We start from the raw sequence: 288,358 nt of genomic DNA on the forward strand, positions 1-288,358 counted from the left end.
CAAGAAAGAGTTTCAATCCTCCTCTCTCTAAGGAGGCACTGCTAATAAAATATACACGTAAGTGTCTTATGAGTGTCAAAGTCAATGGAGGAGAGGAAGTAAAATATGAGAGGCGTAAGTATGAAGCCATCCTAAATATGAGGGGCGTAAGTATGAAGCCATCCTAAGACCTTAATAACAAGATGAAGACAAGCTGAAGAAGATGAAGATATGAGCACAGCACCTCTAGTGATCCAGAACAAAATGGACTACCCCCATAGCCAAGACTTCGTCTTCCTTTGCCTCGTTACTGGAGACTTCGACGAGGAGTGGCGCATGACCGTCTTCGACTCCCACCTTCAATTTCTCCTCCTCCACCCCCTTCATCACCGCTGCGATATCTTGCCTCCCTTCCCGTCTTTATTACCTAGTTTCAACCTTTCAGCCAATTCCCTCCAAGCTTTGGCAGCTCACGGGAAAGTCCTACTGCATGGACTGAGTTCTTCTGCCGATGAGTCTAGCCAAAGCTCCGAGGATCCATTGGAAGCAGACGACATAGTTGGCTTTGATGTGGCGGGCAGTTGCTGGTGCCCCGGCCTACCTCGTATGATCGAAGCGGATCGTTTTGAGTTTGCGTGGGCAAATCTGGGCGACTATCTGTATGTCGCTGGTGGTCGGTCTGTGGAGATCTACTCCGATTCTTATAAGAGTGCCGAGAGGTTTAACCTCAGGACACAACAGTGGGAAATGTTGTCGGATATGAATGAGAAGCGAGATGTATGCTCGGGTTTTGTGATGGATGGTTGCTTTTACGTGATAGGCGGTTTGCTTGAAGGCCGTTGTCAAAATTCTGGCGAGGCCTTCGACGCCAGCACTGGTGTTTGGAAGTTGGTGCCGGCAATGTGGCCTGCTGAACTAGCAGCCTCAGAGTGGGTACTCGAGCCTCCGACAGTGGCAACTGTGAACAATGAGCTGTATGCTTTGAAATTTATGTCTACAGAGATTTTCTGGTACGAGAAGTCGCAAAATCGCTGGACGTCAATGGGAGATTTCCCAAACGAATGGAAGCCAGCAGAGGGTCATCGCATCTTAGGCGTGGGCGATGAGTTGTGGCTTGTGCTGAACGATCATGAAAGTCCCATTTCCGTTGTTTCTTGTAGGCCTCAAGGTGCAGGCAGCGTCATAGATTGGATTCACCGCCCATTTAACTTTCCACCACGCCAGGAATTTGAGAAAGTCATTGTCTGGGCGCACATTAAAATTTGAAGAAAACCGCCGCATCTGAGGCGGCCTCAGCGGCTCAGATGCGGCTCGGCAAATCCCTCATATCTATTGAGGAGTGATGCTCAGGAAATGGTGCTCAGGAAATGGTGTGTGCTCTCTCCTTTTCCAAAGAACAAATAACGAAAGAGTAGAAGGTTGCCATTCATTGTTTTTTGGTTGTCCTTCCGTAACTCAACACCGGAGTGCCTTGCATACTGGTCACGAGATCAGACGATCCTTTATATGTTCATAAACTATGCCTTATCATTTTGAGATTTACAAATTGATACAACTCTTCTTCGTGATGCAAAAGACATCTAGCTAGCATCTCCATCGGTCACTTGCGACTCCGTACTCAATAGAGATACTTGTTGCAAACCCTAGTCAGAAAGACTCTTTCAATTTTGTTGACCTAAAGGACACAACACATATTCAAAATCCTATGCATGGGAAAGAAAAAGTATAAGTTTGTACTTCTTTCATTCTTTTAAATACAAAGGTACTAGCATTCATGAATCTAAAAAAAAACACACACATATACACACACTATTAACTAGAAAAGAATTCGAGACATGATGTTAGACGCGAGGCATGGCGATGCTCGAGAGCCATAGATGAAAAGGGAACATGAGGGAAGAAGCATCAACATAGGTGGGGAAAAAGGATTAAGAGGGGTGGGAATGAAAAGAGGGACTATGCCACAGAGGGGGAAGAGGAGCATGTACATGATGGGAGGTGGAATATAGAGATGGAGACATAAGGGAGGAGGGTCATGCTTTATTTGAAAGAAAAGATGGGGGATAATAATCAAAGTACTAGCTAGGTGGCTTTATAAGAATGAGCGTGTTCCATCAAGGAATAGCCCCCTCCTTTTATAGTTAAGAGAGGGGGTCTCTCCCAATAAATGCATCCTCCCACATGCATGGTGTGTGTGGAAGAGTCTCCCATGTGGGCTAGGCAGTTACGCACTCTTAATTGAGTGAGCTTTTCACGATTTCATTGTCGACACAAAAGGATGTGCAGGGTGAAGAGTATAACCAAAATTCTAGGAGCTCCCAGCGAGGATTGAACTCCCGACCTTCCGCTTACAAGGCGAGTGCACTACCACTGTGCTATGGAAGCCGGGTACATCATATATGATTGTAAAGTTAATAATTAAAACAAATCTACGTACTAGAGATTCAAACCAACTGATTTTGCATTACTTGCATTGCTCTTTACTACCTCCATAGCTAAGACATCATTTGCCTGGAGACTTCGATGAGGAGTGGCGCATGACCGTCTTCGACTCCCGCCTTCAATTTCTCCTCCTCCACCCCCTTCATCAACACGGCGATATCTTGCCTCCCTTCTCGTCTTTATTACCTAGTTTCAACCTTTCAGCCAATTCCCTCCAAGCTTTCATCAACACTGCGATATCTTGCCTCCCTTCTCGTCTTTATTACCTAGTTTCAATCTTTCAGCCAATTCCCTCCAAGCTTTGGTAGCTCATGGGAAAGTCCTACTGCATGGATTGAGTTCTTTTGCCGATGAGTCTAGCCAAAGCTCCGAGGATCAATTGGAGGCAGATGACATAGTTGGCTTTGATGTGGCAGGCAGTTGCTGGTGCCTCAGCCTACCTCGTATGATCGAAGCGGATCGTTTTGAGTTTGCGTGGGCAAATCTGGGCGACTATCTGTATCTCGCTGGTGGTCGGTCTGTGGAGATCTACTCCAATTCTTATAAGAGTGCTGAGAGGTTTAACCTCAGGACACAACAGTGGAAAATGTTGTCGGATATGAATGAGAAGCGAGATGTATGCTCGGGTTTTGAGATGGAAAGAGCAATGCAAAATCAGTTGGTTTGAATCTAGTTCTTTGCCTTGCACATCCTTTTGGGTCGACAATGAAATCGTGAAAAGCTCACTCAAAGGATTCGCTGTGCTTTAACCGCTATTCCTGGTCGTCTCAATCTTTCAATAGACCATCACGGCACTCATTTGTTAAGCGACTTGATGTGTTCATAATACATGAAATCTCACTTAAAAAGGAATGTCTTGATGGTTGCTTTGACAACTATGCTCCAGAGAGCCCTTAATTTTGAGCACATTATCAACTTGCATGACTTTCAATGTTCTCCACGGGTCATGTGACCTATCATAGATGTATTGCCTTTTATTATGGTCCCATAGGTCGTATTTGGCCTTCATGGACGTTATCATTATATCATCTCTCTCACACACACAAGCCGAAGCCTAGCCATGCTTTGTTGAATGTTAGAAGAATTCATGTTTGATCTTTGAAAGTCATGCAAGTTGATAATGTGCTCAAAATTAATTCTTCATGTTTGATCTTTGAAAGTCATGCAAGTTGATAATGTGCTCAAAATTAAGGGCTCTCTGGACCATAGTTGTTAAAGCAACCATCAAGAGAGTCCTTTTAAAGTGAGATTTCATGTATTATGAACACATCAAGTCGCTTAACAAAGGAGTGCCGTGATGGTCTATTGAAAGATTGAGACGACCAGGAATATAAAAAGGGAGATTTCATGTATTATGAACACATCAAGTCGCTTAACAAACGAGTGCCGTGATGGTCTATTGAAAGAATAAGACGACCAGGAATAGCGGTTAAAGCACAACGAATCCTTTGAGTGAGCTTTTCACGATTTCATTGTTGACCCAAAAGGATGTGCAGGGCGAAGAGTATAACAAAAAGTAAAGGAGCTCCCAACGAGGATTGATAATGTGCTCAAAATTAAGGGCTCTCTGGAGCATAGTTGTCAAAGCAACCACCAAGAGAGTCCTTTTTAAGTGAGATTTCATGTATTATGAACACATCAAGTCGCTTAACAAACGAGTGCCATGATGGTCTATTGAAAGATTGAGACGACTAGGAATATAAAAAGGGAGATTTCATGTATTATGAACACATCAAGTTGCTTAACAAACGAGTGCCGTGATGGTCTATTGAAAGAATGAGACGACCGAGAATAGCGGTTAAAGCACAACGAATCCTTTGAGTGAGCTTTTCACGATTTCATTGTCGACCCAAAAGGATGTGCAGGGCGAAGAGAATAACCAAAATTCTAGGAGCTCCCAGCGAGGATTGAATTCTTCATCTTCGATCTTTGAAAGTCATGCAAGTTGATAATGTGCTCAAAATTAGGGGCTCTCTGGAGCATAGTTGTCAAAGCAACCATCAAGAGAGTCCTTTTTAAGTGAGATTTCATGTATTATGAACACATCAAGTCGCTTAACAAAGGAGTGCCGTGATGGTCTATTGAAAGATTGAGACGACCAGGAATATAAAAAGGGAGATTTCATGTATTATGAACACATCAAGTCACTTAACAAACGAGTGCCGTGATGGTCTATTGAAAGAATGAGACGACCAGGAATAGCGGTTAAAGCACAATGAATCCTTTGAGTGAGCTTTTCACGATTTCATTGTTGACCCAAAAGGATGTGCAGGGCGAAGAGTATAACCAAAATTCTAGGAGCTCCCAGCGAGGATTGATAATGTGCTCAAAATTAAGGGCTCTCTGGAGCATAGTTGTCAAAGCAACCATCAAGAGAGTCCTTTTTAAGTGAGATTTCATGTATTATGAACACATCAAGTCGCTTAACAAACGAGTGCCATGATGGTCTATTGAAAGATTGAGACGACTAGGAATATAAAAAGGGATATTTCATGTATTATGAACACATCAAGTCGCTTAACAAACGAGTGCCGTGTTGGTCTATTGAAAGATTGAGACGACCGGGAACAGCGGTTAAAGCACAACGAATCCTTTGAGTGAGCTTTTCACGATTTCATTATCGACCCAAAAGGATGTGTAGGGCGAAGAGTATAACCAAAATTCTAGGAGCTCCCGGCGAGTATTGAATTTTTCATCTTCGATCTTTGAAAGTCATGCAAGTTGATAATGTGCTCAAAATTAGGGGCTCTCTGGAGCATAGTTGTCAAAGAAACCATCAAGAGAGTCCTTTTTAAGTGAGATTTCAGGTATTATGAACACATCAAGTCGCTTAACAAACGAGTGCCGTGATGGTCTATTGAAAGATTGAGACGACCAGGAATATAAAAAGGGAGATTTCATGTATTATGAACACATTAAGTCGCTTAACAAATGAGTGCCGTGATGGTCTATTGAAAGATTGAGATGACCAGGAATAGCGGTTAAAGCACAGCGAATCCTTTGAGTGAGCTTTTCACGATTTCATTGTCGACCCAAAAGGATGTGCTGGGTGAAGAGTATAACCAAAATTCTATGAGCTCCCAGCGAGGATTGAACTCGCGACCTTCCGCTTACAAGGCGAGTGCACTACCACTGTGCTATGGAAGCCGGGTATGTCATATATGTGCTCAAAATTAAGGGCTCTCTGGAACATAGTTGTCAAAGCAACCATCAAGAGAGTCCTTTTTAAATGAGATTTCATGTATTATGAACACATCAAGTCGCTTAACAAACGCGTGCCATGATGGTCTATTGAAAGATTGAGACGACCAGGAATATAAAAAGGGAGATTTCATGTATTATGAACACATGAAGTCGCTTAACAAACGAGTGCCGTGATGGTCTATTAAAAGATTCAGACGACCAGAAATAGCGGTTGAAGCACAACGAATCCTTTGAGTGAACTTCTCACGATTTCATTGTCGACACAAAAGGATGTGCAAAGCGAAGAGTATAACCGAAATTCTAGGAGCTCCCAGTGAGGATTGAATTCTTCATCTTTGATCTTTGAAAGTCATGCAAGATGATAATGTGCTCAAAGTGAAGGGCTCTCTCGAGCATAGTTGTCAAAGCAACCATCAAGAGAGTCCTTTTTAAGTGAAATTTCTTGTATTATGAACACATCAAGTCGCTTAACAAACGAGTGCCGTGATGGTCTATTGAAAGATTGAGACGACCAGGAATATAAAAAGGGAGATTTCATGTATTATGAACACATCAAGTCGCTTAACAAATGAGTGCCGTGATGGTCTATTGAAAGATTGAGACGACCAGGAATAGCGGTTAAAGCACAACGAATCCTTTGAGTGAGCTTCTCACGATTTCATTGTCGACCCAAAAGGATGAGTAGGGCGAAGAGTATAACCAAAATTCTAGGAGCTCCCAGCGAGGATTGACAATGTGCTCAAAATTAAGGGCTCTCTGGAGCATAGTTGTCAAAGCAACCATCAAGAGAGTCCTTTTTAAGTGAGATTTCATGTATTATGAACACATCAAGTCGCTTAATAAACGAGTGCCGTGATGGTCTATTGAAAGATTGAGACGACCAGGATTATAAAAAGGGAGATTTCATGTATTATGAACACATATGGGCACTTAACAAACGAGTGCCGAGATGGTCTATTGAAAGATTGAGATGACCAGGAATAGCGGTTAAAGCACAACGAATCCTTTGAGTGAGCTTTTCTTGATTTCATTGTCGACCCAAAAGGATGTGCAGGGCAAAGAGTATAACCAAAATTCTAGGAGCTCACAACGAGGATTGAATTCTTCATGTTTGATCTTTGAAAGTCATGCAAGTTGATAATGTGCTCAAAATTAAGGGTTCTCTGGAGCATAGTTGTCAAAGCAACCATCAAGAGAGTCCTTTTTAAGTGAGATTTCATGCATTATGAACACATCAAGTCGCTTAAGAAACGAGTGCCGTGATGGTCTATTGAAAGATTGAGACGACCAAGAATATAAAAAGGGAGATTTCATGTATTATGAACACATCAAGTCGCTTAACAAATGAGTGCGGTGATGGTCTATTGAAAGATTGAGACGACCAAGAATAACGGTTAAAGCATAGCGATTCCTTTGAGTGAGCTTTTCACGATTTCATTGTCGACCCAAAAGGATGTGCAGGGCGAAGAGTATAACCAAAATTCTAGGAGCTCCCAGTGAGGATTGATAATGTACTCAAAATTAAGGTTTTTCTGGAGCATAGTTGTCAAAGCAACCATCAAGAGAGTCCTTGTTAAGTGAGATTTCATGTATTATGAACACATCAAGTCGCTTAATGAATGTGTGTCATGATGCTCTATTGAAAGATTGAGACGACCAGAAGTATAAAAAGGGAGATTTCATGTATTATGAACACATCAAGTCGCTTAACAAACGAGTGCCGTGATGGTCTATTGAAAGATTGAGACGACCAGGAATAGCGGTTAAAGCACAACGAATCCTTTGAGTGAGCTTTTCACGATTTCATTGTCGACCCAAAAGGATGTGCAGGGCGAAGAGTATAACCAAAATTCTAGGAGCTCCCAGCGAGGATTGAATTCTTCATGTTTGATCTTTGAAAGTCATGCAAGTTGATAATGTGCTCAAAATTAAGGGCTCTCTGGAGCATAGTTGTCAAAGCAACCATCAAGAGAGTCCTTTTTAAGTGTGATGTCATGTATTATGAACACATCGACTCGCTTAACAAACGAGTGCCATGATGATCTATTGAAAGATTGAGACGACCAAGAATATAAAAAGGGAGATTTCATGTATTATGAACACATCAAGTTGCTTAACAAACGAGTGCCGTGATGGTCTATTGGAAGATTGAGACGACCAGGAATAGCGGTTTAAGCACAACGAATCGTTTGTGTGAGGTTTTCATGATTTCATTGTCGACCCAAAAGGGTGTGCAGGGCGAAGAGTATAACCAGAATTCTAGGAGCTCCAAGGGAGGATTGAACTCGCGACCTTTCGCTTACAAGGCGAGTGCACTACCAGTGTGCTATGGAAGCCGGGTATGTTATATATGTGCTCAAAATTAAGGGCTCTCTGGAGCATAGTTGTCAAAGCAACCATCAAGAGAGTCCTTTTTAAGTGAGATTTCATGTATTATGAACACATCATGTCGCTTAACAAACGAGTGCCGTGATGGTCTGAAAGATTGAGACGACCAAGAATATAAAAAGGGAGATTTCATCTATTGTGAACACATCAAGTCGCTTAACAAACGAGTGCCGTGATGGTCTATTGAAAGATTAAGACGACCATGAATAGCGGTTAAAGCACAGCGAACCCTTTGAGTGAGCTTTTCACGATTTCATTGTCAACCCAAAAGGATGCGCAAGGTGAAGAGTATAACAAAAATTCTAGGAGCTCCCAGCGAGGATTGAATTCTTCATGTTTGATCTTTGAAAGTGATGCATGTTGATAATGTTCTCAAAATTAAGGGCTCTCAGGAGCATAGTTGTCAAAGCAACCATCAAGAGAGTCCTTTTTAAGTGAGATTTCCTGTATTATGAACACATCAAGTCGCTTAACAAATGAGTGCCGTGATGGTCCATTGAAAGATTGAGACGACCAGGAATATAAAAAGGGAGATTTCATGTATTTCAAACACATCAAGTCGCTTAACAAACGAGTGCCATGATGGTCTATTGAAAGATTGAGACGACCAGGAATAGCGGTTAAAGCACAATGAATCCTTTGAGTGAGCTTCTCACGATTTCATTGTCGACCCAAAAGGATGTGCAGGGCGAAGAGTATAACCAAAATTCTAGAAGCTCCCGGTGAGGATTGAACTCGCGACCTTCCGCTTACAAGGCGAGTGCACTACCACTGTGCTATGGAAGCCGGGTATGTCATATATGTGCTCAAAATTAAGGGCTCTCTGGAGCATAGTTGTCACAGCAACCATCAAGAGAGTCCTTTTTAAGTAAGATTTCATGTATTATGAACACATCAACTCGCTTAACAAACGAGTGCCATGATGGTCTATTGAAAGATTGAGATGACCATGAATATAAAAAGGGAGATTTCATGTATTATGAACACGTCAAGTCGCTTAACAAACGAGTGCCGTGATGGTTTGTTGAAAGATTGAGAGGACCAAGAATAGCGGTTAAAGCACAACGAATCCTTTGAGTGAGCTTTTTACGATTTCATTGTCGACCCAAAAGGATGTGCAGGGCGAAGAGTATAACCAAAATTCTAGGAGCTCCCAGCGAGGATTCAATTCTTCATCTCTGATCTTTGAAAGTCATGCAAGTTGATAATGTGCTCAAAATTAAGGGCTCTCTGGAGCATAGTTGTCAAAGCAACCATCAAGAGAGTCCTTTCTAAGTGAGATTTCATGTATTATGAACACATCAAGTCGCTTAACAAATGAGTGCCATGATGGTCCATTGAAAGATTGAGACGACCAGGAATATAAAAAGGGAGATTTCATGTATTATGAACACATCAAGTCGCTTAGCAAATTAGTGCCGTGATGGTCTATTGAAAGATTAAGACGACCTGGAATAGCGGTTAAAGCACAACGAATCCTTTGAGTGAGCTTTTCATGATTTCATTGTCGACCCAAAAGGATGTGTAGGGCGAAGAGTATAACCAAAATTCTAGGAGCTCCTAGCGAGGATTGATAATGTGCTCAAAATTAAGGGCTCTCTGGAGCATAGTTGTCAAAGCAACCATCAAGAGAGTCCTTTTAAAGTGAGATTTCATCACAGGGAAGATTGGATTGACGATAGACCACATATTCTTCAAGAATTTCTTTATCAATTTTTGTCAAAGGCATTGTCAGCTTCAATGTGGGAATCATGGGAGGATTGATAAGAAACTACAAGTGAGACGACCGCCACTAAGCCTAGGGCTACATGAGATCAGTGTAACAATCATGGAGGATTGAACCATACAAGAAAATCCATAATGGAGAGACAACAATGTAGGCAACACTCGATCAATCTATTCCAATGCTTGATGAACAATACAATGATATACCTCTTATATAGAGAGTCTCAAGGCATAAGCCTACTGTGTGGCATCCTCTGAGCCACATCCAACTTGTGGTGACCAATGTCCCACATCCATTTATGTAGTCCACATCCTCTTGTGTGGCTACCATCATACCCCTCTAGGGTACCAACACAATATCCCAACAATTGGACATTGCACATTTCAACACCCCTCCTCAATGTACAATCATATGTGACCATCTCACCTCTCACCCCCAATGATTTGGCATTGCCAAACTCACTCTCTCAACACTCCCCCTCAATGACAAATTGGAGTGTTCAACAAATGTGTGTGCATGTGTCTAGCAACCTAGACACCTTATCATCCACTTTACACACCATGCTGTGTGGGCGGGACACCCAAGTGCTTTTTAGACACCCCATGTGTCAGGGAGAAGGAACCAACCCAAGTAGTGCATCATCAATGTACACTACTCCTGCACACCACAATCAAATATCTTTTTGAGCACCCATGGGCTCGGGTAGAGGACCCTCATAAACATGAGTGAGAGAAAATTACATCCATTTTATGCCAATGCAAGGGCAGGGCACCCACAGTAATCTCGGTCATAGTACAACATATCCATGATTTGCCATACACGCCAATGCTGCGCCAATTTTTCAAGGGGTAAGAAAAAAATTTCTTGTACAAAAGGGGTTTTTAAGGTGCATAAAGTAAGGATAACGTGCATGTGGCTGAAATAGGTAGGGTTCCAACCCTATGGACTTTGGCTCCATGTTTGTAATCGTCTACCGTTAATCTTTTTCCTGCTGTAGCTGCTCTCGTGCCATCATGTCGAGTTCTCCTTCAATCTGTGGTTATGCTCTTCTTCAGCGAGCCTTCTTTAGTGCCTTTTTCATAGCTTACACTTCTCTTTACTCCTCCCAATTGCAGGCACAACTGGTTCGTGTTCAAACGACAGCATGCAGCCCTCATAACAACTCTCTGTTTTGATTAACATTCACACTAATCTCCCTTTCAAGCTCATCTTCTGCTTTAGACTCGCCTTGGAGAAATTATATTACACTCCGGTGTTGTTGTTGTTGCAGAAAACCGTTTCCTAGATGATTTCTGCAAGCTTTTCTGTCGCAGCAGTGTGTCCTTGATGGCCGAGTCAAACGTCTCGCTCACCTCCATCATGGCTGAGAGTATCTTTCGTTTGTTGCTTTCGATCATCTTCAATCTTTCCTTCATCTTCCTCCTTCTCCTCTTTCTCCTCTTCTTCCTTATTGTCTACCACTTCAGCAGATTGTTTCCCGAGCCTATCCCATACATTTCCTGTAAGCAGTTTACACATGTTGTTTCTCTCGATGTGACATATAGCATCTTACTGGCTTCAAATCTGTCATCTTTGACACCACTTCAACATAGCTCTCAGCCACTGTTCTCTTTTTTTCTTTGCAGCATTCCTTTCGCTGCAATCATTTTCAAGCTCCTTTTCATGAGTGTCATTGCATCAGCAACCATCTTGTAACCCCTTTGCTGACCTTCTTGAGCAGCAACTTAGCAAGGGCAGCATCAACAACAATCTTTACAGCATCTCTTCTTTGCAACAACTACCCCCTTTCTTCACTGCAGCTTCTTTCTTGCAACTCAATGATGACAACAGCTTCCTCTTTGCAACTTTTTTTTTTTCATAGCTACAATCTTTAGTTGATCCTGCCTCCTCCTTGGGCAGCTTCAATCTTCACTACGACCTTGCAGCAGCTTCCAATCTTCACACACCAGCAACTCAACATCCACAGTATCTTCTTCGAATGCAATAATGCGCACTAATTCTGCCTCCAGTTTTTTCTTCGAGGCACTTTCTTTGCTCCCGTAGCATAAGAAGCTCCTCCTATAGCTCTTCCGTCTTCCTCTCGAAGTCCTTCATTTGCTTCAAGACCTGTTCTTTTTCTTTGACTAGCGTGTCCTTCTCTTCTTCAAACTTTGCAAAATGTTCTTTAAGCAATGCAATCTCCTCCTAGCAACAATCTTCTTCTGCATCTTCCATAAGCAGCAACATCTTTTGCAGCAACAACCTGCATCAGTCTTGGAAACTTCAATTCAAGCCTGGCTCTTTCATGGGCTACTCCAAATCCAGCAAGGGCATAATCTCACACAAAACTCTCCCTAATGATAGAGTGTTGCCATTATTTTTCTCTATACAAAAGACATGAAAGAAAACACACTAATCTACCGAAGCTTGTGGACTACCATGAGATCAGTGTAACAATCATGGAGGATTGAACCATACAAGAAAATCCATAATGGAGAGACAACAATGTAGGCAACACTCAATCAATCTATTCCAATGCTTGATGAACAATACAATGATAGACCTCTTATATAGAGAGTCTCAAGGCATAAGCCTACTGTGTGGCATCCTCTAAGCCACATCCATTTATGTAGTCCACATCCATTTATGTAGTCCACATCCTCTTGTGGTGACCAATGTCCCACATCCATTTATGTAGTCCACATCCTCTTGTGTGGCTACCATCATACCCCTCTAGGGTACCAACACAATATCCCAACAATTGGACATTGCACATTTCAACAAGGATATCCCAGAGAGATTGATGATGCATGTTATAGTAGGGGTAGTGGTCCTGCTACTACTCAAAGAGGAGGATTGCCCATTAAGCATTCATACAGAAGTATGGTATCTAGTCTTAGCCGTATGAGGTTTGTATGTATTGATAGAGAAATACATTCTTCTCATCCTCATCCATTTTTTGCAATAATTCATAGAGGGTCTTAGTGGCATGTCAAGACCAATGATTGCATGAAGCATTTTGAGCTGCAGGTGGTTGCATAAATTCGAGCTCTCATCCTTAGAGACGATCTGCTTGTTTAAGTGTTGCAACAAGATCTTGGTATACTATTGTGGTGCCTTGTAGCAATAGATCTTGTGTTGATTCCTTCGTGTGATCATCGACTTGATTTTCAAGTTGAAGTTCCAACTCCAAAATTCTTGCCTTTTGGTTTTGCAGCACTATGCTCTGTTTATTACACCCAAGGGCCATCAATGCATGTGTGGAGTAGTGGCAAAGCTCCGCTTGTAATATCTTGATCTTGGAATACTACTTGAGAAATCTAGTGGGATGAAGATAGCCAAAATCCTGTCTAGAAGAGACCTGGTCATACTTGTAAAATCAAGATCTAGAGACACAAAGACAAACTAGAGACAGAAAGACTAAAAGCCTTCACTCTTGGAGGTACCTTCCCAAAGTACCTTCAACAATGAAGGGATCCTCATGTATAAATATATGTCTATGGAATGAAGCTTCCACTCTTGAGTGGCATTGTGTTTAGTACTACTTTGGTGTTCTTGCACAAATAGTCTCCAAGTGTCCATGCTTTCTCATGTAATTGTGTTCAAGCATGCTCTCACCCTTGCATTCCTTCCTCCTCTTGCCTCCTCCTCTTCCCTTCTCCCTCCTCCTCCCTCCTCCTCTTTCCTCCTCCCCCCTCCTCCATTCTCCTCCTTCCTTCTCCCTTCTCCTCCCACCTTCTCCTTTCTCCTCCTCCCTCCTCCTCCTCCTTCCTCCCTCCTCCTCCTCCTTCCTTCTTCCTCTCGTCCTTCTCCTGAACCCTGGAACCTCCTTCTAAACCCTTAACCCCATGAATCAATGATGGAGACTAGCTCTCCACTCCTCTACTCTGCAACCCTCTCTCAACCCTGGACTCCTTCTAAACCTTGAAACTCTTTTGTAAACCCTTGAAATCCCGTGGAGGTGAAAACCTCCACCAATCTTGAGATCAACTCTTCTTCCTCACCTAGCGCGTGCTAGAACTACTTTCCATGCTTTAGTTGACACCTCTCATCAAAATACGACCTGAGGACCTATGCTACAATTGTGAATACTTATGCTACACCGAGCAATGACATGACTGTAGGTGACCAACACCCTCGGACCTTGGAAATGAGACAAAAAGAGACAACTTTAGCACCACTACCGGGGAGGTTAGCGCCAGGATCATGTGTTTTCCCATGTGAGGAAGAAGCCCCTTTGATAAAATAGTTCAAGATACATCCGTCAAGGCAAGGGGTGAAAAATGCTTCCAATTGGTGCAAAAAGAAGAGATTTACATTAATATTATGCTTCCAACTGGAAGGAAAACATTGCTTCCAAATGGTGCAAAAGGAAGAGATTTACATATAAGCACATTAATACACTAATCATACAAAATTAACCTTAAACCCCCCACATCCCGTAAAAGCAACAACACCCCCCTTTCACTTCTTTCTTCTCACTTTTCCAAGCCACTTCCATCTCCAAATTTTGTCAAGTCTCCATATTTTCCGCCTGCCTCCATTTTTCATCCTCCACCTTCCGTCCACCACCTCCACCATCACTTCCCTCATCCATCCGCTCCACCTCCCACTCACCATCTCCACCACCACTCAAGATAAACCCCGCCCTTTTTCTCCATCCATCCCCTCTCCACCATCTCCACCACCACTCAAGATAAACCCCCCCTCCATCACCACCCTCTCTAACAACCACCCCCCTTCCTCGATAGCCTCTCCATCACCTCCCCCCCTCTCCAACCCACCACCTTCCCTCCCCCACCACCAACTCCACCACCTTCCCCCCCTTGTTGAGATATTGAGCTCCACTCGTGATATGGTAGGGTGACCGTTGTGCATTTATGTCACCGACTTATTAGCCGCAGATGCAATTGGTACACCACCCATGAATAATAGCTGGATGACAGCCATCTTTATGTACTCTAGTTAGTGGCTCAGTTAGTATGCCACCTAGGTTAGCTGAGTTTGGTTTGAGACCCACATATAGGATTCATCTATTCCTTTTGTACTATGAGAGAGAGTTCTTTTGGCTTTCACAACTAAGAAGAGAAAAACTATTTTCAGCCTCCACCTTTGTGTGTATTCCCCCATTGTGTATGTGAGAAAGCTGCAAGTGAGACTCCTTACTTCTCTCCCACTTTCTTCACCCCCCTCCCCCCCCCCTTCTCCACTCCCTCCCTCCCCTTTTCCACCACCACCCTCTCCAACCCTGCCCCCTCCACCACCACCCTCTTCCCCTCCCCCCCCCCCCTGCTCCTCCTCCTCCACCCCCCCCCCAACCTCTCTCTCTCTCTCTCTCTCTCTCTCTCTCTCTCTCTCTCTGGATTGGAGTCAACACATATCCTTGTTGCTAACAAAATATGTATCCACAACACATAATGGTAAGAGCTACATTGCCTATCTACTGGCCATTATCATTGGATATGAAATACAACAAGAAGAGTTATCTGCACCCCTCTCCATCAAAGAAATGGAGGAATTTGATGCATTTCTTTTATCTCCCGAATGGGAAATAGAGACCCAACCTGGCACTCAATGTGGAGGCCATGAACAGCATACAACTAGAGCAAAATCTTGAGGTTGACAATGTGAAACTATGCCAAAAAATAATGCAACTTAGTTCAAAATTGCTACCACATCAACCAAAGCACAATGACTCAAGGGAAGAAATCCAAGAGGGATTCAAATTGACTTTACTAGCTGATCGGATTGTGTTCCTCTTCAAGCATTGCAAGACAATGATGTTGATATGTCTACAGTTCCATTGCCTCAACCACACATCATCTTGAATGACACTCAACAACTTGTTGCCATACATGATAAGGATCAAGGTACCATACGAATGCATGGAAGCCAACTCTATACTCAATATAAACAAGGAAAATCCACTTCCCATATCATATAGCACCACAGCCAAGAGATGCAACAGTGTTCATAACTATTGACTTGTATGGCCTTAGACAAGCAACAATGTGAACTAGAAAGATAGATGTTGCCAACACTTCCAACCAAGATGCAAAGTGTAGAGATAGAGAATCTAAGGCTCAAAGAAAGCATGGCTGAGCAAATGATACAATAGGTCCTTGCACAAAATGCTATAGCAGAAAGTCGAAAGGATGCACAACAAGCGCAGATTTGTCTACAAGACAAACACCTTTAGCTTTCTGAAGACCTGAGAAAAGAAGAAGATGTAGAGAAGTCCTTCCACATAATGAAAGCCTCTTGTGATGAGATTAAAAGAGAAATCATCCTCTTAAAGAGAACCTACAGGCAAAAGATGATCAACTCATCGAAACAACCGACAAAAGCCATGAGTTCCAACAATGCATAATGGAATCAAATGCCAAGTTCAGAGACTAGAGCAAGAAGGTCTAGCATCGAAGGAACAGGTTGTAAATGCCAATGACAAATTGGATGCCCAAGAACAAGAGTTACTCCAACTTCACGTGCTTCATGATCAATTGTCGGGGTCATCAAAAGTAGCTCAACAATCCAATGTTCTAAAGCTTGCCTACACCACATCACTTGCTAAGTGTAATAAATAGAGCATAAAGCTACAAAACCAAAAGACAAGAATTTCAAAATTGGAACTTCAACTTTCTAATCAAGCCAATGATGACACAAAGGAAGATTTGTTGCTACAAGGCACCACAACAGTATACCAAGATCTTGTTTGCAACACTTAAACAAGCAGATCATCTCCAAGGACCATTTAGTGCAACCACTTGCAGCTCAAAATGCTACATGTAGTCACTGGTCTTGATTGGACTAGGCCACTAAGCCATAAGACTCTCTAGAAAGTATGCCATAAAATGGATCAGGATGAGAAGAATGTATTCTCTCTATCAATACATACAAACCTCATATGGCTAAGACTAGATACCATACTTCTATATGAATGCTTAATCGGTAATCCTCCTCTTTGCGTAGTAGTAGGACTCTTACCCCTACTACTACAACATGACCTTCAATGTCCCTGGGATATCCTCCCATGATTCCCACATTGAAGCTAACAATGCCTTCAACAAAATTTGATAAAGATCTTCTTGAGGAATATGTGGTCTTTCTTCAATCCAATCTTCCCTATCTCATCACCCTTTGCTCTGATCTTCTCACCTCCCTCCCTAACTCTAGTAACATCCTTTGTACATTTCTTGAAATCCATGCTAACCACTATTCCTAACCATGCCTCACAACACTTCTTTCTAATACAAGAATCCCAATCTCACCATCCAGTAACACCAAAAATTTTCCCACTACTTGAAAATCCTTCTCTTGAGGATTATCAAATTGCTAAATCCATTTATCCTCCCCTTCCTCCACTTCCTACCAACATCCCTCCTCCCTCCTTCTCCCATTCACTACTTGCTTCTACCTCCTGTATGTCCCCTATAGCCTCTTCCTCTCCGCCACGACCACATATCCCTCAGATCTCTTACGTATATTCAATGGAAGGCGGCAACAATGATTACAACAATGAGCTTCACAATTTTGATAATCCAATCTGAACAACCACCCGGGAGTTGAACATGGCAATAGCTAGGATTCCACTGCCAAATAATCCCATAGGTGACTTCTAGAGGCAATACCGAGACATGCAATCAAGAGGAGGATGGGATCTCATGGAATTTCCATGAACATTCACCAAGCATAGATTACTCCAAGCATAAGCAACAAATTGTAACCACAACTAGCATGGCCTAGGCCTAAGTTGCTTAAAGAAAAGTACCTCCTTGAGTACTTACTAGCACCATCATCCTTTCGACCACATCCCACATTCAAAGCAGTATCCCATCGCTACAAATGGGATGCCAATTGACATGATCCAGATAAGGAAGATGCACCTCGCAATTGTCCCCTCATAAATAGATACTCCAATGTCCAATGGACAAGCTAAGAAACACTAATCAAAGCTTTGAACAAACATGCATCAGAGATGCGAGGAAGCTATGACAAAACACTCAAGGAAAGTAGCAAATACAATGATGCTCTCGCAGTCATCCAGGCCCTTACAATTGATGACCATTTACCTACACTCCATTTCAATCCAAATGCATTGATAGATGCTCAAACCACCAATTACCTCTTTCCACAAGCCATATCTCTTGAGGGACAGTATGTTTGTCTCTTTGAAGAAATGATTGATATTAGCTTCCTACAAACTAAGCAGAGACACAATGGAGTTCGTGCACTACAAGGGCAAGATTGCCAAGAAGTTCGCAAAATAAATCATCGATGACAACTCTACCACAAACAAATCGCATCACAATGCCGATTGCATAATTAAACATAACCCGAGGATGGATAATCAAATCGGTTTGGGGGAATGTTGCCTCTATGACACCAAGGGCCACCAATGCGTGTGTGGAGTAGCAGCAAAGCTCCGCTTGTAATATCTTGAGCTTTTGGAATACAACTTGATAAATCTAGTGAGATGAAGATAGCCAAAATCCTCTCTAGAAGAGATCTGGTCATACTTGTAAAATCAAGATCTGGAGAGACAAAGACAAACTAGAGAGAGAGAGTAAAAGCCTTCACTCTTTGAGGTACCTTCACAAAGTACCTTTAACAACGAAGGGATCCTCATATATAAATATCTCTCAATGGAATGAAGCTCCCATTTTTGAGTGGAATTGTGTTCAGTACTACTTTGGCGTTCTTGCTCAAATAGTCTCCAAGTGTCCATACTTTCTCACATGATTGTGTTCAAGCATGCTCTCACCCTTGCACTCCATCATATTTTGCAGTGATCTATGCCAAGCGAGCCCGGTTAGAGATGCTTAAATTATTCAAGAAACCTAAGGCTTCAACTAGCCTATTTCAACTGTGATATTAGGAAGAGAAGATTTGGTGCTACAAACTAAGAATGATAATGCAACAAAAAGAGAAATACTAAACAAAATTAGAATCGCATGCCATAATGACAATGAGCTGAATGACAATTTCCTTCATTAACCACCAACCAACACTGGTATTCCTCACCTTTTATACACAAACACGCAAAAAGAAAAGCACAATCAACATGTATTCGACAACCTACCCAGTGCTGCTCACATTCTCCATGTAATTGATAAAAGAGCAAGATACATAGCAAACAAGTTAAATGCCCCACAAACCTCTAGCAACAAGTGGCGTGCATACAACTTTGTTGTTAAAACAAGGAATGATAGTCAAAATCATACATGATGGACTAGTGAATGGTGCTGATGGCACATTCTAGCATGCCAACGTCTGCAGCCAGTAGACTATGGATAGACTTCCACAATGACAATGTTGGCTCAAAGGCATGGTATGAAAATCATTGCCTATAGAATGACAGAATCTTGCCAATGCAACAAATCAAGAAAGAATTCCAAGTTGGCTCTAAATATAATCACAAGAAAGCAATTCCCAATACAGCCTGCCAACGCAAGAACAATACATAGATCCCAAGGGTTGACAATGGCAAGTGTAACATTTAACCCACAAAACAGACAAACCCACGGTCTAGCATACACAACCCTCTCTTGCATTTTGTCTACCGAAAACCTTTTCTTGCTTAGCAGACTAATCAAGGTTGACATTTATGTCCTGCAAAAGATCGCACGCTTGCAAACAAACACAAAATGGAACTACTTACAAAAAGACTTGTCAATGTACAACAATACCAACTTGATCATCAAATCGCTCAACACAGTGTCACTAAACATGCACCTGCAAGACATACTACACAATAGAAGTATCATGGTTTTGATAACACCATGTATCTCCAAGAAATGAAACAGTGGCCGTCAAGCAGTGCCAAATTAGCCGACTTCATCATATATCTTGCTACGATGAGCACGACCTCTCGTTGCTATACAAGAAGACTCAAATTTTGATTGCACAACTACCAGTGCCCAAAATGATGTGGAGTTAATAAGCACAACCTTTTGCAATGAAACGCACAGCAACCTACACACAGTAGCAGCTTACAAGTCATCAAAGGTAAGCATCCATTGCTTTGTAGAAAGCCTAGAAGACATTCTAACAATAATAGATACCGATAGCCCAACCATTATACTTGGAGACATCAACATTGATAGGCTGAAATCAACACACACATTAAGCATTCTAACAAATACCCTTCAAAAAGCATCGTGCACTCAAATAATCAACCAAGCAACAACAATTTACCAATAAACTCTAAACCACATTTGGACCAACATCAAAGATGAAACGATGCTATTAGGCACAAATCATTACTACTGGTCTGACCACTCTAGCATTTACGTTCTACTACCAAAGAAGGGATGCTAAATCAAAGAACATTGACATCACCCACTACGTATGTCCTACATCATAGCAAGTAATATGCCCCGCTTCAACTACACATCACTCACACCCTTTAGTAGCTCTAGCAAAAGATTCACTGACACACAAAATAATGTGGAGCTGTTAGGCGCATCCTCTTGCAATAAAACACACAAACTACCCATAATAGCAACTTGCAAAACACCCAAGCAAGCAATCGACTTCCACTATCATGCAAGAAGACACGAATGCTAATTGTGCACACTACCAGTGTGCATAACAACATGGAGCTAATAAATGCAAGCTCCAAGAACAAAACACACAATAGACTACACATATAATAGCAGCTTTAGATCACCTAGAGCAAGCATCCAACACCTCAAAGAAAGCCCAACACATGTTCTAATTCCAATAGACACTAGCAAACCGGCACGATGTACCTAGAGACACCAACATGACTGGTCAAATATAGCAACGACATCAACCATTCTTAGCAACACTCTTCAACAAGCATCATGTGCCTAGATAATTAGCAAAACAGCAACAATTTACTAATCAATTGTAGCCCACACTTGGAACAACATCAACAACTAGGTGATAGTATCAAGAACGATTTACTACTACTAATTGGGCCACTCCAACACTTCCATTCTTCTCCAGAAGAGAGGATCCTAGGCTCATCAACGTTGCCATCCCCCACACATTCTAGTGAATAATGTGCTAACACCAAGCGAAGCCTTCACTACAACTACACATCTCTCAAACCCTTTGGCACGTCTAGTGAAATTTTCACCTTGTTAATCTCTTTCTTTTCCCACTTCCAATTGAACTTGCTCACATGGTTAATCCTTGGCTTCCCTGCCTTGACGCATCTCGGATCGTCAATTAGTGATGTACCCAGAGACACCAACATGCCACGTGTCCTCTCTTTTTTGGCTTGCCACATTTAAAGTGAGCTTGGCAAAGTGAAATAATTTCTAATCGTTTTTTGGTGCCCTTCTCTAATTTCCATGTTCCCTCTTTCTCTCTTTCTATTTCAAGGCAAGGCCCCCTCCCCCTCCCCCGCTCTCTCTTCTCCTTGCTGCACATCCAAACACGAAGGCTATCTTGTTTTCGTAGTGTGGGTGGTTAATAGGTTAAAGATGAAGCTCCGTGGCCAGGTTGGGTTAGAGAACCAAGGTGGTGAGGTTGGGTTAGAATTTCCCGCGCATTCTGTTTCTGTTTCTCTCTCTCTCTCTCTCACACACACACAAAAACATAAAAGAGCAAAAAGAAAAGTGAAGACAGTGAGGGAAGAGCTTGGCCTAGCAATTCACAGGAGAAGCCATGGATGCACCGGACTTCGAAGAGCTTCAATGGATGGCTCAACGCGAATGGATGCACTCCCAACCTTCTGATGATGAAGCGGCTCCAGCACCAGCACCAGCACATCTCCCCCCACACTCCACAGGTTCCTTGGCCGCATCCCTTCTTTCTTCAGCTTCCTTTTCACTTTTCTGTATTTCGCATCTCAGTTTCTGCAGCAATCATCCGCTCTTTCCCCCATTTCTCTCTTGCAATTTGCGTAGCACTTCGTAGAGCGCCTGACGTCAAGAGATTGCCGTCATCTGCTCTTCTTTGATCTCGCAATGTGTCTTTACCTGTCTTCTTCTACCGCAAAGCATACTTTTTACAGTCCTCTGACTTCGAAATCCTCCCAGGCTTGCTAATGTAGACGTTCGTAAACGGGTATCTATCGAACTTCAATAATCAACATCATCTCCTCGAGTTTAACGTTTCAAACTACCCCTCCTCTCTCTTTATGCTTCTCGTCACCGAGCGGTCGTTAATATATCTTTCTGCGCAGTGCTTGCCCCAGATTCCGTTGAACCTTCCTATGACCTTGGCCGCAAGAGACTTTGGTCAAGCGATGCGGAAGAAGGCTGCAAGATCACAAATGATACTGGTGTGATTTACACAATCCTTTTATAATGCGCATAAAATCTCGTTATACGACATGCATTTTCAAAAGATGTTCTGTCTCACGTTATTCTTAGTAAGAAGTGCGTCGAAGTCTTACGCTTTTTATCCGATTGTGCAGTGCAAAAGCGAGGCAAACGCGAAGGCGTATTGCTGGAACTCTCCTGCCCTGATGAATCGATGAATTCTGAAGTATTTGCAGATCTTTTGGAAGAATGGTTGCCACCACCGCCTGTCTCCAACATGGAAAGGTCCAAGATACAGCAAGGCACTTCGGAAACATCTTCCATTACTGAAACAAAGCTGCCCAAAAGAAGATTGGCAGACATCGAGGGAGACTTCATGCCTATCACGGGACCCCTAGGTGAACGTGTCTACGCAGAAGTTAAGAAAAGTGAAACGCTTATTCACAATCCAAAAGGCACTCATAGTGCTTTCAGAAGTAATGAGAATGGTATGTGTCACCGCATACGACATCTCAGCTATTCTAAATTGCTTTACTCGTTATTCTGGAATCTCAACAACGGTGGCAAAGAAGCTCATACGTCAATCGTTGCACAACCTCATGCTGCGTTGCCTTTGGAAGTAACTCTACTATTTACACTCTTAAGTCTCTAGGCATACGGTACTTATGTCATTGTCTTCTTTGGGAGGGAAAGAGCAGACTTCGACTTCAACTTGTCTAGTTGAAAAGGGGGAAATAAACATAGGGAAAAGAACAAAAAGTGCGAATGAAGCTCTCAATATTCTACAATAATCAAAGTGCATAACAAGGTCTGAAACTGAGGATCCCTATATTGAGGAATATCCTGTCAGAGAAAAACATGACTGCATCTCCGCATGGTATGGATTCCACGTCAGAGAGTAGGGAGCTTGCTTGCTCAACCAACTCTCCCGCAGCGAAAGGCTTCCCCGTATCACACAATATTGCTTGAGACAACCACTCACTCCATGTGCATGCACATAGAGAACATTTCAGATCACAGCCAAAGGGACACTTATATAAACGTAGGTATCCAAGGAAAAAATGTCAAAATCTGTACCTAGACCTGCAGCATACTTCCTCTGAGGTAAGGCCTTGCACCACAATAAGATCTTCCACCTTGCTGCCTCAAGTGTGTGCTGCTGGAAGACCAAAACTCTGGCAGAATGACACATCGCCCTGACCTGGCTGACCAGCCCTACAGGCTAGCCGACCCAAAAAGGGCCGACTGGCCCACAGACTCTACTGGTATGTCAGCCTGCTGATCTCAGGCCAAGATGCCTCAACCACTGTGAGCCTCCTCTCAGCCCTCTCTCAGCCCGTCTTGAGTCCGTCCTCTAGCCTCTCCCCAGCCTTCAGGCAGCATGCCTAAATGTTCAGCCCCTTTTCCCTCTCACGGCTCAGTCCCCTCCTCTCAGCTGAGAGCTCCCCTCAAGGCTCAGTCCCTTCTCTCAGCCCCTCCTCTTGCCCTCTCTTTCACATTTTTCTCCTGAGTCCCCCTCCTAGCCGCCGGATATGGGGCTGTTTATATCTCAGCCAAGTGCCATGGAGAGGGTCAATGGGCTGGGACAGGAAGATACAAATAGAGCCAGGGCTGGGGCCATTTCTAGGCCCAGCACACTGGTTTGCAGCAGCAGCAGACCATGACTGCAAAGGGGCTTCAGTGTGTGTTTGCAGTAGTGTGAAAACTTCTAAAAAGACCTCCCTTTGAAATAGGAGAGCAGGTAAGTCTAGAGCCCTACCAAATCTGGCCGACCCCGTCTGCAAAAGACCCGACTGGTGTTTGCAGACTCAGACCAAGTCTGCCTCCACCTACCCGACTGCAGACCAGGTCTGACTGATATTCCTCCACTGACCTGCTGTTGCTGCAGTTCTCTACTGCCAGGCCTATAAATGTCCTGGCAGTGTAGCCCTTCTGTGGTCCTGCAGCCCTGTTGCACCCATCTCTAATGCAGACAATCCTCTAAACAGGTTCAGATTGCTGTGTAATTCCCTGCTCCAAGTAGCCCTACCTTCCCTAGTCTCCTGATTTCTTGTCCTCCGCATATGGAGGCTCACAGGTGGGTCAGTGAAGTTTCTAACACCCCCTCAATTGTGGGCTAATAACCATGCGTTGAATGACGTGCTCCAGCCGGTCTCTTGGAAGAAACTTTGTGGACACATTTGAGATGTCGTTAGAGGTCTGACAAAACATCAACTCCATGATCTCGTCGATGATGAGCTCTCAGATAAAATGGTAATGGACCTTGATATGCTCCGTTTGTGCATGAACACATGGTTCTTGGCAATGGCTATGCAACTTTGATTGTTGCACAAGATCGCTGTTGCATCCTTCCGAAGAACGTCCATAATCCATCTGAGCTACAGTGTCTTGCAAGTTGCAATACAAGCAGTCTTGATACTTGCCTCTGTGGAAGAAAGGGCAACTGTTAGGCTGTTTCTTGCTAAGCCATGAAATAATAGTTGATGCAAGCATGAAACAATAGCATGAAGTAGAGAGTCTGATTTCCTAATTACTTGCACAATCCAAGTCACAGTATCCTCCTAGCTCCAAACTTGTGTTGTCAGTGATCCTATATGTGTTAGTACCCCTCAGGTACCTCCACACCTATAATCGTACCTTTTTGTGATTTATCCTTTGTTTTGAAGGAAATTGGCAGAGTACACCAATGGCAAAAGAAATGTCTGGACGAGTATTAGTTAGATAAAGCAAATTGCCTACCGACCACCAATACCTGTTGGCATCTACCAATTGGGATGTATCCTCAGTATTCAACCTCAGCCTGACGTCCATCAACGTTATTGCCTCCTTGCATTCCTCAATTTGGAACTGCTTCAGAATCTCCTTCTCTTGGGAGATGTAGATGTTGTGCTCTCCTTGTCAAACTTCAATTCTGAGGAAGTAGTGGAGAAGTTTGAGATTCATCATCTCGACTCCTTCATCATACTCTCCTAGACAAGCAAAGCCTTCTCCTTGTGATAGTTCTCCATTTATTTAATTATGGCCAAATAAGTTATTTTTCCAATTGGTCAAAGTATTGACTTCAGACAAAGATACTTAACCTCGATTAAGTAAGCCTAACCTTGGTTAAGGAGACTTGGCTTAGGTGAAGAGGGTTAACCACGGTTAACTAGAGAACCACTGAGCTAATGACAGTCAGAGAGTGTTGACGTCGGTCAATGAGTCTTGGCTTCTCGGCCAAAGAGGATTGACTTCGGTCAACCAAGTTATTCTGATTCCGAACGGAGAGATTTGATTAAAATTAAAGGAGCCTTGACATCGATCAAAGTCCTTTAATTACTGTTACGGAAATTATATTTTTTGATATATCTTGCTTTGGATATTATTACTTTAGTCAAGTGTGACTATGGCAAAGTACTCCATAGGAGTGCATCGGACGCGGCGGGGGTCCTAGTGGATACTTTGTGTGGCTAGTTGGGGATGCCTGACTAGCTTGTGTTTTGCCATGCTAGATGGTCGGTATTGTGGGTGATTCCATGTTAACACTGATGTCGCTAGTGTTATTGGTGTTGTGCTTTGAGCGCGGTTATGTTGGGATCGGTTGATTTGGTGATTCGTTCAATCGATTGTTAATAACTAATGTAATTGGCAGCTTGAGTACATGTGATGGAACTCATAGCGAGGATTGGAGTTAGTGCGAGGGTACCGATCGAGGTGTCGCACAGCGCATTATATATGGCCATGGGCCAAATTTTGTATTTGTTTTATTATTGCAAGTTTGAGCAATATATTTTGTAGTGGACATAATTCATTTTGGGCCCTCAGATGGCTATGTAAAGCAATTCCCTCATTTTTGGATGAGAGGGATAATTTTGGCTCCTTGGTGCTTTTATGAAATATCATAAATACTCTAGATGAGGGAGCGTGAGCCACTCATCTAGGGGGGGAGATTGTATTCAGTCTGTTGTCGCTCTCATGGTGTGATTGTGCTTTTCTTCTCCAATTGATTATGTGGTGAATTTGTGTGTTGAAAAGATTACCTTTTGGTTTCAGTGGTATCAGAGCTTTGGTGATGCTCTTGTAAAGAAAGAAGGTTACCTCGCGGCTCGTGTGAGAAGAAAAAGACACCTTGGATAGAGAAGTCTTGAAGAGGACTCCAGGACACAAATGCAGAAACAGAGTTCGTGGAGGAGAGGCAGTGTGCATCAAGGGACGCTCAAGGCTCACTTTATTCTTTAGCGAAATTGACTTCGAAGTTTGCACCCGACAGCGCACAGCTGCAGTATATTTAAATTTTCTCTAAGTTGCATATCGCCGTTCGCGTGCTCCAGAGTCCAGACGCCTAAAGTATGCATTTAAGCCGCTTTGGCGGTTGTGCATTCTACTAGGCCTAGCCTTGTAGAGCAGCCGCCACGAACAGAGCAGTGTGCCTCGTGCCACCCGCCAGCAGTCTTGATTGCGACAGCATGTCATCCGCATCTTCGAAATTCTTGCACTCATCTCTGTAGGGCTATAGTACACTGGCAGCCTCTTTTCTCAGACTGTGCAGCGACAGCAGCAAAGGCCAGCTGCCTAGAGATCTCGAGAGTCTCTTCTCTGTTTGTGCGCTCCTCCGCAGCGTACAGACCCACAATCAAGGGCAGACCCACAGTCTTTCGACCGCATGCAGACCTATGCAATCCCCAAAACTTAAAGGCAGCCTCGGCTCGTGCACTCGTGACAGACTGCACTGATATCCTGAAGCTTCGAAGAGCAGATTTTTCGCGCTGCCCTAGGGAAAGAGACCTTTGCAGAGACTTACGAAGAACTTTGCTATCAAAGATACAAGCCATTGCAGCCCTGTAATCTCATCATAGTGGTCACTTCCTTTGCTTTTGCCATCGCATGTCGCGCGAGATTTGAAGGCTTGTAAAAAAAAAGAGACAACGTATTAAGTCAAAGGAAATCCTTTGACTTCAAACAAAGGTACCCTAAGGTTCAAACAGCCCTTCAAAAAGGATTTATTAAAAAAAAAAAAAAGAGAGACGTTTTCCCTTTCGTTGGTGTTCTACAACATAAACTGCAAGCCTACTCCACCGATCAACGAAGGCGCAAAAAAAGAAAAAGAAAAAGAGTAAGGCAAAATTTGAAGAAGCTCGAATCAAGAAGGCGATTGGAACCACGAATCACCGAGCAATTAATTGGAGATGAGTCGAGTGCAAAGACGACTACGAGCGACATCATTGGTCACATATCTCCCACTCTAGTTCTTTTCACCTCTGATCAAAGAGTGAGATAAGTGATTTCTTTTGCTTTATATTTCATACACTTAGTATCTTCCACCATCCATTTCTTACCATACACTCGAATTACACTTTTTCATTCGTTTAATTCTCATATACTTAGTATCCTTATCTTTCTTCGCTCCGCTTTATTTGTACTTATCGCATTATCATGGCACATCAGCCACAATCACCCACGCTCCAAGAGCAGTTAGATGCACTTCAGGCACAGTTGGCCAATGAGTGTGAGCATAGGGAGAGATTGGAAAAGAAAATCAATGGTAAGAAAAGGAAGAGACATTCATCTGATGATGAGTCATCTGACGATGATTTCGACGATGATACTATTATCAGGACAGTCAAAGCCACACTGAGAGCACAAAATTCGAGGAAGAAGAGTAAGATAAGTAGAAAAGCTTTCTCATTTCAAAATTTTGATGGAAAGAAAGCACGCACTGTCTTATCTTGGATTAGTCAGCTAGATGATTATTTTTCAGAGGAGAAATTCTCTGAAAAAGATAAGATTAAATGTGCTGCAAATCATTTAGTAGAGAGTGTTGCACTTTGGTGAAACATCACTAAGCACAGTAAAAGGCGACCAACATCTTGGAAGTCTTTTCAAAAGCTCATCAAGAGCGATTTTCTTCCCTCACATTTTAAAGCAAAAGCTAGACAACATTGGGATACTTTCAGGCAGTTCGATGAGGAAACGATCTCCACATATACTGATAGATTTTGGCAAAGGTTGATCTAATTACAATCCTTAGAGAAAGTTAATGAGCGAGATCAACGCAGAAAGTATGTGGCAGGTCTAAAGTCTAAGTTAAGAGCCGAGATTAACATGTTTCATCCTCGCTCACTGAGCTCTGCAATTTCTCTTGCAATGAATTGTGAAAGAAAGAATGGGATCCCAAAAGAAGGGAAAGATTTGGAGCGGCATGTATCTTTCCATAAGAAAAAGAGATTTGATAAAAAGCCTTTCTTTAAATCTAAAAATGGTTTTGCTCCACATAAGACAGATTCTTCTTCGAAGCCAAATGGTGGGAATTTTCCAAAGAAAGAAATAAGGTGTTTCAAGTGTAACAAGGTGGGACACAGCCAGTGAGTGTCCTGAAAGAAAGAAGTGATCACTGTCTCCACTGTGTAGAGATCATATGGAATCCTAAACTCACATTTGGATTGGCATCGGACACCACTCTCCTATGATCACTGGAATACCCCTTCTAGAATAGTAGGGTAAACATTTGTACAAATGGAGAATGGCAGTGGTGCCAATCTCTTATTAGGCCCTAATAAATGGCATTGAGAAGCCTAAACTCACATGTGCATTCTTCTATGTAGTGATCATTGTCTCTGCTGTGTAGAGATCATATGGATTTGTGTCAATCTCTGTGGAGAATGCCATCAGTGGAGAATGGCAGTGGTGCCAATCTCATACCATGACCTGAAAACATGCACAAGGAATCCTAAACTCACATGTGCATTGATACTACGACTAGTGGAGAATGGCAGTGATGCCCATCTCATGCTGGCAACTACATAATGACAATGAGATCATCAAACTCACATGTGCATTGAAACTTTTGCCATTATCCTTGTTGACTCTGTGCAAGACCTTATTAGAGACTATGGCAAAAGCTATCTTGGGAACTTGCTGACCCTGATGGCGAAAGTGCACATGATCAACGACGAAGCAGTCAAGCAAGAGGGAGGTAAGTATAATTGCCATGCTCTTCTAAAGATGAAAGGTTTCATTAATGGCAAAGAGGTTGTTATTCTGCATGACGATGGTAGTACACATGGTTTCATTTCGGAAAGAACCTTAGCAAAGCTAAACCTAGAGTCTTTCCCATCTAACTATAAGGTCAAAGCTGCTTTTACCAAAACAAAGTGCAATTGTACTAGAGAAGTCAAGAATCTTGAAATCTCAATCAAACCTTATAAGGATACATGAAACTTTCTAGTGGCACCCCTACAGGGAGTGGACATCATCTTAGGAATGCCATGGAGGCATCAATATAATCCTAAGATAGATTACGATTCAGATCAGATGTGGATTGAGAAGGACAGATAAGAAATATGTTTGAAAAGCTCAATGAGACTTGAGATCAGTCCTTTACTCAACCATACACAAGCCAAAAGAGCAATTAGAAAATGTGAGAAGACATATCTAATTTTGGTGAATATGATAACGGCTACTCAGCCAAACATTAAGCCTACACATCAAAAGTTTCTTTCTCAAATTTTTGATTATTTCTTAGAGGATTTACCGCCTGGACTACCATGTTCTTGACTTGAAGATCATAGTATAGAAATCCTACCGGGTAATACTCCACCTTGCAAAGCTCCGTATAGAGTCAACCAGCTAGAACAAAAGGAAATTCAAAAGCAAGTGGAGGAATTGATAGAGAGAGGATTGATAAGACCCAACAGTTCTTCTTATGGAGCACCTGTCTTATTAGTCAAAAAGAAAAATGGAACCTACCGAATGTGTATAGACTATCGTGCACTAAATAAAATCACAGTGAAGAACATGTATCCAATCCCTAGGATTGATGATCTTTTGGACAAATTGAAAGGGGCCAAGGTCTTCAATAAGATAGATCTCAAATCCGGCTATCATCAAGTTCGTATGGTAGAAGAGGATATATACAAGACTGCCTTTAGAACTTAAACGGGACATTTGAGTTCCTAGTTATGCCTTTTGGGCTAACTAATGCTCCAGCTATTTTTAGTGGAATGATGAACTGAATCTTTCTTAAACACCAAGGTTGTGTGGTAGTATTTTTTGATGATATTCTAGTGTTTAGCAGAGACGTTGAGGAGCATAAGGAACATCTGAAGCTAGTCTTTTCACTCTTGAAAGAAAATCAATTGTACATAAACCTTAAAAAGAGCAGTTTCTTTCAAGATCAGATAGAGTATTTGGGTCACATTGTATCCGTCGATGGGATTTGTGTAGATCCAAAGAAGATTGAGTGTATAATCACATGGCCTAAATCCCAAGATATACATGAATTAAGATCATTCTTGGGATTGTGTAGCTTTTACAGAAAGTTTGTCAAGAATTTCGCATACATTACACATCCATTGACAGACCTTCTTAGAAAAGCTAAGCATTTCTTATGGACTGAGCATCAAGATAAATCTTTTACAGCTTTGAAAGAAGCTCTCACACAAGCTCCTGTGTTGCAATTACCTGATTTCTCTAGACCATTCTTTGTAGTTGTAACCGATGCTAGTGGATATGGAATTGGAGCCGTACTTATGCAAGATGGACATCCAATAGCATATGAGAGCCGAAAATTAAAACCAGTGGAATGCAATTACAGTACATATGATAAAGAATTAACCGCTGTTGTGCATGCTTTATGAGTGTGGAAACATTATTTGATGGGATCTGAGTTTCTTATCAAAATTGATCAGCAAAGTATCAAGCATTTGTTGACTCTATAGAGTTTTTAGCCCATGATTCAATATCAACTTGGAAAGGAAAATGTAGTTGTTGATGCTCTTAGCAGAAAGTCAAGTATTAATCACATCACTGCTGTAGAGACCCAGCCTTTCGAAGGTATGAAGAACTCTTATCAAGGGGATCCAGACTTTTCTGATATATGGAACAAATTAGAGAATAATAATTGGAATCCTATGTTGGACTATTCATGCAATGATGGATACCTCTTTTATCAAAAGAAATTATGCATCACTCGATCCTTTAGACAAATTGTAATGGAGGAAATGCACCAACTACCATATATGGAACATAGGGGAGTGACTACTTTACAAGTGATAGTAAGAGAATTTCATTGGCCTACTATAAGAAAAGATGTGGCTAAGTTTGTAGCCGAATGCATCACTTGTCAGAAGATCAAGAGTTACAAAGGAAAGACCCCAGGATTGCTAATGCCTTTGCCTATTCCTACGCAACCTTGGAAACAAATATCTATGGATTTCATAACAAGTTTTCCTACTACAGCGAATCAAAATGATATGATTTGGACGATAGTAGACCGCTTTAGTAAGCAAGCTTATTTCATCCCATGCAAGAAGACTTTAACAGCTCAGCAAGCTGCACATTTATTCATCAAGCTTATCTTTGTTCATCATGGCTTGCCAAAGATTATCGTGTCTGATCGAGATTCGAAGTTTTGCAGTAATTTTTGGACTGCATTATTTCATAATCTAGGCACTAAGTTAGACTTCTCATCAGCTTTTCATCCAGAATCGAATGGACAAACTGAGGTTACAAACAGTACTATTTTGGATATGATAAAAGCTTATGTGGGAAGTCAACCAAAGACTTGGGACAAATACATTCATCTCTTACAGTTTGCTTATAATAATACTGCTCATTCTGCAACTGGGAGAGCACCCTTTGAGATTATCTATGGGAAGGTTTTACCTATTCCTATCACATGATTGATCTATAGAGTGGAAGCAGTAGATGCATTTACCCATGACTATCAAAATAGATGCATTAGATGCATTATGTACTTCTTCGGATTGAGAAAAGAAGATTGAAGAGTGTTGAGAAATGGCCAGTAATCAAGATGTCACCACGTTTTTATGGACCATTCAAGGTGATTCAGAAAATCAATAATCTAGCTTATAGGCTTGAATTATCTGATAATTGAAAAATACATAATGCTTTTCATATCAGCCTCTTAAAGCCCTTCAAAGGACCTTTATCTATTCATCTTGTTTATGAAGAGACTCCATTGATTGTTGATGAAGAAGAAATTCTAGAACCCGAATGTATTATTGATCATCAACAGACCTCGACTCGAAAAGGAAATGTCTATATTAAATACTTGCTCAAATTTAAGAATCAACTGAGGGATGATGCTCAGTGGATGCTTGAGCGGTTCTTTCGAACTTTTCCAAACCTCATGAGTTGCTATAATCAAACACGCAACTGAGGTCAGTTGCAATCCAAGCAAGAGGGATGTTACGAAAATTATATTTTCTGATATATCTTGCTTTGGATATTATTACTTTAGTCAAGTGTGACTATGGCAAAGTACTCCATAGGAGCGCACCGGACGCGGTAGGGGTCCTAGTGGATACTTTGTGTGGTTAGTTGGGGACGCCTGACTAGCTTGTGTTTTGCCATGCTAGATGATCAGTATTGTGGGTGATTTTATGTTAATACTGATGTCGCTAGTGTTATTGGTGTTGTGCTTGATTATTGTGCTTTGAGCGCGGTTACGTTGGGATCGGTTGATTCGGTGATTCGTTCAATCGATTGTTAATAACTAATGTAATTGGCGGCTTGAGTACAGGTGATGGAGCTCATAGCGAGGATTGGAGTTAGTGCGAGGGTACTGATTGAGGTGTCACACATCGCATTATATATGGCCATGGGCCAAATTTTGTATTTGTTTTATTATTGCAAGTTTGAGCAATATATTTTGTAGTGGACATAATTCATTTTGGGCCCTAAGATGGCTATGTAAAGCAAATCTCTCATTTTTGGATGAGAGGGATAATTTTGGCTCCTTGGTGCTTTTATGAAATATCATAAATACTCTAGATGAGGGAGCGTGAGCCACTCATCTAGGGGGGGGAGATTGTACCCAGTCTGATGTCGCTCTCATGGTGTGATTGTGCTTTCCTTCTCCAATTGATTATGTGGTGAATTTGTGTGTTGAAAAGATTACCTTTTGGTTTCAATTACAATCAAAGAGGGTTGACCGATGGGTCTATGAGACTGTGACAATCCTGATACAATGAGCTGTGGTAGTGGAACTACTAAACGAGCGTCCATACCAATGCAAAATGCAAAATGCCAAAAATGCAGAGTGGCAGTACTAAGTCCTAAGTACAACATAGTGATGTTGGTGGTCGACTATATATCAATCTCAGCATCATCATCAATATCATCATCATCATCATCCCCAATAACAGCAAGATATCAGGATGGATGAGGCAGTGGAGGCATGAAGTCGGCAATAGAGTGCTGTCGACCACTCAGAGGTGCGGTCCTGGCACGTCTCTTGGTCGTAGCTCTATGTCTAACCAAGGCTACTGTGACCCCCGTCGGTCGGGCTCCAACTCTAAACAAGGAGGGGATGTCTCCAAGTGTGATCTGTGTGTCGACCCTCTGTCTGAGCTGTCGGGTCACGGGTTTTGGGATCACGGTCATGTCGAGGCCTCGTCTCGTTGGGATCCATGTGATCTAGCTGAAAGAACTCCGTGATAGAGCTCTGAGAGGGATCAACCGAGGAAGAAGTCTGCTCCTGTCTCCGTGCTCGGAGTATCCTCTTGCGGTGTCTTAGTGCCTCATGAATGAAACCTGCCAAACACCGCTAGTCTGGGTAGGAGAGGAAATGGGCTAAAATCCCATAACTATCTCTGAAGAGGCAGTGGAAACGTCCTCGGATCTCATAGTACACAGGACACCTGAAGATGAAATGCTCCTCTGTCTTAACCTCCTGTATGTCACATAGTGTGCATATGCGCCTCTCCCTGGGTAGTCGCTCTGCTCTGCCGCTCTCGATGCGAAGTCTGTGTGAAGAGACCCAGAACTGCGCAAGAGAGATCCTCATCGAGTGGGGTAGGTGAATCTGTGTGTATCCTGGTGGGTCAATGAAACCCTCCGCTGTGATATGTAAGAAGTGATCTCTGTAGAAGCTAAGCTTCACTGGGAATTCACTCGGTTCCAACCAGGTCTGAAAAGTGTGTAGCTGTAGTAGATCCTCACGGATAACCTGGTTGACCTCGTGTGATAAGAGGGGAGAGAACGGAGCATCCATGCTATACTGGAAGGGAGATAGTCTATCCATGTGGAGCCCCAGTCACTCAAACCATCTCTCTGTACGTGCATACCAGCACCTCTGATCTCCTGCTGCAAGTGCCATAGAAGAGGATAAAGCTATCCATGGTAGCCTGCTACGCCCCGAGGTATAATCCCCATATTCCCTAACTCGATACAGATATAAGCACTAGGTTTGCCCAAGAGACTCTGCGGGTCTTTAGAAACCGAGTATACCTTCTTATGCTTGGGCATTGATGACGACATAAGTGTTGCTTTGCTTGCTAAGTATGTTTCCTTTTGTTTTTCATAAAAGTTTTTGTTTACCTCCTTTTTCTTCTCTTTCATTTTCTCTTTTATTTTATGTGTATATTTTTGATCTTTAGAACAACAAAAAATCTAAATTTGTATGATTGGACTTATTCTAGTCTTACAAAGATATATGTTTAATATCCACTAAGTATGGAGCCTAGCAGGCATTCAGGATGTGTCCATGTGGCCGAGGACTACAAAGATGACATGTAATCTTGAAAGTAGCTAGGAAATTGACACATGGCACTTGCCAAGAGTAGAGAACCTTGTGTCTCCTTCGCAATTGAAATTTCTCACGTTTTGTAACTGAGCCCGTGTATTGAACTGTGTATTTAGATTTTCATCAAGTAATAAAAACCTTCAGGGGAGAGGATCTAGGCCGATAATTTGTCCTGGGCCCTAGTGTGCTTGCAGAGTAAGAGAGAGAAAGGAAAGAGAGTGTTGTGATGTACGCTTGTTGTGAAAGAGAATGCTGTGATCTACGCTTATTGGAGAGAGAGAAATTGACGACGCTTCAAATGGTTTCACCCCCTCTGAAAAGACATACAGGTTTGCATCTGACAGACTTTGACACAATCTGATTTTGTTGAAGAATCCATCAATGCGTTGGTACTACGCTCTTGGGCCTGTTCATTGTTTAAGCTTGTACTGAGCTTTCTTCAATTTGCACACGTGTGTACTTGTACGTAGAACATGAAATCCCTCCAGTTGATCCATGTTGATTACTCTAAGTTATCGATTAGAAATGCAGACTTGATGTCCATTTGAAAAATGGGCCATTGAAATGGGCAGCCAAGGCTATGATTGTCCGTATACATGTGGCTACCAATCATCAATGAAAGTCAGAAAATAGTGAGAACCTGTGAATGATTGACTGAATTGACATTGATCCCCATATGTAAGAGTGAATCAACTCTAACGTAGCTTTGGCCCTTGATGTGGCATCCTCCCGGAGTGGTTCCTGGTGTTGCTTGCTCTTCGAGGAAGTCTTGTAGACTCCTTTCCTGCATTCCCTGCATGCTATTGGTGGAAGTCCATCCACCATCCTTCCCTTTCGCATCTTTCATCGCCCGCTTCACCGCGTTTCTATATGAGGGTCTGAGACGAAATGTGAGTTCGTCTAATTGTTGTCTCAAGCCCTCTTGAAAATGTTCCGTTTTTTGACATACCTTTTTCATTTTACTCTACCTCTCAATCTGTTTGACCGATTTTGTTCCTTCTGCATTGCTGTATGATTCCATGTTCAGGTACCTTGAATATTGTTGTGAAACTAGCAAGCTGGAGAATTTGGCTGATGAATTGATTGCAATTTGATCCTAGATGCTATTTGTCTTAGGTATGAATGCTTTCTATGCTATTGGCTGATTGAGGATGTTCTTTAGTGTGCTTCACTCGAGATTTATTGATTTCTACTTCAAAATTGTTGGATATTGGAGCATTGACAATTTAATTGACTTTTGGCGGTGCTCTCGTGGGAGGTTGGCGTTAAAGATTCTCATCTTGTCTTCTCTTTATTGAGGTTTGTTAGCGCTAGCAATTTGGGAGACACTGTGTGGATCGGTGCTCTCATGCCATCATTATATTGATAGGTTTTCTATAGATTTCATTCCAAGACTTAAATTCTATTGTACCACAATCATGTATCACTGGGAATAAAGAAATATACCCACCTTGGTAGGGTGTTATCCTCCGTTATACCCCACGTTGTCCTACTCTTCTGTATGGATGCTAAGTGAAGTTTTTTTGTTCTAAACTTCTTTTTTTAGTTGTGGCTATTTCAAATCAAGTTGATTAAGTCTTTATTGAAGATCATACTTTTGATAGAGAAGCCTTTACCTCACATATACACAAGGGGTAATATTGGATTTATGGTATAATTAGCTATTGCTGTTGTGATGCTGCTAACCCTAGCTGGATATTCACTTTAGAAGCTCCTTGCTAGCTTGGCACTATGGCATGCTTGGAAAGGTCGAGGTCTCATGTTCTGAACCAGAGCCTTCCATCCCATTTTGGATACATTGACGGCAATCTGGTTGGATCTTGTTTATGCTCTTTGTGATGTATGAGATAGCAAGTGTGACTTCTGCTTTGTAGATGTGTCTTGACGCTTCTTGGTGCATTTGGAATCTGTAAGTGTGGCATAGGATTGGCACTAAGGCCTCCAGCTTTGTTGTTTTCTACTTATATTTTAAGCTGTATTTTCCACCTGTGAGCCCCCCATATGAGGAGGACAAGGGGGGATTGATGGTGGGGATTGAGAAAGGCTTCCATGTGGGCTGGGCATCCTTCTTGGAATGCTCTTGCTGGACATGCCAAATGCCTCCCCAAGGGAATTTCTATACGGCCCCCAAAATATCCAACTGTGCCTAGGGTTCTGCCCACTGGAACACGCTGATTGGCCCTCAAACTGACCTGACTAGGTTCTGCTGACCTCAAGGTGACTAGTGTGCATACCTACAAATGGTTATATAGCAGCTGAGATGTATAGTGAGGTGGCAATCTAGGGCACTCTGGTATACATACCAACTGTTTGGAGAGCAACTGGAGGTGCATAGACAGTGACCATATTGAGCAGTGACAGCGCATCCTTGAGTAGCTACTGAAGCGTACAGAGAGGCACACGTATGTGGGGTAGAGTTGTACAGCAGTAGGTGCAGCATACGGTATCCATAGGGGTGCCGTAGCTGGCTGATACTTGCAGCAGGTAGTGGTGCACTATTGGGCATGTTTTGTAGTTGATTCTATACATCTAGACATGGAGTTTCAGCTGTATGACTGTGCGTGTTCTTTCCAGATCTGAAAGTGTTTCTCTGCCTACTTATGTGGACACGTGTGAGGTGAGATAATGTGGTATCTAGTATCCTGGCAGTTGAACTTCCACATTAGATGACTTGTGTTCAAGGTTGGTGATTTTTGCGGTCATTGTTGTTCTTACATGGTGTTTGAGTTGAGAGCTAGAGACACGTGTTAAGATCCCCACGTGGTGTCAGAGCCAATGGTTTATTGTGCTCCCATTGTCTTCTTATTTAGAGCTAGCATTAGATCTTCCTGGATTCTATTGATATGATTGTCTGGTTCCAGAATCACCATCTAGGTTTTTTTTTGCAGGGAAAATGTTCTTTACATGAACTAAAATACATAAAGGACCAAATGCGAGCCTTTGTTGCAAAATCTGGACTATAATAGCCAAGACAACTCAAGCAGGGCTATAAAAGGCAATCCTTGGTTTCTATAAGTTGCTGCACATTTTAAAACGAGTGCCCCATTTAAACTTTTAGTGTGTTAAAAGTCATATGCTGGAACTTCATTTAGTGCAAATGCGATGATCAGAATCACCACCTAAGTTAGTTTTGGAGATCCTCCTAGATGGTCAGCTTGGATGCTCATTTGGGAGAGACTAAAATGTTGTGTTTTTGGAGGACCAGTTTGGGCATGTTCCTGAATTCATCTAGATATATGCTTCTGTCGTATTAGCGGAAATGCAAATTTCACCCTGTGAAGTTTTCGTCCATGTTGCTCCCTGCTGATATTGCGATAAACTCTATCTTAAGTGATGTGTTGCCCTATCAGCTAGATGGTCCAACCATTGTTTTGCTTGGATGCTCATTTGGGAGAGACTAAAATGTTGTGTTTTTAGAGGATGAGTTTGGGCATGTTCCTGGATTCATCTAGATATATGCATACAGAAAAAATACCAGCCTTTGTTCCAAAATCTCAGCTGTAATAGCGAAAACAAATTAAGGAGGGTTTAAAGAGGCAACCCTTATTTTATAGATTGCTATATAGTTTAACATCATGCCCCATTGAACTTTTAGTGTGTCCGTGGGAGAGATTAAAATGAAATCGTATAGTATTCACAAGCATTGTAGCTTGAATGAAGAGAATGTGGACTAGTTTTTGATTGGCCTTCTCTTTTAGTGCTAGCATTTATCATAGCTGAGTCTGCCTTCACCTCTGGAGTGATGACAGAAAATTAATATGAAGGCCTCTGTATAAATGGATGCTCAAGTAGGTGTGGGTGTGCAGATTTGCATGTATGAGGGCACATGTTTATACTATGGTCTATACCCATCGTTGGGCACTGATAACGTCAGTGGGGATATTACAGTAGCTAGTCCTTGCTATCATGGAGTCCATGGTTTTCAGCTTTGTGGTGACTGGCATGAGATTGGAAGGCACTATCTGTTGCATTTTTAGAGGATTAGTTTTGGGCATGTTCCTGGATTCATCTAGATATCCATTCATGGCCTTATGCTGGATTCATCTGGATATCTGTTCGTTTCCAGTGTGATCCCTACGAGTTTCTTTGAAGTGTTTACAATTCTGTGTCAATAAGTCTACCATCTGGCAAACCAAATACTCATTTGTTATTTGGTTGCTTAGAGACATGCAAATAATTGCTCCTGTTACTGGACCATGACTATACTGATTTTTATACTTGTGGATTTGGCTGTGTACTATTCAGGGCTACTATCTGAGCCTTTTGACATGCTTTTGGAACAAGCTGAACAGGAGATGCTGAGACAGGTAGTGTCTCAGTATAATCAGAGTCAACCTATTTTAATTTGACATGAATTCCTGCATTTGGCAGTCTGATTTGCTTGTGGCTTGTAGCAGGCGTGCAAGGCTACAGAGGAACGGTGTCCACTTGAGCAGTTTTCTAATAATGCAGTTGCACACGAGCAACTTTGGGTTGAGAAATATGCTCCAAAATCTTTTACCGAACTTCTTAGTGATGAACAAACAAATAGAGAGGTATGAATCTTTCCTGGAAAAATGACATTCAAAATATTCAAGTCTATTTGCCAATTTGCGGTTCGCCCAACATCATATGTTTTCTTGGAAGGTTTTGAGATGGCTTAAGCAATGGGACACCTGCGTATTTGGTGGGAAGAAAACATCTACTTCTGTGGATGTATTGCAAGCCTTGAAGCGGCAAACACCCTCATATCAAAATAGACGCTTTCTAGATAATAGAATTGTTGCCACCAAAGCTTCAGATGGGTCTGAACTTGACAGTCAACATCACCCAAAAGGTATTGGAAACGCAGAACAAAGCTTGGAACACCTATCAAATTTAAAGATGCCACTCAATAGTAAAGTAAAAAAAGTGGAATCAAGCATGGATCGCCCAGCTGAGAAGGTAAAATAAGCTGCAAAGAACTTACTTTGTTGATTTTACTGGATATTAGAAGCGTGCAAATGCAAATAAACTGGTGTCAAATGCTATTGGATATTCGAAGGATCTTTGCATACCTTGGAACTGTCTATATATCACTGTCAGATCATGATTTGGATGCAGATTCTTCTTTTATGTGGACCTCCTGGGCTTGGCAAAACAACACTTGCACATGTGGCTGCACATCACTGTGGATATCGAGTTGTTGAGGTGCACAGTTCTAAACTTAAAAAAAAAAAAAAGAGGATATGTCAGCCGATCTTGATGCTCGCTTTAGTAATTAACAAACATTTTTTTGTTAGTTAGCTTTTAAAAATATGACCTAGGAAGCTCTAGTCTGTTTTATTAAAATGTCAAAGCATTTACAGATAAATGCAAGTGATGATCGAGTTTCAACAACCTTGCAAGCAAAAATTCTGGATGCAGTTCAAATGAAGTCTATAATGGGTGATAAGAGACCTAATTGTGTGGTGAGAAGCCATCATCTTGTCGCTTTCACACATTTGGAGCACTCATTTATCGTATTCTTGGCCACAATTACAATGCACAAGCAGTTGTAGCTTGAATGAAGAGAATTTGGACTACTTTTTTATTAGCCTTCTCCTTTAGTGCTAGTCTTTGTATGGTTGAGACAGCCCTTCACCTCTACAGTGCTGATAGAAACTCAGTATGAAGACTTGAATGTAAATGGATGCTGAAGTGTGTGTAAGTGTGCGGATATGTATGTGAGTGTGTTTTTTTATACTACGATCTACATCCACTGTTTTCTCTTTTTTGTTCTCTTTTTTCTTCTCTATCTTATTATTTGTGTAGGTTCCTTTTTTTTTTTTTTTGGGGTGTGTGTGTGGGGTGCAAAAAGAGACTTCTATTAAGTATTAAAGAAAGCCGTTAGAGCAAGCTCCATACGGGATACACCATGCAATGCATGAAAAGCTCAAGAGCCAAAAAGAAAGGATTGGGGCTGATAGTGCCATCTCAATCCGGTAGAAACCTCCGAGAAAAAGGGAGAACCCTTCCAAACTCGAAGAAATACGGTCCTCTTAGAAGAGGCTGCCCGTGAAGGGCCCTGCATGCTAGCCCAAATGGCTATCAAAGTATGAACCGTGTCAGTACAAATACCCGTGAACACCTGTGATGGGTGTATCTGGGTGCCATCCAAGGCCTCTGTACATCTAGCTCTCTAAATGTGCCAAGAGGAAATGCTAGCCAAAATCTCCCAAGAGATGTCCATTGAAGCATGAGAAGCTCTGAAGGGAGTAAGTGGTACATCCTGAAGGGAGCAGGGCTCTATCACCTGCTGGCGGACCGAGAGTGCCCAAGAAGAAGGCTCACCCTCATAAAACATCTGGGGCCCAATAAGGAATAACCATGCGACCGAGCCCCAAGTCATGAAGAAAGGGGAAGTATGAAAAATGCTGAGTATCCGAGCAAACAGTCCTCGCCTGACTGCAGTTCCAAAGGCAATGTCGCACTGACTCCTCTGCAGAATGACAGCGAGGGCAAGTGGGATCAGTCCCAAATCGTGATCTCCACTGGTTCACTACAATTCCTCCATGAATAGAAAGTCAAAAGAAAAGAGTGATCTTTCTATTCCTGAGGGATTTCTAGAGCCTCCTCTAGAAATTCCTACGCAAATCTGCGGTGATGAAGAAGCTGTCCCAATGGGGGGCTCTGGAGGGAATCCAATCCCTGCTGCTCAGCTGAAATCTCCTGGCATTACCAACCGTGAAACGAAAGAAGGAAATCCCCCTCTCTCGGTGCCCATGATCTAACCACTCCCACTCTCCTGGGTCCCACTGCAAGCACCTGATAGGTGCACTGTGTAGATTTTTGGACTTCAGAACAACACAAATTCTAAATTTGTATGATTGGATATATTCTAGTCTTACAAAGATATATATATATATATATATATATATATATATATATATATATATATATCTATCTTTATCTTTGTAAGACCATTATCTTTATCTTTATCTTGATCTACGTCCACCGTTGGGCATTGTTGACGATGGTGGGAATGCCATAGTTGCTAGTCCCGGCTATGGATGGTGGAGTTTATGGTTTTCAACATTGTGAGTGACTGTTATAAGTGTGGAACTGCACTATTTGTTGTGTTTTCAGAGGAAGAGTTTCGGCATGTTCTTGGATTCCTCTAGATATTTATATAACAATGCATAGGAAGTCAGGTTGTTCTGGATTCATGTAGGTGATTGATGAAATAGATGGGGCTCTTGGTGCAGCAGATGGAAAAGGTGCAATTGATGCTCTCTTAAAAATAGTAAGTCATATCTTGTATAACATGCTCCTTCGCCTTCTTTCCTTCCTAGTTTGGATAGTAATTTTGGATGGCTTTTATAATCTTTTATACCCCCTAAGACTTTTCGTTTGTTTTTTTCCGGTTATTATTATTATTATTATTTTTTGGGGGGGAATCACCAACGTGTGAACATATGTGAATTTTCAGGCTTATGCCGACAAGCAAGAATCCTTGGGGAAAGAGAATGAGGTAGATGGTGCACAAGCTAGGAAGGGATCTAAAAGGAAAGGGTCTTCTACAATCACCAGATTATCAAGACCTGTAAGACCATGCAATCAGTGATGTATGCTAAACATTTTTTCAGTGCATGCTTTACTGTAAATAAAATATGCTAAATATTTTTTCAGTGCATTCTTTACTGGCTATTCAATGTCTATAGGTAAGTTGTGCATTGCTTACCCTTTGATCGGTTTTAATTTTTCTAGTGTTCACTGTAATGCCCAATTTCACACATATCGACAGCTGTTTGTTGATATAAAAGAGCAAAACAGCTCTATCAATACCTTTTTGAAAAAGGGTTGCCATCTATGCTGTAATAGAACCGACCAGCCTGGCCAAATCTGGCTGACCAGACTGGCCGAACTGGTCTGTAAAAGACCGATTGGGTTGGCTGGTCCAACCAGCCCTGTAAAAGGGCCCTAGCCTGGCCCTGTCTTCTTTTGATGTGAGGTGCTGCCCGTTTGACAGCCCCCTCTCTTTCTTTGATCTCTGCCCCCATGGCAGCCATAGTGCTGCCCATGTGGCCTTCTCTCAGACACTAGGTTCAACACCCCCCCCCCCAATGCTCTCCTCATATGGGGGCTTACAGATGGGCAGGTGACCTTTTCAACACCCCCTCTCACCGACACATCTCGTCCCAATGCCAACTCGTGGATGACGATGCTCTAGTGACTCCCGGGTCGTAGTCCTCTAGAACACTTTGATGTTGAAATCTTTTCTTGGCTTCTCATCCAGTGGCTCATGCTCCCCTAGGTTTGGTTCCACTTCTGCACACCATCGTCGTACACAGGTCCATCTTTGGTAGGACCTCCTGCCACCACCACCTTCAATCACGTTCCCACCTTCGAACTCGAGCAATTGAGCTGTCACGATCTTCCAGTTGTCCCTCTCACAATGAGTGAACAACTTGGAGTCTTCCAGGCACCATGCTCTGAGGGTTTGTTTCACCCCGTCGTCAAGTGGTCATGTACCGTATCTCCCTCATCCATATCAAGGTTGTAGAGTTGATGCTGAAGAAGCAAGATCCGAGATGTTTGTCTGTCTCATACAGATTCTTCAAAATGACCCACGTCTCTATTGATGTCTCGGCCATCTGGATGTGAGAAAGCACAGATTGTGCCGTAGTCCCTATGATCAATGCCATGGCATGAGCATCTTTGTCTTCCTAAGCTTCGAGCTCCTCTCCGTCTATTGGCATGAGTATCTTCCCCTCCTTGTTCACTATATCCTCCGGCTTTGCCTCCATTCCCGTTATCGATTTTCACATCTTCCGAGCCACTAAATGACTTCGGATCTTCACCTTTCAGATCAGGTAATTTGACCCAGCCAGTTTCCCAAACTCTTCAAAGTTAGGGATGGTGAAAGAAAGAAATCTAAGGGAGGAGGAAGGGAGAGCAAGGGCTGAAGAGGATGAAGAGATTGACATCTTTGCTGCTAAACCACGCAGCAAAGTCGAACAAACTCAACCTTCAGTAGACTAGAACTCTGAAGGCAATGAATGGAAGAGAGAGAGATAGCACGTCTCTCACACACACACACACACAGAGAAGGAGAGAAAGGAAAGAGAAAAGGCACAAGAGAACTGCGAGTGATCTCTAGAGAAAGCCTTGCTATAACTAGGGGAAAACCACGGAAACAATGGACTGCTCGAGAGCTCGGAACACACAGCTCAACAGCCAAGTGAATAGGGAGCACGAGGGAGTGGAAGGACTGCTCCACTACCCTGCTCCTCAAGTGATGCTTTGGGCTGGCTTTGCACCTCTGGCAGGCTCCACAAGATGCATTGTTGGAAGGACTGCTCCAGCTCCAAAAGATGGGAAATAAGGGGAGAGGGGAGGCACATATATATCCCAACCCCCCTCTAGTCGGCCAGCATAGGGGGCACCGACCAGCTAGCTCATGAGGGCCGACTCCTGCCCTAGTGGGCAATCCCTACAGCCTGTTATATAGGGCTGTCTAGGCCCTAAATGAGGGCACGCACCTCCCCAAAAAAGGGGCTCGAGATAGCCAAGGTGGCCGACCTGCAGGTCGGCCCACCTACTGCTCTATAGCCCACAAATAGGGGCTCATAGAAGGCGCCTAAGGGCAGCAGGGTGAGACACCTGCTCACAACCCTGCACCCTCCCGGGGTACCTCCATGGCTTGCATGGCATCACATGAGACACTGGAAGGCCAGACTAACCTACTCTCACGGGGGCGGGCACACCCACAAGCAAGGCCCTCTCTCTCTATGGTGGCATCAAGAGATGACCTCAACACTCCCTCTTAGCTCCTGGATGGAACAGAGACGTTAGGGAGTTGGGTGTGCCACTGGAACAGCTAAAGGAATCCATCGTGTGATGCTCCACCGCTGAAGACCGCCACAGGTATTGTCGAAGAAGACCCCTCATGGCACGAACCGTCTCAGCGATCACTGGAACTGTTGCTCCCAGGCCGCAGGTGCTGGTAATGATACACTGGGTCATCTTGGTATAACGATCCAACTGCTGGTACTGGTACATGACTCCAACAGAGGATCCTGGAATAAAAATTCTAACTGATACTGCCTCCTGTGCAAGATCTTCTTCCCTGCATAGGCACCTATATCTCAGAACTAGATAGCCCCCTTTGAACCCCCCTCTCAAGTCCAAATAAGACCTTTCGCCAAATCGATGAACTTCAGTGCTCCAATGGTGGCCACAGGCATATAATATCTCATAAGGATCAATCAAGTGTGTTTGGGTTCCCGCACTAGCAATCTACTGACCCATCCGGATCTCTAGTAGCATCAGACAATAGCTGCAGCAGGACACTAGGAGACCCCTCTGAATCTGCTAGGTCATAACGTCCAAACAAAATAGAAACTGGTAAACAAACTACCACGTGAGTCAGCGGGAACAACTCCTCGTGGCTCGAGGAGTGCCTGAAAGCCTGCCTTGTGAAACAACTCCTTGCTTGGGGCACCTGATCGGTGGGTCCAGCTGCTGCAAACCACCTGAGTCAACAGGAACAACTCTTGTGGCTCGAGGTTTGCCGCCTGAAAGCCTGCCTTGTGAAATGACTCCCTGCTCGGGGCACCTGATCGGTGGGTCCAGCTACCGCAAACAAGCAAGCAATCCTCCATCTGTATCGGGAAAGCTTGCTGGCAGCCCTTGCCAAGTGCTACTAAAAGGCTGGAGTAATCGTGGTCGCAGCAGTCACACTATTGGCTACCTGGTTATTGGACCCCTCTTCGTTCCTTTGGGGACACTGACACCAATAATGACCTTTTTGATCACATCGGTTACTTTTGGCCAATGTCATGTGCTTCACGTGATTAATCACCTGAGGAGTATAGTTAAGAAAGATAAATGATCTTACCCTGGCATTGACACGGTCCCACAGCTTGGGCAAAATCTCGGCCTCCTTTCGAGCCAAGGTGCAAAGGTCCTCTCCCAGGGGATCTAGTCAGGCAACACCTATCAAGACAAAATATTCCATGTCGTATGATTGTAACACTCAATCATCACCCGCCAAACGTTGTAATTGAGCCCATCTAACTGCCGGTCAATCGGGAAATTGGGCAACACAGGAATTCTAGTCTTGTTCTTGGCCATCTCGGTCAAAGTCACCATGTCGGAGTGAAGAGGACGATATACTGAAAGACCAGGTGGATGGGATGGAAGGGATCTTAGGGTTGAAGAAAGGAGAAGGCGGAAGAAGAGGATGAAGGGGCTGTCAGCCCAATGACCACACCTCGCTTTCCGTCCCTTGGAAACACCTCCTCTTTGATCTGAAAACACCCTTCAAAGTCACCCCTTTGCTGGTCACCTGGATAGTCCACTCCTCTAATACGCTCCTCAAACACCTCCCAACATCACCCTAATCCTCCTTTGTGTGTTGGCTCAACACTCCCTCCGCCCCTCGGGTCTCAAGCCAACCATGGCTCTGATACCATGTGAGAAGTGCAACGGAAATGAACGGAAGAGAGAGAGGGATAGCACGCCTCGCACACACGCTGAGAAGGAGAGAAAGGAAAGAGAAAAGACACAAGGGAACTGCAAGTGATCTTTGGAGAAAACCCCGCTACAATTGGGGGAAAATCATGGAAACAACAGATTGCTCGAGAGCTTGGAACACATAGCTCAACAGCCAAGTGAATAGGTAGCACGAGGGAGTGGAAAGATTGCTCCACTACCTTGCTCCTCAGGTGATGCTGTGGCCTGGCTCTGCACCTCTACTAGGCATCCACAAGATTCACTGTTGGAAGGACTGCTCCAGCTCTAGAAGATGGAAAGAGGGGAGAGGGGAGGCACGTTATAGCCCAGCGCCGCCCCCCCCCCCCGAGTCGGCCAGCATAGGGGCATCGACCAGCCAGCTTATGAGGGCCAACCCTCTGCCCTAGGGGCTGACCCCTACAGCCTGCTATATAGGGCTGTCCAGGCCCTAAATGAGGGTACACACCTCCCCAAAAGAGGGGCTAGAGCTAGCCAAGGTGGTTCGGCCCATCTACTGCTCTACAGCCCACAAATAGGGGCTCATAGAAGGTGCCTAAGGGCAACAGGGGGAGACACACCTGCTTACTCAACCCTGCACCCTCCCAAGGTACCTCCGTGGCCTTCACGGCATCACATGAGGCACTGGAAGGCCAGACTAACCTACTCTCACGGGAACGGGCACACTCGAAACAGAGGCCCTCACTCTCTACCCTAGCCTCACTCACTGGGCGGGTACACCCACAAGCAAGGCCCTCTCTCTCTACGGTGACATCAGGAAATGACCTCTAACAATAACAGCCTCCATCCACTCTTCTCAGCTCGACTCTTTCTTCACTTCGACTGGCTGAGATGGCAGAGAGTGGGTGGAAATTTCGGTATTATCCACCTTCCCGTTGGACCGTCAATTAGATGGACTCAATTACGGTGTGTGGTGGGTCATGATGGATTCCGTCTTGCAATCGTATGATTTAGCAGACTTGATATTGGTGGGAGCTGTTGGGTTTGATTCCCTTGCAGAAAATCTAGGGATCTTGCAGCAGCAGGAGCCAGAGGCCACGTCTCAGCTTGGGGACAGAGTCAATGTGAGGGTAAGGTCTTTCATTTTTCTAAACTATACTCCTCAAGTCATTAATCACGTGAAGCACATGACGCCGGTCTATGTGGGAGCATTTGGCGTCCTTGTGCAACAAAACCTCTCCCATGGAAAGGGTCTCTTTGGAAGTTCAGATAAGGTTGTTGGATTCCACGAAGTCTTCATCGATGGGGGAGCACATCTACAAGTATAAGAGCTTCAAGAAGAGATTCTCCAAGTGAGGAAGCCGATATTATATGAGGACATGGCCATAACATTGCTATCCCACTTTCTTCCCAGTATTCTGCTAGTCGAAGGATGAATACGTTGACCTCGAAGGAATTGGTACCCATAGTGAGCATAAAGAAGCAGACTCTGCGGCCGTCACTTTGATTGTCCTAGCCTTCTAGTAGCATGAGGTAAGATACGTTGCCAACAGCCCTTCTAGTTGTAGACGGAGGATTGCTTGCTTGTGGGACCTGCTAGACAAGTGCAATGGTGAGGGAGTATGTGTTCGAGGCAGGCTTTCAAGCAACACCTCAAGCCATGAGTTGTTTCAGTTGACTTAGGTGGTAGTATGTATACTAGATTGTACTTGTTTGGAGGTCATGACCTGGCAGACCTAGAGAAGGTTTCCTTTTGTTCTATTGCAGCTATTGTCTGTTGAGCTACTAGAGATCCGGATGGGTTAGATGATTGCTAGTGCGGGAATCCAAATAGTGCAGATTGATCCTCGTGAGGAGTTGTATGCCCATTGTTTTTTGAGCACAAAGGTTCATCGATTTGGGGTCAATATACCAGTTTGGACTAGAGAAGGGGCTTCAAAGGGGGCTGTATAGCTGTGTGATACAGTGTTCATGCATTGATGACAATATTAGTTCGATTGTTGTACCAGCACAGTACCAGACCAAAGGAGTTTGCCTAGCACTTGTGGCCTGGAAACAGCAGTAGCAAGTTTGTAGTGATCGTACTCATATGGTCTTGTGCCAAGACAGGGCTTCTTCGACATTATTTATGGCGGTCTTCAATGATGGGGCTTCACACAATGGATTCCTTCAGTTGTTCCAACGACACGCCTGGAGATGATGTTATATCCATGAGCTGAGAGGGTGTGTCGAAGGTCAGCATCTCTTGATGTACCATGGCTAGGGTAGAGAGTGAGAAAGAAAGAAAGAAATAAAGTTTATTAAAGCCTTCGGAAGACCGATGGGTCTATGAGAGCCTTTGTCGTGGGTGTGCTTGCCCTTGTGAAGATAGTCTAGGTAGGGTTGGGTGCATACCCAGGTAGATGGATAGCTAGGCCCTTGTGGTGGATCCAGCCATCCATAGAGTACGTCTGGTTGTCTTGAGGCCGTGCGAGGACCTTGCGTATGTGCTTGGGGGGTGCGGGTCGGATCAGGGCACATTTGGGGCTTGTTTGTTGCTGTCTTGGCAGCCCATTGGAGGCGCGTAGTAGGCATGTGTTCCCAGGTGGGGTTGCTGGATAGATCGCGGCAGATCAGGGCTTGCAAAGGGCCTGTATGTTGGTGTGATGGCAGCCCTTTGCTGTGTTGTCAGTAGGCCAGCATAAGGGGTTTGTGTAGCCACTCTTTGGGGTAGCACACCCGACCTACTGGTCGGGTTACCATGCTGGGGGAGGCTGGTAGAGGTAGGGTCGGCCACCTAGGCTACATGGATGGATTTGGCTCGGATTGCTAGGCTCTTGCTTGGCATGCTCCTTAGAAGCTACAAGGGTTTCGTAACGATCATGATTGTTGGGCAACAATGAGTGCTGGCCACTTTTGAAGAGTTTAAAACAGCTTTCAAAACCACATTTGGATTGTATGAATTCCTTGTAATGCCATTTGGGTTGACAATGCACTTGCCACCTTCAATGGAACGATGGACAGAATCTTTAGAGAGCATCGAGCCTTTGTCGGTACCTCTTTGACGACATCATAGTGTTCTCTAAGAGCGATGCTGAGCATAAAGAGCACTCGGCATTTGTCACTTGCTTATCAATGCTGAGAAGAGTGAGTTCTTCATGCACGAGATTCACTTTCTGGGGCACCTACTATCCAAAGATGAAGTCAAGATGGACCCTGCCAAAGTGGAGCCCATAAGGAATTCGCCACCGTTGAATAATATCCATGAAGTACACAACTTTCTTGGTTTATGCCCATACTACAGGTGGTTCATCCGCAATTTTGCAGAGATAGCATCATCTCTCCATGCTCTACGGAAGAAAGGAGTGCCTTTCATATGGGGCACCAAAGAAATTGCAGCCTTTGAGGAGCTTGAGGAAAAGCTATGCTCCGATCCTGTCATCTTGCGAGATCTATGCAAGCCTTTTGCTGTCTAGTGCGATGCATGTGGGAACAGCATAGGAGGAGTGTTAATGCAAGATAGAAGAGTGGTTGCATATCAGAGCAAGGTGCTCAGTGATGCTGAAATGTATTTGCAAATTTATGAGAAAGAGATGTTGGCTGTCATACATGCTCTTTCTACCTGGAAACACTACCTTTTAGGTGCTGATTTTTATGTCCAGGCAGATCACCAATCCTTTAGGTACTTTCTTACTTAGAGAAAGCTGTCAGAAAAACACATGTGGTGGGCAAACTTCCTTTCCATGTTTCATTTTCAGATTGTGCATGTGCCTGGAAACTTGAAAGAAAAATGTTGTTGCTGATTCACTTCAAGGAAGCCAATGCTAGATGCAGTATCCATAAAACCACAAGTTTCAGCTGTCACGCATAGTGAGCTTGATGCCATGAAGGATTAGTATGCAAATGATGATGACTTTGCAAGGATTTTTGATCAGCTGGCTGAGGGCCAAAGACATGAGCTCTATATGCTTAACGATGGTTTTCTGATGATGCATGGTAGACTTAGTGTCACAAAACAGCTCAGGCCAAAAGTTTTGACAGATGCCCCACCATATGCAGGACACAGATGCATTGATGCCATAGTAAAGGCAGTGGAGCATTTCTTTTATTGGCTAGCTTTGAGGAAAGATGTTGAGGCCTTTGTGCAAACATGCATCATTTGTCAGAAGGTAAAGTATGACAGGCAGAAGGTACTTGGATTGGTACATCCACTAGCTATCCCAAATAGGCCTTGGCAAAGCATTTCCATGGATTTGTGTTAGATCTTCCTCGTACTCCAACTAGACATAACGGGATCTGGACAATCATATGCAGATGCAACAAGCAAGCCCACTTTATTCCAGTCAAGAAGAAGATTTCAGCGGATCAGATGGCGAAATTATTCTTGCATAATATTTTCAAGTATCGTGGAATGCCTCAATCCATTGTTAGTGATAGAGATCCGCGTATGACCAGCCTTTTCTGGAGAGGTCTTTTTGAAAACATGGGCACTACGCTGAATTTTTCATCTTCTTTCCACCGACAGTCGGATGGACAGCCAGAAGAGGTGATTTGTACTGTGTACTGTGCTTTTAACTGTTTCCAAAATGTCAGCCTATTTGATTGGCAACTGCTCAGCATCTGGGATTTCAAAGTACAAGTATTTACCACCAAGTTAAATAAATGGCCTCAAAAATTACTTTGGACTGGAAGCATATGTCATGGACCAGAACAATAAGATATCATTTTTTTCAGGTGACTAATTACTATTATTATTTAACTACTTCATTTTTTAAATTGAATCAGATATATGTCTTTATGTGGAGTCAGGGACTCACTGTCCACCCCAGTGGTATCTTAGAGTTGGTTAACAGAGGCCCAACCCAGAATCACCATGGTTAAGTTACCCGTTCTGGTAAGGCGGCCCACACTATTTGGGGTCAGGACCTGGGCGCAATTAGGATGATTGCTGGGCACCAAGAGTACACACCCCCGCCTACACATCTCTCTGAACACCAGAACGCGGGGGTTGCTAGATAGCCTAACCTGGACACCCAAATTGGGTATAGGGTTTGGGTTGTGTGCTAATATCTTGGAATTGACGGATAAATATCAACACATTCCATAAGGTGGCAAGACCTCGTAGGGGCAACCTTGCCAAGATTGTGCACTAATTGCACATTTAATGACACACGCCAGCGCAGTTGCTGTTTTAATGTTAGATCATGCTTTTATAGGAGGATGCAGACTACCTAAATCCCATGATCCCTTCTGACTGCAGCCTAGCTGCTCCCTCTGCTTCTTTTATATGTGCTTCACCAGCTTGCCAGCAGACCCTCTCCATCCCCTGCTGCAGATTTTGAACTCCCTGAAGGACAAGCCCCCTATACACTGCTTACTCCAGGCTGCACACTGCCTGAGTGCAGATCATTTGTGGGCCTGTTTTCTTCTTTGGATCAGTCAGCCCCATGCCAGACCTTCTCTGCCCTGATTGACGATTGAGCCTAGGCCATTGTTTCTGCCCCTGCACAGCCTGCTGCTTCTTTTCCTTCTGTTCGGTCCTGCAGCCCCTTTTTTCTGCTGCCATCAGAGCCGTTTTCCAGCCTCATCTCTGCTGCTGGTAATTCCCTGACAAAGCTATTACATAGAGCCTCTGCTGATAGAGCTTTTGCAATGAACCCATGAAAAAAATCTGTTCTTATAAGGTCTGCTACGAATATCTGCTGAACCAACCCATACAGCAAGTGTGGTCTTTGTCCTACAGCCTCTACTATGAATTCAGCCCTTGTCACCAGCAGCAAACAACGTATCTCACCAGCTGGCTAGCCTCTGCTGCAATAAAGCATCTCAAAGCTGCTCCCTGAACCGGATGGAAACAGCCAGATGCAGTGTCCAATTGAGTTAGTTATCCCCTAGGTCCTAGTTGGGTAAGGGTGATCAGCCAAATGCTCTTTTGCTCTCTCAATCTAGATGCTAGTTGGGTAAGATTGGCATCCCTTAGTTTACTGAAAAGTATAAAGTTTACACAGTACGGACAGGAGTGCATCATAAAGATAATCAACTTGGTCATGGCTCACCCATGTTGAGCCCAATCAAAGTCTTGTACATACACTTGGTCAGTTTCTGTAATTGGCTTGGCCACTAGGTCTTATTCAGGTAAACCTGAAGGTGGATCGTGTTGGAATAAAATTAGCCCATGGCCGGGGCCCCCACCTTGGCCCCTCAACCAGTCTACTGCTCTGAGTGTTCTGTGTGGATTTATTAAATACTATGAAGGACTAGAAATAAAGTGGCACCCACTCTACATAGCCAGTTCAAGGCCGTCTCAGCATACTTATTGGGATTTCCTCCTCGTGTTTTAAAAATAAGGATTTTGTCATGATGGAAACACCAGATCAGTGCGCAAATCCCTTTCGTTTAAAATTAATACCTTTGAAAAAAAGGGAGCTTAGATCTATCTCTAGTACCTCTTTATGTTTAAAAATGTTCCAAGATAGACCAAGCAAAACCTTCTGTATGTACTTAGATCTATGCCTGCTCTTTTGATCCATTAATTTCTGCAAAATTGATGGTATGATATTGCAACAATTTTTAAAAGGCTTGCAATGTGTATAAATGCAGTGACACTTTTTGCAAATAAGCCAAGTTTTACATTTGTCATGGTAGGTTATATGCATTTGCAATGATCTGTATGCTCCGGCATTGCGATCGCTCCGGCAGATGGCCAGGTACCTAGTTATTAAGCTGTAGGGAAATTAGGTGGTTACATCTTTAGTTTCAAATTTCAATACTGGTTTGAACTGATTTTCATACATCTTGCATGTGTTCATGTGAGCTTGTTGTTAGTATGATTTTTCCAGTTGGTGACAGTCTTTTTGTCCTAAATCAAGGGACATTCTTTATCATTTGTTTGCAGAGTGCATGTGTTTGCACGGCCAGGCGCTAGTCGGATTGTCGCAAGGTTAGATTGCGGAAGTGTTCTCCTCTCCCCCTTTTCCCTCCTCCCAAAAAGAAAAAAAAGTAAAGAGCTCTCATCCTGGCTGGGTTTCTTGTGTAATGTATCCCGAGAGTATGAATGTGCTTGCTTCCATTTTAAAGTAGTTTTGCAATATCTTACAGGCTGAAGTATATCTGCAACTTGGAACACTACAAGATTAGTGCTCGAGCTCTTACTGCTTTAGCTGAGCATACAGGTATTATATCCACTGTCTAAAATGCTTTAATCTTTGAGAAAACTGGAGTGATGGTTAGATAGACAGGCAGTGCCTAACTTAAATTGAGTGTTCACGTATTCTAAAGAGAAAGAAATGTGTAAATACATATTAAATTTCTGTGGTTTAGATTGTCTGTAATATTTACAGGAGCTGATTACTGTTGTTGACTCTTGTTCTGTGAATAGAATCTGACATACGCTCGTGTCTCAACACCCTTCAATTTTTAAAGAGGAAGAATGAGCCATTAAACATGGTCGTGTCTTGAACTCTTTTCAAATAGAGAGTTTCTTTGACTTCAGTGAACTTGTCAATGTAACACCTCTTCTCCAGTTATTAAGGGAAATATATCACTTGACTGTTTCTGCAAGCTGACCTCTGTATTCTATTATTCCAGCTTGATATTGCATCTCATGTGGTGGGAAAGAAGGACATGACCAGCAATGTATTTGACATTTGGGGAGAGGTATTTTTGAACTGCTATGATTTTATTCTCATCTAATCAAAATCTACCCATCAAAACAGTCATGACAGAATTCCCTGTGGGTATACTTGATACATCTTTTTTCTATAGGTATTCCAAAAAAGAAAGCTAAAGCAAGGAGCTGCTGTTATGCCATCGCCAGCAACTCCTAAAAACTGTGGTCAAGAACACAAAGAATTTCTTCGTCTTCATGAACTCATTGCAAACCAGTGAGTATTCAGCTCAATCCTTTTTGATCAGACACTTAAATAGGGTATCCAGCTCAATCCTTTTTGGTCTAGGGTTTCTGAGAATAGTTGTGATAAGGAATTATGTGAAAGACTTTAATGACTACACAGCAACTCCAGGGCTGCAAGGCCCCTCTTCATCGTTATCTCATTGCTCCCTCCTTTTGCCCGATCTATCTATAACTTGTGGAGTGGCTAAGAAGAGCCCAGACCTCGCAGCCTGGTCATTTATTTATTTTGGGATCAATGACTAGCAGAAATGTTTATGCAAAATGTTGAAAGTTGAAGCCATATGAATGTGTTGATTCTAACAAAAGGAAAATATATGTGATGCTTGCTCTCATTGTAAATCTGCTAATAGCTCCCTTGGCACAGTGGGGACTTTGAGCTCTTGGTTGATGGAGTATACGACAACTTGTTGCAAATTCGGTACCATGACTCCTCGTCACTGCAAAAAACGGCATGTGCTTATACTGCTTCTCCTAATATCTTGTACTCATCTGTGATTGTTGTGAGTTTTTATCAGTAACTTGAAATGAGCATCTGAATGAAAGCTACTTTGTTTTATGTCACTTGACGGAAACAAGTTCATCGTAGTTCGTTACAGCAGTTTAAAGGCCCCATTGTGTTTCGTATCTCATGGCTCCATAGTTTGACTTGGATTAACTGTTCAGAGTGAATGCTTGGAGCGACTTGGAGACATGGAGATTACAAGCCATCATGCTCTATGTAATCAACAATTCGCTTTGATTGGTACAGTTTTCAGTTGGCTCTCAAGTCTTATACCTGAATATCTCGCTCAATAAGGTTAATAATTTTTCTTTTGGAGCCTGCAGAAGGGTTGGCGATAGATAGGCTGTTTATGTAGCTTTCGGTAATGAACAGGCTGTGTCAAGGCACTTTGGCACCTCAACAGAAGCTTATAGTATGCTTTATGCTTCTTATCTCGTTATGCTTTGATTGTGGGTTTGGGATGACAAGATTTCCTCTGGTTGTGATCCTGATTTTGTGGTGTCACTAGTCTTCATTGAAGTTTGGATTTTGTTCCATGCCATCTAATAAGACACATGTACTTTTCTGTATGCTTGCTTTTTCAGATATCTATTTTGTGCATGATATTTTAGAGCACTGATTTCCATATTTTCTCCATATGTGGCCGTGTGCATGTATGAAGTCATTTGTGTGCTGGTTTGTCTATCTTTGGGATCACTAACATAGCTTCTAAAAATAAATTGACCCTATTTATCATATTACTGCAGCTTATCAACCATCATTTGCATTAGCAATTCGGCGCTTGATAGCTCAGCCAGAAAAACCTCACATTGAATGGCCAAGGGCCTGTCAAAGGTATATATACTATGTAGGTACATGCTTGCTAGTCAAACATAACAGTAGTAGGTATCCTATTATATGAAGATGTGCTTGGGAAATTTCTATTACAGATTTAGAGCCGAATATGGTGCAAAACAGGAGCTCTTGAAGTCGTGGATGAATTGCATGCAGCCAACAATATTTTGCCATTTCACGTCTAGTTGCCTTGCCTGGGAGTTAGTCTCCCCTTTACTGTACATATTATCTCCGCAAACTTTACGCCCTGTATGACTTTTCTCCCAACAAAAGTTCTATTTTTATATGAAAGGCAAATGAATACTGCTGGAATCCCGACTCTTATTCTCTTTGGATGACCTCATTATCAGATATGATTCTTAAGGCACATTTTGTATATATCACAAATTTTCCAAAGTATCCGGCTTCTTAATTGTTATTTTTGATTATATGTGTTTGTTCAGGTTGCACCCCAACTTCTTTCACAAATTGAGAAGGAAGAGGTTAATCAGCTGGTAGATACAATGATTGGATATGGAATCACTTACAAGTTTTCAAAGGTGACCGGGGATAATCATGTGGAGCCCCATGGACTTGTTTTGGAGCCTGCAATCAACAAGTTAGTCCATTTTAAGGTGTAGCTTTTATAAGACTTCCGTTTTCTTGCTTAGTGAATTGAAGGTGGGTGGGGATAATCATGTGGACTGTGGAGTCCCATGAACTTGTTTTGGAGCCTGCAATCAACAAGCTAGTCCATTTTAAGGTGTAGTCTTTTATAAGACTTACTTTGCTTGCTTAGTGAATGAAATCAGGGGATCACATAATCATTGTATTTTCTCTCTTACAAAAACTCCTTGGCAGAAAAGTTTTCACTGGTGATGTGCGTTATGTAAACAGGACTACAGGCCAGGGCATCGCCTTCTTTCCTTAACTCTACGGCAAGTTTTAAGTCACGAGGTACCTGTTGTTCTGTATGGGTAGACTATTTTTTGGGAGACCAACTTTGCATTGTCTTATTGAAATGATGTCGATAGTTGTGAGTTAGGAGGATTTTGATCTTTGCAGCTCTATTCAATGTAAATGTTCATGATTTGGTTTGTATTGCTGGAGGATATCCTATTCTAACAATTGAGGAAAATCTTTCTTTGTTAATTATAGTATCACCCACTTACAGATAGGGAATGTTCTATATATTGGCCCAATGAAGCGTTGCATTAGGAATTTGTCCACATTGTTTTGATTAACTTTCCCTTTTCCCATTCTAGGCCTATTAGGCGAAATAGAAAGAACTAGCCGTTTGAGCATGTGCACAGAAGCAGTCCAATTCTTCTTAAAACAGGAAGGATAAGAAGGAGACTGCAACTTGAGACACTTACAAGAAGGAGACTGCAACTTGAGACACTTATTTTATACTTTCTCAAGTGAGTTGTTGTGAATGTGCTCCAGAATAAGCTTGGAAAACAAGACCCTTTATATGTTGGCTGTCTAGCTTCAACTTAAATGCCAAGCTACACTAGCAAGCTTGATGGGGGTTAAAAGAGGAATGTTGTGAAGTGAGACATTGAGTCTCAGCGTAGTTGTTCTTACCGTTTCTAAGGGCCTATGCTTTGTTTAACGTTTGTGAAGTTACAAATTTTCATATCTCCTATACAAACTTGAAAATTACAAACTTAAGGCAGCTTTTTGGCATTGTGATTTTTGATAGAATAAAACAGGTCAGCATTTGCCCAAGAAAGAGAACATCAAAGAATATATAAATCTTTAGTTTGAGGATCAAGTTGATCTATGCAACATAAACAAGCAAGATGCACAAAGAAGGCTTGCTTGAAGGCCTAATAAGCTCCATGCTATCAACCTGAGTCGAAGTCTCAAGCAGGTCACAAAGGTAGAGTATGGTGCTGAATGTACCATAACCAGTTAGCGAGTAGGACCAATGCTGAGAGTTGTGGGTGCTTGTGAAGTTCCTCACAGATTGAGAACGGCATCTAGCTCGAACAGCACATGCCTAGTTGGAGCTTCATGCCACAAACCTACAAAGGAGAAGAAAGAGAACAGGGGGGCTAGCCATGCTAGGTGCCTCTCTGTAAGGGATAAAGCTGGAGCTGCAGCATCTAGGCAGGCTGCAGCTCACTGTTAATCTCGTCTTCTTCATTTTCTGGTTTATCTTTTGCAAAACCTCTTGGAGTTTTAGACAAGATCCTCATAAAAAGTTACTCATGCTAGTAAACTTGGATGAACCCCAGACTGAAAGCAATGGTTAGCTCTTGTTGTGCAATATCTAGTTGCATGTAAGTGGTCAAGGTAAACCTCTAGATCCTAAAGAAACACTGTTAACGGGGCTCTAGAGATTGCAGATGTCTTATGGTTAACTCTTAAGTAATCCCATTGTGAGTTCCTAACCAAGCTTGCCTTTTTCCCTAAGCCACTGAGGTTCATTTCCAAGGCCCAATATGAAGCTGTCAAAAAGCTAACTAAAGTTTGAAAAAACCCTTGTGGGTATGGAAACATTGTGGATGTGCGAAGCATGTAATTCTCATACGGCTTGATCATTGTTGTAATCAGGTGGAGGGTGATTGGGTAAAATTCAACAAGCCCTGTGAGGTGAAATAATTTCACGGTGTGTAGAATCCACCTCACTAGCTTAGCATAGTCAAAATTCTCAGCTTGGCCACCCTTGCGGAAGGTGCCACCACCCTAGCTAGATGATGTAGGTCTCATGGTGAAAACTATGGAAAGAGATCTAATTGATGAAGCCCAATGCATTGGATTTGCTGTATATGACTGGCCGCTGTGCAAGAACTCAAACAAATCACTCGTGTACACAAATAATCAATAACCAATAATAACACAATAAAAAATTGGAAAATGAGTAACCCAGGAAATGGAGGTATATTATACTAGCTGATGGTGGGCGATCCCATCTCTTGCCCTATCATCCACTCTCATGCTTTGTCAAATTATCATTTTGAGAGAGTGCTCTCCTAGATATCTTGGTGCAATATGGGGGGCTTTAGCTCAAGTACACCACGAGCCCCTACACTGTAGAACAGAGGGGATGCTATCACCATGTGCAATAATAGTTAAGAGAGATCCCAATAAAAAAGAACTATATTTGCCAATGTGTCAATGAATCCTCAATGTTCATCTGCATGGCATAATAGCTTCCCACACCATGCTTGGGGATGGCTGTGGCAATCTTCGCTATCCACCATCCGGCACCTTTCAAGTGATAGATTGGGGAGTAGCTTCTGTTGGCAATTGTAGATTGTTTTGTGTAGTTTGGTTGGGTCATCCCACTCAACTGACTTACTCATGGGTCCCCAGGTGGCACTTGTTGTGAACATTCATTTCCCTTAACTCCAAGAAAATACACTGCAAGCAAGCTTCCATGGTATCCCTATCTACAATTAGTGCCGTGAGATCTGTGGAACTTATCATGGGTTTATGCCTATTGCTATGGAATGGATATCTAGTCAATGAGCAATGATGCATTCACCATTAATGCTGGTGGTGACTCTTCTAGATTAGGTTTGAGCAAAGATCTTTTTGGAAGAGAAAAACCACCATTATCTATTGTGGGAAATAGGAGAAGCAACCTTTGTGCTAGAAATGCAATCCAAGAGTTTCATTCTACTGGACACAAAGAATGGTAAAAGTACATCCTGAGGACTGCAGCAATGTCATGTCCATAGAAAGCTTGGACCATGAACTTGGCTGAATGTACTACTCATGAGGGGGCTTCATCTTATCTCTGAAACCAACATTAATGGCCTCCATCCATCCCGATCTTAGGACCTTGCTTGTCACCATCTTTGATTTTTAGAGATGGCTTCCTAGCTTGGAGAGGGAGTCTATTAGTTGGCATACCCTGGACTACATGAATGTATGCTCTCTGCATCCCAAGTAATTTCAAAGGTAGACTCCCAACTTCCAAAAGGAGAATAGAGTATTGTGTGGTCTCTCTTACTCCCTCAAAGCTAGTCAGAAATCGTTTTTGAATTTTTGCCGCCTCATTCTAGGTGTCTTCTGAAAGGCTGCCTTCCCAAATCTCAACTCCATATAGCAGAGCTGGCGTGATGAGTGCCAAATACATGTTTTTTTGAACCACAACACCTATTTCTATTGACTGGCATGTGTTCTTATGGCATAGTACTGTCATCAACTTGCTTCAATGAGAAACCTCAACCCCCAGGTATTTGAGAGTTCTCATTGCCTCAACTTGGCTGTCTCCCATAGAAGAGCACTGGCTGGTTGTCGTTGCGTCTCTTAATCAACAGGACCCTCATCTTGTCTGTATTCACTGTAAGCTCTCTGTGCTGGCAGAAACAATTCAAGATATGCATTAATTTCTGTGCCTCTCCCTACCAGCACAAGAAAAAGAATTGCATCATCTGCATATACATGGTTGCTTGTCCAATTGTAGGCTTAGAAAAACGTACTCCACTGTGCCTCCTAATTTTCTAGGAAGCAGGAGCTCCCTCCTTGATGATCGGCTCCCAATGCTCCCACTGAAGCTTCTGCCTTTCCTCTGCTGAGCCCCCTCCTTCATCTTACCATTTTCCTCGTCTGCTCAGCTTGTGAGCATTCAGCTCACGGGTGGTGATTCCCTCCCCCTGTCATTTTTCTGTTTGGCAATGCAAAAATTAGAGTTAGAAGACAGAAGCAAGTAGGAAAGCAGATGGGGACACCTATGGATACAGATCCATCCTCTCCTACATGTAGCACAGATTAGGAGACCGGCCTTTGAAGGACTCCACCCAGCTCTTAGGAGGCCTACAAGTATAGGTCCCTACGGCGGCTCGGATGCTGCCCTAGCCTTCTGATGCCATATCAATAGGTGCCACTTCTTCCTCCCTCTCCTTGGTAGTGCAAGCAAGCCCTCCACTGCCAGACTCTCTGGTAGATTGGCCAGCTACAACGATTCCTCCCCAGTTCCTCCTTCACATTCATCTGTGGTGCCCGTACTCCCTTCACTCTCTTCACTTCCGCGCGGGAGCCAGTATCTCCCCCCCTTCCATAGGTCCTCCTAAAAACCTTGCTAAGAGCAAACACCCCCCCCCCCCCCCCCCCCCACACACACACACACACACACACACACACTTTTTTTCTTTTTGTGTGAAACTAAGAAAATTATATTATGAAACATCCATTTTACAACAGGGCAGTGCTCGAGAAAAGAGCCAATGCCCTATCCATTAGAAACAGTAAAAGAAAAGCTGAATGCAAGAAACATCCAAATCTTCCTCATGCAAGGCATCATATAAGGACTGCCGCAATGAGGCTCGGAAGAACGCATAAGGGTGCTGAAGGGGTGAATTCAGATATGCATGATTTCGCTGTAGCCAGAGGGTCCATAAGGCCCAGTATTTGGTCCAATGGAAGAAAAGAGAATACTGTGACAAAGAAGCTGATAATCTGTCAAACATCCAGAAAAGCCTCGAGAACCTGTGTGCAGGAAATCTGAGAGATAAAAAATAGGAGATCTTGTCTAGAAGGTCTCTGGGATATGAACATAACCACAATAAATGCGGAATACTCTTAGGAGTATGATGACATCTTGGAGCATCATCCATTTTCACTATCTCAGAAACATATTGAAGAAATTCAGTCCTCGCATCAGTCATTTGATTTGATGGGGAGCCAGGGGTAGAGAACAATTTTTGGAAGTAATTTTGGCATTCATCTTGGAGATCAGAGACACACACTTTTTTTTTTTTTTGTAAAACCAAGATACTTATATTATAAAACATTCATTTACATCCAGGCGGTGCTCAAAAGAGAGCTACAGCCCTATCCATCAGAAACAGTAAAAGAAAAGTTGAATACAAGAAACATCCAAATCTTCCTCATGTAAGGCATCATATAAAGACTGCCTTAATGAGGCTCTGAAAAACTCATAAGGATGCTGAAGAGGAGAATTCAGATATGCTTGGATGCGCTGCAGCCAGAGGGTCCATAAGGCCCAGTATCTGATCCAGTGGAAGAAGAGAGAATACTGTGACAAAGAAGCTGATAGTGTGCCATACATCCAGAAAAACCTGTAGAACCTGTGTGCTGGAAATCTGAGAGATAAAAAATAGGAGATTCTATCTAGAAGGTCTCTGGAATATGAACAAAACCACAATAAATGCGGAATACTCTCCGATGCAAGGTGACATCTTGGACAGAGAGGTGAAGCTATTCGTCGTTTAGCCAATTTCACTCCCACTGGGAGAATACCAACAATACATCTCCATAGGAATAGTCTTTGCTTCAATGGCATTTTCAACTTCCATATCATTTGCAATCTTCCTTTCCACCAGGCTAATGATTTGTTCAGATGCCATAAAGAATTAGCATGATGGGCAATCCAAGGAGGAGGTAATATTAATCTATAAGCCTGTATAGATGTCAATGACTGCAAAGGCTTAGAAGAAATGCTTGAACTCGAAGACTGAAGGTGCCAATCTTGAAGCCTGTCACTGCCATTCAATGTCGGAATCGGAACCAGAGGAAGTAGGAGATCAGCAATAGCTTTCCAAATAGGTCTATGATGCATAGCCAGGTTGTATTGTCTACATGCTGCTGGAAAACGGAGAATATTTCCTTGCATATCGACAACGTCATCAATGAACCGGATACCCATTTTCATAATATTGTAAGCTCTGATGGGTTGTTGAACAGCAAGGGGAGAGGAAAACACAGCACTCCAATGAATACTCTCCAATCTGAGTGATGATGCTAGAGAAGCAGGATGAGGAGACCATTTGATGTGAGAGAGTACTTGCTTCCAATCCTGAATCAAGGAATTAGAAAATGGAGATCAGAGAGAGACACACACACACACACACACACACATTTTTTTGTGGGAAGAAATCTTTTATTTCTGTAGAATAATTACATTCATAGTTACTTCAAAAAACGAAGTAACTACTACTCAACTAAAGATCTCAGTATAAGCTGTATACACATCGTGATCAATCAAACGAGTCTGAAAACAATCATAGAATGATTGTTGCAGAGATCGTTTGAAAAAAAGGAAGGATGAAAATAGTGGATCACCAAAGACTCTATGATTTCTATCCATCCATAAAGTCCATAGGGTCCAATATCGCACCCATACAAAAAATAAATCAAAACCCTGTCTCTGTGGATGAAAGCCAAACAACCAAAAAAATCTGCCAAAAGTAACAGTAGGAAATCGCAGTCGAAGCCTCTGTCTGATGAGAGCAATTGATGAGAGCAATGAGATTATACACTGATTCAGTAGAGTGCTGGCATCTGTGACAAACAGCTGAAGCAATATGTCTGTGTGCGAGTAACTGTCCAGATGGAAAAATGCCAAGGAGAACTCGCCATAGGAAAAGCTGTTGTCGAAGAGGGACTTTGTAATGCCAAAGGAGACGCAGCCTTTTTCTCCACCACTTCATTGGACGATCCATATGCCAAACAGTATTTGCTCTGTTGGAAATCCAAGGTGGAGGTAATAACACTTTATACAGTGATGACACTGTGATATGTGAGAGCTTCAAAGGACGGGCGTATGAGGAAGGAGAGCGTAAAATCCAATCCTCAAGCCGATGCTGAAGTTCCAAATGAGGTACCGGCAAGTACGGTTGGAGCATTGCTGAAATTTTATGCCATAAAGGACGATAATGAGCTCCCAAGCCATATTTGCGAGTAGCCATAGAAAAAGATAGAATTGTGCCATCATCCTGAAGTACATCCGCCACAGATGAAATGCCTTTGAAGGAGAGAAAATAAGAACGTCGAGGTTCTTGTATGGCCAAAGGTGGGTGGAAAACTTTAGACCAAAAGAGATTCTCTACCCTCAATGAGTTGCCCGAGAGAGAGTCCCTGCCTTGCCATTCCAAGTGGGATAGAATGTGTTTCCAATCAAGAAGCGGAGAAGAGACAAAAGGGCATCCTCTGATCTTGCCTTGGATAGAGCCAAATAAGAAATCCCACTGAGTAGGCTGCCAATTTCCAAAAGCAGATGTATGAAGATGTAATAAGAGAGAGCGGATCATGAAAGCCCAAGGCTGATCTCCTTGTATAAACTGCATCATCATTTTCCCTCTGTGAGCAAGTAAATGCATTTGAATATTGAGAATGTTCAGACCCCCGTGCATCTTTGGAGAACAGAGATGATGCATGGAGGGTAATCTAAGACTTTTCTTGCCATGTTTTGAACGCCAGAAAATTTCCATGATAGCTGACATAAATAAAACCAGATCTGCCTTAGTGAACATAGTGAGAGGCAGATAAAATTGTATGTATGCTATCAAAATGGATTGTGTAATTCGCAGACGAACATGTAATGGCCAAGTTGCAAGCTTCCAATATTCAAGTTTTGCTCTTAACTTTACTGCAGCACCCAATCAGTTTGGTGTGAGCGGGTGAGTCCCCAGCCTAGAGGATAACCAAGATGTCGAATGAATTGAGAGGCGGGGACAATTTCCCCAGGCCATAGAAGGTTGTGCCATTCCTGTGCATGTAAAGGCAGCAATTTTGATTTCTGAAAATTTACCCAAAGGCCAGCAGCCAATCCATATGTAGAAAGAGCATGCATAATCATGGACAGATCAGCCCGAGTATTTTTTGGAGTAAAAAATGAATCATCAGCATATGCCTGGGCAATCATGCTGTGACTGCCAAGAATCTCCAAACCGTGCAGCTGGTCAATGTCCAAGAGGTGATCCAGATATTGAAGTAGTGGATGAGTGGCTATGGCAAAAAGTAAAGCACTCAATGGACATCCTTGTGTGACAGAGCAAGCAAGAGTCCAGGATGGAGAAATATCTCCTGAAAGTATGCAGGCAGCTTCACTATCTTGATATAGCCAATTGATGAGTTGCTGCATTTTTGTGCCCAAACCCAAAGCTTGCATAGTCGATGAAATGAAATCCCACTGAACTGTATCAAAAGCTTTGGCAATATAAACTTGCAATAACAAAACATCCTGCCGTGTGTATTTGGCATATTCAATTCCAATGTAGGCATTAGCAATGTTATCTGTGATATGCCTACGCGGGACAAAGCCATATTGCGCAGGATGCAACCCATCATGTAAAAACCCCTTTAGCCGATCAACAATCATTTTAGTAGTGACTTTGTAAATTACTGGCATAAGAGTGATAGGTCTCCAGTCTGCCAAAGACTCACAAATTTGTTTTTTAGGAAGGAGTTTAACAAGACCTCTCTTCCATGTGTCCGGCATTTTCTGATTTTGCCACGCAGCATTCACCATATATAGCAATGAATGCTTCAAAATAGGCCAGTATGCTAGAAAAAACTCGACTATTAAACCATCCCATCCGGGGGATTTCCATCTGGCACATGATTTGATTGCATCTGACAGTTCCCTCTCAGTAAAAGGTTCCTCCAATTCCAAAGCTTGAGTAGGGGAAATGATTGGAGAAACATGTTGCAACAGTAAAGTTCGTGCAAGCAAAACCTGTTGCGAGGGAGGAGCTGCAGAGCCAAATTGCTGAGAGAAGTGATGCACACAAACAGAGGCAAGCTGTGACCGTGAAGTAGTCCATGATCCATCGGGCAGAAGCACTCTGCAAATTTCTGTTTTGATTCTCCTCTGATGTAAACTCTTGAAAAATTCTTTGGAAGAGCAGCCTTTATCTTGCTCTAGTCTCCCATTTTGCCAGTTTCCTGTGATCATTTAGTTCAAGACAGTGTGTGGCCTGACATAGTGTTGTTTGCTCATGCATGGACAATGAACGATGATGATTGAGTTCAGTGAGGTCTTGACAAGTAGACTTGGCCTGAGCAATGGTTTCCCTCAGGGTCTTCATGTAAGACTTGCCATATGCTCTAATCACCATTTGCATTTTAGAAATAAAAGAAACCCAGGCATCATCAGCATGAAGATGGCTGCTAGAGGAAAGACAATGAGCTGCTTCAGTAACCATTGCCTTGAATTCAGCATGTTGCAAATAACTATTGTTTATGATTAGATGTCGCCGTTGTGGCAATCTATCATCTGGCATTTTATGAAAAGATAAATGCAGCCATAGTGGTGCATGGTCTGAATGCACAAAGGCATAGTCAATCCACATTTTGCATGCGAAATCCCCATTCTGTTGGGGAGCGACACTATACCAACGATCCAGTCGGGCCTGATAAGCGGAAAGAGCATTATGTTGAAAAGTGTAGCCCGGTGACAAAGGCTGCAATTCCTTCCAAAGGTCAACCAGATCCAAATGCAAAAGCAGTTGAGACCATGCATGCCTTTCAGGAGATAACATATGGTAATGTCTGGAAGTGTTGTCTCCCTGTTGTGGAGCATTATTGAAATCCCCACATATGTAGGCATGATATCTCCACGGATATTGTTGCATAGCATCCCAAATTGCAGTTCGTTCTCGAGAGGATTGAGGTGCATAAACTGAAGCAAATTCAAACACCTCTCCTCTAATAATGCATTTGAGAACAAGCCATCTGCCTTTGTTGTCATTTAATGCAATGACTGGTTGAAGCTCATGTTTGATCAGAAGGACAACCCCTGAGAAAGAGTGCTCCCCAGCATAGAAAATGACATATCCACAGTAGTGTCCTGTCTTGCCTGCATAAGTATGTTGGTTGTGCTCTTGTAATGCCACTATGTCAGGCTGAAATCTGTTGATGTACAGCCACACAGATTTCCATTTCCTACTGTCACACATGCCCTGGACATTGAGTGTAAAACATGTGATGTGAGCAGTCATATATACAGGTATGTATAGTAATGTAACAACTATGTACAGCAGCAAAATGTATGAGGTCAGCCTTGCATTTCTATCTCAGGGTCGAGGCCTCGCCCCTGAGAAGAAGTAGTCGCCTGAGAAGTAGACAGCAAAGCAGCAACCTCTTCTTCAGGGAAGAGTGTTCTGCTGGCTGTTACTGCAGCCCATGTAATCCCAATTCCTGTATTTATCTTTGGGGTATTTCCGCTAGAAGATGCACCATTCCAAGTGCGGGGGGTGGAATTCTTCGAGCAGAAATAACTTTTCTTGGGCTCTGCCAGCCATCAGTTGAAAGTTGCTTTCCTTTTGTCAAAGATTGAGTAGCAGGAGATGAATGTGAAGTGAGATTCGCATTGGTAGCTACTGGATCTTTGCCTTTATCTTGACTCCCGGAATGCTGTCTACTGCTTTTATTTTTGTTGGCAACTGGAGTAGGAGCATCTTTAGTAGGCATGTGGACTTGCAAGGTGGCATGAGGCATTTTATGTTGATTCATTGGACACTGTGAAGCCATGTGTCCAAACTTTTTGCATTCAAAACAGGCCCTTGCAAATAATCCCCATTTGAGTTTATAATATGCACTTCCCATGTTCACATTATTCACCGTGACTGAATAAGAGTCCGGTGTGGGATTATCAGTATCCCATAGAATGCAAAATCTGTTTGAGTTGCCATTTGGCCGTGGTGGGCAGACCACTTTACCTAAAGATGCTGCAATTTTAGGCAGAAGTGAGGCCATACATTGGGGGAAATCAACAACTTCAACCCAGACTGGGCATCTGTGTCGGATTAGAGCCTGAAAGTCCCTTGTGGGAGACCATGGCAAGACATGCACCATCTGCTGCCCAAAAAAAAGAGGTGAATGCTCCAAAAGCATTTGTCTGTGGATCTCATCCACCATGATAACCTCAAAAAAGCCCCTGGCTGCATAGTGTACTTTACGAACAAAAGAGCCAGCCAATCTGCGTGTCAGCCAGTTGCCTATCTCTGCAGCAGGTGGCATCCGGCCTGGAAAGAATAATATGACTGCATTCTTGGCATAATCTCTGACTGGATCGACAATTTCATCAACCTCAACCATGAGGCCAACTGAAGGAACCGAGTCTTTCCACTCTTTTCTCGTATCTGCAAATCCTTCATGCATTACATCATATACCAGTTGAGCCTCAAGCGTGTCATGCATCGGGTCATGCTGACCCTCAACCTGCTTTTGCTTCTTGCAGGGAGCAGAGCGCTCCTTTTGAAATGTTTTTTCATATGAATACTCTGCCATGACTTTGTAAGAAAAGGAGCTTGAGAATGAAGTACCTGTTAAAGGGTAGTGAAAGCCAAAAAAACCAGTCCCAAAGAAATATCAGAGGAAGCCCACAGAAGAGAAGAGGAAGTGTATAATTGGTAAGGAGAGAGCAAAAGGGATAGGTGGGATTTGGCGGAAGACACAGTTAGGGCAGACACCGGAGAGAAACCCCGAAATTTGTACGGCAGGAGGTACCAAACTGTATGATAATGAGATACGCTGTAGGATATACGGGCTGCACGGGGAGGGGGAGTCTGGCTGTACGGGAAGGCTGGACTGGTACGGAGATGTACAGACGTACGGACGCTGTACGGTGGCCGTACAGAAGTACGGAGGAAGATTGTGTAGAGTTGTTGACGAGAGCGGAGATACTGACGGAGGGCAAATGAGCTGAAATGTACGGAAGGTGGCAGAAGTGTACGGATGCATAGGGAAAAGCTTCGTAAGGGAAAGGCTGTATCGACGCGCACACACGCAGGGTTGGAGCGAGATCGCACAGGTTACGCAGGGGGAGTAATTTGGTCGTACGGGCTGTCCGTACTGACGTACGGCACCTGTACGGCAGCCGTACAGGTGTACGGGCAAAGGGAGAAGCTGTACGGGGCTCTGTCTCGCGGCCTTCTCTCCCACTCACATGCTGCGCTACACACACACACACACACACACACACACATACCCACACACGCCTACTCAATCCTTGCTTCTCCCCCACTTCTTCCTAGGCGTGCCTTTTTGTTTGTTCCTCTTACCCCCTAGACACGCCAATCCTCTCTATATTCACACCTACACCTTCCATTTCTGAGATGGGCTGCAAAGTGAGGCTGTGGAGAACCTGCTGTTGCCAACAAAGAGAGGCTGAAGATGCCGGCAACAGCAGGTTCTCCATGGCGAGAGAGAGAGAGAGAGAGAGAGAGAGAGAGAGAAAGAAAGTTTATTAAAGTCTTCGGGAGACCGTGAAGGTCTATGAGGCTAAAGAGAACTGATACAATGAGCATAACGGTGGTGGTCTCAAAACGGGCCAACCAACCGTTTCTACAAAAAAGAGGTTATGAAGGATTGTGTGTCTAGTCCTGATACAAAAAATATGTGTCTACCTCCAGATGATACAAAGAAGAAGGGGGGGCACCAAAAATGGGGCAGAGGGGGGAGATAGTGCAGGTGGTGATCGTTGGAGACCAATCATAGAGGGGCCGTCAAATGGGAGGTCGGAAAAAACCCTGCGATAGATGATTGGCCTCTGACGTCACGCGGCCTAGTCGAGCTCGGTCGTCGGGGGCGGCGGGTGGCCCTGTGGATGAGGGCAATGGTAACCCCGGTGGGGCGGGCAGAGAGCAGAGATGAGATGTCATGGACCTGGATGTGTGAGTTTGTCCGCTGACGCAGCTATCGTGGCTCTGGCTCTCGCTCACGTCCGCGTCGTTGGCTAGACTGAGAAGAGATATCCTGTGACTGAAAGAAGTCAGTGATAGGTCGTTGGGTGTCCTCACGCTGTGTGTACTGCTCGTGTCGCCGTGCTTGAAGAGAGGTATCTTGGTGGCGAGTCATCTCATGTAAGAAAGCGGCTAGGCATCGCTGATCCGAGAACTGCAGCATGTGTGGGAGGGAGCCGAATCCGTTGCGGAAGAGGCAGTGGTATCGGCCTCGAATGGCATAATAGATAGGACATCTGAAAGCAAAGTGCTCCTCCGACTCGATCTCCTGCAAGTCGCAAAGTGGGCAAAGGCGGTCCTCTCGTGGGATACCCTCTGCGTGTCCGCTCTCGATCCGTAATCGGTGTGACGAGACCCTAAACTGATCGAGGGAGATCCGGAGCGCATGTGGTAGATGAAGTTGTGTGTAACCCGGAGGTGTGATGAAGCCCTCCTGTGAGATCTGGAGGCAGTGTCGGTGGTAGAAGTCGAGCTTCACAGGAAGCTCGGAGTGAAGAAACCATGTCTGCCAGGTGTGGAGCTGGAGCAGATCCGCTCGAATGAGCCGGTTGACCTCCTGGTCAGTGGGGGAGAGAGGAGATGGTGGAGCGTCGAGGCTGTACTGAAAAGGAGGCAACCGGTCTAAGTCGAGGCCCAGTCGGGTGAACCAACTGGAAAGACGACTATACCAGCATCGCTGGTCCCCATCAACGGATAAGGCCATAGAGGAGGATAGGGCTAACCAAGGTAGGCGGAGGCGACCGTCAGCGGAGGAGCTGAAATCCTTGACTCTGTGGAGATAGGTGATAGCCTGAAAAGCTGCATCAAGCTGTAGGGGTGAGGCGCCGAACACGCTAGAATGATCTGGTGTGGTACCGATGGTTTGCTACGGATCATCTGAGCAAACATCAGTATCTGTAGGCGCTCAACTCGAGCCCACTCTGTCTCTGAAAGGTCGACTCTCCACCAAGGGCTACCGTACATGCCTGCTGGGCGGACCAAAGAATAAAAAAGGAGAGACTTGGTCCGCGGGTCCTGGAAGTGGGAGTGGTAGCACTGTCGCTCCAGCCTGGCAAGAGCGGCGTTTCCCCGGCTGATCCTGGCCTGCATGGCCGGGCGCATCGTGAAGATCGGGCCTGAGAAGACAAGGCCCAAGTATGTGTAAGAGTCAACTATCTCAACAGGGTCGTCGGCGAAGAGGAACTGCTCTCGGTGCATAGCAGGTCTAGAAGTGTTGAAGATCATCACCTTGGTTTTCCCAAGGTTGACCTTCAAGTCATGTGTATCACAAAAGACCTAAAGTCCATCCAGGTGTCGCTGAAGACCAGTAGCAGAAGAGGATAGTAGCACTACATCGTCTGCGTATAGGAGAGAGAGAGAGAGAGAGAGAGAGAGAGAGAGAGAGAGAGAGAGATTATTAAAGTCTTCAGAAGATCGATGGGTCTATGAGACTGAGAATCCTGATACAAACAAATTGTGAGGGTGTAGCTACTAATAAATGAGCATCCACACCAATGCAGAATACAAAAGGCTAGTGCTAAGTACTACATAGTCATGTCAGAGTGATCGACTACACATTCGTATCATCATCATCATCAGCTCATCCAAGTGGATGAGATAGTGGAAGCATGAAGTCGGCGATAGAGTGCTGTCAGTTGCTCATGGACATGGTCCTGTGTCGTCTCTTGGTCATAGCTCTGCCTAACAAGGGCTACAGTGATCCCTGTTGGTCGAGCTTCGACTCTGAATAGAGGGGATATCCCAAGTGTAATCTGTGCGTCAACCCTGATATGACTAAAAATTACAGCTCATTCAAGACCACGAATTGGACGAACACCAATTAACAGGTGATGGCACTATGAATAACCACCCAGCCTTTCTCTGGTTCAGCAAGCTCATTACGATTAAACGTGAGAAGGACTTGCAAGCTGAATACCAAAGCCCTCAATTCCTTAGATGGATCTAGTATGCCACATGTCTACATTTTGGAGTACCTCCTAAATGCATCATTTATCCCTCTCTTGGGATATCATTGAAATCATTTGCCCCTTGGCACATTTAATGCATTTAGACCCCTTAGCCTTAGATCCACCTAGTCTAGTGCCATGTCTCCCTCACCAAGGACCTTGACCTTGATTCCTTTTTGATCATTTACGTGAAGCCCAAACAAGTGTAATACAAACATTGATCCTTTAAAGGAAAATGTCCACTGACCCTTCCGAGGTCATGTTGCCTCAACTTGAGCGTAACATTCCTTCCCTCTTCAGGCATCAGCTTCCTTGATGATAAAGTCTGGAAACACTCTCCGTAACTGGTATACGGATTCCTAGGTAGCTTCTGATAGAGGTAAACCATGCCATGCAACCAACACCATGGGTATCTTTCGATTGCGTACTTGCATTGTTCCTCGGTCCAGGATTCTTGTTGGTTTGCGTCTTGCATTATTCTCTATCTCCTGAAACAAAACAACACCCTCAATTAGTGAGTCACCTGTATGCAAAAATTTCTTTAAACGAGAAACATGAAATACTAGGTGCACCTTACAACCCTGTGGTAATTCTAATTTGTAGGCCACCTTGCCTATTCTTTTTAGAATTAACCACGGCCCACAATATTGAGGTGATAACTTAGCACACTCTCGTGCAGTCAAAGACTTAGAGTGCGAAGGAACTTTGAGAAGAACTTTTTCTTCTTCCTTAAATTCTCTAACGGATCTGTTTTCATCTGCATACGCCTTAGCTCTATCCATAGCTTGGCGGATGTTAGCTCCCGCTTCTGAACCACAAAGTTCATGGCACTAGGCACTTTCTGAGGTACTCCAACTGTAGTTAGATTCGCTGGTCTATAACCATAGTTCAACTTAAACGGACTGAACCCTGTAGAGGAATGTTTTATATTATTGTAGGCAAATTCTAACAATGGCAACCACTTGTCCCATGTATGTTGCCTCAATGACACATATACTCTAAGCATATTCTCTAAAATCTGGTTGATTCTTTCCGTCTGACCATCCGTTTCTGGATGATCCCCACTACTCATTCCCAACTCAGTCCTTAGTGTCTCAAACACCGCAGTCCAAAAATGAATGGTAAATTTGACATCCCTGTCTGACACTATGGGTTTGGGTAATCCATGCAAATAAAATATATGTTTAATAAACAAATCCGTCACTTGCGGGGCACTAACAGACTCTCTAGTTGGAATGAAGTGGGCCATCTTGGTAAGATGATCAACTATCACAAGGATAGAATCATATCCTCCTTGTGTCGTAGGCAGACCTACAATAAAGTCCATGGAAATGCTCTCCCACCTGCCTAGTGGTATTTCCAAAGGTTATAAAAGTCCGGGTGGCTTCACCCGATCTGTCTTACTTACCTGACACGAAAAACGTCACATATTCATGAATATGCTTTTTCATCTTTGGCTAAAAGAAATCTCGCTTCACGAGATCATATGTTTTCTCGACTCCTAGATGTTCTGCACATGGGCTATCATGGCATTGTTGAATGACTCTCTGCTTGAGATCATTTTGACTAGATACTACTACCTTGCCATTTCTTTTCAGCATACCATCTCTTATGGTATATCTTGCATAAGTTTGGCCTTTTCTGGATGCCAGGTCACCCTTTTCCCCAGGTTTGAATACATAAGCCTTAGGCCAAAGGCTCTGGAACTCGTCTACTTTTTGAGTTTCTCTAATCTCGGTCATTAGAGCACTCTCTAATACCGTGAAACTCATATTATGCATAATGCATGACAACGCATCAGCAACTTTATTATCCTTCCCTCTTCGGTATGGAATCGTCAAGTTAAACTCCTGCATGAGTTCTGCCCACCTAGCTTGGCGGCCTCTGAAGTCAGGTTGTTTACAAAAATGTTTCAGAGTATCATGATCAACATCAACATAAAAATCTGACCCATACAAATAATGTCTCCATGTTTTCAGAGCATGGACAACAGCATATAACTCTAATTTATGAGTTGGCCAATTTCGTTGAGAGGGAGAAAGCTTCTTGCTTTCAAAGGCTATTGGCCTTCCCTCTTGGAAGAGAATTGCTCCTACCGCAATGCCACTTGCATCGGTTTCAAGGAAAAACGATTTCTGGGGATCAACTATTTTTAACACCGGTCTTGAGACCACAGCTTGTTTTATGGTGTTAAAACTCTCCTATTGATTCTGTCCCCATATAAAATGTACTTTATCTGAGGTCAGATCAGCCAATGGCGATACTATTTCGGAATACCTTTGATATTCCTTCGATAAAATTGGACAAATCCCAAGAATGATCGCAAAGCGGTAACACTCTGAGGGATTGGCCAAGTCAGTATCGCAGCCACTTTCTTTGGATCCATTTCTATCCCCTCAGGAGTAATAATGAATCCTAAATATCGAAGTCTTACCATACACAGTACAGTTTTCTTTTTATTTACATAAAGACTAGGATCCTCTGCAATGGTCAACCTGGAAGGATGTGTGGCCCATTCCTTACCAAGGCAACCAATGACCCTGACTCTCTGCCAAAGGAGCTCCTGTCAGGGGTTGAGTGGGATACAATCTGTGAGAGGAGTCCGTCTCGAAATAAGTAATTGGTGCCTCCTTGCTTCAAACTCCCTTGTTCTCAGTTTCTTACTTTCAGTTTTCCTTCATGATGCATATCCCAGCCTCACTAAAACAACCTGACCAAGTAGAGATGGGATAAACATAGGCTGGATCTGTAAGCATATCCCTCCACCCCTGAGGAATAGCTCTCATGATTAGTAATCTGGTGGCAGCAATCTGTCCAAGTGGCCCATGTCTATCTCTCTTATCTCCTCTGACATCTCCACACCTCCCCTGAACCAATCTCCGACTGTCACAACCCCCTGAGCATGCCATTTGGCCAAGGGAGTCCTAAGTTCTGTACCGGGGGAAGATCTCTGATACCGAACCAGGGGTTTATGATAAAGTGGTTGTCGAGCAATTTCCTCTCTGGAGGAGGGAACTGCTCTGATGAGGTATTGTCGAAAAAGATCCCATATCTGAATAAGCCTTTTCACAAGTGGTGAGGAAGGTTGAGAATGCTGGTTCGTCAGGAAGATCCAACTGACTCTACCTGCCCACTGGCCTGCTGCTTGGGGGGTGCACTGGTGAATCCCATGCAGTAGGAACTGCTTCCACGGCTGATCTCCTAGAGTGAAACCTTTAACAAGAAGTTTGACTAAAAGGGCCCTGCTCTGCATCTCAGGATCAAGAACTTCAAGTCCTCCCTGCGAGGCAGGTAAAGTGATAGTATCCCATGAAACCTTGGCCCTAGTGTCCTCAGAACCATCACCACCACTCCACAGGAAGTTCCGGAGCAATCTCCTCACCTGACGGATCGAGCCAGCATGAAAGCACCAACATGACGCAATGTACCACATAGTCGATAGTAGAACCTGATTGAGTACCAGCGCTCTTCCGGCAAAAGAAAGTCTAGCCGTGCTCCAGTAGGCTAGCTTTCTCCGGATGCTCTCAAGAACTGGGGCAAACTGTTGCGTCGGGGACACCTCAATGCCAACCTGAAAGCCTAGATATCTCGTGGAGGTGCCTCTGGGAATCCAAACAAAGCCTCTGTCTCCTCCCCATGCTGGGGTATCCTGCTGAGCTCCAGTCCAGATGCCTTTTGATTTGTTCCAATTGACAAGTCCTCCTGAGGCTAGGCAGAACTTGTCAATTGAATCCGCAGCAGTAGCAAGACTGTATGCATCTCCTCTGACGGTCAGTGCCGTATCGTCAGCAAACTCAGTGTCCAGAAGCTCTTGCTCCTACCGGATAGGCAGATGGAGGCCCAAAGTGCCATGACTGGTAGCTTGCATAAAGTATTCCATAGCCTCCGCTACGAAAAGGAAAAGGTAAGGTGCAAGTGGGCATCCCTGACGTACCGATCTGGATAGCTGAAAAGCCGGTCCTCTGCCTCCATAGACCACCATCCTGTTAGAAGAGTGGGAGTAAAGCGAGGAGACCCAAGAAATCCATCTATCACTGAAGCCTAGCCTCCTCATAGTGCCCTCCAAGAAACCCCAGTCCACCCTATCATAAGCCTTCTCAAAATCGAGGAGAAGAATTGCAATCTCTTGCTGACTCTCCTTCGCCCAGTGAGTGGCCTCCCAAAAAGTGAAGATGTTATCCAATATACTCCGATCTTGGACAAATCCTGTCTGAGTAGCTCTGATGATATCTGGCAGCATAGGCTTTAGGCGAAGAGCCAAGGTCTTCGCTAGGATCTTGTAGGCTGTCCCTAGAAGTGTAATGGGTCTCCAATTACGTAGGACTATCTTGTCTCCCGCTTTCGGGATGAGACGAATCATACCTGTGCATAATGTCTCGCCCAAAGATCGTGTATCAAGAGCCTCTGAAAAGGCAGAGAGTAAATGAGGCCCAATCATATCCCAAAGAGCTCTAAAAAGAAGTGGCGACAAATCGTCCTCCCCCGGGCATCTGTCTCTGGGCAGCGCATGTAACGCATCCATGATCTCTAGGAGTGATAGTGGGCTATCCAAAACACGACTCATCCTGTCTGTGACCATTAGGGGGACATGGCTCCAAATCTCCTCTCTGGCTTTGATCATCTCCGCGGAGACTGGAGGGGCAGTGTAAAGAGTGGAATAGAAGTCAGAAGTAATCTCAACAAGACAGTGAGGGTCCGTCTGAAGAGACCCGGCCTCATCCAGAAGTCTACGAAGATTGTCTGAAGATCTTTGACCCACTGCCCTGAAGAACTCTCTAGAGCATCTATCCCCTTTCTGAATCCAGAAAGTCTGGTGAGAGTAAAACCTAAACTGGGCCCTCTTGCCCTGAATCTCCTCTAGTCTCTCCTGAGCCTCCGAAAGTTGCCCTCTGATGAAAAGAGAATGAGGAAAACTCTGAATCAATCTCTGAAGTCTGGATACCTCCGCTCTTGCATTTCGATCTCTAATTCTGAGCTTTTCCTTCTCCTCTGTTGCCCTCAACTGGCAAGCCATGCTGACTCTAGCCAAAGCCCCCTCTACCCACAAAAATCAGCCCTGATCCACAGGAGTGTCTATTGACAACCAAGTCTCTCTCAACCGTTCCACAAACTCTGTATCCTGAAAAACAAAGTCCGGAACTCTGACAGAGCCTGTGCTCTCCAAACGAGAGGTAGGAAGAATCTGTATAAGGACTGGAGCATGGTCAGATAAAACATAACCCGGGCGAATCCCAATCTGTCCTTCTCCGGCCTGACCCCAATGGCCAATATAAAACCTGTCAAGTCTGACCAAAGAAAGAGAGCCATGGAAAACCCCGGACCAAGAGAACTAAAGACTGTCTGCCAATTGACGAAAGTCGTCCAATCGAGTGGCATCATGAAGTCTAGCATGCAAAACAAAACTATCCCACTCCACTCTCTCCCTATCGGAAAGGCCACCCTCTGTCTGACCCGACTTGTCTTCAGCGAATTCAACCATGTTGAAATCACCTCCAACAATCCAGGTGTCTGCTTGAGGAAGGGACTCTCTAAGTTGTCTCCAAAAAGCACGTCTGTGAGCTGGATTCGTGGGAGCATACACATTGAGAACACTAACTGCTGTGTTCTCAATATGAAGAATAACATAGCATGCTCTGCTCTCCACTAGTGTACCCTCTTGGGTGATCTCTGAGGCCCACCTAGCTGAAACTGAAATGCAAACTCCTCCCCTCGTGCCATCCGCTGGGCTCCAATAAGTCTGGCTCTGGCCTCTGAGTAAGGATTTGCATCTGTCAATCCTATCCTGGGAGAGCTTATGCTCCTGGATGAGCACAATTTCTGGAGGGGACTCTGAGGAAATACACCGAAGGGAGTCCCTAAGCAACTGCAATCTAGGAACTCTCAATCTACGATCATCTGCATCTGAGGTAAATCTGCGGCCGTTCAATCCTCTCACATTCCAATAAATGATGGGCAACCTAGACATCGGATGGAAGTGAGGGTGTGCCAGCGGCAACGGCACAAAACTCTCTCTCTGACGGCGCAGTCGAAAGTCGGTCTCTGATCAAACTCCAAATCTGCCCCAACTCATGTAAAATGGCTCCATCCAAGGGAATAGTACTCTGGCGCGAACCAAGGAGCTGAAAGTCAAACCAACCAGCACTCCTGGGCAAATCAAAGTCTCCCTGAATCTCAAAGAACAGAAACAGGAAGGCCTTGCCACCGAAGCTAGGTCGAAGAGTCCTAGGGCAAGAATGAATTTGCGAGCCGACAAAACGGTGAACTGATGAAAACTGAGTCATGCTCATAAGCTGTCTAGCAATCTCGCTGTCAAGTAACTCAGCTGACCAGCTTTCGCTCCCCCGAGATCGAAAACTACCTGCGGAGAAACAAAGAACATGCCCCTCTCTGGAGAGAGTAGCTGATCCCAAGTACTCCTCTACCTCCTCTAACCGTCTGCAAAACACCGGTAAAAGCTCCAATTGAGTGAGGGAGTCTGTGATAACCCCTCGAGCCAAAAAGGGCCAAAACTCAACGGGCAGATCTCTGTCAACCATCTTGGGGTTTGGTCTAGGGGTCAGAAGAGCTGAAAAGGGCTGAGCCGTCCTGACTCTGCTCCTGGAATAGGTGAGAGGGAGAGGAAGAATCTGCGACGAGGTGTCTGTCCGCATGGGTGACTGAAACTCTCGCTCTATCTCATCTGCTAGGATCTCCCAATCCTCACGCCTGTCTGGGTACTGAGCAAAATTTGTGACCGTACTCGCAAAAGATCTAGATACACCAGGAGTGAAAAGCTGCGAGGACGAGGCTGTGCTGGGAGGGGTGTCCAAAAGGACGCTCCGCATAGTAACAAAGGAAGGTACTGTGCGACGGCTGTGAAAGGGGTCTCGAGGGAACCTCGTACAGGCGCATGAGATCTTGGGACGAGCCCTGACTCTGACGTGTGTCGTGAAATACCACTCTCTCAACGGGCTGCTGGGGAGAGGCCTCCATCACCGTAACTGCAGCCTGAGTAGTCTCCTGTTGAATAATTGTCTCCGTAACCAATATCTGAACCTCCGGGGTAGTGGTGTCTAGAGTCATCAAATCCTGAACTACTGTCTCCTGCTCAGTGAGAAGACTTGCCTGTGGATGGTCCTCCGCATCTCCCCTTTCCGGGGTCTCCTGCACGTGTATCTCAACTCCTTGAACTACCGTCTCCTGCACAGTGTCAAGACCTGCCTGCGGGTGGTCCTGTACAACTCCCCTTTCCGGGGTCTTCTGCACATGTGACTCGACTCCCTGAGCGACCGTCTCTTGCACCATGTCAAGACCTGCCTGCGGATGGTCCTCTGCATCTCCCCTTTCCGGGGTCTCCTGCACATAAGTCTCAACTCTCTGCCATCTGTGAGCTCGTACGTGGGGCTGCTCGTACTGCTGGTTCTCCCTCTGTCTCCGTCTCCTCCGAGCTCTCCATGAAAGCTGTTCCACTGGAGGAACCTCCAGGTCCTTTGATTCCACTGGAGGCTCCCCTAGAGGAGTCTCCTCTCGTTCTACTGAATGAGTCAAAGCAGGCTCAGAGACCCCTGGAGGCTGAACTGAAGGCTCTGGGTCTCTCGTAGGATGAGAAGGATCCGGAGTCTCTGAACGAGGCCGGCGACTGGGGCAATCCCTAATAAAGTGATCTCTCTTCCGACAGATTAGACTCTGATCAGGAAGCCCCTCGTACAAAACCTTCTGCTGCATCTGGACCCCATCTCCCATGGAGTACGAAATCAAAGTAGGCAAAGGTGGAGGAGGGGGGAACTCTGAAGTGAGTCTGACCCTTGTAACACCTGTACCAGCAAGTGACTGAGCATAGGAAAGTCCAGCACTTGATGGGATGATTGTACCTGCCACGCTAGCCATATGCTCAACAGCTCTGCAACAAGAGCTAACCTCATCAAGAAGTCCAGGGAAAAGCATCCAAAAAGAGACCTGACGTGGTCACGGGGACGTAGTACTGAAGTGCTTCCGCCAAGGCCACAAATGGATGACTCTGCTCTGAAACTGAATCGGAGAGCTCATAAGTACTCTTTGAGCCTGCTCTGTGGACCGAAGGCCAAAAGAAAAGTACCCTCTGCCAAGCAATCGAAAAACTGTAACTGAGACACCCAATGAGGCCATGCTGGTGTACACCCAATCATGTAACTGTTGGCCTCTATCGGGGAGAAAGCCAATGATGTGCGTCAAATGAAAACCCTCCTCTGCTACCTCAATCATCTGCACAATGTCAGGAGGAAAGGAAACTGTGACTTCGATCTCCTCAGGTTCGGTGACGGGAGTGGCATTAGTGTCCTCCATTGTCTCAGCTTGCGTTGTCCTGAGGGGAGGAGCTATCTCTGCTGAAAATACCCACCAAGAACTCGCAACCAACCACTAGAATCCCCAAAAAACCCCCCGGTTAAAGAATGCTCCCAACTTCAGCCTACGTGGAACGACAACAGACCGCTCAATGCAGAAGCAGAAAGCTCCACCAACGCATGGAAGCAGCCCAGGAACACAGCTCCCCGGAACACACGCAGAACAGTCCTGGAAGAGGGCCCTAAAGCCCAAACTAAAGTGCAAGGGAGGGGCCAGATGACAGCTACTGGCGGCCTGAAGGGCGGCCTAGATGGCAGCTTGAAGGGGCGACCTAAAGGGAGCAAGGGGAGCTCGACCAGTAGGGCGCGACTTGCACAGCCAGTTGGGCTGAAGGGGGGCGCAACGCGAATAGGCTAAGGGGGGGGCTCGACCACCAGTGCGCACCTGCAGCAGCCAAACAGGTTGAGAGGAGGCGCAACGCGAGCGGGCAAGGGGGGCGACCTGAGCAGGGGGCGCTGCCAAGGGAAGCCTGTGCGGCCTAGGCAGCAGGGCGTTGCGAAGGGAAGCAGGTCGCGGCCAAGGGGCAAGGCGTTGCCAGGGGTGGCTGATGGCGACGGACGATGGCGGGAGGCAGCAGCAGACAGAGCTCCTCTAAGACGATCGTTTCCAGCCGCAATGGTATCTCTAATACGGATTTGATTGTAGCCACATTTAAGATCTATCTTATTGAAAATTACGGCCCCATGTAACGCATCTAGCAAATCATCGATCCGAGCCATCAGATACCTGTGCTTAATAGTGATATTATTCAATGCTCTGTAATCTATACAGAGGCGAAAAGTATCATCTTTCTTTTTTTAAAATATCACTGGCGAAGCAAAAGGTGAGAAACTGGGTTGAATCTATCCTAACTTGAGGTATTCTTCCAGTTGTCTTCGTACCTCCGCGTCTTCGGTAAAACTTAATCTATAGGGAGGCCTATTTACAGGTTCTGCCCCTGGGATTAGTTCAATCTTATGCTGAACATTCTGCTCTGGGGGTAACCCATAAGGTAACTCATCCCTAAAACAATCAGAGGACTCCTCTGCTATTTGATCAGCCAGCTTGGCCATCTCTCCATTTTGGGTAACATCAGTGCTAGCCAAAGAACCATCAATCGGCTCTATCGATGCTGTACAAAGAAACAAAAACTCTTCTTGAGCTTTTGGAATTTCCACTACGGAAACCAACGGTCCTTGAGGTATATCTTTTTCACCTCGTAAGACATACAGCACATTATTCATCTTGAATTGATAAATGTGCTTTTTTCAATCCATGGTTGGATTCTTCCTAGAATGCCAAGCCTTATTACCCAGGGCTATGTCTGCATGAGTAAGCTTTGTCATTTCAAAATCAAGCTTCTTAACATAGTTCTGAATTCGAAGTTCCAACTGGGTAGCCCTTTGGTCCCATACTTCAGTTGAACTTTCGTCTGCCATTCTGACTGTATATGCATAGTCAGATGGGCTAGTCTTTAATTTCAACCTCTTTACAAGCTTGGAGTTAATTACATTGTGCGTTGATGGTGAGTCAAACAACACAATGACATCATGATTGGCTACTTGTCCTTTCATCTTAATTAACTCCGTATCGTTAAAGGTTGTATATCCTATTGCTGCGGGCTTTGATAGGACATTATCAGGTGTACTAGTTATTAGCTTAGCAACAGACACACATAAGAAAACATGTACTGACCTTTGAGAAGATCCCGCTAGCTGAATCTGCATTTGTTCTGCTCTGGGACTTTCCTTTATTTCCACGTCGCATTCTGAGATCACCAACTTAGCCATCCGACGATTCTTATTTCGTGGACAATCTTTCCACTGATGAGGCTGAAGGCATCCAAAACACAAGCCTTCTCTCCTTGCTTTTTCTCTTTGCTCTGGGCTCAAAGAAGACTTTGACTAAGCCCGAGCTGCCATTGGTGTTACTTTTCTTTTCATTCCAATGGTGGTGCTTGGTTTAGGAGTCTCAACTGGCTTCGCCTACTTGGCTTGACCACTAGGCTGTGAGGCACTTCCTTTGCTAATCCACTTCTTCTTAAACCCAGTTTTCTTCGGGTACTCATATCGAGTCCCAACTTGCACAAACCCACTTTGTCTATTCCCTTTTGCATCCTCATAGTTCAGAGCTATAGCAATTGCTTCATCTAGCGTGTTCGCATACTTAGCCCAAACTTCCATTTTGATCCGATCATTCAATCCAAAGATAAAATCTTTTACCTGGATTGATTGAGCTAGAGGTTCATAAACTTTCATTACTCTTTCTCGAAACTTATCAGTGTATTCCGCCTTTGATAAATTTCTTTGACGAAGGTTTCGATATTGATCCCAAGCTCGGGATGCTTCGTCAGGAGGTAAGAAGTGTTTTCTAAATTCTTTTTTAAACCCCTCCCAAGTAGTGGATGCCACTCCATCTTTCTGTTGTTTTATCCACCACCTATCCGCTGCCTCATTAAACATATGGGTGGCCTCGCGGATTTTCTTCATATCATTCATGATTTCACAAATGGTGAAAGCCTCGTCCCATTTGTGTAACCAGGTCTCTATGATATCGGAACTACGGTCAGACATCCGACCAGAATACTTTGCTGGCCTATAATTGGCAATATTAGGTACCTTAGCCCTAGAAGCTTCTTCTTCTACTTCCATTTAGGTCGACGCAAACAACCGACGCTTCATCACGCCAATCGTTCTCACACCATCACAGATCACCAGCCTATGTCCACGCCTATGCGATGATCAGCAGCTCGTCCAATAACTCCCGTACCATTATCTGCTCCTTACCCATGAGCTTAAGCATACACCCAGCCAGCCCAAAACCTCTCGAGATCCCCCTTTTCCAATCACCTGCGGCTCTGATACCAAAATGATACGACTAAAAACTCCAGCTCATTCAAGACCATGAATTGGATGAACACCAATTAACAGGTGATGGCACTATGAATAACCAACCAGCCTTTCTTTGGTTCAGCAAGCTCATTACGATTTAAAAAAAAACGTGAGGACCTGCAAGCTGAATACCAAAGCCCACAATTCCCTAGATGGATCTAGTATGCCACATGCCTACATTTTAGAGTACCTCCTAAATGCATCATTTACCCCTCTCTTGGGATATCATTGAAATCATTTGCCCCTTGGCACATTTAATGCATTTAGACCCCTTAGCCTTAGATCCACCTAGTCTAGTGCCATGTCTCCCTCACCAAGGACCTTGACCTTGATTCCTCTTCGATCATTTACATGAAGCCCAAACAAGTATATTACAAACATTGATCCTTTAAAGGAAAATGTCGACTGACCCTTCCGAGGTCTTGTTGCCTCAACTTGAGCGTAACAAACCCTCTGTCTGAGCTGTCGTGTAGCACAGAGAGAGAGAGAGAGAGAGAGAGAGAGAGAGAGAGAGAGAGATGCTTTAACTTTTTAATATGTCCAGGTGGAACTTGAGACTATAAGGCGAGAAAGTGCTGCTAGGACTGCAAGAGCAACAGCTATAGCTTCAGGAATACAGAAAATTTCCCTTTCAGAACAAGGCCCAGAAAAGAAAGATCAAAGCCTTTCTTTAGGGAATGAATCTATTGTGGGGCACTCTTCCACAATTGTTTCAAATATTAAATCTAATCTAGAAGAGTCAAAAGAAGAGACTGCAGTACCCAGAAAGCGTACAATTAACTTTTTTTCTCAGTGAGTCATCTGCCAACTCATGGCTTTAACTGCTTTTCTGGTTTCTTGGCCTTACCTACTGTTAGATCTGTTTATATTACTTGAGCAATCACTCAGATAGCGTGTGCTACGCAGGAGACTTTGATTTTTTGAGCAGGCTTATATTTTATTTTTCAATTTCGAAAATTTGGCAGGTTCAAAAGGACTTCTGAAACAACCGGCTTGTCAGAAAAAGATACCAAAGAAAGCAGGGCATTGGCTCATAGAGACTCTCACCCTCTACTTTTCAAATTTCATGAGGTATTCCCTTGACGTACTGTGAACAAGCCTGTGACTTTTTCTTTCAGCTTCTTGGCAGAGATGGCTATTGCTTCTTATCTCGCATGTCTCAGTGTACTATATGTGACAATGAAATGCACATGGTTGTGTGTCATGATAGGACTTGCACCTTGCATCGTGTATCAGAATGAAAATTTTCATGTGAATATCAGCTTTCTCTCTTCTAATATGAATAAGATATGCCTGTCTATTGTAAAAGAGTGGTCTTTTATTGAGATCTGGAGGGATTTATTGCAGTCTGTGTTCAACTTTTGTACCTAGGGTAGATGGAATATAGATATTGTGTTCGTACTCGTGCTAGGTAGTAAACTGCTTTTGAAGCCATAATTTTTTCTTAGTTGTTTTTAAGAAAAAAAGAAACAAAAGAAGTGGCTGGAGTGTTAAAGGAAATTGTAGATCCCCTAAACAAATTGTAGATTCTTTCAAGGTCTGAATACAGGATTGAACAGTTTGCTTCCTCGGTCTTGGCTATAGTCGACAAAATCTCTAATTCTAGATGATACATTCAAATGAGACAAGGTTAGCATACAAAATTTGGTTGATGACATTCACTACAGCAACAAGATACCCCTTTCTAGTGGGAGAACATGGTATCACCTATGGAAGACTTTTGGCGAGATCTTCGGGAACGCTCTTTTGTTTGTTCTATTATATTTTATCAAACAGAGTCTCAAAAGAAAATTTTGTCCATTAAGGCAAATATTAATGGAAAGAGCAATCCTATGAACCAATAAATTACCTTTAGAAGTGGCCATCGATTTTTGTTTTTTCGTAAAAAGGACTTCTATTGATATGAAAAAACCATGCGAGAGCAAGCTCAATTCGGAAATACATCATGCAAGCATGAAAAAAGCACCCTATAGGGGGCCAAGAAAAAGCTCCTCAGAGCGAACAAGAGATAAACCAAGGCAGAGGCTGAATTCCGTCTCAACCTTGTTGTGGACTCTGAAAGAAAAGGGGAGCCTCTCCATTCCCTAAGGAATATAGCTCTCTTGGAAGAAGCTGCTTGTTAGGTCCCCTACATGCTCGTCCAAATAGCCATTAGGGCCAAGGTGTGAGAAGGGCGGACCTGGGAGGCTTGTGTGCATTTGGCTCTTCGTATATGCCACGCTGAAAAACTTGTCAGTATCTCCCAAGAAGAATCCACAGAAGCATGCACGACCCTGAATTGTGAGAAGGAAACATCATTCAAAGAGCGCGACTCAACTAAACGTCATCGTATCGAAAGTTGAGGCCCCGAAAGTGAGAGCCAAGCCATTGAGCCCTAGGTCATGAAGAAGGAGAAGCACAAACAAATTGAAAATCTTGGCAATTCCCTTCCAAATAATCCTCGCCTGTTTACAATCCCATAGGCAATGTTGGATAGTCTCCACAGCAAAATGACGACGGGGACAAGTGGAGTCGGTCCTGAATGTGGACCTCCATAAGTTCACTGCAATCTCTCCATGAATAGAAAGCAATCCTTCCATGAATAAAAAGGCATAATTTTTCTATTCTTGAGGGATTTCTAGAGTCTCCTCCAAAAAACTTTTTGCAAATCAGCATAATTATAAAACTTCTTCCAATGAAGAGCGCTCTAGAAGGTTTCCAACCTCTACAAGTGAGCTGAAATCTCCTGGGATTGCTGACTGTGTAACGGAAGAAGGGAATGCTCTTCTCCCAATGCCTTGAATCAATCCACTCCCACTGTCCGAGGCTCCTTTGTAAAATCTTTATGGGGACTCCTCCATATAGCTAAATCCTCCACGATCCCACAGAGAGAAGCAACGGGTTTGAGTCTAAGTACCATTGTGAATCCGAGCCTTGCTCCATGTAGCCTAAGGTCCCTACAAGGTGGAAAGGAATTCCCAACAAAATGTCACATGAAGATCTAGATAACATGCCCCCCATTTGAACATCGAAGACCAAGGCATCCTCATGTGCCTACCGTAGTGAAATGACTTGGACTGAAATATTTGTCCCTGAGAAAGCCCCCATCCAAGTAGAACAAGAGATCAGCCTATCATAGGTGTCAACCCAATCCATTCAGTAACGCTAACACAGTTTTGTTTCAGAATCGAGATTTTAGCACTCCTAGGTATGGCGCAGTAATTTGCTGAATTCTCCTTGCACATCCTCTGAGGTGACTTACCAGTTATCGTTTGTGTTCCTCTGAAAGTTTTATGAAAGCTTTACGGAGGAGGCATGGCCTCTCTCCCATCTAGACCATTGCATATAGTGAGAAGCGCCAAGTGGTCTGCCATGCTCATCCAGTATGGTTTCATTCCACACGATGGGCTGCCTGTCGATCTCTTTAGAGGAAGAAAGAATGAGAAGCACCAAGTGGTCTGCCATGGTCATCTAGTATGCTTTCATTCCACACGATGGGCTGCCTGCCGATCTCTTTAGAGAAAGAAAGAAAGAAAGTCATATTATTATTCTCGGGAGGCCTTCTCGGGCCTATGGGACAAAGTCCAAAATGTCAAAATGACTTGCAACTCTTCTAGCAGGATGGTGGTCTATGGAGGCAGAGGATCGGCTTTTCAGCTATCCAGATCGGTACGACAGGGATGCCCGCTTGCACCTTACCTTTTCCTTTTCGTAGCGGAGGCTATGGGATACTTTATGCAGGCTACCAATCATGGCACTTTGGTCCTTCGTCTGCCTATCCAGCAGGAGCAGGAGCTTCTGGACACTGAGTTTGCTGATGATACGGCACTGACAGTCAGAGGAGATGCATATAGTCTTGCTACTGCTGCAGATGCAATTGACAAGTTCTGCCTAGCCTCAGGGGGACTTGTCAATTGGAACAAATCAAAAGGCATCTGGACTGGAGCTCAGCAGGATACCCTAGCATGGGGAGGAGACAGAGGCTTTGTATGGATACCCAGAGGCACCTCCACGAAATATCTAGGCTGCCAGGTTGGCATTGAGGTGTCCCCGACGCAACAATTTGCCCCAGTTCTTGAGAGTATCCGGAGAAAGCTAGCCTGCTGGAGTACGACTAGACTCTCTTTGGCCGGAAGGGCGCTAGTACTCAACCAGGTTCTACTAGCGACTATGTGGTATGTTGCGTCTTGTTGGTGCTTTCATGCTGACTCGATTCGTCAGGTGAGGAGATTGCTTCGGAACTTTCTGTGGAGTGGTGGGGATGGTTCTCAGGACACTAGGGCCAGAGTTTCATGGGATACTATCACTTTACCTTTCTCGCAGGGAGGACTTGGGGTTCTTGATTCGGAGATGCAGAGCAGAGCCCTTTTAGTCAAACTTCTTGTTAGAGGTTTGACTCTAGGAGATCAGCCGTGGAAGCAGCTCCTACTGCATGGGATTCACCTGTGCACCCCTAGAGCAGCAAGTCATTTGGCAGGTAGAGTTAGTTGGATCTTCTTGACGGACCAGCATTCTCAGCCTTCCTCACCACTTGTGAAAAAGGCTTGTTCATATATGGGATCATTTTCGACAGCACCTCATCAGAGCAGTTCCCTTCTCTAGAGAGGAAATTGCCCGACAGCCACTTTACCATAATCCCCTAGTTCGGTACCAGGGATCTTTCCTTGGTACAGAACTTAGGACTCCCTTGGCCAGATGGCATGCTCAGAGGGTTGTGACAGTCGAAGATTGATTCAGGGAAGGTGTGGAGATGTCAGAGGAGGTGATCAGAGATAGACATGGGCCACTTAGACAGATTCCTGCCTCCAGATTACTGATCATGAGAGCTATTCCTCAGGAGTGGAGGGATGTAGTTACAGATCCAGCCTATGTTGATCCCATTTCTTGGTCAGGTTGTTTTAGTGAGGCTGGGCTATGTATTGGAGTTCGCTTAGGACCGGCACCGTTTATTTATTTTGAGACGGACTCCTCTCAGAGATTGTATCCCACTCAGCCCCTGGATCGTCAGGAGCTTCTTTGGCAGAGAGTCAAGGTCATTGGTTGCCTGGGTAAGAAATGGGCCACAGATCCTTCCAGGTTGACCATTGCATAGGATATTAGATGGAGACTTTGGATTTTTCAGGGTCGACCTCTTGCGAAGCTTGACTGGGACCTAGGTGAGTGGGCATGGCCTGCTCCGGTGGCAGGCGTTCGTCCTCTTTCTTTCTTCGAGTACTCGACGAGGGCAAGTTACAGGCTTCAGCAGAGAGACTCTCATCACATTCCATCTGCCTCTCAGCATTGGCACGCATAGGGACTTATTGCAGAGCTCTTGCTGAGCTACTGGACTCACTTTTGGGGCATCAGTAGAGCCAGGAAAGTCTCCTACTTTCTTTGGCTGACTATACATAGGGGCATACCTGTGGGTACTTGGCTCCAGCAGATGGGTAGACCCTCCTTGTGTATGCGTTGTCAGCTTGCAGAGGAATCTAGCAAGCACTGCTTATGGAGTTGCACCAGCTCTAGAGTGGTATGGACAGGTATCTTCAGGTGGTTCTCATATGTTACATCTGAGTCCTTTCTGATGACGTGGGGTGTTGCTCTTTGGGGAAGAGGATCTGGAGCCTTTACTCTCTTTGAGTCAGAGCCACGAGACCTCGGTTTCTTCATGCAGCGTCGCTAGAGACGGGGTCCCACGGAGGCCAGCATCATGGAGCCGCAGATATTCAATCCTCCATGCATTATAGGGGAATAAATTCGATGCACCGAAAGCAGTTTGAGACTTTTTTTGCCATGTTTGGACCGCCAAAAGATTTCCATAATGATAGACATAAAGGAATCAAGATTGCCTTGGTGAACATGATCAAAGGCAAATAAAATTGAACATATGCCACAAGTATGGACTCCACTATTCAGAGGCGAACATGTAAAGGCTAGATTGCCAGTTTCCAATATTCAAGCTTTTTTTGGAGCTTGATTAGAACCCAATCAATTTGCTGTCGACGAGTAAGTCCCCAGCCCAAAGGATAACCAAGGTGTCAAACTAACTGAGTGGGTGGGATGATCTCCCCTAGCCATAAGAGACTGTCCAGGTTTTTAAGATGCAATGGGAGTAGCTTAGACTCTTGAAAGTTAGCATGAAGGCGAGCTGTCGAACCGTAAACTAAAAGGGCTTGCATCAAAGCATAAAGATCACGCGGAGTATTCCTTGGAGTAAAGAAAGAATCGCCAGCATAGGCGTCAGCAACCATGCTACGATTTTCATCCAGTTTCAAACCATGGAGAGAATCTGTAGCCACTAGATGATCAATGTATTGCAGCATAGGATGCGTAGCAATAGCATACAATAAGGCACTAAGGGAACTGCCTTGAGGAATTGAACTACGAATGAGTCCATTCTTCAGAGATGTCTCCAGAAAGAATACAAGCAGCATTGCTATCCCTGTAGAGCCAATAAATAACTTGCTGCATTTTTATTCCAAAGCCCAATGATTGCATTGTTTGCAAGATGAACTCCCATTGAGCTGTGTCAAAAGCTTTGGCAATGTCAATCTGTAAAAGCAAAACATCCTGCTGCGTGTACTTGGCATATTCAATCCCAACATAAGCATTGGCAATATTGTCCATGATATGCCTACGAGGAACAAAGCCATATTGAGAAGGATGCAGTCCATCATGCAGATAGCCTTTGATACGGTCAACAAGCATTTTAGCTATGATCTTGTAAATGACTAGCATGAGCGTGATTGGTCTCCAATTAGTGATAAAATCAGAAATCTGCTTCTTAGGAAGGAGCTTTACCAGTCCCTTTTTCCATGACAGAGGCATTTGCTGATTTTCCCAAGCTGAATTAGCCATTTGCAGTAGAGGGGATTTGAGGCTATCCCAGAAAGCAAGAAAGAATTCGACAGTAAGGCCATCCCATCCTGGATATTTCCATCTACTGCAGGATTTAACTGCATCTGACAATTCCCTTTTAGTGAAGGGAAGTTCCAGTTTCAAATCCTGAGCTTGACTCAAAATGGGAGAAGTACTGCACACAAAAATCAGCAAGCTTAGAGCGAGATGAAGACCAAGAACCATGAGGCATCCGGACCCGACAAATATTTGCAGCTTGTCGTTTGTAATGCAAACTTCTAAGAAATTGCTTTGAAGAGCAGCCTTTATCCAAGAAAGCCCTTTGTTGAGATCGGGTTTTCCATTTAGCAAGCTTTCTTTGATCATTTGGTTGGAGACAGAATTTGGCCCAACATAAGTGCATGCTTTCATCAGAAGACAAAGGCCGAAGGTGACTAAGCTTAGTCAGACTCTGGCAAGTGAGTTTAGCATGCACAACTGTCTCTCGTGTGGCTCGCATAAGTGATTTACCATAATCCCGAATCACAGCTTGCATTCGAGCAACAAGAGAGGTTGAATGGCATCAGAAACCATAGCTTTAAAATCAACATGTTCCAGATAACTGTTATTCACCAACAAAAGCCTTCTGCAAGGCAATCTGTCGTCAAGAAAGTCATGCATGAGAGCCTCAACCAAAGAGGTGCATGATCGGAATACGAGAAGGCATGATCAACCTAAAGTTGACAAGTAAAGGCATCACAGTGTTGCGGGAGTGTGGGCTGTAATTCCTTCCATGGATCCACTAAACGCAGCAGAACCAAAAAATGCCTGTTGTTCAGAAGCCAGAGTGTGTCCCGAAGTATTATCTCCCGCTTGTGGAGCATTGTTGAAATCACCACAGATGAATGCATAGTGTTTCCACGGACAATATTTTGATGTTCAAGACAAAGGTAAAGCCCCGGCTGTCTTGAATGCTATTGCTTCTCTTCCTATGACTTCGGCCTCTCCGTCTCAGGGGAAGGGTAAAAATTTGAATGAAGGATGGCAAACTCCTCGCAAAGTTCTCTCCTAGGAGACCTCTGCCATCCAAGACTTGGAATGATGCATCTTCACGCGCCAAGAAACCAGCTGAAAACTCTAGCATTGGCTTGACTTGGGCTGCAGTCACTGCCAATCGTATCCTCTTCCTAGAAGAGGACGTTGCTGCTCTATTGTCTTTCTCTCAAGCTGATTCCTCTTCTCAAGACACAAGTCCAGATATTGAGGTGGAGATGCAAACATAGTAAGTTTGTTTATTCCTATACATAAGTGTCCCATAGCTATAAATATGCTTGACCACATCAAATGCGTTACACTCAATGTACAGGGTTTGTGTGATCGTAGAAAGTGGAAACGTGTGTGGATGTATATTAGACAATTGCAGCCAGACATAGCGGCTTTGCAAGAACATAATCAGCACATGTATGCTGGTCACACATGACATTTTGCTGGTTATGATATTTTCTATGCTCGAGAGCACTCTTTCTCTGGAGTGGCTTTTTTGGTAAGGCATGATCTTCAGCCCGTTGTGGCTCTCAATGATCGCCATGGTAGATGGATTATTATGCAATACCTGTTTCAAGGAGAAATATTTGCATTTGCATCGGTTTATGTCCCTCAATCTTCCAATGATCGAGCATTGATTTGGGATGCCATGCATAATATCGGGATTCTTACTTTGAGGCAAAAAAGTTTGGGTGTATTTTATGAAAAAGAAAAGTGAACTGTTTGGGCATTTCAAAGCTTTTAAAGCTATGATTGAAAAAGAAATAGGCCTGCAAATAAAATGCCTAAGGTCAGATGGAGGGGGAGAGTACCTCTCAAATGAGTTTGCAAGGTTCTTGCAGGAGCATGGCATAAAGCAGCAATATTCATGCAGTCATACCCCACAGCAAAATGGACTTGTAGAAAGGAAAAAGAGGCATATTAGAGAGGTATCTCGTGTCATGCTCAACGAAAAAGACTTGTCAGATTATTATTGGGCTGAAGCAGTTGTTACAACAGTCTACATAATGAACATGACTCCCATTGCAGCAATACATGGCATGATACTAGAGGAGAGGTATACTGGTAGAAAATCAGATATTTCTCATTTGAAAGTTTTTGGTTGCATTGCCTATGTTTATGTGCCAGATGAGTTGAGATCCAAGTTGGATGCAAATGCTGAGAACTGTATCTTTATTGGTTGTTCTGTGCAGCAAAAAGGGTATAGATGTTATAACTCTTTTATTCCTAAGTTTACAGTGAGCAGAGATGTTTTTGATGAGATGAGCAGTTGGTATAAACCTGTAAATATGATTGATGATGTAGAGGCAGAAAATGGTAATGCTGCATAGAATTCATAGCAGCAATCACAAAGTATTAGTGGACATGTAGGTGATTCACATACTTCGTAAATTGAGATCAAGAGGATCTCCTCAAAGCAATGTATATAGTGGTATGCAAGTATTACCGAAAGAAAAAGAGAAAGTAGATTAGCTAATGTTTGATGTGAATGCAGGTCAGTCTTATGTGGATGGTGAATCCAGTGGCTGAGAACAAAGGCTTGATGATGAGTTGAGTATTCCTTTTGTTGTTACACCTGGAGTAGGAAAGACAATGGATGTTTTGAGAGCACCTGGTAGTGAGTCTATTTTGCGTAGGTCTATCAGAGCTAGGTATTGGGTATCTTATTGATAGACTGAAATATGATGGATTTACAATCATTCACTATGCCTGTATGGTCAAAGTGATACATGAACCAAAACCCACTTCTTTTGAGCAAGCCATGGGAAAAGAAAAATGGGAGAAAGCCATGGATGAAGAAATGGATGTCTTGGAAGCAAATGCTACATGGGAATTGGTGTCTTTGCTTAAAGACAAGAATGCAATTGGCTACAAGTGGGTTTATAAGATGAAGCATAATGCAGATGGTTCTGTGAACAGATACAAGGTAAGATTAGTTGTTAAGGGGTATGCACATACATATGACATTGATTATGAAGAAACATTGAGTTCGGTTGCAAGGATGGCAAACGTAAGAGCAGTCATTGCTATGGCTGCATCAAAAGGATGGTCTCTGTATCAAAGGGATGTAAAGAATGCTTTCTTGCATGGTGATTTGTAAGAAGTCTATATGGAGCAGCCACCAGGTTATGTTTATGCTGTTCATCTTGAATTTGTTTGTAAGTTGAAGAAAGCCTTGTATGGCTTGAAGCAAGCATCCAGAGCATGGTCTGACAAGATAGAACAGTATCTTGTTACTACTGATTTTCAGATTTTTAAGGCAGATTTTTTACTTTATGTGAAAAACAGAAAAAGGTATTATGCTGCTTGTGATTTATGTTGATGATTTGATCATCATAAGTGATAGTGATGAAGATATCCTTTATGTAAAACTGCTATTGAAGTAAAATTTTGAGATGAAGGATTTGGGAGAGCTGCGTTATTTCTTGGGCATTGAGGTGATTAGATCCACAAGTGGGATATGGCTCTTGCAGAGGCAGTATGGATTGGACATGCTGTTCAAATATGGGATGACAGGCTGTAAGCTTATTTCAGTTCCTTTAAAACAGAATGTGAAGCTGAGCGCAGATGCAGATGGGCTTCTGGAAGATCTTACTATATACAGACGCATAATAGAAAGTTTGATTTATATGACTATTATCGGGTCAGATTTGAGCTATGTTGTTGGGTTGATAAGTCAATTTATGCAAGCTTCAAGAAAATTGCATTTCGATGGGTTGACACATATTGAGGTATGTGAAGTCCACATTGCAGTATGGACTATTTTATGAGACTGGGGTTCAGATTTAGTTGCATGGATACACTGATGCTGATTAGGTTAGTAGTATTTCTGATAGACAATTTACCAGTGGATATGTGTTTTATTTGGAGAGTGTTGCAGTCACTTGGAGCAGCAAGAAGCAGTCTACAGTTACCTTATCGAGCACAGAGGCTGAGTACAAGGATGCAGCAATGGCTGCATGTGAGGGAGCTTGGTTGCGTAAGCTATTTTATGATATGCATTATTCTACAGATGGACCAGTTGTCATTTATTGTTACAAAATGAGCAGTATACACTGGGTAAATAACCCAGTCTGTTAGACTAGAACAAAGCACATTGAGGTGCATTATCACTATGTGCGGGAGAAGGTTCTAGTAGATTTTATTGATCTAGTTTATGTCAGCACAGAGGATCAGGTAACTGACATATTCACGAGAGCATTGGATGTAGAGAAGTTGCGTAAGTTCAGAGACTTGCTTGGTGTGCATGAATTGGGATTGAGCTCGAGGGAGAGTGTTGAGATATCGATCTCCACTCGTGATATGTCAGGGTGATCGTTGTGCATTTATGTCATCGACTTGTTAGCTGCAGATGCGGTTGGTACACCGTCCATGAATAATAGCTGGATGACAACTATCTTTATGTACTCTAGTTAGTGGCTCAGTTAGTATGTCACCTAGGTTAGCTGAGTTTGGTTTGAGACCCACATATAGGGTTCACCTATTCTTTTTGTACTTAGAGAGAGTTCTTTTGGCTTACACAACTAAGAAGATTATCTAGATGGAAAAATTCTTAGAAGCACTCGTCATAAAAAAACGTGTTGCCGAAGTGGAACCTTGTAAGCCCAAAGTTGCCGCAGTTTTTTTCTCCACCACTGAACTGGCCGATGCATTCGCCAAATAGAATTACCTCTTTCTGAAACCCAGGGTTAAGGGAAAAGGATTTTGTATAATGCAGGTACTTTAATCTGAGATAGCCTCAAAGAACGAGAGAAGGATCCAAGGGAAAGTCAAAGTTCAATCCTCTAATCGATTCTGGAGTTCCAAAGGGGGAATCGGAACCATAGGCGAAAGCATATAAGTGATTTGTTGCCACAAAGTACGATAATGAGAACCCAAACCATACTATGTGGTTGTCAGAGAAAAGGGAAGCATAGAGCCATCATCATGAATAGCATTAGCAACAATATTGATCCCTTTAAAAGAAATAAACTAGGAACGACAAGGTTCAAGTGGATGCTGGAAAACTTTTGACCAGTGAATGCCTTCAGCCCGCAAAGAGTTATCCATCGGAGATTGTCGACCATGCCATTCAAGGTGAGACAGAACATGCTTCCAGTTAAGAAGCAAGTTGAAGACCATAGGGCAAGAGCCCAAGGATGATCACCTTTCAATAATTACAGCAACATTTTTTCTCTGTGAGCTAGGATGTGCACCTGGATATTAGTGATATTCAATCCTCCATGTATTTTAGGGGAATAAATTAGGTGCATCAAAAGCAGTTTGAGACTTTTTCTACCATGTTTGGAATGCCAAAAGATTTCCATAATGACAGACATAAAGGAATCAAGATTTGCCTTGGTGAACATGATCAAAGGTAGCTAAAATTGAATGTATGCCACAAGAATGGACTGCACTATTTGGAGACAAACATATAAAGGCAAGGTAGCCAATTTTCAATATCCAAGCTTTTTCTTGAGCTTGATTAGAACCTAATCAATTTGTTGTCGACGAGTAAGTCCCCAGCCCAAAGGATATCCATGGTGTTGAACTAACTGAGTGGGTGGGATGATCTCCCCTGGCCATAAGAGACTGTGCCAGTCTTTAATATGCAATGGGAGCAGCTTAGACGTTTGAAAGTTAACATGAAGGCCAGTTGCTAAACCATAAACCGAAAGGGCTTGCATCAAAGCAGAAAGATCACGCGGAGTATTCCTTGGAGTAAAAAAAGAGTCATTAGCATAGGCCCGAGCAACCATGCTGTGATTTTCATCTTGTTCCAAACCATGGAGAGAATCTCTAGCTACTAGATGATCAATGTATTGCAGCATAGGATGAGTAGAAATGGCATACAATAAGGCACTAAGGGAACTGCCTTGAGGAATTGAACTACGAAGAGTCCATTCTTCAGAGATGTCTCCAGAAAGAATACAAGCAGCATTGCTATCCTTGTAGAGCCAATAAATAACTTGCTGCATTTTTATTCCAAAGCCCAAGAATCACATTGTTTGCAAGATGAATTCCCATTGAAATGTGTCAAAAGCTTTGGCAATGTCAATCTGTAAGAGCAAAACATCTTGCTGCATGTACTTGGCATATTCAATTCCAACATAAGCATTGGCAATATTGTCCATGATATGCCTACGAGGAACAAAGGCCTATTGAGAAGGATGCAGCCCATCATGTAGATAGCCTTTGATATGGTCAACAAGCATTTTAGCTATGATCTTGTAAATGATTGGCATGAGCGGGATTGGTCTCCAATTAGTGATAAAATCAGAAATCTGCTTCTTGGGAAGGAGTTTTACCAGTCCCTTTTTCCATGACAGGGGCATTTGCTAATTTTCCCAAGCTGAATTAGCCATTTGCAGTAGAGGGGATTTGAGGCTATCCCAGAAAGCAAGAAAGAATTCAATTGTGAGGCCATCCCATCCTGGAGATTTTAATCTACCACATGATTTAAATGCATCTGACAATTCCCTTTTCAGTGAAGTTTCAATTCCAGTTCCAAATCCTGAGCTTGAGAAAGAATTGGATGGACATGCTGTAAAAGAAGCTGACATGTAGACAAAATCTTAGGAGAAGGAAAGTCCACATGCCCAAAATGGGAGAAGTACTGCACACAAAAATCAGTAAGTTCACAGCGAGATGAAGACCAAGAACCATGAGGCATCCGGACTCGACAAATATTTGCAGCTTGTCGTTTGTAATGTAAACTCTTAAGAAATTGCTTTGAAGAGCAGCCTTTATCTAAGAAAGTCCTTTGTCGAGATCGGGTTTCCCATTTAGCAAGCTTTCTTTGATCATTTGGTTGGAGACAGAATTTGGCCCGACATAAGTGCATGCTTTCATCAGAAGACAAAGGCCGAAGGTGACTAAGCTTAGTCAGACTTTGGCAAGTGAGTTTAGCATGCACAACTGTTTCCCGTGTGGCTCGCATAAATGATTTACCATAATGCCGAATCATAGCTTGCATTTGAGCAACAAAAGCCTGCCATGCATAATCCAGATCAATAATCGAGATCAAAAAGCATCCGAGAAGAGAGGTTGAATGGCATCAGAAACCATAGCTTTAAAATCAGCGTGTTCCAGATAACTGTTATTCACCAATAGAAGCCTTTTGCAAGGCAATCTGTCCTTAAGAAAGTCATGCATGGAGAGCCTCATTCAAAGAGGTGGATGATCGGAATACGAGAAGGCATGATCAACCCAAAGTTGACAAGTAAAGACATCATAGTGTTGCGGGAGTGGGCTGTAATTCCTTCCATAGATCCACTAAAGGCAGCAGAACCAAAAAATCAAACCATGCCTGCTGTTTAGAAGCCAACATATGAGTGTGGCCCGAAGTATTATCTCCCGGTTGAGAAGCATTGTTGAAATCACCACAGATGAATGCATAGTGTCTCCACGGATAATTGTGCATGGCATCCCAAATCAATGCTTGACCATTGGAAGATTGAGGGACATAAACCGATGCAAATTCAAATATTTCTCCTTGAAACAGGCATTGCATTATAATCCATCTACCATGGCGATCATTGAGAGCCACAACGGGCTAAAGATCATGCCTCACCAAAAAAGCCACTCAAGAGAAAGAGTGCTCTCCAGCATAGAAAATAGCATAACCAGCAAAATGTCATGTGTGACCAGTAAACATGTGCTGGTTATGTTCTTGTAAAGCCACTATGTTTGGTTGCAATTGTCTAATATAGATCCACACAAGTTTCCACTTTCTATGATCACACAAACCCTGTACATTGAGTGTAACGTATTTGATGTGGTCAAGCATATTTACAGCTATGGGACAGTTATGTACAGCAATAAACAAACTGACTATGTGTGCATCTCCATCTCAATATCTGGACCTGTGCCTTGAGAAGAGGAATCAGCATGAGGGGAGGACAATATAGTAGTAACATCCTCTTCTTGGAAGAGGGTACGATTGGCAGTGACTGCAGTCCAAGTCAAACCAATATCAGAGTTTTCAGCTGGTGTCTTGGCCTGTGAAAATGCACTATTCCAAGTCCTGGATGGCAGAGGTCTCCTAGGAGAGAGAACTTTGCGAGGAGTTTGCCATCCTTCATCCAAAATTTTACCCTTCACTTGAGACGGAGAGGCTGAAGTCATAGGAAGAGAAGCAGTAGCATTCGAGACAGTCGGGGCTTTACCTTTGTCTTGAACATCAAAATACTGTTTCACCCCTTTGTTTTTGACTACAGAAGAGGCATTGGCATTCTTACTCTGAGGCGGAACCATTTCAGTTGGTATTGGCATCTTGGGAGGTTGGGAAGGGCATTGCGAAGCCATATGTCCAAATTGCTTCTTGCATGACCGAATGTGAGGAATGATAAACCTTTTGACGACATAAAGGGGAATAACTGAAAGAGCTTGTGCATCACGTGAGTCCCACCTTTTCTGTTCTTGTGTGTGAGCCACCAAAGCAGCAGCTGCTGCACCTAACACTTGTCTTGCACCTTGACCTCTACCCCTGCCTCCACCTTGTTGAGGAGTGACAGGTGCAACCACAGTCTCTGGCCTTGTCTCATCTTCGTTAACATAATCCCTTAGATGTTTGCCATCTAAGATATTGCGGCTTAAAACTCCATAAGGAGTAGTTGGTGCCATCTAACTTATCCTCTTGAGTGAGGACACCCAAAACCTCATTGGGGTTGTTTTGAACCATATCTGCGAGACAAAACAAAAAAATGCAGCAAATCTGACAAGTGAAATCCCTTCCTGGGATGAAAGATGCACAACCAAAGTCTGCAAAAAGTATGCCCAAAATGACAGCTTGTTGTCACAGCCTATAAAAATCGTAAAATGCACCAGAGTGCTCTGCAAATGCCTAAAAATTGCTCAAACAATATTGCAAAAATTGCCAATGTCTGCAATGTCACTCAAAATGAGTCTAGAACTGCATGTAACAATCCCAAACTGTTTGAACATTGCCAAATTGCATCCAAATGCCAAAAGCCCCAATTTCTTCAGGGAAATTGCATCCAAAAGAGGGTGCCCCAATTATGCAATAATTTGTAGTGCAAAAGCAAAAGCAAAAGCCCCAAAATTTGGGGTGAAATTGAACTGAAATTGGGGCAAATCCACGAAAAGCCCCAAATTTGCTCACAAAGTGGCCTGCAAAGCACAAAAATTTGTCCCGAATCTGATTTGCCAAACAATGGCTCCCTGCAAAGTGTACCTGCAAGAATCACCTGTAAAAATTTGAAAATTTTCCAAATGTGCCAACAAAAATAACATGTACGCCAAGTGAATGCACAGAATGCAATGTGCATATACAAACACCACCAGCAAGTTGTACGGACAGCAACAGCCTGTTTGGACTGACGGGTATGAACTGTACAACAGAGCAAGTACGGATTGGCGCAGGAGTAGGTACGGAACGTGTTGTAGAGAAGGTACAGAACGTGTTGTAGAGAAGGTACGGAACATACGGCACTGCCAGCGTACGGTAGTACGTCGCTGACATGGTATGGTAGTACGACATTGTAAGTACGGAGCGGTTGCTATACGGACAGATGGCGACGGAGATGCAGGGCGGTACAGTGGCAGTACAACAACGGTACGTGCAGGTACGAAATTTTGTGCAGTCGTACAGATTGTACGGACGAGCATGGAGCTCCGAGTTGTGTGACCACGTAGGAGATGATCCGAGTGTGAGTAGTAAGCAGGAGCATGAGCTTGTGGCTCTGATACCAAATGTAAGAATAGAGCAAGTAGGAGCAAACGTAAGTGACAAAACCACACTAACCCACTAACTGTGGTTAGGAGGAAAAACCTCTAGTGAGGGAAAGGTGCCCCTAACTTACTTATGGATTACAATTGGTCACTGCCTAGAGTTATGGCAATAATTCGAACACAGAATCCTCTTTTGGATAGCATGCTGCTGAAATCTATTTTTAATAACTTGCTCAATTTATTCTCAACTAGTCAATGGCAAAAAGATTCTCGTGCTCAAATGTGTTATTAAAGTAGGTAAACATTGGCCATAGATGATTTTGCCATGGAGAACTACGTAGTCTATAGAAAGTATAGATCATCGATCCATTTTTCTAACTCTCCTATTTTTGTTCTATTCATCCTATAAAAAGCTCTACATGGAGGAGACAATTTCTCATAATCTATCCATTCTCTACAATGAATATAACTACTCTCTATCCATTTCACAAATCCATACACCTACGAAAGATATGGGGTGAATGGATAGCATTCACTCTTGGTTTGATAGTCATTGTGGGATGAGGAGGTAGATGCATCACCCTCTTGCTTGGATGCTTTAGCTTTCCCTTTTACAAAATTGGTCTTGGCAATTTTGGCCAATAGAATAGGATATTTATGCCGTTCATGCCTTGGCTTATGTTTCTTACATCTGAAACATTTACCTTGCTTAATTAACCTTGACGTGATTGGTTGTTTACATTTTGCACAATAGCTTTTTCCTTATTGAAGGGTTTACGAGGATTCAGCTTCTTGTAAGCTATTTCAGCCAATTTAGTGAAGTCTCTAAGATTGGTTGGGTTGAACATTACAACATCACCCTCCAGGATCAGCCTTGCCAAGCAGGTGGACGAGGTGCCCTTCTTTTCCTACACCACTCGGATTGGCAAGAGGCTACAGAGGGACTCTTTGATTTGGACCCCTTTGAGGGAGAGTCATTGGGTGGCCCAGAGAGTGCCCCAGGAGATATGCCACTCCAAGTTTTAGACGTGTCTATGATCCAAATTGCAGCTGAGGAATATCTCCTACTTCTGGTTGGCTGTCCACGGAGGCTTGTCCATTGGACTGTGGTTGGAGTAGATGTGGGTGGAAGGGCAGTGTCAGTGTTGCCTTGTTGGATTTTTGGATACGATCCCTCACTGTTTTTGGAGCTGTCGTAGCGTAGTGAGGATTGGATGGGAGCCCTTAGGATTATGACTCGCATGTAGAGCCTTCAGAGGGACTACACTTGGGAGATGGTGGCTTGGTTAATTAAGGGAGTTCACGCGTTCTAGATTGATGAGGTCTCTCCATTTAGAGTATAGAGCTCCATGAGGCGGTCCCTCATGATAGCCCGAATCCTCATCCCCCTCCGTAGGATAGCGTGTGGGAGGTAGTAGCTAGTATCACGGCATGGAACATTTGGGTTGCTCGCTATAATTTGGTGATGGGCGAGCATTCGGTTCTACCCTTGGCTACCTTGGTTGCCATCTGGCAGGATATCATCTACACCTTGCGCTCCACTTGGGAGCGTGGGACCTCGAGCTCTAGGGCGACTGTCACAAGGTGCGCACGTTTTTGCAAGCTTGGCTTGCACGAGTTTTCTACATTTTTACTCTGCGAGGGATTCGTTGGATGTATAGTCTCCCCACCTGCTAGAGATTCCCTAGGGAGTGAGTTGGGTTTCTTTGGAACATGGTGGTTTTCTTTTTCTAGCTTTGATCTGGTTTTCCCATACTCACCTTCGGGGCTGTTGTTTTGCATGAAGTTTTTCAAGCATTATTAGAAGGTTCCTTTCTTTGCCAAAAAAAAAAAGAAAAACATTTCAACCTCATACCTCACTTTCGGGCTTAGGACTGCTAAATGTTTCTTTTTTCTATCATCCTCACTCTTTCCAGGTAATTCTAAAGAGAGTTTTCAAAATATGGCTGTAAATTCAACATTAATCTCATTCTCAAATTGTTCTAAACCTTTCCTAATGGAAGGTAAATTCCTCTTTGTGCCTCAAAGGCATGAAAGTGGCTTTCAGCTGCTTCACAAGCTTAGACCATTTTGCTAGGTTCTCTTCCCGTTTGTAACAAAGACCACCACATCAAAGCATCTATGTGTAAATGCAATGTGGCAAGAGCAAGCTTCTCTTGATCAATCTTGTCTTGATGGGCAAAATACAGCTCAAAATGGTGAATCCAATTAAGATTTTATCCGCCTCTCTTGCTCCATCATATTTAGGGAATTCAATTCTCTCTCTTGGTTGAAATTTGACTCGTTTCGAAGGAGTATTCAAATCTTCATCTCCAAAATTCAGCTCTCTCTTAGTCCCTAATTTTGTCAATATGGACTGCTCAATCATGTCGCTAAGTTGAGAAACCATCTTATCAATGGCGGTTGATGCCACTTCTCTTCTCTTCGCATTTGGATTGTATGTGTGAGGGATTTTGAGCTAAGGGTGTAAACACATCTCCTTGCTCATGGGTGGACTCATTTCTCCTTTCAATTCCAAAGGATAACTCTCTATTTAGAGGTTCTTGTAGGAAAGAAGAAGGTAATTCTATTCGTGGATTATCATACTCAAGATGTGTATAAGTCTCATCTAATCTATCCTCTTGAGGAGAAGGTGATGGTGTTCTATCCCTATCTCCTTCGGGTAGTGGAGGAAAAGGAACAAGTTCATTCTTAAATCTCCCCTCCCCTTCCCCTTCCCCTTCCCCTTCCCCTTCCATTGTTTCGTTTAACTAATAAAAGACAGGAAATGACTTGCTGTAATTTCGGAATAGAGGTTTATTTTGCAGCAAAAGTAAAGTGTTATAGAATTGGTGGTACTTATCTGACTTGTGCTTCGTTTGTGTCGAAAACTCCCTCAAATGAGCTCTTCTTCCTTCTATTTGGGGCTCTTCTTCCTTGTTTTAATGCTGTAAACTGGTACACTCAATCTGGGTTTTTTATTTCGAGTGAATTAAAGACCTACACACCTTTATAGGGGGTGTACTTGGTGGGTACATCACCCCCTTAAAACCTCATTCCAATCCGACTTTCCGTTAGGGAGAACGACCTTGGGAAAGGGGGGACGGGGGTTCCCTTTTCTTTATAATTTAGGGTGCATTCATACCCGGGGGGGGGGTTTCATCCTATTAGGACACCCTGTTCCCCGTGCAAAGAGCAGAATTTCCTAACAAAGCCATTGCCTAAGAACCTCAAAATTCCAGCCTTCTGGCCTCTTGCCAGAAATTTGTAAGTTTGACTCAGTTGTTTCGAATTTTAGAGATGAGATTCTGATTCCGATTCAGAGATTCGAATTCTAAGGTTACGGGCAGAAATTCGAAATGATGATCTCAGAAATTCAAAATTCAGAAATCAGATGGTTGGAGGACTCCTTGCAGAATTGGAGATCATGTGTATGGGAAACCCTTGGCGTTGTGATGTGTTGCCAAGTTCTCTTCCGCCTATTGAGCCCACGCTTCTTCTTGTCCCTTGTTGTTCGTGTGCATGTCCATGTTGTGCCTATCCGTACGTACAACGCTCCTTGCCTGCTTGCCAATGTCCGTTCTTCTCGTCTTCCACACTAGAAGCCCACACTACAGCTTGCTCTTATCAAGGTCACCATGCAATTTGGATTGTAATCTATCCTCAAAAAGTACACAATAAAATGGTTCAAGAAGCAAGAATGCAAATGTGTGCAATGCATGTAGAATTTGAATGCCAATTGGCCCTCCAATGGGGAAAGAGCGCCCTCGTGAGAGTACTTGTTTCTTGTTTTTGGCCTACATGCAAGGTGGGAGAGAGATGGTGGATGAATGCAAGGTGGGAGAGAGATGGTGGATGAATGTAAGGTGGAGAATGCTACGTGAGATTCCCAATGAAGGGGGATATCCCTTTGTCAATGTCTCTTGAGATCACTCAAGCTTTATCTTCCCATTTAGGCCTACCCTTAGTCTATGACCCATGCATTTGCTAGACGATGCACTGTAATGCAACCTTCCCTTTCCTATTGCCCCTAGGACCTAGACACATTGGTGGACATCTTTGTTAATAAAGCAAGTGTTACATGTTTAAATTTGCTGCCGTCTAAAGTAGTGGCTCCAGCTCAACAAGCCCTATCTTCTCAAATGATTCTCTGCCATACCAATATTGGTCGGTGTTCATCATAAATACAAACACATGTCACAACATTAAATTAGCATATAATGTAATAATGTTTTAATATCTACTAATGACAAAATAGTCGTTTCTCTTGTCATGACACATAGGCTCCCATTTTATGGCACCCACTTATCTAGAGGTCTCCACGATGGCCAATCGCATTGTGGCTATTTGTGCCTCCACTTTTGGTCCATTGCTCAAGGTTATCACTTCGGCCGCAATCTCCTTACTACGGAGCTAAAGTATCTTCATTGAGGCTATGTATAAAACGATCTTGCTTCATCTCTGGTGCAGCTTCCAAGCCTCGGATGGAATCTGATGTGATTGATATGGGTGGGTATAAAGGGAGGTTGAGTGATAGGGGATATGCACTAAGGGTTGGGGATGATAGAGTACTCAGAGTGGTATGGGGACATTTGGGAGATCGCTAATGTGAGCCTAACTAAAAAGAGAAAGGGTGTCTTGTCTAAGGACAAGAAAGAGGAGTACAAATGTAATGCATAGGGGGTATTGTGGAGGTATGACTAGCAAGGCATGCTGAGGCGGTACTTATGCCAATGCCCTCCTTGCAGACTGTGTCCCGTTATTGTAGAAGTGTGCACCTCTTTCCTACCTACAAAGGTGTGAGGTCCTCATCCAAATGGATCTGGGGTGTCGCGTAGAATTGTACTTGTGCATGGTGCTGCAAGGCAAGCCTAAGTGTTCCTAAATTGGATGACAAGAGGTTGCTCCCGAGTGGGGTCCTGTCCTATGTGCCGTGCGCCCTCGACGCCATGCTCCAAGACTCCAAGGGTGGAAGCTACAAGTTGATCGTATCGTTGATTGGCAGTCGTGGAGGTGCGAGGGACTTAGAGAACTCTAATTTGAGAGCCTTACTGGCTATGTGTTGTTGCTTCGGATTGGTGGATGCTATGTATAAAACGATCCTGGTCCATCTCTTGTGCACATGGGCGATGAAACTTCATGAAGAGTTGCTTCCATGCGTCAGGTGGAATCTGATGTGCTTGATGTGATTGATATGGATAGCATGAAGGGAGGTTGAGTGATGGGGCATAGGGGCACAAGGGTGGGGATGATAGAGGATGTAGAGTTGTATGGGGACATTTGGGAGATGGCTAAGGTGAGCCCAACTAAAGAGGGGTAGGGTGGTTGGCTAAGGGGTCCCAAAACCCCTGGTTCGATTACGAGTGCAAAGAGATGAGAGCCTAGCTCACACATGAGTGAGCATTGGGACAATTGACTTCACCAGAGAGACAACGGATCTCAGGCCGAGTGACACGGTGTAAGAAACGAGCTTTCCTCATACATAGGATGGATGAGGTGATAAGATCCTTTCGCAGAGGGGATCCTACTGCAGGTTGGGGGCTCTTATAAGAGGGGAACAGCCATCCCCATCACAGATCCAGTGGTTTGGCACACATGCACGTTCCTTGTATGATGTCCCAGGTCAGAGCCCACCTGCTTTGCCCTCTATGGCCTGGCCCACTACGTGTCACTTGTTTACTGAACAGAATGTATGGGCTGTCCTTCTCCTGTTGCATAATCGGAGATCATTAGATCATGAGGGATTATGCACTGAGCACTTTGCACATGGGCAGGAGGTCTTGACCCCAGTTCTAGTGCAGCTGTTCAATCATGCCGTATGCCATGGTTTCCCATCTACTTGGAGCACTACCACCATAGTACCGATACACAAGGCATGCGATCCCATGGACATTGGGAACTATCGCACTCTCATGATCGGCCACACTCTGGCTAAGATATACGGGTCAATACTAGAGAGGAAGATCAGTAGTCGCACAGAGGATCATGGGCAGCGGGCTCTTGGGCAAGCAGGCTTTCGGAGACAGCACTCCACCTTGGATCACATCTTCACCTTGAGGGCTATCATTGAGGAGACGAAGTCGAGGCACCATAAAGTCTACACTTGCTTTGTAGACTTTCGTAAGGCGTTTGATACTGTTCCATGTTCTCGCTTGATCAGGAGATTAGAGGTGCTGCAGCTCCCAGAGATCATGATTTGGGGGGTGATGAGCCTATATGAGTCTGTTAGAGGGAGAGTACGTGCCCTGGAGGTATATCGGATTGGCTTTAGAGCACTATCAGAGTGAAACAAGGCTGGTCCGTATCATGGACTCTCTTTGGGCTCTATATTGATGAGATACAATCATTTGTAGATTGGCTAGGTGGAGAGGCCTTACTTCTGGCTGACTTGATGGTGTAGATACTGTTGTACGCAGACGACATAGTCCTCATATCATCATTAGCAGAGGGATTGCAGAAACATTTAGAGGTTCTGGAGATGTTCTGCAGAGAGAGGGGCCTAACAGTGAATCTTGGGAAGACCAAGGTTATGATCTTCAACACCTCGCGAGTAGTATCCCGTCGCCAGAGTTTTACGTATCGAGGTGAGCTAGTGGAGATAGTACTGTCTTACACATATTTGGGGGCAGTGTTCACCAAACCAGTTTTTACGATGACCCATGCAGCTATAGCACGACTCACACGAGGGTTGGGTGCTCTCGCCTGATTAGAGAGGTAGTGCTTCTAAGACCCTCCGACGAAGGGTTGGCTTTTTGACACCTTGGTGAGACCGATTGCCATGTATGCAGTACCTTTCTAGGGGAGTGACATTTTAGCGACAGATTGGAAGAGATTCGAGAGACTACAAGTGACTATGGGATCTAGGATGATTCGGAGTAAGCCTTCGGTCCCCCATCAGATTATATAGGTAGAGTTCGCCATGACTCCTCTCCAGATTGATGCCATCTTCCAGACAGTGACTTTAATCCACAGAGTTTGGGCCTTACCTCAGTGGAGATTACCAAGACTAGCATTGGAGTCTTCCAAGAGACTGGCAGAGAGCAGTGTTGATACAACATGGTACGCACGGATATCCACATGGTTTCGTAGCCACGGCATTCATATGGACATACTTCCCCTCTTTTAGTACAGCATGGATGCACCACTTGAGATGATCCCACGAGATGAGATCAACCGTATTATCCTGCTGGACCTCGGGGATCAGGAGTTCTCCACCAAGATCTAGTTCTACCATGACCACTCCCTGAGGATCTTTGAGTATGGTCTCGTCATTAGACCTCAGTATCTCGAGGATAAGAGAGTCTCACATGCATTGAGGATTGTTATCGGACCGTTGCGAGTCTCGTCACATCAGTTGAGGATTGAGGGAGTGAGAGATGTAGGCATACCCAAAAAGCAGAGGATCTGTAGACTAAGTCTAATGGGGGAGGTCGAGACAGAGGAGCATTTTTTGTGTGTTTGCCTAGTCTACTATGAGATCCGAGGGCGATATCACTACCTCTTTGAGTAGAGGCATGGATTGGGTCCACTTACATGACTGATCCACTTTCCTGACCAGGTTTGTGTTGGGCTCTATCTGATTGAGATGCGGCAATACAGAGATGTATTCATGTGAAAGACTAGAGAGCAGCGGGAGGCTATGCCACAGGCCATCGGGATAGACCGAGCATAGACACGTGTCACAGGCTTCTATGCAGCTCTTGGGGAGGCTGAGGGAGAGGAGCTTGATGAGATGAGAGCACAATGAATTAGTAGTGAGAGTCATCGCCACGATGTTGCCAGACAAGAGATGCACACTCCACATGTGGCATGGAGAGTGACTAGAGCACACACGATCGAGTTCCAGTCTATTTCAGCCCTCTTCAGAGGAGACCGCCAGAGACGAGGCATCACCCTTGGCGAAGCCCACCGGATACAAAGATCGAGGAGACCATGCCCTCCGCCACCTTGAGAGACACCTTGACAGACATAGATACGACAGCTCCTCACATCCCATCAAAGAGCCACTATGGCACCTGGATATGTGGAGCCTGCACGCGTACTCAAAGCATTAGCTCTGAGCACCTGATACTGTCTTGTTATTTGCTACTTTGCTATTTTGCTCACTAGTTCGGCACTCTAGCTTTCAGCAAGGGCCTTAGTGAGCCCTTTGCTTCAGCCCATAGCGGCTTGTATGAGTTACTTTTGGTTTTGTACCTTTGTCTCATAGGCCTCCGAGGCCTCCTGTAGATGTGAATACATCTTTCCTTTTTTCTACTTTTGCCATATTGCTTTGCTGTTTTTTAACTGTTTTTTTTGGAGGTTTCTTATGAGTATACAATGGGTGTGAAGGGCACAATGTCCTTCACACCCTTCATCCCTTTAGACTTTGAGAGGGCAGCAGTGTGGTGGCAATTTATGAGGAGGAACCAAAGGGGGATTACGAAGAGGGAGGGGGCTTTTCTTGGCAAGTGAGGGGGACTGGGAATGGTCAAAAGGGCGCTTTGGGGGGGGGAAGGGGGGGGGGGAGGGGGCAGAATGGCCAGGAGGGAGGGGGATTCGGAAGGCCAAGGGTGGGCTGCGAATGTAGGTGGAATGAATGGACTTGGAGGGCTTGGGAAATCAGAAAGGGTTAGGAAAGGGAGGAGTGTAGAGGCAAGAATGGAGCGGGTAGGGAGTGCGAGTGCGGGCGGAAGCAGCAGGCTGGAAGCAGAATGTAGAAACGGGGGAGCAAAATGCAGAAATGGAGGAGAGCAACTGAGAGTTTTTTTTTTTGGGGGGGGGGGGGGTGGAGGCAGAAGAGGGGGAGTAGGCTGCGAGTGGGGGGTAGCAGGGGGGGCTGAGAGCGGGGGCTTGGAGCGAGCAAGTGAGAGAGAGAGAGAGAGAGAGTTTATTGTAAGTCTTTGAAATACCGAAGGTTCTATGAGATAGTGCTTTGTATTAGGGGGTTATAGGTAGACGTTGCACCACACAAGGGATGTCGAAGGAGGTTGGTGTAAAGCAGGGATGCCCCTCTCCCCCACCCTATTCGGACTTTACATGGATGAGTTAGCATCTTTGGTTGATAGATTAGGAGGTTGAGGCTTGGCTTTCACACTCTATCTTACTTGTCGAGTTAAATGCGGATGATGTATTACTTATCTTAGACACACCAGAGAGACTACAGATGCGCTTGCTAGCTTTGCAGGCTTTTTATGAGAGCCAAGGCATGAAGGCCAGCGTTGGAAAAGCCAAGATTATGAACCTCAACGCTAATGAAGCTCAACTTTGGTGAGAAGCTTTCACACTTGAAAAGGAGCCAATTGAGATAGTCAGATCTTACGTATACTTGGGATACATTTTCACATGTGACAAGTTTACCATGAAACCGGCAGCACATGTATGTTGGCTAGCTGAAAATGTTCACATGCTGACAATGGAAACACCATCTCTCTAGTCTCGACAACACACATGCGACCAAGATGGCCTTCTACATCAAACATTTCCTCCACCACAGCGAGGACGGCTTCATCAAGGCACTAGAGTACTTACAGGTCCACCCCTCCATGCAGTATGGATGACTACGGGCCAGCTCAAGACTTCATCTCTTTGATTCCAGATTAATGAGAGATGTTAGATTGCACCCACATGACACTGTAGAGATCGAAGGATTTGCACTCTTTGTGATGCATGAGGTGTAGACTAATGGAGCATGTCTTGATGGGACGCCTCAGATACAGTGAGATCTAGGGAGGTACCTTTGACCCTTCACCCATGGATACATAGATATGAGCAAAGTCATTCATTACCAAGTTAAAAAATGTGCTCATGAGGTCACCCCGACTTACATTTAAACTCATTAGACCCCCCATGGAGATAGCAAGAGATCACATACTTTTTCACAAGAGAAGACGTAGCTAGGAGACATTAGGATTGAGACCGTGACTTTTAGGCATTCCAGGTCAGCAAGAGACGAGACAAAGGTCCCTCGAGCAAGTGTCCCATTCAGGGTACCATCATTGGGGTTTCTCGATGCCAAGCGCTCACATCGCTACAAGTATACCGTATCGGGGGAGTCGAGCATGCCAATTGCGGTAGATCTTGGACATCTTTGAAAGACACTAGGATCCCAAATGGGATCCCAATCAAGCTCACTTGGAGCAGACTCATGACCATAGGTGACAACATAGGCCATGACAGGAGCTACTCGTGACACTTTCAGTTCTTCTCACTCATGTTGTTTCTAGTTTCATTTCATTTCATCCATTGTTTCTTAGAGGTGGGATAGACACGTCCACTTGCCCCCATGGGGGCTGTATCTCATGGCGACTTCAATTTTCTTTGGTCTCATAGGCCTTTTTTGCCCTTCCAAAGATGTTTATAAATATTTCTTTCTTTTCTCGTGTGTGTGTGCGTGCACGTGCGTATGCTGAATGTCTAAGGTGTTTACGCAGCCTTTGGCATTGCAAGAACCTCACAGATCATGTTTTCTTTGGTCTAGAGGCATTTCTCTTGTGAATGGTGTGCTTATTGATGCATGCATGGTTTTATCCTTTCCATTGGCAGCCACGAAATTTGATTTGGGAGAGCATTATAGACCGCTTTGGCATTTATTGTTGCAACACACGCTTTATGATTTGCAGCCTTTACCTCTTTTCTTGAGATCACAGATCGTCTCAAAGATTGGGTACTACACTCAGATGATCATACTTGTCAATCGTTGCCTCACTTATTTTAGCATTGCTTGGATTGCTCACGATGTTTCTTGTTGATGTCTATCCTTGCGGGAATCTATGCCTCACTTATTTTAGCATTGCTTGGATTCTCGTGATTTCCTCTTTATGTTTCAACAATGACCTACAGCTCGTTTCCCTATAGCTACTTTTGGCAAGCTATTCTGGGTCTTTGGTGTTCATCTTGTCAAGCAGGGATTTGATCTTTTCTTTCATTGGGTCCATTTTTGGGCACTAAGGATTCAATAATGGAAGGACCGCAATCAGTCTTTGGTGATCTTGACCTGTCTAAGTATCATTTCTTTTGCGGTCCTCTAAGGCAATCATTCTTTGATTGCCTGCATGCACGGGATGTGGATTATCATGCTATTATTCCCATAATGAGATCTGCTTGTCCCCTCTTTTTGCGGGGACAGTTTCATAGTTTCTTGTAATATAATACATATGAATTTCAGCCCCCCCCCCAGAAAAGAATGTGTGTGTGTGTGTTTTTGTGAAAACTATATTGCTTTATATTACAAAAAACAGTCCCAAAGAAGAGACATTAAGCTACTACATATATGTACACATGTTTCTTTCTTGTGTATGTGCACACACATTTTTGTTTTTGATGAAATCCATGTAGCTTTATATTACAAAAAAATAGTCAATCACTCTCTCTCTCTCTCTCACACACACACACACGTGCGCGCACACTTTTTTGGGGTGAAATCCAATTGTCATTATATTACAAGAAATAGTCCCGAAGAAAGGGACAATCAGCTAGAAGCATCAGAAGAGCCTTACCAACCCCCAACCCCACCCCCCCCCCCCTCGCCCCCCCACACCACACACACACACACACACATACATGTATGTTTCAATAGTGCGCATACGCACACGTGTGTGTGGGTATGGCTCCACATTGGCAAGGTAGAATAAGTTTAACTTTACTAGTTGTACCTAGCTTTGAGCTGTGTGTATAGAGGTTTTTTAATGATCATGTCCTTTGTTGATGATTGTAGGGTTTTACAAATGCGATAAGGAAACCAGTGTTGGTTCGAGATTTTATTTAGACATTCTGAAGGTTACAGATGCACAAAAAGAGATTTTCATTGGCTTGTAGATTACACTATGCTATTGCATTGCAATTGGCTATGGAATCTATACAACAGATTTCTGCAATGGCAACGTATGAAGTAGGTTTTTGTTTAGTCAAGTTGTAGCATTACTCAATCATGGTCAGCTTTGAAGCTTGTGCGAGTCTTGCTCTTCGGTCACTTGGAATGATGCCAGTGTATATCTTTGTAGTGATTTACCAAAGTGTTTTATCAAACCTTGGTATGGCCTTGCTATGTGAAGTTAATGGCTTCTTTGCACATGTCCCTTCTAGTTTGAGTCAGGTTGCATATGTCTCAACAATTCTCCCTTTCAATAGTGGTCGTGAAATTATTGCCACTGGCAAGTTAGGCTTGAAAGCTTTTGCATGCTTACAATGAAGTTGGTATGGAACTCTTTGCAATGCGTAGACTTAGAGAATACTATTATATTTGTAACCATGGTCAAGAGGTTTGCATGTTTAAAAATTTTTTTGTTGGCTAGTAAAAGAAAATTTGGAGAGTCCAAAAATTGGTTGTATTTGGAGTTTCATATCTTGTGGCACCAAGTATAGTATATGAATCTAGGCTTTCAAATCCAACAGGTTTATGGTATGGACAACATGAACCACTCCTTTATTTATGGCTTATGGCAGCAAATGAGGTGCAAAATTTTGCCTTCAAAACAAAATTGAAAACCCATTGGTCTATCATAGACAGAATGAAAGTGCAAGGCGGACCTAGCAACACATGCAAGACTAGCACATGCCTATAGCTAGTGGAAGACATAACATACATCTTTGTAAAGCATCAATTGAAGCAAACATAGCCTCAACACAACCTTTAAAGCGGTAAGTGGAAGCAAAATGGCCAACTACAACACCAGAGCAATGCAAGCAATGTCAATCAAGCCGTTTGACAAGAGACAAAATGAATAGCAATGCCAAAGATTGCGATGTAAGCAAACAAGGTAGCTAAGGACCTAGAATTAGCAAAGTAGACATAGATAGACATGACGACGGAGCTACACAAGCTCATAGTTAGCTACTTCACCCTAATCTGCCGGATTTAGCATTAGGGAAGAGTGCAAACAAAGCAGAACTATAAAAAGAGTTCATTGTGTTTGTGTCTGGAGTCCTCTTGAATGATATCGCCAATCAAAAATAGGCAAGCTCAATTATGCTAAATTGCTTTGAGTTGTCTGGTGGGTGTTCGTGCCTCACAGAAAAAACCGCGAAACAAGTAGTCACAAATGCATGCCTTGAAGAAAGTAGGGCATTGTGACTTGTTGGATTGGTGATATGATAAGGTTGGCATTAATCATGAGATCAACTTGACTTGCCATTTATGAAGAACATCAAGCAATGTTGGCCTTGAAGCACCATAACACTTTATTAGTGCAAAATTGACAATCGAGATGATGGGCAAGTTTATCGAGCTAGAAAAGGTATTGCCAACCTTAATGCACCCAATATTTCTCTCTACATCTCCCTTTACCATTTCCACTAATTTTCTCCTTCCATGCCTAGCTAGCTAGCTTCAACTATGACAACACACCTTCATCTTGGAAGAACCGTGTGGATAGCTTCTTCCCATCATGCCATCACAGTTGTTATTGGCTTAGGAATGAATTCACCGAAGGCCATCTTCCATGCATAGATTAACTAGCAGTTTTGTATTTTGCCTAGCATGCTGCTGTTATGCAAGTGTCCAAAGAATACTTCCGTTATGAAACGACTGAAGATGGTTCATCATAGAATGTCCATGGAACACTCCATGACTCTGATGTTTAGAGCTATGGGGCATAAGCGTCTAGAGTGTAGACTCTAATCTTTGATGTCTAGAGCTATGAGGCATAGAGATCCCTTAGAAGTGGAACTCACCTCACATTTCTCCATAGTGCCATATAGTATGACCATGCTCGGCATGCTTTGGAGGTTGACCAGAGTGGCCACGACCATCTGCACCCTTGTCATTGTAGAGAGAGAGAGAGAGAGAGAGTTCATTGTAGAATGTCCATGGAACGCTCCTTGACTTTGATATCTAGAGCTATGGGGCACAAGCGTTTAGAGTGTAGACTCTAATCTTTGATGTCTAGAGCTATGAGGTATAGAGACCCCTAAGAAGTAGAATTCATCGCACATTTCTTCTTCATAATGATGCCATTTGGCATGCTTTCGAGCTTGACTAAAATGGCCACAACCATTTGCACCCTTGTTGATGGATGGGGAGAGAGAGAGAGAGAGAGAGAGAGAGAGAGAGAGCCCTTACTGTTAGTTCAACAATCAACCAAGCAAGAATCTTTCCCCAATAGTCAAACAACCAAGAACGTGGTATTAAGAGAGTTTGCAAGGAGGTTAGTTTCTTGTTCCAAAGAGTTGAGAGAGAGTTTGCAACGAGTTGAAAGATAGAATTGCTTGCATCATGTCAAGAGACCAAGTTCACTGCTCAGTCATGTCATGTGAGGGATAAAGATGACTAGTGTACACTCGGTTTATTTCATGATTGTTGATTAACCGTTCATTTCACTCACCTAGGATAACAAATTGTAGGGCATTTTTAAATTATTAGTATGCGTACATTCATAATCACTTCCTAAAGGCTTTACTTGTTTGGTCCAAAGTGTACCGCCTAATCATGCATGTAGTCCATAAGGAGTCATGCCCCAAATCAAGAGGCAATATAAAAGAGACCACTTATTCTAGAGTAATTAATAACGTTTCGCACAAGTATAGGGAAATGAGGATCTCACTAAATCCCTACAAGTGTGCTTTTGTGTCTTCTAAGCTACATTACACAGACATACGATTCCACAAAAATTATGTAATGACAATAAAGACAAAGATTGAAGCAATAGAGAAAATAAAAGAACCAAAGAACACAAATCAATTGCGTCAACCTCTCATGAAGGTTCATCAAAATTTTAGCAAAAATTGATGAAGCCCTCCCACCAACTTTAGGATAGCAATTGAAGGAACAAAGAATGAGTAGAAGCATTTAGAGCCCTTGAAAAATGGTGATAAAAGTACCCATTCTCAAACTTCCTAAATAGGATACTTTGTTTCACATACATGTTGATGCTTTAAAATATAGCAATCCAGCCAATTTTGTCTTCTGTCTCAATTAGAAGGAGCTCTAGATATTCTAATGTACTATGCAGGCCAAGTGGTCAAGGCACCCAAAAGTCAATCTTGATATCTTAATCTACTTAGAAATCTGATGGAGGTCTAGGTATTCTAATTTACTATGCAAATCAAATGCTCATGGTGCTCGACAGGAACAACAACATAGCCAAAAAGGAAGATTGACAAAAAGTGTGCAAAACTTTTTCATTCTCTTAAGAAATTTCTCTATTTTCTTTTGATCACCATGCTTTGATTAAGAAAATGGCAATGATGCAAAGATTAATCCATTGTTACAAGAGTTCTCTCTAAAAACCTATACAAAAAACCTAGGTGCATCACACTATGGAGCAAGTTGTCTACCATGGATTGAATTGGTGACACTGAAGGAAGGAATCATGTTTCAGAGGCATATTTATTTATAGTAGATGTCTTTAAAGATAGGATTAAGGATATCATGCTCCAATACTTGTAACATCAACAACATTTCCAAAAGATTGACAATGGATGAAAGAAGGAGAATCACCCTCAACTAATTGAAATACATAATGATAAGAAAGCTACACAAAAGCGAGTAAATTCAAGATTTGTAATTCCATACAAAAGAATGCTAATCCTCAACAAAGATCTAGTGGACCTTCTATGATCTCACATGGAGAGATGGTGCATTTGCATTGCTATGGGGAGGTGATAAATGTACATGCCTTAGTAATGAAAGCATCTAGTAATGTGTGAATACAAATATCTTCCATTCATGCACAATCGGCTTTAGATCTCCATCTAGTTCGCCCTACTTCCTCTTCATTGTGTTTACCAATGACATCAAACACATAATCTTGAAGCTACACGATGATATGATCCAAAGAGTATGAGGGACTATGTACTAAATACATTGCATATGGATTACCACCTTGGCTCCATGGGTTCTTAACACCATCGTCCCGATCCATAAGGCAAGGGGTTCCATTAGGCCCAAAAACTACAAGACCATTATGATCGTGTGCAAGATTTATGCTTCGGTGCTTGACACTTAGCTTAGCCCACTTGTAGAGCATGAGGGATTAAGAGCCACTAATAGGTAGGCTTTAAAACTAATCACATAACTCTATACTACTTCCTTACCTTGAGAGGAGTCATTGGGAGGCTAGGGCATTGAGACAGAGGGGTTTATTATTGCTTTGTGGATCTTCTCAAGTCTTGAACACAACAATGCCATGAGCTCATATGATTACAATTGGGATCAAGCAAGGATGTCCTTTACCACCATTGGCTCTATTTGGAATGTACATTGACGAGTTTCAGTCATTCATTGAGACACTAGGCCACACTGCATCACCATTAGATGGCATCCCTTCTCTTGATTCTCCTATGAACAAATGATGTGGTCGTACTCTCTTTCCCATAGAGGGCCTCCATTGACTGTTAGATGGAGCCCAAGGGTATGATTTTTAATACATCTTGGGTGGCCGCACACTTACATTTGATGGGGAATTAGTGGGGATGGTCACATCCTATGGGTACCTCGGAGTCCACTTAAGCTTGATCTTCTTGACAAGATCAACTATGTAGGTCAAACTCATGAAGTTGAGTGACATGTTTTGAGTCACACCTTCAAGATACTAGTGTTTTCCCAATTTGTATGTATGGTAGACCTTTTTGAGGCCCAGACTTATCAAAGGTAGTCTGGTCTCAGATAGAGAGGCTACAAGTTTTACTACTTGCAAAGATCGACTGCTCAGAATGTAGAGATAAGATTAGGAGGTCTTAACGGGGACCAAACATAGGATGATCATTAGCTCTTCCACTTGGATGACATGGACCAATGGTTAGGGAGAGACAATGCAATGGAGCCCTAGAGAGTACAATGTGATAGATCCTCTAGTGTGTTGAAACACACACAAGGACCATAGATATCCCCTCTCTACTCTTTGACTTGGGGAGATAGACGACAGGAGTGACAATAGATCTTGCTAGGCAGCAAGATATTTATTAGCATCCAAGGAGAGCAAGGAATACGTATCACACATTTCATCCTTCAACGATGCCTATTGGAGGTGCAAATCTCTCATGGACAAAGGGGATAAGAAGAAGGAGAAAGGGTTGAATTATCCCACATACAAAGGTGTGTGGAAGATGAAGGGACATAAATAGTCCAAGTTGCCCCTCCTATGTTCAATTCCCCCAAGCTTGCCTTTTGTGGAGGTTGGAGGGCTGGCTAGGCAAGGGTGCCTTATGGCAGGGGTGGGGACCTACCATACACACATGCCAGAGCCTCCGTAGTGGCCATGAAGGTTGTGCACTTCCGTGAGGTGCTAGCGGTCTTGGCGGGGGGCACGCTAGGCACATGCTCTTGGATTCTAACATGGTATCAGAGCCGGGTCTGATCCCCGGCCACCTCTCTCCATGATCGATTGGAGGGGGGTGTTGGAGGTGCAAATCTCTCATGGACAAAGGGGATAAGAAGAAGGAGAAAGGGTTGAATTATCCCACATACAAAGGTGTGTGGAAGATGAAGGGACATAAATAGTCCAAGTTGCCCCTCCTATCTTCAATTCCCCCAAGCTTGCCTTTTGTGGAGGTTGGAGGGCTGGCTAGGCAAGGGTGCCTTATGGCAGGGGTGGGGACCTGCCATACACACATGCCAGAGCCTCCGTAGTGGCCATGAAGGTTGTGCACTTCCGTGAGGTGCTAGCGGTCTTGGCGGGGGGCACGCTAGGCACATGCTCTTGGATTCTAACAATGCCAACCTTCAATAGGCCCATTGTCCATCAAGATTATTTCGGATATCTTTTGTCACACAGTGGGCTCCATCCCCCTAGAAAGATTATAGAGGAACCGACATATATATTATAAATGAACATTTAATCAATTGGCTCCTCAATAGTGATCTTCCATGGTCTCATGGTTTTCTACATGCATCCTTCCACAGACATCAATGCATTTTCTCTCTCCAGTTTTTCAATAAGTGGTCTCAAATGTTAGCTTGAGGTGTGGAGCCCATCTTAGTAGGTATAGCCCTTAGGTTTCCTCATTGTATCTAGTTGCCTTTAGTCTCATAGGCCCCTTTTTTTAAAAAAAGACTATATAAGAGCTCTCTTATGATCTAAAACTCTTATGCATGAATGCTATATGAAATTCCTCATGAAGATCACCCTACCTCTCACAATAACCCTATCCCACCTCTTACACGCTTTTCACAACTAGTGGCGTCAAACATGTAGCTCTGAAGTTCCATAATGTATTATCAAACGATCATGAGGGAATATATACTGAATGCATTACATATGGACTAAGTACTATGGCCCCAATCTTAGTAAAGCATTTTAACGAAGCAGTTTGCATTGGTTCCATTGCATATATATTGCATAGGGATTGTGTACGATGGAATACCTTGCATATGGACTAAGTAATATGGTCCCGATCTTGGCAAAGCATTTTAATGAAGCGGTTTGCATTGGTTTCACTCACTCTTGGTATCTTAACATTATCACTCCCATTCACAAGGTAGGGGATCCCATGAGCTCGAAAAACTATGGGTTCGTTATGATTGGGCATGTCATGTCCAAGGTCTATGCATGAGTGTTGGGACACATAGGCTCACCAGTTTGGGGAGCTCTAGGTACCTAGAGCCAAGGGGAATAATAGGCTTCCAGGTTGATATGGATGCTAGATCTTATACTCACACTCAGAGGTGTGATTAAGGAGGTGAGACTTTATTGCTTCTTTGTGAATTTTGGCAAGGCTTTTGACACAGTGCTGAAATCTTGCCTCATCAAAATCTTGCAGGGTCAGGGATACATTCAAGAGATAATTTGGGCAGTCATGGCACTCTATGAGAGGGCTTAGGTAGGGTTTGGATGGACAAGGAGATCATTAGCACTATTGGGGTCAAACAGGTTTGTCTGTTACCACCAACTCTGTTTAGCCTATACATCAACGTGCTTGAGACCACTACTCTTGTTGGAACTTGGGGAGAGAGGCGAGCTTCATCATGGAGGTGAGAGAAAACATGAGGTATTCAAATGGGTGTTCTATTCATTGTGAGAGGGAAGTCCCTCTTTTATAGAAATGGAGAGAGGGTGTCCTAAATCAATGCCACCTCTCCTACATCAATGGAGGTAGCTCCTAAATCATAGGAACTCCACAATCATAGGCACCATCCCATGTGGGGGCCTTTGCATTACATCATCACCTGTGTCATGGTCTATGGCACTAAGTGTGCCTCTTCTACACACACACACACACACACACACACACACACACACACACACACACAACCATATGACTGCTAGTGGATGCACACATGCACCTAGCAAGCCCTTGATCACATATATCCCAACATACCCCCCCTGAAGGGTTTGCCTCTTGCTATGTCAAGGATACATCTAGTCACATAGTTTCTCATGCCATCTCATGGTGGTCAAGGATAAATCTCTGGCTAGGATCTCATGCTAGCAAAGGTGCCCAAGGGTCAAGATTTACAAAAATGGGATAGACCCCCCCAAATGGTTCTCTCTCTTACATGTACAAGGATTAATCATAGGCCTTTATGTGGACCTAGTTTCTCATGGCTGCAAGAGGTACCATGGGAGCAAACACACATCACATGGCCTACATCATATGGTGACCACAGGTGATTTACAAAAGAAAAAACACATAACGTTCTTTTTGGAGTACTATTCCAGGCAAAGAACCTCAAAAATTGACCAAGTGATGATAAATAAAATTCAAAAGACAAACTGCTCAAAAGGCATAATCTTTATCTTCTACCACAAAGTTTGATTCTTCATTTGTTGATGGAGTCTTTCTTTCAGCAAGATTTTCTTTGTTGTTGATGCAGCTCTTCTTCACATGAAATGCTTCATTCTCTTGGGAGTCATTCTCTCCTCTTCTTGGGCTTGTCTCTTGGAGAGCAGCTGTAGAGAAAACCTTTTTAGGTGGCAATACTCCATAGTATGATTGGGTACTCCACAGAAGGCACATATCTGTTTCTTGGTGTTCTCCTTGATGAAATATTCACCATTACAGGGCTTTACTCTCATTCTAGGCTTCTTTTGGAATGCTTTCCTTTGAGATACATAATTAATGTTAGAGGAACAATATGATGAAAGCATATTGGGAAGGTCTTACCACTAATGTGGCAGTGTCTAGTCCCTTACAAAGAAGTCTCCTTCTCCACAAGTATAATTGGTTGGAGAGATACTTAGATACCCCAAACTCTTATCATAAAGGAAATACAGTGTCTATTTCTTCAAAAAATAGCATTCAAGCATATTCAAATCATAAATGCATTATGAGCATTTACCAAAATTGTCATCTGTAGAACAGTGCTCCAAAGATAAGACTAAAAAATGCCTTAGATCACTTCCAATGGTCAAACATCCAAAATACCAAAGATAACTGAGATAATAATGAAACTTTCTAGCACTTAACCATATTCAATGGTTCATCTTAGAAGCAGATACCACTATTACCCCCAAATTCAACAGTCTGAAATTGGAGGGTACAATTGAAGCTGAAGAGAAAAGCTTTGAGAGGGCTTTCAAAGGAAAATGGAAGCTCTTACTGAAGAATACTACAGCAGAGAGGATTGCTAAAAAAACACATAGCATTACTCATGATAGTAGCGCCTTCTCCGACTGGTCTTTTGCTTGTTTCTCCTTATTCTAGCAAGCATTTGAGCTCAAATTTCATGAACAGCAACCTCATAGTGTTGCTCACCCATGGCTAAGAGGAATTGGCAAAATAATGTGTTCGTAGGCGAAATTGCTTGAAAGTTTGGCGAGCAGAGATCGTGTTGGCACGGGTTGTAGAGGGCATCTCTCTCTAATTGCTTGGTGTCAAAGGTGCACCCCAAGTAGAGGAAACTTTAGCTTAGAGGGCTCTGGGAATGGTCGCTTAATGGAGAAGAACGGAGCTAAGCAAAATCTGGAGAGAAAGAGGACAGAAATGAAGAAGAAGATAGAGGGCGGAGAAGAAGATGATGAGGTGGCATATTGAAGCTACAATGGGCTAGGGACTCAAGGAGGCTCTGAAACCAAATGTTGGAACTTGGGGAGAGAGGAGAGCTTCATCATGGAGGTGAGTGAGAACACATGAGATATTCAAATGGGTGTTCTATTCATTGTGAGAGAGAAGTCCCTCTTTTATAGAAATGGAGAGAAAATCAATGGCACCTCTCCTACATCAATGGAGGTAACTCCTAAATCATAGGAACTCCACAATCATAGGCACCAACCCATGTGGGGGCCTTTGCATTACATCATCACCTGTGTCATGGTCTATGGCACTAAGTGTGCCTCTTTTACAAATGCACACACACAACCATATGACTACTAGTGGATGCACACATGCACCTAGGAAGCCCTTGATCACATATATCCCAACAACTCTCTCATTGGTTCCTTGATCTAGGTTCTTCTCTATGCAGATGATATGGTTTTACTCTTATCTTTAGCTGAGGGGCTCTAGCGACACTTGGATGCACTCCATACTTTTCGTGAGACACATGATCTTGAAGGCACATGGTGGAGGGGGAGAGAGAGAGAGAGAGGGTAGACTAGGGAGAGAGGAAGTGATACTTAAAGAGAGACATAATGAAATGGAAATGAAATGACTAGAGCAATGAACCAAAATGAAAGTACTCACATGTAGACCAAAGATCTTGTAACGTGATACTAGATTGATTTGACACTAGACAAGTACAACTCTTATATAGAGCACACACACACATATGAACACCTATGCATATGGGATAACTCCCAATGTGACACGTGGCATCCATAGGACATACTAGACTAGAACTCACACTAGAACACACCAAACTGACTCAACTTGGCTTAACATCCCCCCATGAAGGCAAGGTGAGAGACTACTGGAATGGAACCAAGGACAGAACATGACAGTGACAGGACTACTAAACTGTGCAATGTATGAACTAGACATGGCTCCCATGCCAACTTAGAGGCTGAAGTCTGAGCATGGTTCAGAGGTCAGACTGAGCACTCACGTGGCTTTACATACCAAACATGACTCAGAGGCTAATGTCTCAGGGTGGATGCATGAGGTCTAGAAGACCAATGCACCAACATCTTGGAACTCATATGCTAGGCCTGATAACTAGATCCTATCAGTACAAATATATGGCTCCCACAGCACATCCCCCTCTTGACTCCAGGGACTAACTAGGAACATGGAGTCACACACCAAACATATAAGAGAAAATACATCATTTTAGGAGGACTATCCAAGGCAGAGGACCTTTATTAACTCTTCAAACATTCTTTTTAGAGGGACTACTCAAGGCAGAGAACCTTCAACTCTAACATATAAACAAATATAAAGATTTCATTTATTTTATGCATAGCAAGGGTAGAGAACCCATAAGCCCGAAGTAGCTACCGCACAAGAGTGTGCACATCTTGATGCAAAGAGGTATGCCGGTGAAGAACTAGGTGAGGATTCCCTATAATGATGTGTCAATGAAGGCCGTAGGAGCAGCTACCAAGGGAGATCACGTCATGACTCTCAATGTGCTGATCAACGAGTCACCAAATGCTCAAGAGAGCTTCCTAGTTGAAGACGCAAATTGTGGACCGCTCAAATCATATCTGTGAGCACCAACGGGAAGCTCGAATGAAGGCGGTAAGAGAGGCAATCTATGGCGAAATCACGAGCAAGTTTTGGCATGGATTTCAAGGGCAGGAGTAGCATCAGTAGATGGCATCAGATGGCACATAAATTGAGGCAATCACTGAAGTGTACTGAGATCAGAGAAATGATATTTGATTGTTTAGGACAATCAAACATCGCAATGTCAGAGATGAGGAGGTGTGAAAAGAGTATTCCACACTATCGGAAGCCTCAAGTCAATGTACCGGAGTGTTGCTAGAGTTGAAATGACCTGTGGGTAAGCTCGGGAAGCTCAAATCATTGCTGGAGGTCATGAGAGTCCAAATCTGAGCAAAAATGCCAAAAAATAGCCTAAAATAGCTCAGAATCGCCTTTTGACAAGTTGTACGGACTCCTAGCACTGTCGTGCATTCGCCTGTAGAGGTCCTACAGGCGTATGGACGTTCGTACAACTGTAGAGGTCCTACAGGCGTATGGACGTTTTTTTTCTTGAAATGGTGCGAGACAGGGTTGTTTATGTTTGGGCAGTGCCAAAATGTAAAAAACATCAAAATTGGACCTCCAAAGGTCAAAAAGTAGCTGCTGGATTGCTCTAAAACAAGTTTCTGTTGACCAACTGACGAGGAATGTTCGCCAATGCTGAGGGAGAACCATGAACTGATGCAAGAGTGAGCTGACCTCACAAATGAGTACTTGATGGTGAGGAACCATGGCAAGGCTAAGGGAAGGGAGGCTCTACCTTAGAGGATAGGGGATCTTCCATTTGTGGGCTTCTCTCATCCTCTAGATAGAGCAAGAAGAAGATAGGAAGGGAGGCTCTGATACCACATGAAGGCACATGGTGGAGAGGGAGAGAGAGAGAGGGTAGGCTAGGGAGAGAGGAAATGATACTCAAAGAGAGACATAATGAAATGACTAGAGCAATGAACCAAAATGAAAGTATTCACATGTAGACCAAAGAGCTTGTAGCTTGATACTTGATTGATTTGACACTAGACAAGTACAACTCTTATATAGAATACCCACACACATATGAACACCTATGCATATGGGATAACTCCCAATGTGACATGTGACATCCATAGGACATACTAGACTAGAACTCACACTAGAACACACTAGAATACACCAAATTGACTCAACTTGGCTTTATATTCTAACAGATCTCAAGGTCAACCTTGGTGAAACTAAGGATATGATCTTCAAGACATCTTGAGCAGCAAATCTCCTATAAATCAAGACAAACCTAAGAATATGTGTAGCTCTTCTAGGTTTTGTAGGATGTGGCCATTCAATATGTCCCTCACCTTTTTAGGATCCATACAAATCCCTTCTTTGTATATGATATGTGCCAAGTATCGTACTTCATTTGCAAAGAATTTACATTGGGATTTGTTAGCAAAAAGAGAATTATTTCTAAGTCGAGAACATCATCTTTTCTATTGAGATGCATAATTTGGAAACCCAAAGAATCCTCATAGCCTTGAATGTGCACCTCTACACTATGTATCATGGCATCCCAAACTTTCTTATCACTACCGTTTGTAAGAGACAACATATTTGTGAGTACTTGGACTCTTAGGCAACTTCAAATTCTTAACTAACGCGTAGTTAAGAAATTCTTAACTAACACGCAGTTAAGAAATTAAATGATTGGCTTTATCCGTACATTTCTCCCATTAATCTTCTATACAAATCAAATTCATCCAAAATAGATTTGTTTGACACAATGATCGACCATAATTCTCACTTTTTGCCCTTTAGTATTTCCATGCATCTTGATTAAATCATGATGACAAAAAGTGGTATAGCTGATGATAGACAACACATATGGGTGCTATCCTCAAGATAAACCTCTAATTTTGTGCACTTTATGTACCTTTAAACGGTAATACCTACACCACATCTTCTTGTTTTTGTGGAGGTTTATATAAAGCTTTAGCTCCCTTTTGGTTTCTAGAGAAAAATGATATTTTCGTCAACATTTAAAGATTTTTTTGCTTTTCTTTTTCATAGTCCTCTCTTTTCTTGCTTTTCATAGTCCTCTCTTTTCTTGCTTTTCATAGTCCTCTCTTTTTAAAAGAGGATACCTTTTTGCTTGGAGTTTCTAGGGATGTGCCCAAGAAACCCCCTTTAAAAAAAAAAAAGAAACCCCCTTTTTGAATTGCCCCTTCTTTTTAAATTGGGATATTTATTAAATCTAGAACAAAGCTAGTTTATTCCCTAATTCCACTTCTAAAATTTCCCATCATATCATGATATATTTGGTCATACTTGATAGCCTCTTCAAAGGTTTTGTGAGAATTTATTCTCACGTCACCCTTATGATTATCTTCCACACACCCCTCACAAAACCTCTTATTTTTGGAACTCATCAATGCCCTTCAATTTAAGGACCACCTCTCTATAATTGGCTATATATTGGACTAGAGAATTTTTACCCATATTACCTTGAAAAAAGATTTTTTAAGGTATAAAATCTTTTAGAAAAGCTTTTTTGAACTTAGCCCAATACTTTGGAATTTCACCACCATTTATTCAATGGATTAAGGGAAAGACTAGCTTTGACAACTTGGTTTTTAGGAGGTATTCCTAAGTCAATGGAAAGCTTGCCATATTTGCAAGAATGTATTTATAGCTTGTTTCTTTCTTTTCCTTCCCCATTATAAATTGGTGCCTTTAGATATGGTTTCAGGTAGAGTTTCTATAACAAAGCATTTTTAATGACTCATTAATAAACTCTAACTAAGTTTTTATATTAAGGGTTTAGTTTTCTAATTTTGTGAGTTTCGAGTAAAGAATTTCATAATTGCCAGGTCTATTTTGTGAATTCTGAGTAAAATTGCCATAGTCTACTTCCTCCAAATCCATAGACTCCTCGTGTGTATCCTCTTCAACAAATACCGTTCCTTTCGTGGTCCTTTTCTCACTTTTGGTAATTAACCGTTCTTGCTTTGGTTTCGTCATCTTGAAATAAGTTTGTTCTAAAATCAATAAAGCAGAAAGCTTTGTCTAAGAAAGAATAATACAATGTCCAATTCCCTGTTATTGTTGTAAGCCTTCGTGTTCGTCTTTGGAGCTGACCTGCTCTTCTCTTGATGCACAAATTTGATTCTTTGATATCTCCTTTCAAGTCAATCTATCGAACCCAGATATGTGCTCCTTTCGCTTTTGATTACCCATGGAATGATCCTTTTGTATAATATTGAAGAGGCTAGGAGATTGGAAAGGTCGGGGTATACATATAAAGAAGAGAAAGGGAAATCCTTGGAAAGAAAGAGGGGTGTAAAAGATTGATGACGTGAATTTTTTAGAACAAGGGTAGAAATTTTTATGACTTGACCTTTTTTATTCACTTTGTTATGTTGTCTATGTATTTTGAAGGTCTAAAAGCTACGAGATGATGCACTCTTCCATAATCTTCACGCAATTACTCTTCTTCCACCTTATGTCTGTTGGTTTTTCCCAATGCTCTACTCACCCCTCTACTTCCTCTCTACTACAACTAGTTTTCTAGCCACTCGTAGAGTTGCAAGAAGGCCCATGTGCTCTTTTCTATCTCTTGTCGTCCGCTAAAAAGAAGCAAAGCTCGCACCTCTTCATACATTCTATGCAAAACTATCTCCAACTTTTTCTCTCTTAGTTTTTGAATTTCCCCAATGCTTTGGAGGTATAACCCTCTTCCACTTCACTGATGTGGCATCTTTGCAACCTCTTAAGAGCCCATTTGTGTCACCAAGGTTGTTTGGAGAATTTCGCGTGTATGACCTATTCAAAAAGTAATGTACATTAATGAAAACTAAAAACAACAATAAAACACTTCCAGTTGGGCCAGAGGAAGGTCTCCAAGAGAATGCGCATCTCAAAGAGTTCGATGCAAGGAAGAACAAAAGAAATGATAAACCTCAACAAAATAGTGCCCATACAGTCACATGTTATGGGCATGATATAATGACAACAGAGCCCAGTAGTGACAATAGTAGAGGTACTCAACATAGTGTGGTGTGGAGGCATATGTACCAAACAACCACAAACGCCAACCAAAAGAAATCCTGGGAAAATGAGCATGAACATAAGACCCTAGTCTAGGAAGGAGACCATGAGTACTAGGGAAAGTCCAGAGAAGATGCAAGGCCTCCTCAAATGCAAATAGGTAGGGCAAGCTGAGAAGCTATGCACTTGATAGCCAACAAAGAACCTAGAGGTAATGCACCAACCAAACAATGTCACAAGAAAACCTGCTACTGGAGTGGAAGTTTATTGCTCCATATGCACCAAAGATTAACCATACACCAACTAAGAGACTTATCAAGATGCCATAAATGATGCCCATGCTGCTGGATCCATGGAGGTGGAAGTAATATACGGTAAGCTTTTTTGGCAGAAATATCGGCAAATGAAAATGGAACATCTAGCAAAGAAAGAGTAGAAAACAAGTACGGAATAGGATGAAAGGGTGAAGCATATTAGTGGGGATGTGCCAAAATAGGTAGGTGATGCAAACCCAAACAATACTGTCTCCTAGCCTGAGGAAAAGATAGTGTGCAACTTTGGCCATCCATGTCTTCCACTATAGAAATATCCAAACGATGCAAGAAATACACTTTCCTAGGCTGAAGATTGGGCTAAAGGAGGCCCAAACATGTGGCTTCGATGTTTGTTTTGTAGATGTAGTTGTTGCTAAGATCTAGAGGACGTCATGACCAATGCAATTAATTTAGGACCTACTACCAATCATGAATCAAGTGAGAAGAAAAGGGACACCCTGAAATATGGCCATGCAAGTGCCCCAAAATAACATATGAAATAGCAGGAATCCAATGGCTGAAGGCATCTATACAAAGAGAACCAACCATATAAGAAAGCATACCCACCCATGGCTGATGTTGCTCTAAGAAGGTGAGCAAGAGCGTGGCCTTGTGTCGAACCAAGGTGCCTCACAGTTGAGTTTTTTGTTGAATTTTGGGATTAGTTTAGCCCTAATCTGCTACACATGATTAATGACGCTTGGCTCTTTGGGAGGGTTACCAGAATTTGAGCGACTGCGTTCGAGCGAGGAATTTCATAAATTTTGACATTCTAGTGTGATGATTTATGTTCAAAAAGTAGCATGCATTGCTTACTTTTACGGTGGTTGTCCTACCCATGATATATTGAGTAACAAATTGTCTTATAGACAAACAATAATTTTTGAAAATGTTTGGCAATGTTTTTCAAGGGTCAATGAAGGAGGGGTGGAAGAAAGGGATCAAAGTATGTGTTTTCTTTTGCAATTTCCATTTTCAAGGAAAAAAAATAATGGGAGGAGCCTCCCTAGAGGCCGCGATATCACGGCCTCTTGGGAGGCTCCTCTTGCCAATTTTATTTGAACCATAACTTGGTCAATTGGACTCCAAATATGGTCATGTACAATTGTAGTCAAAACGATCGGAATGATATGAATGAATACATTTACTATGTTAAAGTGTCAAAATTCTACTTATCTTTGTTTCATGAAAGCCCGACCTTATCAAACTTTATATTTAATTATGACCATAGATTTTTCTCGTATAGAGTTTGGGTCCTCCTTGGTTTCCTCCCTCCATCGTAGAGGTGTATACATGGTCAAGGACATATGAAGGTGATAGATTCAACATTTTTTAGTAAAAAATTATTGCTCCTACAGGTTTAGACAAAGTTCCTCATAATTATCACTCGAACTTTGGACTCGCTCGAACGTAGTCGCTTGATGTTTTGACTTATCCGCTCTTTGGTACTATGCCTTCATTGTGGAAAAAGGCATTGCTATGTTTGATTCCCAAAAAGCTCCTATGCCAATATTTGTCAGACTGGCAGCTAATTACACTGATGCATGCGGCTTTCAACTCTTGATCAATAAATGGCAAATCCAATGCATGTGCCTCATCTTGGGAAATAATTGGTTGAGCATTTTAAAGATTTGAATGAGAAGGGGCTGCAAACATGTCAAAAAGACTTGAATGAGACTCTTGACCATATCTTTGAAAGCAAGGTGCTTCAGATAGGAGTTATTGAACAATAAAAGCCTTTTGCAAGGCAATTGTAAATGACTAGAAGGCCAAAATGCAAGGTCATACAAACCGAAAAATGATCCAATACCGGCAACGAATCCAAAGCCGTCTCACAAGTAAAATGATCACATTGTCCGGCAAGGAGCATGTGCCAATGATCTAAGTGAGCCCAATACTGAGTGAATGCATTATGATGGAAGGTATACCTAACAGTACTAGGCAGAAGATGCTATCATAACCTCACAAGAATTCTTTGATCCATCAGACATATGTGTCCAGGCATCTCGTTCTCTTTGCATTTCCCAATCCAAGGATAATCAACCAAATGATCCCCCATTTAAGCATGAACCGTGTAAATATTTGAGGCATAAATTGAAGAAAATGCGTAAGTATTCCCATCGATCACAATGAGATAACGACCATGGGTTTTTATATTCTATCTACGGCTGTAAATCATGATGAATCAAATAGCAACCCCTGAAAAGGAAGAATGGCCAGCATAAAATATGTGAAATCCCGCAAAGAAACCATCACAACCCCGCAAAAGAGTGCTGATTATGTTCTTGCAAACAGACAATATGTGGCTTTTGAGTGGTGATGTAATCCCAAACCAACCTCCATTTATTATTGTTTCAGACGCCCTGTTTGATCAGCATCAAAGCTCAACATGCATGGCTGCACCAGGCTATGAGAGACCATTTTATTCCTGATAGGCATTCACTTGCTCATCGTTAGAAATAACGGCGGGGGAAGATGCAAGGCTATCTAATGCCAAGGCTGCCGTTTGTGGTAGACACAGTGGATTGGCACGAACCACCGTGGGCCAAAGCCTGCCAACTCCAAAACCATCAACCACACCAGACTCCCTTGCACTGTTGGAAAAGGGCTACAATGACCTGCTTTTTCATAGCCTCTGCTCAGAAAAGGCCGGAGTTTATTCTGTAATAGACAAGTTGAGAAGATCCAGCTCACAAGACCACAATCCACGAGGTGCGAGTAGAAAGACGAACCAGACCAGTTTGGAAGGGGGGGGTGCGGGGTACCACTAGTCGTACAATGAATGGTGTACTGTCCTGGGTGTCTAGATGGATTCAGTGCTGGAAAATTGCAAGGTTACAAAACCTGCTGCCGCATGACATTGGAACATCAGGACACCTTTGAAGAGATGATTCGTAATAAGAAAAAGGAACTGAGCCAGAAATCCAAATGAGATACTGCTTCCTCCCTTGCATCAATTGCAATATAAGGCAAACTGATTCCTCCTTGCATCGTTGGAACAAGGGTAACGATTACTGGCCCTTTCATGGCCTCTGCTAAAAAAGGGGCCAGAGTTTATCCTGTAATTGACAATCTGAAAAGATCGAGCTCATAAGCCCACAATCTATGAGGTGCAGTAGAAAGTTGAACAAAAATGACCAGCTTATATACACTTTGCTCTAGGCATGGCTTAAAGCTGGCTTTTGTCCTTGGCAAAAGGGATTTCAGTTCCTGTAGCAATCACCTGAAAGGTAAGAATTTTGGATCCTGAGTCCTCAATTTTGGAACTCGCCGTATCTGTTCTAGCAATCTGAAAGCTTTCTTAGAGCAAGTAGATGAGCTACTATTTAGTAGTTGTGAAAGATGTTTCAAGACTGCATCATCATGCAACACTTGAGCTGCACTTCCATGCTGGCAATCTTTACCAAAAAGAGTTAAAAGTGCATCCATCCCAGCTTCAGCTACATCTTCTTGGTCAGATAGAAGAGCCACCAACGGAGGCACTGCTTTTGCTTTGAGGATGCACAAAGTTGTCTGTGGTTCACATTTTCCCAAATGGACTTTGCATGATGACACTTTTTGAAGAACACTGTAAATCTTGATAGGAGACTTCCTACTTAAGTCTGTGGTGCTCGAAGAGAAGTTCCTCAACAGAGTAGCAGCTCTACATTTGATAATAGGTGATCTAGACTTCAAAAGTTGTATCAAAGGTGGGAATATATTTAAGGCTGCAAGACAAAGTTGTATCTGGACATCAGGTGGATCTGTGAATTTCAGCAAAGCATCAAGAGCTTTTTCTACAGCAGAAACATCATGGCTTGCTAGCATGCGTACAAGTGCCTCATGTGCATGTACATGCATTAGTGAGTCTCTCATGGCCATGCTATGAAGTGCCAAGTCTGCCGTTATTGCTGCTGCGGCTCCTTGAACTGTTGTTCCACATAATGTACTCTGCATTAGCTGGACAAGCCATTCAAGGTTCTCCTTTGCACTAAAAAATTGTAGAATCTGATTACCTCCTCCCTCCATGGTAAGGTGGGAAAGAAGCCAGACAATGGATTCTCGAGTTTCAGGATCAGAACTGTTGCGGATTAACAATGGTAGATTAATTCTCTCTCTTATCAGATCCCTGATGCTGGTTTCTGTTGATGCACATGTAAGCCCTGACAAAGCCCTCAGAACATGTATCCTTGTCTTTTTAGTTGGATTCGTGCTTAATGCATCCAGCAACAGCTTCACAACCTCTTCTTCCTGAAGTTGCATTCCCTTAGCACCTCTAAAATAACCCATCCCATGATTGCAGACCAGGTTCTCCATTATTGCAGATGCTGGCTCTACCAATTCAGGATTTGATTTCCTTTCTGTCAAAAATTTCAACAGAATGGGAACAGCTCCAGTGTCTGCAATACAGTGCCTTGATCGATCGTTTAAGGAAAGCTTCTGCAAAGCTCTTACGGCAGCAACTTTAGCAACATGATCTTTCAAAGTAAGCATACCCACCAGAGCAGGCACGACACCTGTTTCCGCAAGTTGTTGCTGGCTTTTACCATTAAGTTCTAATTTTGACAGAGCACGAGCCATTCTTAGTCTAGCCTCATCTGGTCCTGCAAAAGTAGTAGTCCAAATAGAAAATGCCATTGGAAGCTAAAAAATGATTGTTCTATTGCAAATGGCAGGGAAAAAAGCAAGAACAAACATAACCACAGAAAGCAAACAAATGCACTATTTGAAAGCATGGTATATTTAAATCAACATACCATTACAACCCAATACATAATGACGTGCCAAATGCCAAAAGACAGTCTATAACTAGTTCGATACGATGATGAAGCATCACTCCTCTATAGAGAATATAAATGGGATGGTGCCACATGACAAGGTGACTGATCTAGGGCCAACAATGGAAATTAACTTATATCATAGCTAAATATCACCAGATGACATATAACACAGCAAGCATATGACCTAAAGACACTGACACCTGGTGAGAGTGGGAGGACCTAGGGTTATAGCAATACAGCAGCCAATATTAATTTCATTTACTTGTTATTTTGCAACACTTGCATATCTTATATTAGTAAGCTTAACATAACTGGTTCAATTACTATAAAATTAACCTTCACAGCACAATTGTATTCATGGAATCCAAATGTTATGTACCAGTGTCCTTACAAGAACTTTCGGATCTTTGTGCACAAAATGGTTTGTCTTACACTACAAAGTCATTTCTTTGAGCTCAAAATCACAATGGCCGCTTCTTTTTAAGGGCTTTCAAATGAGCATCCATGTCGTATAGTTTTGAATGATTTCTCGACTCCCAAAATTTATTTACAAAAATCTTGCTTAAAGTAGCATTCCCAATACTCACTGTTAAGTTACACCCTTATTTTATATAATTTAACGTGTACCTGTTCACAAAAGTTACAGTTTTGGTTGAATGTTAAATCCAAGGGTCGACATCGTAATGAGGGATATCATGGTGAAGCTCAAATGCAAATCAAAGTTTAGTCGAATGTTGACTTAGTGTGGATACTTGAAGAGACACTCAAGTCACACTGGTCAAGGGGAAATTGCAACTCCTTGGAACCCAAGAGATGGAGTTGTAAACCCTCACTGCTTATGCCCAAGATGTGTAGTACCAAAGCCAACCCCACGTGGCATTCGAAGGTAAGATGACTCACATTTTGTAGCTGTCAGCTGATATCATCCCTGTAACTGAGAGACTCCCTTCATACACTCACAAATGCAATTTTGCACTCTAGAATACCTCTATAGTCTATCCACATAGTTCAGTTGTTGGACATGGTTTAAGCAGAAATTCAAGCACTGCATAGTCACTATTGACACTACATATGGTTCCCAAACTGCATTTTCAGGACAGTATCATCATATGCATATACATAAAGCAAAACCAAGTAGTCACATGAATATCTCACAAACTTTGAGACTAACAATTGTGAACGAAGGTAAATCTCTTTACCTTAGGCTGAAATAAATCTAGGGTCATCCATAGACTAGTGCAAACTATGCCATATGTCGCTCTAGGGCTTAATCTTAGTCTAGTGTTTTGGGTTTTCTATAAAATCCATACTTTCTTTGTATTTTCACATTGCTCCAGCATTTTGTGTTCTGTCCGCTTTCACAAACTTCATAACTGGTATCAAAGTCATTCTCCTAAGGCAGTCCCGAACAAGCAGATGAACCCCTATGAATCTTGGAGGCGATGTGGAGGCACAATACATCAACTACGAGTTACATCAAAAGGAGATACACAGATCCATGCAGTCAATATAGGTTGTAGGCTACATTTTTGGAGCAATAGGCAGCCTTTTTTTGCTGTTAACTTCATTTTTTCTTCAAAAATCAGTTGCATTTCCACTGTACACCTCCAAAATACGTAACACATGGTATGAACACCTTCCATATGCATGCAAGTGAAAAAAGAAAGGGCATTTTCATAAAAGTTTCACAGTACACCTCTTTGCTTAGTGTATAAGCCATACAGTTTCAGCATTGGATTCTGCATTGAAAGTCCTGTGGCAGCTGAAATGGAAAGAAAAACAATAAAATTCTGATGATTTTCTCTTCTAGGTATTAACTGTCACGGGCATCCACACGCCCGTTAGTGCCAGTGCAGGCGGCCAGGTCAATGGCCACGTAGGCGTCCATACAGCCATTCAGGCAGCCCTGCGCAATCGGCAATCAGCACACAGTCAGCGGGCAGTCAATGCCACGTCATCGCAAGTAAAAAAAATGCAGAGTTGACTTTTTGGTCAAAAGGCAACGCGTTGACTTTTTGGACAGCGTTGTCTTTTTTGATCGACCTGGTCAACGCCGACCCCAAACGACCAAGGTCAACGGTCAGTGTTGACCAAGTCAGCCAGGCTAACCTATCAGCCTATTAAAGGGCAGCCTTTGGCCCTCATTCTTCATCCACTCCTCAGGCCTTCAAGCCTTCAAAGCAGTAGAGTCAAGCCTTCAAAGCAGTAGAGTCAGGCCTCCCCGCAGCAGACCAGCAAGGTAGCCTCAGCCTCTTCAGCGATCTAGTGAGGACTCACCTCCTCTAGGTAGTCTAGTCTTCCAGTTTTGCAGTGAGGGTTTCAGCACCTTCATACAGTTGTATTCAGTCCTTTGGGCATTCATTATTCAGTTGTATCTATTTCGTCTTCGGAGGTCCACTACACCCTAAACCCTCTGATTCTCTCACTCACATCCATAGCTCACTTTGTGTATTGAGTGCGTCATCTTGCAGTTGCAGTTAGTATTGAGCAGGAGAGAGAGTGAGGATAGTCTATCTCCCGCTACATTGGTATCAGAGCTTCAGATTCTTTCCTGAGACAAAGGGTTATCCTATATTTTTTTGGGGTATTTTGCCTTCTTTTTTTTTTGGGTATTTTGCTCCGTATCCCAGACTAGTGGTATGCCTTTTTTTTGTGTGGGTATTTTGTGTTCCACTTTGGACTAGTGGTAGTACCATACTCTATTAGCTGCTCCCTCACTCCCTTCATCGTGCATCAGGCCGGCTCCCATCTTCACCCGTAGGTCTTTTCACCTTGCAGCGTGAGGGGAAAGTTTGTTTCGAGAAGTCAGGGGGGTCAGTTCAGTCAGGGACAGCCCCACCGTTTATGGTCCAGACAAGATCCGGTAAGGATACCATGAGCACCAATGAGCAGTCCAACACAAAGGAGGAGTGTTCAGTGCCTCCACCACCACAGAACCTTGCATACACTTTCATGTCTGCCATGACAGCCACAGAACCTTGCAGACACTTCCATGTCTTCCATGTTGCAGGCTCTGATGCAGATGCAGCAACGATAGTCCGAGGCTCTCTTCACCCACATGCCCCAGCTTCAGGAGATGCGGGAAGATTGTGAGCAGGCCGCCAGAGAGCATGAAAGGCTAGCTCGGGAAGCAAAAGAAGAAGGTGATCGGGAAGCAAAAGATGAACGCGATCGGGAAGCTCGAGAAGCCGAAAGGGCAGCTCGGGAAGCAAAAGGCGAATGCGATCGAGAGGCTCGAGAAGCCAAGGAACTTCGAGACCGCGAGGCTCAGGAGGCCAAGGAGCTCCAAGAATGTACTGCTCGAGAAGAGAAGGAAGAACGGGATCGGCAATCTCCATGGATAAGGACCTCATTCCACTACAGGTTGAGGAGAGGCGCTTCCTATTGCAGCAGCGGGATCAGGCCCGCAAGGAGGGGAAGTGGGCAGCAGTACGAGATGGACGACTCCTTATAGGCCCCCGTCGGGCACCCACCTCTCCTCCCACATAGGGAGGCGGGGTCTATGAGACTTAGATATCCAAGACCCTATCTTGCACCATTTGGAACTGTAGTGGTATGTTATGGTCGCAACCATGAAACTTCTCGAAATCCTATACAGGTCACGACATAGTCTTTTATACAGAGACACATCACAGTCCAGAGCGCCCACTACTAGTAGTCAGTGGGTATACATGGGAGTCTGCCTACAGAGATGAGACGAGGGATACAGGAGGGGTTCGAGGGTCAGGAGGAGTCGCAGTCCTTTACAAGGTTTCTTTGGATCCGGATTCAGCACATGGACAGCCGGGATCTGTTTATTGCAGTTTGCTACTTCCCCCTGAGACCTCCCACTTTGCCAGAGATATTCGAGGTGAGGATGAGACATCTCCATTTGTTACTCTTTATAAGTCCATTGTTAACTTCTCTAGCCACGGAAAAGTCCTCCTAGTTGGGGACTTCAACGCGAGGACGGGCGCTCGTCAGGCACCACTTCTCGACTTTAGGGATGATTCCACTCTACTGCCACACATTGACCTTGAGGAGGTAGGTATGCTACGGGTTTCGGCTGATAGACGAGGACCGTTCACATCTTATGGGCATGCCCTATTAGACGTCGGCAAGATGCATGATCTCATTATTTATAATGGTCTTGACAAATGGCCCGCCTCAGGTGGTTTCACATGCTTTCCACATGGGGGAAGCTCCAGTGTTGTTGACTACATCATGGGATCCCCTACCTTCATATCTCGCATCACTGCTTTACCGTAGCACCTCTCGCTCCAGGGGCTAATCATACCTATCTTTTCTTTAGCATTTCCACTCCCCGTTGCGTAGCACTTTCCACCTCGCTGAGTTCTTACTCCACCTACCATGATATACGCGTTGATTGCGATCACTCATCTACTTACTCTGGCCGTCTATACATACTTCTCGCCTACATTGACTTCATACCCCTATTAGAGGATCGTGCGGCCCTAGTCACCTGCTCACTACACGAGGCTGCTCTTCACGCTTTCCCCCACACCACCCGCTCCATCCGCCCACCACCTCCTGGGAGCTAGTACAATGATGAGTGCAAGGCTTTACGCCGTCAGCTCAGATTCGAAACTAAAAACAGTCTTCTGAGCAAATCAGAGACGCTACGCGAGTACCGTCGACTGGTACGCACAAAGAAACTAGACTTTGTCCCCCGGAACGAGGAGGAGCTACTGAACATTCTATTTAGTAACAACTCTAAGGACTTTTGGCAGAGATTTCTAGAGGGGCGGTCCCCCTCACTACTCACTGACACTCAGGTGGGTTCGATTATGCATGCACACTCTATGATATCCCATATCAGCCATTCCCTAACCTCTCACATATGCCACGTCCCACATCTTGCACCCTCTTCACTAGGGAGGGGTAAAGGATGCCGTAATGAAACTTCATAATGGCTGAGCGAAGGATCATGAGGGACTATGCACTGAGTTCATTGCATATGGGATTAATCTCCTAGCCCCGATCTTAGCAAAGCTATCTAATGAAGCTGTTTGTTTGGGGTTTCACGCACCTGGACCATTAACACTATCTCACCCATTCAGAAGGCAGGGGATCCCATGTCACCGGGGCGTGAAATTCTAAGTACCTTAATGTACTGCAAGACCGTGACAACTTTGGTTTTAAAAGTCCAAGCGTGGGCTTAATAATGTGTAATTAAACGCGGCATGGTGCCTAGCACATAAGCGTAATTAATCCCTAGGCCCAAAGGCATTCCAAGGAATTAAAAGAGTGGTTGTTGGGAAATGATGATGTGGCATTTTTGATGGGCCCCCTAGAGGGCCATGTACCTTCAGTGGCCCCCCTAGAGTTCCAGGTGGCTCTAGTGCCTTCTACATGCTCCTTTGACATTCTTGGACCTTCCTGGGCCTTCTAAACTTCACATGTGTGGTTTTCTCTCTCATCTTCTCCCTTTAATGAGATTTTGGACTGGTTTCTCAGCCTCCTTCAGCTGAATTCCGTTTTTCTTCATAACTCCTTACCCGTTTGGATTCCTCGACTTCCGTTTGGCCCGATGGCTTCCCCTTTGCCTCCCCTTCGTAGTGATATGCTTTTCCCTCAGTGCGTTTGGTAGAACGGGCAGAGCTGAGCACTTCTTTTGCTGGTCGAATTTGCAAAAGTGGCTTTTTCTGGACCTTTTTGCTTCTACCGCCTCCTGAGCCTCTCCTCTTGCAAAGCTATAGCTTTCTGTTGAATTTCGAGTGGTCCCACGCCTTGGTTGACTGTTTTTTCTCAGTTTTGGAGGACTTTCCGGCGATGAAACTTCTCCAAAACCTTCTCAATGCATTCCTCTCTGAAGCACGCTTCTTTTGAGCCCAAGAACTCCCATTTCTTCGCGACAGAAGTGCTTCTTTTCGCATTTTTCAGTGGAATTCTTGCTGGTCGGCTCTTGTAAATGCTCTTTCTTCATGCCTTTGCACTCCTCTTTGGCTGAGAATGCAATTGGGCATTGGCTACTATGTCCTCTTGGCGATTGAGAACTTTATTCGAGTTTTTAGGGCTTGGTGAGTTGTGATTTTGCTACTGCAATTTCTTTTTGCCATAAGCTATTGGTTGGCCTCGTGTGCCGCCTCTTTCTTGGCTCACAGGTGCCCAGGCAGTGCTACATGAGTCATTCTTTGGTTGGGTACTTTGCTGATTTTATTTTGGAGCTTTGAAAAGCTTTGTGAATGCCATATGGAAACCACTCAAAGAGAGTGCAGCTGGGGTGCAGTGTGATTGCATCTGGACAGCCAATGGAATTGCACTCGGAAAAGAGAATGCCTTTGGGTTGAGCCTATGGATTAAGTGCACTTATGTGATGGTGTTCTATGCTTGAAAGCCTTGCGAAGGCTTAGTGAATTGGGGCTGCGTGCTCAGTTGCAGGGAAGGTCTCCCAGATGCAACTTGTAATCATTTCACTATGAAATATAAAGAAACACCGAAAGGGGTGCCACGGTGTTTGGGGCCAATCGGGTGCATTTGTCTATGTCTGTTAAGCAGGGGCATTCTAGCCTCCATCCCTTTTTCAGTGGTTTTGTTTGTGATCAAATGGGTAAATGCCAAATGGTGATCATGCAATGGTTAATGGTTGTGATATATGCTTTGTGAGCTGTAAATAAGTGCTGAAGTGATTAAAGATTTAGTTCCACTGCCCTCTGAGTGATTAGAGGCCGGTTTCATTGGTTTCATTGGTCCCATGAGCCCAGAGAACTACAGGACCATTATGATTGGACATGTCATGTCCAAGATTTATGCATCAGTACTTGATTCCGAGGTCAGCAGATTTGCAGAGTGTCGAGGACTTAGAGTAACATGACAGGCTGGATTCTGGCGTGATCATGGGACCATGGACCACATTCTCACGCTCAGGTGTATCATCGAGGAGGCGAGGGCACGGAAGCAGAGGGTTTACTGTTGCTTTGGGGATTTCCGCAAGGCATTTGACATGGTTCCGAGAACCTGCCTCATGCGGTGCCTATAGGATTTGGGTTATGACCAGGAGATCATTTGGGCTGTCATGGCACTTTATGAGAGTTTCAGGCAGAGTCCGAGCAGGGTCTAGGTGGACAGACGAGATCATGAGCACTATCGGGGTCAAACAAGGGTGTCCATTATCACCTACCTTGTTTGGCCTCTACATTGACGAGCTTGAGACAGTGATGCAGACACAGGGGGGGGTAGGTTGCTCTCTTACGGGCACGCTGATCCAGATATTGCTTTACGCAGATGATGTGGCTCTCTTGTCTTCCTCAACAGAGAGGCTCCAAAGACACCTTGATGCACTATAGTCCTTTTGTGAGTCTCATGATTTGACGGTCAACCTGGGTAAAACCAAGATTATGATCTTTAATACATCTCGAGCTGTCATGCGCCAGGAGCAGTTCGCATTTGATGGTGTCACCTGTTGAGGTAGTTTCATCATACACTTATCTTGGGGTTGTCTTTTTCGGACCCATCTTCACTATGAGACCCGCGATGTAAGCACGCTTGAGCAGAGGATATGCTTCATTGGCTAGACTAGAGAGGCAGTGCTTCTGCTCTCACTTTTAGGATCCATGGACCAAGGGTTGCTTTTTGACTCCTTGGCTCATGTTATCACGGATGATTCGTGGTAAGCCATCCGTTCCTCACCAGATCATTCGGGCGGAGTTTGGGTCACCCCCATTACAGCTAGATGCGGCATTTCAGGTCATCACGTATCTGTACCGAGTCAAGGAGTATGGGGATTACACCTCTGGACGTAGTAGGCTACCATGGCTAGCATTGTCCTCTTCTATGGGACTTGCAACAGGAGGAGACCTGAGGTGCTAGTATGCACGCACAGAGAGAAGGTGTGAGGGACTGGGGCTCCACATGGACAGACTGCCTCCGTTCTAGTATAGCATGGATGCTCCATTTTCTCCCTTGCTATCGCACGAGGTTAACTAAGTTACCCGTGAGAATCTATTACAGCTACACACATTCCAGACCTGGCTGGGCCTGAGTGATCTTCCAATGAAGATGGGCTTCTACAGAGATCACTTCTTACATATCACAGCGGAGGGTTTCATTGATCCACCAAGATACACTCAGATTTACTTACTCTACTCATTGAGGATCTCTCTTGGGCAGTTCCAGGTCTCTTCACATAGACTTCGTATCAAGAGCCACAGAAAAGAGCGACTACGCAGGGAGAAGCGCATATGCACTGTGTGACATGCAGGAGGTTGAGACACAGGAGCACTTCATCTTCAGGTGTGCAATCTCCTGGCTGTTTTTCTACCTTCCTTTACTCTCTATCTCTCTCTCTAGCTCTCTCTTTTACTCTCTCACTCTACATAGTACTAGGGCCCAGGACAACAGTCGGACTGGACCTTCCAAAGGATTTTATTAGAAATACATAGTTTAGCGTAGAGCTGTCTGTTACAAATTCAAACGTAAATCCATTTTTACAAGAGCTTCAAGCTCATTCCAAAATGGCAACATGTCACTTGTCTAAAATCTAGACCAAGTCCTATTACATGCCTCTAAGGGTAGTTTCTGGGGTCTTCGTAGCACTTGGTCATGCCGGTGGCCTCTGAAATACTTGCTACGCTCCAAATTGCTTGGGTCTTTAGCCCCTCATAGTACTTGCAACAATTAATTAAAGTGCACCACCATGGCACCCATTAATTGTTAGCGCTTTGCATGCAAATAATAAACAGTGGACTAATCCTAGTCACAGGTGGGCGTCTCCACTGAACAAACATGTGAACAAAACATAGAACACAATTCTTGGTCGACCGAAGTCAACCCTCTTGGTCGTAATTAAGAGGGGGCTTGGACAGAGGATAGGTGCTGGAAAGAGCTTGCCTGTCTTCCATGGACAATGGGTATGGATATTTTGACTTCCTTTTGGATTGCATTTGTCATTTTTGAAGTTGTTATTGCTTTTGTTTTGCTTCAGGGTTCTCTCTAGGCCATACAGGTTGTAAATAGACACCCAGCCACAGCTTCGACCAAAGGTCATGGCACCTTAATTATGGCTAAGTCTCTCCAACCGAAGCTGGCACAACTTGGTTAACGGTAGTTAACCCTCTTGGCGCATGCCAAGTCTCATTGATCGAAGTCAACACTCTCTGACCGTAGTCAGCTCTGGGATTCTCTGGTTAACCGCAGTTAACCCTCTTCGTAATAAACCAAGTCCCCCCAGCCGAAGTCAGGCTTACTTGACTAGAGTCAAGTATCTTTGACCGTAGTCAATTCTTTGACCATTAAAAGAACTCTTTGACCATAATTAACACAAATGAAAACTCTTTAATTATGATAAGATAAATGATCAACTATACTTTGACTTAGGATATTTACATTGTGGTGACATCCCCTCGGCTTCTATTCAGTTGACCTCAATTGAAAAGCTTCTTTGTAAACATCCAAAAGATGTGGATGATCGAAAAACATGTCTTCATCCATTCACTTGGCATCCAATGCCGTATAATTCTTGAATTTTACAAGATACCTGTAAAACTCCTTGCTCTGAGGGCCTTTGCGTACAGTATGGTACACAATCTGCTCTGGCTGAAGGACCTCCTCTAGCTCATCCACTTCTGGTGGATTCTTTGATATTGGCTCTGTAGGCTCTAGACCCTGTAATTTCTTTAGAAGACTCACATGGAATGCATTGTGAATCCTCCAATGCTCTGGCACTGCCAATCTGTATGCATTCTCATTTATTCATTTTGTAACCCTGAAAGGGCCATAGTACCTGGAAGATAGCTTTGCATACACTTTCTGTTTGCCTTTAACTTGCGGAGCCTAGCTTTCTCGAACTTCAAAAGTACCCAATCCCCTTGAGATTCAATTGTCTCCTATGCTTATCTGCAGCTCTTTTATGCTTCTCTAGAGACCTTTCAATTGCTGTACGGACTTGGCTGAAAGCTGTCTGGAGGTCTCTCACAAACTGATCAACTGCAAAAATTTCATCTTTGTTCTTAGGATAGGTGGCAGAATCACCTTTCCATAGATGACCTCAAAGGGGGCTTTCCCTGTAGAGCTGTGTACTGTATTATTGTAAGCGAACTCTACCAATGGTAGGTACTTTTCCCAATCTGAACCTTGGTCACCCACGTAGCATTTCAGCATATCCAATGCTGTAGAATTTGCTACTTCACTTTGACCATCTGTCTGGGGATGGAAAGAAGAAGAAAAATTCAGATTCGTCTCCATATTATCAAATAAAGCTCTCCAGAATAGACTGGTCATTCTGGGATCTCAATCACTGACAATGGATTTAGGCATACCATGGTGCTTAAAGATCTGTGCCATGAAAAGCTTAGCCATATGACCTGCCTTTATGGTTTTGCGAACCGGAATGAAATGAGCTTGCTTGCTGAATCTATCAATGATAGTCCAAATCCCATCATTCCCTGACTTTGATCTTGGCAAATAAAAAATGAAGTCAACTGCAATACTCTCCCACGGTGCCTGAGGCACAGAAAGAGGCATAAGTAGGCCAAGTGCCTTCCATCTATCATACTTCACTTTCTGACACGTAAGGCATTCAGTAACAAATTGATGTATATCTTTCTGCATCCTTGGCCAAAAGAAATACCTCTCTAGTGCTTGAGTTGTTGCTGTAATTCCTCTATGCCCAGCATAGGGAGGTGCATGGCATTCTTCCAAAATCTTTTTCCTCATCTCTTGGGTGATGCATAGGCAGTCATCTTTCATTAGATACCCATCTTTCAGGGAATAGTGACTGGTGGACTGCCCCTCTTGCATTTGCTGTAAAATCTCACCAAAATCTGCATCATTAGCATATTGCTCTCTCATATCTTCCAGGTCTTGATGATAAGCAATAGTCACATTGCCTTTGCCACTCTGTTCCGAACTCTTGGAGTATGGATAACCTGAAAATGGTACATTGACAACATATTTGCCCATTTCATATGCTTCTCGGAAAGTTTTATCTGAGTCAAATGATATCTCAGACTTTGGTGATCTGTTTTAACAGTAAAATCTGCACCCAAAAGATAATGCTTCCATGTAGGGATGGCATGAATTACAGCCAATAACTCTTTCTCATAGATTCCCAGATATCTCTCTGCATCCCGGAGTCTCCTGCTCTCATAAGCCACTACATGACCATTCTAATGCAATGCAGCCCCAACACATTCCCCACAAGCATCGCAATCCACATCAAATGGCTGATACAAATCTAGAACTATTAAGATTGTCTCTGTAGTCGAATGCTATCTTTTGTGGAATTCCCCACCTGAAAGCTGCATTTTTCTTAGTAAGATCGTGGAGTGGAGCGGCTATATCCGCAAAATGCCTGATAAATCTTTTGTAGTAAGAACACAGGCCTAGGAAATTTCGAACTTCATGCACAGTTTTCAACTCTGGCCATTCCTAAATGGCACGGATTTTTGCCGGATCCATCCGTATCCCATCTTTGGATATTATATGCCCCAAGTGATGGATTTCTTCTAGGAAGAATTCACTTTTCTTGCTGTTTGCATAGAGCTGATGATTTCTCAGCTCTTGAAACACTATAGCAAGATGTTCCTTGTGCTTTTCTTCGGACTTAGAAAAGACAATTATGTCATCGAAGAAGGTACCAGTGAACTATCTGTAGGGTCGGAAGATACGATCCATCATCCGATTGAAAGTAGCTGGGGCATTTGTCAATCCAAAAGGCATCACCAGATATTCATACAACCCAAAAGTAGTGCGGAACGCTATCTTATGCACATCCTGAGGCTGTATCCTCACTTTGTGATAGCCACTCTTTAAGTTTATCCTGCTGAAAATTGAAGCTCCATTTAACTGATCCAGCACATCATCAATGCGCGGAATAGGGAATCTATTCTTGATGGCCATTTTGTTTAGAGCGCGATAATCGACGCACATATGGAATGAGCCATCTTTCTTCTGTACTAGTAGTACAGGGGAACAAGAAGGAGAAGAATTGGGGGCTGAATCAGCGCTTTGGACAACAAGTCCTGCACCTGAGTCATAATCTCCTCTCGCTGAGTTGCACTAACTCTGTATGGGGGCCTATTGGGTGGCTCGCTGCTGCCAGGAATGAGTTCTATGCCATGATCCTCAGGTCTCTCAGGGGGTAGCTCACTTGGCAAAGCATCAGAAAAGCAATCTTTAAAATTTTCAAGAAACTGAAATTTATTCTGATCTGCCTTACTTATTTCAGCATGTGTTTCCATATCTCTCTCTTTTACAAAAACCATGTAAGCTGAAACTGCAAACTTTATTTCTTTTCCAACAGAACTTTTTGATACAATGGGAATAGTTTCCCCTCTATTCCTGGCAACCGCACGATGTACTTTGCCCCTATGTACAAACTCCAGCACTGTTTCAGGAAGAGTCAACTTCACTGCCTTACGATGAAACCAAGGCATACCCAAAACTACATCATGATGTTTTAGTGGAGAAGAGAAGAAGTCTTCCTGATCCACATAACTCTGTACATGTATACGGAGCTTCCCTATCAAGGGAGTGACTGGCACAGGGTTCCCACAGAACATCTGGTCGCCATCCAGAGCCTTGCCCAACTCCTCCGTCTTTATTCCCAGCCTCAGGGCTAGATCCATGGATATAAAGTTATCAGTAGCCCCTGGATCAAATAAAATCAGTGCTTGCTGGTCTCAGACTTTGCCCCAAGATAGCAGCAATTCTCGTTCCTCTGGGTTCGAAACATGACCCAATATGTCATGACTGCCTCTTGCCTGTGGCTTCTCTGCCTCTTTTTCCTTCGAAGTTGAAGGCTTTTTTGGGCACTGGGCAGCCACATGCCCCTCTTTGCCGCATCTGAAGCATTTACCCTCTTTCCTGAAAGTTTCAATCTATTCAAGGATAAACTGTGGTCTTCCCTTATAGGGCTTTTGTATCTGGTTTCCCCTCGGCTTCTGAGGCTGAAATCCCCTCTTCTAAGCCTTGGGAAACTCTCTTGTTTCAAACTTGGAGGTCCTTGGCTTTTTATCCCTCGGTAACCCTGCCTGTAGTGAAGGCACACCAGTAGGATCCTGCATGTACATGAGACTAGCCACATTGGCTGAATGCATAAGATCTGATATTTCTTTAATATCTTTGGTGTTCACTTGGGCCTGTATCTTTAAAGTGAGTCTGGCCCTATACTTCCTGAGTTGAGTCTTGTCAGAAATATTCTTGAAAGGCAAAACCTGCAAGTATGCACCCCAAAATTTCTGATTGTAAGACTCCACTGTATCTTGTGCTTCCATATGAATGCTCTCCCAACCAAGAAGGACATGATCCCAAAACTGTTTGGGAATAAACTGTTTATAGAAAGCTTTCTTGTAGTCCTTCCATTTCCTGGGGGCTACATAGTTGGCTGTTTTAGCTATCCACCATGCACTGGCTGTACTAGTCAAGTGCAAACCAACCATACGAAGCTTTGAGGACTCACTGAAATTTTCCAGGCTGAAGGCAGCATCAAACTGCCTTATGAACTACATAGCCTTTTCAGCTTGGCCATATTGGCCATTGTAAGTGGCAAATCTTACTGACTTCCCACCGTCCTTGAATTCTTGAGTATTTGCCTTCCTGCTGGACTTCTTCTTCTTCTTCTCTGAAGATCCCGAAGAAGGAGATGATGTCGAGGATGAAGAGGTAGAGCTAGAAGATGAAGACGAACTGGATGAACTGTGATGATGCTTCGCCTTTTTCTTCTTGGGAAGAGGACCTGCTCTTTTGCTCTTTTTGCCCACCACTTCTTCCTGATTTGCTCCAAAGGGAGGCTTCTCTGGCTTTCCCTCAAAAAGAGGTTGTACCATCTTGCGAAACAAGGGATCACTTGTTGCCTCTCCCAACTGAGTAATCAACTCTCTATAGGCATTCTCTTTATTTATCTGTATAGCCTCAACGTGTTGTACGTGGTTAGACTCTGGCATTCCCTCACGGGATGGTTGGGCATGCCGTACGTGGTGCCATTCCCTCATGGGATGATTGGGCATGCTACTGTGAAGTCATCTCTACAACTTGTCTTAGATTTGCAACTCTCACACACACAGTGTATGCAACTGATCCACTCAGCCTTTGCTTTTCAAAAAGATAATACGTCAACAAGAGGTGTCTTGCATTCACAACTTGTGCCAGTGCCGGGCTGTCAACTCAAGGCATAAACTCAAAGCTGTGTGCCCCTTCTCTGGCTATTGCAAATGACATTGCAAAAGCATATGTTTTTCCCCTTTTTCACTGCTCAAAGGCATGCATTTCTTAACTTGTGCAAATCTCTGATTTCTCTGCTTTTCTGTTGTTTTCCTGACAGGAAAAAGTCTGACAGATAAGTGAAAATTGATGGCTAGAACTGTCTCTGCAACTGTCTTTTTTTTTTTTGGACAGTAACTCGATGGGTAAACAGCTGGTCACACTAACCAGACTAGCTAGTTTCTAGTATGGTTAGATTGACAGACTAGTTAGTCTGTAACTTGGCCACTAACTGAACCAAGCTGGTTAACTGGACCAGTCTAGTCTAGTTAATTAGACAGTCTGGTTAGGCTGTCCTCTGACCAGATCTCTAACCATGGTCAACTAACTGCAGTTAACTTGACCAAGGTCACACTAACCATAGGTCTGCCAACTGGCTGCCACGTGTCAAATCACCCTGCCACGTCAGCTCTGCATGCCTGCCAAGTCATCACACACATGCCTATCTACCATGTCCATCTCACACGTGTGGCTGCCACGTCATCTACCACGTGTTAAATTGCACATGTGGGCCATGTCACCTGACACGTGTCTGCCACGTCAGCTTGACTGCCACGCCAGTGCCTGTGCAAGCCACATGTACTCCTAGCTGGCACCTTGGCCACGTCAGCAAAAGCCACGTATGCCTAAGGTTTCAGACCTTGGCTGGTTGGGGAGCGTCACGCCGGTGCCTTGGTCCCTTCTGAAACCCTTAGTGCCCACGCAAGGAAATCAACGACGAAACCTATGAATCTCGTCGCTACTCGTCGCGCCAACACCATGCTTCACTACGTCCTGCGTGGGGACCATGTGTGCCTATGTGATGGCATCGGTAATCCCTCCTAGCCCTCCGCCCTGAGCATCAAGCAATTGTCTGCTCCTCGTCTGCATATGACGCCTGTTGTATCAGTTATCACCGGCGTATTCTCCTTCCTCTGCTGTCGTCGGACCTATGGCAGTGCAGCTCATTTGCACTATCAATAGCCACATCGTCGTCTGTTCGCTACTTGCATCAACTTCCAGACAGATAGCTTTGTTGGCAGCTCTACACCAGCATGACGGAATTCATACACTATAACTTTAGTATTCTGTGTGACGCCGCCTGCCATAGATTCTCACGTGTTAGTGATCAACACTACACCTTCATATTTGGGCTTACGCTATGCCGTCACTATTCTACACCAAAGCCTGCACTCTTCAATCTTACTTGGATCGTCACTTCCTAGGAAGGAAATGAGACCTTACGCTCTGATACCAATGCAATCTCCTGGCTGTTTTTCTACCTTCCTTTACTCTCTCTCTCTCTCTCTCTCTCTCTCTCTCTCTCTCTCTCTAGCTCTCTCTTTCACTCTCTCACTCTACACAGTATTAGGGCCCAGGGCAACAGTCGAGCTGGACCCCCCTGAAGGATTTTATTACTTAAGAGAACGAATACATAGTTCAGCGTAGAGCTGTCTGTTACAAATTCAAACGTGAATCAATTTTTACAAGAGCTTCGAGCTCATTCCAAAATGGCAACATGCCACTTGTCTAAAATCTAGACTAAGTCCTATTACATGCCTCTAAGGGCAGTTTCTGGGGTCTTCGTAGCACTTGGTCACGTGGGTGGCCTCCGAAATACTTGCTACGCTCCAAATTGCTTGGGTTTTTAGCCCCTCATGGTACCTGCAACAATTAATTAAAGCGCACCACCATGGCACCCATTAATTGTTAGCGCTTTTTGCATGCAAATAATAAACTGTGGACTAATCCTAGTCATAGGTGGGCGTCCCCATGAACAAACATGTGAACAAAAGATAAAACACAATTCTTCCCTCTTGGTCGTAATTAAGGGGCTTCGACCAATGGTCGTGGCGCCTTAATTATGGCCAAGTCTCTCCAACCGAAGCTGGCACAACTTGGTTAACGGTAGTTAACCCTCTTGGCGCATGCCAAGTTTTGTTGACCAAAGTCAACACTCTCTGACCGTAGTCAGCTCTGGGGTTCTCTGGTTAACCGCAGTTAACCCTCTTGGTAATAAACCAAGTCTCCCCGACCGAAGTCAGGCTTACTTGACCAAAGTCAAGTATCTTTGACCGTAGTCAATTCTTTGACCATTAAAAGAACTCTTTGACCATAATTAACAAGATAAATGGTCGACTGTACTTTGACTTAGGATATTTACATTGTGGTGACAAGGTGTCATGTTTACTATGAGATCCGAGGACATTTCTATTGCCTCTTCAGAGACAACTATGGGGTTTTGGCCCGATTCATCTCCTACCCAGACCATCGATGTTTGGCAGGTTTTGTTCATAAGGCACTCAGACACCGTGAGAGGATACTTCGAGCATGGAGACAGGAGCAGACTTTTTCCTTGGCTGATCCCTCTCAAAGCTCTATCACGGAGTTTTTCCAGCTAGATCACATGGACACCCACGAGACGAGGCCTCGACATGACTATGACCCAACAGCTCAGATAGAGGTTTGACACACAGATCACACTTGGAGACATCCCCTCCATGTTTAGAGTCGGGTCTCGCCCGACGGGGGTTATAGTAGCCCTGGTTAGACGTAGAGCTATGACCAGGAGACATGCCAGGGCTGCACCTTTTAGTGGCCGACAGCACTCTATCGCCGATTTCATGCCCCCATTGCCTCATCCACCCTGATGTCTTGATGGTGATGATGATGATGATGATGAGGTAGCCGACTACCGACATGACATGACTATGTTGTACTTAGGATTTAGTACAGACATTCTGCATTTTTTGCATTTGCATTGGTGTGGATGCTCGTTTAGTAGCTCCACCACCACAGCTCGTTTGTACCAGGTTTTTCACAGTCTCATAGCCCATCGGTCTTCCGAAGACTTTAATAAACTTTCTTTCTTTCTTTTCTTTCTTTCTTTTCTTTCTTTCTACTTCGACCAGAGGGGGGGAGAAAAGGAGAGACTTCCACCTCCAACCAAGCCTTCTTTTCTAGGGAAGCTCAACTTCACACGGTACGATGGTAAGTAGGAAGCCTTAGTGTTGACTTCATGGCTCAATTAGTTCGAAAGTTATTTTTCAGTGATGCTTACGAAGGACAATGAGCGGTGCATCATAGCATCCATGCACCTCACAGGCGAGGCAGTCACCTGGTGGCTCAAATGGCAGAAGGACCACTATGATGCAGAATGACCACTCTACAGACGAAATTTGTGAAAGATCTTCGATCACGGTTCTTGCCATTGCAGTACCTGGACAGGGCTCCAGAGTCAGTTCTACGAGCTACGCCAAGGAGACACCAAGACGGTGAATCATTATGCCAATAAGTTCACTCAGGTGTTTATACAATTGCAGTTGGAGGATAGTCAGAAGCTGAGCAAATTTCTCCATGGGCTGCGTATAGACATCTGGTGGTATGCCAGAAGTTTCAGGCCATGGGATTATCGTGTGCATATGAGCTTGCTCAGAATTTTGAGCTCATGCACAAGGGTCAAAGATCCAAGCAGGTCAATAGTAAGAAGTCCCAGGATTCCACACCAGGTGATTGTGGTAACGAGCAGCAGAAGAAGAGCTGGATGGCGAAGAATAGCAATGGCTATGGCAAGTACTTGGATATAGCGACACGAGCACTCTATGCCAAGGAGAACCGATGCTTCAATTGTCATGTGCCGAGCCATAATAAGAAAGATTTCCCGCATTACCAAAAGCTTCTAACAGTAGGAGCCATGTCAAGTGGTTCAGCAACAACTTCAACAACCTCAGTAGTCATTGAGGAGCTTGATGAACAACAAACTATAGCGACAACCTCAGTAGTCATCTAGGAGCTTGAAGCTCAGCAGAAGGGGGAGCCTCGTCAGTTTCCCAATATGTTTCAGTTTTATGGATAGGTCGGTGGTCAGAAGGTCCTTATCCTGGCAGACTCAAGCAGTTCCGAGGCCATCATCTCCACCAAAGCAACTCAAAAGGCTCAAAAGCCATGCTAGCTAGTGCCAGCGCAGGCGACCAGGTCAACGGCCACGTAGGTGTCCGTATAGCCATTCACGCAAGTTCTGTGCAATCAGCAATCAACAGACAGTCAACGGGCAATCAACGCCATGTTAGTGCAGGTCAAAAAACGCAAAGTGGACTTTTTGGTCAAAAGTCAACATGCTGATTTTTTGGACAACATTGCGTTTTTTGATCGACTTGGTCAACGGTCGGCGTTGACCAGCCAACCGAGGTCAACGATCGGTGTTGACCAAGTTGGCCAGGCTGACCTATTAGCCTATAAAAGGGCATCCTTTGGCCCTCATTCCACTCCTTAGGCCTTCAAGCCCTTCAAAGCAACAGAGTCAAGCCTCCCTGCAGTAGACCAGCAGGGTAGCCTCAACCTCTTCAAGGATCTAGTGAGGACTCACCTCCACTAGGTAGTCTAGTCTTCCAATTTTGCAGTGAGGGTTTCAGCCCCTTCATACAGTTGTATTCAACCCTTTGGGCATTCATTATTCAGTTGTATCTATTTCCTCTTCGGAGGTCCACTACACCCTAAACCCTCTGATTCTCTCACTCATATCCACAGCTCACTTTGTGTATTGAGTGCATCATCTTGTAGTTGCAGTTAGTATTGAGCAGGAGAGAGAGTGAGGATAGTCTATCTCCCGCTACATCAACAAAGGACTGTTAGAATTATTATCATATTCTAGGTAGTGGCCAATGTAATGTAATAAGTGGGTTAGGGGCACTTTTTCCTCTTTGAGGTTTTTCCTCCTAACCACATTCTAATCCCTAACTACGGTTAGTGGATAAGATAGGGTTTTGTCACTTGGATAAAACCCCTCACTTCTCTTTTGTACTCACTTCATTTCAGTCCACTATTCAGTAGACTTACGTTCAGCTCACTCTCTTGCTCACTCTTGCTCTCATTTTGTTCACATTTGGTATTAGAGCAGGTTCACCCTGCCCGACCTCAGGCTTCCAGCCTACAAGCTCCCTGCCCGCTTCCAGCCTGCAAGTTCCCTGCTCGAGATCTGCTGCCATTCGTACGTCAGTACAGATTCCGTACCTGCGTGTCAGGCCATACAGTTCCGTAATATGTACTGCCGTACACAGTTGCGCCGCCATTTGCCGTATTACCGTACAACAATATGGTCATCCGTATTGTTTTGCAAGCTCCGTATTCCGTACTGCAGGCTCCGTGTTCCGTACAGTCAGAGCGCACAGTTCTGTACAGCTCCCATGGTTGTTCCATACAGCTCCCATACAAATTCCGTCCGTACAGGCTGTAAATTCCATAGAGTTGCATTCAGCCGTACTGACAGTCCCTAACTGTCAGTCCGTACAGTTTGGAGGTGACTGAAGTTCGAGCATTTTTTCGCTTTGCAGGTGGACTTTGAAAGTTGCATTCTTGTAGGGTCCATTTGCAGGCTTTTGTGCATTGAGCCATTGTTTGGCTGTAGCAGGTATTTCTTTGGAGCAGGTGGAAGTTTAGAAATTTGAGTGACATTTGCTCATTTCACCCCAAAATTTGGGGCTTTTGGTTTTCAACTGCAATTTCAGGCATTTTTGGGGCTTTCAGTTAATTTTCCCTCTTTTGGATGCAATTTCCTTGAAGAAATTGGGGCTTTTGGCATTTAGATGCAATTTGGTAGTTGAAAGACCATTTGGGAGGTTTGCAAGCAGTTTTGGACTCAATCTGAGTCAATTTGCAGAAATTTGCCATTTTTTGCAGATTTTTGGGCAGTTGCAGAGCATTGTGGTGCATTTTGAGCCTTTGATAGGCTGTGTCAGTATTTGTCACTGAGGGCAGATTTTGTTTGGCAGACTTTGGTTGTGAATTTCACATCCCAAGAAGGGATTTTACTTGTTCAGTTTGCTGTGTTTTTTAGTTTATCTGGCAAAAATGGCTCACAACAACCCCAATGAGGTGTTTGGAGTCCTCACACAGGAGGATAAGTTGGATGGCACCAACTACTACTTGTGGAGTTTTATGGTTCGCAACATCTTGGTTGGCAGACGTCTTTGGGATTAGGAGATGAAGCAAGGCCAGATTCTGTGGCTACACCTGTCACTCCTATAGCTGGAGGCAGGGGTAGAGGATGCACAAGCTCTATCTGCGATTTCTCTTTCTGTCAAGAGGTTCATTATTCCTCACATTCGGTCATGCAAGACCTCAAGGGCAACTTGGGAGATATTAGAGAGTATGTTTACAACAAGGAATGATGCCAGAGTTTCCTTCCTGAAGAGAGAGCTATCTCATATGCATATGGATGAGGGAGATTCACCTCACAAAACTTCAGGATTTGAGGGAACATTTGCTGAATATAGATGAAGTTATTCCGGATTCAGAGATGATTACCACCACTCCAAATTCTCTTCCTGAGTCTTATCTTGGTTTCCACACCTCGCTGAATTTGTCACTAAGGAGGGGCAGCAATCCTCTCTCTTTTCACGAGTTGGAAGGACTTCTGTTGCAGGAAGAGCAGACACGAAGAAATATGGCAACACGAGCTGGTGAGCATGCCATGCTTTCTAAGTTTAAGCCCAAAGGAAAAGGGCAGCAAAAGCAACATGCCAATCAGCCCGCATTCTAAGTTTAAGCCCAAAAGAAAAGGGCAGCAAAAGCAACATGCCAATCAGCCCGCACACAGCATAAAGCTGATTCAGGACAGCCCTCTTATAAGGCTAAAGGTGATGCAGATAAGCCTAAAAAGAAGGGCATTTGTCACTACTGCAAGAAGCCAGGTCATTCCTGACTCCGGGGGCTCTTTGTCTGCTGCTGATGACCTCCCTTGTCCCTGAACTGGTCCCCGAGGCAGGCTCTCTAGCAGCTCCAATATGCTCCTTGAATGGATCCCTGGTGACTGAGTTATGCCCCCTTGAGGGGCTCCTTTTATAGGCCTTGAGGGCGCCAAAACAGGCTGACCAAACAGCCCTGATTGGCCAACCCATGCTGGTCTGTCCAGCCGACTAGGGCTCAGTCCCCTCGTCTGTGAAAACCGACTTGGCAGGGTCCTTTTTTTGGGTCCTTGCAGACCCCGCCTGGCCACATGGCATCCAGCCACTGGCCCAGGCAGATCTGCCCCTGACCTAGCCTCTTTTCTGGCCTAGACCTGCTCCAAATCCTGCACCATATGGCCTGCTCCATAGCTGCCTTCCTACGCTAGCAAACCTGCTTCTGTCCAGGCCATCTCTAGGCCCTGGATCCTAAACCCGCATGTCCATGCAAGAAGCGCATAAGTTTTGGCTCGAAGGCCTCATGTGTGCAAACTATGTTTTAAATCGGGCTCCCACAAAGGCTGTGAAGACAATCACTCCCGACGAGGCATGGCATGGGAGAAAGCCTTCAGTGGACCACTTCAAACTTTTTGTTTGTGTTTGAAACCGGCCTCTAATCACTCAGAGGGCAGTGGAACTAAACCTTTAATCACTTCAGCACTTATTTACAGCTCACAAAGCATATATCACAACCATTAACCATTGCATGATCACCATTTGGCATTTACCCATTTGTTCACAAACAAAACCACTGAAAAAGGGATGGAGGCTAGAATGCCTCTGCTCAACAAACATAGACAAGTGCACCCGATTGGCCCCAAACACCATGGCGTCCCTTTCGGTATTTCTTTATATTTCACAGTGAAATAATTATAAGTTGCATCTAGGAGACCTTCCCTGCAACTTTGAGCACGCAGCCCCAATTCACTAAGCCTTCGCAAGGCTTTCAAGCATAAGTGCACTTAACCCATAGACTCAACCCAAAGGCATTCTCTTTTCCGAGTGCAATTCCATTGGCTGTCCAGATGCAATCACACTGCACCCCAGCTGCACTCTCTTTGAGTGGTTTCCAGATGGCATTCACAAAGCTTTTCAAAGCTCCAAAATAAAATCAGCAAAGTACCCAACCAAAGAATGATTCATGTAGCACTGTCTGGGCACCTGTGAGCCAAGAAAGAGGCGGCACACGAGGCCAACCAATAGCTTATGGCAAAAAGAAATTGCAGCAGCAAAATCACAACTCACCAAGCCCTGAAAACTCGAACCAAGTCCTCAATCGCCAAGAGAACATAGTAGCCAATGCCCAATTGCATTCTCAGCCAAAGAGGAGTGCAAAGGCATGAAGAAAGAGCATTTACAAGAGCCGACCAGCAAGAATTCCACTGAAAAATGCGAAAAGAAGCACTTCTATCGCGAAGACTCTCACAGCAGAAATACTGTCAGCTTAGTATCTCGAATGAAACATACAGTGTCATCAAGCGACCTCATGAAATCACGGTGAGTCCGTCTGTACTGAGGGAGTGGAGATGCTACCTCCCTCTCGAACACCAGGTAATGCTCCAGACGCTCGCTCTGCTGAACTACCTGTAGGAGCCCTGCAGTCGGCTCTAATTGGAAAGCATCAAGGTAAAGCTGCAATATCCTAGGTGAATCTGCCAGTTCACCTTCCTCCATCCATTTCGCATCAAGTGATGGGTAATTTTGAAATTTTACCAAGTAGTGACGGATAACTTTACCCTTGAGCTTTCTATCTCTGTGTGCCAGAATCTGCTCTGGGACCAGAAGTTCATCCTGTTCTTCCACTTCAGGCTGCACCTCATTAGGTAAATCCTTGGGAATATCTCCATGATATTGCTTTAATAAGCTCACATGAAAGGCATTATGTATCTGGCTTTCACCTAGGCGACCCGCGTTCAAATCCCGGCAATGGAACCAATGAAACCGGCCTCTAATCACTCAGAGGGCAATGGAACTAAACCTTTAATCACTTCAGCACTTATTTACAGCTCACAAAGCATATATCACAACCATTAACCATTGCATGATCACCATTTGGCATTCACCCATTTGTTCACAAACAAAACCACTGAAAAAGGGATGGAGGCTAGAATGCCTCTGCTCAACAAACATAGACAAGTGCACCCGATTGGCCCAAACACCGTGGCGCCCCTTTTGGTATTTCTTTATATTTCACAGTGAAATGATTACAAGTTGCATCTGGGAGACCTTCCCTGCAACTTTGAGCACGTAGCCCCAATTCACTAAGCCTTCGCAAGGCTTTCAAGCATAGAACACCATCACATAAGTGCACTTAACCCATAGACTCAACCCAAAGGCATTCTCTTTTCCAAGTGCAATTCCATTGGCTGTCCATATGCAATCACACTGCACCCCAGCTGCACTCTCTTTGAGTGGTTTCTAGATGGCATTCACAAATCTTTTCAAAGCTCCAAAATAAAATTAGCAAAGTACCCAACCAAAGAATGACTCATGTAGCACTGCCTGGGCACCTGTGAGCCAAGAAAGAGGCGGCACACGAGGCCAACCAATAGCTTATGGCAAAAAGAAATTGCAGCAACAAAATCACAACTCACCAAGCCCTGAAAACTCGAACCAAGTCCTCAATCGCCAAGAGAACATAGTAGCCAATGCCCAATTGCATTCTCACCCAAAGAGGAGTGCAAAGGCATGAAGAAAGAGCATTTACAAGAGCCGACCAGCAAGAATTCCACTGAAAATTGCGAAAAGAAGCACTTCTATCGCGAACAAATGGGAGTTCTTGAGCTCAAAAGAAGCGTGCTTCAGAGAGGAATGCATTGAGAAGGTTTTGGAGAAGTTTCATCGCCGAAAAGTCCTCCAAAACTGAGAAAAACCAGTCAACCAGCACGTGGGACCACTCGAAATTCGACAGAAAGCTATAGCTTTGCAAGAGGAGAGGCCCACGAGGCGGTAGAAGCAAAAAGGTCCAGAAAAAGCCACTTTTGCAAATTCGACCAGCAAAAGAAGTGCTCAGCTCAGCCCGTTCTACCAAACGCACGGAGGGAAAAGCATATCACTACGAAGGGGAGGCAGAGGGGAAGCCATCGGGCCAAACGGAAGTCGAGGAATCCAAACGGGTGAGAAGTTATGAAGAAAAAAGGAATTCAGCTGAAGGAGGCTGAAAAACCAGTCCAAAATCTCAACAAAGGGATAAGATGAGAGAGAAAACCACACATGTGAAGTTTAGAAGACCCATGAAGGTCCAGGAATGGCAAAGGAGCATGTAGAAGGCACTAGAGCCACTTGGAACTCTAGGGGGGCCACTGAAGGTACATGGCCCTCTAGGGGGGGCCATTAAAAATGCCACATCATCATTTCCCAACAACCACTCTTTTAATTCCTTGGAATGCCTTTGGGCCTAGGGATTAATTACGCTTATGTGCTAGGCACCATGCCGCGTTTAATTACACATTATTAAGCCCATGCTTAGACTTTTAAAACCAAAGTTGTCACGGTCTTGTAGTACATTAAAGTACTTAGAATTTCACGCCCTCGTGACAGTGTTGCATATGCCCACGTGTAGAGTTTCGACATAAGTTGTTAGATAAGGCACTTAAATGCAATTTTGTTGGGTACAGTGCACAAAGCAAAGGCTATCGTCTCTACAATCCTACTTCTCGCAAGAATTTTGTGAGTAGAGATGTTATATTTTCAGAAAATTCAGCACATACACATGCTGAACTTACAATTCCAGCTCCTTCAGATGATTTTTTGAGGGGATGCTTCCTATAGCATTTGGTTCCCCTCCTGAGGCTCATGCTGAAAATTAGAATTTACAGCAACCTCCTCCTCATCCACATGCCCCGATTCAGCCACATGCTGATTTTGTACCTCCGCAGGGTGTGGATGAAGTTGTCAGGCAAGAAATTCAAGAGATAAACGCAGCCAAAACAGTTCTGAATCGGTTGCTACAGACAGGGAGAGTAGGCTTGAGGCCCCATTGCCTGGCAAGACTCGTAGTGCAATAAAGCACGCAGGGGGGGTTCTTTCAGTTGAGACAACTTATGCAGGTACTCTTCTTGATGAAGAAGAATCTGACTCTTTTGAAGAAGCCAAGGATAATGTGCATTGGATGCATGCCATGCACAATGAATTGTAGTCTATTGAGAAAAATCAGACTTGGGATGTTGTGGATTTGCCACCAGTGAAGCATTGGTACCAAATGGGTTTTCAAAGTAAAATGAAAGCAAGATGGGCCCATTGACAAGTACAAGGCAAGGCTGGTTGCGAAAGGCTATGCACAGAAGAAAGGCATAGATTATGAGGAGACTTTTGCTCCTACATCTCGGATCTCGGATGACCAGCATAAGGTCAGAGTTATTGCCATGGCTGCAAATTTTGTTTGGAATGTCCATCAGTTGGACATAAAAACAGCTTTCCTTAATGGGGACTTGCAAAAGAGGTTTATGTCAAACAACCTCCTGGATTTGAACTTCCTGGCAATGCACTTCAGGTTTGCAAGCTTAACAAAGCTTTATATGGACTGAAACAAGCCCCACGTGCATGGTATGCCAAGATTGATGCATTCCTGGCAAGTAAGGGGTTACATAATAGTGCCACGGAAAGCACCCTCTACATCAAGAAGGATGGGGGGGATATTTTGGTCATCATTCTTTATGTAGACGACATGCTGCTCATAGGGTCAAATGAGGAAATAATTGCAGATATCAAAGCTGAGTTGAAAGATGAATTTGACATGATAGATTTGGGCATGTTAAATTTTTATTTGGGGATCCAGTTTATACAAGACAAGCGTGGCATCGTTATGTCTCAATCCAAGTATGTGCAGAATCTCTTGGATAGGTCCAACATGCACGGTTCCACAATTTGCAGACACCAAGGTGTTCAAGGCGCTCTTGAGAAAATAGAACACAAGTTTTTCTAACCTCATTTACGCAGCAACATCCACTAGTATGTTTTGCACTGCCAAGTGTGTCAAAAAGTGAAAGAATCTCATGGGTAGTTACCAAGTCTTCTTCAGCCCCTTGAGATTGGTATTGACTTGGAACGATAAGAAGCAAGCTGTAAGGCAGCTCTCTCTCTTTCTTGTCAGCACTATCTTGGATAGCTATCTTGGGTTTTTCAAAGCATAATATAGTTGTTCTTTTTTCTTCTTTTTTTGCCGGGGGGGGGGTAAGAAAGTGAACTTGCTGCCAAGATTATAGAGGTGAAGTCCTTGTGAACAAAATGAGAGCAAGAGTGAGCAAGAGAGTGAGTTGAACGTAAGTCTGCTGAGTAGTGGACTGAAATGAAGTGAGTACAAAAGAGAAGTGAGGGGTTTTGTCTAAGTGACAAAACGCTATCTTATCCACTAACCGTAGTTAAGGATTAGATTGTGGTCAGGGGAAAAAAACTCAAATAGGGAAAAGTGCCCCTAACCTACTTATTACATCACATTCGCCACTGCCTAGAATATGATAATAATTCTAACACCCCCCTGCAGTGCCAATGTGGTGTACAAGTAGTGATCAATCACCAAAAGGAAATAAGTTTAGGGCACTGCGAAATGCCTCAAACTTCTCACGTGGAAGTGCTTTGGTGAAGATGTCTGCAACATTGTCATGTGTTGACACATGGATCATACTGATCTCCCCTGCATGCAACTTCTCTCTGACATAATGATAATGAACCTCAATGTGCTTCGTGTGAGCATGAAACGCACTCTGACTATTCATGAGAATTGGAGAAGGACCCTCCAATAAGAGACGAAGATCAGCGAACAAACGTCGCAGCCAAACACATTCAACTGTCGCTGCGAAAGCTGCCCTGTACTCAGCTTCAGATGAAGAAGTAGACACTGTAGATTTCTTCTTGCTCAACCAAGAAATGCAAGCTTTGCCCGAAAAGAAACAATTACCACTAGTGGACTGCTTGGTATCATAGTCTCCAACCCAATTTGAATCACTGTAAGCATGCATCTGCAAGTCACCCCCCTTGGAAACATCAAGCCATATGACTTTGTGCCTTGCAAATAACGGAAGATGCGTTTTACAACTTGCTAATGTGTTGTCTTTGGGCTGTGCATATACCTGCTCACCTGAGATACTGCATACTGAATATCGTGCCTTGTATTGCACAAATAGATGAGGCATCCAACATCCTGGCTGTAAAGTGTGACATCCACTCATTCACCTGCATCATACATAGTAAGCTTCAGCCCCGGCTCCATGGGAATGGCTATAGGCTTATAATCATGATGTGCCAGGTATAAAAAAGAATTTGCTTTCAATGTCCTCTCTCAATAGAGAAGGATTTCAGGTCATATTTGATGATGCTAAGTGTGCAGTCCGAGACAAAGAGAATGACTATGCTTTGTTGTTGTCTGCCACTTTGTATTGGGGTCTTTTTCAGCTTGACATTTATGAGAAAAGATCTGATCTTGCACTTTCAGTGAGCACTCCCACTGCTGCGATGCAGAATGCAGAGTTATGGCATGCCAGATATGGGCACATGAGCTATGGCAGCTTGATGACACTTCAGAAGCATGCTATGGTGGATGAATTCCCTCCTTTGGAGTCACCTCCTCCTCATGCATGTGAGGGTTGCATCCTTGGTAAGATGCATAGATTTCCTTTTAAGAAAGATGGTGCAATAGCACTCCCACTGCTACGACGCAGAATGCGGAGTTATGGCATGCCAGACATGGGCACATGAGCTATGGTAGCTTGATGACGCTTTAGAAGCATGCTATGGTTGATGCATTGCCTCCTTTGGAGTCACCTCCTCCTCATGCATGTGAGGGTTGCATCCTTGGCAAGATGCATAGATTTCCTTTTAAGAAGGATGGTGCAGTAAGAGCAACTCGTAAATTACAACCTATACACAGTGTCGTCTGCGGTCCCATGAGGACACCTGCTTTTGGTGGTTATCTCTATTATGATTCATTCATAGATGACTTCACCAATTATAGTTGGGTCTATGGTCTTAAGGCAAAATTAGAAGTGTTTATGCATTTCAAACGCTTTGTGGCTATGGTTGAAAATGAGTCAGGACTCAAGGTGCAGACACTTCGCACAGATAGAGGCAAGGAGTATATGTCTCATGAGTTTGAGGCATTTTTGAAGGAGAAAGGCATCACGCATCAGCTTACAGTGACGTTTACACCTCAGCAAAATGGCAAAGTTGAGCGCGAAAATCGCACTCTTATGGAGATGGATAGATGCATGCTTACTAGTAAGAAGTTGCCACACAGGTATTGGATCGAAGGAGTCATGTGTGCAAATTATGTTTTGAATCGGGCTCCCACAAAGGCTTTAAAGACAATCGCTCCCTATGAGGCATGGCATGGGAGAAAGCTTTCAATGGATCGCTTCAGAGTTTTTGGTTGTGTTGCATATGCCAACGTGCCTGTGGAGTTTCGACATAAGTTGTTAGATAAGGCACTTAAGTGTCTTTTTGTTGAGTATAGTGCACAAAGCAAAGGCTATCGTCTCTACAATCCTGCTTCACATAAAATTTTTGTGAGTAGAGATGTTTTTTCAGAGAATTCAGCACATACATATGCTGAATTTACTATTCCCGCTTCTTCAAATGATGTTTTTGAGGGGATGCTTCCTATAGCATTTGGTTCCCCAACTGAGGCTCATGCTGAAAATCAGAGTTTATAGCAACCTCCTTCTCATCCACATGCCCCAATTCAGCCACATGCTGATTTTGTACCTCCACAAGGTGTGGATGAAGTTGTCAGACAAGAGATTCAAGAGATACACGCAGCCAAAACAGTCCCGAATTGGTTGCTACAGACTCTCAGGGAGAGTAGGCTTGAAGCACCTTTGCCTGCTGAGTTGAAAGCTGCATTTGACATGACAGATTTGGGCATGTTAAATTTTTATTTGGAGATCCAGTTCATACAAGACAAGCATGGCATCGTTATGTCTCAATCCATGTGCAAAAGCTCTTAGATAGGTTCAACATGCATGATTGTAAGCCTATAGCCACTCCCATGGAGCCAAGGCTGAAGCTTACTATAAATGATGTAGGTGAATCAGTGGATGTCACACTTTACAGCTAGGCTGCTGGATGCCTCATCTATTTGTGCAATACGAGGCTCGATATTCAATATGCAATATCTCAAGTGAAGGTGCATGCACAGCCCAAAGACAACACATTGGCAGGCTGTAAAATGCATCTTCCGTTATTTGCAAGGCACAAAGTCATATGGCTTGATGTTTCCCAGGGGAGGTGACTTGCAGATGCATGGTTACAGTGATTCAGATTGGCCTGGAGACTATGATATCAGGCAGCCCACTAGTGGTAATTGTTTCTTTTTGGGCAAAGCTTGTATTTCTTGAGAAGCAATCTACAGTGGCTACTTCCTCATGTGAAGTAGAGTACACGGCAGCTTTCACAGCGACAGTTGAATATGTTTTGCCTGCGACGTTTGTTCGCTGATCTTCGTCTCTTATTGTCCTTCTCCGATTCTCACTGATAGTCAGAGTGCTATAGCAATGGCAAATAATCATGTGTTTCATGCTCACACAAAGCACATTGAGGTTCATTATCATTATGTCAGAGAGAAGTTGCATTCAGGGGAGATTAGTATGATCTATTTGTCAACACATGACAATGTTGCAGACATCTTCACCAAAGCACTTCCACGTGAGAAGTTTGAGGCATTTCGCAGTGTCCTAAACTTATCTCCTTTTGGTGATTGATCACTACCTTGTACACCACATTGGCAATGCAAGGGGGTGTAAGAATTATTATTATATTCTAGGCAGTGGCCAATGTATTGTAATAAGTAGGTTAGGGGCACTTTTCCCTCATTGAGGTTTTTCCCCCTCACCACAGTCCAATCCCTAACTATAGTTAGTGGATAGGATAAGGGTTTTGTCACTTAGAAAAAACCCCTAACTCTCACTTGTACTTTCAGTTCTTCTATTCACTTATTCAGCTCTCATTCTTGCTCACACTCTTGCTCTCTACTCTCCCTTGTTCTCACATGGTTGGCTGTTTTTGACAGTCCAATAACGGCATGACAGAGTTTTCAGCAACAACACATCTCTGCTAATGATAACATTACCAATATGTGGCTGATATAACCGATACCCTTTGCTTCCTAAGCTGTAACCAATAAAGATACATTTAATAGGCTTGTTGTCAAGCTTATGTCGTAACTGAGATGGAACATGTGCATATGCAAGGGATCCAAGCACTCTCATGTGTGAGATGACTTGTCCAAGTCTCATAGGGTGTGATATTCCTCAAGGCCCTCAAACAAGATCTGCCAAAAGATCCCCCCATAAGAGCAATAATTTAGACGATCTACAAGAGCATGGAGGCCGCCACCTAGGTTGACATGCTTAGAAAGGCAAAGAATTCAAGTTAGAAGCACAAATTATGCTCTTATGACTACCATCATGGCTAGAGAAGAGTCTGAGTACTTTGAGGATGCTCTTGATAAGCCAATTGCTATGAATAAAGAAATGGATGCTTTTACAAAAACAACACTTGGGATTTATGTGACTTGCCACCAAGAAAGAGGGCAATTGCAAACATATAATTTACAAAGTCAAGTACAATCCAGATGACAGATGATGCAATAGTAGCAAAGGTTGATTCATTTAGTCAATGTCATAAGAAACGTTTTCGAAAACGCATTTCGAGAAATGTTTCTAGGTTTTGCCAGGTGTTTCGTCTAGAAACGAGTAAAAATATTATATTTTATATAAATTATATATCATACATAAATAATTATCTTCAGATTCTCTCTCTCTGTTTGAAAAAAGCTCTCAGATACACACATACACACTAAGCACTCTCAAAAGAGTAAAAAATAGTAACAGTGTGGCACCAGGGCGTTTCACACAATGCACTGGTGTTTCGCCTATTTCTGGTAAAACGTTCTACACGTTTCGCCTAGGCGAAACATGTTTTCTGGTTACACTGTTGATCCCATAAGATTTTTTATATCTCTTTCCACCCTCAGCACATGGAATGTGTGCAAGGTAGATGTCAACAATACTTTTCTCAATGGCTACGTAGACGAAGCCTACATGCAGAAACAACCATAAGGATATGTTGAAGGAAGGAAAGAAAGAAAGAAAGTTTATTAACATCTATAAAATACCAAAGCGTCTATGAGACTGGAAAAAACTAGATACAATGAAAGCTAAGGGTTGGAGCGACTAAACAGGGACCCATATCCAAGGTTGATGTCTGTGACGAGAAAAAATAAATACATCGCATTGTCGCTACAAGAGAGAGAAAACCATATAAGGGATAACAAGGGGAATTCCTTGGTCATCTATCAATCGATAAGCTATCCATTCGAGTAACTGGACCTATGCATGCTATTTGTGGGACCAACTCCACCGAACGATTGAGGAGAGAGAAGGTGAGCTCATTTGAGAGTGTCTTTGGATCTAGTGAGAGTTGGCATCGTCAAGGAAGAAAATCAGTGTGATGGATCGTTGCTAATGCTCTAGCCAGTCCAAGTCCCTCCCTCCTTTGTAGTCTTCGTGAGGTAGCCCAAGGTCTGACAAGTGCTACCGTCACTATTGTGGTCTGTCTCCCCACGTCAAATAGAGAGGAGATGTCTGTAGTCCTCATATGAGTGTCCACTTGGCTTTGGGTTTGTCAAGTCATTTACTCTAGGTCTCTACTATGTTTGGTCCCCTACTATCCCTATTATATACCTAGATGAATCCAGGAACATTCCCAAACTCATCCTCTAAAAACACAACAAAGTGCAGTTTCAATCTCATGAGAGTCACTCATAAGATTAAAAACCATAAACTCCATCATGCATAGTAGGGACTAGCTACTATGACATCCCCATTGACGTCATCAGCGCCCAACAGTGGGTGTAGACCATAGTATAAATGTATGCTCTCACACATACAAATCCACACACCCACACATACTTGAGCATCCATTTATACAAAGTCTTCGTATTGAGTTTCTGTCGGCAGTCCGGAGGTGAAGGGCAAACTCAGCCATGACGAAGGCTAGCACTAAAGGAGAAGGCATCAAAAAGTAGTCCAAATCTCTACATTCAAGCTACAACTGCTTGTGAAGTCTAAACGATTTCATTTTAGTCTCTCCCAAACGAGCATCTAAATCTAAATCTAGCTGATAGGGCAATGCACCATTTAAGATAGAAAGAATTATCGCAATACCAGCATCTCCCTACTATCCCTAGCTCGGACTACTATCCCTAGAAGTATCTCCCTACTATCCCTAGCTCGGACTACTAGAGAAAAAGTTTGTGATCTTCCTTTGTCTAGGCTTTGACAGTCCCTCTTGTTCTCTCCTTTGTGCTCGCATGAGCTAATCTTTGTCGTTGGGCCTGAAGGAGGAAAAGTAACCACACGTCACTGATCTGGATGTGCTAGGAGCTCTATAAGTAGGCCAAAAGAACTGCTGAATAGACAGTGATGTCGTCCACAGATCTCATAGTACACAGGGCATTTGAATGCAAAGTGCTCCTCTGTCTTTGTCTTCTACATATCACATAAATGCAGATCCGTCTCTCATGTGGGATGCCCTCTACCCATCTTGTCTCATCCCGCAGCCTATGAGAAGAAACACATAGCTGCCTGATTGAGATCCTTAGCACGTGGGAGATGGATCTGAGTGTAGCTCGAGGGTTTGGTAAAACCCTTCTCTAAGATTCGCAAGCAATGATCTCTATAGAAGCTGAGTTTCACCAAAAGCTCAAGAGGCTCTAGCCAAGTCCATCTCGATAGAAGCCGAGTTTTACCGAAAGATCAAGAGGCTCTAGCCAGGTCCACTGGAAGGGTGGTAGTCTATCCATAGGTAGTCCCAAGCCTGCAAACCATCTATGTGTCTGGATAGATGAAGTCAAGGCCAGGCATGGCAATCTGCGCCATTCAGATGTGGTGGTGCCAGAGTCTCTAACTCTATGGAGATAAGTGACCGCCTAAAAGACTGCATCAAGCTATAGAGGAGTATCCCCAAACTCTAGTGGTAGAATATGATATGGGACCAATGGCTTACTCCGGAGTCCGGATCATTCGAGCAAGAAGCAGAATGTGTGGTCTGTCCATATAGGACTAGTCTGTCTCTTATAGATCTATACCCCACTGTACATCCTCGTTGGGATAGACAACGAGTCAAAGAGAAGAGACTTGGGTCTAGGCTCCTAAAAATGTGACTGAAAGCACTGACGCTCAAGTCTGGCTAGTGCGGCATACCCTCTACTCAAACAGGCTTGCATGGTTGGTCGCATTGCGAAGATCGTGCGTGAGAAGAGGACTCTTACATATGTATAGGATGCAATAATCTCCATTGGAGCCTCGTTAAAGGTAAATTGCTCTCGGTGCATGGCTACTTGGGATGTGTTGACGATCATGACCTTGGTTTTGTCCAGCTTCAAATCATGTGTCTCGTAGAAAGGCTGGAGTGTATCCAAATGCCATTGGAGACCCTCTGCTTATGACGGGAGTAAGACATCATCATCTAGTATAGTAGAATTAGGAGTAGGGAGCTAGGTAAGGGGGAACCTATACCTCCCAAAATCATGATGAAGGACTTGAGCTCGTCATGTATAGGCCAAACAAGGGCGGTGATAATGGCCAACCTTGTTTGATCTGAACGGTGCTCATGATATCCTCTGTCTATTGAGTCGATGTCTTGACTCTGCCTGATGCTCACTCGTATAATGTCTAGATTGCTCAGATGATGTCCTGACTATACCCTAGATCAAGTAGTCGTCTGAATAGTTAGGCTCACGGTACAGTGTCGAAGGCTTTGCAGAAATATACAAAGCAACAATAAACGCGTTACTTCTGTGCTTGGGCCTCAAGGACATCGCTCAGTGTGAAGATGCGGTCTAATGTAGCATGATTCACCCGAAAGCTTGTCTGCTGAATCCCTCACACTCCACAAATCGGTTAACATGGTGTCAATTGCTGATGCATCAATCTTAGACATAACATGTCCAATCATGATGGTACTATAGTTTTCCTAACTCATGGGATCCCCTGCCTGTGAATTATGATAATGGTATTAAGAGTCCAAGTGAGGGAGAGACTGGTTTGGTGTATAGCTTTGCCAAGATCAAAGCTAGGGTACATAACTCCTCATGATTTTTGGCTCGGCCATTGTGTACTTGAGAGTCACGTGTTGGATATCACTATTGGTGAAGAGGGAGCAGGGGTCACGAGGACGTGAATTCCAACGTAATTGAATTTACGTGTGAATACCTTGGACCTTGGTGGCACGAGAATTTCAAGAGTCCTCGTACGTGTATCAAGCTCGGGGAATTAATTCCTAGTGATCTAGGCAAATTGTGTAGGTGTTGGGGTATTAATTGTGCCTTGGGGTAGTTTTCGGGTGATCCAGAAGAGTGGTAAAAATCCAATTGCTGATTTTAAGCTAATTGTGTCCAGGGGCAAACTAGGGCCAAGCTAGGCCAGTGTGAGCAGAAAAGCACCCAGGGAAGATTGCACCCCATCTTGTGCAAGCAGGAAGCTACCAGAGAGAATTACAATTGGTTTTTCCCTGCTTCCAAGCTGGTCCGAGGCAGATCTGGTCAGGGCAAGGAGGTTTACAAGCAGTTCTGGAGCAGACGATTTTATCTAGGGCTGGATCCTCGCTCTTCCAGGTGCCAGGAGGCAGGGCGATTGCTTGCAGAGCTGAATCCTTCTGATTCTAGTGCCAAGGGAGGGAGGCGATTTCACCAGGAGGAAATTTTTACTGTTACGGGAGCTAGAAAGCTGGGCTAATTTCTTATGGAGACGTTTTTTAGTTGGTAGCTAGGCGACTTGGCTCTGGGGCTGTGCAGCTCAGGGGCACTTTTGAGCTGTTTCGGAGCTCCTACAGGCTGGACGAGTTGCTTTCCGAGGTTTTTGGCTGTGTTTTTGCTAGCTGGTATGTCTTTTGCTGATTTCTAACAGAGACCAGGCTGTGGATGCTGTGGTTGGTCTTCTGTTGCTAGGCAGTTGAAGGCTGGTTATTGAGATTTTGGGCTGATTCTAGGTGATTGTGTGGTGAGATTACTCACAATTGATCAGCTAGGGTGCCTTGCTGCGCATTGCAATCCACTGGTTGTTAGTCGAGGGGCACCGTAACAGCCAACGGCAAAGTGCTGGCCTTGCTTTCCACGGGGTTGATGCTGTAACAGCAGGGTAGGGCTGAGATTGTTGTGTGATTTCTCCTGCGAGGGCTAAAGGCATGTTGTCAGAAGGGTTTTGCTCTGGGATTGGATGCCTACATGGTTTTGATTGGCTGAGTTTGCTGGAAGCAGAGGCTATGTTGTGTTTTAGATGCCTATAGGGCTTGTTGTAAAGTGTTTTCAGTGCAATAAATAATAAAGAAATACTGGGCCAATCGGTGTACTATGTCTTTGAGCAGGAACATTCTAGCTCCCTTGTGTTTTGTTTCTATTGTGGGTGTTTTGCAACGGGATGATACTTGCTAAATTGTGATTTTACCGCCCTTAATTTATCATAGGCCGGTTGCATGGTTCCATTGCTTTGACATCACCAACTTTCCTAAGAGGTGAGCCTGTGGTTGTGTTGGGGAGGAAGTATTACTGGCTGAGTTAAATTACAGCAGGGTAACCCAACAAGAGGCACACAGTGATACTCAAGTGAGTAATGATTGGGAGGATGATCATACCGCATAGGGTGATGAAGTCTCTGGTGAAGAGCAATCCATTCATGAAGGAACTGCTGCAGGTGATCAACATGCGGACGAGCAGTTGGAAGTGAATCAACCTGGTTCTCGTATGACATTATCAAAGATGTCGAAGCAAATGCAGATGCTTTTCTTCAAGAGCAGATGATTATAGTGATGGGAGCATTGACTCAGCTCACACAGAATCCACGCTTTGCAGAATTCATGCAAGGACCGTCCAACGCTAAGGGGTAGAAGGCCTCGTCAAAGGAAAAGGCCACAAGAGGGACCACAGACTACTGAGTAGATGGCACAGTTTGCTTCCACACGGCATACTATGCCAGGTTTTGGAGTTGGTTTGTAGGGCCCAAATCAGAATTTTCAGTTCGCAAGTATGGGACAACAAGCTTTTCCTTATGCAAGTGCTCGCATAGGACATTTTGGGGAGGACTGTGTTTCAGGCTATGGCTGTTAAAGCCGGAGGAGGCCCAGGTATATACGGTAATTATGCAATGGGTTTCCAGCAGGTATGCAAGGCATGTTAGGGGCATATGCCACTGGCTGAACAGATTGAGAAATATTGTTATGGATTGCCTAAGGAGATCCGTGATTATTGCATGAAGACATGGGTCACAAATATGTCGCAGTTGATTGAAAATGCCACAGGGGAAGTCCAGTGGATGGAAGGGTTCTAAGAAAGATGATGCAGGAAAGTCTGGAAAGACTGGAAAGCCTGTTAAGGCTGATTTTGTTGCAGGTAAAAGGACAAGTAGGTGGTGGTACAAGATCAGGTGGATGAGTGCGGAGGAAAGACGGGCTCTCAGGGATGCAAATAAATACTTTCATTGTAAGGAAGAAGGGCATGTGGCTTGCAATTGCCCCAATAGGAAAATGAAAGAATAAAGAACATCTGTAATTCTGAAATCTGTGCCATCCGTGGATGTGAGTATGATGTTCCCCACTCCACACACTGAATAAGAAGAATTATTTGCGCATGTCACCTTCTTTTTAGTAGGTGGTGGATGCAGAGATGCAAAAAGGCTCTTCTTAGAAGTGATGTGCTTAGAAGCACCACTACCAAAATACCAAGTGTTCAGTGTCTCATTGACACTGAGAGAGCATGCATCCTTTGAAGGGTCATAACTGCAAGTCAAGAAAGCATCTGGGTCATCCTCAAGAGTGGCTATAGTATTCGAACTATCCACTGAAAAATCTAAAATGCAAGACAGAAGGCATAGTGCTCTTCCACAAAGTTGGCTGTAACATCCCCTCCATCATGTGCATTAGGAGCTGATGCATCTGAGACAACCATACCTGAATCCCTTTTTTTTTCTTTAGCTATGCGCTTCTTGCATTCACCAATATAACGACCTGGCTTCTTGCAGTAGTGACAAATGCCCTTCTTTTTAGGCTTATCTGCATCACCTTTAGCCTTATAAGAGGGCTGTCCTGAATCAGCTTTATGCTGTGTGCAGGCTGATTGGCATGTTGCTTTTGCTGCCCTTTGCCTTTGGGCTTAAACTTGGAAAGCATGGCATGCTCGCCAGCTCGTGTTGCCATATTTCTTCATGTCTGCTCTTCCTGCAATAGAAGTCCTACCAACTCGTGAAAAGAGAGAGGATTGCTGCCCCCCCTTAGTGACAAATTCAACAAGGTGTGAAAACCAAGATAAGACTCAGGAAGAGAATTCAGAGTGGTGGTAATCATCTCTGAATCCAGAATAACTTTATCTATATTCAGCAACTGTTCCCTCAACCTGAAGTTTTGTGAGGTGAGCATTCATGGAATCTCCCTCATCCATATGCGTATGAGATAGCTCTCTTTTCTCAGGAAGGAAACTCTGGCATCATTTCTTGCTGCAAACATACTCTCTAAAATCTCCCAAGCTGCCTTTGAGGTCTTGTCTTGCATGACCGAATGTGAGGAATAACGAACCTCTTGACAGAAAGAGAAATCACAGAAAGAGCTTGTGCATCCCTAGAATCCCATCTTTTCTGCTCTACTGTTGGAGCCACTGGAGTAGCAACTGCTTCAATTACTTGTGTTGCATTTTGACCTCTACCCCTACCTCCAGCTGTAGGAGTTACAGGTGTAGCCACACATTCTAGCCTTGCCTCATCTCCATTGACATAATCCCAGAGATGTCTGCCAACCAAGATGTTGCGAACCATAAAACTCCACAAGGAGTAGTTGGTGCCATCCAACTTATCCTCCTGTGTGAGGACTCCAAACACCTCATTGGGGTTGTTCTGAGCCATTTCTGCTAAAAAACTCAAAAAAATGCAGCAAACTAGGCATGTAAAATCCCTTCCTGGGATGTAAAGTGCACAACCAGAGTCTGCCAAAAAATTCTGCCCGCAATGACAATTACTATCACAGCCTATCAAAGGCTTGAAATGCACCACAATGCTCTGCATATGCCCAAAAACCTGCAAAGAATATCTGCAAAAAGTGGCAAAAGTTTGCAATTTGACTCACACTGAGTCCAAAACTGCTTGCAAATCTCCCAAATGATCTTTCAACTGCCAAATTGCATCCAAAATGCAAAAGCCCCAAATTTTTGCAAGAAATTGCACTTGAAAGGGGCAAATCAACTAAAAGCCCCAAATTTTTGCAATTCTCTGCAAAAAATGCAAAAGTCCCAAATTTGCTTCCAGAATGCAGGCCAAACAATGGCTCTCTAAACAAATGCCTGCCAAAAAACACCTTCCAAAGTCCACCTGCAAAGAAAACCTTGCAAACAATCACCCTGCTAGAGTACCCTGTTTTGGAAAACTGCAACAGTCCATACAGTACGGACACTGACGGCAGGCATATACTGCACAATATGGATTCCGTACTGTGTACGGACAGAATCTGTATGGGCCTCTGGCGTACGGAACGTGGGAGTTGGAATGATTGTACGGTGTAGATATACGGCAGTTCGCACGTGCAGTAATGCACTGATAGGTACGGACTGTCAGCTGGTACGGGCTGTACAGCTGACAGACAATCCGTACAGCAATGTACGGACTGTGCACACTTGTACGACGACAGAGCTGTACGGAATGCAGGTACAAAACTGTGCGGTACATGAGCAGGTACGGGCTGTATGGGTGGCATCACTGCAGGCGTAAGGATCTGACGTGCAGGGACGGAGTTCATATGAATGTACGGATGGTCAGGAGCGGGAGTTGAAGATCGAGCTTGCGGGCAATGGGCAGTAGAAGCACAGGCAGGAGCAACCTGCTCTGATACCAAATGTGAGAACAAGAGAGAGTAGAGAGCAAGAGTGTGAGCAAGAATGAGAGTTGAATAACTGAATAGAAGAACTGAAAGTACAAGTGAGAGTTAGGGTTTTGTCTAAGTGACAAAACCCTTATCCTATCCACTAACCGTAGTTAGGGATTGGACTGTGGTTAGGGGGAAATACCTCAATGAGGGAAAAGTGCCCCTAACCTACTTATTACAATACATTGGCCACTGCCTAGAATATAATAATAATTCTAACAAATTATTGTTGCTTCCTATGCCTTCGATAATTTGTTGCCTTTGTTTACGTCTGCATTAGAGCCCATGGAGGCTCCAACTTAGCCACAAGCAAGTGCTTTACAGCCACAAACAGGATCTGATTTTCAGCATGATTTGCCTCACGTTGATCAAGCTACCATAGATCAAGCAGTGACCGAAGAGAAGCTCTGATAAGACATAGAAGATAGTCCTTGGATGGCTGTTAGATACCTTCAAGGGAAGCAAAGAAGCTGAGCCTTTGGCATGAGAGCTGCTTATCGTCACATGAAGGGACACTTAGTGGAGGTTGCATTGATTCCTATTGCATGCAATGAAGACCCAATGTGTCACAAGGATGCTTTTGAGAGCAAAGAGCGGATGGATGCTATGAAATCTGAGTTAGATTCAATTCATCAGAATGGCAATTGGGAGTTGTGTGACTTGCCTAAAGGCAAGTGTGCTTTAGGCACCAACTGGGTATACAAACTCAAGAGGAAGGCTGATGGTAGTACTGACCACTGCAAAGCTCGCCTTCTTGCAAAAGGCTATGCTTAGCAGCAGGGCATTGATTTTGAGGAAACATTTGCACCCACGTCACGCAGTACTACCTTTAGGTGCATCTTTTGGCATAGCAGTCCATTGTCATTACTGCTTTCCTTCATGAAGATTTGCAACAGGAGATTTATGTCTCTCAGCCTCTGGTTTTGAAGTCAGAGAGTCTGAAAATAAGGTATGCCGGTTGCACAAAGCACTATATGGTTTGATGCAGGCACCCTCAGCTTGAAATGCCAAGATTCATACTCATCTTATCAGCCTTCGTTGTTAGAACTACGGCCTGCCATATGGAGAGCACTCCTCTATGTCTGCAAGCATAACGCCAACTGCTGATTCTGATTTGATCTGTTGATGATATGCTCTTGATTGGACCTTCCACTCAGCATATTGCAGCCTTTAAGGCTGATTTGCAGCAGTCATTTGCTTTGATATATTTGGGCCAGCTACACTACTATCTTGGCATTCACTTTGCTCATGTTGAAAGGTGGGTATTAGTCCAAATATATTGGACAGCTCCTACACAGAGTTCAGTTTGAGGACTGCAAACTAGTTTCTACACCTCTTGAGTCTGGTTGCCGTTTCTCCATGGATAATGCTATTGAGCCCCTTTGACACCACTCTCTATCAACAGGCTGTTGGATGCTTGATAATATGTGTCGCACATGGCCTGATCTTCAGTATGCTATTTCCCAGTTGAGCAAATTCATACATGTCCCGATACTTGAAGGTACTCAAAGGTTGGGCCTTCTCTATGCCCACCAAAGCTCACTTACACTGCATGCTTTGACAACAATGGGTGGGATGGATGCGATGACACTAAAGTATCACATAGTGGCAACTGTTTTATGCTTGGAGCTTCATACATCTCTTGGTTCAGCAAAAAAAAGCTTACTGTTACTACTTTTTAGTTGTGAAGCTGAGTACATGGCAGCTTTAACATTTGATTCCATTTGTCAAAGTAACATAAAGTTGCCCCATGACTTGACCAGGCTAGGGTTTTAGGGCCAGCCTTCATCTTATTGTACTATCACTTCAGTTGTACCTTTTTGCACTTGAGTGCTGCTGCAATCTACTTACATAGTTCGACTTGCTTGCTTCTCTTCTTCCTGGCGGTTGTACCTCTGCTCCAACTATCCATCACGGCAAGTACAGTACGGTGCTGCACAACAGTAAGGCTGAGTAGTATGGTCGGCTGCATATCAGTTGTATAGCAGTTCATAGTAGTTGATGTACTGCAGGTTGCTATTGAAGGTACAGCAGCTGTATGGCACAATAAACAGGGGTGGGAGTGCTCTGATGCCAAATGTTGGAAATGGGGAAAGAGGATGAAGGGTGGAGTGAGCAATGGATGAAGCAAACATAGTTTGATATCGCAAGAGGAAAAGTACAACTCACACACTCAGGGTTATGTACCCTCAAAAGCATAATAATAGACCTAACTGGCCCAAGGGGCAACAATTCCTAACTAGGGATAAAAGTGCCTCACACTAACCCACTACTAACATCTTATATGTTCTGATGAAGTAGCCTACAAGTAAATCTTTAAAAATTGAGAGGAGCCACAGTGTGGGATATAAAGTAAATGCATAGAAGGGGTGCAGCCTTGCTATATACAATCAACAAGACTCCAAGAGAAATCATATTGGCAGTACCCTAACAAGTACAGATGAAGGCCAACTAGGAAGTAATTTGCCAAACTGCCAATAGGTAGATTAGGAGCTCAGGCTAGAGATCATATAAGAAAATCAGCAAGCAATCTGTCATTTAAGGGGAAATAGAAGGAGGAGAGTACATCTAAAACTACAAAGTTCACCTTTACAGAAAATAAGCCCTTGTTTTCAAAGAAATCTCAAGTAGAAGATAATTTGCTTCACAACTTGAGGATGAGCCACTCCAAGAAAAAGCTTGATAAATGGGACCTTCTTGCAAATTGTCCCCAAGATGCAGGCTAGAGGGCCCAGTGATGATGACAATAAATTCAAAATTTTCCTGCATACACAGCATTTTCTAATTTTGATCCTCTCCTGACAATGCTGATAAGATGTGTAGAAAAGAGGGAGCAAGCATATAACAGGATTATCTGCTGTGATGGCCATGTGTCCAGCCACAAAATCAACAAAAATGTGACATGCGGACATCATTTCTACAAATGCATTGATGCACATACGCTGACTCCAGAGTGGCATACACTTGCTAAAGATTCTAACTTATAAAAAGTCAATTAATTGCAAATATATCATCTAAATTTGAAAGAAAGCATATGATTTGCTGAAAATGCAGAAAGCAATTCTATGAGTTCCCACCTTCTTGAAGCCTTTTCACAAGAGGACTATACCAATTTGCTTCTGCCATCTTCACAACGGTCTCATCTTTATCAGTAAGTCGGTCCAGTATGGCGCTTGCAACTTTGACTATTTCTTCGTCTTCTCTACTGGTTGTGTGTGTCACAATGAAGATGAAAAAGACTCGCTCATTTTCCATCTCTTTACGTGCCAAATCATTTCTGAGCATTTCTGATAGCAGCATTAACGCTGCCTTGGCCACACTGGGCTGTCTTCCCAAACACGATACAGCAAATCCTACTCCTCTAGCAGCGTGGACTTGCGACTGCAGCATACAAGCCAATATCTAGTTGGAATTAACTTGGGTTGCCAAAAGATAACTTACACTCCTGGACTCAGACGTGAGAGAATTCAGAATAACTACACAACACAAATCGGTAAACACTTGAATGCCAATCCTGATCTCAAGGTTAACAAGAAACAAATATGTTGAAAACTTGAATTTAACATTATAAAACTGAGAGAGAGAGAGAGAGAGAGAGAGAGAGAGATCTAGCTTCAGCTTCAACGAGGAGGACAACCTGTCAAGATTCTTGAGGTCATTGCACAGCATACATTACATAGCTGACACCACCTAGATCAGGGTAGCTTGGGTCGTGTACTTCATAGAAGGTGTATTAGAAACGTTAGGTACTTTCAGGTAGTCATCAGGTACATTAGGCTATTACCAGGGGAAAAAATTATGTCAAATTTTTTTCCCAGATCTAGTGATCTCATCTGATGATGATGGGTCATGAGTCATGACTTTTGAGTCCTGTTGATAGCTGCCAGCAGCCACTCTTTATTTTTAGTTCGATACTTTATTTCTGTGACTCGTGAGTTTAGACTTGTCACTTGTGACATGTTCAGACTATCCATTATGTCTATTTCTATGACGTGTGGCTTGCCACTTGTGGCTTGTAAGCTTTGAACTTTGAAATATTTCTTTAAACTCTCGAGTTTCATTGAAGGTCTAACTTTTAATTTCTAAAACGTTTAATGAATCATGATTATTATGATCGATCATCTTTCAAGTTGCAACTTTATGGCATGTGCTGCATCCTGTGTGCTATGTTGCTAGGATCTGGCTCCAGCTACAACTATCTTAACTATAATACTATATAGTATGTACTATGCATATAAGTTCTCTCTCTATAATCTAATGTATTTACATTGGATACTTATAAGCTATGTTTGGAACCTGAAACTCTCCTAAGGTTTCGTACCTGACGTACCTAACAGCCATGACCTTGATGATGACACGCAAGTATATATACATACAGACATAAATATGCATACAGTTGATTATACCAAAATCGTTTATCAAGGCCAGCATTAAATCTCAAATCTACGTTAGCCAGGCCTGCCAGCTGTTGGGTGTGGTCATGATCTTAGCCAGCGTGCCGTGGGTATCCCAGCTCAACCTGATGAAACCAATTCTATGGTCTCACACGAGCAGAATGTTTTGAAAATAGAAACGTGGCAGCAATGGGATACGTTACCTGATTCCGTTCATTATCTTGAACCAATGCACAAAGAGCACACAGAGTCCTCTCCTTAAGAATTTGAGAGCGTGACTGAAGGAATTTCACCATCAAGGGTATCATGCCCTCCAATGCAATCCAATCTTTGTTGGCACGACTCTCCTCACACAAGCGTGAAATGTCAAGAAGGGCCTCAGTTTGTTTGACTTCACTTCCTGATTGCAATTCGCGTTTGGCACCGAGAATGCGAAAGACGTAATTCTGCTCCTTCCACTCATTGATACTTTCCAGAAGTGACCGATTAAGCCTCAAATCCATTGTAGTAAGCTTCACACGTGTAAGAGGGTCCGTATCATTACCTCGAAGAAACCAATCTTCGATTGCCTTTCTTTCATACGTTTTCCCACTGGCAGCTATAACAGGATCGCTCATGACAGTCTTTGTCAGGGGGCATTCGAAAGGAGTGTAAGGCTTGAAACCGTCAGCGTAGTTGGCTTTTCGTTCCTCATATTTCAACCGGGATGCCTCCCAAGAATACGCCGCATCAGCCCTAGAAAGAAGGGCGATAACCTGCTCCAGATAATGCTCATCCTGTAACTCCTTGTTAGCGGCTGCCTCTTCGTTGTCCCTCCGCAGACTTGCGAGCTCCCCCGAGATCTCAGACGGTTCTGGTGACAATCCAAGGTGCCTAGCAATACTGTTTAGCATATGATTTGCAAACTTCCGATCATTCCCTCGCTGATAAAGCCCAAGCTCTAGTTCCTCCACTATGGCAAGATTCTCTCTGGAGAAATCGTACTCCACACTGCGCATTTGCTCGATCGATTCTCTGATGTCGACCGTGACTTCAGCACACGCAAGCTTCAACGATTGAAAGGAAGATTCTATATCCTTGCCAATCTTGCGAAATTTCGTGACAAGAATCCGGCAGCACACTAAATTACGGAGAGGCGAATTCTTCGTCACTTTTTCAATCAGGTCACCCGCCTTTCCGACGTCCGTACGTAAGTACCCAAGAGCAGTCGAGACAGCAGGAAGGTCATCTATGTTCCGTTTGCTCAAGGCGTCAAGAAACACATGTATGGACGTCAAGTACCTGGAGAGCTCGTTGAATGATTTCTTCTCGAAATACACGTCTCGAGCGGCGGCTGCTGTCTTCACTACCTCTTCTGTTACTATGCCCAGCAAAGATAATCCGACTGTCACCTCCAGATGACCAGCCATCGTCGGGAGGAAGAATAATGGCGACTGCTTCAATATGATCTGCTGGAAGCGGACGAATTGTGTCAATATCGAGCTGTGCATCGAAGGAAGGCGTGCTCCATTCAAAAGAGCAAAGCACCCGGCAATCGCTTGATGATGGCTTCTCTGGTTTCCCAGCCCCGCTCTCCAGGCTTCTAGCGTCCCTAAAAGCCTTCCATTCCCAAGCGGAACTCGCGGAATGATCGGTCAACCGCGTCTTCCTCCTCTCCACCTGCTTTTTTCGTCCGAACACATATGATCAAATGGCTTCTGCGGAGAGAGATTAAGCGTGAGGCCATGGCATTCTAGTCGATGCAAATTCGAATTGGAGGGAGAGCGATGGAGGAGAAGGGAGAAAATGGAGGAGAAAGACAGGGCGAGGCGAGGAAGCCATGAAAGGACGAAGAGCGATGGCGGCGAAGGGAGAAAATGGAGGAGAAAGAGCGGGCGAGGACGCCATGGAAGCTTCAGAAGAGCAACAGATGGAGATCCAAAAGCTTAAAGAGTATTCATGTTATTTTAATTTCATTTTGGTAAGAAGAAAATGAAGAAGAAGATGAAGAGAGAGCTTCTTTCTTCTTGACCAGCTGACATGCTTACGTGGCACATGAACTTTTTTAGCGTAGGCAATCACTTGGACAATCAAAATCCTTGGGCATTGCAATGCTGGGCTAGAATCCTAGGATTTCGGGATGTTGATCAGATTTACGCGGGAACGTTCTCTAAGTGGGGCGGGAATCCTGGACAGTGGGGCTGGATAGCCCCACTAGCATACGCGGGAACGTTCTATTAGAGAGTCAAGCCTCTTCTACAAGGGTGCGCTGCCACGTGAATGTACCACACCCCGGCTCGACAAACATGGGTGGGCAAGATCCCCTTCCCAAGCATATGGGTGAGCACTTTGTCACCAAGCTAATAGGGTGGTTACACACTACCCTCACACGTACCCATTTGATCTGAGGGATGGGTTGATGTACTGATGCACGGAGCAGACGAGCAAGGACAAAAATGTCATGGGTCCCATGTTTGTCAGCACGTAGGCTTTAACTTAGGGTGTTTACACACCATGGGTGCCTAAGCCCACCCAACCTTCATTGAATGCATCTCCACTGTGGGTGCGGGCAATCTTGTCTGTCCATGAACCTTGGGCATGCCCATGGTGGGCCAAGTGTGTAAACACCCTTATTGGTTGAATTCTTGTCTTCATTCGCTTGTGGTTCAAAATTTGGCTGGGGCCCAAGCTTTTGTCCACCTACTTATTGAGGATCCATTCATTTTCTGCCACCTTTGTCCACCCCATCTTGCCCAACCTTGGACACCCTGTGTGTAAATTGTTAATGAGGCTAGTGGGGTTTGAACCCAAGGCTTCATGACACACAAGCAGGAACCTTACTGCTGGGATATTGGCGGATGTGTATTGACTGCTGCTTGCCAAAAGGGAAAAATTTGTGGCTTTAGTGAGTGGGGGCTTGGTGTGTACCAAGCCTCATGAGGCTTCCCCAACATTGGAACATCCTAATTCTAAGCCCCATACAAAGCCAATCTACACAATTTGAAGACAAGAAGCATCAGCAATCTTTTAATGCTTTAAGAAGACAAGGCCATGGTATCACAAATTTCATATGGATACAAAAAAATGTCATTCTTCATTTAGTCAAACACATTGGTTATAATTTGCAATGTAGTAAGAGGGATGACTTTCACATTATGCATGACTTTCCACCCACTTGCCCATTCAAGGATAACTCGGTCAAGACATTAACTTTAAAAAAACTAGCTCTTGACACTAGTGCCATGGTTTAACATAAACTAGCTCTTGACCCTAATGCCATGGTTTGCCATAAACTACTTTGTCTAAGTTTAAGACTTCAATACTTTATACCTATTAAATGGACTTATAACAACAACGTCAATATGGAAAATCATAATTCCAAGCCCCATATATGTCAAGTTTGAACACAAGCCATACAAAGCCAATATACATAGTTTGAATAGGAAATATCTAAATGCTAATTATAGCATGAATGAGCTTTTGATCCTTTAAAGTTGCACAATCATGGTATTGTTGGGGTTTAATATATACTTTTTTCATTAAGTGAACAAATTACATGGATATTATACCATCCATAAGTTTTTGACTAGAAGATTCCATGTCATCATGAGGGTTTTACATTCCTTCTCTTAAGTCAAAGGCGCCCACAAATTGTACTTGTTTGGTCCATTCAATATGAAATGGCCTTGAAATGGCTGGATAAACAACAATATGGAAAGTTGAAATTCCAATCAAACACATTTATACTTTTTGATATTCTATATCTACAAGAGAAAATGTTGATAGTGCTTCTTTATTGCATCCATTTCCAAATTGATAAATAGGTATTCTATGTGTAAAGGAGAGAATGTTGACAATGCTTCTTTATTTTATCCATTTCCTTTCAAATCAATAAACAGACATGCAAAGCTTGGGGTCATCAAATCTTTTCAATGGTTAAGGTTTAATATCCACCAAAGACGCGGCAATGAAAAAATTGCACTAATGTTTTCTGCAACAATCATGTACATAAATATCAACCTAAACTATCTTCACATACTACCATCCCAAAGCAATATTAATTCCCTACTAAGCCTTTACAAGAAATCTTATTTCATATAAATACTAACCTCCTTCCTTCAATTTTTAACCTAGAATACTTTAATGATGGCCAGTGTTTCTGGAAGCTTTTTGTAAAATACGTTTTGTAGGTTTCACTTAGAAACATTTCAATATTTGATTGGGGTTTCGCCTAAAAACACTAAAAAATATTATACGGCATACAATTTAATATTAATATATAAACAATTGTATAGAGTGTTGATAGGCCAACTAGTACGAGATCATCGAGCATCGAGCACGGATAGCGGGGGTGGCAGTCGAGCACCGTATTGCAGCAATGGGTGCAGATGATTCCAGAGTATCAACCTATAGGCGAATAGTAGCAAGCGCACCGAGCACTGCTAAAATAGAAGGCGGTTCTTAGGTAGAAACTAAGTTGTAACAGGCAGGGAAAGGGGATAAGAGAGCAGTGTGCTGGGGGACAAGAGAGCAGTGTGCTGGCTTCCCTTCCTATAGTTGATAGGCTAGGGATTGTTCATTACAAGTTGAGACAGCTTGTTTGTACAAAGTGATTCTGATTTAATGAAATGAGCAATGGTCTCTCTTCTTGTTTTCACTTATTGCATACTTCACTAAGTGTTAAGGTATGGATAATAACTTCGTATTCTCCTGTCATCACACAGTTCTTTCCTATTAGCTAGCCCTAACCTCTGAGTGTTGATTGTTGGCACTTGTTCTACACCGAGCACCCCTATCTTAGGATTGCAAGAGCGAGTGAAGCATGGCACCAAGTTGAGAACTAATCCGATTGTTCTGAGTTAGCAGGGAGTGAACAGAGGCATCAACATTTCGGTGATCCTGTTGGGGAAGGTCAAGTGAATTACGAGTTGACAAACTATTAGGGTGGGAAATTTAGAGAACCGAGTCAGTAAGTGTAGTACTAGTAGGGGAAAGGAGAGAGAGTTCATGATTACCCGTGACGAAGCCTTTTTGAATTAAGCAATAACTAACACACGCTCAGAGATAAGAAGAAGATGCACGGCTAGACGTGAAGAATATCTAAAGTAGAGGCAATGACTACATCCAACTATGCGAGGTAGAGCAATCTTGGAACTAGTGTTCAATGCCCAAAGGAGGCTGGCAGGGGCAACTGTCCAACAGGAGCAACGAGCACGAGAAGAGAGACTCGTCTATGCTACCCCAAGGGTGGTAGTTGACTACTATGCAAAGCCAGAAGGTCAGAACAATGGTGTGTCCAAGAAGATTGATGGGTGAAGGCTCATCGTAGCAAATGGAATTTGAGCACTCATCTACAGAGAGTTTGGATTTCGAACGGATGGCCATCTCCTTGGTCGAACAACAAAATGAATGCAATGACCAACTCAGAGAGCGACGAGAACGTCTTCGGTGTTACTTGACTAGTGTACCTAAAAGAGTACATCCAGAAAGATATGAAGCTAGAAGATCGGCTACCACAGGTAGACAAAGAATCCATCGTCATGAAGAAAGGCATGCTTCTGATGGAGAAAGCCACTACCACAGATCCGAGGTCGATGAAGAGCAACTAGGGCAGTTTGCCTGAGTTCCTCTCACAGCATACAAAGAACCTACTTGATTGACCAGTATACGTTCGGATGTACCCTTAAGGCCTGAGAACAGTACCAACCGAGTCAGGGGTGAACAACGATCTCATAATCAAGAAGGTGGCGGGTGGAGAGCAAGTGAGTCAGCTCTTTCAAGCGGTAGACCCACATTTGGGGCGCGGAAGCTCAAGTCCGCTCCAATATCAAGGTAAAGTTTCAAAATTTTAAAGGCACATATGATGAAGATCCTTATAGTCACTTGCAAAGTTTCCTACATCTCTGCCATATCAAAGCCACAGATGAAGAGTATATGGACTATTTTCCATGTACCTTCATCAAGAAAGCTTAAAGGTGGTTCAATTACTTTCCAATTGGGTATTTCCTCGATTGGTATGCCATGTCAGAAGCCTTTTTGCACAAGTGAGAAATTAATGACGAAGACGTGAGAACAAAGTTGAGTGAACTAAAGTAGAATAAAGGTGAGTAAAGTAGAATAAAGGTGAGTCCGTCCAATACTTTGTGCTTAGGATGAGAGCTCTTATTAATTAGTTGAGTACAGTTCCCTCGGATGACAAGTCTATGCAAACCTGGTTGACCACAAGTTGTACCCAGGTTGAATTGTGTAAGCTAGAGATAGAGTCAATTTGACCAGAACCTCTGCTAAACCTAGCTGTTGCTCCCATACGAAAAAATATACATTAGACCAGATGGTGAGACTTTCTATGTCTCATGTGTTCAAACATACGGGATGCCTCAATCAATTGTCAGTGATCAAGACCCATGAATGACAAGTCTTTTTTGGAGGGGTATCTTTGAGAATATGAATATCACGCTGAATTTCTCATCCTCTTTCTATCTTGAATCTGATGCGTAGTTAGAAGAAGCCAACTCCACTGCCCTTGATCTTCTCAAGTGTTATGTTTCAGATCGTAATCAAAATGGGAGAAATTTTTGCCACTTGTTGAGTTTGCATACAACAACACTATACACTTATCCACAGGGAAAGCACCCTTTGAAATTGTGGTAGGAGAATGAAAGGTACCCCCCATTCTTCATACAAAAGAGAAGTTTCGAAGTGGACAGATTTGTGGAAACTTTGGATGTTGCTTACTAGAAGGTCAAAACAGCCCTCTAGAAAAACCAAGAGAAGCACAAATGGGTAGCATATAAGCACTACCACGAGTTACTCTTGACAGAGGGCAATTGGGTGCTACTGTGTTTCCAGAAAGCATGACTCAGGAAGATGAAAGGCAAGGATAAAGCATCACAAAGCTGAAGATGAGGTACTATGGTCCTTTCTATGTTTTTGAATGCATTGATGATGTAGCTTACAGGCTGAAGCTACCTGCCACTTGGACCATACACAATGCCTTTCATGTGAGTTTATTGAAGCCTTTCTAGGGCAATGTGCCTACTAACCTACTTCATGAGGATCACCCCGAGGTGGAAGAGTTGGATGAAATCTTGGTTCCGGAATAAATTTTGGCACACATGGAAAGAAAAGTAAAAAGATAGAGTTTCCCATCACAACTTGGTGAAGTTTAAGAACTATCCTACAGTGGATGGAGGAGCTTGAGCCCGCTGCGGTGCAAGCTCCTATAGGTTTAGCAAAGCAGAGATCTGGATCATTGCTTGGTGCTCGAGAGGAGGGTAGCACCTCCACTTCCTTGACACCGATTGTCTTACCGGAGATGTTGCTTGCTGATAGTATTTCTGCCGTGCGGTCTCCATGATGGGTGTTCGCAACACTCCACATAGAGGATGCATTGATATATGGATGGGCTCTCGAGCTCTCTCCTGCCGAGGACAATGTTGGTTGTCCTTGGGCCCAACTTTAAGACCCCTCTCTAGTGCCTTTGCCTTGCCCCTAAGGACCTAGTGGTGCACCTAGACTTTTTGCCCCTAGGAACTTCTAGGAAGTGTGCACTTCCTCTAGCCAGCCCCTCATGCCCAAACTATTACTACACTTAACCATGGTTAACCTTGGGTTAAGCATGGGCTGAGTTACAAAGATACTTTACATCACTTTTCACATCCCTGTGACACTTGAATATCTAGCCAGGCTTAGGCACAAACTCCGATTCTGAGCTCTATCTACATGATCGAGAGAGTATAGCCTAGGGTAGGACAAGGCTAGCCAAATCTGGCCACAAGCACCAAGACAACAACACCACCAAGGCGGCTGCATGTGGCAGCATATAGCTCCCATACAGGCCACACAAGCATGCAATATACAAAGTCGACCTGCAATGCAAGCAAGTCCAGCCCATGCCAGTAGCATGGATGATGGGACACTTAGACTGCCACATAAGTAGCCATGGGGATAGGCGGTTGCATGTGGTAGCATATAGTTCCCATATAAGCCACACAAGCATGAAATATATAGAGTAGACGTGCAATACAAGTAGGTCCAGCCCATGCCAATAGCATGGAACACTTAGACTGCCACATAAGCAGCCATAGGGACAGGCAGCAACCCTACATGCTGTGTAGTCAGCTAGTCAGTAGAACATGAAGCAAAAGGATAGCATGGGACTGCCACACATGCATGCCACACGAGCATCAGCAGATGAATATCATATAGGCACAACTTTTGGCCATTTCAGAGTTGAAGAGAGCATGGAAGGCAAGTGAGCCAGCTCATTAGACAAGTTGGCACTTACCATTACCATGGCTGGGTGCTCTTGTGTTCCTAGATTCAACTCTTGTGTAGGTTTTGGAACTAACTATTCGCTTCCAAGACGTGTGATTGTTACTGGTATTTCAGCAATCTCTCTTTGTCCCTCAATGCCCTTTGTAATATTGCTTGGAAAAGATTGCTATGTTTAACAATTTGTTCATCGTGCAATTTCTGCTTGATGTCAGTAGCTACTTGAAAAATATCTATCTAACCCATAGGTAGGATATGCAACTCTATTAACCAAGATTCGACATCTTGCAGAAATGGATCTTTAACTTCTAGATTCTTGGGACAATAACAACTCGAAACCTTCCAAGGATTTGTCGGTATATGCACATGTGGGCCTTTTGTCTTAATAGTCATCTCCTCTATACCCCAATCATGGAGTACTTTTGCACTTTTTAGCCAAGGTCTCCCCAATAAGATTGGGTAGGCATGCTCCTCCATAGCGATCACAATAAAATAAATGTATAATAAATGCTGCCTATCAAGATGACTACATCTTGTAGCATACCCTTAGGATCAACTGGTCATTGATCTACCATATGCACTTGGAATGGTGATGGTTTATATGACTCGAACTTTAGTCTTTGGGCAATTTCTTCAGAAATGATGTTCACTCCTGATCCTCCATCCACTATTACACTTGATATAGTTTGCTTCTTAATCTTGATAGTGATGACTGGAACTTCTTCGTCCACAACTAGTGTATCAATCACATGCATGGTGGCTAATGTTTGCACTTCCTTGGGTTTCTCGGTGGATTCCTTGATTTATTGAGCGAAGAAGTCCTGATAGTATGGAGCAATTTGCAAAAGTTAGATTGACTTGCATATTGTTGAACACTTCCCATGCTCGGGCTAGCTCTTTGCTAGTTTCCTGTGGCATAATGGATTCTGCTTCTTTAGAGCCTGATCTCGAGGATTCTCCTCGCTGGTAACAGAGTGCTGGAATTACTTGGGCATTTCAATTGCTGATGCTTTTCCTTTCCATTCTTTTTTGCCAACTTCTTATGTGCCTTCTAATTGATATCCTTACCTGAAGTGTTAGTGTCTTCGACTGTTGTCACTACCCCTTTTGATCGAGTAATTACTTGAGCATAAACTGTTTCTGGCAAATCAACTAGAACTTCTCGGTATTCTAGATCTACCTCTTTCCTTTCTATCTTACTCTTTTAAGAATTTTAAGTGTTCCACCCAGATTGGAAAATTCGAATGCAAATGATTTTCCCCACAACGGAAACAATTAATTTTTGATGAATCACTCTTCTCTTTACCATTCTTACCTTTGTCCTTCTACTCAGGACACGGAGGTTTGCCGCTCGATGCTCGATTATCAGTTGTGACTTAGTTTGTTGACACTTGTCTATTTTTGCCATTAAACCAACAGTCTGAGTCATCATGGCCAAACTTGGTATAGGTATTGCAATACTTAGTCTTGCATTCCTCTTCCACATATCCACCTCTAGAACACTTGTTACACCACTTCTCATTGTTACCTAGTTTACCTCGGATCCCTAATCCTTTTAAGCCTTCTCCAGCTCGGTTTTTAGCTTATCCTTCTTGACTAGAGTCTCCTCAATGTCACTCTCAACATCTTCTTCACTTTGTTTTTCAAACCCTCATTTTTTTCCAAGACACCTTTAGTCCCACATGCTAAATCTGGCAGCAAAGGGCCTAGGATGAATCCCAATTATGCCAAGCAAGTCAAGGTTGAGTTGGATCAACTTTTACAAGCTAGATTTATATATGCCATAGATCAAAGTGATTGGCTTTTTCTTATTGTGGTTGTGCCTAAGAAAAATGGAAAACTTTGAGTCTGTGTGGATTATTGAAAATTAAATGCTCAGACAGTTCCAGATCCATTTGTTGGAAAACTGAAAGGAAAGAGTAGAGTGGACACAAACTCAGAATACTTGCATTACTTGCTTGTAGAATGAAGAAGAGTGAGGTCCTTAAGTAGGCACCTCATACATGCTCACTGACATCACTGATGACCTCAGAGCTCCACAATCATCTCCTCAATCTGCTCCTAGATTCTTTCAATCATCCTATGTGGCTCTCCACCACCTAACTGTGCTTGTGGGCACCTAACTGTGCCTCTAGCACTCACACATAGAAACATAAGGTGTGCTTGAGGCATACACCTTGAGATATCCCAACAAACCCCCCCTCAAGGAAATGCCTCAGGCTATGTCAAGGATACATCTAGTCTCATAGTTTCTCATGCCATCTCATGGTGGTCAAGGATAAATCTATGGCTAGGTTCTCATGCTAGCAAGGGTTCCCTTGGGTGTAAGGTAAATAGAAAGGGATACAGAAAGACCTTCCAATGGTTATCTCCCCTACATGTACATGCACACAATGTCTGCAGGAGGTACCATGGAACAAAACATACACATGGCCTACATCATAAGGTGACCAGAGGTGTTTACAAAACACGCAAAACACAATAGTTTATTTTCATTCATTTTGGAGGACTATCCAGGCTGAGTACCTTGACATAAAAAGAGAGATCTGGAGCATACATAGAGATGTTTAAAATGCATAATCTTCATGGGATGCCTCATCTTGTGGAGGCTCAACTGAAAGTAGATTTGCATTTTCTTTCTTTGCTTTGGCTCTGCAAAACTTCTCATTATGGTTGTTCTTGCCACAGTGCTTGCATGGATTAATTTTGAAGCAGTCCTTTGAAAGGTGATTTGTCTTTCCACAGTGATTGCAAGGAGTATACTTGCCCTTCTGGACTTTTATAGCATAAGCAGTGTCATTGCCTTTCCTGAGCTCCATATGCCTTTCTTCTTCTTGGAGAGCAGAGATAATACCTTCAAGATTAGGATTAGGAAGATTTTTCAAAGTGGTAACTATGTGATCATAATCTTCAGGCATGCTCTTAAGTAACACTGCCATAGCATCATCTGGAGAAATAGGAGAGTTGATAGAAGCTAATTGAGTCATAAGACTCCGCATATAGTTGACATGAGCTGCTAAAGTAGTACCACTAGTCATCTTCAATTCAAAGAAAGAGATTTTAAGTGATAGTTTAGAGATGTGAGAGCTAGCACCAAAAATCATGTCAAGCTTCTGCCAAGCTTCCGAAGGAGACTCCAAGTCAGAGATATGGTGTATATAATCATCTCCTAAAGCAAGAGCAATGATACCATATGCTTTTTCTTCTCTAGCTGGATCCCTTGCCGGTCGTGTCAGAGTTGAGGATTCTCCAGCATTGGAGGCCGTAGAAGAAGCGGTAGGAGTAGGTTTGATAAGTCCCCATAAGTTCTCCCTCATCAATGCAAATTTCACCTTCATCTGCCATGTATGGAAGACCTTTCCATTGAACTTTTCTAGATTCAATAGGGTAGCCATGAGAGGGTCTAACCCAGATATTGGGCAGTGTCTATCTCTCTTACAAGGCAAAAAATAACTGAAAGACTTCCAAAATATGAGCACTTGATGTAGCAAAGACTAGTGACCAATATTCAAACAATGATGCTTCTTCTTACATGCTTCATAGAAGTGGGTGAAATAAATACTTTCCAATCAAAATCAGGTCTAGTAATTCAAAACAAAACTGAAGCCACACTTGTACTGAAGTTATTGAAAGCTTCAAAAAACCAGAAATGCTAGAGTAGCATTTTATGTAGCATCATCTTCAAAAACTTGTCCAAAACTGTCAAAACTGAAAAAGCTGAACTTGGAGGGCTTGTAGCTCACTCTTCAAAGCAAGGAAAAGAGGGCTTTCTGAAGCAAAAGAAAGCTCATATACCAGAGAGGGTCCAACACAGAGGTTGGACGAAATGGTGCGCACTTTTGCCCGGGAGAGTTGCTATAGGCTGAAACTGAGTTTTGATGATTTCTCCCTCGTTACTAAACCAAATGACCTGAAAAATGGCTCAAAATCTTCTCTTGAGGTCACCCATCTACTCCTAAGAGGGATCAGGCAATGGCGGAGCAGGCAGGGGGTATTGAGCAACAGAAGAAATTCGCTCTTTGGAGAATGGCAGCCACCACAGACGTTTTTTCTTCAATTGCTTGCAGGTGGAAGTTCACCCATACTAGAGGAGTTTCCAGCTCAGAGGGTTTGGGCAATGGTCGTTTGTAGGTGGAGAACCAAGCTCTCAAAGATTTTGGGAAGAAAGAGGAAAATGGAGAAGAAGAAGATGAAGAAGAAGAAGATGATGTGGCAGAAATGGGCTCAAGGGGGATCAAAGGGCTCTGATACCATGTTGGAAAACTGAAAGGAAAGAGTAGAGTGGACACAAACTCAGAATACTTGCATTACTTGCTTGTAGAATGAAGAAGAGTGAGGTCCTTAAGTAGGCACCTCATACATGCTCACTGACATCACTGATGACCTCAGAGCTCCACAATCATCTCCTCAATCTGCTCCTAGATTCTCTCAATCATCCTATGTGGCTCTCCACCACCTAACTGTGCTTGTGGGCACCTAACTATGCCTCTAGCACTCACACATAGAAACATAAGGTGTGCTTGAGGCATACACCTTGAGATATCCCAACAATTTCCCATACCTTTTACTGATGGAACTTTAGATCAGGTTGCAGGCCATGAGATGTACTCATTTATGGATGGCTAGGGTATAATCAGATTGTCATGTCTCCTAAAGATCAATCAAAGACTACTTCTATTACAGAGTGGGGTGGTTATGCTACCAAAGTGATGACGTTTGGATTGAGGAATGCCATGTCCACTTTTCAAAACTTTATGGTGGAAACCTTTAGAGATTACCTCACTGAATTCATTGCAATTTACTTAGATGATTTTTGTGTGTATTCATCGGGTATTGATCACCTAGGATATATTGAGAAGGTTTTTCAAAGATGAAGGAAACTGGATATCTCTTTGAACCTTGCTAAGAGTGTGTTCTATGTCTGAGTTGGTATTCTACTCGGTCATGTTATTACTAAGGATGGAATTAGAACTGAGCCGGGTAAAATCAAAGCCCTCCAGCAAATGCCTAACTTCAAAATTTAACTCAATTACATTCTTTTGTGGGATTTATAAGTTTGTATTATAGGTTCATCAAGGACTTTGCTAAGAGTGCAATGCCCTTGTATGAATTAACAAAAAGGATACTAAGCTTGAGTGGAATGTCGAGTTGACCATAGTTTTCAACGATCTAAAAAATCAAGAAATGGCTACTCCAATTCTCAGACAACCAAGATGGGATGCCATTTTCCATGTGCATGTGGATGCTTCTGGTTATGCATTGGGTACCATTTTAGCACAACTGGATGGTCGGTTGGACTATCTAGTATATTATGCTAGCAGATTACACCTACATAATCAAACTATAGCAGCACTGAGCAAGAAGCTCTAGGAATCATTTTCAGTGTGCAAAACTTAAGGCATTATTTACTTGGGAATTTTTTCATGTTCTATGTGGATCATTAAGCCTTACTTTATCTCATTAACAAAACTGCCATTCAAGGTTGGCTTGTTTGCTGGATGCTACTATTGCAGCAGTTCAACTTCAAGATTTTTTCATAAACTAGGTAAGACCCATGTGGGCACTGATTGTTTGTCCACGTTACGAGTACCCAGCAAACTCAAGGAGTTGACATGGAATTATTAGATGTTGATTTGTTCGTAGTTGATTATTGTGAGAATGAGTATGCCGAGTTGGTCAATTACTTGTGTCAAGGCACATTCCTTGAAACTTTGCTTGGAGATAAGCATAAGCGATTAGCTCTTAAGGCTTGGAAATATACTTTGATTGGTGGATAGGTATACCAACAGTGTGCAGATGGGAATCTTTGCCAATGGGTGCTACCTCATGAACGTGTAGTGGTGTTGTAAGAGGCTCACTTGGGTCCATTAGGAGGAATTTTCAAGGCCAGTTAACTACTCAAAAAGTCTTACAAGTAGGTTTATGGTGGGAGACATTATTCAAAGTTGCTCAAACAGATGCATGCGATGCAATATGTGTCAACACATTGGATGGTTATTGGCTAAACAATTTATGCCTTTGCAACCCACTAGGCCTTGGGAAGCCTTCCAACATTGGGGTTTCAATTTTGTTGGGCCCTTTAAGCTCACAAAATTCACTCAAAACAAGTATATACTCATTGCTTACAAAGATAATACAATATGTGAAAGGTAGATGGGACATCAAGTTATACTCTGCGTTGTGGGCTTACAGAATGGCTTACAAGGTAATTACCAACCTCACACCTTTTTGTATGGCTTTTGTCCTGGAAGCAGCTGTCCCCTTAGAATTTGTGGTTCCGGATCTTTGAGTAGCTATCGAGCATCATTTGGGTGAGCCAGAAGCAATCAAGGGATGATTGCATCAGCTAAGCCACCTGGATGAGATGCTGTCTCTGAGCTACGTGGTCACAAATGGTGATATAGCATAGAAGGAAAGCATGGCACAATCGACATATTGTGCCTAAGCATTTGAAGAAGGTGTATGCTTGTATTACTCTATACTGCTCCCTCTAGTCTGTGGAGCCTCTTGGCTGCTTACTCCCATCATTATTTCTCTACTCCTCCCCTCACTGAACGCTCGTATATTCCTTCATTGAGGCTTTGTTTGAGGCATAGTCGACCTTAATATGTACTTGGAAATGATGGAACCATATAAAAGATGTTTGGAGCAATAACAATAACAATCGCTATGATAGACCTAGATATCCCACAAGAGACAACGTCTGAGTGTTGGATAGCATGTGGAAGATGCACGGGAATGGTTCAATGAGGGATGACTACTGAGCTAGGAATGAATGTCCACCTTCGTCTCTCCCCATTACATCTGTAGATGAGCATAGGGTCATGAGAGGAACTGTAAGCGTTACAATCCATGAGCCCATGAGGTTCATCGATCTTTTCCCCTCATATAACATGACTAATTGTGATTTTATTACATCATGTGATTCTACAATGGGTATATGCAATCACCCCTGATACACAACCTCTAGACTTGTCTCCCTAGATATATAGTCCCCGATATACACAAGGTGGGCTCCTAAGCCCATGCTTGAGAATAGAGATGAGTGCTACGAATAGCACCAGGAAGCTGTTGAAAAAAGATGGCTCAAGGACTGCATCTAGAGGTGTATGGGATGGAGCCTTGTTATCAGAATCAAGTTACGTGCATCATAGTTTTGGATATGGTGAAATACGTATATGACCCTTATTCTCGCTACATAACACTTGGACGTTGTGCTTAGCTGTGGGGGGATTTCACTATTATGTGAAAGAATGTACTACCCTTCATTTGAGGACAGGGCTCGCAACCCTTAGACTTATGGGATAGGCCTCTAGTCTGATCTCTTGTGTACTACAATAATTGGGCTTACTTATCCTACGAGGAACATAACTATTACTACGTCTCCCATCATCGGCCTCCGAGGGATGGACGTCGACCTTAAACAAAGATAATGTGATATTTTTTGATGTCTAATACACTAAATTGGTGTCAAGAGATGCGGCTATAATTTACGTAGCTAGATTTCTTATTGCACTACCTTAGTAGATGGAGATACACATATGGAATAGTCCACGACTCCACACACAACTTAAGTGAAAATAATGCTAGAGGTTGCCGGCTTGGAGGTCTTGAACCATTCTCATGACTGTTTCTTGGTCATCTTTCCTCTTAAAAGACTTCATTTCATGATAGATGACTAGGAGTACCTTATGGCGTACTCGGAAACACCATTTCTGAAGTCTGGGAATAAGATAGACAGAAGATAATTTGGAAATCAAAATGAGAAGTCTGCAGATATGGCCAAGACACTCACGCTGACTTCTTGTATAGAGATATAAATCTCTTCAATGAGATTTTTTTAGTAAAGATACAGGTAGATGCTCTTGGACTGGCACGATATTATCACAATGCCATTCCATTTACTATGGAAAAGCATATGTCAAACTGCAATGAACAATGGTCCCCTTTTAAAAATTGGAGTGCTCTGTAAGAGATTGATAAATATTATTGTTGAGTAGTCCTCTCACTCGACTTCTTATCACTTTTTCGAGCAACGTACTAATGATAAGTCTTCCTATTGCAAACCTATTGAAGGAACGCCTAGGTATATTTATCTTTGGTAGATAAAATTGAAAAGCATTCTTTAATAGACCACTAGCCTGATTACATTAGCTTTGGTAGCACGTGATATCTTACAGTTTTTGGAAAATTTTAGATTCAACTTGGAGTTTGTTGCATTTTTTCTGACTAAGAATAAGACCCATGATGGCATCATTCTCTGGCTACACTCTTCCAATTTAACAAAAGGTTGGGGTTGACAAGGATAATAACTGTGGCTAGGCCGTGAAGCCTACAATCCCACAGTGCATTGGATACATGTTCTAACATGTTGTGCTTGTGGATGGTAGTCCGGCTACTTATCTTGACTTTTTGATTGAAGGGAAGGAGGTTAATGAGACACATACTGGCAACTCAGACTATTGTACAATGATCCTCAATTCAGGAATACTTACCACTACAGAACCCTCTATATCACCCCCGAGAGGATTTTGACACCTTTAGATGTCTTTTGGGAGGTTCCAAAGAAACAGTGGCTAATCGGATGCCAAGCTAGCCATTAACACCTATTCACTGCACAAACAAGGCAAAATTGATGGATAATCTGAGTTAACCCTTGTTTTGGGCAGACTCAAAATTTTGGACCAGGGAGAATATAACGAAGGACAATGTTTGAATTCTGCACTTTATATATAAATGATTTACAATTTGAACATGGAAAACTTGTCCTAGTATTGCTTACCCAATGGGAGTACATTAGATGCAGTAGGCATTACCCTTAAGCATATATTGCAAAATGGAAAGTATTAACAACATGGGAATGAGGATGCATTGGATGTAAAGGGCATTTTTCTTGCATTTTTATACATAGGAACCAAGAGTGTGTAGTAAGGAAGAAGTAGATTATACTATTTCAATAGGTAACACACACTGTAACAAGCTCATTGGGATGACAAAGATCCTAAGTTGATGGGTTTGTCTCACTATGGAGTTGTTTATTTTGAATTATGGTAGTGTCTAATGTTACTACATGGTTCCAGGTTTTGTTAATAAAGTGGGCCATGTGCTTAAGGCAATGACAAGATATGTTCCCTTCATCCCTAAAAAACAGCCATGGCTTCATTAATTTTGCTCCCAAATTGTCCTTGAAGGACTAGTTGATAGGAGCTTCCTTTAAAAATGCACTCGTTGATGGTAAATCGTGGTCAAAATAGAAATCAGAAAGTAGTTTCTTTAGATACAAATAATCAAGAAGGGGGTTGTTAAAGTCCAAAGATAGAAATTCTTTATTATTATTCATGCGGTGAGTAGTTAAGGTGAATTCTCCATGGAGGAGGGAGATAAGGCTCTTTGAGGGGGGTTACATACCTGAGACTCACCCGTGTCTAGGTGGATTGAGCTTTCTGCACTATTCTGCCATTCAATTTGCTTCGGGGTGCGTGATTGGGCTGGCTATAAATTTTTGGATCTCCCATATCTTACTCTACCTCATGACTAAAATCTACCCTGTTTCGAAGAGCTTACTGCTCTATGGCTTCTACTGCTATCATGTCCTCTTACAACTCTCTCCCCGTATGAACACATCTCAGGGGACGATTGTGGGAGCAATGGTAAAGAAGGGTTTCTCTCCAAATTCCATACAGCTATGAGCATCAATTCTCTCATGTACATGAAGATAACGGAGGCTCTTCCAAACAGTACCATATGAGGGGTCTTCATAAATAATAGAAATGAGTTGAAGGCTACTTTTAGAGGTCTCCCCGAAAAGAAGGTGACTAGATTATTTGCAATGAACCATATTGCATGGTCAAACCAAAGTGGTTGGGCCTTGCAGTCCATCCTTTCCTCATTGCATTTGCATTTGATATATGGTCTCTCCACATTAAAAATATCATTGACATATTTTAGGGTTCTCCTTTCCGACTCATTAATCTTGCTCTTACATTTGCCAAAAACCCCTACCGGGGATGGGCATCTGCTTGATGCCGAACATAGCCATGGGGAAGAAGCTGGCTAATGCATGGCTATATACAATTGGGATATCAAATTTCTGAGTTACTTGATTTGCTTTCGATTTTATGCTCTTAATAGACTGCAAGAGATTAGTGAGGAATAACCAAGTGTCAATGTTGAATGGAGCCAAAAGATTCATATCATGTAAATCCCATAACTTATTATCGTGTGCCATAAGTTCTGCCTCTAGAACCCTGGGTGGGAAAAAGGGGTTCGTATAGGTGGGGCATGACCTTTTTCTAGTAGTTGTCACCGGTGTCACCATCAAATCGGAGAAGATCTTCTCCTGGTCATCCTAAGATAATCCCTCCATATTGCAAACCGGTGGGGGAGAGAGCAGGCTTTGTGGTGGAATGAAACATTTTAGCCCCATGTTTTCTGTAGAAGTTGGGCTGACAGAGGGGTTCAAATTGAAGTTCAGAAACAAGTTCCTCATAGTGTTTAGAGATGATTCCACAAAGTCCAAGAGAGCTTTGTTGTCCTCGTGAATGATCTCGTCCAAGGATTCATGGAGCTATTTGACGAGGGTAATTGCCTCATCCACTTTGCCTTTGCTGAGAACTAAGACCTTGCACCAATCATTGAAAGATAGTTGCATTAACTTGGCATGCTTGTCAGGGGGCTATTAGTGGATCCTCATAACCAAACCTGGTGAAGTCTATGAACCAAGTAGGTGCTTGGGGGAGACTTATGAACCTTTCCTCTGACCCCCCTAGTGCTATCCGAATCCTTGATGGAGATGGTGCATAACTGATTCAAAAAGTTTTCTTAAAAAACATAACCAAATCTTGTTTCCTTTGTGGCATGGGAGGCCATTTTATCAAAGATTTCCTTGCTAGAAATAATTGTAAGAAGGAACGACCAAAGCCCACTGAGCAGGAAAGATTAGAGCCCTTCCAATAGGAACCTCAGGAACCTTAGGAACCCCAGGCCCCAACTAAACAACCTATTGACATCCCTCCCAAAGAACATAATGGGGAACAAATGAAAGAGACTTCTAAGCCCAATGAGAATAGAGGAGGTGAAGTAGAAGGTAATGATAAAGAGGTCACTATTGACACTAAAGATAAGATGGATGATAGTTTGGGAGAAGAATAATTTGTTGTTGCTACCCAAAGATTTTGAGGTGCAACTAGAACATGTTGAACACAAAACAATTGAGAAGGAAGGTCCTCCTTTTACAATTGTCAAACGTAGAAAAGAAAATAGGTTGGGAAAAGCCAAGTCACAAATTGAGGAGGGAAATGTCAGAGGGAAGGAACTCAACTCAATAGAAAGAAGAAAAAGAAGAATGTCAAGAGATTTTGCTTTATCTCTGCAGAATAGCCCAGTCAGTTTCAAGAAGAAGCAGAACAAAAATACTTCCCAATGATGCAAGACAATTTCACTTTCCTGAGTATCAATGTCCAACGGTTAACAAATAATCTCAAACCTACTATTCTTAAAATATGGTTAGGATCAAAAGGCCTTAGGCCGGATTTTATAGCTTTACAGGAGGTTAAAGTATCAGGGGCTAAGCTACGTTGGCATCTCAGTCAAATTGACGACAAAAGATAGTGGTATTGCACTAACCATGAAGAAGGGAGAGGCAGCGTAGTTCTAGGAGTAGCAACTCATCTCACCCAGGCAATCACTCGCCCTCTTGCCACTTTTGAAACTTTCAGGATAGGAGTTTATATTTTCCAATGATGGATACCTCCTGTGCACTCGTGGCATAGATGGAGGAATTCAGCAACACTTTTGCCATTCCTTAATCTAATAGTAGCGGCCATGATGCATTTTTGTGCCTACTCATTATTTTGCTATGGGATTCCTAGAGAAGATCCCACAATGGAAAAACATCTTCTGCTGCTCCACTCAAAAATCATCTTTGACCTCAACATTGGCCCTCAATTTCCATAGATTATGTGCATCTACTTACATGTCCTCAATTTTCATGGTCATCACATTCAAACCTTCAAAGATATGTTTGACACACATTTCTGGAGACCTCTTCATCCATTTTGTCACATCTCTAAAGGCTCTTTGACAACCACTGCATCATGAACACTGCCCTAAGTCTGACATCATGCACAAAGTTTAGTCCACAAATGGATCGGGAGCAAGACGAGGGGCCATGGTTAACTGCTATGATTAACAAGCGGTTGGATACTTTCCAAGATAGCTCAGAGAAGAAAGAGAGGATGAGAGGAAGATAGAAATCCACCTTGGAGTTGTATGGGCCCCAGTGCCATGTAAAAGAGAGAGAGAGAGAGAGAAAGAAAGAAAGAAATTTTATTAAAGTCTTCGGGAGACCGTGAAGGTCTATGAGACTAAAGATAACTAGTACAATGAGCATAACGGTGGCGGTCTCAAAACGGTCTGGCCAACCGTTTCTTCAAAAAAGTTATGGACGGTGTGTCTAGTCCTGGTGCAAAAAATGTGTATCTATCTCTAGATGATACAAAAAATGGCACAAAAAAATGGAGCAGAAGGGGGGAGATACAAATATATATATATGCCTGTGGTGATCATCAGAGGCCAATCATAGAGGGCCCATCAAATGGGAGGTCAAAAAAACCCTACAATGGTGGATGATTGGCCTCTGACGTCACGCTGCCTAGTCGAGCTCGATTGTCGGGGGTGGTGGGAGGCCCTATGTTGAAGAACGAGAGCGACGGTGACCCCGGTAGGGTGTGCTGAGAGCATAGAAGGGATGTCATGGACTCGGATGTGTGAGTCTGTCTGCTGGCATAGCTGTCGTGGCTCTGGCTCTTGCTCACGTCCGCGTCATCAGAGCTAGACTGAGGAGAGGTATCCTGTGACTGGAAGAAATCAGTGATGGGTCGTTGAGTGTCCTCACACTGTGTGGGCTGCGCATGCTGTCGTGCTCGGAGAGATGCATCTCGGTGGCAGGTCATCTCATGTAAGAAAGCGGCTAGGCACCGCTGGTCCGGGAACTGCAACATGCATGTAAGGGGACCGAATCCGTCGTGGAATAGGCAGTGGTACCGGCCTCGGATGACATAATAGATAGGGCATTTGAAAGCAAAGTGCTCCTCCGACTCGATCTCCTGCAGGTTGCAAAGTGGGCAGATGCGGCCCTCTCATGGGATACCCTCTGCGCGTCCAGTCTCGATCCATAATCGGTGTGACGAAACCCTAAACTAGCCAAGTGAAATCCGGAGCGCATGCAGTAGATGAATCTGTGTATAGCCCGGGGGCATGATGAAACCCTCCTGTGAGATCTGGAGGCAGTGTCGGTGATAGCAATCGAGCTTCACAGGAAGCTCGAGATGAAGAAACCAAGTCCTCCAGGTGTGAAGCTGGAGTAGGTCCTCTCGGATGATCTAGTTGACCTCCTGGTCAGTGGGGGAGAAAGGGGATGGTGGAGCGTTGAGGCTATACTGAAAAGGAGGCAACCGGTCCATGTCGAAGCCCAGTTGGGTGAACCAACTGGAAAGGCATCTATACCAACATCGTTGGTCCCCATCAGTGGATAAGGCCATAGAGGAGGATAGGGCTAGCCAGGGTAGGCGGAAGCGACCATCGGAAGAGGAGCTGAAGTCCCTGAGCCTGTGTAGATAAGTGATAGCCTGAAAGGCCGCATCAAGTTGTACTGGTGAGGCACCGAATTCTGCTAAGATGATCTGATGAGGTACCGATGGTTTGCTATGGATCATCCGAGCAAACATCAGTATTTGTAGGCGCATTTGTAGGCGCTCGACGCGTGCCCACTCTATGTCTGAAAGGTCAGCCCCCCACCATGGGCTGCCGTACATGCCTATTGGGCAGAGAGAGAGAGAGAGAGAGAGAGAGAGAGAGAGAGAGAGAGAGAGAAATTTGATTAGTAGATGTATCTCACACACAAACACTTATTTCTTTACACACACACACACACACGCACACACACACGTGTATACTTTCCCAACTATGAATTATTTTGATGGTTAAGCATGGATGTTTAGCACACATGGGGTGTTAATTGTTGGTATGCAAAGTAGGTTAAAAAAGTGTCGCTATATAGCGACACTTGCCGAGAGTGTTTTTCCCCATACCGACCTTTAAAGATAGTTTTACCCAATGACAAAAAAATTTATTTTCATACATGTTTGATCCTTTGAAAGAATAAAAGGACAAGAGCATGTACATCAAGTTTGAAGCTCATATATTCATGTCCAAGGTTGAGATGAAAAAAATGTCGCTATATAGTGACTAACTAGTGTCGCTATATAGTGATGTTGGGTGACTAAAACCCAAAACCCTGCACGACGCCGTCTTTCACAACTCTATTGCAAGAAAAGCAAAAATCTCTCCTCCCACGTTATATTTGATGACCTTGCTTTCCTCCTCTATTCCCCACACTCCTTACCCCTACCAAGCCCCTCTCACAACACTTGTGCTCCCTCTCCACCCTTCTCCCTCTCTGCTTATGTGAAAGGAAGTTTTTCAAGAAGGTGTGTCTCTTTAAGTAATGTAGGTTCATTTTTTGTGAGATTTCATTTTATAAGTATTGAAGCATGTTTCTCCTTGCATTGCTAAGCCTATGTGCTAATTTTCATGCTTGATTTTCAGAGATTAAGGACAAAAAATGAGATTTGGTGAAAAAAAGAAGACTCACCTCTTCTCTTTTTGGTATTTCTCTTCCTCCCCTTCTTTTCGTGCTTTCTCCTTGTTTGTAGGCTTATGCTTGTCCCCTCAATCCAATCCCTTTGGAAAGTTGCTTATGCTCATGCTTTCTCTCTTTTTCTATTTTTTCCTCTCTTTTCTTCTTTTCCCCTCTCTTTTTTCCTTCTCTTTTTCCCTCTTTCTTTCTCTTCTTTTCCCCTCTCTTATTTCCTCTCTTTCATCCTCTTTTCTCTTCTTTTCATAAGCATATTCATTTGTCTATGTATCTCTCTCATAAGCTTATGCTTATGCATGAGCATATTCTCATATGCCCATGCATAAGCATAAGCATATGCTTTCTCTCTTTTTCTCTTTTGTCCCCTCTTTTCTTCTTTTCTCCTCTCTTCTTATTTTCCCCTCTTCTTTTCCCCTCTCTTTTTTCATTCTTTTTCCCTCTCTTCCTTCTCTTCTTTTCCCCTCTCTTATTTCCTCTCTTTCATCCTCTTTTATCTTCTTTTCATAAGCATATGCATTTGCCTATGCTTATGCTCATATGCTTATTCTTATGCATGAGCATATGCTCATATGCTCATATGCTTTTCCCCTCTCTTTTTTCCTTCTCTTTTCCTCTCTTCCTTTCTCTTCTTTTCCCCTCTCTTATTTCCTCTCTTTCATCCTATTTTTTGTTCTTTTCATAAGCATATGCATTGCCTATGCTTATGCTCATATGCTTATGCTTATGCATGAGCATATGCTCATATGCTCATATGCTTTTCCCCTCTCTTTTTTCCTTCTCTTTCCCCCTCTTCCTTTCTCTTCTTTCTCTTCTTTTCCCCTCTCTTATTTCCTCTCTTTCATCCTCTTTTCTCTTCTTTTCATAAGCATATGCATTTGCCTATGCTTATGCTTATGCATAAGCATATGCTCATATGCTCATGCATAAGCATAAGCATATGCTTTCTCTCTTTTTCTCTTTTGTCCCCTCTTTTCTTCTTTTCTTCTCTCTTTTCTTATTTTCCTCTCTTCTTTTTCCTTCTCTTATGCTTATTCTCTTTTCCCCTCTCTTTTTTCATTCTTTTTTCCCCTCTTCCTTCCTCTTCCTTCTCTAACCCAGGCTCTCTTATTTCCTCTCTTTCATCATCTTTTCTCTTCTTTTCACAAGCATATGCATTTGCCTATGCTTATCTTATGCATGAGCATATGCTCATATGCTTTGCTTTTCCCCTCTCTTTTTTTCTTCTCTTTTCCCCTCTTCCTTCCTCTTCTTTTCGCCTCTCTTATTTCCTCTCTTTCATAAGCGTATGCATTTGCCTATGCTTATGCTCAACTTGCGAGGGGTTACCTTCCCAGAGACAAAGAGACGAGATACGCATTCCGCATAGGAACAAAGCCATGGTTTTTTGAGATGGAGGCCATGGGAATGACGGTTGATTGGGCTGAGGTGGTTGCTCGCATGGTATAAGTCTACTCCTACTTGGTTATCTCACTTTTAAATTGTTTTATTCTTTAAGTTCCAATCTAATTTCCAATTAATATGGTTCATTCTTAGAGTGCAAGCTCGAATGTCCCATCAGCAGAGGTGAGCCGTGATGAGACGAGGGATTTGGCTTACACGGCTTCGATGAGAGCCGGGGATCAGGTGTAGCTCATGAGGGCTAGGGAACAGGCCAACGTGACCGCAACGAAGATGAGGACGATGATTCGAATGAGTAGTAGAGCAGTAGTAGTATTAGTAGTAGTTTGTATATACTTTTGCATGTATATGCTTTTATATGTCGGCTCGTTTGAGTAATTTTAAATCACTCTTTTCGAAAGGATAATTTTGTAACAAACAATGTTGTATATCTTCAACATGTATATGCTTTTGTCGCTCGGCTCGTTTGAGCGATTTTGCATATGTGGAATGTATAAATAGTCAAAGGTATGACTTTGGTCTTCATTGTTGTGTGTAGAATTTTGGAATACGAGCTCTCTTTCTCTCCAAGAGTGTTTGAGTGTTCTTTTGTTTCCATCATAGTGCCCTTATGATTGTCACTCCATGCCCTACATTCCCCTCTTCTCTCCCCCCTTCCCTTCACTTCTTCCATCTCCCCTTACCCTTTCCCCACTATCACATTGCAATAATTAGGGAGCCACTTGAGTGACACATGCGGATGGATTATGCTTCCATTGGTCCCACAAGGAGTAGTTGGGATGACAGGTTCCTTTGGCATTCCTTCAAGATCCCCACAACACTTGAGTCACTACATAAAAATGAGAGAAAGAATAGGGTTGGCCCTCCCTTCAGAAGGTGGAATGTATAAATAGCCAAAGGTTTGACTTTGGTCTTTATTGTTGTATGCACAAGTTTGGAATACAAGCTCTCTTTCTCTCTAAGAGTGTTTGAGTGTTCTCTTGTTCCCATTGTAGTGTCTTGTAATTGTCACTCCATCCCCCTTCATTCCCCTCTCCCCTCTTCCCCCCTACCTTCTCTTCTTCCATCCCCCCTTCCCTTTTCCCCACTCATGGAATCACATTGCAACAATTCAGGAGTCATTGAGTGACACATGCAGATGGCTTGTGCTTGCATTGCTCCCACAAAGAGTATATAGGAAACACCTATTTCATTAATTTTGGACTAGTGCACTGTCCAAATTCATTTTGTGAGATAATTTTGGATAAAGCATTTCAAAAAAAGAGGCTCTTATAAAACAAAACTTTAAGTCAAAAAGTAAGATTTTAAAAAAGCAAATTAGAAAAAATGATGTGACATGTTATTAAAACTAGAGTACATTAAAAAAAGAGGACTTCATGTTGTTAAAAGAGACAAAAAGTAAGATTTTAAAAAATCAAATTAGAAAAAAAACTAGAGTACATTTAAAAAACTAGAGTACATTTAAAAAAAAGCATGACACATTTGTACAAGAAGTAGATCATATAACTCAAAGCCATATGTTGTTAAAAAACACCTTCCATTAGCTCAGCCTAGAAGATGTCATCTTTGTCTATGGAATTAAATTTCACAGTTACTTTAAATTTCTATGGAATTAAATTTCCATCACTTGACTATTAAGTCATTAGAGAGAGCATATGTCCTCAAAAGTGCCTACTATGGCATTGGCTTCATGAAAACAAGTAGACTTTAAACTTGCAGGCCATGCGTAACCAGGGCTGGCATCACAAATCTCCTCACCTCACAACTTGTTTCGAATCTTCCATCGACTTGTAAGCATTCAACAACTCTTCTTTTCTCTCTTGGCTTTCCTCATCTTCACCATTTTTTTCAATACAGCTTCTAGCCACCGCCATATCCTGTATGAAAATTTAACTCATTTGCATAAGAAGTACATGATTAAAAGACTTAGCAAAAAAGAAAGCTAAGGATATTCACCTCTTTTGCTAAGTTCAAATCAAGCAGCCATGTGCGTAACATATCCTCCTCGAATGATTTTCCCTTCATTGGTCCATACAAAAGAGATCTAAGACAGAATTTGAGTTCAGTAAATGAAGTCGGGTAGTAAGTAGTCATTGTCTTAGAGGGAAAGTGGGAGAAGGAGAGTGAGGGAGCAATAGCGAGGGATGCACAGTGAGCTACCCCTCCTTCAAGAGTGATAGAAAGTGAGGGAAGACGTAAAGTGAAAGATGAATACAAGTTAATCAAAAGGACTAGGATGTAAGAAATAAGAGAGTGTTTGTGGAAGGACTAAGATGGAAGATTACAAGTGCACTAAGGCACGATGTGTTCGCTATGATAAGGATAAGGGTTGGAATAAAGTGAGAGAAGCATTGGAAATGCTCTACTTTAAGTAAGTGGAGACTGTCCAGCTGAATAAGATTTTGCAGAGCATTGGGAATGCTATACTTTAAGTGAGTGGAGCATTGGGAATTGATACTTTGCCATGAAATATATTACAAATATTACATCATCACATATTCATATCAAAATTCTCATCACAGAAGGTTATATTTCCTCATAATCACATCATTACACATTCATATCATAAAGTTGTGTGCATGAAATAAATATATAAATATCATGACTAAATGCCACTTAAGTAATAAGTCAGAAATTGGTGTATAATCAACAAAAACTACATCATGATTCATACATTGCAACAAATAAATGTCAACCATAATATTCATGGAGTAAACAACATCATGAGAATATGCTCCTCATGCATATATACAAACACAACATCATACATGCATCACAACTCTTCTGATGCTTCTAGTGGAGACTGTGGCAACTCTTCTGATGCTTCCAATGGAGGCTGTGGTGCTCTAGATGTACACTCAGTCTCTACTTCTTCTGTAGTATGTAGTGCTTTCGGAATAGACTCAATATCCTCTTCCTTAAATGCAAGCGGAGGCTGTGGCAACTCTTCTGATGCTTCCAGTGGAGGCTATGGTGCTGTAGGTGTACACTGGGTCTCTACTTCTTCTGTAGTGTGCAGTGCTTTCACAATAGACTCAGTCTCCTCTTCCTTAAATGCAAGCTTTGATATTGCTTCAGTTGCACGTTGTATTCTAATGGCAGCAATTAGGTCTCGAATGATTTTAGCCCTAAATAATTGTATATCCTCCTCTGAATATTTGAGCTCCAAAGAGTCTTCTGATGAGATCTGTGGCTTAAGTGAGAAAATTTCTTTGAAAATCAACATGCAGTTGTAGGCAACTCTCCACCCACAACTATGCCCATCTTCCTGCTCTACTACTAAATGCTTTTGGAAGTCTACCGAGTCTTTGTACTATCTTGTTTCTCTGATAGCAGATACCAACTTCTCAATCGACCTGCTCATCATGACATATTAAAAGGTACATAATATAGAAGTAACAACAGATTAATAGAATACTTACGTTTGCACTGAGACATGAAAGCCTGCAATCGAGTTAACAAACCAACAATAGTTGTCTTCAAGGTCCCAAACCACTAGACTCCAATGTTCCCTACATGAATAATTAAGAACCATTATTATTTAACACAATGTTGCCAGTATAAGATGAAAATAAAGGTTGCCATGATACTTACATCTCGTGATATGCCATAAATAGGACTCGCACACCATGTAAATGTAAAGGCTGTAACATTTACAAACATCGGCTATTGTCTTTCTGCTATCGCTAAGTATAGGAGAAAGGAGGGAATCCAACATATACACACGGTTTTGTACAGTTCTACCAAATCGTGAGATAACTATACTGCACCAACAAATAAATGAATATTAGCTTATTAGATTTAATCAAAACATTGAATTATCAAGTAGAGAAAAAGTTTGTATCAAACCTGAGAATGGCCATCATAACGTTGTTATTGACCTCATTTGAAGCTCTAGAGAGGATTGAAGTCTCCTCTCCCCCAAATTCAAGATACTGAGGTCTATGTTGAATCATAACCCTAACATTAAAAGAGCTTCCCAATTCTTCCAATGAAGCCATGTTTGTAGAGTTGAGGTCTTCTATCCCCTTTGACTCTTTGACAGCATTCATTTTGCACTCCTTTGAGCCATTATCTATTTGCCTTGTGGGAGGGTCCATAATGTCTCCCTTAATGATTACTCAAATGATACATGTTATAAATGCATAGAGATGCAAATCCGTATATGTTGACAGTGTGGTGTCATTTTGTATCTCAAAAATTTGACCAAGTACCAAAAAGCAATTGTAGCCCACCCTCCATCCACAATTATAGATGTGGCTATTCTCTTGATGTGATACCTGACATGTTATATACTCTATTTGTTGTGCCAAGTCACATTGCCACATTACTATGTCGATAGCACCTACTAACTTTCGAGCTGATCTACACATCAAAACATATAACAACAGTGAATATGTGCATTGCATATCAATCTACATGTCAAGAAGTGACAACAAGTGTAGTCTATACTTACTCTAACACATTGCCATGGATGGATGTCATTGAGTTGGCAAAGAAGCACTTCTTCGCAAGGATGTCCACGACTACCAGACTCCAATGTGAGCTGCATTATCAATAAAGAATAATTACTGTGTTTGAGACAATTCTAGCAATGCAATAGAAAAAACAAGTAGGGTTTGATGCTTACTTCTCATAATATGCTGTAAAAATAACTCGTGCATCATTCATAGGAACGTGCTTCAACCACTTGCAAACATCCTCTATGGTTTCTTCTTTGTTGCTAAGCACTTCCGAAATATGATGATCGAGCATATATGAAATGCTTTGTATATTTTGTGAAAAATTTGCTATAACATTACTATATTAAAAAAAAAAGTATTAGCTTCTTGGGTTTAATCAAAATAAGCAAAGTATAAAGCCAAGGAAAAGGCTGCATCAAACCTGAGGATGGTTGTAATGACTTTGACATTAACCTCTTTCTTAGGATTCAAGAGGATTGAAATCTCTTCTTCACCAAATTCAAAAAAATAAGGTTGTTGTCAAATTAACAACATAGCGGTGAATGAACTTCCAATCTGCTCCAATAGATTCATATTTTCATGACTCATCTTATTGAGAGAGTAGTCTACATCGTATTCTTCTTCACTTGCTATGTCTTCTACATTCTCCTTTTGCTATAAAAATTTAAAAAAGTTATGCGATGTACACATCCCAAATAAAGGCTTAAACAAGCAGATAAGGTTTCATACATGCTTTCATTAGAGTGAGTCTCTCCTCCACTTGGAGCAAAAATTTAAAAAGTATGGTTTCATACATGCTTTCATTAGAGTGAGTCTCTCCTCCTCTTGGAGGAAAAATTTAAAAAGTTATGAGATTTACACATCCCAAATAAAAATAAAGGTTTAAATAATCATAGAAGTATAAAGATAGCATGCTTTCATTAGACTCAGTCTCTTCTCCTCTTGGAGGAAAATATAAAAAAGTTATGAGATTTACACATCCCAATTAAAGGCTTGAACAATCATACAAGTATAAAGATAAGGTTTTATACATGCTGCAATGTAGTCATATTTTCAGGTTGTTTCCCAATGGTAGTAATTAGACGCTGAATACTCTCAGCCCGAAATGCTAGCAGATCGGCTTCTGTATATGATTCCATTTTAACTGGTAACTCCAAATCAAAAATCTCTCTAAGAAACAACATGCAGTTGTAGGCAACTCCACTCACAGCTGTGTCCATCTTTTTGCTCCACTAGCAGACGTCTTTTGAATTCTACTTGATCTTGTTGCTCTGTGGTTGTTCTGATAGCATATACTAGCCGATATGCAGCACTGTCCATCATGACATATTAAATATATTAATATGTCATGATTATAAGATACAAAATAAGAAAGTATCAAAAATATTAAGAGAATAATTACCTTGGGGAGTTGGTATGATAGCCTTCCATTGAATTCACAAACCATAAACGGTTGAGTTCAAGGTCCCAGAAGATCAGACTCCAATGTGAGCTACACGACCAGAATAAAAATGATTATTGTTTTACACAAACTTGCCAAAGAAATAGTAAAAATAAGGTTAGAGTTGATACTTACGCCTCATGATAAGGCATTAAGATGACTCGCACCCCATCTAAATTCAAAGGGCTTAACCAGGTACAAACATCTTCTATAGTCTTTTGAGGAGAGCTAAGAATAGAAGAAAGGAGAGCATCGAGCATGTAGACACGATGCTGCACTGCACTAGGAAGCTGAGAAATAACTACACTGCACCAAGAAATAAACAAACATTAGCTCATAGAATTGATTTGCATTCTGCACTAGGAAATTGATATATAACTACACCGTGAATAAATAAACAAATGTTAGCTCATTGAAGTAGCAACAAATAAACAAACGTTACCTGAGAATGGCCAAGATAACATTGTCATTAACCTCTTTTAAAGGATTGGAGAGGATTCAAACCTCCTCTCTACCAAAGCTCAAATACTGAGGTTCTCGTTTCAAAACGATCCTAACTTCAAATGAGCTCTCCATTTTATCCAATGCAGCTAAATTTGATTCTTCAATCAAATTTAGAGGTGGTTGCATTGTTGAAGTAGAAGGGAGTGCCTCCGTATTGACTTCATCCATTTCTTCTCCCTCTATTGCCTGTAAACAAATATGAGAGATTAGATTCATTATCTTTAAATTTAAATCTTATTTAAAAAATTGTATTTAGTTGAGAAATAGAGAGTTCATACCGCTAAGTATTGTCGTAGTGGCCTTTTTTCATAACCCTGCGAGCCATAATTATCAAAGAAGGCATCATCGTGTTTGTCTTCATCCACCAATCTCTCTCTGAATGGGTCATGTAAGTCCATCTTTTCATCATCATCAACTGGGACATTATGATCTTCAAGGTAATCATCCATGTCATCGGTGTCCTTGTGGTCTATCTCTTTTTCATAGCCTGTGGTTAGATCTGCTTGAAGCTGAAAATAAGCCATGAAATTCTTATTTTCAATAATATTTATGGAGTTGCCTTTTCTGAGGAGATCCTCAAATAAATATCCCATCCTACACAAGGTGACCTCCCAACCTGCCGGTAGCAAATTCTCCATCATGGTAAGCAAGAGACTCCCACTTTTTGCAAGACTTCCATAGTTGTTTTTTTGATAATGTATGGACCTGGGAATATCTTGCTCTTCTAGCATCAATCTCAAATTATTTGAATTCCCTCTTATGTTCTTTTGTAAGGAGTGATCAGGGTTGGGACTCTGCATACACAAAAAGAATGATTCAAGAGATTGAATCGCTATGCCACATTCTCTCTTGCCTCTCTTTGCTGCATAAACACCACTATAGATCTTCAAATCTGATGAATATGCTCGCTCTAGAGTAACCTGCATGGCTTCTTTGTCTTTTTTATCAACAAAAATGACAATGTTGCAAATTGCCACTTTGCTAATGGTGGTATATACTATTCTATCAATGAAGTTATGGATATCATCGCTAGAAACTTCATTGATAAAGAATAGTTGTGGCTTATCCCATGCTGACTCATTCTTGAAGAAGTCATCTTCTGAGACTCCCCTGAAGTTCACAAGCTTTCCAGACTTTGCCATAACATCTACATTGAATTGAAAGCTTTGGTGCATATCTGTCGGCATCCTTATCTCGCTGATTAATGTTTCCACATATGCAACCACTTGTTGTGGGATTTCTTTTCTTATATAAGAGGTTACTATTTCTGACCCATCTTCATTCTTTTTAATCCACTTGTTTGCCCATAGCTTTACCTTGGGTGTTGACAAAGAAGCTATATGCTTCACCACATTATAGTCAATGTTACAATGAGTAAGTGGAATTTGTTTCTCTGACAGCAAATACTTAATGGCACTATGCACTGCATCATGCCTCACCTGTACATTGATGCATTCTTCCATGCATTGGTCTTTGTCTTTTTTTCCAAAAAACCATTCTTTCTTAAAAATTTTTTGTGCTGCCATGGATGCATACTTGTCAGGTAAGTACTTTATAGGCCTCCACATCCTTGCTGTCAACTCCTTCTTATCCATTACCTTTGACTTTCCGGAGATAAACAAAGGAGCTTCATAGGTCAACTGTCCACGCTCACAAGCAATGCACGTTTCAAGCATCTCATTGAAGTGGAATATCACACCTAGGACCATGTTTTTTATTGGTTGTTGTCCATGACACTAAGGCAAAAACGCTGATTTATGCTTAATCGACAATGTAACGCATATGCGATCATCACACTACTTTGCAAACATCTCAACCTAGGTATTATTGACTTACATGCAAAGTGGCGTGCCCATCCCATAAGTACTTAGTCGAATAACACATCTCGGACCGCGTTTTTTGACGATTGTGCATGACACTAAGGCCAAAACAGTGTTTAATGCTTGTTCGACAATGCAAAGCATATCCGATGGGCACAATACTTTGCACACACCTTCAACTAGGTGCAATTGACTTACATGCAAAGTGGCACGCCCATCCCATAAGTGCTTGATCGGATAACATACCTAGCAGCGTGTTTTTTTACGAATGTGCATGACACTAGAGCAAAAATAGTATTTAATGCTCGATCGACCATGCAAAGGATATCCGATGGGAACAACACTTTTCGTACGCCTCAACCTAGGTGGTATTGAAATTTTCTCAAAGAGGCACACCCATCCGATAAGTACTTGGTCAGATAACACACCTAAGGGCGTGTTTTTTTACGGATGTCCATATCACTAGGGAAAAAATGGTGTACAATGCATGATCAACCATGCAAAGCATATCCGATGGTGACAATACTTTGCGCACACCTCAACATAGTTGAAACAGACTTGTGTGCAAAGTGGAGCCCCCATTCGATAAGTACTTGTTTAATTAACACACTTAGGACCGTGTTTTTTCATGGTTGTGCATGACACTAAGGCAAAAACGGTGTTTTATGCTTGATCGACAATGCAAAGCATATCCGATAGGCACAATACTTTGCACAAACCTTCAACTAGGTGAAATTGACTTACATGCAAAGTGGCACTCCCATCCCATAAGTTCTTGATCGGATAACATACCTAGCAGCGTGTTTTTTTACGGATGTGCATGACACGAGCAAAAATAGTATTTATTGCTCGATCGATCATGCAAAGGATATCCGATGGGCACAAAACTTTTTGTACACCTCAAACTAGGTGGTATTGGAATGTTCTCAAAGAGGCACACCCATCCGATAAGTACTTGGTCAGATAACACACCTAAGGGCGTGTTTTTTTGCGGATGTGCATATCACTCGGGAAAAAATGGTGTATAATGCGTGATCGACCATGCAAAGCATATCCAATGGTGACAATACTTTGCATGCACCTCAATGTAGTTGAAACAAACTTGCGTGCAAAGTGGAGCCCCCATCGGATAAGTACTTGTTTGAATAACACACCTAGGACCGTGTTTTTTCATGGTTATGCATGACACTAAGGCAAAAACGGTGTTTTATGCTTGATCGACAATGCAAAGCATATCCGATGGGCACAATACTTTGCACACACCTTCAACTATGTGGAATCAACTTACATGAAAAGTGGCACGCCCATCCCATAAGTGCTTGATCGGATAACATACCTAGCAGCGTGTTTTTTTACAGATGTGCATGACACTAGAGCAAAAATAGTATTTAATGCTCGATCGACAATGCAAAGGATATCCGATGGGAACAACACTTTTCGTATGCCTCAACCTAGGTGGTATTGAAATGTTCTCAATGAGGCACACCCATCCGATAAGTACTTGGTCAGATAACACACCTAATGGCGTGTTTTTTTGCAGATGTCCATATCACTAGGGAAAAAATGGTGTATAATAAGTGATCGACCATGCAAAGCATATCCGATGGTGACAATACTTTTCACGCACCTCAACGTAGTTGAAACAGAGTTGTGTGCAAAGTCGAGCCCCATCCAATAAGTACTTATTTGAATAACACACCTACGGCCGTGTTTTTTGACGGTTGTACATGACACCAAGGCCAAAAACGGTGTATAATGCGTGATCGACCATGCAAATCATATCCGATGGTAACAATACTTTGCACGCACCTCAACGTAGTCAAAAGGGACTTGCATGCAAAGTGGAGCCCCCATCCGATAAGTACTTGTTTGAATAACACACTTAGGACCGTGTTTTTTCATGGTTGTGCATGACACTAAGGCAAAAACGGTGTTTTAGGCTTGATCGACAATGCAAAGCATATCTGATGGGCACAATACTTTGTACACACTTTCAACTAGGGGGAATTGACTTACATGCAAAGTGGCACTCCCATCCCATAAGTGCTTGATCGGATAACATACCTAGCAGCGTGTTTTTTTACGGATGTGCATGAAACTAGAGCAGAAATAGTAATTAATGCTCGATCGATCATGCAAAGAATATCCGTTGGGCACAACACTTTTCGTACACCTCAACCTAGGTGGTATTGAAATGTTCTCAATGAGGCACACCCATCCGATAAGTACTTGGTCAGATAACACACCTAATGGCGTGTTTTTTTGCGGATGTGCATATCACTAGGGAAAAAATGGTGTATAATGCGTGATCGACCATGCAAAGCATATACGATGGTGACAATACTTTGCACGCATCTCAACCTAGTTGAAAGAGACTTGCGTGCAAACTGGAGCCCCCATCTGATAAGTAATTGTTTGAATAACACACCTAGGACCGTGTTTTTTCATGGTTGTACATGACACTAAGGCAAAAACGGTGTTTTATGCTTGATCGACAATGCAAAGCATATCCGATGGGCACAATACTTTGCACACACCTTCAGATAGGTGGAATCGACTTACATGCAAAGTGGCACGCCCATCCCATAAGTGCTTGATCGGATAACATACCTAGCAGCGTGTTTTTTTACGGATGTGCATGACACTAGAGCGAAAATAGTATTTAATGCTCGATCGACCATGCAAAGGATATCCGATGGGCACAAAACTTTTCGTACACCTCAACCTAGGTGGTATTGAAATGTTCTAAAAGAGGCACACCGATCCGATAATTACTTGGTCAAATAACACACCTAAGGGCGTGTTTTTTTGCGGATGTGCATATCACTAGGGAAAAAATGGGGTATAATGCATGATCGACCATGCAAAGCATATCCGATGGTGACAATACTTTGCACGCACCTCAACTTAGTTGAAACGGACTGGCGTGCAAAGTGGAGCCCCCATCCGATAAGTACTAGTTTGAATAACACACCTAGGACCATGTTTTTACATGGTTGTGCATGACACAAAGGCAAAAACGGTGTTTTATGCTTGATCGACAATGCAAAGCATATTTGATAGGCACAATACTTTGAACACACCTTCAACTAGGTGGAATTGACTTACACGCAAAGTGGAATTCCCATTGCATAAGTACTTGATCGGATAACACACCTAGCAGCGTGTTTTTTTACGGATGTGCATGACACTAAGGCAAAAATGGTATTTAATGCTCGGTCGACCATGCAAAGCATATCCGATGGGCACAATACTTTTCATACACCTTAATCTGGGTGGTATTGAAATGTTATCAAAGATGTGCATATCACTATGGGAAAAACGTTGTATAATGCGTAATCGACCATGCAGAGCATATCCGATGGTGACAAAACTTTGCATGCATCTCAACCTAGTTGAAAATGACTTTCATGCAAACTCGAGCCCCCATCCGATAAGTACTTGTTTAATTAACACACTTAGGACCGTGTTTTTTCATGGTTGTGCATGACACTAAGGCAAAAACGGTGTTTTATGTTTGATCGACAATGCAAAGCATATGCGATGGGCAAAATACTTTGCACACACCTTCAACTAGGTGGAATTGGCTTACATGCAAAGTGGCACACCCATCCCATAAGTGCTTGATCGGATAACATACCTAGCAGCGTGTTTTTTTACGGATGTGCATGACACTAGAGCAAAAATAGTATTTAATGCTCGATCGACCATGCAAAGGATATCCGATGGGCACAACACTTTTCGTACGCCTCAACCTAGGTGGTATTGAAATGTTCTCAAAGAGGCACACCCATCCGATAAGTACTTGGTCAGATAACACACCTAAGGGCGTGTTTTTTTGCGGATGTGCATATCACTAGGGAAAAAATGGTGTATAATGCGTGATCGACCATGCAAAGCATATCCGATGGTGACAATACTTTGCACGCTCCTCAACCTAGTTGAAACAGACTTGCGTGCAAAGTAGATCCCCCATCCAATAAGTACTTTTTTGAATAACACACCTACGGCCGTGTTTTTATATGGTTGTGCATGACACTAAGGGAAAAACGGTGTTTTATGCTTGTTCGATAATGCAAAGGATATCCGATGGGCATAATACTTTGCACACACCTTCAACTAGGTGGAATTGACTTACATGCAAAGTGGCACGCCCATCGCATAAGTGCTTGATCGGATAACACACCTAGCTGCGTGTTTTTTTACAGATGTGCATGACACTAGAGCAAAAATAGTATTTAATGCTCGATCGACCATGCAAAGCATATCCGGTGGGCACAATACTTTTCGTACACCTCAACCTAGGTGGTATTGAAATGTTCTCAAAGAGGCACACCCATCCAATAAGTACTTGGTCAGATAACATACCTAAGGGCATGTTTTTTTTCGAATGTGCATACCACTAGGGAAAAAACGATGTATAATGCGTGATCGACTATGCAAATCATATCTGATGGTGACAATACTTTGCACACACCTCAACATAGTTGAAACGGACATGTGTGCAAAGTGGAGCAATCTAAGTGGTATTGAAATGTTCTCAAAGAGGCACACCCATCCAATAAGTACTTGGTCAGATAACACACCTAAGGGCGTGTTTTTTTGCGGATGTGCATATCACTAGGGAAAAAATGGTGTATAATGCGTGATCGACCATGCAAAGCATATCCGATGGTGACAATACTTTGCACGCTCCTCAACGTAGTTGAAACGGAATTGCGTGTAAAGTGTAGCCACCATCCGATAAGTACTAGTTTGAATAACACACCTGGGACCGTGTTTTTATATGGTTGTGCATGACACTGAGGCAAAAACGGTGTTTTATGCTTGATCGACAATGCAAAGCATATCCGATGGGCACAATACTTTGCACACACCTTCAACTAGGTGGAATTCACTTACATGCAAAGTGGCATTCCCATTGCATAAGTGCTTGATCGGATAACACACCTAGCAGCATGTTTTTTTACGGATGTGCATGACACTAAGGCAAAAATGGTATTTAATGCTCGATCGACCATGCAACGCATATCCAATGGGCACAATACTTTTCCTATACCTCAACCTAGGTGGTATTGAAATGTTCTCAAAGAGGCACACCCATCTGATAAGTACTTGGTCAGATAACATACCTAAGGGCATGTTTTTTTGCGGATGTGCATATCACTATGGGAAAAACGTTGTATAATGCGTAATCGACCATGCAGAGCATATCTGATGGTGAAAATACTTTGCATGCATCTCAAGCTAGTTGAAGCTAGAGCCCCCATCCGATAAGTACTTGTTTGATTAACACACTTAGGACCGTGTTTTTTCATGGTTGTGCATGACACTAAGGCAAAAACGGTGTTTTATGCTTGATTGACAATTCAAAGCATATATGATGGGCACAATACTTTGCACACACCTTCAACTAGGGGGAATTGACTTACATGCAAAGTGGCATGCCCATCCCATAAGTGCTTGATCGGATAACATACCTAGCAACATGTTTTTTTATGGATGTGCATGACACTAGAGCAAAAATAGTATTTAATGCTCGATCGACCATGCACAGGATATCTGGTGGGCACAACACTTTTCATATGCCTCAACCGAGGTGGTATTGAGATGTTCTCAAAGAGGCACACCCATCCGATAAGTACTTGGTTAGATAACACACCTAAGGGCGTGTTTTTTTGCGGATGTGCATATCACTAGGGAAAAAATGGTGTATAATGCGTGATCGACCATGCAAAGCATATCCGATGGTGGCAATACTTTGTACGCACCTCAACATAGTTGAAACGGACTTGCGTGAAAAGTGGAGCCCCCATCCGGTAAGTACTTATTTGAATAACACACCTACGGCCGTGTTTTTATATGGTTGTGCATGACACTAAGGGAAAAACGGTGTTTTATGTTTGATCGACAATGCAAAGCATATGCGATGGGCAAAAGACTTTGCACACACCTTCAACTAGGTGGAATTGGCCTACATGCAAAGTGGCACGCCCATCCCATAAGTGCTTGATCGGATAACATACCTAGCAGCGTGTTTTTTTACGGATGTGCATGACACTAGAGCAAAAATAGTATTTAATACTCGATCGACCATGCAAAGGATATCCGATGGGCACAACACTTTTCGTACGCCTCAACCTAGGTGGTATTGAAATGTTCTCAAAGAGGCACACCCATCCGATAAGTACTTGGTCAGATAACACACCTAAGGGCGTGTTTTTTTGCGGATGTGCATATCACTAGGGAAAAAATTGGTGTATAATGCGTGATCGATCATGCAAAGCATATCCGATGGTGACAATACTTTGCATGCTCCTCAACCTAGTTGAAACGGACTTGCGTGCAAAGTAGATCCCCCATCCAATAAGTACTTTTTTGAATAACACACCTACGGCCGTGTTTTTATATGGTTGTGCATGACACTAAGGCAAAAACGGTGTTTTATGCTTGTTCGACAATGCAAAGGATATCCGATGGGCATAATACTTTGCACACACCTTCAACTAGGTGGAATTGACTTACATGCAAAGTCGCACGCCCATCGCATAAGTGCTTGATCGGATAACACACCTAGCAGCGTGTTTTTTTACGGATGTGCATGACACTAGAGCAAAAATAGTATTTAATGCTCGATTGACCATGCAAAGCATATCCGGTGGGCACAATACTTTTCGTACACCTCAACCTAGGTGGTATTGAAATGTTCTCAAATAGGCACACCCATCCAATAAGTACTTGGTCAGATAACATACCTAAGGGCATGTTTTTTTTCGGATGTGCATACCACTAGGGAAAAAACGATGTATAATGCGTGATCGACCATGCAAATCATATCTGATGGTGACAATACTTTGCACACACCTCAACGTAGTTGAAACGGACATGTGTGCAAAGTGGAGCAATCTAAGTGGTATTGAAATGTTCTCAAAGAGGCACACCCATCCGATAAGTACTTGGTCAGATAACACACCTAAGGGCGTGTTTTTTTGCGGATGTGCATATCACTAGGGAAAAAATGGTGTATAATGCGTGATCGACCATGCAAAGCATATCCGATGGTGACAATACTTTGCACGCTCCTCAACGTAGTTGAAACGGAATTGCGTGCAAAGTGTAGCCCCCATCCGATAAGTACTAGTTTGAATAACACACCTGGGACCGTGTTTTTATATGGTTGTGCATGACACTGAGGCAAAAACAGTGTTTTATGCTTGATCGACAATGCAAAGCATATCCGATGGGCACAATACTTTGCACACACCTTCAACTAGGTGGAATTCACTTACATGCAAAGTGGCATTCCCATTGCATAAGTGCTTGATCGGATAACACACCTAGCAGCGTGTTTTTTTACGGATGTGCATGACACTAAGGCAAAAATGGTATTTAATGCTTGATCGACCAAGCAACGCATATCCAATGGGCACAATACTTTTCCTATACCTCAACCTAGGTGGTATTGAAATGTTCTCAAAGAGGCACACCCATCCGATAAGTACTTGGTCAGATAACATACCTAAGGGCATGTTTTTTTGCGGATGTGCATATCACTATGGGAAAAACGTTGTATAATGCGTAATCGACCATACAGAGCATATCTGATGGTGAAAATACTTTGCATGCATCTCAAGCTAGTTGAAGCTAGAGCCCCCATCCGATAAGTACTTGTTTGATTAACACACTTAGGACCGTGTTTTTTCATGGTTGTGCATGACACTAAGGCAAAAACGGTGTTTTATGCTTGATTAACAATTCAAAGCATATATGATGGGCACAATACTTTGCACACACCTTCAACTAGGGGGAATTGACTTACATGCAAAGTGGCATGCCCATACCATAAGTGCTTGATCGGATAACATACCTAGCAACATGTTTTTTTACGGATGTGCATGACACTAGAGCAAAAATAGTATTTAATGCTCGATCGACCATGCACAGGATATCTGGTGGGCACAACACTTTTCATATGCCTCAACCGAGGTGGTATTGAGATGTTCTCAAAGAGGCACACCCATCCGATAAGTACTTGGTTAGATAACACACCTAAGGGCGTGTTTTTTTGCGGATGTGCATATCACTAGGGAAAAAATGGTGTATAATGCGTGATCGACCATGCAAAGCATATCCCATGGTGGCAATACTTTGTACACACCTCAACATAGTTGAAACGGACTTGCGTGAAAAGTGGAGCCCCCATCCGGTAAGTACTTATTTGAATAACACACCTACGGCCGTGTTTTTATATGGTTGTGCATGACACTAAGGGAAAAACGGTGTTTTATGTTTGACCGACAATGCAAAGCATATGCGATGGGCAAAATACTTTGCACACAGCTTCAACTAGGTGGAATTGGCTTACATGCAAAGTGGCACGCCCATCCCATAAGTGCTTGATCGGATAACATACCTACCACGTGTTTTTTTACGGATGTGCATGACACGAGCAAAAATAGTATTTAATGCTCGATCGACCATGCAAAGGATATCTGATGGGCACAACACTTTTCGTACGCCTCAACCTAGGTGGTATTGAAATGTTCTCAAAGAGGCACACCCATCCGATAAGTACTTGGTCAGATAACACACCTAAGGGCGTGTTTTTTGGCAGATGTGCATATCACTAGGGAAAAAATGGTGTATAATGCGTGATCGATCATGCAAAGCATATCCGATGGTGACAATACTTTGCACGCTCCTCAACCTAGTTGAAACGGACTTGCGTGCAAAGTAGATCCCCCATCCAATAAGTAACTTTTTGAATAACACACTTACGGCCGTGTTTTTATATGGTTGTGCATGACACTAAGGCAAAAACGGTGTTTTATGCTTGTTCGACAATGCAAAGCATATCCTATGGGCACAATACTTTGCACACACCTTCAACTAGGTGGAATTGACTTACATGAAAAGTGGCACGCCCATCGCATAAGTGCTTGATCGGATAACACACCTAGCAGCGTGTTTTTTTACGGATGTGCATGACACTAGAGCAAAAATAGTATTTAATGCTCGATCGACCATGCAAAGCATATCTGGTGGGCATAATACTTTTCATACACCTCAACCTAGGTGGTATTGAAATGTTCTCAAAGAGGCACACCCATCCAATAAGTACTTGGTCAGATAACATACCTAAGGGCATGTTTTTTTTCGGATGTGCATACCACTAGGGAAAAAACGCTGTATAATGCGTGATCGACCATGCAAATCATATCTGATGGTGACAATACTTTGCACACACCTCAACGTAGTTGAAACGGACATGTGTGCAAAGTGGAGCAATCTAAGTGGTATTGAAATGTTCTCAAAGAGGCACACCCATCCGATAAGTACTTGGTCAGATAACACACCTAAGGGCGTGTTTTTTTGCGGATGTGCATATCACTAGGGAAAAAATGGTGTATAATGCGTGATCGACCATGCAAAGCATATCCGATGCTGACAATACTTTGCACGCTCCTCAACGTAGCTGAAACGGAATTGCGTGCAAAGTGTAGCCCCCATCCGATAAGTACTAGTTTGAATAACACACCTGGGACCGTGTTTTTATATGGTTGTGCATGACACTGAGGCAAAAACGGTGTTTTATGCTTGATCGACAATGCAAAGCATATCCGATGTGCACAATACTTTGCACACACCTTCAACTAGGTGGAATTCACTTACATGCAAAGTGGCATTCCCATTGCATAAGTGCTTGATCGGATAACACACCTAGCAGTGTGTTTTTTTACGGATGTGCATGACACTAAGGCAAAAATGGTATTTAATGCTCGATCGACCATGCAACGCATATCCAATGGGCACAATACTTTTCCTATACCTCAACCTAGGTGGTATTGAAATGTTCTCAAAGAGGCACACCCATCCGATAAGTACTTGGTCAGATAACATACCTAAGGGCATGTTTTTTTGCAGATGTGCATATCACTATGGGAAAAACGTTGTATAATGCGTAATCGACCATGCAGAGCATATCTGATGGTGAAAATACTTTGCATGCATCTCAAGCTAGTTGAAGCTAGAGCCCCCATCCGATAAGTACTTGTTTGATTAACACACTTAGGACCGTGTTTTTTCATGGTTGTGCATGACACTAAGGCAAAAACGGTGTTTTATGCTTGATTGATAATTCAAAGCATATATGATGGCACAATACTTTGCACACACCTTCAACTAGGGGGAATTGACTTACATGCAAAGTGGCATGCCCATCCCATAAGTGCTTGATCGGATAACATACCTAGCAACATGTTTTTTTACGGATGTGCATGACACTAGAGCAAAAATAGTATTTAATGCTCGATCGACCATGCACAGGATATCTGGTGGGCACAACACTTTTCATATGCCTCAACCGAGGTGGTATTGAGATGTTCTCAAAGAGGCACACCCATCCGATAAGTACTTGGTTAGATAACACACCCAAGGGCGTGTTCTTTTGCGGATGTGCATATCACTAGGGAAAAAATGGTGTATAATGCGTGATCGACCATGCAAAGCATATCCGATGGTGGCAATACTTTGTACGCACCTCAACATAGTTGAAACAGACTTGCGTGCAAAGTGGAGCCCCCATCCGGTAAGTACTTATTTGAATAACACACCTACGGCCGTGTTTTTATATGGTTGTGCATGACACTAAGGGAAAAACGCTGTTTTATGTTTGATCGACAATGCAAAGCATATGCGATGGGCAAAATACTTTGCACACACCTTCAACTAGGTGGAATTGGCTTACATGCAAAGTGGCACGCCCATCCCATAAGTGCTTGATCGGATAACATACCTAGCAGCGTGTTTTTTTACGGATGTGCATGACACTAGAGCAAAAATAGTATTTAATGCTCGATCGACCATGCAAAGGATATCCGATGGGCACAACACTTTTCGTACGCCTCAACCTAGGTGGTATTGAAATGTTCTCAAAGAGGCACACCCATCCGATAAGTACTTGGTCAGATAACACACCTAAGGGTGTGTTTTTTTACGGATGTGCATATCACTAGGGAAAAAATGGTGTATAATGCGTGATCGACCATGCAAAGCATATCCGATGGTGACAATACTTTGCACGCTCCTCAACCTAGTTGAAACGGACTTGCGTGCAAAGTAGATCCCCCATCCAATAAGTACTTTTTTGAATAACACACCTACGGCCATGTTTTTATATGGTTGTGCATGACACTAAGGCAAAAACGGTGTTTTATGCTTGTTCGACAATGCAAAGGATATCTGATGGGCATAATACTTTGCACACACCTTCAACTAGGTGGAATTGACTTACATGCAAAGTGGCACGCCCATCGCATAAGTGCTTGATCGGATAACACACCTAGCAGCGTGTTTTTTTACGGATGTGCATGACACTATAGCAAAAATAGTATTTAATGCTCGATCGACCATGCAAAGCATATCCGGTGGGCACAATACTTTTCATACACCTCAACCTAGGTGGTATTGAAATGTTCTCAAAGAGGCACACCCATCCAATAAGTACTTGGTCAGATAACATACCTAAGGGCATGTTTTTTTTCGGATGTGCATACCACTAGGGAAAAAACGATGTATAATGCGTGATCAACCATGCAAATCATATCTGATGGTGACAATACTTTGCACACACCTCAACGTAGTTGAAACGGACATGTGTGCAAAGTGGAGCAATCTAAGTGGTATTGAAATGTTCTCAAAGAGGCACACCCATCCGATAAGTACTTGGTCAGATAACACACCTAAGGGCATGTTTTTTTGTGGATGTGCATATCACTAGGGAAAAAATGGTGTATAATGCGTGATCGACCATGCAAAGCATATCCGATGGTGACAATACTTTGCACGCTCCTCAAGGTAGTTGAAACGGACTTGCGTGCAAAGTGTAGCCCCCCCCCATCCGATAAGTACTAGTTTGAATAACACACCTGGGACTATGTTTTCATATGGTTGTGCATGACACTGAGGCAAAAACGGTGTTTTATGCTTGATCGACAATGCAAAGCATATCCCATGGGCACAATACTTTGCACACACCTTCAACTAGGTGGAATTCACTTACATGCAAAGTGGCATTCCCATTGCATAAGTGCTTGATCGGATAACACACCTAGCAGCGTGTTTTTTTACGGATGTGCATGACACTAAGGCAAAAATGGTATTTAATGCTCGATCGACCATGCAACGCATATCCAATGGGCACAATAATTTTCCTATAACTCAACCTAGGTGGTATTGAAATGTTCTCAAACAGGCACACCCATCCGATAAGTACTTGGTCAGATAACATACCTAAGAGCATGTTTTTTTGCGGATGTGCATATCACTATGGGAAAAATGTTGTATAATGCGTAATCGACCATGCAGAGCATATCTGATGGTGAAAATACTTTGCATGCATCTCAAGCTAGTTGAAGCTAGAGCCCCCATCCGATAAGTACTTGTTTGATTAACACACTTAGGACCGTGTTTTTTCATGGTTGTGCATGACACTAAGGCAAAAACGGTGTTTTATGCTTGATTGACAATTCAAAGCATATATGATGGGCACAATACTTTGCACACACCTTCAACTAGGGGGATTTGACTTACATGCAAAGTGGCATGCCCATCCCATAAGTGCTTGATCGGATAACATACCTAGCAACATGTTTTTTTACGGATGTGCATGACACTAGAGCAAAAATAGTATTTAATGCTCGATCGACCATGCACAGGATATCTGGTGGGCACAACACTTTTCATATGCCTCAACCGAGGTGGTATTGAGATGTTCTCAAAGAGGCACACCCATCCGATAAGTACTTGGTTAGATGACACACCTAAGGGCGTGTTTTTTTGCGGATGTGCATATCACTAGGGAAAAAATGGTGTATAATGCGTGATCGACCATGCAAAGCATATCCGATGTTGGCAATACTTTGTACGCACCTCAACATAGTTGAAACGGACTTGCGTGCAAAGTGGAGCCCCCATCCGGTAAGTACTTATTTGAATAACACACCTACGGCCGTGTTTTTTTATGGTTGTGCATGAAACTAAGGGAAAAACGGTGTTTTATGCTTGATCGACAATGCAAAGCATATCTGATGGGCACAATACTTTGCACACACCTTCAACTAGGTGGAATTGACGTACATGCAAAGTGGCACGCCCATCCCATAAGTGCTTGATCGGATAACATACCTAGCAGCGTGTTTTTTTACGGATGTGCACGACACTAGAGCAAAAATAGTATTTAATGCTCGATCGACCATGCAAAGGATATCCGATGGGCACAACACTTTTCGTACACCTCAACCTAGGTGGTATTGAAATGTTCTCAAAGAGGCACACCCACTGATAAGTACTTGGTCAGATAACACACCTAAGGGCGTGTTTTTTTGCAGATGTGCATACCACTAGGGAAAAACTGTGTATAATGCGTGATCGACCATGAAAATCATATCTGATGGTGACAATACTTTGCACACACCTCAAGGTAGTTAAAACGGACTTGTGTGCAAAGTGGAGCCCCCATTCGATAAGTACTTGTTTGAATAACATACCTAGGACCGTGTTTTTTCATGGTTGTGCATGACACTAAGGCAAAAACGGTGTTTTATGCTTGATCGACAATGCAAGGCATATTCGATGGGCACAATACTTTGCACACATCTTCAACTAGGTGGAATGGACTTACATGCAAAGTGGTATGCCCATCCCATAAGTGCTGGATCGGATAACATACCTAGCAACATGTTTTTTTACGGATGTGCATGACACTAGAGCAAAAATAGTATTTAATGCTCGATCGACCATGCAAAGGATATCTGGTGGGCACAACACTTTTCATATGCCTCAACCTAGGTTGTATTGAAATTTTCGCAAAGAGGCACACCCATCCGATAAGTACTTGGTTAGATAACACACCTAAGGGCGTGTTTTTTTGCGGATGTGCATATCACTAGGGAAAAAATGGTGTATAATGCGTGATCGACCATGCAAAGCATATCCGATGGTGGCAATACTTTGCATGCACCTCAACGTAGTTGAAACGGACTTGCGTGCAAAGTATAGCCCCCATCCGATAAGTACTAGTTTGAATAACACACCTAGGACCGTGTTTTTATATGGTTGTGCATGACACTGAGGCAAAAACGGTGTTTTATGCTTGATCGACGATGCAAAGCATATCCTATGGGCACAATACTTTGCACACACCTTCAACTTGGTGGAATTCACTTACATGCAAAGTGGCATTCCCATCGGATAAGTGCTTGATTGGATAACACACCTAGCAGCGTGTTTTTTTACGGATGTGCATGACACTAAGGCAAAAATGGTATTTAATGCTTGATCGACCATGCAATGCATATCCGATGGGCACAATACTTGTCCTATACCTCAACCTAGGTGGTATTGAAATGTTCTCAAAGAGGCACATCCATCCGATAAGTACTTCGTCAGATAACATACGTAAGGGCATGTTTTTTTGCGGATGTGCATATCACTATGGGAAAAACGTTGTATAATGCGTAATCGACCATGCAGAGCATATCCGATGGTGACAATACTTTGCACGCTTCTCAAGCTAGTTGAAACAGACTTGCGTGCAAACTGGAGCCCCCATCCGATAAGTACTTGTTTGATTAACACACTTAGGACCGTGTTTTTTCATGGTTGTGCATGACACTAAGGCAAAAACGGTGTTTTATGCTTGATCGACAATGCAAAGCATATCCGATGGGTACAATACTTTGCACACACCTGCAACTAGGTGGAGTTGAATTATATGCAAAGTGGTACACCCATCCCATAAGTGGTTGATCGGATTACATACCTAGCAGCGTGTTTTTTTTACGGATGTGCATGACACTAGAGCAAAAATAGTATTTAATGCTCGATCGACCATGCAAAGGATATCCGATGGGCACAATACTTTTCCTACACTGCAACCTAGGTGGTATTGAAATGTTCTCAAAGAGGCTCACCCATCCGATAAGTACTTGGTCAGATAACACACCTAAGGGCGTGTTTTTTTGCGGATGTGCATACCACTAGGGAAAAAACGGTGTATAATGTGTGATCGACCATGCAAATCATATCCGATGAGGACAATACTTTGCACACACCTCAATGTAGTTGAAACAGACTTGCGTGCAAAGTGGAGCCCCTATCCGATAAGTACTTGTTTGAATAACACACCTAGGACCGTGTTTTTTCATGGTTGTGCATGACACTAAGGCAAAAACGGTGTTTTATGCTTGATCGACAATGCAAAGCATATCCGATGGGTACAATACTTTGCACACACCTTCAACCAGGTGGAATTGACTTACATGCAGAGTGGCACACCCATCCCATAAGTGCTTGATCGGATAACATACCTAGTAGCGTGTTTTTTTACAGATGTGCATGACACTAGAGCAAAAATAGTATTTAATGCTCGATCGACCATGCAAAGGATATCCGATGGGCACAACACTTTTCGTACACCTCAACCTAGGTGGTATTGAAATGTTCTCAGTGAGGCACACCCATCCAATAAGTACTTGGTCAGATAACACACCTAATGACCTGTTTTTTTGCGGATGTCCATATCACTAGGGAAAAAATGGTGTATAATGCATGATCGACCATGCAAAGCATATCCGATGGTGACAATACTTTCCAGGCACCTCAACGTAGTTGAAACGGACTTGCTTGCAAAGTGGAGCCCCCATCTGATAAGTACTTATTTGAATAACACACCTACGGCCGTGTTTTTATATGGTTGTGCATGACACAAAGGCAAAAACAGTGTTTTATGCTTGATCGACAATGCAAAGCATATCCGATGGGCACAATACTTTGCACACACCTTCAACTAGGTGGAATTGACTTACATGCAAAGTGGCATTCCCATCGCATAAGTACTTGATCGGATAACACACCTAGCAGCGTGTTTTTTTACGAATGTGCATGACACTAAGGTAAAAATGGTATTTAATGCTCGATCGACCATGCAAAGCATATCCAATGGGCACAATACTTTTCCTATACCTTAACTTAGGTGGTATTGAAATGTTCTCAAAGAGGCACACCCATCCGATAAGTACTTGGTTAGATAACATACCTAAGGGCATGTTTTTTTGCGGATGTGCATATCACTATGGGAAAACGTTGTATAATGCGTAATCAACTATGCAAAGCATATCCGATGGTGAAAATACTTTGCACGCATCTCAACCTAGTTGAAAGGGACTTGCGACTGAGCCCCCATCCGATAAGTACTTGTTTGATTAACACACTTAGCACCGTGTTTTTTCATGGTGGTGCATGAAACTAAGGCAAAAACGGTATTTATGCTTGATCGACAATGCAAAGAATATCTGATGGGCACAATATTTTGCACACAGCTTCAACTAGGTGGAATTGACTTACATGTAAAGTGGCACTCCCATCCCATAAGTGCTTGATCGTATAACATACCTAGCAGCGTGTTTTTTTACGGATGTGCATGACACTAGAGGAAAAATAGTATTTATTGCTCGATTGATCATGCAAAGGATATCCGATGGGCACAACACTTTTCGTACGCCTCAACCTAGGTGGTATTGAAATGTTCTCAAAGAGGCACACCCATCCGATAAGTACTTGGTCAGACAACACACCTAAGGGCGTGTTTTTTTGCGGATGTGCATATCACTAGAGAAAAAATGGTGTATAAGGCGTGATCGACCATGCAAAGCATATCCGATGGTGACAATACTTTGCACGCACCTCAACATAGTTGAAATGGACTTGCGTGCAAAGCGGAGCCCCCATCTGATAAGTAGTTGTTTGAATAACACACCTAGGACCGTGTTTTTTCATGGTTGTGCATGACACTAAGGCAAAAACGGTGTTTTATGCTTGATTCACAATGCAAAGCATATCCGATGGGCACAATACTTTACACACACCTTTAGCCAGGTGGAATCGACTTAGATGCATACACACCTAGCAGCGTGGTTTTTTTACGAATGTGCATGACACTAGAGCAAAAATAGTATTTAATGCTCGATCGACCATGCAAAGCATATCCGATGGGAACAATACGTTTCCTACGCCTTAACCTAGGTGGTATTGAAATTTTGTCAAAGAGGCACACCCATCCGATAAGTAGTACTTGGTTAGATAACATACCTAAGGGCGTGTTTTTTTGTAGATGTGCATATCACTACGGGAAGAACATTGTATAATGCGTAATCGACCATGCAGAGCATATCTGATGGTGACAATACTTTGCACACATCTCAACCTAGTTGAAATGGACTTTCGTGAAAAGTGGAGCCCCCATCCAATAAGTACTTGTTTGATTAACACTCTTAGGACCGTGTTTTTTCATGGTTGTGCATGACACTAAGGCAAAAATGGTGTTTTATGCTTGATCGACAATGCAAAGTATATCCGATGGGCACAATACTTTGCACACACCTTCAACTAGGTGGAATTGACTTACATGCAAAGTGGTACACCCATCCAATAAGTGCTTGATTAAAATAACATACCTAGCAGGCTCGTGTTTTTTTACGGATGTGCATGACACTAGAGCAAAAATAGTATTTAATGCTCAATCGACCATGCAAAGGATAACTTGGCATGTCCATTTGATGAGTACTTGATGAGTACTTGGCATGTCCATTTGATGAGTACTTGATCGGATAACTTCTCCCACCAATAAATTAAGTACTAATTAAAAATTATAATAAATGAGTAGATGATTAAAAAGAGACTAATATTTATGTAATTATTGCTACTCTAGCTTGCTTGCGAAGGACTCTCACAAAGGAGATGGCTATAGATTTTGTTCCAGGAAATATTGGGATTTGAACAAGTGGAGCAATGGTCATTTGCACAGATGAGGATTCTAAAAGTCACTGATGATGGTATGGTTGATAACATAGCATCCTTATGTGATCCCTACTATGAGGTAGGCAAGAATATGAGATGGAGCATGCAATTTTTAAACATGAGAAAGAGGCACGTGGTTTTCAATGATAAAGACAAGGTATACTACAATATCAAAGGACCTAAAAAGCATGCCCATGTGCCAGGCTCTATCACTTCAAATGTGGATGATTTCAATATACTCAATTATAGAAGTGACATCTTATCTGGAGTGGATGAGTTCATTGGTTCCGAGAAACAAAATGATTTTAGAAGTGAAGCCTTATCTGAGGTGGATGAATTCTTGCACAGTGAGAAGGGCAAAGGTTTCAATAGTGATGTCTTGTCAAGTGTGGATGAGTTCATGCATATTAACAAACCTGGTGTCGATTGTGGATTTGTGAAAGCCATGCAAGATGTCCCAATGAGTGATGTTCTCTTAGGAGTGGAAGAGTTTCAAGGTTCTCAATACTCTCGTAGAATATTGAATTCATTGAATGGTCCTAAGAGTATGTTAAAAACGAGGATGAGATCAACAGAGGATTATTCAATATTTAACTTTGATTGTGATATGGACAAGGATGCAACGACCAATCATGGATGCTTGGTTACAAACAAATGTGAGGAGAAGAAGTGCATAAATACAGATAACAACGTGCACGAGGAACGAAAATGGTCATACATATGCATGAAGAGAAAGTGAATCTAGGCAGATCCACAAAAGCAACCAAAGAGGAAGAGAGTAATGAAGGAGGAGAACATGTTAAATGCATTGGGATATCTATGTTGCAAGCGAAGATGTATGTGCTTCATTGATCTTGCAGACATCAGGGAATGTAGAGGACACGTGTGGCAAAGAAGAGGAAGCGAAAGAAATGAATACCTTCTCACAAGTCTCTCTTGCTTTCTTCAGAATGGCAATAAAAGGATAAGTTCAAGACAAAAGGTAAAACCTCTCGTAAATGGAAAAAGGATTTGCAATAAGGCATATCACAATATTACTGGATTATCCCATGGTACATATTGGGATTTAGTCAGCAAGGCAAAGGGCGGCAACAAATTTAGCATTCACGGTAATAGAGGAAGGTCCAAATCAAGAATCTCAACTGTCAGGGCAGCAGCAATTTTGCAAGACTTCATACATGAAAATGCTTTACCTCAACCCCATATATCTACCAAACTCCCTAACGGTGACGTGATCACTGAAATGCACCTTCATATGGGCTTGACAAAGCTCGAAGTATTTGACTCTATTGTAGAAAAGCAAAGGCAAAGAGGGGATGCCGTAGCTTCTTCTCATACTTTGTATACTCTTTGGAAGAAGAACTTTGGATATGTTAAAATCCCAAGGATGCAAAAAATGTCAAAGTGCAATGTCTGTGATGATTTAAAGCGAGCGATTGAGAGTGCAACATGTCCAAATCAAAGGGAATTATACAAAAAAAACCGAAAATCTCATCATGACCTTATTCGACATTCCAGACAAAAATATGCATTTTGGAAGGAGCAAGCTATTTCACATCCCGATGACTACATGTGCCTTATTGTAGATGGCATGGATCAGAATACAACAACATTGCCTCATTTTGTTGCCACTTCACCTAAATTACAAGGAAAGCACTTTCTAAAGACACATCTATGTGGAGTGTTAGTGCATGGAATTAAGTTCTTTGCAGATATATGGATTGATTCCTTGCATCTACATGATAGCAATCAAGTTGTAACATCTATTATGAAGGCAATTCGCAATGTACATGCAGAAAAAGGTCGCCTACCACCGACTTTGAGAATACAAGTTGATAATTGCTGGCAAGAAAATAAGAATGTACTCATGTTTGCATTCTGCTCCATGCTAGTTGCTCATCGAATCTTCAATGAGGTCGAATGTGGATTTTTGTATGTTGGGCATACACATGAGGATATCGATCAGGTTTTTAGCACAGTCTCAAGGGAGCTTAAATGCAAGGATGTGGAGACAATAGATGACTTGGTAAGAAGATGTGGCAGGCAAGTTGGTGGTCGTAAGGAAAGTACAGTATGTGAGAGGCTCGAAAGAATGTATGATTGGAAGAGCTTCATTCTACCTTTCATACAAACGGGTGGTGATGCATTGACAGGTCATACCAATCCACACTACTTTCGTTTTTTTTAAAAAGATGAAAACCCGTAATGCAATGGCAACAGTATTCTCATGATACGAAATGGGAACCTGAAGAACCTTACAGTCTCTTAACTTCAATTCCCAGCAAGGAAAGGTATCCAACATGGGCTCCTATACAAGAATTCAATGAGAGGTCTAACTGTGAAATAGAAGGATTAAAAGCATTTATTACATACAAAGAGGAAATGCTCCGGAGATATCCTGATTCGAAGCCTACTTGGAGAGAACACACTACCACTATAATTAACAAGACACGAAATTTAATAAAGGACCTTGAGAGAATGCGAGGCTCAAAGGATGTCAAGGAAGAATGCAATATGTTTTGGCCAAATGTTCATAACGATTTGCGCCCAGCTCCAGTCTTTGAAAATGAATTTGTATCATTACTCCCACGTCCATATTGTGGACCGAAGAAGAGAGAGTTTATGCCACAAGTAGATATAGAGGTCGATTGTTTTGTTGTGGTTTGGCCATCGAATGATGAATATGAGAATGTGAAGTTTTGGGTTGCAAAAGTAGTTGATGTGCAAAGAGATGACCAAGGGAGAGCTACAACATTTACAGCGGTATGGTATGAGCCAAAGGGCAGTAAGGAGAATATGGATAACAACACATTGTATACTAATTGTATAATGAAGAAGTGGGTCCCAAATGATGAAGGTATGAGCCAAAGGGCAGTAAGGAGAATATGGATAACAACACATTGTATACTAATTGTATAATGAAGAAGTGGGTCCCAAATGATGAAGCGGTCTCTCAAGTTTCGACGGAGACAATCATAGTGTCTTGGCATTCAAGGGCAAAGAAATCAAAGAAGCGCATGGGATATGAGGTAGAAGGAAAAATAAAAATACCACAGCAAACTATTTTGCATATACACGAATTTTTAAGGATGCTCGCCATGGAGGAAGTAGAAGGAGACAACGCAAATGAAGAATGTCCATGATTAAAGCTTTGTATTGAAGTCCATTGAAGGATTTTATTTGGGTACTAGGCAAGAAGCCAATCCAAGACAATTATAATCAGAGTCATCACCTCCTATGTCAAATGAGAGTCAAAATATGCACTGGATGTCACCCAAGGGTCAAGGCTTGCTAAGACAATAGGGAGTTAATGCAGATGGCACTGGGCAAGGGACTATCACATTGAGCAATAAGACAATGGGGAGTCAATGCACCCAAGGGGCAAGGCTTGGCAAGATAACTTGTGGTAGTTAATGCAGATGGCACTTGTATTTTGCACTGGATGTCACCCAAGGGTCAAGGCTTGGCAAGACAATAGGGAGTTAATGCAGATGGCACCTGGCAAGGGACTATCGCATTGATCAATAAGACAATGGGAAGTCAATGCACCCAAGGGGCAAGGCTTGGCAAGACAAGTGGGAGTCAAATTATGCAGATGGCACGTGGCAAGGGACTGTCATGACATTGAGCAATAAGACAATGGGGAGTCAAATTATGCAGATGGCACGAATTGAGGCTCTTTAAGAGCAACAATTTAAATTGTAAACATATGTTCAATCTATATCATTTTGGATATAAAGACTCTAGCTGAGAGCAACGTCTCTCAATGTAATCATATAATAATAGCTATAATTGCTATTATACCTCTTTGGTTCAATACAAAACTTGGGTCTTATGGCATCATGTCTTTTTTCTATTTATTAAAAGTTTTAAAAATTTTGTGCATATTGCGAGTGACAATGTTATTTTCATGAAATATTTAAGTCTCCTTTCATGGATTTATAAATTTATCAGGTCAAGGAAAAACGTCAAGGAAAAATATTAAAAATAATTAAATTAACAAATAACTTAGATATAGCTAGAATTTCTAATATAGGATTATTTCAAATTCTTGCATGTTGGTGCAAAAGTATAGATTGAAAAAACAATATTTATATGTGAATATGATAGTGCCACAAAGTGAACTTTTGATTTGGGAAGAATATTTTCAAAAAGTAAAATTTTGATTTGGGAAGGATATTTTCACAAAGTAAAGTTTTCATTTGGGAAGGATTTTTGGGCTTCGTCCAAAAAACTTTATGAAAAAAACATGCAATTTGCTAATTTTTAAATACCAAATGATATTGAAGGAGCTCCAATCATCTGCATCCATCCACAACAAGGACAAGTTAGAACAGTAACCCTTAATTGTGGGAGTACAGGCTTCAAGGTGTATCTCCACTTGTTATCAATGTCACAATATCATAGGTTATTTTAATATAGTAAATTGCATCAACCTTGGATGGTGGTGCATCGTGCAACACCTCAACATTTGAGTCATAGGTATCCAAATGCTCCATGTGTATGGTGAAAGATTTTCACACGTTCTGAAACATAATTTTACATATTACCCTAGGTAGGGGGTGAAAAGTCCATTGTCCAATGGATTTTATAATATCATCACAAAAATAATAGTCAAGTTACAATGACTTATAAAATACTAAGAATATAGAAATAGAAATGAATGTTTCCAAAAGTGTTCTATTAACCCTATGGTAACGAGGGTCAAAAGCACAGTCTAGAGCAACCACTGTGAGATCATTGTGTGTGTGTGAGTAGCAATAAAGTGTTGCTTGTAATATGTTGAGCTTGAAAGTAGGTTTAGTGGGTCTAACAGGTGGGGATAGCAAAGTACTTTCTAGAAGAGACCTAGATATACTTGCAAAATCACGATCTAGAAAGAGAAAGACACATCCACACTTTGTGTTGGAGAGAGAAACTCCATACATTTGTGTTGGAGAGAGCAACTCCATACATTTTTGTAATAGAGAGGAACTCTGTACATTTGTGTTAGAGAGAGAAACATGTACACTTTGTGTCGGAGAGAGAAACATCCACACTTTGTATTTAAGCGAGGAACTCCATACACTTCTACACTTTGTGTTAGAGAGAGACTCAATCTAGGAGCATGTCTAGCTATCTCTTAATGCAAAGAAGATATGACTCTATGGGGCTCATTGTTCAATTCACCTTTTTCTTCACGTGCTTAATCTCAATTACATTCATGCTCGCTCACATTATCAATGTGTTCTAGCATGATCTCTCCCTTACGATCCAAACTCATGCCTCCTTCCTCCTTTCTCCTCCCTTCATGCTCCTTGTTCCTCCCTTCTCCTTCGGCCTTATCCTCCCTCCCTACTTTCTCCTCCCTCCTCCCTCCTTCCTTCTCCTCCCCTCCTCCTCCCTCCCTCCCTCCTCCCTCCTTCCTTCTCCTCCCTCCCTCCCTCCTTCCTCCTCCCTCCTCCCTCCTCCTTCCCTCCTCTCTCCTTCCTCCTTCCTCCTCCCTTCTCCTCAACCTTGTGCACTAATTCAAGACTAATTCTCAACCCTCCATGAAGGAGACTAGATCTCCACTCCTCAACTTTAAACTTCCACTAAAACCTACAACACATTCTCAACCTTGAACCCTGGACTTTGAGTTAGGTCTCGCAACCCTACCCTCCTTCTAAACCCTGCAAACCTTTCCTAAACCCTTGAACTCCCATGTACATGATAATCTCCATAAACCCTTCTGATCAATCCTTATTTTTCACCTATTAAGTGCACACTAGAACTACTTCCATGCTTTAGCCTAAACCTCTCACCTTTATACAACCCAAGGACCTATGCTACATATGTAAGCATCTATGCTACATATGTAAACACCTATGCTATATATGTCAGCACCTATGCTACAACAATAAATGACATGACTATAGGTGACCAACACCCTTGAAACTTGGAAATGATAGAAAAAGTGGCAACATTTGGGTTCCATCTTTGGGGAGGTTAGCACCTAAAGAGAAAGCAAATCATGTGTTTTCTCGGATGAGAAAGAACCCTTTGAAAACCATCAATGATAAAAGCAACACCCCTCCTTGTCATTCCTTTCCCACTCACTTTTGCAAGCTCTCCCTATTTTTGTATTTCTCCTTTCCCACTCACTTTTGCAAGCTCTCCCTATTGTTGTATTTCTCCTTTCCCACTCACTTTTGCAAGCTCTCTGTATTTTTGTATTTCTCCTTGACCTCCAAGTTTTGTCAATCCTCTGTATTTTTCATCCATCTCCACCCCCTCACCACCACCACTTTTTTCGTTCATCCTTTCACGACCACTCTTCTCGTTCATCCTCCATGATTTGCATCCATCTCCAACCCCTCCACCACCACTTTTTCCATCCATTCTCTAGTACTTCTGTTCATCTCCACCCTCTCCACCACCACCACTTTTTCTGTCCAGCATCACATTAAACTGATAAAGGCCGAAGGGTGTTCAGAATAATGTCTTGGGTTTGTCTTCCTCTTGGACGGGGATTTGCCAGTATAACCAGCCTTGAGATTGAGTGTAGTAAAGAACCAGGAACTAGACAAGGAATCCAGTATATCATCAAGCCACAACAGAGGATATTTGTCATGAATTGTGACTTTATCAAGTGGCTGGTAATCAATGCAGAATCAATAAGATCCATCGTCTTTTTTGACAAGATGAGGCTCACAAGCCCATGGTCTTTTTGAGTGTTCAATGACTTTATTCTTCAACATGTTGGTGACATGTTCATGGAGGACCTGAATCTCCTTGCTTGATCATCGATGTTGAGCAGTAGTAATCAGCCTAGAATTTGTTGTGGGAATTTGGTGAGAAATCGATGTTGTTGTCATTGTAGGGACCAAGCCTGCAAAAGCATTCTAAAAATTCGATAGAAGTTGTTTTATCTGAGCTTGCCTAAAGATATCTTCTTGAACCATTGAACATAGTGTGTTATCTTGGAATACAGCTAAGGAATCGACAGAATCATGGAGCTTTAAGGACTTATTTTTGAAATCAATGATAGGAGCATTTTGAAGCAACCAATCACATCCAAGGGTCACACGGAAAATTTGATGAGGTAATAATATAGTAGTTTAGACTATGAATTTAGTATTTGCTAACTGTAATTCTAAAGTAGCGCCTGAGTGTGTATCGACCTTAGTAAGATTATCACCAAAAGTGACTCGACTTAGAGGCAAGGAGTACAAGGGAATTTTTTGATTATGTAAGAAAGGTTTGTAAGCAAAAGTAAACGAACTGCCTGAATCGATCAGTACTAGCAAAGGTTTATTCTGACACAGGCTTCAATTACAAAAGCTATGGGAGGGACATAAGGAATATTTGAAGTTGGAACCTCCCTCACGTCTTGAGCTAGTCGTTTCTCGAGATTAATGAATCAAGCAAGTGTGGGGCAACCACTTGAGCATTCTGCATGGGTTGCATCATCCGACAGTGTTTACGAACATGACCATATCTGTTACATTGAAAACAACATGGTCTGCCTTGAGAATCGCTATCTGGCAAGCGTGGACGATTAGCATAAGTCAATGGCTAACTAGATCGGAATTGATTGCGTTGGAATCGCATTGCATTTTGAATGTGGTCAATGTCCATCGGGGTCCTTGGAATGCAGCCAGTCCTTGGAATGAAGGTTTGATCCCATCGACCTTTTGTTCGTCGGACCATCGGTGATACTCTGCCAAATTGGTGAAATGATCAAGCCAGAGATATACATCTTCCTCAGGAGTACCGAAAATGGGTTTCGATCGCGCGCGAGAATCATGACCCAGATGATTGATTTGTCACGACGTCAAATGAGTAGTTAGATTGGCCACATGCATATTTGGCTGGACGAGATCGGAGAGCAATACTTCATTCATAATCTACTGACGCGAGGAAGAAGTCTGCTCTTGACTCTCAAACTCCATGGAACCCGGCGTCTCCACCACTAACGTAACGACTAACTTAGCTTACGTACATAGGGTTTGACACGAAGGGAGAGAGTGAATCAAAGAAAGGGCACGACACAAGAAGACGATGCAAGAAAGGGGAGAACATCAACTGTCTTCATTCATCTCAAAGGGTCACTCTTATACAATGGCCTTCAACGGCTCTTCCGCAACTGTCTAGACTACATCAAGAAAGCTCATAGCGACTAGGCACGGTTGCCTTGCCAAGCTGGCTTACTCGTCTCAATGACGTGGGTTACGCTTGCAATAGTAGATGGCGATGCTTGTGATTCAATTCCTTCTAGTGGCACTCACACGCTAGGTGCTGTCCTTTCATCTCGGGGCCGAAGATGGAAATGAACATCCAACTCCTGAGCTTCCGGGGCGCGGTAGCCTACTAAAATGCTATGTACCATGTAGCCAAGTTTGAAATAATACGAGGATTTCACAATATTTTTTTTGAGGGAATGATGGTGGGAGGACAAAAACCGTTGTTAGTTACGAAGGTGGCATGCAGACGTAGAGTAGGAGATAATTTTATATCTAACGATAATCATGAACTGTGAGAATGCATGGTGGTAGCACAAGATGAGCAAGAAGCCAGCTGCAGCTTCTTCTCCTTCTTCCAAGCCGGCGCCCAAATCCAAGAATCCTAACGACGTTCGTGTCAGAGACGATTGCGTTGCTTCCATCATCGACCTCTTGCTCGCCGACATCCAGCAGCACATCCAAGACAAGTTCATCTTCCCCCAGACGCTCGCCCATGCAGTTGGGCGCACCATCGCCCAGGTACCCAACCGATTTTCAGGCTCATGATGCTAATTGAATTATCCTTTCGTTTGGGTTTGTGCCATTGCTAGAGTTTTGATACGTTGCTGGGTAGATCGACCTAGAGGTGGCTCGGCGTTGTCTGCCGATACCTGTAGGTCTTTCATGTTAGCTAGCGTGTTGGCGACTTTGCAGGGCTCCTAGAATAAATATTAGCACGCAGACGGTTTTTCTGACCGCCTAATGCATAGAAAACGTATGATTCCATGTTGTTTTCCTGACAGATGGTTCATATGGTTTCTGTCGCTCATGTGCAAAGAATGGAAGATTGGCTTGTCCATCTCGAGGGCAGTGCCCCCGAGGAGTGGGATCGCCCCGAGGAACCAGTTCTGCCCTTGATCGACTCCTGGGCGCGCGGCGTAATACCGTTGAAAAGAATACCCGGAAGGTGTTCTTCTCCAGAACAGGAGCAACTCAAAAGCGCGGAAGACAAGCCCCCCGTTGCAAAGCAACCTCGCAGAGGTTCAGCAATGGCTCTCTCGCAGTACGCCCAGGATGTAACGCCAAGAAGAAGATCTTCCGATGGGAGTTCAAAGCAAGGTCTGCGAGGCTCTCTTAGAAGATTTAGCGAGGGATTTTTCCCCCTAGATCAAACCAGAAAGGTGAAATTTCAAGAAAAAGGAGACGGTGATGAAGCGGAAGTCGCGAAAGAACCGAGTGTGCGGAGGAGGAGTTCCACTCCTCCACCACCGAATGAAGTCTTCCAAGGTATGTCACCTTTTCCGTGTAGAAATGACTTGTCCTAAGCCTAAACTTAAGACTAAATTTTGACGCTTTCATCTCTCATCTAATTCACACAATCCAAATTGCCTTGAGCTCCAGATTCAGAGGAACGATCTAAATCATTTGATCATCAAGTAAGGGTTCTTGGGACCCTTGTAGGCCATAAGTACCTGGCACTGGCTTCTATGGCCACTGTTTCTCCCCTTCGTCTTGTGTTCACCCATGATAACCTTTTCGCCGCCACCTTCTCTTTCACCTACAGCTTCTCTTTCATTGCCCCTCCATGTTCTTACTTTGTTCATTGCAACCAGCAGGATTCTCTCTCAGGAGTTCCCAATCATACCTCGTTTCCTCCTCTCCAAAAGTCTCATAAATGGGACCTTCTGTATGGGTGAAGACATTCTGGTCCAGGTCCCGGACTCACGTTCTCAGCACAGAAAACCTTAATAGCCAAATGTACTGCTTGGCATTCTTTCAAGCGTGCAAGTTGCAGGTCTTCATTAATGATTTGAATGCAAACCGTTCGCTGTACGTAGATCGCGTCCCCTGTACTTAGAACGTACTCTTACCTGATAGCTCTTCATAATTCCTGGTCTTCGTCGCCCTTCATTTCTTCTCTCTTGTACCACACGCGTGTTGAGTCTTGACATCAGAATTAGTGTGTTCAAAGATTCTTGATCCTTCTTGTCCGAATGCCCAGGCAGCATGTTCAATTGCCGTCAGGTCAGTCCTATATCCCCCATTGCTGCCACAAAAATTTAGCTCCTGGCCACGGTTTGGCATGGTGCGTAACATATTCTCCGAAACATCCGCTTGGTAACAAACCCGCAATTAAACTGAAGTACCGGTTTGCCTAAGCCCGAATGTTTTGCTTACGAAATACAAGAGAAGCTGCACGTGATTATCTAACAGTCCTAGTATGTCCCCCATGTTAAAATGCAACTCGTTCAAGCAAGCTCCGTTTATGATGTGTGGACATTGATCTCAAGTAGGTGCAGAGCAAGGGAAACCTGGGGATAGCATCAAACTGAGAGACATCTCAAGTGACGCAGGAGCCCGAAGGCCATCCTTGACGGGCAAAGAAGACAAGCAGACGAAAGTCTTGCGCAGCAAGTCATTGCCATCCACCCAGAAGAAGGCAGGCTGACCGAGTTTTCTGGAGAAATTATGAAGTACTTAGAATAGAAACTGCACAGATTTCTTATTTCCAGCTCTTGAATCCGATTGCCATTTAATCAGTCTCAAGATCAAAGATCATTAAAGGGTACTTGTCTGTCGATTGATATAACACTATCTTTATGTTTATGAGTAAAAGTCTTCTAAGTCGTCATTCAAACTACAAACGAATGCTCTCTCTCTCTCTCTCTCACACAAATTGTGACATTGTCGTTGTTTTATATATATGTATATATCTGAGATTTCCATCGGTATAACATTGGCTATGGGTGTCAATATACAAGCATAGTAACAATTATAAAGACGCTTAAGCACTCTTATTCTTCGGCCAATCTCTAAAAATACCTGTGTTTGTAAAAGTATCGAAAAGTTTTGGAAGCATTTTGGACGCTTATCCCCAATGCCTCATAATACCAAAGGCTCGCTCAACTCCCTTAACTCCTAAATTGCTCTTCCCCCCTCTTCCTTGTCAATGCTGCCTTGTGTATCTCTAATCTCCTCTCCTATGGGCGCAATCTCTCATCTTGTCTCTTGCCTCTTGGAAGTACTTATTTGTCTCATGTTCATGTTTAACAACTCCCAAATGAGTGTTTGAATATGTGGACTTTGATGTAGGGTAAAAGATTTGAGTCTTGAGCATACTTACAAATTCTATGATCATGCCATGGAAGTCAATACAATAACTTGAATGTAAGTGTAGTTGTACTCTTTAGGAGTGCAAACTCAATCAATTTCTTTTCTCTTTTGCTCATCTTTTCATGGATGAAACATGATTTAGCCAAATCTATGGATGAAGTAGATACATAGTGTCATAGACATGGTGTAATGTATGATCTATGCATGAAGCCAACCTACCCTTTGGAGTTGATGTGGGATGCACCACCACTTTGCTGGTCTCATTTATCTTGCCCCTTATTGCAAGACTTTGAGTTTTTCACTCCCCAACTTATGAGAATTAGATTACTTGAAAATGTGAGATGAGAAATCCTATACCACTCACCAAATTGATTAAGGAATCCACTATTTTAAGAAAAATATGTATTGAGGTATCCTCATGTTTGTGTGATTGAACCATGGTGGGTGCATTCCTCAAGAATTCAAGTAAGGGGACAAGAAATTGAAGCTCAAACATGCAAGAGCAAATCAAAAGAGTTGCAAACTATGCAAATATGAATATATGAGAATCGAATTTCCACTTCAAATATGGATAATATATGACAATCAGATTTCCACTTCAAATAAGAGGAAGAACTGCAAATGTGAGATTTGGACCATCCAATAAGAAATAAGTCTTCAAAATCAATTTAATTCTCTCCATAAAATAGAACTGGAGCAACACACTACTCTTTTGCTTGTTAGTGATAAGATGGACCATTCAACGGGGAGAGGGATGGGGAAGTTCTAGGGAAATATACTTGAAGGAATGCAAAATGAAAGTCAAAATTTGGAAGTATAGAAAAGAGAGTGTGTAAAACCATCTCTAAAAGGAGGGTGGGGTTAAAACATAAAACTCAATATTGGGTCAAAGCGTGATCAAGTGTAGTCAATTGAAAGAGCCAATTGCATAACTATTTTAGGAGCAGATTGTGATAGGCATTGGCAAGTGGGATTACAAAATTAATAATGGTCTCACAATGATGTGTAACGGCCCATGCACTCATCAAATTTTCCTAGTGAGGTGACGACGATCACATTGGAGGACCCCAATTTTCAACTAACTACCTGGATATTTAACAGCCACCATGCCTCTGCAGACTCCTTAATTGCATCGTATTGATACTATCATCAATCTTTAATTGCATATTACTATCATCTGAACACTTGGGCCTAATGGATGCTATAATTATTCTATTGCAACCACTATGCTGGTTGTTGCTAATGTAGAATATGTGGCACTCCACTTGCAGCCATAGTTAGGATCCTTGGCAGACACATGGCATAGTGTAGGCTAAAACTAGCCATACCAACAATCACGATGTAAGAATTAACCTTGTTGCCCACTCATTGCCCATATTCAACTTATACTATAGTGGTGATGCCAACCATTACAAATAGTAGCAATAGGGATTTGATTCGTAGCGGTATTAAAACGTTGTATTCAAATGTTATGAACGTTTTAAATTAGCCCATGGGCATTTTAAAACGGGCCAGTAGTGAATTTTAACCGAGATTGGTTACGATAGGTTATTGCATGGTAAATCAATATACCACATGGTATACCCATAAAACACCGTGCAGTAAGGATCTATACTGCATGGTGTTATGCACACTGCGTGGTGTTTCCATACAATGCGCTCGGGGGTCCACTAAGAAATACATAAGAGGGGGGGTCCACTAAGAAATACATAAGATAGCACGTGCAATCGACATAAGGTGTTTTATATTTTTATGGAGTTACAGAAAATATACATACATAAGGGGTTGCTTAATTAAAAAAGTGAAAAATTCCATACACAAGGGATACTTTAATCATCTCAAAATTTATAGAAGGGGTGTATATAATTTATACAAATCTGTAGGTAGGGGCTTTTTTAAATACCCCTTGATTACACGTGCTATATAGAGTTTTTACATTGTGTCCCCCTGGGACACCACACGGTATAATGGATTACATCGCGCGGTGTTTAGTTACACCATGCGGTGTTGTTAATTTATATAAACCTACACTACATTCGTACTATTAATTTACAAGGTACTTTTGAGCAATCTTTATATAGCCAAAAAAAAGGATTTGCTAGATTATTTACTAGAAAGAAATACACATATCTAGTAAAAGTCCAGACTAGAGAAAGTGAGAGTGTCCTATATAGTTTACCTAGAGAATATTTCACTATACTAGGAAAAATTTTCTCTACAGAGGGATTTCTTAAGAGAATGTTGCTAGATGGAGAAATTTTCACTATATGGGAAAAACAATCACTATATAGAGAGTCCTTTTAAGAATTTTACTAAAGGGCTGATCGGGTCAGATTGGTAGGTTCTGGGGAAGCATTGCACCTCCTTCATAGATGCCTCTACAAGTAGATCAAAACACTCTGCAAATTGTCATCAAACACAAAGGACTATAGCTTCTAATAGAGACATGATATGAAAGATTCAATCACATCTATAGATGAGCCTTGAATGCCAATATAAATTTTGTAAAAAATAGAGAAGGGATTGAAAAGTTCTGGACATTTTATTGGAAGGGGTAAAAACTATCTTGAAAATAAATAATCACACACAAAGAGTCATATCTTTTTGGCCTGGGCCTGACATTTGATACACAAACAAAATATATAGCATGGTGTGCCTTAAAGAGAGCTTCTCACTGATATAAGTTTCATCAAAATCAGAGCATTGAGGAAAAATTTATGAGCAAATACTGGCAGGGGGTCAAACCATCATGAAAAACACTTACTCCTTCTACTGATGCTAGCCTAGGAGAATACTCCCTCAATGATCAGACTTCATCAATGATCCAAGTTTAATAGAGGTTGCCTAGGATGGAACGAAGAGATCCCTTCGTGGCTTGGGAAATGGATAAACCATGTATGCACAATGAGCAGACGAATAGACAACACTTTTGAAGACTTGGGAAGAGAGAGCAATCAATTTGTCGAAAAAGGGGAGAGACACTTAAGAGAGAAAACCTGAAGTGGCCTTCATTACTAATAGAGTGAGACTCCACTCAAATGTAAATCAAATGTTAAATTACACAACACAGCGGAACAAAACTGAACAAAGAATAGAGAGTACATAACAAACTGGAGATGAAAAAAATTTTCCTTCAATACTGATGTAGTACAAATGATGGCTCCATCCACTCGTGCACTCCCACAATGGAGCTTAGATGGTGATCTAGACAGATACTAGGTGAAGAGCTACTAGCTGGAATATCTTTACTGGAAGATCTGATCTACTGCAATGGACTAGGGAGGTTGCCTCTTTATAGTTGTGAGGGCGGAAGTCAGATCAACGTAGTCAGTGGAACCGACCAATCAACCTAGTCGGTGAAGCCGACCAATCAACCTAGTCAGTGGAACCGACTAGTCGTCCATGGAATATTAAGGGAATATTTCCTATACCATCACCTCGGGGGCTCCCGTCCCCGAACCCCCACTAGGGGGGCCATTGGCCCCCCTAGGACCCCCCAACTATGGGACAGCTAGCCCTGAGGCCCTAGCAAGAATAAGAGGTTCCACACAATCACTTTTCTACCATCAACGGTCTCATTGATAGACCTCATCTAACATGCAAGTCAGGATCCATCCAATGTCCCGTGCTCACACATGGCTTCTCCTCATATGGGGGCCTTACAACTTGAGCACTTGGACCACTTGTGGTTACCAAGAGGGTGGGGCATTGAGCATATCTAACCCCCCCCCTCAATGTCCACCTTCTCGGTCCAATGCTGAGTCTCTGAAGATGACTCTGAAGTTGATCCTTCTCGAGTGCCTTGGTGAAGATATCTGCTCCATTTTGCTCTGTTGGATAGTAGACCAATTCCACTATCCCATCCTCGATCAAATCATGCACATAGTGATACTGAATCTCTATATGTTTTGTACACGCATGAAACACTGGATTTTTAGCAATGGCCATGCAACTTTGATTGTTGCACCTCAGCACAGTTGCCTCATCCTCTTGCACTCGCATGTGCCATAAGATCCTCCTCAGCCACACTGCTTCACAAGTAGCAAAACATGTTGCCTTGTACTCAACCTCGGTAGAAGACAATGCCACTGTTGGTTGTTTCTTACTGATCCACGAGAAGATACCTAAACCTATAGAGAGACAATATCCAAAAATTGATTTCCTGGAATCAACATCTCTAGCTCAAATGACCAGCCAAGGAAGTGCCCGTACCATAAGTGATGCCATAATCAAGAGTGCCCTGCACATACTTGAGCACCTGCATCCTTGCATTCCAATGATTCTCCTGGGGCTTATTGGAGAACCTGCTCAAACACCAACAGTAAAACTGATGTTCGGTCTAGTGTTGCACAGATAGATGAGACTGCCGACCAACTTTTTGTACTTCTGGATGTTTGCTGGTGGTGAGGCATCCTCACAGGCTCACATTTACCTCCATAGGTGTAGCTATCTCCTTGCACTCGAACATACCAAATGCCTTCAAGATCTCCCTTGCATATTCTTGCTCAGAGATGAAGATCTTGCCTGTCTCTTGCTAGACTTCAATCCCCAAATAGTAGTGCATCAAGCCTAAATCTGTCATCTCAAACTCTATGCTCAATGCCTTTCTAGTTTGTTGGATCATGTCTTTATAGAATCACCTGCAATAAGGAGATCATCCACGTATAGAACAATAATAGTAAATTTTCCACCTTTCTTGTACACATACAAGTTAGCATCTGAGGCATATCTTTTGAAGTTTAATTTATGAAAGAATTTGTCTATCCATTGGTACCATGCTCTTGGGGCCTGTTTTAGCCCGTACAGAGTCTTCTTCAGCCAGGTGGCTGAGCCACATACACCTCCTCCTTGAGGTCACCATTGAAGAATGCTGATTTAACATCCATTTGAGAAACTGGCCACTTTTTATGAGCAGCCACCGATAGTACTATGCAAATAGTGGTCATTCTGGTAGTCAGAGCAAAAGATTCCTGAAAATCAAACCCTTCAACTTATGAAAATCCTTGTGCAACCAATCTGGCTTTGTACTTTTCCAAAGTCCCATTGGCCTTGTACTTTACCTTCCAAACCCACTTGGTGCCAATAACCTTTCTGTTAGGTGGTTGATCTACCAGCTCCCAAGTTTCATTCTTCATGATGTTGTCATATTCTACTTGCATAGCATTTTTCCAATCTCGATCTGCAAGTGCTTCCTCCAAATTCGCAAGCTCCTTTACTTCTGCAATAATCTCAGCCATCAAGGTCATATTGACTATGTGAGCAGAAGCCCTCCTTTGCTCCTCGATTCTATGAGATCACCTTGGTCCATCTCCATGATGCTCAATAGACATAGGCATTTGGTTATCATGGTCGTAGTGCTGCCTTACCCATCGTGGCAATGGCTTTTCCGGTGGTGTAACAATAGGTTGGTGACTTATACCTTCATCATCTAATATTTCCACCTCCTTTATAGCTCCTGGGACATGTCCATAGTGAATTACCTCTTCACTTGATGATAAAGTGGAAGAGCTCTTCTCTGCCTCCACTGCATGTGGCTACTCCCTGAACACCACATCACGGCTCGCTATGATCTTCTTTGCCTCTCGGTCATACAACTTATAGGCTTCTTCTCATCACAATAGCTTAAGAAGATACATTTGGTGCCTTTTGGTTGTAGCTTGTTTCTCTCTTTGTTTGGTACATGCGCATAGAATTCACACCCAAACATTCTAAAGTGGGAGAAAGATGGCTTCTTACCATTGTAAGCCTCATGTGGTGTTTTACCTTTGAGTGCCTTTATATAGTTGCGATTAAGGATGTAAATCGCAGTATTGACAGCCTTAGCCCAAAAGTGGTTTGGCAGTCCAGCATCTTTCAACATACACCTCCCCATCTCCACGGTGGTCCACATTCGGTGTTCAACAGCCGAATTTTGCTGAGGCATATGTGGTGTCGTCATTTGTCGCTTAATCCCTTTGCTCTTGCAAAAATCTCCAAACTCTATAGAAACAAACTCACCACCACCATCTGATCTAATTTTCTTCACTTTTCTCCCTGTTTCATTTTCAACAAGCCATAGCCATTCTTTCAATTTACCAAAAGCTTGAGCCTTTTCATGAAGAAAGTACACCCACATCTTCCTACTATAGTTGTCAACAATCAATAAAAAATAGGAAGATTCCCCCAAGGCCTGTGTAGGCATCTTACCGCACAAGTCAACATGCACCAACTCTAGAGGAGCATTTGCTCTATTCTTACTTTCTTGTGGGAATGCCTTTCTCTGTTGCTTGCCCATCATGCAAGCTTCACATGGTTCTTTGATTTCTACTACTGCAAGTAAGTGAGCAACCATACCTTACTTCTGCATCTCCTTTAGCACTGCAAATCCGATGTGGCTGAATATTTTGTGCCAAAGACTGCTTGTGCCCACTCCAGTGGTGGCTATAAGACCATTTAGCTCATACAGGTTGTTCCTTCTTACTCCTATGCCAACAAGATTGTCAGCACTATCTAGATTTTTTGCTCCTGTTTTGTTGAACCTCACCTCATGGTCAAGGTCAGTTATGGAAGCAACTGATAGAAAATTTCTCTTGATTTGTGGAACATACAGCAGATTAGATAGTTTTAACATCTCCATTTACAGAAACAAATGAAACCATACCTATATCCTCAATAGGGCATTTTGTGTTATTTCCAACTGTCATGGTGATGGGTTCCTGTAGAGGCTGCATGGAACAATATAGACCCTTCTTGCAGGTCTTGTGACGGGAGGCACCACTATCCAACACCCATGAATCAGTGATTGAAGCTTCTTGAATTGAGGAACACTCTTCCTCAATGGCCAGAAATAGATCCAACTCTGCTTCCATTGTGTTAGCTATTATCTATCTTCTTCAAGGTACCATTCTATTAGCTATTATTTGGCCCTTCTTCTTGCAGTAGAAGCATTCTCCCTGAAACTTCTTCTTGCCACCCTTCTTCTTTTTGTCACCATTGGTAGAGGACTCACCTCTGGTGGAGGAACCACCTTTGCCTTTTGTAGTGGCAAAGAATGCAGCATCCCCATTGCCACCTTCATCTTGAGCTTTAAGCCTCAATTCCTCCTCCATAAGTAAAGCACAAAACTCCTCAAATGACAATGGTTGGGGTCTCACCTGAGTGTTAAGCACTATTACCAATCCATTAAACCTTGGTGGACATATCCAGAGACACCGCCGAGCTAGCTCTTTGCTAGTCTTTTGTATCACAGCACCAGCCATCTGGTTATGTAGATTTTTGATTCGGGTTATGAACGCCTCCGCTATCTCTCCTTCATTAAACTTCTCAGCTCTGCGAGCCAATTCTCTAGGTTATGGATCCTTGTCTGATTCTGCATCTCATACTGACTCTTCAATATGTTCCAGGCCACAGTTGCCTTTAATCTATGCTGAATCAAGGTCAAAACACTATCAGTAGTACTTGTAACCCGGGCACACAGAGCATCTACATTCCTATGTTTCGAAGCTCATAGAAGGTTGCCATTAGGAGGTATCATACTCCCGGATTTGCTGGGTTGGGGGTTCCTTGTGGTTCTGGGTCAGTCCGCAATACTATCTCTAGAAGCTCATATGAATCTAGAATAGTAGTAATTTTAAACTTAGAGTGTGGTTTGTACCATCTAGCTTGCCTTTAATGAAGGCTGGTGGGTGAATCCTCAATGCTTGGATTGTTGGTGCAGTAGTAGCTGCTAAACTCAAGCCGCTTCCTGTTGATCTGCTTTCTATTGCCATCACTTCGTATGCTATTGAAACCCTTACCTCTCTTCTATTCTTCGATCTTAGAGCTGCTTGGGCTCTGATACCATGTTAAATTACAAGGCACAGTGGAACAGAGACTGAACAAAGAATAGAGAGTACACAACAAACTAGAGATGAACAAAATTTTCCTTCAATACTGATGTAGTACAGATGATGGTTTCATTAACTCGTGCACTCCCACAATGGAGCTTAGATGGTGATCTAGATAGATACTAGGTGAAGAGCTACTAGTTGGAAGATCTGATCTGGTGCAATGGACTGGGGAGGTCGCCTCTTCATAGCTATGAGGGCAGTAGTCCGATCAACGTAGTTGGTGGAACTGACCAGTCAACCTAGTCGGTGAAGCCAACCAATCAACCTAGTCAGTGAAACCAACTAGTCGTCCATGGAATATTTGGGAAATATTCCCTATACCATAACCACTAGGGATCCTTGCCCCTGAACCCCCAATAGGGGGGCCGCTGGCCCCCGTAGGACCCCTCAACTGGGGGCCAGCTGGCCCTCAGGCCCCAGCAAGAATAAGGGGCTCCCACACAATCACCTTTCTACCATCAACGGTCTCATTGATAGACCTCATCTGACATGCAAGTCAGGATCCATCCAGTGTCCCAGGCTCACACATGGCATCTCCTCGTATGGGGGCCTTACAACTTGAGCACCTTGGACCACTAGTGGTTACCAAGAGGGTGGGGCATTGAGCATATCTAACATCAAAATACTACAAACACAAGGGAGAAGAAGAGGTTTCATACATACAAGAGGAAACGGGAGCTCCAAGACTACTCATATAAAAGAGAATGAACTAGAGAGATATGGAGAAGAAGAGGTTTCATACATACAAGAGGGAGCAAGATCTCCAAGACCACTCATAGAAAGAGAATGAACTAGAGATATATGGACTCAAGAGTCTACATAAGAGGATATCTACAAGAGGGAGAGAGAGGGCTCATGGAAGAGGCTTGAAGAGACTATAGCTACAACAAAATGAGGCTCAATGGTGGAAGAGAGATGTTGAACAAGGGAGAGGAGGGCTCCTTTTCTAGAGATTTTGTCACCCTCCTTCACCCATTTACAATTGTTGCTTGTAGATTCCTTTCTACATCAATCACATAAGCTTGCATGTCACCATCCATGTCCTTTTTGGCTAGTGTCCCATTAAAAGATGCTCAAGACTCTTAAAAGATTGAGAAAGTCAAGAATCTCCCTATATGGAGCCCATAGGGACCTCTCTTTTCCAAATGTCCACATCCTCCTTATTCAACATAGGAATGGTAGAAGGATTCCTATTGACTCCACACTCTTCCACACTCCCCCACATTCCTTCCACATGCTTGGCATGTGATCTCTCTTACATTATTGGAACACATGGACATGAATCCCACTCTTTATATGACTCACTCTTCCTATTTTCTAAAATCCCTATAATATCCCATACACAAATAACTATCACCCCATACCAAGGTATTTATCATTCATACACATGGTATTTACAATGATCCATTCCACTCATCCTCTCAATCCTATATAATATTAATCTTAGAAAATAGAAATAAGTGAGAGACACTAGGTTGTCACTTGATACTCACACTCTTATGAAACATAGAGAAAAGAAATACCAATTCCCAATAAAACATATCAATTAATCTTGGCATCATATCTTTCCCCCCCCCCAACATATCCTCTCTAGTAATAGAGAGGTGGTCGAGCATATAAGAATTTAAGGTGATACTCATTGGTGCATTTGGGAATCACCATACCATCAACATCCTCAAGTTCATAGGTTCCATTGGTGAAGTTTCTCTTGATTCAATATGGTCCCTCCCATTGGGGACAATAAACTTTTTGTCTAGCTGCTTGTCCAAATGGCTATCATATCTCATGACCAAATCTCCTTCTACAATATCCTTCTTCTTGTGTAATTTGGTGTCAAAATGGGCCTTGTGCCACTTTTGAGAAGTTTCCAAGTTTTGCAAGATCTATAATCTGCATTCATTCAAGACTTCTAACTATACGAAGCAGTGAGTACATGCATCTTCATGTCCTATTCTTGCAACAGTAGTTCGAAGACTATGTATCTCCAATTCAATGGGCAAAATGGCTTCTATCCCGTACACTAGTTGGAATGGTGTAAACCCAATATCTAGCTTGTATGTGGTTCTATAAGACCATAAAACTTCTTCCAAGTGCCTATCCGAATGCCTTTTATTGGTGTCTACAAGATTTCCCATTGAATTGCATAACAATCCATTTGTTTTCTTAATCGAGTCATTAAACTTTGACACCATTCATATACATCCTTATGGAGGCATGGCCAAAAGTAACCTCCATTAAGAATTCTCCTAGCTATGCTCACTGAAGCAAAATGACCGGAGCATTCATGACACATTTTTAAAATTCTCCTACTTTTCGTGCTCTTTCTATGAAATGGACCACTCAACAGAGCACCTTATCTTTCCCAATTTACAAAGAATGTCATCAACAATAGTATAGGGGCAAGCTGCTTTTATTGTGGATTTAACCCTTGAGGAAACATGCCTTCTTCCACATATGGCTGAACATCTTGCAATTTTGGCCATCCAGTGTCTACCAAAGAAACCACCCCCCATCTTGTACCACAATGGCTTGAGTCGCTAACTCATCCACCCTTTGATTTTCTTTTCTATTTATATGAACAAACTTGCAAAAATCCAATTGACTACATAGTTCCATAGCCTTCTGATTAAACTCCTTCAAATGAGGACTTCTTGTCTTGTAATTCCCTTGCATTTGTTTTATAATAAGGTGAGAATCATGGTACATACATACTTACAAAACATGAGGGTATGCTAGAATACATACCCTTGAGACATTAGTAACATTGATAATATAGTGGAAATGGGGGAACCCCTATACCTAGAAGTAATTAAAGTATGAAAAGGAACTCATTGTTTTTTAAGATTGGGATAGTATCTCATGAACTACTTTGATTTGGGGTACTAGACCAATGACATCCACAAAGGTATATGAAGGGGAATATTATCCTCTTACTTACAATTCTTTAACCTGACTTTGAAGACAACCCTCCAAACTAAGAATCAAAGCATTATACTTAGCTACATTATTAGTTGTGATACTTGGAAGCTCTTGTCCTCTTGCCCATACCTCTTGACATTTAGAATTCATGAAGACCATCAAACCGGCTCCTTGTTGAGTGAGGGACTAAAATCCCCATCAAAATACAAAATAAAAGCTGTTGGTGGTATCTCTCTTTCATCCTTAATGTCCTCCTTACATTTCTTTTCTTCTCCTAGATCCTCCTGTTCTTTGAGAAAATCTACCATAGTGGACCTAGTGGTATTTTCAATGACAAAAGAGAAAGAGAACTCTTGAAGCTTTGACAACCATTTTGCAAATCTCCCCCCAACATTAGGCTTATAAACTAGATATGCTAATACAAACTGAGAGGAAAGGAAGAAAAATGGCTGAGCAATAAATAGAGAATAAATAGGAGCCAAACTTTCTGACTAAAAACACCAAAGAGAGAGCTTGTCGCTCCATTTCTTCATATCTTGTTTCCACCTTTGTAAGCTATTAGATGGCATAATAGATGGGTTACATTCTACCTACCTCTACTTTTTGTAGCAATATTGCACCAATAAAATGCAAAGGTACACTTAGGATTTACATAAAATTCTTGGGACCACCAATCAGGGGACATCAATATTGGGTCCTTACTCATGGCCTCCTTAAGTTGTTTAAAAGACTCCTATTGCTCCACACCCCATTAGAAAGAAACATGCTTTTCAACAAGTTCATTGGATGCACTATCTCTGTGAAATCATCACAAAAGCGTTTTGATAATATTTGCTCTTTCCTAGAATTCTATGAACATGAGTCACACTATCAAGACTTGGCAATGATGTCTTCTTTTGATATTCTACTCCAATCACATATAGAATACACCTCATGCGCTACTACTTGGTCTAGTATTTCATCTTGGAATGGCAAGGGAAAATGATCCCTCAGTGCATGCATTCAAAGGATGAAAGTCCACATAAACCCACCACTTATTTCCTTTCTTTGGTGTGACAAATACAAGAGATATCCATTCTGAATTGTCCATAGGAAAGATGAATCCAGCCTCAGGTAGTTGTGTTACCTCCTTCTTTAGTGCCTCAACTTGGATCACCTCTAATTGCCTTAAGCATTGCACAACTGGCTTGCTTTTTGGCTTCAACTCAACCTTGTGCTCCACAGGAGAAACTGTTCAAACCTGTAAATAACTTGTTGCAAAGAGATATGGAAAATCATCTAACATATCCAAGTACTAGCGCTTCTCACTACCTGATAGAGTATCACCAAGAAGCTTTTCATTATGTTGGCGCCTTTCAGTTCCACATGAAGTGTATCTAAAAGATCTTCTTGTATCATCACCTTGTTCCCTCCTGACTCCTCTCAATCACCACCAAGACAAAGACCAAAGGCCCCTCCTTCCACCTCACCCTATGAGTTGGACTCCTTGGAGCTATACCCTATCTCTTCTTCTTCATCGCTTAAGTCAGAGCTCAAACTCTTTGATGTTGAAGAGTACTCCTTGACAACTTGCTTTTTGCATCTTATGATGTTTTAGCACACCTTCTTATCATTTCCTCACAAAATAAATTCTCCAGTATCCCACTTTTGAATAGCCTTCACTTGCATAGTGAAGACCTTCCCAAATTCAATGGATAGGAACGTAGCCATGGTAGGATCACCTAAAAAGTAGTGGCACATAAATTTCACATACATCCACTTCTAGATTCTTCACAACTCCCAAGGTCTTTACCCTAGTGTTTTCAGCCAATTTGATGGGATAAGGTGAGGTAGTACTAGAGTATTTTAAATCAGTATCTATCATGGTATTCTCACTCATGACATTAATCGATGCACCTCCATTAATGTAAAAATTAGAAATCACTTGACCATTAATGATGACATTAACCACATGTACATCATCACCAACATCTACAGGAGTGGCACTTTTCTTCTTTTTCTTATTTGACACCCTTGTGCTTGCTAGCTTTCCCCATTCTTCTTATAGTTTTGGAGACAAAGAAAATAACTGGAAATTAAATACAATTTCAAATCAGCAAACTCTGCCATCAATTGGGAGATATTATTGATCTAACTTAGAGGACTTTGGTATGTGACAAGTTCCCATTACCTCCACCTTAGAAGTTGAAATTGGTGAAGACACAAAAGTGGATTTGATATGTAGAGAAGCTTCTTTCTTGGTTGCAATGTAGAATGCCTACATGTATATTGTTGGATCTTTACTCATTACTTTTGAGCGAGGATGAGGCTCCAAATGTGAAGAGAGTGGGAGAGAAGTAAAGAGTCTCACTTGCAACTTTCTCACATACACAATGGGGGAATACACACAAAGGTGGAGGCTGAAAACAGTTTTCCTCTTCTTAGTTGTGAAAGTTAAAAGAACTCTCTCTTAGTACAAAAGGAATAGATGTACCCTATATGTGGGTCTCAAACCAAACTTAGCTAACCTAGGTGGCATACTAAGTGAGCCACTAGCTAGAGTACATAAAGATAGCTGTCATCCAGCTATTATTCATGGGCGGTGTACCAACCGCATCTGCAGCTAACAAGTCGGTGACATAAATGCATAACGGTCACCTTGCCATATCACAAGTGGAGCTCGATATCTCAACACTCCCCCTCGAAGCTCAATCACAATTCCTACACACCAAGTAAGTCTCTGAACTTGCACAACTTCTCTACACCAAATGCCTTCATGAATATGTCAGCTACCTGATCCTCTATGCTGACATAAACTAGATCAATAAAACCTACTAGAACCTTCTCCCACACATAGTAATAATGCACCTCAATGTGCTTTTTTCTAGCTAATAGACTAGGTTATTTGCCATGTACACTGCTCATGTTGTCACAATAAATGACAATTGGACCATTTGTAGACTGATGCATATCATAAAGTAGCTTACGCAACCAAGCTACCTCACATGCAGCCATTGCTACACCCCTGTATTTAGCCTGTGTGCTCGACAAGGCAACTGTAGGCTATTTCTTGTTGCTCCAAGTGACTGTAGCACTCCCAAAAGAAAACACATATGCACTAGTAGATCGTCTATCAGAAATACTACCAGCCCAATCAGCATCAGTGTATCCATGCAACTGTATCTGAACCCCAGTCTCATAAAATAGTCCATACTGCAATGTGGACTTCACATACCTCAGTATGCATCTAGCCGCATCCAAATGCAGTTTCCTTAGAGCCTGCATAAACTGACTTACCAACCCAATAGCATTGCTTAAATCTGGCCTAGTAATAGTCATATAAATCAAACATCTTGCTATGTGTCTATACATAGTAGGGTCTTCCAAAACCTCACCTTCATCTGCGCTCAACTTTACATTCTAGTCCAAAGGAACTGAAATAGGGTTACAGCCTGTCATCCCATATTTGGACATCATATCCAATCCATATTGCCTCTGCAAGAGCCATATCCCACTTGTGGATCTAATCACCTCAATGCCCAAGAAGTAACACAGCTCTCCCAAATCCTTCATCTCAAACTTCTACTTCAATAGCATTTTCAGATGAAGGATATCTTCATCACTGTCGCCTATGATGATCAAATCATCAACATAAATGACAAGCAACATAATGCCTTTCTCTATTTTTCTCACATAAATTGAGAAATTTGCCGTGGAAATCTAAAAGCCAATAGTGATAAGATACTATCCTATCTTGTTAGACCATGCTCTGGGTGCTTGCTTCAAGCCATACAAGGCTTTCTTCAACTTGAAAACAAACTTAGGATGAACAACATGCACATAACCTAGTGGTTGCTCCATATAGACCTCTTCTTGCAAATCACCATGCAAGAAAGCATTCTTTACATCCATCTGATGTAAAGACCATCCCTTTGATGCAGCCATAGAAATGACTGCTCTTACACTTGCCATCCTTGCAACCGGACTAAATGTTTCTTCATAATCAATGCCATATGTCTGTGCATACCCCTTGACAACTAATCTTGCCTTGTATCTACTGACAGAACCATCTGCATTGTGCTTCACCTTATAAACCCACTTACAGCCAATTGCATTCTTGTCTTTAGGCAAAGGCACCAATTCCCATGTAGCATTTGCTTCCAAGGCATCCATTTCTTCATCCATGTCTTTCTCCCATTTTTCTTTTCCCATGGCTTGCTCAAAAGAAGTGGGTTTTGGTTCTTGTATCACTTTGACCATATAGGCATAGTGAATGGCTGTAACTCCATCATATTTTAGCCTATTCACATGATACTTAACTCTGGTAGACCTGCGTAAAATAGGCTCACTACTAGGTGCTCTTAAAACATCCCTTGTCTTCCTTACTCCAGGTGTAACAATACAAGGAATACCTAACTCATCATCAAGGCTCTGTTCTGAGCCACTGGATTCACCATCCACATAAGAATGACCTGCATTCACATCAACCTATTAGAGTTAGCTCAAATGTCCACCTCTCATGTAACCCACCAATATTCTGTGTACCCAATGTTGTAAGGCCCCCATATGAGGAGAAGCCATGATGGGTATCAGATATTGGGAGGGATCCCCAGTTTAGACACTGGAAGGGGTCTTAGAGTAGACCAGATGGTTATGAGACGGCTTAGGAGCCAAGAGTAGATACCCGTCTGCAAAAAGGGGGGGTTCAGGGGGGCGATAGCCCCCCCGATAGCAGGGGGTCCGGGGGGCGCAGGCCCCCGGTGGGGGTCTGGGGGCAAAGCCCCCAGCGGCATGTTTTCTGAAGGGTCGGCTGGTCTTCCAGGCCGACTGTCTATTAGGCCGACTGCCTATTACAAGGCCGACCGTCAACCGACTTACACTATATAATAGTGGCCACCCCCTATCATCAGATTACATGTTCTTCACACTCATAGTCCTCCGTCCAGCATCTGTCTAAATCACCATCGAAGCTCTGTCTGTAGAGCGTACAGGTGGACAACCAACCATCAGTTGTATCAGCAGTTTGGTATATCAGAATTTTTTGTATTCTCTCCAGCTTTCCATCGTGCACTTGCGTTTTGTTGTTATCTTCCGCTGCGTACTATTTTCTTATATGGTATCAGAGCTCAGGCTATCTGAGTAATGACTTTATTGCAAGTTCAACGAGCTTTGTTAGCAAAGGCTACTAGGAGTGATGGCTGCACCAATGCCATTGCGAATTCGTCCACCTGCCTTCAATGAAGGCAAGCTCGATGGGACGAATTATACTTTGTGGAAATTCAAGATCAGCGTGATCTTGGATTCATACGAGCTTCTGGATACTGTTCTGGGATTGGATCCAGAATCGGTTGGAACACTGAATCCAAACAACCGCAACGTCATAACCCCACCGAATGCAGATCTTCTTCGGGCATGGAAACAAAGGAATGCAGATGCACTCTGCGCTCTTGTTACCAGTTCAAGTGATTCTGTTTTGACTCTGATTCAGCATACAGACAAGGCAAGTGAGGCTTGGAACATACTGAAAGGTCAGTATGAAACGCGGAATCAGACCAGAATTCAAAATCTGGAGAATATGCTTGCTACAGAGAGGTGCTCTGATGGAGAATCAGCTGAGACATTCATCACACGGATCAAGAATCTATGTGATCAGATGGCGGCGGTTGGGATTACAAAGACCAGCGAAGAGTTGGCCAGAAGGTGCATTCGGATCCTTTCACAAAAGTACGATGCGTTGGTCACGACACTCAACACGCAGGTAAGAAATCCACCCCTCACTTTTGAAGAGTTTAGCGGATGCTCCTAGAGGAGGAGATGCGAATGAAGACCCGCGATGGCGGAAGTGATGTAGCATTCTCAGCCACATCCAAAGGGAAGGGTGGAGAGAAGAAGAATGGTAAGAAGAAGAAGTTTTCAGGTAAGTGCCACTACTGCAACAAAAGCGGTCACATGATCAAGGATTGCAGAAAGAAGCAGCAGGATGAAAAGAACGGCACTACACAATCTTCTTCGAAAGGCAAGGAATCTGCCAACACAGTTGAAACTGAGTTGGAGCTATGGGTTGCAATTGAAGAAATATGCTCCTCAACAGAAGTTTCAACAACGAATGATTCGTGGCTCCTTGATAGTGGAGCGTCCCATCACATGACCAGAAAGAAGGACTAGTATAGCTCTTTCAAGCCTCTACAAGAGCCCATGAATGTGACGGTCGGTAATAATGCAAAATGCCCTGTGGAAGGTACAGGTACTATCGCTCTTTCCATTCAAGAAGGTGAAACTAAAGAGCTTTCTGATGTATTACTAGTTCCTCAGTTAAAGAAGAACTTGCTTTCGGTTGCTGCGATAACTGATCGCAACTTGGAGGTGCGTTTCAAGAGGACCGGAGCAGAAATCCTTAATGCAGCGGGCAAGGTGGTCGGCAAGGCAGTAAGGAAGAACAATCTCTACGAGCTGATGGCACTAACAGTCTCTTCAGGAGTGGGCATCAGTAAGGTATGGCATGAAAGATTTGGTCATCTTAGTTATCCTATTCTTTTGGAAATGCAGAAAACAGGGATGGTTGCACACTTGCCTGCACTCTCAAAGGTGCAGGAACCTTGTGAAGCTTGTATGATGGGCAAGCAACAAAGGAAGGCCTTTCCACATGAGAGCGGCTATTGGGCAAAGGCTCCTCTACAATTGGTTCATGCTGATCTCAGTGGGAAAGCTCCGACTCAAGCTTTGGGGGGATGTAACTACTATATGCTTATCGTCGACGACTACAGTAGATACATGTGGGTGTATTTTCTACGAGATAAGGCTGAAGCTTGGAAAATTCAAACAGTGGCAAAAGATGGTGGAAAACGAAAGCGGGCTGAAGGTAAAGAAGCTTCGCACGGATCAAGGAGGAGAGTTCCTGTCAAAAGAGTTCGACACATACTTGCACGAGAATGGCATTAAGCGCCAACTCACGACTGCACATACTCCGCAACAAAATGGTGTTGTAGAGCGTCGCAATCGTACTGTCATGGAGATGGCACGATGCATGGCACTAGGTAAAGGACTGCCTAAGTCTTTTTGGGCTAAGGTAATCAATACAGCAGTCTACATCCTCAATCGAAGCTTCACAAAGGCCTTGATGGGCAAAAGACCTTTGGAGGCTTACTCAGGTAAAAAGCCTTCCGCTTCTCATTTCAGAACATTTGGATGTGAGTGCTTTGTTCATGTTCCAGATAGCACCAGAAAGAAATTAGATCCAAAGAGCAGAAAGTGTATCTTCATGGGTTATAGCCAGGAGTCAAAGGCATACCGGCTATATGATCCAGAGGCAAAGAAGATCGTGGTTAGTCGTGATGTGGTGTTTTGGGAACAGCCACATACAGTGGAGGAGGAGGTATGCCCTTCCACTTTATCATCAGCCATAAAAGTAACTCACCTTGTGCCCGTATCTAAAGCAGAGTTGCAGAATGAGGAGGAGTACTTCGAGGAACAGACTCCACCAACACCACAACATGCCTTGGCTCCACAAGGTAAGCCACTTCCAAAGTGGGCAAGGCAGCTCTTTGATGAGAAGAATCTGGTTCCAGACTTGGCGGAGTCATCTGCAGATGGACTTCGACGATCAAAGAGGATAGAGGAGCAGAAAAGGGCTTCTGAACACATAGTCAATATGGCCTTGATGGCTAAGATTATGAAAGTTCAAGAGCCTACAAATTTGGATGAAGCAATGGCCGATCCAAATTGGAAAGCTGCCATGCAAGAGGAGTATGACAGCATCATGAAGAATCAGACTTGGGACTTGGTTGATCGTCCAGTAAAAAGGAAGATCATTGGTACCAAATGGGTATGGAAGGCCAAGTACAAATCTGATGGATCTTTGGAAAAGTACAAGGCTAGGCTTGTTGCACAAGGATACTCTCAAGTTGAAGGCTTTGATTTTGAGGATTCCTTTGCTTCTACAGCAAGGATGACAACTATTCGGGTGGTACTTGCCTTGGCTGCTCATAAGCAGTGGCCGGTGTTTCAAATGGATGTGAAATCTGCGTTCTTGAATGGACATCTCAAGGAGGAGGTATATGTGTTCCAGCCACCAGGATTTGAGGTGCCCAATTCAGAGAACAAGGTTTGCAGACTAAAGAAGGCATCGTACGGGCTGAAATAGGCCCCAAGGGCATGGTAGCAATGGATTGATAGCTTTCTCATATCTATTGGTTTCTCAAAAAGTGCTTCTGATGCTAACCTGTATGTTTGTAAGCAGGATGGCAAGTATGTGGTAATAGTCCTTTACGTGGATGACTTGATCATCATAGGAGATCATGAGAAGATGCTGCAACAGTTGAGGGAGTCGTTGAGTTCCGAGTTTGAGATGACAGATTTGGGGCTCATGCACTTTTGCCTCGACATTGAGGTTTGGCAAAAACCTGGCAGGATTTTCATCTCTCAGCAGAGATATGCTCGCGAGATCTTGAAGGCATTCGATATGACCAAGTGTAAGGACGTGGTCTCTCCCATGGAGGTGAATGGTAAGCTCTCAGTGGAGGATGCATCACCACTTGTCGACATCAAGGAGTATAGGAAACTTGTGGGGAGTCTCATTTTTCTGTGCAACACTAGACCTGATATCAGCTTTGTAGTTGGTGTACTTAGTAGGTTCTCAAATCAACCTCGAGAGAACCATTGGAAAGCAGGGATGCATGTGCTAAAGTACGTGAAAGGTACACTAGAGTATGGCATTACCTACAGAGCAGGGAAGGCCTTGGCGGGTTACTGTGACTCAGATTGGGCGGGAGATTGTGATTCTAGAAAGTTAGTTTTTGGATATTGTTTCTCACTTGGTTCAGGAGTGTTCTCTTGGATTAGCAAGAAGCAACCAACAGTGGCACTATCTTCGACGGAAGTTGAGTACAAGACAGCATGCATTGCTGCTTGTGAAGCAGTTTGGCTAAGGAGGATCTTGCAAGACATAGGAGTTCCAATCGAAGATGCAACGGTTCTAAAATGCGACAATCAGAGTTGCATGGCCATCGCAAAGAATCCTGTGTTCCATGCTCGTACAAAGCACATAGAGATCCAGTATCACTACGTACGAGAGTTCATCGAGGATGGAGTCATAGAGCTGGAGTATTGTCCCACAGAGGACAATTGCACAGACATCTTCACGAAGGCTCTTGGGAGTGATTTATTGTTGCAGCATCTACATCGACTCGGCATTGGGCCGAACACGTAGTTCATGAACATTGAGGGGGGGTGTTAGCTCAAATGTCCACCTCTCATGTAACCCACCAATATTCTGTGTACCCAATGTTGTAAGGCCCCCATATGAGGAGAAGCCATGATGGGTATCGGATATTGGGAGGGATCCCTAGTTTAGACACTGGAAGGGGTCTTAGAGTAGACCAGATGGTTATGAGACGGCTTAGGAGCCAAGAGTAGATACCCGTCTGCAAAAAGGGGGGGTTTGGGGGGGCGATAGCCCCCCCGATAGCAGGGGGTCCGGGGGGCACAGGCCCCCGGAGGGGGTCTGGGGGCAAAGCCCCCAGCGGCATTGCTAGAGGACACTATAGGTCCACTAATATTTTGTGATTGCTGCTGTGAATTTTGTGCATCATTACCATTTTGTGCATCTACATCATCTATCACATTTATTGGTTTATACCAACTGATCATCTCATAAAAAACAACATCTCTATTGACTGTAAACTTATGAGTAGAAGGGTTATAGCATCTATACCCTTTCTGCTGCAGAGAATAACCAATAAAGATGCACTTCTCAACTTTTGGATCCAACTTGGATCTCAAATCATCTGGCACATGAACATAGGCAATGCAACCAAAAACTTTCAAATGAGAAATATTTGGTTTCCTACCTCTCCTCTGGCATCATGCCATGTATTGGTCTTGGTCATTATGTAGACTAATGTAGCAACTGCTTCAGCCCAATAATAATCTGGCAGGTCTTTTTCATTGAGCATGGCACGAGATACCTCTCCAATATGCATGTTTTTCCTCTCTACAAGTCCATTTTGCTGTGGGGTATGATTGCATGAATATTGCTGCTTTATGCCATGCTCCTACAGGAACCTTGCAAACTCATTTGAGAAGTACTCTCCCCCTCCATCTGACCTTAGGCATTTTATTTGCAAGCATGTTTCTTTTTCAACCATAGCTTTAAAAGCTTTGAAATGCCCAAACACTTCACTTTTCTTTTTCATAAAATACACCCAAACTTTTTTGCTGTAGTCATCAATAAAAGTGACAAAATAATGACAGCCTCCAATAGATGCAGCTTTAGTAGTCCACACATCATGGTGGAGTAATTCCAATGGCCTCTTACTCTCTTGAACATGTCTAGGAAATGGATTCCTTGCCTGTTTTCCAAATTGATAGGCTTCACATGCCTTATGAATTTCTGCAACCTTGAACTTAGGCAATCCTGCAACAATATTTTGGGCCAGCATTAATTTAAGTCACTGTACATTAACATGACCAATGCGTTTATGCTAGATATCAATATCTATAACTGCATCGGTCCCATGTGCAAACATTGCTACACTCAATTCAGGCAATTCAGGCATGTCCACATCCAACGTAAACATCCCGCCCTTCTTCTTCCCTTTTGCTATCAAGCGACCTTTATTTTTCATATCCTCAACAAAGCATCCATGAGGATCAAATTTTACCTGCAAGCCTACTCAACCATTTGACCAATAGAAACCAAGTTCTTGGTGATATTCGGGACATGAAATACATCAGATAGGTATTTCTTTTTCCCATCCTGCATAGACAAATGAATTTTACCAATCTGCACAATAGGATGTGCAGTATCATCACCAGTCTCCACAAATCCTAGTCTTTCCATTTTCCTTGCATCCTACATCCATTTTCCATGACCTGTCATGTGGTTTGACGCACCTGAGTGAACATACCACACATCATTGCTTTCTTTTGCACTTGTCATAGAATTAGTCATGTGCTACACCATAAACAAATGCTCATTTCTATCATCACCTTGTCTACTAGAGGATGCATAATTGCCTTGCTGCAATTTTCCATTCATAATGTCATTCTCCTTTTTATAGCAGTCTTTAGCCATATGACCCATTTTACCACAGTAGAAGCATTCAACATTGCTGTTTGCATTTTGGCCTCTCTGCCATCCACCACGACCTCTTTGGCTCCCCCTGCCTCTAAGGTTACCACGTCGTCCTCCATAGGACTAGTTTTCTTGAATTTGCTGCATATTTTGATTCTGCCATGGCCTCCAGATCGGCTTGCTCTACCTCAGCCTCTACCTCTTCTAGCATTTGAGTAGAAGACAATTTCTTTTGAAGTTCCTCCTGAAGAAGATGCACCACCATTTCTCTACTCTTAAGAAATTAGAAGAGCAATCAAGTCCTCAAAATCAAGAAATTTTTCACGGATGGCAATGGATGTCTAGAACTGTGCATAATCCTTTCCGAGACCATTCAAGGTCGCAGAAACTAAATCATCATCTTCCATTGGTGACCCAATGGAAGCAAGTGCATTTGCAATCTTCTTCACCTTCATGTGGTACTCATTGATGCTCATATTTTGTCTCTACACATTATGCAACTCCTGCTTGAGCTGCATTTTCCTAGCTTGCGTATTTGTGTTGTACATTTTTGTCAAAGTATCCCATGCCTCCTTCGGCGTGCTTGCATCCTAAATATGCACAATCATAGAATCTAAAATACTAGTGGACAACCAGTACATAACTTTTCTGGCTCTCTCATGCCATCCTTAAATGCCTGTAACTCCTATTGATTGGGAACATTAGGAATAACTGGTTCTTGTTCAGCTCTAGTAATGAACTCCCAATAGCCTTTTCCCTTAAGGAAATTCGTCATTCTAAACTTCAATGCTTGGAAGTTGTTCTTGTCAAGCTTTTCAGTGACTATCTGTGAAAGAGCATCAGACACCATTACAAAACACTACAGAAATATTCTGTCACTATAGAAAACACAACTTCTACCTCACAAGGGCAAATCTGCAAAACTGATGAAAGTGGTATTTGACGACACAGTCACTTCCTAGTGACGATTTTGCATTAACAAGCAATAAGAATGATTCTGTCACTCCCAATATCTCTGCACATAGGCATACGATGCAATTTCTACGGCAAATTTTCACCAACCTGCAGAACAATGGTCGCACAGCAAAAATAGGGCACTTTTTTGAGTGCCTGCCGAAAACTTCCACCACCAAAATAGGCCCCGAGATGGCCTCGAATCAAAAAAATAATGTGGCCCTCTCACCACATGGTGATGGGCGTCCCAATCTGAGACAGTGCACTCTTGCACTTTTCGGCTAAGCTACCTGCAGAGATTTGCTCCGAAACTCGAAAAAGGAAAGCAACATTGATCCTCTTACCAAGACATCGGGAACTTGGTTCACTTCCTTGAGCTCCTTACCACAAACCAAGCTTTGATACCATGGGAAGAGAGTGGGAGAGAAGTCAGGAGTCTCACTTGCAGCTTTCTCACATACACAATGGGGGAATACACACAAAGATGGAGGCTAATAACGGTTTTCCTCTTCTTAGTTGTGAAAGTCAAAAGAACTCTCTCTCTTAGTACAAAAGGAATAGATGAACCCTATATGTGAGTCTCATACCAAACTCAGCTAACCTAGGTGGCATACTAACTGAGCCACTAACTAGAGTACATAAAGATAATTGTCATCTAGCTATTATTCATGGGCAGTGTACCAACCACATCTGCAGCTAACAAGTCGGTGACATAAATGCACAAGGGTTACCCTGGCATATCACGAGTGGAACTCGATATCTCAACACCAAATCCATCAAAATTTTCTCATGTTTAAGTGCTCCATCCTTGAGAGACTTTGAGAGCCGATGATGTAGATGCCACATCTTGCAAAGCTGCCCTTTCATACTTTGTCCATTAAGCTTACAACAAAGATATCATTATGGACAATGCTATTGCTCCACTTATTAACCCCCTTTCCAACACTATCTAATGTCCCTGCTTTACATGCTATGTTTTAGAGGTCCCTGGCTCTACAAACTTTATATGATCCATAAACTTTATAATTTTCTAGAGGATTTAATTGAATGAGATTTGGTGAGTATGGGCATTGTATACGATAGGGTGAGCCCTAGGAACTTCCCTGGCTTCTCCTACTACAAAAGCTATTTCATAAGCCTCCACAAATGGTGCTGGAAGACACTAAAAGGGCTATAATCACTGTAATGAGATCTTGAAAGAAGATATGGTGTGAGCTCCCTTCTTCATCCTTCTTCACATGGGCTTAGTACAAAAGTAGTCCTTGGAACATCTCTAGTAGCTGAGGGTACTTTGGATGTAAGGATTTTTCCATCATGATGCTTTACAATATGGAATACTTTACTCTATGTAAGATGTTTTTATTAGTACATGAGACTTGCATGTAGGATGTCCATAAACATTTTTACTATAGTCAATAAGATTTATGTAACAATAGCTAGTTGTTGTAGAAGTTAGAATTCACTAATGATAATCCAGTTTTGCTGGGCAACTTTGGAAAGAGAGAGCAACTTTCACAAGAGAGAGAGCCACTTTCATGTGCTTCTCCTCACACAAACACTGCTCATAACAACTATTGTTCAGTGAGAGAAGAATATATATCTCTTGCCACTTGGGAGGTGCTAAAGCATTCAACCAAAAGGGAGTAGAGGTTCCTAGTGCTACCTCCCGAGCTGCCCCCCTTTGTGGCTAAGTCCATACGGTTGCCATGGCTAAGTCCATACACTTGTGGACTACTTCTCTCTTTGTACTCATGGGCTACAATATATTTTTGGCACTTGGAAGACTCAGTACTCAGTATTGGTGATCAAAGAGGCTTCTCATGCTACTACTCCTTGAACATGAATAGTTTTAAGTGGCTACATAAAGGAGGGAGGGAGCAAGATTTGTCAGTCTCGGTCCCATACATACGTGTCTTTCCATTATGAATGTTATTGGTATTGGTAGACAGTAGACCCAACTGTGTATATATCTAGCTTGGGTGAGACACGGGAGCCTAGGTAGTTCTTGTCTAAAAGCATATGGGTATGTACTTAGTATCAATAAAATGATTTTTCATACATTTTCCATGAGATGCAAACTCAAATTGGGCATTATTTTGTTAAATTACACGGCACAGCGGAACAAAACCTGAACAAAGAATAGAGAGTACACAGAAAACCGAACAAAATTTTCCTTCAATACTGATGTAGTATAGATGATGGCTCCATCCACCCGTGTGCTCCCATAGTGGAGCTTAGATGGCGATCTAGACAGATACTAGGTGAAGAGCTACTAGTTGAAAGATCTGATCTAATTTGATGCAATGGACTGGGAGGGTCGCCTCTTTTTAGCTATGAGGGCGGTAGTCGAATCAATCTAGTTGGTGGAGCCAACCAGTCAACCTAGTCAGTAGAGCCAATTAGTCAACTTAGTCGGTGGCTAGTCGTCCATGGAATATTCAAGGAATATTTCCTATACCTTTGCCTCAGGGCTCTCGCCCTTGAACCCCCATCATGGGGGTCATTGGCCCCCTTGGCACCCCCAGGCTGGGGGCTAGCTGGCCTCCAGACCCTAGCGAGAGCAAGGGACTCCCACACAATCAAGACAATGTGCCTCATTGTGCTACCAGCTTACCTACCCTGCCTAGACCATAGGCTAGACTCACATAGATCACCTTTCTACCATCAACGGTCTCATTTATAGATCTCATTTGACATGCAAGTTAGGATTAATCCAGTGTCCCGGGCTCACACATGGCTTCTCCTCATATGGGGGCCTTACAACTTGAGCACCTTAGACCACTAGTGGTGACCAGGAGGGTGGGGCATTGAGCATATCTAACATATTTTACCCTTTGGATGATTTTGAATTATTTACCATTTAAGTTGTTTTACATGGTAGAATTCTTGACACTTCTAACATTTATGGTAATACTTGTTTTACATGGATGGCCCTGACCTATGGCCTTGACCTATTAAGCTTCTGCCCTATGGCTCTTGGGAACTCCCCCTTGGAGTAATAGAGGGCCTTGTAGGGAACTTTTTTTTGAAAGATTAACGTATGGGAACTCCCCCTTAGGGCAATAGAAATCTTGAAGGGCCAAGGCTTTAGAGGCCTTGTTGGAATTTTTTTTCAAAGCCTTTTATAATCCCCTTGTCACTTCTATATTTCCATTAATATAAGTTAAATTTGTCTAACTATATACGCCAACCCTTTAATATTTCTAGATTATTGATGACAAAATATGAAGAGGGAAGACGAGAAAAGTGGAAAGGAGGAGAGAGGGCACAACTAGAGAGAACACCATAAATCACTAATTGTACACTAGATTTAGTTGAAAATGTAGAATATATACAAATCCTTTTAGGGTTAGGGTTAGGGCATCTAACCCTTTCCTTTATAGCACTCTATTGGGTAAGTGCTATGCACATATGATCACATGATATTGAGCATGGTTTCTCAACACCTTTCCTCAAGATCAACATCATGAAGTAGGCCTTCCCTCAAGATGATGATTTTGGGGAATTGAAGAAGGACTGAGCATTCATTCCATCACAACCCTTTAATGGGAATGTCCTTCCTCTACATCAAAACAAGAGCTTGTCAGTGTTTCTCAAAAAGCTCTTGATCGAGTGATTTGGTAAAGATTTTTGCAACATTTTCTTTGCTATGACAATGCTGCAATGTGATGTCACCAAGTTACACTCTTTCTATGATGAAGTGCTCTCCGACATCAATATGCTTGGTCCTAGAGTGATATAATGAATTCTTGGCCAACTGATTGATTATCATAGTATGTTGTTGTTGGCTTTGATTCATCAAAGTAATCTGATTTTGACAATACTCTTTTGAGCAATATAGCCTCACATGCACCTATAGTGAGTGCTCTATATTTTGCTTCAGTTGAAGACAAAGAAATAGTTGGTTGTTTGTTGGAAAACCATGATATAGCACCTTTACTAAGAAAAAATGCATATCCCTGTGTAGATCTCCTGGTCTCATGATCTCCAACATAGTCACTGTCATAGTATCCATGCAACCTTGGATGACTTCCTCTATATTCTATCCCAAACTATCTTGTACCTCTAATGTATCTCAAGACTCTCTTGGCTACATTCCAGTGAGATAACCTCTATCATAGTAATCAGAGTGCCAACCCTTCTTTTGGTTTCTTCTTGTGAATTTTTTGTGACCTTAGTGGTCACCGTGCTTAATCAAGCCTAGTGCTCAACCTCGTGTTGTGCTTCATGCTAAATCTCACACATAAATCTTACTAGCAAGCCTACTAGAAATCTTTCTCAATCCATAGCTCACATTGCTTGCCCGTCTTTCTCTGCAACTTTCTTTGCTAGCTTCTTAGGTGCAACGGGCAACGTGCCTGCCCTTCACACATGCTGTTCTAGATTTTGGGCAGGATTGAGCACGGTTTCCTTGAACTCTCCTTCTCAGCCCTTGAGCATGCAGTTCAGTTGCATGAACCTCTATTCGTTCAGCTAGTTCTAATATTTATATATTCCACTACGTATTCCTTGCCTCTCCCTTTTGTTTTTGAGCAATTTTCGTTGTTGCCAGATTTTTCTCTTACCTTTCTTTCTTGTATTATTTATTTATTTATACATACATACATATACATACATACATACATACATACATATATATATACTCTCTTTACTTCCCTCTATATTTCCTTATTTCCTTATATATTTCCCTATATCATTATATATATACTCTCTCTCTCTCTCTCTATATATATATATCCTTATATCCTTATTCCATTATATATATATATATCCTTTTATTTTTATTTCGTTCTACTTTTTAAGGTACTCTTTTTTGTTACATGTACATTTATAATTGGCTCCATTTTTTGACTTCTCTCCCTTAAATAATTATTTAAAATTTCCTTCTTAAATCCATGGTGTAACTTTAATTAGGGGAAACATTCTTCTTATCCCATTTATTTAATTTCAAAAATTTTTTTGCCTATGAAAATCCTATTAATCTTGTCGGCCCTTAAACTCTTTCCTGTGTCTGTTGTCGTTGGAGCTTTTATTATTTTTTGTAGTCTATCTTTATTAATTTATGTTTATAACTTGTATGACATATAATTTCCTCTATTTTATTCTTTAATTTCCTATTTGATTTCTTGTTACCATTTCTTTCTTACATCTAAATTCACTTACATATTGGAAATTTTATTCGCACCTAAGGATGTGGAATACCCTGCTTGGTGTTTGAGGTTTATGTTTCCTCTTTTGGGTGTGGATGACCCCCATTACTTTTTCAGTTATTTTCAAAAATTTTAATAATTTTCAAAAAATTTAACTAATTTCTTCTCTCATTATTTCTCACTCATGGGGTTTAAATAAACGTGCTCTCTCACGATTTGTAAATCACCCCTAAGCGACTTTGCATAGAACATTCTATAAGAACAATTTATATAGAATCTTGAGGTTTGTTCTTGTACTTTGGTAAAGCAATGACAAGCCAGGGAGCACAAGCATTACCTATCTACCCAAATCATGCTATTTTGTGCTTACTTATGGTTTTTTTGGATGGTGGCAAGTAAAGAGACCCTGACGAATTTGACTTTTTTAAACTAATTGTTTGCTTAAGTTTGAGAACTCAATATAAAGATAAATTCTATTGCGAATCCTCTTGCTCAGCCCCTTACCAAAATTTTGGATTGCAATATTGTCAAAAGTTACTTCAATTTAGGGTTTTTTAAAAAATTTCAATCCATTTCTCATATGCAACTTTTTATAATTATCCAAATGATTGAATTAATTTTATGGTTCATTTATTGATGGGATTATTAAATCTACACACACACACACACACACACACACACACACACACACACACACACACACACACACACACACACACACACACACACACACACACACACACACACACACACACACACACACACACACACACACACACACACACACACACACACACACACACACACACACGTGTGTGTGTGTACCCCCCTTCACACACACTCACATAGTACTCTTAGGAAAACTTAGACACCTCATCTTTAGTTAATTTATATGGTCTATGCACACATGCACATGGCCCCCCTCTCTTCTTGAAAAAGAAAAAGAAGTATTATTTTTGGATTGTAATTGACTTTATAAAGCCTACAATTGAACCTACAAGGGTATTGTCATTAAAGCTAAATCATAGCATTATAAAACTTAAATATGGATTTTAGAAGGTAATTTACAGTATTTAGAATGAATCTTAAAAATATTGAGAAAATAGCTCTAGGAATATGTCTTTTCTGTGAATACTGGTGGAGAATCTTATTTTGTATAAAAACATCATTTTGAAAGTGGATAAATGCTACCTATACATTTTCAAACAACAAGCTAGATTAGGAAGTGATATTAGAAATCTTTTGGATGTAAAGTCATGTTGCAAAAGCATCATTATTAGCTATAGTGAAGAGAGAAAAACAAAAAAAAAGTATGATCAATCAAACCAAAAAGAAATTGTCTCAAGATATGTAGTGTTGTGATTAAGAATTAGAGTGAAAGTCATCAAATAAACAAGAGTAATCACACAAAAAATGTAGTCACATTCAAAGAAAGTTGATGAAGAATAGCTACCATTGCCAGTATATCCCCTAGAAGGGCACCAACTTATATGGTCTACAAGAGAATGAAAATCACTAACAAATTCGGTATATGCTAAAAAATGCAAATCTATTCAAGTTTAAAGCACCAATTATGACCTCATGTCACTACCATTATGGATATAAAAGAGTTGGTGTTGGGATTTATGTGAATTACCACCAAGAAATAAGGCAACTACAAACAACTGGGCTTACAAAGTATAGCATAATCTAGATGTAAGAATTTAGGATTATAAACCAAGAGTTGTTATTGGGGGAAAAAAATCACAATAGTATGGATCAGATTATGATGAGACTATGCACCAATCGACAAGATGGACTCCACTAGATTCCTTATAATCTCTATCCATGCTCAACAAATGGAATGTGTACTATAGCTAAATGCCAAAAATATTTTCCTCAATGTCTACTTAATCAACAAGTACACAGCTCATGGAAAATCACAAAAATATCAATGAAATTTACTCTTTAGGTACATCACTAGTACAAGATACATGGATATTATGATAGCGATTGTGAAGGAGACATGTCTCTAGGAAATCCACTCTAGATTATATGCATTTTTTCTTCGTCATGGGGAAGGTCAAGGGGAAAGATAATGGATATACAACTTTTTCTTTTTCTTTAACAAAATAAGAATATACATATCTCATAATAGGTGCATTTGAAGCTATATGGATCAGAAGATTATTGTTTGGAATAGATTATTTTAATGACACAAAGATAACAACCATATATTATGATAATGAATGAGCTTAAGCCTTAGTAAAGAATCTAATATATTATTCAAGCACAAAGAACATTGATGTTACAGAACACTTCATAAGAAAAGTGTTACTTGGTGACATTGCGTCACAACATTTTGACAATAAAGATAATATTACATACATCTTTACCAAACCACTTAGAAAGACCTATTCAAAAAACATCAACAAGATCTATTTTTAACTTGAAGGAAGAACACTCCAATTAAGGGGCTATGATGAATGTAATGTTTAGTCCTTCTCCATTCGTTAGATTCATCATCTTGAGGGAGGAGTTATTTCATGATGTTGATTGGCAAAACATGATGTGAAACTTCTTCGGGTCTAGCCATGGTAAGGGGGAACATGATGGATGTGGTACTTTTATTAAGCGAGCTCTAGTTAGACACCAATTAACATGCCCTCAAGAAAAGCTCGATGATGCCCATGATGTTGTAACATGGCTTATAGGCAACTTCTCCACTAGGGCACAATCAATATATAGTAAAGAAAGCCTCAAAAATACTGCAGTGCACAGAATGTCCCATGAAGTGAAAGTGAATGAAGTACAACAGAGAAGCAGACATGATTCTTAGGCCATTAATGAAACTTTTAGTTTGCACACCATATGGGGCTTTTCAAACAACCACTACTCAAAACAAGAAATATTTCTTGTTTCTACAGTGCGTGCATCACATGGTATAATGAAAATTTTGAGGACATTGCAACTATGAAGAGATGGGAGCAGGATGGGAGCCAGCTCAAATTATCCCTCTACATGAAGATGGAGTGACAAACAATGGACAGAGAAAAAATGACACCACAATTTGGGTAGTGTTTTGATGACCTCATGGGACTATCTGAAGGAGGGTGATAACTTTGCAATTGTCGCTAACATTGGGGAGAACAAGGAAGATGACTCATGTTTTGTGTTGTAGTGTACCAAACCCAAGCACAAGGTTGAGGAATAATTTAAGTATCATTAGGGAGCAACCTATGAGTAGTGGTCCAATGTAGCAGTTGTAGCTATTCAATTAAAAAAATGTAATCCAAGAGAGGCCACGATTACATTATAAGAACCTACAAACATTTGTGTACTTTGATCTAATAAGAGCTATTAAGTTCCAAGTGCAAGATAAGCCTAGATGAAATAATGGCAAGAGTATCTTCAAAATGGATTTAGACATGCATGAGCATATCATGGGGTGTCTTGGACTAGAGGAATAATAACACATTATAAGAAAATGTATTCTCATTACATGGGTGTAGTAGTTAACCAAGGAAAATGTATTCTACTTATCCTAGAAAAGTGAAAAATGTATCTATAGTTGGCTTGTACAACCATTGTGATTGTTTTTAGTAATTCCCAAACAATTGCCATGCTTATTTTAGTAAATCCCAAATAATCCCATGCTTGTATTAGTAATCTCAAAACAGGGAAAGTATATGCCACTTATCTTGTACAACCACCAGGCTGGTGACCACAAATCTTGAACAAATAAACTGTATGCCATTTATCTTGTAATAATTGAAGGAAACCAATGCGCTAGTGGCAGCTGGGGCCAATCTATACTAGATGAGTTTTTGTGTGCAACCAACCACTATGTTGGTTGCAATCCTAAAACAACTTGTATAAATGCAATTGCTGATATGGCCCTTGAGGGCTCCCCTTTCGGAGAAGGGGACATATCAACATAACACTGGATAAAAATGGCATGTTGATATGTCCCTTGCCTGCAAAAGGGACCCCTCAAGGGCCCCTATATCATGTGTAACCAACCACCACGTTGGTGACCACTTATCTTATACTACTACCATATTAGTTTTGTGATTGTAAAACAACTTGTAAAAAGAAAACTTGTGATTCTACTTATCACATACTACCACTTTGTTGGTTGCAATCCTAAAACCAGTTGTATAAAAAAAACTAGTATTTGAATCACTGCAAACTTTTGACAACTCTAGCAATAATTAAAGACTGCTTTCATCGATAATTGAATAGATGCCTCTCATACATTGAGGTCTTTTAGCTAAGTCTGGTTGCTTTGAGATCTTTTAGCTATTTGAGGGGAGGATTGGACTTTCTCGCTCCTTTTCTTTAGGAGGCTGGTTCCACATTCTACTTTCTACTTTGAGTTCCCTTCATCAGGCTGCTTTGAGCTCTTTGAGCTATGTCTACTCCTTGATGAGAGGATCGGCTCTTCTTCTTGAGGCTTGAGCTTGGGCTTCTTCCCTTTAGGCTCCTTCCTTTTAGGGGCTTGGTTCTTTCCTTCAAGGCCCTTTCTTTTTGCACATCTAGCCCAAATTCCAAATGCACTTGCAACATCTAGTTTCTCACCATAGATGGCTATAATAAGTAGGCATAGTTAAAATATCCACAACTTGGGTAGTGTAAAATTACAATCTATACATCACGAGGTTGCCCATTTATCATGTGTAACCAATCACCACAGTAGTGACCACTTATCCTACAGTACCACTGTGTTGGTTGTGATTGTTAAACAACTTGTGTAAAGAAAACTTGTGAGACTACTGATCCTGTACTACCACCATGTTGGTTGTAATCTTGAAACAACTTGTATAAAGGAAATTGGTATTTGAATGCCTCTACAAAATTTTTACAACTTTGGCAATAATTAAAGAGTGCTTTCATCAATAATTGAACATATATATTTCATACATTGGAAGTCTTTTAGCTATGTCTGACCGCTTTGAGTTATTTTAGCTCCTTGATGGGAGGATTTTATTTCTTTAGGAGGCTAGTTCCACATTCTACTTTCTACTTTAATCTCAATTCATCAGGCCGCTATGTCTGCTCCTTGATGGGAGGATCGGCTCTTCTTTTTTAGGCTTGATCTTATTACCTCTAGGATCCTTCCTTTCAAGGGGTTGGTTCTTTCTGTCAAGGCCCTTTCTTTTTGCACGTCCGGCCCAAATGCCGAATGCACTTCCATCATCTAGTTTCTCACTGTAGATAGCTATAATAAGCACTCAGGGGGTTCACTATGTATAAACCCTCAATATCACGTGCGTTCAAGGCCTATTTGTAAAATCCCTTATTTGTAATTTTTCCATTAATAAAATGTACCCTTTTTCTATAAAAATCTGTAAATTTTTTCCAAATTCATTTTAAAAACTGCCTTATGTATATTAGTTTCTGTAAATTTTAAATATTAAAAATATCCTTCTGTTGAACTCACGTGATAGGGTTACATATGATGAATGACCCCCCCGAGAATAAGCATGCACAATTAATCTACCCACGACTTGGATAGTGTAAAATTACAATCTCTACATCATGAGATTGCATTCATTAACTCCCAAAAATCAAAACACGTGCAAAGGGTAGCCCTACTAGGGCCATCGGATCATGCACTCATCTATGATGTACACATAGTAGACCAAGCACATATGACCTTGTCGCATCTTAAGAGGATAGTCTTTTGATTTAACTATTACAGTTGTTGATACCATAGTCTAACATTGCACATCAACAAGGTGTTTCTTCATTCCCTCTTGCCTCATCTTGAGGGTGCAAAAATTCTCATTCAGTACTTCCACCTACTACTCTCTCTACAATAGCTATATCAAACTTCATTAGCTACTCTTGAAGCTGGTGAAATTATTTAGCAGTGTTTGCATAGGCATATTCAAAGACATCCACTATATGTTGGCCTTGAGTTAGGGCAGAGGACTAATTTTTGAAACTTTTAAGAGCCATGGAAAGCTTGTGCACAACCCTAGTGTAATCTAATTGTAGTGAACTATACTTATCATGCTAATATTGCATTGTCTCATTGTGTTCTCCACTGAGGCTACTCTCTACTTGATCTGCATCCTTCCTAGTCCTGAAGCTCACTCACAGTCCTTGCATCAATGCTTTAGTTTCTTCATTCTCACTTTTTAGTTCCTCTATCATGACAAAATATAAAGAGGGGAGAGGTGAAGAGTGGAGATGAGGAGAGAGCGCATAGCTAGAGAGCACACCAAAAATGACTAATTGTGCACTAGATTTAGTTGAAAGTGTAGAATACATACAAACCCATTTAGGGTTAGGGTTAGGGCATCTAACCCTTTCCTTTATAGCACTCTATTTGGTTAGTTCTATGCACATATGATCACATGATGTTGAGTGTGATTTCTCAACACCTTCCCTCAAGATGATGATTCTAGGGAATCGAAGAAGGACTGAACATTACATTCCATCACACCCCTTTAATGGGAATGTCCTTCCTCTGAGTCAAACCAAGAGCTTGTCGATGTTTCTCAAAAAGCTCTTTACCGAGTGGTTTGGTAAAGATGTCTACAATGTTCTCTTTGCTATCTCAATGCTATAGAGTGATGTCACCAACAAGTAACACTCTTTCTTTTATGAAGTGCTCTCTAACATCAATGTGCTTTGTCTTGGAGTGATATACTGGATTCTTGGCCAATGCTTGAGCCGATTGATTATCATAGTATATTGTTGTTGTCTTTGATTCATCAAAGTAATCTATTTCTGACAATAGTCTTCTGAGCCATATAGCCCCACATGCACCTGTACTAAGTGCTTTATATTCTGCTTCAATCAAAGACAAATAAACAGTTGGCTATTTGTTTGACAACCACGATGTAGCACCTTGACCAAGGAAAAATGCATATCCATGTGTGGATCTCCTGGTCTCATGATCTCCAGCATAGTCTCACTATCACAATATCCACCATGAAACCTTGGATGACTTCCTCTATATTCTATTCCAAACTGTCTTGTACCTTTGATGTATCTCAAGACTTTTTTGGCTGCATTCTAGTGAGACTTTTTTGGATGTTCCATAAACTATGCTAGTGAACTTACTGCATAACAAATATCTAGCCGTGTGATAGTCAGATATATAAGAGATCTGATGAGCTGCCTATAGTACCTGTCATTGACTGTAGGCTTTTCTAAATCTTTTGTAAGTTTCAAACTTTGTTCCATGGGAGTGGCTACAATCTTGCAATTTGCCATATGAAACTTCTTCAGGAAACTATCAACATATTCGAGCTGACTCATGAAGGTGCTATCTGAATCTCTCTAGAACTCACTACCAAGACAATACTACATAAGTCCAAGAACTTTCATGTCAAACTCTATAGATAAGTCTTGTTTTAGCTTTTCGATGAAGCTATCCTTGCTTCTTGTTACAATCAGATCATCTACGTACAAAAGTGCAATAGTAATGTCTTCCCCTTGAACTTTGTAGTAGAGAGTATGATCTACATTGGATTTCATGTATCCCAGATCAGCAAAATACTTGTCAATTCTGCTATACCAACTTTTGGGTGCTTGTTTTAAGCCATAGAGACTTTTCTTAAGATGACAAACCTTATTTTCCTTTCCTGGTTCAATATAACCTATTGGTTGTTGCATGTAGACTTCCTCGTCTAGGTAACCATTGAGAAATGAATTCCTAACATTGAGCTAGTACTTATTCCATGTGTTGAGTGTCACTAGGTGATATCAAGAACCGTATGGAATCTGTCTTTGCTACTAGAGCATAAGTATCATCATAATATTGACCATATTGATATGCAAATCCTTTTGCAACTAGTCTAGCTTTGTATCTTTGAATACTTCCATCTGGATTGTACTTCACTTTGTATACCCATTTGTTGCATAATTCCCAAGTATTATTCTTATACAAAGCATCCATTTCTTCATTCCTAGTAGTTTGCCATTCTGGCTTGTCTACTGCATCTTTGAAGTGCACTGGCTCTTTTGTAGCCATGATGGTAGTCATAAGAGCATAGTTGGTGGTTTCAACTTGAGTTACTTTGCCTTTCTGAGCATATGTCAATCTAGTTGGAGGTCTACTTTCCCTAATAAACCGTTTGAGTTGATGTGGCTTTGCTTGGGGTGTTTCTGGCAATTCTAGCTCTTCTTCATCAACCTTTTCTGTAGATGACTAAGCAATTGGTGATTCTATCTCCTGTGTGTTTGAGGTCTTCCATTCTAATTCCTCATCAAAGATTACATCTTTGGAGATAATGACCTTGTGGTTGATGGGATCATACAACTTGTATGCTTTGCTTTCTTCACTGTAGCCAACCATGATGCATTTGCGTGACTTCACATCCAATTTCCTGCGATGATCATCATGTATGTGGGCATATGCTATGCAACCAAATATGCGGAGATGCCCAATGTGTGGCCTGTGCCCAATGAATGCTTCATAAGGTGTCATACCCTGAATCGGTTTGTTCTTACTAAGCATTGCTCTAGCATTGTTTGCTAAAGTACCATCCTTCCTTTCAGCTCTTGCATTCTGCTGAGGAGTATCTACACAAGTGAATTGTCTCCGAATGCTATGACTTCTGCAAAAGTTCATGAATGCTGAAGACATGTATTCACCTCCTCTATTTGATCTCATGACTTTGATCTTTTTGCCTGTCTGGTTTTCTACCATGGCGTTGAATTCTTGAAATGTGGAAAAGACTTTAGATTTCTCTTTTAGAAAGTAGACCCAACAATATCGGCTTTAGTCATCAATGAAAGTCAAGTAGTAAAGTGAACCATTGATGCTGCAAGTTTGGGCATAACCCCATACATCTGTATATATCAAATCAAGAATATTGAGCCCTAAAGATAACCGCTTCCTTACTCCATTCACAGCCCATCGCTCATGTGGACGAATTGGTTGTCCATCGTTGGTTCATTGCAGTTCCCTTAGAAACATCAAGGCCTTACAGCAGTCATGTTCCAAAAAGCAGTTTCTGATTCATGGATGTCATTCTGCTTTTTATAGTAGTCTTTAGCCATATGACCCATTTTACCACAGTAGTAGCATTCAACATTGCTGTTTGCATTTTGGTCTCTCTGCCATCCACCACGACCTCTTTGGCTCCCCCTGCCTCTAAAATTACCACATCCTCCTGCATAGGACTGGTTTTCTTGAATTTGCTACATATTCTAATTGCTGCCATAGTCTATAGATCGGCCTGCTCTACCTCTACCTCTACCTCTTTTAGCATTTGAGTAGAAGACAGTTTCTTTTAAAGTTCCTCCTGAAGAAGATGCACCACCATTTCTCTGCTCTTTAGAAATTAGAAGAGCAATCAACTCCTCAAAAGCAGGAAACTTTTCACAGATGGCAATGGATGTTCAGAATTGTGCATAATCCTTTCCTAGACCATTCAAGGTCACAGAAACTAAATCATCATCTTCCACTGGTGACCCAATGGAAGCAAGTGCATCTACAATCTTCTTCACCTTCATGTGGTAGTCATTGATGCTCATATTTTCTCTCTGCACATTATGCAACTCCTACTTGAGCTACATTTTCCTAGCTTGCGTATTTGTGATGTACATTTTTGTCAAAGTATCCCATGCCTCCTTTGACATGCATGCATCCTGAATATGCACAATCATAGAATTTGAAATACTGATCGATAGCCAGTCCATAACTTTTTTGGCTCTGTCATGCCATCCTTTAAATGCTTGCAACTCCTGTTGATTGGGAACATTAGGAATAACTAGTCTTTGTTCATCTTCAGTAATGAATTCCCAATAGCCTTTACACCATTCAAATATCTCTACCTAATAACCACTTAGAAAGAAAGGAAGAAACTACTATGTGAAGTTTCTCGTACTACAAGTATGTTGCATTATAGCATCTTGGCCAAATTCTACACTTGTTTCACATTATCTTTGCCACTAGTTACTATAAAGAAATATGGAACAACACTATATTGAAAGTAGTCCATTACATACTTGTGAGGATGAGGTGAGGATAGATTCAAAAGTTTGTTGTTGAATAGCATGGTGTTGTATCATACTCTCCAACCATAGTGCATGATTGGGAAAGAAAGGAGAGAAGTCCCATGAGCATAAATAAATTGTACACTATATTTTCCATTATCAAATCATATTCATACATATGCCTTCAACACCATGCTTTCTTTTATGGGCGTGGGATTTTTGTTATATGCAAAGATGGAATTATATCTTATGTATATATATATAATCAATATCTTGACATTATAATCCTAGGGTTATATTCTTTCATGTTTTTTTCAAAATTTGTGATTTCATGAAAATAATGTTTTGGGGACCCTAGATGCTTTTAAATCTACACATGATTTTTGGATTGAATTATTTGTTTTATTTTTCAATTTGTAAGATTAATATTTTTATGTTTAAATATACCTTATAACATGTGAAATCTCTTAGAACAAGAACATCGTATCTAAGCTTAATATTTTACAATGTTCATATGTTTGAAACATGTATAATAAGGAGTATACTTTATATCTAGGGATAGATATGTACCGAGCTCTTTTGGGAGTAATCATACGAAAAGGTTGACACCCATACCATACTTTCATCAAGTTGATTTTGGTCTAAATCTGAGAGTATCACTAGAAGGCCCAAAAGTTTTAAATAATGAGATGTGATTGTGAAACCATATGTGTTTCACATCAAATTTGGTACAAAATTAGATGTACTAAAAGGAAACATTGTTTGTATTCATACCATAGCAAATGAATTCTATGTTTAGGTCATAAGGTACAATCATGAGCATCTCCACAACTCCATCGTTTTCTGGAGCTATGGTTATCTTTTGTCCCTTCATGAGTGAAAATGAAAAATTAGGTTGTTAGAAAATTTATTTTAACCATAATTAATAATTGTGTGCATACATCTATAAAAATGTGCTTGTAGTATGTGAGAAATACATGTTTTTACAATTATAAGTACACCAGGGAAACTTAAAGTCCCTTCATAATCAAATATGAAAAGCATACAACATTTAATCTTACTATTTTATATGTACATACGTGTGTGCGTGCAAGCATGTGTGCATATGTGCATGCGTGTGTGTGTGTGGAGAGAGAGAGAGAGAGAGAGAGAGAGAGAGAGAGAGAGAGAGAGAGAGAGAGAGAGAGAGAGAAGGGAAGGGGAGGGGGGGGGATTGTTGATTTGTACAGTTATTTTTCCTTAAATATTAATAGAAATTTCTTTTCTTTGGATAGATGCATACATATCTATCCAAAGAAAAGAAATTTATATTATTGTTTAAGAAAAAATTACTATATAAATCAACAATGTATGTGGCAATGATTCTAGAGGAAATAAAAGTCAAGAAAACCAAATTTCCACCTAGGTTGCTTGCCATAAATAAAACACTAATTTGTCAACCAACCTAAGAACTCAACTCAAAGACTACCTAGGGAATTTTTGAACAAGGTCCGGGTGATGTACATCTAGTGCATACCTAGCTCTGTAAATACATAAAATAGGCTTGCAGGACACACCTTGCAAAAACATGCCCTCCTCTTAGCAATCCTTTGAGATCCTACCATCCTATGCTCCCATATGGTGTTCAAAGTGTGGTTAATATATTACCAAATGACCATGAGGGTGATTTATAGGCCATCCAGTGGACTCCCATCACAAAGCTACAAACAAGTGACCTAGATGTTCCAAGCAATACAATATTGTCCTTTAGTTAATAAATGGGGATGCGCATCTTGCACATTGGGGACTCCCATTACCAAGCTGCAAACAAGTAACCTGGAAAGTAACCTAGATTTTCCAAGAAATACAATATTGGGATGTGCATCTTGCACCTTGATCCAAAAGACCCTTTTCCCTTGGATCTTGTAAACTAGTCGAACCATGCCAATCAGGAATACATGACTCCCTTCCATCAACCTTGCTTGCATGGTCTAAGTGAAGTCATGTAGAATGAAAGATCATCTTGAGGTCACTATCCATGCATCGTAGGACCTCCCATGAAGTTGCATCTATCTACTCTAGCCATGTCTCTTCTCTTTCTCATGGTTTTTTCTTGGTATCAACACCAATGGTTTTATGAAACTATCCGTCAAGGTCACTATCCATGCATCATGGGACCTCCTATCAATTCACATCTATCTACTCTAGTCATGTCTCTTCTCTTTCTCATGATTTTTCTTATTGGCCTCAACACTAAGGATTTTATGAAACTATCATCAAAGATTTAAAATCATACAATAACCAACCTTGATAACCCTTTCCAAATGTATTGTACTTATATCTTAAGGTGTATATGATAAAGTATCTATGAGACCGACCTCTTTTTATATGTAATGGAAGCAATCTAAGTATATTGCTATGTACCTCAAAGAATCCCCCCCGCCCTTCCCTCTCTCCCTCTCTCTCTCTCTCTCTCTCTCTCTCTCTCTCTCTATCATATGTAGAATTATGAGGGTTATTTGTAAGGAAATAGTAAAGGACTATACCTGAGACACTTGTACTCCTGCATCACATTCCATCTACAATAAAAATTCATGTGGTACATTAGAATTATAAACATAAATTCTCATTTCTCACTAAAATTATAAATTCTATTTACTATCTCACTTAGCTTTTCCTCCTAGCCACTATTGGTGACTTGATTTGTCATTTTACTTCTCCCTACTCTATGCTTGCTCCTGTGCTCTCACTTTATAGATTTGGTTTATTATCATCCATTCAGGGTTCTTGCTTTTGTTGCACTCTCTAGGCAACGTGGCAGCTTTTGTTTGGTCTCCTCTCCACATCCTTTGATGCTGGATAGTTGGACCTGCAGCTCGTAGCAAGAATAGCAGTCCTTTGTTCATGGCTTACAGTGAGTGTTCTGGTGAGATAGTAGAGTGTATAGTAGAAAGTTAGTTCTTTTACAATAGTAGTGATGGATTAGAAGGATGGATTAGAAGGGAAGGCTTGCATGATGTGCTTAAATTCAAATTTGGTTTATGAAGCAAGTGGATGAACACAACGACAACCTTTATTTTGCTTTTGATGAATGTGGCTTTTCTCCCTTCGTGAAGCTCAAGTTTCAAAGTCCGTACACACTTTGATCTTTCTACTATGTAGATCATTGTGTGAGTGGAGATCTTCATTTGATTGATCATAGCAGGGCTTTGTTCGGGCTACAAGTTGCAGCTATAGATGTGGCTATTTGTTTCTATTCATCTTAATGCTTGTTGCAAAGGGCCCTCAATTTCTAGTAGCACTTGACACCTAGTGGAAGTGGCATTGCGCTCTTACTATAGCTTGGACACTCTTTGAGTTCCTAGGGTGGAGGTACCACCCTCTTGTGAGGCCGCAAGATGGAACTACCCTGGGAATTAGGGATTTTATGGTTTTGTTTTAGGTTACATCAATCTACTCTAGTTGTTCTAGAGCTGACAAGAATACAATGATCAATGTGATATTGTTACGGAGTTTGTTGAGGTGCACATTTCACTTGATGATACTAAAATTATTGAGGATGGAGAGAGATCATGCTAAATGACCATGAGAGATAAATGATGCACATGGTGGAGCACAAGTTTGTTGCCCCCATCCTGATACCTTACTTATTAATGCACGACACACAAAGAATCCTAAGGTGTCTTTTGCATGTCTAGTGGTACAAGCTAATCAAATTTTGCAACTATATGTGGTGGCTAATCATGCGAATTATTCCAAGGTTATGATTGAGGAAGTGTCGAGGCTCACATTGAAACATCGTGGTTTGTGGAACAAGTGGAATCATTCCATAATTTAATTATAAGGCTACAATTTTCTTCTTTATAGGATGCATTCCATTCCTCAAGGATTTCAATTTGGGTCCATGATCTAGTAAGATGGTAATTTTGTGGAGAAAATGTAAAATGATCCCACGGGATTCTATGAGGTTCTCTTCTCCTTCAAATAAAATTTAGACTTGGTTCTATGAAAACTCCCATTGTTTCCAGATAGATAGCTAGTGCATGTGGTACCCTAGTGCCCAATGGTAGAATATCGAGATATGATGTGCCAAGCTAGTCCTATTGGGTTGAAGTACATTTTTCATCAACCATGTAGAAAATACTACCCTTAGCACTACGATATCTTGGGGAGGTATTGGTGGAGCCTAGAAACAAGGTTTGCATATCTTGAGATTGCGTGTGGATGAATTTAATCAATTGTTTTTTAAATTAAAGTAGGGATCATTTGCAAGCCATTTCTTTCATTGTGGGAAAATGGGTCACTCCATTTTTGAGTGTCTAGTAGAGGTAAGTGCTCGAACACAATTGGAGTTAGCCATTGGTCTACCTCATAATTACATTGGATCCTATTTTGCAACTTGGTTTCCATATTGAAAAGGGCAAACAAGCAACCAAACACTTTGAAAGATGGCTTGATAAAGGTCGACATTCTGTGTACAAATATTTTTGAAGATTTAGATGATAGACTGTGGCTTATAGTGACGAAGAGTGGTGCTCAACAGCCTGCAGTGAAAAAGAGTGGTCCTCCTTTCTAGTGGAACTCACACTTTGGGTGTTGATCATAGTCCTTCCTCATCCTTTCATCCTAGTAAGTACTATCTCTAGGTAAAATCAAGAGCTAAATAACCAAGGTAGTGTTGTGAATTCTCGTTATAATTTTCACCCTCAAGTTATGACATTAAACTCAAGAAAAATTTCCTCTTATGTTTGATAGAAAATGCAATATGACCTTGGTTTGGTACAAGAAGTAGACCAATGTTAGGTGGAGATTGGATCCACTGTTGGTATAAGAGGTTCAAATTTACAAGTGGATGTTTAGCTGAGAAGAGTCTGAGAAGAGAAAGAGAGAGATGATGTTTAGGATCTAATGAAATATTTTAAAGAGCAAGAGGCCATGGTGGTACTTCTTATTGATTGAACTTTATTTAGTTGGATTATGAAGATTTTTCTTTGGAATGTTAAAGGTGTGTTTCTCATACAAGAATTATTTGGTGTGGTGTATAATGTTTTAAGATTGATGGGATATGTTTTGTGTTGTGGAGCATAAACAAAGTGTGTAATTATAACGTACTTGCATCCTGAATATGCACAATCATGGAGTCCGAAATACTGACAGACAGCCAGTATATAACTTTTTTCCAAACATGCTTATCCACTTGAGATAAGATTATATGTGTAATAATGCCAAACAAAAGGGCGATAAGGGGACATACATGTCTATCCAATCTCATCAAGTAAGTAGGCTCAATCACCCCACCCCTAATAATAAGTTGAGCCATTGCATGTTTACTAATAGTGTAAGCCAACTAAGGCATGCAAGGCCCAAATCCCATACCTTGCATAAGCTATGAAAGAAAAGACCACATGATCAAAAGACATTGAACCACCTCATTGAAATCAACTAACAATGATTCAAGAGTCTAAAACTTCTCCCTGAAACATGATGCAATGTGAATCCTATACTAGGGAGCAATCTTTTGAATATGGAATAAACAACTCAGCCGAGGCGACACCCTAATAGAGCACATGACCTCAAAGGTATTATAAAACTTACAACATATACTAATGGAAAACAAGATGCTCCAAGAAAGTTTGATTAACCTTAAGAGTCCTTACCTAGTAATGTTCTCAATAAGCATCCACAGGCTGACTATGCATCTCCAAAAACAAAGAGCAACAATCTAAACAAATGTGCTTATACTCCACTTATATGTATGGTACCTCTAGTAGAAAGGATCATGCTAACAATATAGTTACACACTAGATGAGCTCTTGTACCCACATATTTTTGAGAAGCATATGTAAAGCTCTTTCATGTGGTGTAGTGATGATCACATATCTAGCTTCAAAACTTGATTGGCAAGCAAGTTCCATCAAAGCTACTTCGACCCACCCATGATAGAGTGAGCTATGGAGGCATGCTCTAAATCCGTTTTTAGCATAGCACAAGTGAAGTAAATCATCCTAGGAATAATTGAGAACTTTGTGCCACAAAGTTAGGCACATGTAATCCTACTATTCATAATGTTTCATCTATAACCTCCACTTCCATAATAAGGAACCACCCCATACCTCCTTCATATAACCAATGAGGGCTTAAACTGAGACTTTATAGCAATCATGACCCTTGAATGTGTAACTAGATGCCCATTGTAGAACACACAAAATAGAGTTAAGTGTGTGAAATTTTATAAATATCCTCTCAAAAACTCGGACTGAATCACAACACATGAAATATAAAACCCTTCACATTAGATAGTAACTATAGTTCATAACTTGAAAGATGGTGACTATATAGATATTCTAATCAATGCTATAGGAGAAACCCAAACTCTAATGGCCTACCGCATAGCCTAACCAGGCTCCTTACAGCTTCCAAAGATATAGCAATAAATGGACTCATCAACAAAGGCTTCTAATATAATAAAATGCCAAAACTAATACATGAAATGATAAGCACCAACAAGTCTATCACCACACAAGCTTGAACAAACTTGCTGCAACACACATAGCTAAGTAGCACCTAGATTATAAAAAGAAAAAATATGTGAACATCACAAAGTAGCCAAGTGGGTAGCTTAGAAGATACTCATCTCATCCTTAAATCCAATCGCTTCCACCACTTTAATGAATGGGGTCATACCTTCTTTATCTTGTCACATAGCATCTTGTCTTTAGTAAGCTACCAATAGGCAAGAACTTATAGACTCTCATGGAGCTAGCATCAAACCATAAAGAAGAAAACCCAAAAGCAACATCCAAGAGACACCTAAAAAAACCATGCCTAGTTTGCATGCATGTATGCCATGTGGCATGATATACATAGCCTTCTAAATCCTTACGGAAAAATCCCTCCCCATGAGATTTTTCTTTTTTTTTTGCAAAAAGAACTTCTATTAAGTATTAAAGAAAATTGTTAGAGCAAGCTCCATACGGGATACACCATACACTGCATGAAAACCTCAAAAGCCAAAAAGAAAGGATTGGGACTGATAGTGCCATCTGAATCCTGTAGAAACCTCCAAGAAAAAGGGAGAATCCCTCCAAACTCATAGGAATATAGTCCTCCTAGAAGATGTTTCCCATGAAGGGCCCTGCATGCTAGGCCAACTGGCTATCAAAGTATGAATTGTGTTAGTCCAAATACTCGTGAACACCTGTGAAGGGTGTATTTGGGTGCCACCTAGGGCCTCTGTACATTTGGCTCTTTAGATGTGCCAAGAGGAGATGCTAGCTAGAATCACCTAGGAAGTGCCCACTGAAGAATGAGAAGCTATGAAGGGAGTAAATGGTACATCTTGAAGAGAGGAGGTCTCTATCACCTGCCTAGGACCGAGAGTGCCCAAGGAGAAGGCTCACCCTCATAAAACATCTAGGGCCCAATAAGGGATAACCACGCAACTGAGCCCCAAGTCATGAAGAAAGGGGAGGTATGAAAAATGCTGAGTATCCGAGCAACCCCTTTCCAAATAGTCCTCACTTGACTGCAGTCCCAAAGGCAATGTCGCACTAACTCCTCTGCAGAATGACAATGAGGGCAAGTAGGGTCAGTCCCAAATCGTGATCTCCATAGGTTCATTGCAATCCCTCCATGAATAGAAAGCCAAAAGAAAAGAGTGATCTTTCTATTTCTGAGGGATTTCCAGAGCCTTCTCCAGAAGTTCCTACACAAATCTGCAGTGATGAAGAAGCTGTCCCAATGGGAGGCTTTAGAGAGAATCCAACCCCTATTGCTCAATTGAAATCTTCTGGCATTACCAACCATAAAATGAAAGAAGGGAATCCCTCTCTTGGTGCCCATGATCTATCCACTCCCACTCTCCTAGGTCCCACTATAAGCACCTGATAGGTCCACTTCCATATAACCACAACCTCCAGGATCCTAGGGCTAAGAGGAGAGGGTCGGGGTCTAAATACCACTGCAAGCCCACTCCATGATCCACAAAGTTGGCAATCCTGATAGGCTAAAAGGCAACCTCTAGAAGAATATCATCTATGGATCTAGAAAGTATACCCCATCCCCAACGTGAAAGACAAGTGCATCCTCCCCAAGACCTTGAAGAGTGATCACCTGAAGAGGAACTGTTGTCCTCGAGAAAGCTCCCATCTAAGTGGTAGAAGTACTAGGCATATCAACTGTCCAGTCCACCGAGATGGCTGCATCTATCTGCTAGGTCTTGCATGCTACCCCTCTGAGGTAACTCATGGATTGTAGTATTTGATCCTTAGGTAGCCTGATAAATGCTTTCCAAGTGCCTACCGTGAAGGCAGGGCCTCTCTCCCATCTAGACCACTGCATGTAATGCGAAGTGCCTAGTGGTTTTCCATGCTCATCAAGAATATTTTCATTCCAAATGACCGGATACTTATCAATCTCTTTGAGGGTAGAGGGCGGAACCATGAGAAGTGTATTCCTGAAGCTGCCCCAGCTTTCAGGATGGCAGCCATGAGAGGAGATGCAGGAGATTTGAGAGGGGCGGAAGTAAAAATCTAGCGAGGGATGTCCACCCAATCATCTCCCAAGGTAGGTGTGCAAGCCTAAATGCATCCAAAAAAGAAGTCCTTCCAAGGTTCCTACCCAAGCATGAGACCCCTCACCACCACCTTACAAAGCAATGCCCTGCATTGTAGGTCTGGGTCAATGATATTAAGGTCCCCTTCACATGTAGGGAGAATAATGGTCTCCCAGGCCACCTTCGCTCCAACATCTGTCGTAGCATCGAGTCCACTCCATAAAAAATTTCTGATTGGTCTAAGGAGCTGAGTGATGCACTCTCTAGACTAGCACTAGCATGAACACACAAACCAGGTGGTGGCTAAGAGAACCTGGTTCACTACCACAACTCTAGCTCCAGAAGAGAAGCTTTTTCCTTATACTCTCCAGTATTGGGGTAAACTGCTATGCTAGACAGATGCCCAACCCTACCTGGCATCCCAAATATCATATAGAAACACCCCTCTCAATCCAAGAGAAGCCAATGTCAACTCCCTAGCTTGGAGTGTCCTCATCACTGATCCAAAAGCCAAAGGATTTATGCCAGTTAATGTGTGCTCCTGTAGCTCTGCAAAAGATATCCAAGGCTATCCAAAAAGCATCCAGTGACTACGAGGAGGCCTCAATAAAAATGGCAGTGTCATCAGCCAACTCATAGTCCAAAAGCTCCTGCTCCTATCTCAAAGGCAATCTCATCCCATATAAACGAGTTTGAGATCTAAGAAATATACTCATAGCTTCAGCCACAAAAAGAAAAAGAAAGGGGGCTAAAGGTCATCCCTGATGGACTGATCTAGAAATCTAAAACTTGTCACCCCTTACCCCTCCAATCAAAACTAGCACCAGCATGAAAACACAAACCAGGCGGTGGCCAAGAGAACCTGGTTCACTACTACAACTCTAGATGAAGGTCCAGTTGGGATGAGCTCTAGAAGAGAAGCTTTTTCCTTATACTCTCCAGTATTGGGGTAAACTATTGTGCTGGAGAGATGCCCAACCCTACGTGGCATCCAAGGATGATTTTTTCATGCTAGTTTTGTTAAGAAGTGAAACTTTTATATTGGCATTGAAAGTTTTTATGCCCTAATGAAAATAAATATTTGAAACTTTCGCCAGGATTTGAAACTTTTATGTGAAAATTTTTGAAGTTTCGCCAGGATTTACATATTTTACTTCAAAATTCAAAATAAAATCTACAAAATGGTGCTATATGGTATCAATATTGTGAAACTAAAAAATATAGCACGATAAACTTTCGCCAGTATTTTATATTAATATATAAATATACCTTTGATAAAAACATCCATGCTGGCATCCCAAATATCATATAGGAACACCCCTCTAAATACAGGAGAAGCCAATGTCAACTCCCCAGCTTGGAGTGTCCTCATCACTGATCCAAAAGCCAAAGGACTTATGCCAGTTAATGTGAGCTCCTGCAGGTGAGCAAAAGATATCCAAGGCTATCCAAAAAGCATCTAGTGACTGTGAGGAGGCCTCAATAAAAATGGTAGTGTCATTAGCCAACTCACAGTCCAGAAGCTTCTGCTCCTGTCTCAAGGGCAATCTTAGCCCATATAAACTAGCTTGAGATCTAAGAAAGATACTCATAGCTTCAGCCACAAAAAGAAAAAGGAAGGGGGCTAAAGGGCATCTCTGATGGACTAATCTAGAAATCTGAAACCTATCACCCCTTACCCCTCCAATCAAAACTTGGCTACGGGTTGATCTATAAAGGGAAGCCACCCCTCTAATCCATGCATCTAAAAATCCAAATTGTAGAAGCTCAAGAAAACCCCAATCTTCTCTATCATAGGCTTTCTCAAAGTCCAAGAGTAGAATTGCCAACCTCTGCTTGCTCTGCATAGCCCATTCAGAGGCTTCCCAAAAGGAAAATATGTTATCAAATATGCTCCTGCTATGCACAAAGCCTATTTGAGTATCATGGATGAGGTCTGGAAGAAGGGGTTACAATCTGATGCTGATTGCCTTGGCAAGAATTTTGTATAGAGTGCCCAAAAGAGTGATGGGTCTCCAATGGGATACAAAATTCCTGTTGCCACCTTTTGGGATAAGGTGTATAAGTCCCTCGGGGAGTGGGTCAGGCATCTCACCCGAGTCCCAAATGCCCTGCAAGGCTGAAGTAATATGATCACCTATCATATCCCAAAAGGCTATAAAAAAAGATGTAAGACCATATGAACCAGGGCACTTGCCCTTATGAAGGGCGGAGAGAGCAGCCCTAAATTGTATGTTGGTAAATCGTGCATCAAGTGAGCATATCATCTCTAGTTTGACCAACACAGGTAAACACTGCCAAACTGCATCTCTAGGCACATCTTTGGCCTATGTGTTAGGGTCTGCAGAAACAAGGGAGGCATAAAAATCTGTCACTAAGTCATGAAGGTATCCGAATGAGACTGCAAAACTCTGTCAGAGTCAATAAGCTGCCTGACACTCTCTCTACTATGTCTGGGACCAAGTGTAGAGAAAAAGTGTTTATTGACTCTCCCTCCCATCTATATCTAAAAAGACTCCCATGCATGGAAGGCATACTCTACTCTCTGATCTAGCAATGTCTGCAAGTGAGCCCTTGCTACTGTAGCAAGGCACGGGCCTGCATCCAAGCATCTCAGGGTCATTTTTTCTCCTCCCTCTATAGGGCTGTCAACTACCAGGGTGGATACCGATCTCCCACTTGAGTACCTCATCTCGCCTAGTACTAGTGACAGAATGATAAAAATCACTGATATTGGCAAGTGTTGTGGCCACATGTGAAGGTGCGGCCACCCCCCTACATGTGAGAAACCCAGATCTCCAAGACTGCCTCTGTAGAGTATTATTTGCATATAAGGCTTCGGGGATCCTGATATTAGAAGATTGTCCTCTCAGATGGGTCTCTGAGATGCATAAAACTACTAGAAAATGGTCATAGGTGGAAACACTAGCTGCAATGCAAACTATCCCCCCTCTATCAAGAGCCTAGTCATCCACATAGAATCTGTCAATGGATAGGCATTTGAACCCTATGGTTCGACCACAAAAACAAGAGTGATTGAGACTGAATATGAAATGCATCATCTGACCAAACATTGCTGCCAATGAATCTGAACAAGAAGGCATCCCAAGCTGCTCTCTCAAGAGAGTGAATACCACCTTCTCTTCCCCCTTTCTTATTGGATGGTGCCTCAACCATGTTGAAGTCACCTCCAATAATCCAATAATCTCCAATGTCAGCCCCCCATGAGAGCAACTCTCTCAGTCCCCTTTGTTGTTCGGAGCATAGAGGTTGAGGAAACCAACCTTACATTCATCAACCATAAGCAAAATCCACTGGGCCTTGGAGGGAGTGATGGTATCGTGTCCAATGACCAGAGGGAGGATAGAATCTAAAACTGATAGCCTATTGATCTTGTGGTGGAGTGGAAGAAGGCTCCTTGACAATAGGCTCCATGGTGGTAGCCTCCCACGGCTCTTGAGGGGTAGTCTCCAGAGCAGCAGAAGTATGATTTGAAGTAGAGGGCCTAACTGTGATTGGAACCCACTGGGGGCTAGAGGTAGTGTAGTGTGTAGGAGGGACTCGGGTAGCCCAAGAGGAGGGGAATCCCGTGTCTGAGGTAGTGCCTATGGAGCACTAGGTCCTGCTTCTGATCCTTGTCATAACCTAGTATGAGCTAGTTGCCTTTTTGGCCTTTTCTTCTTCTTTGGGCAATCTCTGGTGAAGTGCCCGAAGGATCTGCAAATCTTGCACTGGTCCTGACGACCTTCAACCTCAAATCTCTCACAAAAGAATGACCCATTGGGTTGATATAGCATGATGTAGTCATCTAAAATGTTAGGGTCCTCGACAATGACCCTAACCCTGGGTACCCCATCCATCTTGACCGCCTCAGTAGCCTGATGAAGGCTTGACAGGAAGAGGGGGAACCTCTACTACCACACCAAACCTCTCGCCACTAAAAGAAGCCATGATAAATTGAAGGTAGAGACTAGGTTACTTGATGAAGATGGAAACTCCATGCTTGTCCTCTTCAACTTGCAGGTGAAAGGGAAACAAAAAAATCCTCCTGTAGCCTAGAAAGAGAAACCCAGTCTATAGCAAGTCTCTCGTGATGTCCAGGGATTATAGGCACACCTAAAAGAAACCTCGTCCCAACAAACATATGTCCTTAAGGTGGGGGGCGAGCTCTTGAGAAAGCATCGCAAGCATCCAATCAAGCCTGTGATCTAGAGGGGTGGGAGCCAAAGATGCATGCGAAGAGAGTCGTAAAACACTCATGCTCCAAATCCTTTTGCAATTACTGCAACTTGTCTTTTGAGAAAGGGGTGAGAAAGTGATGGTCCTTACAGCCGGTGTGTGCAGTAACAGATTGACTAAATGGGTACCCATTCATCAATCAAGGTGGGAAAGGTCAACTCAAACACAAAGAAACTCCATCCGAAGCCGAGGAGACCCCCAAAAAATATGGGGTATATCTGATGAAAGGAGAGGGTGAAAGGAGGGAGGGAGAGAGAAGGTTGAACAAGGAGGGAGAATGAATGAGGGAGAGGAGTCAAAAAGGAGAAAGGGAGGGCAGAAAGAGGGAGAGGGGAAGGGAAGGGGGAAGGAGGAGGAGAGGAGGAGGGGAGGGTAGAGAGAGGAGGAGTGGAGGAGAGGGGGGGAGCCAAGAAACAGTGCAGGGTGTGGGAGGGGCTATGCAGGAAGCAGCACGAGGGGGGCATGCAGGCAGGTCGCAACGTGGGGGAGGAGGGGCTACGTGGGCAACAATGCAAGGGGGGCTACAGCAACATGCAGGGGAGGGGCTGGCACTAGTGCAGGGATAGGGGCTACAGTAGCATGGGGGTAGGGAAGGGGAGAAAGTAGGGCGGAGGGGAGGGAGGAGGTAGCAAGGAGGGGAGGGAGGGGTTAGCAAGGAGGGGAGCAGGAAGGAGGAAGGGCAACAGGAGGAGCGGGGAGCAATAGCAGCCTGAAATAGTTCCCTCCCCATGAGATTTACAAAGCCATACAATGCTAATAGGCCCCATAAACGTAGTTGGGAGAGTAGATAAATAGAGCTTTAAAATAAAAAGAAAATGTCACCATCTAATAATAGAGAAATCGAAAAGTACAATTGTCAATTTGCTCTAAATTGATGACTATATTTCCACAACTTGCAAAGTCAACTTCCTAGCCATCTTATACACCACATGCTTTTCCACTTAAATCTTTTTTCTTCAAGTTAAAATCCTTTTTGTAGTAGATTTTTTCCACATTTCCATCACATCCATTGTATTTTAACAAACCACTAAGTTCTTTTTACCTCGCCTATCTCTGCTTTCTTTTCTCCTTAACTATGATAATTTGGCTCACTCCCTCTAAACAAATTCAGTTCTACTTTTTTTCCTTGCTTAGAAGTATGGGCACAATATCATGAAAGGTCAAAGCATCAAAATTCAACCCCAAAATGGTCACAATTTCCAAATACCTTGTGAGCAAGGCCACCTTAGCATCATCATCTTCAATTTGAACTGATAGAGCTTAAAGTTGCTTAATAATAAAATACATCTTGTTAAGGTGTGTTGCCAAGGAGTCTCCATCTCCCATTTGAGGCTAAAAAGCACTTGTTTGAGCATTATCTTTGAGTTTCTCACCCTTGAACCAAATAGGGCTTCCAACTTGCTCCAGTTTTGGGTTTCTATCCATGAGATATTGACATGATGAAACAATTCCATGATCCTTAAGGACCTTCTCACAAAGCCCAATTCCCTCTTGTTCTTCAAATCCTGTGCTTGCATCTTTCCAATGCTTGATTATTTTTTGGCTTCTTCTCTATTCTAGATATGACCCCCCAAAGGCCTTTCCCCATAAACAGTAGTCAGATAAACAATTGCCATGATGGAAATTTTTTACCATCAGATTTAACTATAGAAGTATCTAGCATACCAAACTAGTCTCCATATCAATAGATCATAGGTTTGAGGAAGAGTCTCTTTGATACCAGTTGTTGGATTTAAGTGTAAGTTTATAGCCTCCTATTAAACATGAAAGAATCACAACACATGAAAAATAAAACCCTTAACATAATACAACAACTATAGCTCATAAATTCAATCATGGCAACAACTATATTGATACTCTAATCAACACTATAGGAGAAACCCAGATTGTAATGACCTATTGTGTTGCATGACCACACTTATTGGTAGCTTATAGACACATAGCGACATGTAGTGGACACATCTAGCAGTCAGACAAAAAATCAATTCCATGATGGAATTTTTCTACTGTCAAATTTAACTATAGAAGTATCTAGGAGACCAGACTTGTACAAAGACTCTGACCAACTCTCCATATCAAGTGGTCACAGGTTTGAGAAGAGTCACCCTGATACTAGTTATTGGATTTAAACATATGTAAGTTTACAACCTCGTCTTAAAAACCTGAAAGAATCACAACACATGAAATATGAAACCCTTCACATAAGATTGCAACAACAATTCATTACTTGAATCATGGTGACTATATAGATATTATAATCAACACTACAGGAGAAACCAAAACTCTATTGACCTATTATGTAGCATGCCCATGCTTGTTGTTGTAGCTTATAGAGACACAACACAACAAGGAAGGTGGGCACATCCACAATGGCTTCCTATATAACAAAATGCCAAAACTACTACATGAAATGATGGGCACCAATAAATTCCATCACTGCATAGACTTGAATAGACTTCATGTGACACACACATCTAAGTAGCACCTAGATGATAAAAAGAAGCAACATGTAGACATCACAAAGTAGCCAAGCAATAGCTTGGAAGGTCTGTTGCTGGTTCCAAAAGTCAATCGTTTGCAGCACTCCAAAGGACTGGGATGATGACTCATTTGTGTTGTCATGTAGCATCTTGCCTCTAGCATGCTAGCAACAAGAAAGAAGATATTGACTCTCATGGATCCAACATCTAAGCATCACAAAGAAGACCCAAATGCAATGTTCGAGAGCCACCCCAAAAATCCATGCCTACTTTTCATGCAAATATGCCATGTGGTATGATATATGTAGCCTTCTACATCCTTAGGGAAAATTTCCTACCGTGAGGATTACTAGAGCCATACAAAGCAAACATTTGGGATATTTTTGCACTTTCTATGGGATTATACGTTAATCTACAAAAAATTCTCTAATAAGTTTCACTGAAAGTGATTTGTTGGGGTTTGGACTAGTGGGTAGGTCATACAAAGCGGCTATATCACATGCCATTTGGTTATCTAATTGGTGTGGACATTAATTCACATTCTTTGCTA

At 42.5% G+C, this 288,358-nt stretch overlaps 4 protein-coding genes and 3 non-coding genes across 9 annotated transcripts; 3 read left to right on the plus strand and 4 right to left on the minus strand.

Moving 5' to 3' along the window:
- Window positions 1–228: 228 nt before the first annotated feature.
- Window positions 229–1,252, plus strand: LOC147897115 (F-box/kelch-repeat protein At3g27150-like). The gene has a single exon (XM_087381930.1). It carries the CDS (start codon window positions 244–246, stop codon window positions 1,243–1,245), a length of 1,002 nt encoding a protein of 333 aa, XP_087238056.1. The 5' UTR covers window positions 229–243; the 3' UTR covers window positions 1,246–1,252.
- A 1,040-nt stretch (window positions 1,253–2,292) lies between these two features.
- On the minus strand, window positions 2,293–2,364 carry TRNAT-UGU (transfer RNA threonine (anticodon UGU)). Its single transcript has one exon. It is a non-coding gene; the product is annotated as a tRNA-Thr (tRNA).
- A 3,132-nt stretch (window positions 2,365–5,496) lies between these two features.
- On the minus strand, window positions 5,497–5,568 carry TRNAT-UGU (transfer RNA threonine (anticodon UGU)). Its single transcript has one exon. It is a non-coding gene; the product is annotated as a tRNA-Thr (tRNA).
- Window positions 5,569–8,727: 3,159 nt separating this feature from the next.
- TRNAT-UGU (transfer RNA threonine (anticodon UGU)) lies at window positions 8,728–8,799 on the minus strand. Its single transcript has one exon. It is a non-coding gene; the product is annotated as a tRNA-Thr (tRNA).
- A 12,527-nt stretch (window positions 8,800–21,326) lies between these two features.
- CTF18 (P-loop containing nucleoside triphosphate hydrolases superfamily protein) lies at window positions 21,327–110,344 on the plus strand. 2 transcript variants are annotated; one of them, XM_087381521.1, is made up of 25 exons: window positions 21,327–21,479; window positions 21,876–21,974; window positions 22,110–22,442; window positions 38,726–38,787; window positions 38,875–39,015; window positions 39,107–39,403; window positions 39,563–39,649; window positions 39,808–39,909; window positions 41,652–41,723; window positions 41,910–42,023; window positions 52,520–52,581; window positions 52,770–52,814; window positions 52,973–53,046; window positions 53,253–53,320; window positions 53,462–53,530; window positions 53,639–53,757; window positions 54,151–54,235; window positions 54,450–54,528; window positions 55,035–55,122; window positions 55,218–55,371; window positions 55,566–55,736; window positions 55,999–56,058; window positions 82,268–82,515; window positions 82,689–82,794; window positions 109,910–110,344. In XM_087381521.1, the coding sequence occupies exons 1-25, from the start codon at window positions 21,356–21,358 to the stop codon at window positions 109,958–109,960; spliced, it is 2,910 nt and encodes a 969-aa protein (XP_087237647.1). In that variant the 5' UTR covers window positions 21,327–21,355; the 3' UTR covers window positions 109,961–110,344. The 2 variants fall into 2 exon arrangements, with proteins under 2 accessions (XP_087237647.1, XP_087237648.1); XM_087381522.1 differs by having other exon boundaries at window positions 38,878–39,015.
- A 16,702-nt stretch (window positions 110,345–127,046) lies between these two features.
- Window positions 127,047–174,925, minus strand: LOC147897120 (U-box domain-containing protein 44-like). 2 transcript variants are annotated; one of them, XM_087381859.1, is made up of 4 exons: window positions 173,192–174,925; window positions 171,672–171,975; window positions 128,856–129,625; window positions 128,732–128,749 (listed from the first exon to the last, which is right to left on the minus strand). In XM_087381859.1, the coding sequence occupies exons 1-4, from the start codon at window positions 174,476–174,478 to the stop codon at window positions 128,744–128,746; spliced, it is 2,367 nt and encodes a 788-aa protein (XP_087237985.1). In that variant the 5' UTR covers window positions 174,479–174,925; the 3' UTR covers window positions 128,732–128,743. The 2 variants fall into 2 exon arrangements, with proteins under 2 accessions (XP_087237984.1, XP_087237985.1); XM_087381858.1 differs by having other exon boundaries at window positions 127,047–129,625.
- Window positions 174,926–231,901: 56,976 nt separating this feature from the next.
- LOC147897121 (uncharacterized) lies at window positions 231,902–234,011 on the plus strand. Its single transcript, XM_087381219.1, has 3 exons — window positions 231,902–232,102; window positions 232,366–232,849; window positions 233,857–234,011. Exons 1-3 carry the CDS (start codon window positions 231,902–231,904, stop codon window positions 234,009–234,011), a joined length of 840 nt encoding a protein of 279 aa, XP_087237345.1.
- Window positions 234,012–288,358: the final 54,347 nt, after the last annotated feature.

Source organism: Dipteris shenzhenensis, chromosome 11, assembly GCF_047967505.1.
Source record: "Dipteris shenzhenensis isolate YYH24624 ecotype China chromosome 11, Dip_SZ_1.0, whole genome shotgun sequence".
In the NCBI taxonomy this organism is placed as follows: domain Eukaryota; kingdom Viridiplantae; phylum Streptophyta; class Polypodiopsida; order Gleicheniales; family Dipteridaceae; genus Dipteris; species Dipteris shenzhenensis.

Bases quoted from the DNA above. Each gene is read 5' to 3' on its own strand.
- CTF18 (XM_087381521.1), top strand. From the start codon at position 21,356: ATGGATGCACCGGACTTCGAAGAGCTTCAATGGATGGCTCAACGCGAA. The intron at 52,582-52,769 runs GTACCTAGTTAT...ATTTGTTTGCAG, and splicing joins TCGCTCCGGCAGATGGCCAG to AGTGCATGTGTTTGCACGGC. The intron at 53,047-53,252 runs GTATTATATCCA...TTCTGTGAATAG, and splicing joins TGCTTTAGCTGAGCATACAG to AATCTGACATACGCTCGTGT.
- LOC147897121 (XM_087381219.1), top strand. From the start codon at position 231,902: ATGAGCAAGAAGCCAGCTGCAGCTTCTTCTCCTTCTTCCAAGCCGGCG. The intron at 232,103-232,365 runs GTACCCAACCGA...TTTTCCTGACAG, and splicing joins TTGGGCGCACCATCGCCCAG to ATGGTTCATATGGTTTCTGT. The intron at 232,850-233,856 runs GTATGTCACCTT...GATCTCAAGTAG, and splicing joins ACCGAATGAAGTCTTCCAAG to GTGCAGAGCAAGGGAAACCT.
- LOC147897120 (XM_087381858.1), bottom strand. From the start codon at position 174,478: ATGCACAGCTCGATATTGACACAATTCGTCCGCTTCCAGCAGATCATA. The intron at 171,976-173,191 runs GTAACGTATCCC...TGTATGCTGCAG, and splicing joins AAGATAATGAACGGAATCAG to TCGCAAGTCCACGCTGCTAG. The intron at 129,626-171,671 runs GTGGGAACTCAT...CTACTTTTGCAG, and splicing joins TGTGAAAAGGCTTCAAGAAG to GACCAGATGAGGCTAGACTA.
- LOC147897115 (XM_087381930.1), top strand. From the start codon at position 244: ATGGACTACCCCCATAGCCAAGACTTCGTCTTCCTTTGCCTCGTTACT.